At 45.9% G+C, this 280,680-nt stretch overlaps 3 protein-coding genes and 1 long non-coding RNA gene across 5 annotated transcripts; 2 read left to right on the forward strand and 2 right to left on the reverse strand.

The window, feature by feature from the left end:
- Window positions 1-27,295: 27,295 nt before the first annotated feature.
- Window positions 27,296-165,893, forward strand: ADAMTS18 (ADAM metallopeptidase with thrombospondin type 1 motif 18). The gene is made up of 23 exons (XM_059152999.1): window positions 27,296-27,458; window positions 27,571-27,658; window positions 30,493-30,809; window positions 89,405-89,687; window positions 91,856-92,049; window positions 92,320-92,403; window positions 93,988-94,147; window positions 95,906-96,011; window positions 97,976-98,113; window positions 100,325-100,478; window positions 107,582-107,677; window positions 112,219-112,367; window positions 118,417-118,589; window positions 122,029-122,159; window positions 122,938-123,061; window positions 123,784-124,028; window positions 144,445-144,586; window positions 147,035-147,161; window positions 150,289-150,493; window positions 153,582-153,767; window positions 155,161-155,373; window positions 158,173-158,320; window positions 163,986-165,893. The coding sequence occupies exons 1-23, from the start codon at window positions 27,369-27,371 to the stop codon at window positions 164,099-164,101; spliced, it is 3,669 nt and encodes a 1,222-aa protein (XP_059008982.1). The 5' UTR covers window positions 27,296-27,368; the 3' UTR covers window positions 164,102-165,893.
- A 65,806-nt stretch (window positions 165,894-231,699) lies between these two features.
- Window positions 231,700-244,060, reverse strand: SYCE1L (synaptonemal complex central element protein 1 like). The gene is made up of 12 exons (XM_059151912.1): window positions 243,936-244,060; window positions 237,798-237,860; window positions 235,799-235,858; window positions 235,536-235,610; window positions 234,942-234,989; window positions 234,612-234,666; window positions 233,357-233,440; window positions 233,043-233,106; window positions 232,521-232,590; window positions 232,342-232,429; window positions 232,038-232,122; window positions 231,700-231,833 (listed from the first exon to the last, which is right to left on the reverse strand). The coding sequence occupies exons 1-12, from the start codon at window positions 244,006-244,008 to the stop codon at window positions 231,774-231,776; spliced, it is 825 nt and encodes a 274-aa protein (XP_059007895.1). The 5' UTR covers window positions 244,009-244,060; the 3' UTR covers window positions 231,700-231,773.
- MON1B (MON1 homolog B, secretory trafficking associated) lies at window positions 241,333-252,415 on the reverse strand. 2 transcript variants are annotated; one of them, XM_059151911.1, is made up of 6 exons: window positions 252,277-252,415; window positions 251,706-251,863; window positions 249,401-249,730; window positions 248,055-248,874; window positions 247,557-247,704; window positions 241,333-245,246 (listed from the first exon to the last, which is right to left on the reverse strand). In XM_059151911.1, the coding sequence occupies exons 2-6, from the start codon at window positions 251,851-251,853 to the stop codon at window positions 245,037-245,039; spliced, it is 1,656 nt and encodes a 551-aa protein (XP_059007894.1). In that variant the 5' UTR covers window positions 251,854-251,863; window positions 252,277-252,415; the 3' UTR covers window positions 241,333-245,036. The 2 variants fall into 2 exon arrangements, with proteins under 2 accessions (XP_059007894.1, XP_059007893.1); XM_059151910.1 differs by having other exon boundaries at window positions 252,079-252,387.
- Window positions 252,416-252,479: 64 nt separating this feature from the next.
- On the forward strand, window positions 252,480-260,886 carry LOC131817965 (uncharacterized). The gene is made up of 3 exons (XR_009348645.1): window positions 252,480-252,853; window positions 254,109-254,191; window positions 255,906-260,886. It is a non-coding gene; the product is annotated as an uncharacterized LOC131817965 (long non-coding RNA).
- Window positions 260,887-280,680: the final 19,794 nt, after the last annotated feature.

Raw genomic sequence — 280,680 nt, forward strand, 5'->3', positions numbered from 1 at the left:
CTCAGTGGGTTAAAGCCTCTGCCTTCAGCTCAGGCCATGATCTCACAGTCCTGGGCTCAAGCCCCACGTCTGGCTCTCTGCTCAGGGGGAGCCTGCTTCCTCTCTCTCTCCGCCTGCCTCTCTGTCTACTTGTGATCTCTGTCAAGTAAATAAATAATATCTTAAAAGAAAAGAAAAGACTCCCTAGAAGAACAGAACACTTGTAAAGTTAACAGTACCTATAATGCAGTTGTAGTTTTCAACAATGTATCTGGTACATGAGTGGGAGCATTGTAAATTATTTTATTACTTATTTATTTTTAATTTCTAATCTTCCCTTTTCTTTCTTTTTTTTAATTAATTTTTTTTTTAGCATAACAGAATTCTTTGTGTCTGCACCACACCCAGCACACCCAGTGCTCCATGCAATCTGTGCCCTCCATAACACCCACCACCTGGCTCCCCCAACCTCCCACCCCCTGCCCCTTCAAAACCCTCAAATTGTTTTTCAGAGTCCATAGTCTCTCATGGTTCATCTCCCCTTCCAATTTCCCTCAACAAATTTAATTTTTTTAAAAGATTTTATTTATTTGAGAGGGGGAGAGAGAGCGAACGAGCATAAGCGGTAACACGAGAGCAGAAGGGAGAAGCAGACTCCCCGCCAAACAGGGAGCCCAACACAGGGCTCGATCCCAGGACACTGAGATCATGACACGAGCCAAAGGCAAATGCCCAACCAACTAAGCCACTTAGGTGCCCCTAATTATTTTAAGCTTAAACGGTAATATCCATTAAAAGGAATGAAAATACTCATTCACTTGGACTCAATTCTCTGTCTCACAGGAATTGATATCAAGGAAATAATCCTGATAGATAAAAAGCAATTCTTTACTAGTACAGAGCTTCCTCAACATATGACGGGTGATATCCTGCTAAAGCCGTCATAAGTTGAAAGTATGGTTAAGTCAAAAATGCATCTAGCATACGTAACCCACTGAATGTCACAGCTCAGCCTCACTAACCTTAAATGGGCTCAGAACACTTCCGTTAGCCAACAGTTGGGCAAGATCATCTCACACAGAGCCTATTTTATTATCAAGTGTTGACTAGCTCATGGAGTTTATTGAATACTGTAGTGAAAGTGAGAAACAGACCGGCTGTCTGGGTACAGATGGCTGTCCACGTCCCGGGTGTTCCTGCTCGCGGCTGTGCGTCTGACCGGGATCTGCAACAGCCACCGCTTGGCACCAAGAACATTGTGAAAACACTCATTCACTTTGAATGAGCATCGGGAGCAGTGTCAGACCACATGTCACTAGCCCGGGGACAGATCCTGTCCAAAATTCAAAGTACCATTCCCGCTGAATGCCTGTCACATTCACACCATTGTAAAGTCCAAAGATCCTAAGCTGCATCGTTGTAAGTCAGGGACCATCTGTAGAGACAAGATCTTTTTCCTATTCACCCAGAAATTAAATTTAAAAATTACGTGGTTGTTAGACTTGGAGTGTTTTAAGATCTACTTTAGCGTCTAGGCAGCCAATATGTGACGCTTTGCTTAAATGTTGCTGTTAGAACGGATAGCAGCACACACTAGGATATGCTTTAATACTAGTTTTAAAATGGGAATGTAAAAACATACCAGTGATTGCAGATAGCTAAAATATTTATGTCTACATGTAGACAAAAACTGATTTCTTGTAGTTATTGGGGCCGAAGTGACTGACTCAAGAAGCTTGTGGAAGTGTAAAGATTTTTTCCTAAAGCTTTGTAAGCCAATTTTCTGAATTTGAAAGATAAATAAACTAGAATTGACATAAGGAAGAAGAACTAAGATTGGTTTGATTTTTTTTTTTTAAAAGGTTGTTTTTGTAAGATATTTATTTTAAATAAAATACTTATTTTATATTTATGTCCATTCCTCCCTTGCTGGTCTGAAATGAAGCTCTATCACTTTGTCTTCTAACAACAAAGCAAAGATCAAATAAATTTTTGAAAAGCGGAAACTTTCTAGATAGGAAAGAAGATAGTAATCACACGCATAAAAGCAGATACTTCCTTCAGGCTAGTGAAAACAGTTCTAGGGTCTGAAGACTCATTAGCGTCATTTTCTATAAATTTTGCATTTTATTAGAGAATGGGAAGAATGCCATTAGACTAGAAGTACCGAAATGTTCTAAACGGAGATTATTTAAGTCACTGAAAACTCAAGAAGTGACTGAATCTTTTTAAAGAGATGTAATTTTGTCTAAATAGCCCAGTTCCAATTGTGAAATTGATGAGCATTTACAAATGCGTGTTGAAACTAACATGGTTTTTATTTTTGTGCCAAAATAACTACACATACTCCGTTGATGCCTTTACCTTGAGGCTGGAGGAGCAGGGAAGACTTGCATCCTGGTTTCAGAGAAGTGTTTGATGACATTTCTCTGATAGTAGTATGTGCAAGGATTATGACAAGGGAACTAGATTGTAGGGCTTCTGAACACAATCTTACATGACCAAGGAGGTTGATTAATGACTTCTTGTCAACTTCGTGGGAGGTCTGCCGCAGAGCGACACGGAGATCACTCCCCAGGTCTGTCCTGTTCGTCTATTTTTTATCAGCCACTGGGGTTGAAAGTATGCTTATCACATCTTCAGCTGCCACAACGTGGGGAGGAATGGTTAACTGTGTAGACGACAGAACCAAGTACACAATGAAATCAAATGTGGGAACAGGGTTCACCAGTGGAATGTGACAGGGAGAAAAGGAAGTCTAACTTTTTGGACTAATAGTACAATTAGCAAGTTTACCATAGGAGACATGAGACTTGGTTGGAGATCAAAGAAAAGAGGTGTGTTTTTTGTTTGTTTCATCCATTTCTAAGGGTCCTTGGAATGATAAGAACATTTAAATAAAAAGTCAGTGTTTATACCCTGGGGTCTGACAATTCTACCGTCCTTTGAATCAGGTACATCTACAGTATTATGTCTAGATGGGAGCCTCACAATTGAAGAGGTTCATTTAAATATAGAAGAATCAGAGGAAGGTCAACGGAAGAATGAAAGGGGAAAAATGCCAAGAGGTACTAGATTCTTGTTCTCCGCCTGGCACAGTTCTGTGCTGGGAACTCTGTATTTTACTCCCCAAAAGTCCTATGGCATGGACACTGTGCTCATCAATTTATAGATGAGATGAAGTCCCAGAATTCAAGGAAGTTGCCCAAAGACTAATAACCAGCGAAGGGCCAGACTGAAATTTGAGTCTAAGACTATAAGTTGCCTAAACCTAAACTACTTTCTCCTCCAGGAAAAACATCCAGATTTATTGAGAACATAAGCATTGTTTTCATACATTTCAAGCATTAGTATAGAGAAGAGGAAACAAATAATTATATGGGCTTCCACATACAAGAACTAGGGCATTTGGTATAGTTTCTTAGAGCAACCAACTTTGCTCAATTTAAGGAAGAAGTTGTGTGTGTGTGTGTTTGTGTGTGTGTGTGTGTGTGTGTGTTTAAGATTTTATTTATTCATTTGACAGACAGAGATTACAAGTAGGCAGAGAGGCAGGGAGAGAGGAGGAAGCAGGCTTCCTGCTGAGCAGAGAGCCTGACGCAAGGCTCTATCCCAGGACTCTGGGATCATGACCTGAGCCGAAGGCAGAGGCTTTAACCCACTGAGCCGCCAGGCCTTCTGCAAAGGTTGTCCAAACCAGAAATGGAACATTCACTTAAGAAAAAATACTAAGCACCATTCCTAGATCACTGTGAACTCTTAATAAATATTAGTGATTGATATTAACAGCACTGTGATGATCCTTAGGGTAAGCAGAGTGACTTACAGGTCCGTTTTCTCTTGTATTCTTAAATTCTTCAAGCGGGGGATATCACGCTGCTCAATGTAGCAACTTGAGGCTTGGATGGGCCAGAACATTTGAGGTGCTTATCTTTCCTTTCACTCACTGCACACTTTCTTCAGGACCAACTCAGCCCCTGGCATGGTGCCAGCTGTCCTAGGGAAGGACACAGATCTTGAATTCTGCTTGGTATCACTTGATTCAGGATACAAATCAAGGCCCAAGAATCCCTTCTCTGGGCGCCTTTTATCTTCTTGCTATTTTCATTATTAAATGTCTTTTTTATCATTGGCACGTATACATGAAGCTCGTTCATTTTTAACACATTCATGTGGTTTGGGAGTATGTGAAATACAGACGAGGAGTCCTCCGTCACACCCGCCCCACACCTCCACACATACGCATTCCCTAAAGGAGAGCGTGCTTGAGAACTTGATGTTCTATGTTCTATTTTCTTTTTCTGTCCAACCATAAAGAGCTCCAGATTTTCTATTTCTGTCCAACCATAAAGAGTTCCCCTTCACTATTTCATCAACAGCCTCAGCAATCACAGGAGGTGTGACCACTTTACATATGATGACTGTAAAGATCAGAGAGGCCGAGTGGAATGTTCTACAGGTAGTGAGTAGCCATTAGGGTTGGAAGTGTTCTACTCTGTTGACTTTTATCCCAACAACAGCTGCCTTGAGGTGGCTTAAACCAGACTTCTGGCTTCTGGCACAAAGAATCATGAAAAAGATTATGAAATCAAAATCGAATTCACTAGTATTTGCTTGAAGCTTTCACATTTAAGAGAAAACTGATTTATAGGACTCTATAAAGAAATATATAACCAAACCTGTATCATCCAAGAATGTGTCATAATTCTTTTCTTTAAAGTGTAAGACAAAGCAATTACACTTACATTTTTAAGAGGCAATTTAGATATTTTGATATCTTTTATTTGGAATCAAATATGATGCGATACAAGCTCAATTTCTAACTAGTTTGTCTTTTCCTACTACCAACTCGTGGGAGGAATTCAAAACGCTGCAATTCAGGGGAAGAAAATGTTTGTCTTTCTTCATAATGCTTCCTTTTTTGGGAGTTGTTTATTTAATAATCAGAATCAGGCTTTTCTTTTTCTTTTCTTTTCTTTTTTCTTTCTTTCTTTTTTTTTTTTTTTTTTTTTGATTTTTAACAAGCTTGGCAAGTGGCTACCTGTTTTGGATCCATTCTGAGTTGATTAACTGGACCACAGAGAAGACACTAGAGCAGAACTGACTGGATGTTTCCTTTATTCATAACTAAATATTTGGACTTTGCTGCGCTTTTTTGCCCGTATACATGCGACCACAGTGTTATAGATTCTTAAATCCACTGTTGCATTTAGAACATTTTGCATTTTCTTCAGCAATCCCTTCTCTTCCTGCCGGGTAACTTTCTAAAATTCAGAGCTCGTGGTACGTGAAAGGTTCAGACTTCGGGTAACATGTCTGTGACGGGTCCTTGGTGTGGCCAGCAGGGCCTCCCATATGTCACAGGATGACATGTGGTCAGGTTCTGCAGACCAGAGTTTCCCAGGCAACCGAGTCAGTTATGCCCTGTGGGGATTCCTTGGGAAGTTGAAAAAAGAGGATGGAGATCTCAGAGGTCTGGAGCCACCACGTCTCCAGGCCATTGTTTTGCCGCTCTCCTGCCTTCCCCTTGACTCTAGCCTGAGAGTCTCCAGTCTCCAACGTGGTACATGCATTCCTCTGCTGACCAATCCAGAAGCTTCTCCGGGTGGTGGTGGGGGGGGTGGGGCAGGGGAGACACACAGAATTTTAAAATTATTTTACATCTTTATGTTTTAAACAATGAATATATTCTCGTTTGATAAAATCAAGGCGAAGTTTGTAAAGTGAATCAGGTTACATATATGTAAGTAAATAGTTTAGGTGGCACACAGTTTTGGCTAATAAGAAAGAGGAAAAAAATACGAGGTGGCAAAGAAACCATTGGGCAGTTTCCAAAATTTCTACCATCTCTAGTTTTTCTGTTTATAGCATTTTTCTTATTTCTTAACAGCAGCGGTGATGATACCTAATACTTTATTTTCCTTCAAATGCACACAACTTTTGGGTCTATATAACCAAATGATCTTCCTTTAGTTTGTTTGTTTGTTTGTTTGTTTGTTTGTTTGAATAAGGAGGAAGTTACTATTTGTTGGCTGGAGGGTGGGAGAGAGAGAAAAACACACAAGACTACTTCCTGGTTTGTGCTAAGAGAGCTTAGTCTGGAGTCAGATAAGCCTTTATCTTAAGCCCAGTTTCATAGTTTCACTAGTCAGGTGGCCTTGGGGAAGTTCTTTGATGGCTCTGGGCCTCAGTTTCCTTCCCTGTAACATGGGGGTGGAGAGGGGTGGGGAGTGGGAGTGTGTGAAGGGGCTGGAAGCAGTTGTACCTTCCTTGTAGGATTATTGAGAGGATTCAATGGCCAAGGCATACAAATGCTTAGCATGGTTCTCAGCACACAGGAAGTAGCTAAATTCTAGTTATCATGTATTCTTGTCATTATCATGTTTCTAAGATGCTGTTAATTCCATAACACCTTATTTCACAATGGTTCCAAGGTGCAGAGAGGTGTGTTTCAGAAGGATGGTCTATGAAATTGCCTCCATGAAGCTTTTGGAGTCCTCACAAGCACCTTGCCAGGTTGCATCACTCATTAGGATTAGCCCCTTGTCACTGAGAGTTCCGGAGCTGTCCCTGATTCCGAGACTTCCTCCCGCTCATGGACATTGCCTGGGGACATTGGGAGTTACCCGTCCTCCCACCGTATCTTAGGACAAGGCTTCCGTGGTGTACTGCTCCCATGTTCTCGGAGGGCTAAGCAGAGAAAGTGAAATTGCTTCAGTTGATCCCAGTAATAAACTTACTTCTAACCAAAGACCCAATAATGCCTTTAACCCTTTTAAAAAGTTTGCCTTCTTGTATCAGTCCTGGCTTTTTTTGTTTTTAAAAAGCAGATCCCAGGGGCACCTGGGTGGCTCAGTGGGTTGGGCCTCTGCCTTCGGCTCAGGTCATGATCCCAGGGACCTGGGATCGAGTCCCGCATTGGGCGCTCTGCTCAGCAGGGAGCCTGCTTCTCCTCATCTCTCTCTCTGTCTGTCTCTCTGCCTATTTGTGATCTCTATCTCTGTCAAATAAATAAATAAAATCTTAAAAAAAAAAAAATAAAAAAATAAAAATAAAAATAAAAAGCAGATCCCAGATCACTGCTTCGAAACGTACCCATTTGTCCAGCCATTTTGGTATCTCTCTCTCGCTCTCTTTTAAGATTTTATTTATTTGCAAGAGGTGGAGAGAGAGAGAGCGAGCGAGTGAGCACACAAGCAGGGTGGAGGGGCATAGAGAGAAGGAAGAGCAGACTCCCCCTTGAGCAGGGAGCTTGACACAGGGCTCGATCCCAGCATCCTGGGATGATGGCCTGAGCAGAAGGCAGACACTTAACCCAGGCACCCCATTTTATTTGGAGTCTCTTATAACTCTTGATAACTGCCTTCTAATCTTATCGTAAAAGTGCATTAAAGGGATGCCTGGGTGGTTCAGTCCGTTAACTGTTTGCCTTTGGTTCAGGTCATGATCCCAGGGTCCTGGGTTGGACTCCCTGCTCAGTGGGGAGCCTGCCTCTCCCTCTGTTTGTGCTCTCTCTCTCTCTGACCAATAAATAAATAAAATCTTTTTTAAAAGTGCATTGCAGGTGATGGTTCTGAAAGGGATGAGATCTTCCAAAGTAATACATATTTTATTTTCTTTTCTGACGGAGAGAGTGAGCACCTGTGTGCTGGGGGCCAGAGGGCAGGGGCAGAGGAAGATGGAGACAAGGTCAAACCGACACCCATGCTGAGTGTGGAGCCCAGCTCCCATCTCTCGACCCTGAGACCATGACCTGAGCTGAAATCGAGAGTCAGATGCTTAACTGACTGAGCCACCCAGATGCCCTGTAGTGCACATTTTTCAAAGTGATGAGTGGAGGGTGAGTGAGAAAGGTCAGATAAAGCAATTGGCATAATCCATCCTGATACACGTAACTCCACGAGACACTTCCTTAGAGAAAGCAACATGATAAAGAGAGCTTACTCTGTCTTTTTCTTTCTTTTCTTTTTTTACTCTTTTTCTTTCTTTTCTTTTCTTCTTTTTTTCTTTTTCTTTTTTTCAGATTTTATTTATTTATTTGACACAGAGAGAGAGAGAGATCGCAAGTAGGTAGAGAGAGAGTGGGAAGCAGGCTCCCCGCTGAGCAGAGAACCCAATGCAGGGCTCAATCCCAGGACCCTGAGCTGAAGGCAGAGGCTTTAACCCACTGAGCCACCCAGGCGCCCCTCTTTTTTTTTTTTTTTTTTAACTTTGCTAGAATGTAATCATGCCTCAGTCTTTTCTAGCTTCTCTAATAAGTGTAGAGGCTCATAGTGACTGCCCGGGTTTACTGGATGGAATGCAAAGCTCAAACACACTTCCTTCCCCGCCCGCCCCCGACTCCATTCCCACACCCTGGTAATCAAAAACAGGTAATTCTATGAGAAGGAGATTGAGAACATTATTCAGCCAAGGATTCATTCATGTAATGATCCCATCAATAACATGAAGAGTCTTTCTTGTGCCTTGCGCAGGGCAACAATCACTCAGGTTTGCGGTGTTTGAAATGTTGCATCAGAGCATCCTGGAAACACATATGTGAGATACAGACCACGTTCCCTCCATTTCACAGCCGGAGAACACTCTTCTCTTCGCACTGGAACCAGCTTGCAAGGAATGAGTAACTTGTCTGAATGGCAGCACCAGAGTTTTATTCCAGTGCACTCTACGGTATTCTTATTTTTTCTACCTTTTTCCTCCTCTCTTCTTCATGTTATTATACGAATAGTCATGGATCCCTCCCTGTTGAGTCCCACATACTAGCGTCCCTGTAGGATGGATCTTAAGACCTACTGTCTTCTCGCTCTGACTGTCATTGGCGCGCTTCAACCCTGAGTCACCAAATGTGGGTGTCGTCTCACAACTTCATTACTTCCAGCCTAAATCTTCTCTCTCAGATCCTACTCCAGGCTGACCACCTCCCTCCAAACCCCACAACCCACCTACAATTCTCAAGAATAGCTAAGATGTGGGGCACCCAGGTGGCTCAGTGGGTTAAGCCTCTGCCTTCAACTCAGGTCATGATCTCAGGGTCCTGGGATCGAGCCCTGCATCGGGCTCTCTGCTCAGCGGGGAGTCTGCTTCCCTCTCTCTGCCTACTTGTGGTCTCTCTCTCTTTCTGTGTCAAATAAATAAATAAAACCTTAAAAAAAAAAAAAAGAATAGCTAAGATGTAGGGTGTGCCTGGGTGGCTCAGTGGGTTAAAGCCCCTGCCTTCGGCTTCAGTCGTGAGCCCGGGGTCTTGGGCTCTTGGCTCAGTGGGAAGCCTGCTTCCTCCTCCTTCTCTGCCTGCCTCTCTGCCTACTTGTGATCTCTGTCTGTCAAATAAATAAATAAAATCTTTAAAAAAAAATATCTAAGACTTGACATTTGGAAAGCTTACTTCTTTGGGTCCCCCCCCAACCCCCACCCCTGTCCCAAACCGGATGCTTTTCAGAGATGCTGTTTCACTGAATGGCTCTCCATCCCTCCAGCTGTGCAAACTGGAAACCACACTCATTCTTGACACCTTCGTGTCCCTCTAGATTGGCGTGGATCTCCACCTCCACCACCCTGAGGATCCCCACCCTCATCTCTGGCCCGGAAGACTGCACTGCCCTCTAAATTGGTCCTTTAAATAAGAGCTTATACTCTTAGCTGTGTGTTTCCTGGATTAATACCATCGGTTCTCTTTACCAGAAGATAAGCTCACAAGAACAAGGACCATGTCCCCACGTTTACCATTATGCATGTCTATGCTTAGTGTAGAGCCTAGAACATACTAACAGTTGAGTATGTATTTGAGTACACCGTAATGGAGCAGAATAGGATTATTACATGATTAAACTACCTTGTTTTCTAATTATTGATGAAAAAAACATCTCTGTCTCTAGAGTAGGGATTCGCAAATATTAGTGATGATCAGAAACACCTGGAAACCTCATTGAGCATCCTGGCTCCCTCCCCAAGCATTTCTGATTCAGTGGGTATGGCTGTGTCTGAACTTTGCATTTTCTGGTGAGACCGTTCCTGCTGGCCTGGGGACCAGACTTGGAGAAGCATCGTACTGGCCCATATACATTTTAAAATACAATTCTTACATTCTTGAGAAATCACGCCTTCTTCATCAACTGCATTAGGCCCAGCCTCGGACGCTGCAGGAAACGGACAGGTTTGCTCTTCCTTAGGCATTTCTAGCCCTTCTGAGAAGCTGCTGTGTTTGGACAGCCATGCCTGGCATCGTTCAGGGGTTCAGTTTCCAGCAGGGATTTACTCCCAGGCAGGACTCTCATGATTCTCAACAGGGACAAGTGCCTGCAACTGAAATGAAAATGCGGAGGGCAGGCAGGGAGGCTTAGGTTTCAAACATCTTTCACTGAGGAATTAGTTATAAAGAGACACACAACAATAAAGCATGAACTGAGCCCAGACACCATCATTCAGAGCAAGCTTACCCTCCGAAACTGGCCCCACGCCAGCTTGGAGCCAGGTGCCTCTCTTGGATCGGAGTCAAGTGCCCCGCGGCCACCTACAGAGCACTCAGGTAGGATCCTGAAAGCCCCTCACCTCCGTCTGCCCTGCTTGATTACTATTTCAGGTCCCCCCAAAGGACTCCCAGCTGGCTGGCTGGGGCCCAGCTGCTCAGGCTCGCCCATCCCATCATCTGCACCACCGTGGGGAGGACGGGCAGGACCTTTGGGAGAGGAGTGACAATTGGGCCACCTTCTTTGCTTGGAGCTCACCTCAGAGAGGTATTGTTTACACTTGATTAGAGTGTTTATGGCTCATTTTGTCCTGGGTCTGTCTGGTGGCTGCAGAAAGAGACAGGAGGGCCAGACCATCAAAGCTGAGAGATACAAGTTTTGCTAAGAAAAAAAGCAAAAGACGAGGACGTTCTGGTGGGGAGGCAGGGTGGAGTGGCGGAAGATCAAGTGTATCTAGAGAAGGACATTTATAACGTGTCCTGCAAGCCGATGAGCTCACCGGCGGCACAGACCAGTGCTCAAGTGCAATGCCAGGACAGGCACAGTGTGCCCCGAGGGCATGAGTCTGAGTACTGCACGTCTGGCTGAACTGAAGGCAGAGGATTTGCGCTTGCTTTAGTGAACCTTGGAAAATGCCTAGCATGACGGTCATGGGGATGCCTCACACACACTCACCTTGAGGCAGGGTAATGGACCAAGGGCCCAGCTGCTGGGTCCCAAATTCCGTGGCTGCATTTGTGCCCTGGCCACGCTTTCCGTGGACTGCTTCTAGCCCACGAATGAGTGAGAGCAGCACCCCTGCTAAGGCAGACCGATCCCCCCACTCCCCACAACGACACACACACTGCTAGGAAACACAGGACTCCTCTGCTGGCTCTGGCTTGAGGTCACTTCAGCAGGCTTCTAGAACCTTCCTAACATAGCACAGAAATGTCAGTTGCTTCCACCCAACCACCCTCTGGCTTTCACATGGGGTCAGACTGACGTCGTGGACTGATGGGTTTGCCAGACTTCCTGGCTCCTCCCCTTTTTTCTCACCAACAATACCCCTAAGATTCCATCAGTTTCTTCTTCGCAGAGGATCCCGGTAGCATGGGGGTTACAGAGTATTTATTCTTCACCTGGGTGAGGAAGCAGGGACTTCTGCTGAAATGGCCGGATTGAAGTTCTAAGAAATAGAGATGTTTCTTTTGTCCCTTGGTCCAGTCCCTCATTGTCCACATCATCTTCTTGGATTCTCTCTGTTTTCTGCCCTCTGTTATGTTCCCCTCTCCCAACACACACACACACACACACACACACACACACACACTCAATCTCCTGCAAAGGGTCTTCAACAAAGGTCATCCCTGGAGAATAATTGGACATTCAAGATCCCCTCCATTCATCACCCTTCTTAGACTTCTCATCCTGTCTCCTACCTGAAATGACAACCTAGCATCTCTAAAAACCACCCACCATAGCAAAGGCCATCCTTAAGTTTCCAGCCTGAAAACTTGCTCTATTTGTGGAGTCATAAAATACAAAGAGTGAAATAACCTAACAGCCCTATGTACTATGTACTATGATTCCCAATTGTTTTTTTGTTTTTTAATCTGGTAAACCATTGTGTGAGATTGTCATGAATCAGGAAGCCTAAGTCAGATGCTGCATTGCCTTAGGAATCTTACTGTCTGGGCTTCCATTCTGTCATTTGAGATGGTGACATTCAGAGCTATTGTGAAGATTATAGAAGACCATATTATATGTGGAAAGAATTATATGTGGAAAGGGACCTTATACCCTTTAATGCTTACTGGGGGCTAACTATTATTAATACACAAATAGTTATGGTAAAGAAGTAGGAACATGGTGATTCTAAGCCTTGGCACATGGGGTGACATATAGACAGTGCTTAAAATTTGTTAAATGAAATGTCCTTTAAGATAAGGTTTCTCAACCTCAGCCCCATTGACATTTTGGACAGGATAACTCTGTGTTGTGGGGGTTCTGTTCTGTGCAATGCAGGATGTTGAGCAACATCCTTGGCTTCCATACACTAAGTGCTAGTAGCAACCCCTATCCCACTTATGACAACCAGAATGTCTCCAGACATTGCCAGATTTCCCTTGGGTAGAGGGAAGGCCTCCAGCTGAGAACCACCAGTTAAGATAGAATTAACATAACTCCTAAACCTAAGAGGCTTAAAATCCAGCAGGGAAGCTAGACCACATTATTTTAGTTTTTGGTTTAATATCGTATGTCCCGTGACAGAACAAAATACTGGATATTTGAAGAGCACAGAGAAAGTTCATTGACCCAGTCTGGAGGGTTTGTGGGTAATTTGCTTCCTGTGAGCTCAGCCTCACGCCAGTTATGGTCTGTTGGATTGACCTTTACAAATAGACCCATTAGGTCAGTCTGAGCTCATGATGAGAGCTGGCTTGGTTTCTAGCTCCTTCGTTGAGAGTAGGTATTCCAGCTTTTGTATTTTAGAAACTGACTATGTGAAAATTAATAAAAGGAGAAAGGAAACCACATTTAGAATGGGACTGGGAGGCCTGCAGGGGGAGCTCTCCCACCTCACATTCCATGGCGGACCCAACGGGAAGAGAAGAGATGGACCTTGGGGGTGGATACTGCTTTACTATCTATCCCAGATGGAGGAAGAAAGGCTTTCCTTCTGCCCCAGCAACCGCCCAGCCAATGAGAGAGTGTTATAACTCAGCCAGTGAAAAGCCACCATACTTCAACCTCTCAGTTTACTCCAATGGCCTTTTGGTTTATAACAACCTTCCCCGCGACCACCTTTCCTCTAAAAAGAGTGGCCCTCTGTGCTGTGGTGTTGCCTCTGGTGTTGGTCAGCTTGGCATTTGAGTTTTGCCGTTCTCTGCTATTCCCAAATAAACTCACTTTTTTGCTGGTGAAAGAACTGGCAGTTTTAATTCTTGAGTTTAGCAACAGCAGCAGCACTTGTTCGTCTTCTACCTAAACGGAAGATGAATGCTTCTGCTTTGTGAGGGACGGGCACTCTCTATAGCGTGAGAAAATCATTCTCTTTTCAGCTGGAGAGACCGGGTAGGCGTCAGGGGTCTGAAACACCCTCTATTAGGGGCTCTGAGCTACTGATGAGTGAAGCAAGGGATAGACAACCTATGATTTCTGCGGAGCGTCGGTGAGTCGTCTGATAGGCTGACAGGCCTGGTTCTGCACAGGGGGTGGGGGCTAGATAGTTCGGTGTAAAAGGCAAGGGGAAGGAGAGGAAGGGAGAGTCTTTGGGTTTATGGAGACTTCCAGCAGCATGGTGGGTGGCCTAATGACCTGTAAGAAAATGCTATCTGATACCGCCTTAAATCAGTTTAGTCTCCACTGTAAACCCATTTGATGGTGGTGATGCTTGGACAATACTGGAAATGCACTTAATGCTACCGAATTATACACTTTGGGATGGTAAAAATGGTAAACTTTGTGTTACATGTACTGGTGATGGTTCATTTCATGTGTCAGCTTGAGTGAGCTAAGGGATGCCCAGATAACTCATCAAATACTCTTTCCAGATGTGTCTGTGCAGGTATTTCTGGAACAGATCAGCATTTGAGTGGGCAGTTGGAGTAAAGATGATCACCCTCACCAATGCCTGTGACCATCGCCCAGTCCTTTGAGGGTCTGAACAGAACCAAAAGTCCAGGAAAGGATGGATTCATTGTCCCTGCCTGAGCTGGGACATCCGTCTTCTGCACTTGAACCGTAAGGACTTCAGGTTCTCGGGCTTTTGGATTCAGACCAGACCTACATCATGGGGTTCCCATGATTCTCATGTCTTCAGGCTTGGACTGCAACCGCAGCACTGGCCTCCAGCTTTCAGATGGCACACTGTGGACTACTCAGCCTCCATAATCAGGTGAGCTAACCCCTGCTAAGAGTTGTGTTTTCATATGTCCACAAACTTCCTATTGGCTCTGTTTCTCTGGACTAAGACAGTGTTTCACATCAAAAATAAAAAGTCATCTGAGTCCTCACACTTTAGTAACAACTGCTGTGGGACACAAATGGCTCTTTTGAGTGGTTTGAGATGAGGCGTGGTGCTCTTTGGTCGATGCAGGACAGAGAGGAGAGTGGAAGAGGTGAAAGTTGGTGACATTGAGAATTTGGTGGGAACCAAGGGACATGTGAGAAAGCACATGTCTAGAAGTCCTTCAAATTCTGGCAAGGCCACTAGATGTCCTATAGTAGAAGGGATCTAGGGGCCACACCCATTTATGTCCACATTTTAAGGGATGGGGTGAATTCAGTTGTAATCTGGCTTCCATAAAGACTGTAATCTATGTCCTAGCTTAGGGTTTATCAATTGGTATTTATATTACTGATCTCATGAGGCTGTTTTAAGGGTCAAAGGAGTTAAATAACTATACAAATTTGATATATACCGATTTTTGATGTCTGATTTTACCTTTCTACATTCTGTTTCCTCCCATTGCATCTGTTAAATGGTTTCCTGGTCTTCAAATTACATCCATTTGATAGTCACTGTCTTTGGTTTCTATTATGTGTTCAGCCTTCTAAATGTCTTCCTCCCTCCGGCATGCCCTGATTTTTGCCTCTCTTAACTCCTTTCCCCCCTAATATAAGGATATACATGCCATGTTGGATCCAGCCTGTGACTTTCCTGGGTGAGCTTTCTGACACTCAGGGATAGCCCATGTGAATTAGGAAGGTCATTTTTAGTGTAACTTGGAAAGTTAGGGATGAATTATAAACACTGCTCCTTTGCCACTGAGGTCTGGTCCGGTCAAGCCTTCAGGGGTGGTTATAGACATCTGCTGGTGGACTCTCTTCCCACACAAAGACTCCCTAGAAACCTCAGCTACTGCTGGCATGATGGGGAGTGGTTTGTACCCCCCAGATCAATGTGTCATGCTGAACGGAAAGGATGGTGAGATGGGCCTCATGTGTGTTTCCACCACCGCCACTTATCCAGATTTTGTCAGGTGGTAATTTCCCAACTTCTCTATACATTGGATGGTCTCACTTTCATTTTCCAGTTTAGAAAACTGTTTGGCAGAGTATTTTGATGTTGTTTTTCTTTAGTGTGCATGGTGCTGGGCCCACTACCAAGGGAGGAATCAGTGAGTGGGAGTAACTTTCCCCGTCACTGTTGTCATACCTATTCATTTCTCAACCAAACTGGCGTCTCTCTGTGCTATCTTTCTGAAATATATGTATGCCTTGTGCCTTTGTTTTCCTAGTTCTGCATCATTGATTAAGCCTATGCTATCCTTTGTATCCAAAATTGAATTCGAAATTGTGGCTCTTAGGTAAAGATACAACCTTGTGAATCTAACGTTTGTGGGTGCAGCCCCTGGGTGTGTGAGTGATGGTAGCCTAAGTGAAAGGTCTTTATGCGATCTGTATTCATTGGGCACTTAACTTTTGCATGGTCTGAGACAAATAACACTTGGGCTCCCCACCTCCCTTCGCCATTATAGATGCAATTATACAGATGTTCCTGTTGCTCTGTAATTTATTTTTTGTTATTTTTGGAGGTTTTTTTTTTTAAATTTTATTTATTTGAGAGAGAGAGTGAGCATTTGCAATTGAGGGGAGGAGCAGAGTTGAGAGGGAGAGAGAATCCCAAGCGGACTTCAAGCTGAGCGTGGAGCCCCACCCAGTGCTTGATCTCAGAACAAAGGGGATTCTGAATTTTTGTTAAGTGTGTTATGTTACATTCCTCTGATGAATTATGTCTCAGTCGTTCACACTGGCAGTGCAGGGAATCTTCATATCTGCCACATAGTCTCTCTATAGTACCAGTCAAACAAAGCAGGGCCAAAAGTGTATCCAGCCCAGTCTCAACTATGTAAAATGCTGCTTACAGCAGGAAGATACTATGTTATCTGTGGTCATCTTTGAGGGGTAGCTAACAGATTATTCCAATTCTTTCATTACGTCTTTCTTTATTTCCTAAGACTTTAAAAAAAAAGCTTGTACTGGTACTAACTACTATTTTTAATTTAAGTAATTTCTTCAGTCCCTCCGCAGTAGACCTACTTTGCCAGTTCCATAGCGTTGGAGGGGAGGGGCTGTTTTTGTTTTTGTTTTGTTTTTGTCTGTATTCCCTTTACGTGCTTTTAAACCAAGTAAGTGTTGTATAATTAAAGCAGTGTGTTCAAAGCTGTGTGTCTGTGTGAGAGAGCTCTCATTTACTGTACAGTGAACTTAATGAACAAAGCAATATTTAGGCAATTCTGAAAAAATGGTTTTTTTTTTCTCTTTTTTTTTTTTAGGCATGAGGGAGCATGGGGTGGGGGGAGTTTCAATTGTAATGATTTTCCTCCGTGTCATTTAGCAGTTTTCCAGGGCTTTTCATTATGGCAGCACCGGGCCATTTGAGGTTCTTGCTTTCTAATCAGCCCTGGACGCCTTCCAATGAGCCTGGGCGGAAATTCACCGGGCACTGGGTTTAATTGGGGCCACCCACCATGGAAGCGCTTCCCCCCTTTGTCCAGAGAGATGGAAGCTCTTAACGTAATGCACATAAAAACGTCCAGTATTGCAGGGCAAGAGCAAGTGGGCTCTGATGTCCCGAGGCTGTTATTATGTCCCAGTTTAATGTTAGCTTTTCAGGGAGGCTCCATCCAATCACGGGGGATACGAGAACTCTCCAGAAAGAGAGCAATATAAAGTATTAGGTTGCAGTCTGAACACAACCCCTGATGTTTGGAACCTCTCTAAATAGATCCCAGACTGCTTTAAAAATAAGAACTACCCCCCTCTCATCCCTTCTCCTATAATCCCTCTGGCACCTTGGATTCCTTAAATTAATTCATTGCAAAAGCCGGTTGAGTTCCAATAATTGGTTTTAAATGATCTGCCTCTTGAAATTGTGCCTCGCAGTCTAGTGGAAACGCCAGCCTCGAGCGCGGTGGGGCCAAGTCACCACGCAGCTTCTGGAAACAAATTGCCTGTGTGATGGGGTGCAGGCTCCCTGCAGCACTCCCAGCGGGATGGGGATTGTATAACTGGGGAAGGCAGGGTGTCTAGAAGGCCAGCTCATGGTGGTGTTTTGGATGCTGCAGAGAAGTCAAGGGAGCTGTGACCTCTTTGCACGCTTAAAATTGGAAATGTTTAATTTGGATGTGACCATGGCATCTGCAAGCTTCTTATTGGCTGTGCTTCCCAGGCTAACACAGCCAGTGTCCTGGGAATAAAGATTAGTGTTGCTCTCCCCTCCCCTATGGAAGAGGGTAGAAGGATGAAGAAAGAGAGAGTGGTCTCCAGGCTACTGCTTATCGAGTATTTAATCTAGTGCTTAACCTGATAAGAACCTGATCCCTCTCACCCCTCCCCCTCTCCCTATGAGTCCGAGCTGTTACTACTGCCCTCTTGGGAGCTGAGGCTTACGTCGGGGAAGACACTAAGTCCATCCCCTTAGTGTTTCTGTCCTGCCTGTTTGACTCAGCCGCAGCCCTTGGGAAACTTAAGGGGCATACAAGGCAGTCACACACCTGGGGATCTTGATCTAATGTTGTTTTTGATTGGAAGGGGGCGGCTGGGGCGTGGCCTGAGACTCTGCATGTCTAATGAGCTCCCAGAGGGTGTGGATGTTGGGGGTCTGGGGATTCCCCCCGTGCCTGCGCGCTCCATACCATGGTGGGACCTCAACTGGCCGCATATCCCATTCACCCGGAGCCAGCGGGCTCCCATTGACTCGGAATCTTGGGATGAGGGGACCTGACCACTGAGCACCCAGGCTGAGAACATCAGCCAAGGTGGGGAATTGTATGGCTTCAACCCAGGGTGGGCAACTTAGACTTAGAGCAACAAAATGCAGGAAGGGAAGGAGGAAAAGATCACGGTGTATTCCAGGGTGAGGGAAGAAATAACAATGGGCCGTGCTTGGGGGTGAAGGAAGGAGTGAAAACAGCGGAGCTTGTGCACAGGCAGGTGTGGGACCTGCTTGGTTGTGCAGTGCGTTCCACACAGGAGGCCCTAGAAGCAGGGTTCCCCAGGCGGGGCTGGCTGAAGGCGAAAGGGCCTGTCTCGGAGGTCTGGATCCGTTTTCTTCTGGGCAATGAGGACTCCACTCAGGGCCTTTCCCGACTGTCTGTGTCTCAGCCCTGTTCTCAGTACTAGAAACGGAGAGGGAAGAGATGGCCAGGGGTACTCTGCTCTCGGCAGCTGGGGGAGGCAGCTGTGGCTGGGGTGGGGCGGTGGCCTCTATAGCCCTTTTCTCCTGGAACTAACAGGCCCCCCACGGCCCCCCAACCAGGGTGATCTGGGAAGTCTGGCCAGGGTGCTGAGGGCCTGAACTAAGGCGATTGTGATGAGGGTATGAGGGGCTGAGCCTGTGGCATTTCTAAAGCCAGTTTGGTGATCAGCTGAGCCCCCATTCTCTCCACATCCCGGGGGGCTCCCAAACTTACCAGCTTGGGATTTGGGTCAGATGGCAGCCGCTGGAGAATAACTAATGGCATTTGTTTGGTGCCTTGTTGCGTTTAAGGTGACTCTGGCACATCCATTTAAATACATCCCATAAGTGGTTGGAAATGTGTGTCTAGAGCTTGGGACTGAGATACAGGCTGGAGTAAGAGCTTGGGAAGTCTCCAGCCATTCCGAGGGGGTCCGAGTACACAAGGGGAATAGATGATCTAATCAGAGAAAAGAGAAGTGACAGGGATGCAAATCCGGGGAGCACCAACATTGAAGGGACCCCAAAAGGGGAGGGAAATAATTGATTAGTAAAAATTAAGAAAAAAAAAAAAAGCCAGTGTATAGTAATGACCTAGAAGCTGAGGAGGTGAATGCTTTTTGAGAAGGAAGCAGTGATTATTAGTTCAAATGCTGTAACTACTCTAAAAAGATAAACACTGCCAAGGGCTTTCCCTCTCTTAAGATTTTTTTTTTTAATAGTTCTGAGTGAAAGAGCGAAGTCTGCATCTCTATGTTTCTGCTTATTTTGAAAGAGCTTTATTCTCATGCCACAATTATGAAATTATCCTTTGCAATCTGGCCACCTCGGGGACTATTCCAGGGGACTTGGGGCACAAGTGAGGGGTAATTCACTAAGGTTATGATGAATTTGCCTTCCACCGCAGAGCCCAGTCTTTTGAAGGGCTCCCTGACACCCAGGAAGGATGCTGATAAATGTGGGAAACGATAAAATTAGCGATTTTGAGGGGTGCCTGGGTGGCTCAGTCAGGCCATTAAACTTCTGCCTTCGGCTCAGGTCATGATCCCAGGGCCCTGGGATCAATCCCCATATCGGGCTCCCTGCTCAGGGCACCTGATTCTCCCTCTCCCCTCCCCCTCCCCACTGCTCCTGTGCTCACGCTTTCCCCCTCAACAAATAAAAAAAATTTTTTTAAAGTCAGTGATTTAGGAATAGTAGCAGGACATAGCGGTAGGTGGGATGAATCTGCTTCTAGTCAATTTCCCAATTCAAGATAAGAAAAGGCCCAAGAGGGGATTGTATCCCAAGCTGTGTGCCCGGAATGGTTATGTCCTGCCTGGGGGCTGAATTGAAATGAAATCCACTAAGTCCTAGGCTTCTAAATCCTGTCCCAAAAGGTGCCATTAACCCAGAGGGGCATCTCTTATCCTAATTTGCGTAGCTTCCAACGTTTCGCCACTTTTATGTGCCTGCCTGTGCAGAAGGGAGCGCTTTTTTTCTTTTCTCTTTATTTGTTTGTTTGATTTTTTTTTTTTAATTTATTGAGGTGTAATTGGCATTCAATGTTACATTACTTTCAGGTGTTAACATAGTGATTCAACATTTGTATATGTTGTGAAATGGTCAACGCAGAAAGTCTGTCATCTTACAAAGTTAGTATAATATTTCTGACTATAGACCTCATGCTGTACATGACAGGCCCCTGACTGTTTTATCACCAAAAGTTGGTACCTCTTAATCCTCTTCACCCATTTTACGCCCCTGTCCCCCCCATACCCTCACCCTGCTCTGTGGCAACCACCAATCTGTTTTTATGAGTCTGGGTTTGGTTTGGTGTTGTGTTTTAGATTGCACACATAAGTGAAATCTTACAGTATCTGGCTTTCTATCCAATTTCTTTCACTTTGCGTAACACCTTTAGGTCCATCCTTGTCGCAAATGGCAAGACCACATGCTTTCCTATGGCTGAGGGGTAGTCCCCTGTATATACACCACATCTGCCTCTGTTCATCTCTTGGTGAGCTTAAGTTGTTCCCATATTGTAGCCATTGTAATTAATGGTGCAGTGAACACGGAGCGTGTAAGTGTCCTTTGGATTTAGTGTTTTTGTTTTCCGTAGCCCAGCAGTGGAATTGCTGGGTCCTCTGGTAGCTCTATTAAAAAAAAAAAAAAAATTAGGGACACTCCATACTGTTTTCCACCATTGCTGTTCCAGGGAACATCATTTTCTTAATGCACACATAGGCACTGTATCCAAGAGCTACAGCCTGGAATCGGATGGGAAATATTGGGGGTTCCGTCTGGGGAACATTTGGAGGACACTGTCTATGAGCAAGAGTTCACAGGCTCAGGAAGTGGAATGGCCACAGGAATAAGGATAAAGGAAGTTCGAAAAAAGGGAGAAGAACTAGGTTCTGCCTCAGACATTTTGTATATGTTACTCCCTTCAGCTCTTGTGAAAATAAAAATAGGTGAAGGAGGGATTATCTTCTCAGTGTGAAAAATGGTGATTGGGGCGCCTGCGTAGCTCAGTGGGTTAAAGCCTCTGCCTTTGGCTCAGGTCAGGATCCCAGGGTCCTGGGATCGAGTCCCGCATCAGACTCTCTGCTCAGCAGGGAGCCTGCTTCCTCCTCTGTCTCTCTGCCTATCTCACTGCCTACTTGTGATCTCTGTCTGTCAAATAAATAAATAAAATCTTTTTAAAAAAAAAATGATGAGCACATTAAGACTTGGGTGTCCAAGTTCCCAGAGCAAAAAAGCACCAGGTCTACTTCTGCTGGAATTGATGGAAACCCAATTCAGATCAACTTAAAGGGAGAAAGAGAGTTGGAAAGAGATTTCTTAGCTTACATGGTAGTGATTTCAAGGATTAAAGGAGCGGGGACAAGAGTCTTGGCCTCTGACCAGAGGCTGTTTAATTCCCTCTTTCCTACCTGAGAAGTTTCATTTTTGCAGATCAGAGGGACGTCTGCTGACAAATCCAGGCTGTGACCACACACTGTGATGACTTCTCCCGAATGGTGTTCATAAACGCCAGTGAACCATTCTAACAGGTCATGCTTGAGTCCAGATCCCACCTCTTAGGCCAGTACTCTTGGCCCCTCCAAAAGTGCTATGACACGTTTGGGCAGGTCTAAATCACGGATTAAACCAGAACGAGGGAGATGGAAATGTTTAGAAAGCAAATTAGTCTCTCCCACCCAAAAATCTAATCAAACAAGCAACAAATACTTCCTGCTTACCCCTACAGCAAGTCTTCAGCCCCACACCTGCCTTTTATGATTTCTACTATAATTTGATTCCTCCCCAAGTAGGGAGTAACTCAAAGGCATCCCAGAAGCTTTAAATCTTTTTGCCTCCGAAATAGTGCTGGCATTTTAGGGAAGGCTTAAGTACAGTGGGCCACAGTGTGCTGTTTGTAATACATTTAGTGACATCAGAAACGACCAGGTGTTGGTTAAAAGACAAATGCCGGGTCTCATCCCAGACCCGCTTAACTGGAATATTCACAGGGACGCCCAAGGGTGTGGTTCTGACAACTCCCCAGGAGATTTTGGTTCGCAGTAATACTTTCCAATCCTGGCCATCCACACTGAGTGAGGACGCACTGGCCTTAGAGAGGCGAGATTGGGGAATCACTGGGGCAGATGTCCAAGCCTGCGTGTGCCGAGATCCTGGCGGTGGGGAAGTAGGAGAGAAGAGGTCCCATAGACAACAGTTACTTCCTTTTCTTCGATGACCTGATTCTTTTCCCAGAGCTTTTGCAAAGTCTCTATTCCACTCTTCCCCTGTTCAGAGAACTCAGAACTTGGCCTTGAGTCCAGTTGTGGAAATCAGTAGTCTAGTTCCAATACAGCCTCCTGGGTCTCGGGCAAACAAACTACTTTTAATAGTAGGTCTTGGGAAAGCACTAAAAATAGAACAAGGGAGCCCCACGCATAGCCAGGGCGGCATCAACAGAGGCAAGTGGATCGGAGGAATCTCATCGCACGGATAAGTTAGGGCACGTGCAGGTTGTAAAGCAAAAAAATCAAGGTCCATGTCCTGAGAGGTGCAATGAAAGACTGAAATGTAATGCTAGAGGGGAGGATAATGGTTGACAATTCCTAAATGGTGCTTGATGACAGTCTGTTTCTAAAGCTAGCTGTTAAGCTAAGAGTTTCTACTTCCTATGCTGTCACTGATAAATACAAAGCTTGCTACATGTCACTTGCTGGAGTTTCATTCTTTGTGTGGCACGCACCTTGCCTTTCAGGTTATCTCTAAAGAAAATGGAAAAAGTGGGGTGCCTGGTGGCTCAGTTGTTAAGTGTCTGCCTTTGGCTCAGGTCCTGATCCCAGAGTCCTGGGATCGAGCCCCGCACCAGGCTCCCTGCTCAGCCGGGAGACTGCTTCTCCCTCCCACTTGGCCTGCTTGTGTTCCCTCTCTCGCTGTGTCTCTTTTTGTCAAAAAATAAATAAAATCTTAAAGAAGAAAATGGTAAAAGTTTGGACCTGCCCTTCTTTATTCTTCCTTGCTTTCTTCCTTCTTTCTTTTTTTTGGGGGGGGGGCAGAGGGAGAGAGCGAGAATCTTAAGCAGGCTCCATGCCCAGCACAGAGCCCATCACGGGGCATGATCATGACCTGAGTAGAAATCAAGAGTCAGACACTTAACTGAGACACCCGGGTGACCCACAGATCTTTCTCTTGGGACGTGAAAATACCTTCTACAGGAAACTGTCAGAAATCTGTTGGGTAAAACCTGATGAACTACTCAGTGCAGCTTTGAAATGCCAGAGGACAGTGCCCTTCTGCTCTCTGCATGGGAAGGAGAGGAGAAGCCAAGGGGTTGGTCACGGCACAGAAAGTCAGTGGTGATGGGAGAAGAGTTAAGTGTTTGTACTTTGTGTGAAAGAGACACTTATATCTTCCTAAAGCAGAGACCAAGGGAAAAGTGGGTAAGTAAGAGGAATTGCCGTTGTTTCTTGTGCTGACTAGGAAGAGACACATGGCTCAGGTTTATTCTGTTGAGAAAAGGTGACACGTATGCCCATGCAGAAGGAAGAAAAACCAACATTCATATTCATCATTCATATTAAAGAAGGAAAAAAGGGAAAGTGTTTAACTACTTCAGAGTGAAACCCTATGATCTCTCTGTCTCGAACTTCCACACCATTTCCTTCCTTCTTCCAAATATTTATTGGCTGCCTGTGTGCCAGGCTCTGGGCTAAGTCTGACAGAATACATCATCACGGATTTTTTTTTTCTTTTTCCCCTTAGGTGTATGCATTGAACCGAATGTGCCATGCCCCAAAACCCAATACCGGGGATGCTGGTATCTGGAGATGGGGTCTTTGAGAGGTGATTAGGCCATGTGATTGTATGAGTGCCCTTACAAAAGAGATGGAAGACCGCTCCCTTCCCCTTTCCACCATGTGAGGACACAGCAAAAGGAAGCAGGAAGCAGGCTCCCCCAGACATCAAATCTGCCAGCATCTTGATCTCGGACTTCCCAGCCTCCAGAACCATGAGAGACAAATGTTTATTTTATTTTTTTTTTAAGATTTCATTTATTTATTTGAGAGAGGGCACAAGAGCAGGGAGGGGCAGAGGGAGAGAGAGAAGACTCCCCACTGAGCAGGGAGCCCAAAGACCCCAGACTCAATCCCAGGACCCCAAGATCATGAGCTGAGTGGAAGGCAGGTGCTTACCCCACTGAACCACCCAGGCGCCCCAGTGTTTGTTGTTAATGGCACCACTGCTGTGGTATTCCCTCATAGCACCCTGAAAAGACTGACACAGATGACTGTGAACTTCAGATATTCCTTACGGTGCCTTATATTTGTAGTTTTAAAATCAGTAAGATTTTCTTTTTAGTATTTATTTATTTATTTATTTATTTGAGAGAGAGGAAGAGGGAGCAGGAGCAGGGGGAGGGGAGGCCGAGGGAGAAGCAGACTCTCCACTGAGCAGGGAGCCCTACACGAGGCTTCATCCCAGGCACCTGGAATCATGACCTGAGCCGAAGGCGGACACTCAACCAACTAAACCACCCAGGCACCCCCCAAGTCAGCTAAGATTTGTATTTCCAAATAACTTAGAGAGGAGCGCTATTTTGCACTTAGAGCTGGACCTTGCGCTCCTGACTCTCTGTCACCATCTAGAGGCAATTTGTACATATTGCAGGGCTAGTTCTGGGAATATTGAATAAGCAGTCATGTCAGAGGTTAGTTATGGCTGGCTTTGGCGTGTTTATTTATTGGCCCTACAGAAGACAGTGGACCCAGTCATCCGCAAATGGATGGAAATGGAAGTTATGATCTCTCCAGCTGTGAGTACATGAGAAATGGGTCTCAGTTTCTGTACCAGACCATGAAGGGTGGGGATCTACGGAGTGCAAAAGTTTCCTAGGGTTTGGGAGGACAGCTGGAAAACCAATGCGGGAGAAGCCACTTACATCAGGTTCAAGAGGAGGCCTCCACTCTCGTGGTGTCCAGGTCTTTACTGAGACCACATAAAGCACAGAAGCCACCAGCATCAGGAGCTCCCTGCAGGTGCTGGCTACAAAAGCATATCTGCCCCCCCTCCCATGAAATCTGCTGAATCAGGACTTCTGTGGTGCACGGCCCAGGAATGTGCACAGTAAGCCAGCATCACAGGTGATATTGATGCACATTAAAATCTGATATCAGATGTATGAAGTGACAGAAATGCAGCCTATCCTCTGTTCTCACTTTTAAAGCCCACATATAAAGTGCTCAGGAAAATACAGTCAGCCCTTGAGCTATCTCTCTGATACCTCGTATCTATTCCCGTTTCACATTATAGAGCAGAGGCCACTAGAACTGAAACAGATTATGTTGGGAAGTCCTGCTGGTTTGTTCAACCTGGATTTCCTCACTGTGTGGCCTTTCCCAAAGGCATTCCCTAGCACGAGGGCTTTTCTTGGGCAGCCTGGGGTTCACCTTGTCGCTGCCATGTCCAGGGAAACAGACTATGCGTACTGAGTTGTCCCTTGTCCTAAGCTGTGACCTGGACCTCATCTTAACCACCTCAGTACTCTTAGGACTGCAGCAGGGTCCACGTCCCCCTCTCCTGCTACCATCCTGGTCCAGGATGCCTCATTATTCACCTTGACTCTAGTGAGTTTGCTTACTGATTCCCCTCTGGCCCGACCTTAGCAACTCTAGTCCTGATCCCCACAGATCAGAGACTGTATTAGAGATAATGCTGCCCTCCCCACCCCCCTCACGTCTTAAATCTAACAGACTCCTGCATGCTTCCCGCAGTCTACAAGGTCCTGGCGACTTGGCCCTCTGCTCTCTGCCTCTCCCCCTGTCCTGTAACTAGCTCACCAGGGCGAGCACTTTTCATGCGTGGAGACCTTCACTTCTGTTGTGCCCCCTCTGCTGACACACAAGACCTTGTTCTTCTCTTCCCTTGTCGAACTAGCGTTCTCTTTGGTATTATTTGAAATGTCAGCTCGGAAGAGACAGCGGACACACTCTTATCCCTACTCCTAGCTAAATTAGATAGAGCTGTTATTCTTTCTACTTTAGGAGCCTGTTCTGTTCCTTTCTAGTATTTCTGATCATCTGGGTTCTGGCATGTGAGAGCCTTTTACCCCCGGCCTAGACTATATTCCATTCATCGGTGCACTCAGTCGTGATCCAAAGATCAAGTAAGTATATCGAGTAGATGAAGTGAGCCGCACATTCATGGGGGTGGCAGCACGGTTATGGTGGTTCAGTTCTGGGAGTTGTAGTGTTTTGGGCCAGGACTCAGTCTTGCGAAGCTGGAGGCAGGGTCACACGGAGAAGAAAGAGGAAAAGCGGCTAGGCCACCGCCATCGGGGCAGGCTGCGACCAGACTCAGGGTTCCAGCCTTCTGGGCTCCCCTAGATTTGCCAGAGCCCACGGTTTCGTTGGGTAGCTAGGCTCCCTTGAGCCCAGCTGAGCCTAAGTTCTTCGTCTTTCTCGAGGGGTTAATAACTCCCACCTTGCCATAATAGGGCCCGAGGTAAAGGAGACAAGGGGGCTGGGTAGCACCTGGTACTTGGGAGGCTTTGCGAACGCCGAATACGTGGGCTGTCTCGCCGGAAGACTTGTCCAAGAGAAGTCTGCACAGGCACCGGGAGGAGTCGCGCCGCTTACCTGAGCCTGCCCCCTCTCCGCTCAGCCCGTGGTGCGCTTCAATTACGTTCTCCAAGCCTGACCCAGGGCGCTCCCCACTCCCTCCCCTCCGCTCCCCCACCTCCCCTCCCCCTCCGCCTCCTCCCTCGGAGCGGGAGCCGGGGATCCCACGCCCTTGCACCAGCCCGGGGGCTCGGACGGGCCCGGGAGCCGCTGGTCGCCAATCACCGTGCGGTGGAGAGGCGGGCGCTCGGCTCGGCGCGCCGGGGGAGCCAGCTGGCGCTGCTTTCCCCGGGAGCCTCAGACGCTCGCACAGACAGACAGACGCACAGACTGGCGGGCAAGCGGGCGGGCAGGCACGGACAGAGTCCGCCGGCCGCCTGCGCTCGGAGGCGCGCGCCAGCCCGGGCCCGGGGAGCCCCCGTGGCCCCCCGGGAGCGGCAGGCAGGCAGCTCCGCGGGCCGGCGCCGGCAGAAGGGAGGGCGCGCGGGGCGGCCGCAGGCGGGGAGGCCCCGGCGCGCGCGGCCCGCGATGTGAGCGGCGGCGGCTCCCACCTGGCGCCGCACCTGGAGCGCCGCGCTCCGGGCCGCCGGGGAGAATGCGCGCGGCCAGTGCGCTCCGCCCGCCGCGTCCCGCCGCCCGCAGCCGCCGCGCCCGCACCTGACCATGGAGTGCGCCCTCCTGCTCGCGTGCGCCCTCCCCGCCGCCCGCTCGGGCCCGCCGTGGGGTCCGGCGGGGCTGGGGCGCGTGGCCAAGGCAGGTGCCCGCCGCGGGGGGCGCGGACAGCGGGCGGGGGGGGGGCGCAGGGGGCGCCCGGCGCAAGCCCCGCCGCGCCTCCTCACGCGCGGTGTCCCCTTTTCTCTTGCAGGCGCTCCAGCTGTGCTGCCTCTGCTGTGCGTGGGTCGCCGCAGCCTTAGCCAGTGACAGCAGCGGCGGCGGCGGCGGATTAAACGTCGGTTCGTATTTGCTCCCACCCCTAGAAGGACCTTTCCAGGCGCTTGCCCCTTCTTTCGCCCCGAAAAGAGAGCAAAGTAGGAAGGCGCCTGCCACCGCCCTCCTCCCCAACCTGGCAGGTGTGCGCGCGTCCTGGAAGGGGCTCCTGTTTGGGGGCGGGGGATGGTGGAGATGCGGCAAGGGCTCTGAACTTATCAAAAGAATCAGTGCCTCAAGCTGTAAGTCCCATAAATGTGAAAGCAGTACTTTCCTTCGTTCACAGATGGCTTGTTTAAAAAAAAAAAAAAAGAAATCCTCACTGTGGTGAGAAATTAGGAAGTGGACGAGATGGTTGCTATCAAAAGGCACCTTCCTCATTCCCTTCCTCCTTTGGGAAAGCCTGCAGGAGCTACTTCTTGGTGGAAGATGAAAAAACTGTGAGCCCTCCCCTCCCCCTCCCCCCTCTTGCCTCCTCGCTTTTCAAAAGCTTTTCTGCCTGTTTGTGTTCCTGATCTTCCTTTGCTTTTCTGCTTCCCCTGCCCTTGTGTCACGAGTTCCCAAAAACTGCTTTGAGAGAGAGGAGAGCAGGTAGCTTGAGATCTTGGGGCCGTTATCTCTTCTGAGGTTCCCAACTGCGGGGTCCCAGAACACCTTCCCGGTCTGTCATTTATTAACTTCTTGTTGGCACCCACCAGCTACAGGAGAGGAGCGGATCCAGGTATCTAGCAAGACCTTGATGTCCAACCCAGATTCTAGAATTTTTAGCTTTGCAGGGTTATCTGCCACTGCTGTGGGAGAGCAAGGCATACTGGGGAGACGGGGCATGGCAGAGTCGTGGAGTAAAGGCTGGGCAGATGTGGGTGAGTGAGGGGACAGGAGAGAGCCAGGAATGAACTCTTGAGAAATTCACTTTTGGTCCACCCAGACGGGCTGACGGCATTTTCTGAAACAACCCCTCATTGTTCCATGTATAGTTTCCGGACCACATCTCTACTTAGTCCCCGGAGCTGACCGATTAGATCACTCCCTGCAGGAGGCCCTGCCTGCCTCTCTCTGTCCACGGCTGAGTATCACCATCCACCTGCTCATTCTCCCCTTGGAAACAAACCTGTAGCTGTGTCTTGGGCAGGGGTCTTTGTGGGCTGAGTGCGTGGAAGGCTGGCTGGAGAAGACTACCCCATGGCCTCCTACGTAGAAGCAGGCAGAGTTTTGGGTGGGTTTGGGCAAGGAGGTTTGAAACAACTTCTTGTACAGTCTAGAGCACATGCAGGCGGGGTTTTCACGCTTAGCTTTTAGTATGGTGGAGGAAGGAGGTAGTTTTTTGCTAAGAAAAAGTTGGATTTAACCAAGAGTCGCCTACCTGTAAAGCAACGTAGCAGATTTTTGAAAGAGAAATCGTCTATGGCGTGCTTAGTGGGTTTTTTTTTTCTTTTTTAAGGTTAAAAGAGGAGAAAAAGTTTTCCAGTTGTGTGTCAGTTAGATAGTATTTCTCGTTAAAGGACTCAAGGAGAAAATGGGAGAGGCAAGATATAAAGTCCATTGTGAGACTGGGAATTGCTCAAGCAATAAGGGTCACCCATGGTCCATACAGAAGAAAACAGCTGAAGTTATGATCCTGTTGGGATTCTTACCACCCCCCCCAACCTAGGTTCAGTTAGAATATCCCACATCGATTCCTGTTAGCTACAGGGCTTCTGTTCATTCCTGAGCTTTTCTTATTTGGTTGTTGACTATTTGGGGAAAAGGGAAATTCCTCTTTCTTTTCCTCCTCCAGTAACCAAGGACCCAAGTGACTCAAACATGCCTCTTAGTTATTTGGAATCTTTCTAAACACTTTCCAAATTAGTTTCCCATTCTGTGCCTAGAAAGTGGAAACGCAGAGTGTGTCTGAACACGCAGAAGGCATGCTCCAAATCATTTTGTGATGATACATTTTAGTTTCCACGTTTTGCGATAGAAAACAGTGTGCATGCTTCAATTTTCCAGCAGCAAAGTGTTTTTTTTTTTTTTTTAAGCTCCTCCCCTTTAGAACAAGCAGCAATTAGTGCTGTTCTCGAGAGCAAGGGGGAAAGTATTTTGAAACATGCCTTTCCAGGTGTCCCCTGACTGACACTCCCCCACCAACATGTCTGAGCAATCTTAAACATCAGACACTATAGGAAAGTTCTGACAATTTTGAGGCATTTTTATGCATCCACTGTATTTTATGTCTACAGCGAAATGGGATTGTCCCTGTAAAAGCTCGGAGTGAAATGTTCAGAGCTGTACAGATGCTGGGGTTTTATTATCACTTATAGTTAATATCGGAAATATGAAGCTGCCCGTAGGTGCTCATTATCTGAGATGGTTTCAAGTTATTCAGCACTGTCAGTCACCATTTGAAATTTAAACTCAGCCTCCCCAAATGCTCCCAATTCAGTTTAAACAGGAAGATGTTAATCTCCTCGGGGGGAAAAAAAAATTGTTCTTTTCTCTCCTTTTGTGGTCTTACACTTATTTTCTCCACCACCCCCCCAATCACTTTTTATGTGTGGATGGCTCTGATTCATGTACTCAGTCCATCTGTCTCCGTGCAGACCCTGAGACAGAGTTGTGGCATTTTCCGCCAGCATTCTTGACATTCACGAAGCCTGTGCTTGACTTTTCATTTCTGTAGGAATTACCATCACAGAGCTCATTTGCACAGGCCACAGCTCCTGTCGTCCTGAGCCTCTCTAAATTGTCGTCGATCTAGGTGCATGGCGATGGGAACAAAGCCACCTTTGAGCTGCGCGTTTGCTCTCTGCCAGCCTGTTGCAGGGGGACCCTTTGGCGCTGTGGGTTCTGGGTGCTGACAGCGAAACCTTTCCCATTGCAGATTACGTCTTTGTCACGCCGGTAGAAGTGGACTCGGGCGGGTCATATATTTCACACGACATTTTGCACAACGGCAGGAGAAAGCGATCGGCGCAGAGTGCCAGCAGCTCCCTGCATTACCGATTTTCAGCATTTGGACAGGAACTACATTTAGAACTTAAGCCCTCGGCGATTTTGAGCAGTCACTTTATTGTCCAGGTACTTGGAAAAGATGGTGCTTCAGAGACGCGGGAACCCGCAGTGCGGCGATGTTTCTATCAGGGATTTATCAGAAATGACAGCTCCTCTTCCGTCGCTGTTTCTACGTGTGCCGGCTTGGTAAGTACCCCACACTTGGGAGCGACTCCCTTGTTCGTGGGTTTTGTGTAACTTGAATGAACAGATGTCTGCAATATTAAGCGTTCTTCCAGCCAACTCGACACATTCACACTGTCAGCTTTGATACTTATAATATTCTCAATTGAATTAATCTAATCTGCTCCCAGAAAAAGAAAATAGAATAGAACTTTAATTACCATTTAGAACATTCTTTTGATGTTTAATGGTCTGGGCCTCTTTATTCTCCATGTTTGAGACGCTCCCCAAGGAAATTAATTTGATGGATGCCATTCGCTTTGTAAAAGTCTTGGGAGACCCAGGCATTATATAAATCTAACGAGCTGCTTGCCTGTACATTGCTTTGAAATGGGAAAACTGTATTTCAATGCAAAATTGTGTTTGGCCGCCCCATGAAGCCCAACCTTCACCGTGGAAGGGAAGCCTTTTGTTTTCTTTTAACTAATCTGTTTGTGTCCTGCACACATAAGGCATCCTTTTAGAGTGTGATGTGGTATGCCTGAGGGCTGGTGGGCTTGAGCGTGGCATCCGGGGTGCAGGGCACTTTAAGCGTTCCTTCCTCTCGGTGGAATCCTCAACAGTGGAGCTCCAGGCCAAGGGTATTGGTGTAAAGGATGCTTGTCTCGGTTCAGTGAAATCTCTGAGGCTGTAAACGGGGTTCTGGGTTCATTGCAATTGATGAGCGTCTTGAACAGACGTCGGAGTGTCTGTCTGTTGACACCCCCCCCCCCCCCCGCCCCGTGGTCATGTTTCTGGCACGGCTGGAAGAAGGAAAGCGTGAGAGAGCCCATTTGAGGATGTAGTTGGTAATGACTTGGTACATGAGGACACAGACCAAGAGGGGCTGGTGGCTGGTGTAGGTTCCTGGGAATGAAAACTCCCACGTCCTTCACTAGTCAAGACTTTATTATTTAACGGCCTGAAATTTAGCTCACACCTTTTGTCACAGAGTTCTGATAGTCTTTGGTGTAATCTTTGAATTACAGGGCAAAGCAAAGATTTAAGAAGTCTCAACTAAGCTTGATCCATTTAGACGATCAGTATGACTCACTGATGACCTGTATGTTCTGACTTGGTTACACACACACACCCGTGAATCCTGAGAGTTTTGTTTGACTTGGTTGTGGTTGTGATGAGTCTCCCACTCGTTTCTGGGCATTTCTCCCGCTCTCCCGTCTGTTCCAGTACCCTAGCACCTTCAGGGGGTTGGGCATCTCACCACAGTGGCTTGGACTAGCCCAGTCCACGTAACACAGTGGTTGAGAGCAGTCTGTTCTGGGCCATTGCACCCCAGCACTCACTAGTAGAACCCAGGGCCAGTTATTAACCTCTGTGTGTCTTAGCGTCTTTATCTCTAAAATGGGAATAATAAAGGGGTTTACATCACAGGGTTGTGGGGATTAAGTGACTTCTTCCAGGGAAATGCTTCCATGGAAAACAGCAGTTTCTGGCAGGGAATAATCGCCCTGTCTATTCTAGTTCCAGCAACAGTTAGCCACTTGATATTGATTTCTCTTGGGATGCCACTCTCTGCCAATGATCACTTGCCTCATATTAATAGATTTCAGGTGATTTCTCCTAAAGAGGAGATTCACATAGAGCAAATGATCCCAGAACACCTAGGAACGGGGCAAATTACAATTTTCCATCTGCCTGTGTATAAGGCCGACGTGAATTAGAATCATGAAATTCAGATTCTGTCCCCACTGCTCAACAGACCAGCCACATGTACTTCATTAAATAACTTCTCTAGGTCTCAGTTTTCTCTCCTGAATTACATAAAATAATTTCTCAGACTCCTGCCATCTCTAGGCATCTGACTCTGATGATTTGATTTGTTGACCCTGGCCAGACCGGCTTGCTGTGGGGCAGGGCAAGAATCAAGCTCCTCCCCACTGCATTACCCACGTCTCCATGACCTTGCCAAGCAAGGGTGAGACACAAACCCATAGACCCATACTCGACAAGAAGAAGACAACAAGAAAAAAACAGAAAAGAATAGAAGTCCAACTGAGAAACTGATCACCACTCGAATTAAGTTTTATAACCTTGTGTTGAGGTGTAATGTATATACAGAAAAGTGTAAAACATATATACAGAAAAATGCAAAAATCAAAGTTAACACCTATGTAATGACCAACGAGATGAAATAAGACCTTCATTACCAATGCCTCTTGGTGAGCATATGGACATTGTATATGCCTCTTGGTGAGCATATGGACATTCTGTTGGAAGTCTGCCCAACAGTGAGCTGTTGGGTCTAGCTGTACTAATTTGCCCTGCGATCAGAGCATATGGGAGTTCCAGTTGCTCCACTGCCTCACCAACACTTACCATTGTCTGTGTTTTCTATTCTAGCTGCTGAAATGACGGGTGTGAAGTGGTACCACGTTATATGGGTTTAGTTTGTGTTGTCTTAATGGTTGCTGAAGTTGAGCTATTTCTTACACTTCTCAGCCATTTGTGTATTCTCTTTCGTGATCTTTCTATATCATACGGACATAGAGTATAAATGTTTCCAGCCTACATTATGGTTTTATTTTCCTTTTCTCTGTAAATGGATACAAGAGTTCTGAGCAAAAACACTGCTTTGCTGACTTAACATCTCTGTTGTCGTGGCTCTGAATCTCTAACAACACATTGATCTGCTTGTGAAATACTATCAGAAAGCAGCAGTGAACACCCTGCGATCAGCTGAGCTCAGGGAGGGGACACTTGACTAGGAACATTGAGAGATGGTGATAAAGAGAAAGAATCATGGCAGGAGCAAGAATGTCTTCATCCTTCCTGCCACCTAGAACACTTTGGCACTGCTTCTTTGGCCAAACAAGGGGTTCAATTCTTCGCTAAAGTTAATTAGCAATTACTATCACGTATTCAGAACAGTGAATGATTGAAGAGTTCAGGAGAGCTACAAATCTCTAGATGCTTTTTGGAGAGATCCTTGGAGTTAACATGTTAAAGGAGATGAGCAATTCTTCTTATATTGACCCAGAAGCTGACATGAGATGATGGAGATTGAGAAGTAGAGGCTTTTCTGCTGAAAGTGTCTACACCAGGGTTTCTCCTGCCGTGGAGCTGGGCGTCTGGCATCTGAATGCCTGTAGGGGTTACAGCAACCTCCTGGAGGTCATGCAGGTGTATCAGGCCAGTAGGTCACCCTTCAAGAACAAAGTACCCGTGGGAGAACTAACGGTGATCCGGATTGCCAGGGAAGCCCCAGGAGAGAGTGGGAAAACAAAGGAGGTTCATAATAGTGAAATATATGTGTAGGTACAGGCCTGCCTACCTGTATACCTATGTATTCCATTAAGGATTTCTCTGGCAGTGAATTTCCCTCGATAATTCAGAATTAAGCTGTGCTCAAAATACTTTCTTAAAACGCCCTCCCCTCTCCACAACTGAAAGGGCTAACCTTATTCAGAAGTTGAGCAGGTAGTTATTTACTTAGAATAATAGACAAAACAGAAATTGCAAACTTCCCTGACCGAATCCCGCCGACTGTGACTCCTGGGCAGGATAATTTTTTTAAAAAACTTGAGTGTCTGTAATTGGGAGCTTGTGCACTCCAGCTCACCACCGCCTCCTACAGCAGACTGTCTCGCACTCTGGGAAACGTTTTCTGGGTTTGCAGCCTTGGCCGCAGAATCTTGGGGTCACAGTTAAGCTAATCTAATCACCGCCTGCCATGTACATCCCTTCTTCTGTATCTCACCCCTCCTTGACCACCACAGTGAGGAGAAGGTCATTACCTCCAGGTTCATTGTTGGGATGGTCTTCTTGATGTCGAACCACCACTGACCTTCTCATGACTCTCCCCTGTATTTCTTAGTCCTGTTTTTTGAGATGATTGAACAAATTTGTGTCTGTGTTCCTATATCCTGGGAGATCCAAAAGGCCTTTCTGCCCAAAAACGTTTCACCCTTGAGCTCCTTTTCATTAGGACTGTGTTTTCAGAGTTCCTGGGATCAGCTGCCTTGACTTTGCCTGAGGTGTTGAAAATGTGAATTTCTTTACCCACAACAGAAGGTCAAAGAGGCTAAGCTCAGGAATGCGTGTTTTCAATTCTCCAAATGACTCCTAATGCATACTAACACGAGAGAACCATTGGATCAAGACAATGAACGTATAGGCAGATATTTTTAATGATTGCTGTTGGGGGGGAAAAAAAAACGCTGTTGGTTTGAGACACTGATCCATTTCTGAAACTTAATGGACATGTCCTATTTTAAGAGCTGACTTAAAAGGACATGTTGAGTGATTATTTTATTCCACGACTATTGATGAGCTTCTGTTCAGGGCGGGTAGAGTTGTAAACAAGTTGGATGCCATATTCTAGTTTGTAGAAAAAGTTCATGGAGTAGGGTTTTAAAAATGGGGGAAGCATAGTCAAATTAGTGGTAACTCCACATCTCTGTGCTTTACCAGTGCATATTAGCAACTTAGAAATGCCCTACTTTAAAGATCTTTGTTTACACCTAGCACCTTCCTAACTTATTTGGTCACAGAACCTTTTTTTTTTTCTCCCCCAAAGAACATCTCTTCATAGGCTGGTAGTGACAAGAAAATCAAGTGATGCTTCCCCCCCCCCTCCAAAAAAAAGAGATAGATCACGAATTTATTTCTAACTGGTGCGAGATGCTCCAGGGAGAAAAGGATCTCATGACCAGGTAACTGGTTTCATTGCCAAGATACTCCCACAGAATAAGGGAAACCTTAGGTTTAAATGCAACTAGACAAGGTCTTCCCTGTGATACATTTCACACCTTTTACTACGCTAATCTGCATTGTGAAGCTTCAGGAGGCGGAACTGTAATACTAATTGGGCTGCACCTCCCTTCTTCAAGGCACTTCCATCAGCCACTTGTCCAGGTTTTTGCCTTTACCACGAAAGAGCAACTTCTACATCTTGAGATACATCGCACTTTATCGGTACCTGATAGACCTCATTACCAGGGCAATGCACCTCTTGCCTAACAAACCCTTAACACCAGACTCCATTCACCATGTGAGGAGCTAAAGACCAGGCATACTGAAACATCCCCCATCTTGCTTTCCTGCCCAGATCTGTACTAACGGTACTTGGTACTTTACCGTTGATACATAACCTCAGCCAACACCCAGCCAGCAGGAGTGGAAGCATGGTCTGTTGGTGTCTTCAGTCGTCTCTGATCAGGGGTCTCAGAGACACATCAGGGGATCCCTGGACAGTGTGCCATGATCAAGTCTGCAGGAGATCCCTCCAGCCTCCATTCCTGACACACCGCCTCATTTGGCCTTTTAGTTTTTCTTTCGTTTCTCTTCTCTTTGTCCCCAACAATGAAACCGTAAGTGTTTCTCCTGCATGGCTGGCTGCCCCAGTGCCCTAGTGTCTTTCTCACCAGTGGCCCTTTTAGATGGCGACTGCAGGGACCCATCCTCCGGAGAGCCTGGGTCCCTGCAAGGAGCTTTGGAAGCAGTTGGGTTTCAATAGGCGGGAGGGACGCTTTGATCTCCTCTTTTCAGAAGTATTTTATGACTCACAAGTCTCGGCCATTGAGGTGTCTGGTGCTGGTCACTGCCTGCCCAGCGGTCTTTAGAAAGCTGGTTTCCATTCATAAAAGGGTTGAAGTTAAATGACCTTAGTCCAGACAGGCCGAAAGAGACCAGGCTCTTCTGCTTTGTGGGGCCTTGTTAGCTAGGCGGGGGTTTGCTGAAATACACTCCCTCAGGACTGAGAGGAACATGTGAAATGAAGGGTTAGACTGGACTGTATTAGTAAGTTTTTTGGGTACAGGCTCTCCCAAATCAGAGATGTTTTCTTAGGTTCCTGATTCATCAAGGGTAAAAAGTGGTGTTTTTGTTTTGTTTTGTTTTGTTTTTGGCTACTCTTCAGAGGTGATTTATGAAGACAATTATTTGCTATTAGCAGTACTTTTAGCAAAATGCTGGCCAATCTCTTTTTTGAACACCTAGCTGAGGGTCTTGCCAGAAAGCAGGATCCCAAGGCTGATTTGGGGGGTGCTCCCACAGGAGGGTGAAGGGCTGACTCTTCCCCCGTGCTCTCTGCCTGTTAGAGGGTGGCCCCTGCAGGAGCGCGCCCCCACTCACACTGTGAGTGCTGCGCGCTCTGCCTTGCTCCACACCTGTTTTCTCATCTGTAACGCAGATGGTACCTCTTTCCTCTCTCTCTTTCTCCGGGGACTGTGGCGACTCACGAGGAGGGCTGAGCCTGATATGCACTGGGTGCTCGGTCCTTGGTTACTCTTGGCTTTGGACTAGGAAGGGTTCTGGGAAGGAAATGACTGTTGTTCTGGAACCTCCTCAAGGAAAAGGGCTCCTGGTGGTGGTAACGTCCTGCTGAGGCTGTCTGGAGATTTTGTGCGGGGAGGTCACTCCTGCATTATCTGCCATGAAGGAAGGAAACGAGAGAAAGCTAAAGAATCAAAGAGGAAGGATGCACAGATCCATAAAGGTTGGGCTCGGGGTGCGTAGGTTACAGGAGTGCGGTGTGCTGGCTTCGAGCTCAGACTTCGAGAAGTCCCAGCTCTGGCCTCTGCTCACCGCACAGCTCAGGTCAGATGCCTGATCCTCTCTGGTCATTGGTCAGATGAGGATAACGGGGCTTCTGGATGCTGAACTGGAAGAAAAATGCTCTACGTGCAATGCTTATAACGGCGCCTAGCCCATAGTCATAACGTTAGTCGTGGTAACGAGAGAGGCATAATCATCATGTTTGCTAACCTCCCGCCATAAAGGAGTTTCCAAAGCTGGCTGATACCCATGCTCCTTACCACCCACAGGCGGGAAAGCTTTTGCCAAGATAATAATAATCGTTTCTATTTATTGAGCACTTCCTGAGTTATTAAAACTGGAGCCGTGGAGAGGAGAATTCAGCTAAGACATGGGCTGGGGCCTTCATAACATTTAACTGCCAGTGAGCATACGGGTATTCAAGGTCTTAAGTGGCTTTTATACCTCCACGCGTTTCCAGAAGGCCCAGGCACTTGGAAACAAACCCCCCAACCTCTGACGTTCGGGCCCTCCCTCAGAGAATTCCCTGGGTCCTGGGTAGGGCCTAGGTGTCCATTTGAGGAAAGGAAAGGAAAAGCTTCACAGATGGTCTCAACCCAGCAGGCTTTCTGGACTGCCTTAGGGTCCTAAACACATCCCCAAAGAATCTTTTCAGGGGAAGCAGGACTGCTGGACCCTCTTTGGGGCAATCGTTTCTGCTTTGTGGAATGCATCACGACGCGGAAGTGTGACTGTCAGCGCTCTAACCCCCATCCACGGGTGTGTATGCTAATGCGGACAGGTAGGAGTGTCTCCTGTGAATCAAAACGGATTGTTCTTGTTTGTGTGTCCTAGAAGTTTCCCTGGCGAGTAGAATAACTCCATCTCAAACTAGGTGAAGCATAAAAAAAAGTACATTTTTGGGCTCTGAAATAATTTGAATTCATGCTTCCCACCTTCACCCCCCCTTGCCTTGTGTTAGAACGGCTAGCTCTCAGCAAGGCTGGGTCCACGGTACCCAGGGATGTCATCACTGTTGTCTTTGTCTGACTCGGCTCTTTGAGTCAGTTGTCTTTGTCTGACTCGGTCCTTCTGCAAGCAGGACCTTCTGTGCTCGGGAGAGGAAGCCAACCATGCCGTGGGCACCTGGGGTCTCACGTGCCTTACTCAGCAGTGACGCCCCAGTTGTAGCCTCTGTCCCACGTGAGAGCAAGTGTCCGGAGCTCTGGACTTGATTTGCTCTCCCCTCTCTCTCTAAGCCTGAGAGGGCCATGCCCATTTCATCTGTATATCCGAACAAGACCAAGTTAGGTCTTCACTTACGTATTGATATGTGAATCCATGTGTGGAAGGAAGTCAGGGATGATGGACAGCGAGCCAAGGGTTGCAGTTATTGCTTTGAGGTTCCTTTTGAAACCTGAGTTTATTACATCTAGGGGTGTGTGTGTGTGTGTGTGTGTGTGTGCACGCGTGTGCACATATATGTGTTCACATTTAAAATGTACATAAATTGTATTAACCAACACTTTTCCTGAAGCATGTTTTTTGATGGGAAGGGAGAATCCATGAAAATAATGTATATCTTAGAATTCCTTCTTTATCAGTACATGTACATCTGTCTTATTCTTTTAACTGCTGTGTATTTAATCATTCCCTTCTGGTTAATGGGTTTGCGCCCAACTTTTTGCTGCAGCTGAAGAAAACACATACATTGGTGGGTCTTCTTAGTTGTATGCAATTCTGTATTCCGTGAAAGAGACAGACACCGAGAGACCTGCTTTGTGGAAAAATGGAGGTGCCAAACCGACACAAGACATTAGCTCTGGCCAGAAATTTCCCTGTTGAGAGTGACATTAGCCACCACATGTCACTGGCTATCACCTTGGTGGAAAATCATGCCGTGTTCCCATGAACTCATTTCACCTTTGTTTTCCATGACCCTAAGAAAGTCACTTAGGAGAGTGGTTCTCTCCAGTGGAGCAGATGTTCTGGTAAAATTGCACATTTCCCACCACTGACCACCCCCCCCCCCAAAAAAAAAACCCAGTTGATGAGAAAGTGGTGCTGATTAATTCCTGAAGTCCAAACAGAAACAGGCCCAAGGAGCACCGCCCATTAAGGCTTTCGTGACCAAAACCATTTTCCCAGGCTTCCAAGCCATCTCTGTCCGCAAACTCAGGAGTTCCCTGTCCGTTACATCCAGTTATTTCCATGAAAGCCTGTTCCCACGGTTTCTCTGCCCAGTGACGGGGCAGGGTACACTCAAAGGCCGGAACGCAGGTCTGGTGAGAGCGTTCCCTCTGGACGGCAGGCTCACCTCTCCTGAAGGGACGCCTTTGAAGTAGCCAGGGTTTTCATTTGCAGCTGAATTCTTTTCATTGCTTATTCATGCCGCCGAGCTCCAGAATATTTTATGTGCCCTTATTACCACTACCCGTAGAGGGGGCATGCTTTCTAACATAAATTATGTCACGCACACCACTCATTTACTGGAAGTCAGCCACCCTTACTTGAGCACTTGAAAGGGACTGACCTAAGCTAGTAAGTAAAAGGAGATTATCTCTCCGGTGATTTCCCAAGTTCTCTCTCCAGCAGTAAACACCTGACACAGACACTGCTTTTTAGTGTCTGTGAGTTCATTCTGTGATTTTATGATTCCTTGTCTCCCTTTCGTAGTGTTCTTCGCCACTTCCGGGAGGCCAATGAAGAGTTACCCCAAATTAATTTCTCTGTTGATAAGCAATGAACACAATTATTCCCCTAGTTGATTATGGAGTATAGGTCTGTTTTAGGCAGCACAGTGATGTGGTGGAGAGAAAAGACTGCTTAATTGCACTCTTATTCTTTATATATACTTTATATGTATGTGTGTGTAATATACACACATAATACACACACACACACACACACACACATAGATGTGTATGTCCTATATTTTCCTATGTCTTGGTCTTACCTCAGGGCTTTACAGACATTTTTTAGTGAGATGCATTAAAGCAAAACAAATTCCATGCCTTTAAAAGGATTCTTTTTGCGTGTAAAGCAAGTACTAATTTCTCTTTAATCCTGCATATGTAACAATGATTAAATCATGTCTAGGTCAGTGATTCTTTTTTATTTTTTTCTAACTTCAGTTAATTAAAATATAATGTATTATTAGCTTCGGAGCTAGAGGTCATTGATTCGTCAGTCTTTGAGAACACCCAGTGCTCCGTACATCACGTGCCCTCCTTAATGCCAGTCACCCAGTTACCCCAAAGCCCCACCCCCTCCTCTCCAGCAGCCCTCAATCTGTTTCTTAGGATTGAGAGTCCCTTGCGGTTTGTGTCCCTCTCTGATTCTGGCCCGTTTTATTTTTCCCCTTTCTTCCCCTGTAATCTTCTGTTTTGTTTCTTAAATTCCACATAGATCAGTGATTCTTGGCATAGAGAGCTTTAAAAAAAAAAATGCCCACCCCAGAACAATCGAAGACGAAGATCTGGGTCTGGGGCCCGAGCATGTGTGTTTTCATGGCTCCCCACCCGGTTCTCCCGCGCAGTCCAGTTTGAGAGCCGCTGGTCCCGACAAATGCCAGTGGCTCCAGAAGCGCGGTCACTTTAGAAATGCCTGCGCAGGAGTTTAAGAGGGCGGATGGCATGTGAGAATGCGTGAGATTTTAGAAGCCCATCGCTTTTCCTTACTAGTTATGGGATCTCGGCACAATTATTCTTTCTGAAGACATTTTTATATTTTGAGATACGCTTAGACTCACAAGAAGTTGCAAAAATAACACAGAGCTTTCCCATATAATCTTCCCTCAACTTTGGGAAATTATCAAAATCTGGGAATCTAGCACGATGCCCTCCCTTTTACTCATCCAGTCGCTAATTCAGGTACTGCTGGGAAGAGGTCGCGCAGGTGTCCAAGGCTCCAGATAAGTTGACCTTAAGATAAGGAGATTTTCCAGGTAGGTTCCAGGTAGGATCCTACCGTATCAGGAAACACCAAGGAGGTTCACAGCGAAGGGGATTTGATATGTGAGAGTCTCCGTTGCTGGCTTTGGAGATCAGGGGGTCCATATGGTCAGGAATGCAGGCAGCCCCTAGCAGCCAGAATGGCCTCTAGCTGAGTAAACCTAGATGTGGATTATATCCCAGAGCCTCCAGTGAGGAAGGAGCCCCCGGCTGACCCCTGATTCAGGCCTTGGGAAACCCAGAGTCGAGAACCTGGTCACGTTGTGCCCAGACTTCTGGCCTGCAGAACCGCGAGCTGATCAAGGGCTGTGAGTTTTAGGCTGCTACGTATCTCGTGATCTGTTATGCAGCAGTAAAAACGTAGCACAGAGACGTTCTCCAATGCTGACTGTGCAGCGGGTGGGTCACATGGTAAGTCCCTTCTGGTTCCAGGGCCATGGTCTTCTTACATCACCCCCAAATGCTCACGCTACCTTGTGGGGCATGTGAGACTACGGGTTCAAGGAGAAGCAGCGAGTGTCCATAGATATTGCCTGTTGAAAATGACCTAGGAAATTGTTTCACGATTTAACTCTGCTTTCTTAGCAGGATGCTACTCACAGCGCAGGGACGGCTGCTTGTGAGAGCTGTCCTGTGCATTTAAGGATGCTTGACTGTTATCCAGCAGATGCCAGGAGCACTGCACAGTTAGGACTGATAAGTGCTCCCAGAGATGGCCACTTGTCCCTTGGGTATGATTGTCCCCGGCTGAGGATCATGGATAGTGTCCGGTCACATGCTGGGTTCTTTTATAGAATGTATTCACGTATGTTTGTCTTTCTTCCATAGAGTGCTTGCTGTTGGTTTTGGAGTCATTAAGAATATTAAGAATGATGATTTCAGGGGTGCCTGGGTGGCTCAGTGGGTTAAGCATCTGCCTTCGGCTCAGGCCCTGATCTCAGGGTCTTTGGATTGATTACTGTATTGGGCTCTCTGCTCAGCAGGGAGCCTGCTTCCCTCTCTCTCTCTCTGCCTACTTGTGATCTCTCTCTGTCAAATAAATAAAATCGCTTTAAAAAAAGCAATGATTTCAGCAATATGATGATTCAATAATGATTTTTGCTTTTGAGGCATGTTGCTGGGGAGACCGTCTGTGAATGGTGCATGGGGACTGGGCGTGGATTGGACAATAGTGAAAGATAGTCTGGAAATCTTTTTAAGGATGTGTATTTGCTTTTGAGTTGCATGGAATGCCAATGCAGACTGCTGAAAATAAATGTCTCTCTGAAGAAGCAAATATATATGTGTACATATACATACATATATTTGAGAGAGAGAGCGTGTGCACACAAGCAGGGAGGAGGGCCAGAGGGAGAAGGAGAAGCAGATCCCTGCCAAGCAGGGAGCCTGATGTGGGGCGCCATCCCAGGACCCTGGGATCATGACCTGACCCAAAGGCAGGTGCTTAACCGACTGAGCTACCCAGGCGCCCCATAGAAACAGAGATATATTTATAATAAATTTTACCCTTGCGTTCTTACAAGGAAAGAGGGAGGGGGCGTCTATGCATGTGGATGTAGATTAGAAATGTGCATTCCGTTTCGGGGTTTGCTGTCAACCTTCTGTAAATCTCTGTATCCTGTGGATCTGTAACAATGGGGATAGTGGGCAGCTCTGGAATGAGTTCTGGAGTGTTCTCTATGTTTTATGAATGTGTGCTCAAGCCTGAGAATCTTGTCAAGGTATTCTGGATTTTTCTATCTGCTGCATGTAGTTGGACATACTTGAACTTCACTGTACTTGAGGAGGCAAAGAGCTCTGTTTTAATCGGAATGCAACATAAGGGAGCTCATGCTTTCGTATACAATCAACTCATCAGCTGACCTGATGATGGAACCCACCACTTTTACCCCTTCCTTGAATAGACCTGCCCTAGGAGAACGTATAGCACACTGGTACCTGGTACTTTTATAATAACCACAGCTTCTTTAAGGTCATTTGGGGGTTTGTATGCCTGGCGAATTGCTTGACATTTCTTCTTTTCCCTCTGTTCCTTCCTCCTGCCTACCCCCCACCCATGTCTACGCCCAGCTACCCCCCTCTACCCACACACCTTCTAAGCCAAAGCATTTATGTCCAGCCTTTTATGTGGTTGGGTACTATGATGGATGATGGAGATACAAAAATGATAATCTGGTTCTTAAATTCTAAGATAGTCCCGTGTGAAACTGGAGAGTAATGGTGACTGGAGTATAAACATGTAAGAGTGCAACAAAATTAATCTTACTATTTAAGCATCATTTAAAGCACCTTGAGAACACAAAAAAGAATTGAGTGACTACTTTTTAATATGGTGGGCAAGCATTTAAACGCAGACGCGTATAGCGGGTGATTTTATGCACCTGTCCCTGTTCATTTCATTGCTCGTGGGCCAGCTGAATTGGGTATTTAGAAAATACACCCAGTTCCAACTACCTGATATCCCCTCTCCTGCCACCACCATGACACACGCCACTGTCCTCTCTCACCCCGTTTCTCATAGCAGCGTCTAGTCTGATGCTTCTCCTTCTCTCTGGTGTCCCTATAATCTGTGCTTCTCGCACTTGGCCAGTTTATTTCACCTTTTTTCCTCTGGCAACTAATGGCTTTCTGTGACTCATAGTTTGTAATCCAAATTCCTGACCACGACCTGCAACGCCCTATGTGATCAGGCTCTTTTGGCTTCATTTCCTATCTTTTCTACCATTGTACACTCCCTGCCTGCCAGCACTTCTGGCCTCTGTCACCTTTCATGGCCCCAGATGCCCCTAGTGCATTGACTGTGCTCTTTGGATGCTCTTCCCCTAAATATTCACCTACTTCCTTCCTTCGTGTCCTCTGCACGTCTGTGTAAATGTCATTGCAGAAAGCTCTTCCCTGCACTGGTCACTCCGCTATCCCCTTAACTTGCTGCTTTCTTCTTCATCCTCTTTATCACTCATACAGTGAAGACTTGATTATCTTGCATGTCCCTCCCTCCCTGCCTGAACAGCGGCTTTCTGAGGGCTGTACTTTGATTCTGCTGTTTACAGCTGTGTCTACAGTGGCAGGAATGGACCCTGGAAAATAGTAGGCACTCAATAAAAATTTGTTACATGAGCATATGTGATTAACATCCTGGTCATTTAGAAATACACACATCATTTCTGTTGGGCATGCGTGAGGAATTGGGTTTTCCTTAGGCATCCATGTAGGCAGGCATTCATTGGGAAAACGCATCAGTGTGTCTCCTTATGTGCAGGTTAGCTAAGGGGATTCAGAGAGAGCACTGGCCCCCTGTGATTTCTTGTCTCTTTGGCGTCTCTTTCCCCAGTGTTTTGGTAAAAACCTTGCAGTTTTCCTTAGGGACCTACCTTCTTCACCTCTGTCCCAAGTCCTTGGAGTTTGGGTGGAGGTGCCATGTTTCATAGCGACCAGTCAGCAGATCAGATAGCCTTGACTAAAGTGATTGGTAAGGATTTGCATGTCACAGGATCAGAGCCAATGAAATAAAATTCTGGGACACCTGGAGGTCACACAGAGGATGGAACATAAGTCCAGAGCTGCTGGCCACCTTTATGTCCCCTGAGAATAGTCATCACAGGCTTGATGCCGGAAATTAAAGTACTTCGGACCTTTCACTCTAATGAAACATAGCCCCCTTTCTTGTTCCTCTAGTTTACCCTTAGTTTTGGTCCCTTTGAAATCAAAGTAGTAACTGTGATAGGACCGTAGAAGTCATGGACACCTTCTGCCAAGGACCTCCATGTCCCGCCGAGGAAGCAGGCAAGCTGAATGCAACAGGGGTCTTCATCCCGTGCCGGCCGTCACGACAATGCAGTGACACCTTGCCTGCACTTTGTGAACTGGCATTTCGGGGGCGCAGAGCCCACTGCACAGAGCGTGACCACATCTTCCGCTGTCGGTAGTCGCTTGTGATGGTGCATCTTGGCTGTATCATCTATCTTCTTGATTCACTACTTTGTCAGTTGTCTTGTTCTTACACACCTCTCCATGTCTGCCGACAGTAACTGCAGATGGGGTTGACACAGCAAACACAAGAGAGCACGCCCCAGGCCTGTCAGTGAGCAGCTGGAGAGAGACCGCTCTGCGCGGTTGACTTAGAGGATGACTTCACACTCCATAACCGCTTTTAATTGATTTCTTTGATTTGTTTGGACGATGACATGTGGGGAAATGTTGTAAACCAAGAATGCTTATTGATGGATGACATTGCCCAACGTTCATATGCAGCTCATTTGCGTCTTTGAAGATATTTATTTTAATGAATCTAATTTTAGGAGGCAGTGGGTTTTTATTTTTAAATAATGACAACAGAAGTGTTTGTGTGTGTTTGTGTGTGTGTCCCCTCCCCCATGCTCTGTTTCTTCTTTATGACGTATGGCATTCCATCCCCTCTTTGCTGTGGCACAGTGCTGTCCAGTAGAAACATAACACAAACCAACACGTGTTATATGTCATTTAAAATTTTCTAGTAGTCTTATTTAAAAAAAAAAAAGGTAAAAGGAAACAGGCAAAATTCATGGTGGTAGATTTTATTGATCTAAGATATTGAGAGTGGTATTTCAAAATATAATGATGAAAAAATTGAGATAGTTTGCTTTTATTTTGTACTCAAGTCTTCAAAACTCAGTGTGCATTTTCCAATTACTGCATATTTCATTCAGACCAGCCTCATTCAGGACCAGAGCCCGTCCTGGATAGGATAGCTCTAGTCCTCTCCTATCTGGAAGTCCTCAGATATATACAGTGAAAATGAATGGGCAGAAGAGAAAGGTTCCGTTTTTATCTAGCTTGCTGAGATGGTGTATCTTCCAGAAAGTACTTCCCCGGTGTCTTCAGTTTTCTTTTGAATAGTCTCTGGTATGTACAGTTTGATATTTGGGTTTGGAGGCCCATGGTCATGACATAGTTCCTAGACAGTTGGGTCATTCTGATGGTGGGATTCAGATGTAAAGTAAAGTCAATTATTTCTTTTGAACATAATTGAGGGTAATTAGGTTTTGAAAAATTTCAGAATTTATGCATTGATTTTCTTCTAATTATATTTGATCAAAACTTGCTAGCTTACTAACTTCTGCTTTTTAAATTTTTGAGTGGAAACCTCTTTATTAGTTCTCATTTTTCGGATCTTCATAATAACCTTGGCAGTGTTCTGCTCATTACCATATGTAGAAACCGGAGCAAAATTTAAAAAAAAAAATTTTTTTAATTTTAAAATTTAAAAATTTTAAAAGTTTTAAAAAGATCTATGGTCAGGTCAGGACATTAAGAGGTACTGTCACACTATAGTATAAAGTTCCCTCTCTCACAGAAGGGTTCAGTGGTAAAAATAACCCAGATCGGTGAACAGTCAAAAATACCTTCTATCTGACTTACGATCATATTTAATGTATCAGAAAATTTAGTTATCTTACTATATTTTTCTCACATGATATCTAAGCACATTTTTCCTTGCCAGTGGCCATGCTCACAGAAGCCGGCAACCCCACGGAGAGGCAAGAGATCAGCTGGCAGATGAGGACTCCATGCCCTTCCCAAGCTGGGCCTGGCCTTCCTTAGGCCAGAAGAGTGGAGGAGAGTTTTCTCAGGAACAGTTGAAATGAGGAGCCCATGGCTCCTATTCTCCAGAAAGGAAGGAGACCTTCTCAGTCCAGGAATATGGCAGTGGCTGCTTTTCAGAGGAGCCCGCCCCCGCTCCCCCTCCATTCTTGGCGGTAGACTGAGCATACCCAGGCTGTGTTAGGGTTTCTGGACAAACAGAAGCAAGGGTGTGTATATGACATATATTATACAAATGTAGTACTAATATGTATGTATATCAATATTTTACTAGATAGTAAGATATAATTAATTCATAATTATATTATATAGTAATATATTAATGTATGTGTGTATTTTATATGCATATATACATGTGTGTGTTTGTATTTGTACACACATAAATAAACTTATATGTGTATAAATAAAACTATGAGATTGACTCTCACATATTATGAGAAGTCCCAGGACCTGCAGCGGGGGAGCTGTAGAGCCAAGAGAGCTGAAGGTGTGGCTCCGGGCTGAGTCTGAAGGCAGGCAGAGAGCAGTGCCCCAGCTTGAAGACCAGGGTCAGGGGGCAAGTTCTCATTTCCTCCGCCATTTTGTTCTGTTCCGGCCATGGGTGACGGGTGATGCCCACCCACACTGGGGAAGGATCCCCACCTTATTCAGCCTACTGATTCAATCTCAAGAAACACCCAGAAAAGAATACAAGAATAATGTTTAAACATTTAGGCACAGTCCAGCTGGCACGTCAGATGAGGCATCCCGGAGTTGTTCTGCCATCCTTGGGCACAGTCGGTTTCGCGCCACATCCTCTCATCCCGTGCTCCGGTCATGCTTTCCCACTTCCCAGTGCGATTATCTCCGTAATGCCCATCTCCTCCGCTCGGTGACAAGGACAGGAGTCCTGCCTGTACGATTTCTGCCCCTCATCATTGTATTTCAAGCATCAGTCTCAGTGCCTGGCACTCACTCATTCACACTCTCTCATAGTGTATATGTGGAAAAGCATAGCTATGCCAATATGCCTCTCCACGTTGCATATTAATATAATGAAATAATAGTATTCCTTCAAGTGAATTTCTTCACTTACCAAGTGTGTACTGAGTGCCAACCAGGACGGATCCTGGAGCACCGAGCCTGGTAGTTCTGAAGAAGGGAGTTAGCATCCTACCGCCCCTACAGTGAACCTCGGCACCTTGTGCCCATGAGCCGAGAACCTCTGGGCGACCTTGAACTCTGTGTGTATCTTGTTTTCCTCATCAGGAACATAGGGATAAGACCTCTTACAACTGTGGTCAGTCTTACGTTCTTCATGCAAAACCCGCATCAGAATGCCCTGGAGAGACAATAAACATACAAATGAGTGAATATAAAATAAATCAGAAGGTCCAAGTGCTGCACGGTGGGTGAGGGAGGTAAGGAATGCCTCTGGTACGGGGGTGTTTGGTGCTCCCTGTTGGCTCTAGGAGCCTCACATACTCAAGGAGCACCTATCACCACAATGAATTGTTGCTGCCGCGCGCCGTCTTCAGCTCTTCCCCTAGAACAGGTAGGCGGTGAGCATTTACATGTCATGGACGCCTTGCAGGAAGATCTGGGTTTCAGCTGGAATAAATGAACCAGTTTGAAATGAACCAGATCTTGCCAAACTGCTGGCTAAACAGAGAGTATCTGAGAAGCCAGAATATTACATTCCTGGCCACGTTCTGAGGTTTGAGGATCCAAGGGAGGGTTTTGGAAAGATTTGCTGAACACATTGTGTTGCCATATTGATTAGAAGGGAGACGAGCTACCTGTACTCCGTCCTGGGTGTTTGGCTCTAGCTAATTTCTGCAAAGGGACCTCTTCTTGATTAGCTTTCTTCCCTGCTGACACTCGGTTTTGTTACTCACTTTCTCAACAAAGGCGGAAATGGGAAAAAGTGGTTGCCCATCTGCTGAGATGGTCTAGGACCCTGGATGATTTGGTTCTAGTCTCAAGGCTCTTACTAGCTCCTCTGTAACCTTGTGCCTATCTGGGCCTCGGTTTCTTCGACTGAAAATGAAGGGATAGGATTGGAGAAACATTTATCAAACAACTGTCATTCTGGGTCTCCTTACGGAGGCATTGCTTAGATGCTTGACAGAAGTTCAGGTTCCTGGGCCCCATTCCAGCTCTCATAATCTCTGGGACCCTTGGAATCTGCGCTTAAAAAAAAAAAAAAAAAAGATTTTTTATATATATGTTTGGTGGAGAATGAATAAGTTGGGGGAGGGGCAGAGGGAGAGAAGGAGAGAGTCCCAGGCAGACTCCTCCCTGATGCAGAGCCAGGGGTGGCGGTTTGATCTCATGACCATGAGATCAGGACCGAGCCAAAATCGAGAGTCGGATGCCCAACCGACTGAGCCACTCAGGCGCCCCAGAATCTGCATTTGAGTCATTCCCATGTTTATTGCATTTTGAGAATCTGTGAAATGTAAAAACAAACAAACAAACAAAACCTGATTTCCACATTTGGAAAACAAAATCTGCTTCCGTATGTAAGATGTCCTTTTCCAACCCAGGGTTGCCACTCATCGGTGAGTGACTCTTGAATCCATTCAGTCAGCTGCCGTGAGCATCCGTAAGAAGGAAGATACAGAGAAGCCTCAAATAGAGTCAACTAGACAAGACCAGATTATTATCTAGGAAAAGTATTCTGTGAAATTTTACAGTGTGGGTGTACGTGTGTGTTTACTCAGCCACGTTATAAAATGTGTGGAGGTGTGTAAGCTGATGTTTGGGACCTGGCTTTTAGTCAAGGGGATTTAGGAAATGCTCTCGAAGAGGATCCATATTTAATGGGTGTGTGGTGTGGTCTGTTCTGTCGTCCCTTGAGAAAGTCGTGTTGTGTCAGGTGCTTGGAGCCAACCCGGACAAACACTGAGAATCACCCTGTGGTGACTTTGACAGGAGTTTCGGAGTCACCGAATAAGTAAATCTTTTTTAAGACAGACGGGTCTTAAAGATTACGTTCATCTCTATACATGGGTGCCATTTCTTTTTTCTTTATCTCAAAAGCACAAGAAAGATTTCCATTAAGTATTTGAAGAGACATGGAGCCTTTTTCCCTTGCATGTGAGCAAACGCTTGCCTTGGAGAGCCCAGCGTTGAGCTGAGCCCAGATTCAAGACAAGGCTTGTTGGACAAAGCAGACCTGTCAGAGTTCTTCACCATAAATGCCGTTACCTGTTGATTTAAGGGTTTCAGTGTACACTGTAGGTCATCAAGCCCCGAACAGAGCACATGGGTTTTGATCTCAGGATTCAGTTCTCCATTGTAAATCTGTCAGCCTCCCCTGTCGAGTCAGCTACCGAGAGCGGAATGTCTGTGGTACTATTTATCCTGTCATATCAGCTTAGGTCAACAGTTTTTTGTTACTCTCAGTGGAATAATCCAGCCCCCCGTTAAATGCTACTTTTGACTCTAATGTAAGTCTCTTATCTCTGCTTTCTTGAGTGTCTGCCTCAGCAGGGCAGGGCTGCAAGCAATGAATGTAGCTTTGGTCTAGAGGTTTTTTTTTTGTTTTTTTTTTTTACTAACTCGTGACCCCTCAGCTCACAAGGTGCTTCTGAAATCTTGCATACCACCTCTGTCCCTTCCAGAAGGTTAGGATTTCTGCTTTAAAAAAAAAAATCAATTGAAATAGCATAAATATAGAAAGATGCGGGAGGAAGGGGAAGAGAGCTCATTTTTCTATTCCGAAGTGACCACATTCGTGTAAACCGCCAACCAGATCAGAATATAGACTATCTCCTACACCCCCTCGGAGCCTTGCTCACACTTGCTCTCAGTCCCTAAATGCCTCACTCCCAAACATAACCATTATCTTGGCTTCAATCTCGGAAGATTAGTTCAGCCTGTTCTTGAACTTTGCATCAATGCAATCCACAGAAGCTCTTAGCTGACGCGCTGCTTCTCTCCGACACCGTGTGTGGACACTGCTATGGTTGGTCCATTTTTATGCTCTGAAGCATTCAATCATTACATGAAGCGCTACCCTTGATCCACTCTGTTGTGGATGGACATTTGACTGTTCCTGGCTGTGGGCCGTTACCAGAAATGCTGCTGTGAATACTCTTTTGCAGGTCTTACGGTTCAAAGATGAACTCGTTTCTGTAGGGTTTCTAGAAATGGAGTCTCTGGGTCATAAGGCACGTGCAAATTGGTTCTACCAATTTGTTTTCAGAGTAGTTCTACCAATCTGCGTCCTTACAGGTTCGCTTGCTCCTTATCTTTGCCAGCACTTGGGGTTTTTTGTCTTCATTTTCACAAGTAGGGATGGTACCTAGTATAGCACTGAGTTTTTGCCTTCCCCTGATGACAAAAGAGGTTGAGGGATTTTCCGCATGCTTAATGGATATTTCAATGTCTCGTGGTTCATCCGTCTTTAGCATCCTATCTCAAAACCCTTTCCTCTACCCAAGATCATAAAGATATGTCTTCAGTGTAAAATTCTAGAAGATTTTTGGATTTATGTACCTTCTTGGGTAGCCTACAAACTACTCGGAATGCGTTTTTGTGAATGATGTGAGGAATTGGTCAAGATAACTTTTTTTTTCCCAGTGGATATCTGGTAGATACAACCCCATTTATTTCAAAGATGATTCTTCTAAGCATACTGCATTCCATTGTTATCTTTGTCATGAATCAGGTGTTGGTGTATGTGTTGGTCTAGTCCTGATTTCTCTATTTTATTCCATTTTAAAAATTATTTCTGTTCTGGGGTACCCGGGTGGCTCAATGTGTTAAAGTGTCTGCCTTTGGCTCAGGTCATGATCTCAGGGTCCTGGGATCGAGCCCTACATCGGGCTCTCTGCTCAGCAGGGAGCCTGCTTCCTCCTCTCTCTCTGCCTGACTCTCTGCCTACTTGTGATCTCTGTCTGTCAAATAAATAAATAAAATCTTCAAAAAAATTATCTTTGTTCTAATACCACACTTTTATTAATTACTGTAGCTTTATCATAGTTCTTGATAGCAAGTTGTCTAAGTCATTCATCTTTGTTAATTCAAGACTCTCTTGGCTATATGAGGTTTACATTTTCTTCTGCATTTTTGTATCATTTTCCTAATTCCTGCCAGAATGCTGCTGGGATATTTACTTGGCTTTCATTGAATTTATAGGTTAATCTTTACAATATTATTTTTGATACATGAATATGGTATATCTCATTTGCAAGTCTTGAAATTCTTTCCTGAGGGAAATTTCTGTCCTGTGAGATCTTGTTCACCCTTTGTTAGATTTTTTTCTTGACTGATATTTTTGATGCTACTTAAAATGAAAAATTGTCCTTGTTTTCTAAATTTCTGCTACTATTCCAGAGAAATGAAATTGATTTTTGTATATAGACTTTCCTTTGGAAGCTCTTCATTGTCAGTATTAGAAATTTCCCTACAAATTCTTTTCTAAATTTTATTTTATTTTTTCAGTGTTCCGAGATGCATTGTTCATGCACCATACATACCCCGTGCTCCGTGCCATACCTGCTGTCCTTTCTACCCACCACCAGGCTCACCCAACCCTGCGTGTCCCTCCCCTCCTTTCTTTTGTTGCTGCTCTATATAATCCTATCTTCTGTGAATAGTGACAGCCTCCTCCCCCCAAATCTTTATTAATTTTTTTTTTGGACCCTTGCAAAGTCAAAGAACTTAAGTATGGTGATACATAGACGTGATAATATCCAACATCTTTGTTTCAGTCCTGATCTTGCGGGACAATTCTACTCTTTTACCATGAAGTATGTTCTTAGCTATAGTATTCTTTGTAGATACCCTTCATCAGATGGGTAACATTCCCTTCTATTTGTAGTTTGCTAATAAATTTTATTAAGAATTCTTCATCTATTGAGGGCATATGGTTTTTCTTTTTTTTTTTTCTCATTAAGTATATTAACTGATTTTTTTTTTTTTTCAAATGTTAAGCCCACCTTGCCTTTCTGGAGTAAACCTTGTTTGGCCATGATGTACTATCACTTTTAGTGATGGCTGCGTTTGATTTCTAAATATTTGTTTAGGTTTACCCATGCATATTTATGAGAAAATTTGGTCTGTAATTTTATTCTCTTTACGTCCTTATCAAGTTTGGGCACTGGTCAAGTTAGGCTGGCTTCATAAAATGAATTGAGAACTGGTTTTTGGTGGTGGTGGTTCTCTTCTTCCCTTGTCACTTTCCATGGTTTTAATTGGTTATTTTTTTATATATATAGAATCTTAGCTCATTGCTTTTCAGACTTTTGTCTTTTCTTTTAAGCCTAACATTTCTTTTAAGCCTAAACATTTCCATATAAACATTCCTTTTACTATGTGAAATCTTTATTGCCATTTATGAACAACATTTTGTAATTTCCCTTTGGGTATATTTTTTAACTCAAGGATTACTTAGAAGTGATTTGATTAATTTGGAGCCATTTGGGGTTATCTTTTTGGTTTTGATTTCTAGCTTAATTTCACAGTGGTGAGAGAAACTCCATCCACTTTTCAACCCTTTGAAATATGTTGAGTCTTGCTTCATGGCCTAGAATGTGGTCATATTTAGGGTGAAGATAAATATTCCATAAGCCCTTGAAATGCAGGTGAATTGAGTTCTTGTGTGTACAGTGTGTTATATATCAATGTTGTCAAGTACATTAATTGTGACGCTCAGACTGTTTTCGTCCTTAGTGATTTCTCTGTCTGCTCGATCCATTAGCTTTTGAGAGATGTACGGTAAAGTCTCCCTTTACAATTGTAAAGTTGTGATTTTTGTTGTTGTTATTTTTTTTTTTTTAGATTTTATTTATTTATCAGAGAGAGGCCGGGGGAGAAAGCGAGCACAGGCAGACAGAGTGGCAGCAGAGGCAGAGGGAGAAGCAGGCTCCCTGCTGAGCAAGGAGCGCAATGTGGGACTCGATCCCAGGACACTGGGATCATGACCTGAGCTAAAGGCAGCTGCTTAACCAACTGAGCCACCCAGGCATCCCTGTTGTTGTTAGTTTCAATGTCTCTTTCTGACCAATTATCCCCATTTAAAATATGCAATGTCTTGCTTTACCTCTAGCAATGCTTCTTGCCTTTAAGTCTTCTTTGATGACTACAGTAACAGTGTCATCTTGGTTGATGTTTTCATGGTGTAACTTTGTACCATCTTTTCAACTTGCATCCTTTTGCCTTTAGTTTTAAGGTGAGTGATTTATAAACAGCACATAGTGGAATTTTGAAAATACATTTTAAATGGAGTATTTTATCCATAGTCTCTAAATAAGATTACTTGCATGTTTTGGTATAAAACTTAGTGCCCATTAGTTTTTGATTTGTTGGAGTCTAACAAAAATGAATACCATGACCACTTGGATTACAGTGTCATAAAGATAAGACATTTGAAATTCACCTACTGTCACTGGGGTAGGTTATTGTTGCCATGTATTTAAATTTTATATTTAAATCTTTAAGTTATCACTATTGCTTATAGAATTCATATTTATTCAGATTTCCCCCATGTTCCCTTCGTTGTTATTCATTCTCTTTTATTTTCATTCTTCCTTCTGGGAGTAAGTATGTGCGTGGGTGGTCAGGTGGGAATGTGCATTCATTTATCCATATTCTGCCTGAAGAAATCTCATTAATATTCCGTATACATCTGCTGGTGACAGATACTTCTCTTAGTGTTCATTTGTTTGGACATGCCCTTAATTTTTCTTCCTCTTCCCTAGATCTAGAACTCTAAGTTAGCCTTTGGCTCTTTAAAGGTGATCATTCTTACTTCCTGGCCTCCGTCCCCTCTGTCCAGTGGCCCATTGCCATTCTTGCTCTTTGTGTTCCTTTTAAGGTAATAGAGCTTTAAAAAGATTCCCTCTGGATTTTTTTTTTAAAAGATTTTATTTATTTATTTGACAGAGAGAGATCCCAAGTAGGAAGAGAGGCAGGCAGAGAGAGAGAGAGAGAGGAGGAAGCAGGCTCCCTGCTGAGCAGAGAGACCGATGCGGGACTCGATCCCAGGACCCCGAGATCATGACCTGAGCCGAAGGCAGTGGCTTAACCCACTGAGCCACCCAGGTGCCCCTCCCTCTGGATTTTTAAGGAATTTTTAACACCGTTGGTTTTCAGTGCTAGTACTATGATGTGACTAGGTGTGTTTTCTCTTTTATTTAAACTTCTCGGAGGGGATGCCTGGGTGGCTCAGTCGGTTAAGTGTCTGACTCAGTCTCAGCTAAGGTCTTGATCTTAGAGTTGTAAGCTCAGGCCCCCATGTCTGTCTCCATGCTGAGCATTATATTTACTTAAAAATAAATCAATAAATGAACTTCTTGGGTCTTGTAGTGCTTCTTGGATATGTGGCTTGAAGTCATTTTCGGTTCGGAAAGTTCTTGTGGCCATTATCACTTTCAGATAATTCATCTGTCTTCTGCTGTCTCACCTCTTCTAAGACTTCAGTTGTGTATGTGTTATACACATGTTTTCAGATAACCAGTAACATGTATGTTATGCATTTTCTACTTAATTGTTTTTCAAAAATATCAATTCCCCCTTTAGCTGTGTCTAAATTTTTATTAAATCCATCTGAATTCTTTTTTTAAAAGATGATTTATTTATTTATTTGAGAGAGAGCGAGCAAGCAGGAGCCAGGGGAGAAGCAGAGGGAGAGGGATCAGCTGGCTCCCTGCTGAGCAAGGAGCCCACTTCGGGGCTCAATCTGGAGACTCTAGGATCATGACCTGAGCTGAAGGCAGATGCTTCATCGACTGAGCCATCCAGGCATCCCAAAGCCATTGGAATTCTTTTTTTTTTTTTTTTAAGATTTTTATTTATTTATTTGTCAGAGAGCACAAACAGGCAGAGTGGCAGGCAGAAACAGAGAGAGAAGCAGGCTCCCTGCTGGACAAGGAGCCCAATGTGGAACTCGATCCCAGGACCCTGAGATCATGACCTGAGCCGAAGGCAGCGGCTTAACTGACTGAATTCTTAATTTCAGTTATTATAACTTCCATTCTAAAATACGAATGTTAAAATAAATTTTGATTTTCTAGGTGAAATTTCTGTCTCATCTCCTAATGAATTTTCTCAGTTGTTACTTATTTTTCTGAACATGCTTACCCCAAGTACTTAAAGTCTGTGGCCAACACTGCCAATACTTGCATCATCCCTCTTTGGTCCTGTTTCTTGTTACGTCTCATGATTTAAATTAAATGGTGAACATTACGTAGGAAAAATGAGAGAGATTCTAGATAAGCCTTTAGCTTCTTGAGGCAGTAGATTCTATCAGGTAGATCAAGTTAATCTAGTCAGCTGTTTTGAGGCTGAACTTCAGTCTTTGTAAGGTGTGGTCTACTTCTCCTTTTCCTGTACTTCTAGGAACTGTCCCTCCCAGTGTCAGGTGAAACTGGAGATGGTCACCAGTGTTTCTTCTTCCTTGGTCAGTTTTTTTGTTATTTCCCATTGAAAATACCAAGACCCTGGTTGGACACCTTCAAATTTGTTACTTTTCTACTTGGCTTCCCTGGATCAGCACCATTTAGGACATGTCAGAGTCCTCAAAGAGGGAAGCATTTCAGACTATGGGCTTCACTTCTGTGTACTGCTCTTCTCTATGAGATGTTGGCCCTTCTAGTCCTAGGTAATTCGGTAGCACCAAACACAAGTTTCCACCTTTCCTAGTTTGAATCAAAAGAATCAGGATGAAGTTTCTGGGGTTTTTTGTTTGTTTTGCAATTGCTTTAAATTGGGCTTTCAGCCTCTTCATTGAATGCCTTGAGGGGACAATAATGTCAAACACTCAGATCGCCTAACCGTGTTTCCCTTCGCTCTGGGATCTGAATGTCTAGATAGTTATTTAATATCTTCAAACAGATTTTTCAGGGGAAGGGGGAATAGAAATCTTAGAAAGTTTATCTAGCTGTTCTCAATGGAAAGAATGGTCTCCTGCAAGATAGTCTTGATTTATGTCTTTATTGTTATACTGTTGAGTCATTGAGCGCACTAACAAAGAGAGAAAAGACAATTTTGGCAATGATGGGAACAGCTAACATAAACATCTACTGTGCCTATGTTTCGTGGCTGGCACTGTGAGTGGCAGATAGACAAAGAGGCCACATGCATATTGATAGAGAGGTGCCATCATTTCTCTTATAATGCCACTTAATTTTTTTATGAAAGGTTGTCCTTAAGAATGTAGTGGAATACTCCATTCTCTTATTAGAATTCCTTCTACATATACCTAGTTAGTTTAGAAATATTTTTCTTGGTCCAGGACCTAAGATTGCAATCACTATACCATACTACCTTTCATTCGATAATAATAGTGTCTATTTCTTTTTAAAAATATGTTCCCCATGCTTAACTTTGTTACTCATTTAAGTCTTGTAATGCACACATTACAGGGGTTCATTATTCTCACCCTTTTACAGAAGGAGAAACTGTGAGGGGGTGTCACAGACTGAATGTTTGTGTCCCTCTCTGCCTCCATGAATTCCTATGTTGGATCCCTATACCCCAGGGGGATTGTTTTCAGAGGTTGGGCCTGCTGGGGGGTGATAAACATTAAATGAGGTCCTAAGAGGGAGGCTCCCATCTGATATGGTGGCCTTATAGGAAGAGGAAAAGACACCTGAACTCTCTCCCCTCCGTGAGAGGACACCGCAAAAAGGCAGCTTCTGGAAGCCAGGAAGAGCGCTGTCACCGGGAGCTGAGCTCATGGACACCGCGATCGCAGACCCCAGCCCCCAGCCCCCAGACCTATGAGAAAACACGTTTCTGTTGTTGATGCCACCGGCCTATGGTATTTCGTTATCTCAGTCCTGGTCCGAGCAGACCAGTCCAGGAGATGAGTCATTCAGTATCTCTCATCTGTTGAGTCTGAGGAAGAAAGAACTTTTATAGAAGGCTGCTTTCTTGTTCCTGAAAAGCAGTGCCTAAGACACGCCGAAATTGCTTATGTCCTAAGCAGTCGTCTTCAACATCAGTGGGCACTGAAGACTGACTATCGTCAGTCTGCTCACTTAAAGCCTCAAATGTGTTCTCGTGACCTGTGAAACCAGGGCTGTGCCAGACTCTGGACTGGACATTACGAGATGTTCTCCATCGTGGGCCAGAGAGGTGCTCAAGGTACCAAGAATAATTCTGTTCTTTCCATCTGGTTTTCATTCAAGATTGAAAAATTGGGGATGCCTTTGACCAGGAGCTGCTTATCTGGACATGAATTTGGACTTAGCTGTCAACACACTGCCGAGGTGTCTAGAGTTTTCTTCCCCCAGTCCCAGCACAGGGATGGCCAAATATTGCTTAATGACAAGGTCTTACATGAAGTCTCTTGCATTACCATGGTGTGGATTTCAATGTCACTTTTGGTGAGATTGAGCTGACCAGCCCAAATCACTTGACATTTTTTTCCTTACCAATGGCTGGGGCACTTAACAGCAGGGCTAAAAATATTTTTCTGGAGGCTCAGGCCTTCTTTCCTTAAGATGTTGTTCAGATATCCTTTCCACCAAGAAATCTCTGATGCTCCCACATGGAGTGAAGGGCTCCTGCTTTGTGCTCCCGGGGCTTACCTTTGCCATCATAGGGTGTTGCAATCACCTATTTTCTTGGCCATCACCCCCATGAGATAGATAATTCCTGGAAGAAAGAGACCAGATCCTAATCTTTGCAGTTTCAGAACCTGGCACAGAGTCAGTCACATTAGCTGAAAGAATCACAGAGTGGACTGTGTGAGATATACTTTAGAAAAGCAGATCAGCAGGAGGACCTGGACTGGGCTTTGAGAACAAACAAACAAACAAACGAACAGAAAGCACGAGCATTATTCACTAACCCATCTACCAAGTATTTGAGAGTCGAAGTATGTTTACTCTTTTCCATGTGGATTTTTAAACAAGATTTAGCCAAGGAGTTTACAGTGAACTCTCCATGGTTTTATTTTTTCTTATCGTTTAAGACTGTCACTGGTTAGGGAATGTTCATAGCAACAATGTCCACAATAGCCAGACTGTGGAAAGAACCTAAATATCCATCAGCAGATGAATGGATAAAGAAGATGTTGTGTGTGTACACACACACACACACACACACACACACACACACACACACAATGGAATACTATACAGCCATCAAAAGAAATGAAATCTTGCCGTTTGAAGCGATGTGGATGGAACTAGAGGGCATTATACTGAGTGAAATAAGTCAACCAGAGAAGGACAATTATTATATGATCATATAATAATATATTATTATATGAGGAATTTGAGAGGCAAAGTGGGGGTTTTAGGGGATAGGAAAGGAAAAAATGAAAGCAGATGGGATCGGGAGGGAGACAAACAATAAGAGACTCTTAATCTCACAAAACAAACTAAGAGTTGCTGGGGGGAGGGGGTTTGGGAGAGGGGGTGGGGTTATGAACACTGGGGAGGGTATGTGCTGTGGTGAGTGCTGTGAAATATGTAAGCCTGACGATTCACAGACCTGTACCCCTGGGGCTAATAATACATTATATGTTAATAAAAATAATTAAATAATTTTTTAGAAAAAAAGATTGTCACTGGTTAGGTTATTAACTAAAAGAGGAGCCGGGGGCCCATATGATAAGAGAGTGGAATAGAGCTGAGGCTCACACTCAAAATCCACTTCCTCTGAAACCTAGGTTTTTGTGGAACTAAGTTCTCCCCCAATTCTATTTTCTTGTCTCTCCAAGAAGCTCCCCCTTCTCTTTGGTCACAGGTGTGCATCCATTTTCTCATGGAGCTTTACGATCATTGTAACAGCACTGCCAAATCATTTCAACTTTTTGATTCATTCATTCACAATGAAGAAATGAGTTTCCTTCCTCCTCCTCGGAGACGCAGCATACTTGTCCTGTATATTGACAGATTTACTTTCTGGGGTTTCAGTTACCCACGGTCAGCTGTGGTCTAGAAGCGCCTGGTTGTCCTTCTGACGTCATGTCAGAAGGTGAGTGGTGGCCTGACGCTATGTCCGAATGCCCACCGCGCATCCTCTCATCACACGGGCACGGTGTCCTCTCCCATCCTCGCGTGAGACCACATTCACATCAAGCCTATTGTTCCAGTTGTTCTGTTTCATTATTAGTTGTTGTTAATCTCTCGGTATGCGTCGTCTATAAATTAAACTTTATCATAGGAGCGCAGAGGAAAGAACAAGGTGTTTATAGGGCTTGGTACTGTCGTGATTTCAGGCACCCCCTGGGGGTCTTGGAATGTACCCCACCCTGCAGATAAGAGGAGGCTGCTGTATTCTTAAAGGTCGAGGGTTTTGATTCACAAGAACCACATCTGAAGAATTTCCAGAGGTCCCACCCTGAGGAAAGCTTCCCCCAGATATAACCCCCGTGGTCCCTCAGAGCTCTGTTCCAAGGTCACTCTCCAGGACAGCCCTCTTCCCAAGTTGGGTTCGTTGGGTTTCTCTGTTTTGCACTCTCAAAGCACTGTGTTTCTTCCTTGCAGATTATATCTCTCCGTTGGTAATTGTACACTTAATTGTGTGATTGTGTGGTTATTGCTTATCTCTTCCATTAGACCTCAAGAACTGTGAGTCAGGACTGGGTCTGACTTTGGTCACAACATCTGACCTATAAGTACCCTCCCCGCATCTCTACTTTGAAGGGAAGGAATGACTCTGTCTCTCCTGCTGAGACAGGAAGAGCATTGACGTGTTGTTGAGACATGAAGTCAGACAGCAATAGGCTGTAGTCCATGCAGGGGGACCTGGATATCCAGAAACAAGGGGACTCTTGACTTCTAACCATATAGGTCCCTGGGACCTCCTAACACCCCCTTCCCCCATTTTCCAGCCTCTTCAGTCATACCATAGTGTGAGGTGATGGGTTGAAAGCAAAGGCTCTGAGCGTAGACAATCTTAAGTTCAAATTCTGTCTCTGCCATTTAATAGCATTGTTACATTGGGAAAATTGCTTAAACCATCATTTCTAAATGGGGATTAAAATACTCCCCACATCCAAGTACCGGTATATGGCGGTATATGGATTAAATAAAGGGACTCAAAGAATGCTTTCTTGGTACATGCTTGCCATGATTATTGACAGGCATGTCGCGTCTTTGCCCAGGAGCTTCCGTTTATGAGAGCCCCTCTTAATGGCACCAGCACCTTCTTAGTGAGAAATTACTGTATACTTCTCTTACCATCCTTGTGATCTCAGCAAGTTAGCCAGCCTCCTGGTGTATCAGTTGTCTTCACCATGAAGTTGATACTGTTACCATCTGTCTCATAGTCCTACTGAAAATAAACCTGGGCTCATGCACACAGATTTAAGCAGTGCTTAGCCCATGAGAAACAGCATAGTAGCTTTGTCCTAATTTAGGGTAATGGTGATGCTAAAAATAATCATTAATAATGTACCACCATGTGATTGGGGCCCAGCCATGGCTTCACGTGTCCTTGATAAAGATTGTGTTTTTGTGACATCGTGGGGGCATTTCCCATGAAAAAGCCAGATGAAGAGGTGAAGAATCCAGGGCATTCAACCGTGGCTGGGGTTCTTGGTCTTGAGCCAGGCATCTCTTAGAACTGCAGAGACTTAGGATAATTGTGTAAGAATAAGAACTGAAAACTCCAACCTTCCTTTTTTGGGTGGCCCACCAGCGCTCATCCAGGCAGACTTTCTTTGTTTCATAGAAATGCACTTTCTATTGTTAGTCTCCAGATTGATTATCCGTGTTGATCAAATGCAGGTTTGGGTACCAAGGGGATAAGGAGGCACATAAACATTCTCCTACTTAAAGTTGACTTTTAAAATTGTTTATATCCTGCTTAGATCTGGGACTTGAAATGTACTCAGAGTTTAAAGGCCCAGGAGTAATTCAGCCAGAACTCAGGAGTGGGCTTTCTCACTCCCCATGCTTGAATGCTCCTGGACACAAACAGGGATCCATGGGAACCTGGGGCAGCCCCCTCTCTGTTAGTCTCTATGCTTGGAAAGTACCCCCAGAACTGTCAGGATGAGGAGAGCTACCAGCACCTAGGGCTGTCTCCAGGAAGAGAGCAAGAGAGATCACAGGTGGGGGACTGGGCATCTCCCAGGGGAACAGCCCTTGCTTTGGGAAGAAAACGATGGGTCATAGTTTGCACTGTGACAGGAAATTTAGGAAACTGAGAATCTCGTTATGTAACTGGTGTTCTTTATACCTGCTTTTTGTTGTTGTTGCTGTTGTTGTTGTTTGTTTTTTTCAGTTTTTCTAGAAGGAGGCAGAGCTTGTGAGTTCTAGTGTCTGATGAGGACACTTGCACTGTGATTAAAGCTCAGAGCCAGACCAGAGCCACCATTTGATGGCAATTTTCTTGAACACTCTGTGTCTCAATTTCCACACCTCCAAGGCCAGGTCAATAATATCATGGACCTCAAAGAACCAGAGAAGGAATTTAAGTAAAGGCCTGGTTATGGCATTTGGTACGGTTGTAATTAGCAGCGGTGGTCATTGAGTCATGGCTGCGTACTGAATTGGGGTTGTGGCCATGTGGTCCTGTACGTGTGGAGTGCTTGGTATACCCCAGGCACTATACTTCGGGCCTGACAACATCCTCTCGCTTTCAGCCCTAGACGGCTCTAGGAGTATGTGGTATCTTCTCCCCCATTTCGTGATTGAAGCAACAGAAGGTCAGAGACATTAAGCAACTTTCCAGGATCTGAACACCAAGGAGGAGTAGAGTCACTTGCTAAGAATTAGAGGAAACACCAGACATCACTTAGTTTTATCTTCCTTTGGGAAAGAAAATGCATAAAGATTTAAGATCCCCGAAGCTCTCATCTCAGGAGCGAAAAGCTTGTCTCTCCTGGTTTAAGTGAAACAGGGAAGTCTGGCTTGGGCTCGGCTGGATTGAGGAGACCTGGCCTCTCTCCGCCTCTTGGATGTCTCCATCTCCCTAAGTGACAGCAAGGATGGTCACTCACATGTGCTACTCCTCCCCCCATATAACAGTCTCAGACTAAAGCCAGACTCGATCGCATGCCATCCTGCCAAATGTTCAGGCCTGGCTCTCACTTGGAGGACACAGATGGCCTTACTGTTAAACCCAAGCAAAGTGGCGGCCCCTGGAGCTAGTGGCGGGTCCAGGTGACATCAGACCCACATGCAACAAAATCAAGTAGAAGGTGCCTTTCCCACTGAGAACGGTGGCTTCTGGGCCCTAGGAGAGCTTCTGGCCAGGTCAGGGTGCTGGCGGCTGCTCTATGGGTTCACGGCGTCTCTCTTTCCATGTACGTATGGGAACAGAGAGGCTCTTTCTTTCTTTTTTTTTTTTTTTTTAAGATTTTATTGATTTATTTGATAGAGATCACAAGTAGGCAGAGAGGCAGGCAGAGAAGGGGGCGGGAAACAGGGTCTCTGCTGAGCAAAGAGCCCAAAGCATGACTTGATCCCAGGACCCTGAGATCATGACCTGAGCTGAAGGCAGAGGCTTAACCTACTGAGCCACCCAGGTACCCACAGAGAGGCTCTTTTTACACACGGAGTGTCTTCCTACAGCCGTCATTCTGTGACTTTTCTCACCCATCAGACCCGAACTCCTAGATACAGATTTTCAGCTCTCCCAGTCTTTGGGTCTTGAACCATCACTTCTTGGCCCCTTTCCATCTGCTTTCGACCTAGAACAGGAGTTCGGAGCCGTGGACGATTTTGCCCCCCAGGGGACCTTCGGCAATGTCCGCAGACATTTGTGCTTGTCCCCGTTGGGGAAGGAGGGATGCTGCAGGCACAGAGCGGGCGGTGGCCAGGGTGGCTCCCGAAGTCCTACGATGCCCGGGAAGGGCCCCAGCACAGACTTGCCCAGAGCTACAGAAGTGCAGAAGCTGAGAAAGCAAGCTTAGAGAAAGGCCTTCAAACTGTTGTGACCAAAGTTAGTCATCCTTCTCGTTCCTGAAACTCGACCGTCGCTCTCTGCCCTTACATTGTCTGACCTTCTGAACATACTGGACGACGTTGATGGCGGACCCTCCACTTCCTAGGAATATGGTGCACCACCCATGGTTTCCTGCTATTCTTTTGACTGCTTCTTCCCTGTTCCTACCATTACTGGTTTGTTGTTGTTGTTGTTGTTGTTGTTGTTTGCCTATCTTAACAACTTTATTGGCCTTATTATGTTCAGTTAGCCAACATACAGTACATCCTTAGTTTTGGATGCAGTGTTCAGTGATTCATGAATTGCAAATTAACACCCAGTGCTCCTCACCACATGCCCTCCTCAGTACCCATCCCCCAGCTACCCCATTCCCCCAAACCACTTCCCTTCTGTCTTTATACCCGGTGTCCCAAGTGCAGGATATGCAAATAAGTATCACAAATAATGCAGTCTTGATGCATGCTGCACATTGGAGGGCCCAGAGGGGCCGTGACAAACACGGCTGCCTGCCAGCTTCTCTCGGTTCTCTAGACAAGTCATGCATCTCAGATGGGAAATCTTCCTGTGTTTAATGTAGGCAACTCTGTAAAGATGCTCAATGTAGAAGATAAGACAAAGCGCCTCTCTGTGCTAGCATTGTGTGTCCACCTCTACCTTAAATACCAGTATGTTCTGGGGATTTTGTATTTTGGGGAAGATTGGAAAAATGAGCAAGCATCCTGCCCATTTCTCTTTCACCACCTAGGGAGACATAAATGCTCAGAGTTCCTCTTCTCCACGTGGTTGATTTTTCTCCTTTTCGCTGTCTGAAAGAGATGCTGAACCTACTTTTTCTTCTTTACTCCATTTGCGGAATTAACAGTCTTAGAGTTGGAGGAACAGGGGTGTCTTAAACTGCCACGGAGGCTGGCACATATTTGGAGGACAAAGCCGAGATAGCCGCTAATGGGCAGCTCTGTGCAAGCAGTAATGGTTTTGGAATTCACCTGATGTGTGACTTCGGCTTATAAAATAAACCAGTCCCTGTTCCATACACGCTTTCTTGAAATCCAGTTTTCCCCTGTGTGCTGGAATTTAGAACTTGTTCTTTGCAGGTTTTCTCGTGACCAGTTGTCTTACCTTCCACGTTTGTTTTTTCATTAAGATTTTTACCTTCGAATATTTCCTGCGGTTTGGTTGAAAATGGTTTTTCAACTTTGCGGTTCTGATAACAACTTCCTTCAAAAATTATACTAATCATATGAAACTGGTACATAACCCATATGGCGTCTGGAAATGGTTATTTTTAAATGACTTTGTGCTAAAGTGTAGTCATACTTTTGTAAAAAAGGCTGCGATCTGTTTTTAATTTGCGGCAGTTTGAAGCCATATTGATTTTTTTTTCTGCTGATATTTCAAATTTCCCTTTGTAGCAAACACAGTAAGTCGATTAACCTCTTGGCTTCCATTACCATCGAGTGGCAATAGCTTTATTTACTCAATTGGAATGTCTAGAGATTAAAAATTCCTTGATTCTCTGTAAAACTTGGGTGGAATATGGTAGAGAGGGACTGCACGGTCTAGGGCTCGGGCTCGGTACTCAGGTGGCTGGTGGAAATTCTGGTTTAACCATCCCAGCTGGGTGGCCTTGGGCAAGTTGCTTAACTTTTTCTGAGGCTTGGTTTCCTCATCTACAAAATACTAATGGAATTTTTCTTACCCTCGAGTACTATTAGGACAGTTAAGCCTCCTGGCGCCCTGCCTGGTTCATAATGGTAAGTGCTTCCTAAGTATGAGAGTACCTCTACTAACACTGGTGCTTGTAGTAACAGTACTTGTAGTAACAATGGTAGTAATAATAGCCATAATCCTGTCTATCACCTTATTCTAGAGTGGGTCTAAACATGCCAAAAGGCTTTGCCAAATCCAGACTCTCGTTCGCCATTGTCCATTCATCCTTTCGTTATCATTTTTCTTAACTCCTGCTCAATGCCAGAGCCTTTGGTAGGTGCTAGAGATGGAATGATGGACTTTTCTAAGAGGGATATTCGTGCCCTTGGGGAATTATAGCTTATAACCTTGCTCTAATGAAGATACGTCCATTAACGAATCCTCAGGATACACAGTTACATTGGTAAGTGCTTCAGGAGACAGGCGGATGGTAAAGTGAAGACATGGTTGGTGGAGGGGGTTGAGAGGACATAGCCCTGAAGGAAGCAGTGGTTAAGCTGAGAGGGGAAGGGAAAGACCTCTTAACTAGAAGGAGGGAATGGCTTGTGGACAGGTTCTGTAAGAAGAGGAAGCATGGCTTGCTTGAGGAGCAGATGAGGCCATGTGACGGAGCCACACTGAATGGGCCACTGGCCGAGTCTGCCCTTGGTGATGCTGTGGAGTAGGCAGGACCAGACCCCATGGGCCTTATTGGGCTTTCAGAGAACTTTGGCTTAGCCCTTAAACATGCTTCCTACTCACCTTCTAATCTCATCTCAAATCACATTTACTAACTGATGACTGAGTTGGGAACAAGACCTGAGGGCAGTTTCCAGCTTCCCCAGAGGTGACTTTCGTAAGCCTTCCTTAGGTCTCCTCTGGTGCTATGGCTCGCTCTGGGCTTCCTCAGACCTACTTGGACCAAAAGATCATCATGAAACTCTGCTGATGAGGGAAGGTTATTCACATTCTCACGAGCCATGGTTACAGTGATCGCAACATTGCCAGTTGTGCCGTGCACGTAGTTTGCGATCAACAATTTCCTTAAAGGATTCGCCTCACTTTTGCTCTGTTTTCTACACAATGAGTACCCCTATGTGAGAGGGGTTTTCTGTGGTACTGAACTTTCTGTGGGCTTAGGTAGTCAATGGGGAACATATTTTATCAGTAGTAGTATGAATTACATTTACATTTCTCAGAGTTGGGGCACCTCTGTCCCATCCACCAGGCCACCTTATCCCTTTGTGAGGCTCCTTGAAAACTCAGAAAGTGAGGTGTCCGTTGATTTGAGATGAACCTGAGTCCCCCTTGCCTACCCTATGCATGAGGAAAATGACAACTTTTCCTTCTGTTCAGTTTGAAAGCAAATACAGTTGTAGTAGTTTTTGTTACTGTTTTTGGATATTATAATTCCCATTATTTTTTTAGCCCCAGCAGGTTACAGATTATTCATAAAGATCCTCACGGATATTCAAGAGAGATGGAGGGGGTAACTCGTTGGCTCAGTCGGTAAAGCATCCAACTCTTGATCTCAGCTCAGGTCTTGATCTCAGGGTCTTGAGTTCAAGCCCTGTGTTGGGTTCCATGCTGGACATGGAGCCTACTTACAAGAGTGCGAGAGAAAGAGAGAAGATTGATAGAACTTTATTGTTGACTCCTCCTCTCGCAATGGCTGTCGATAATGTATCAGGAACCCCCAAATCACTGTTACCGGACATTGCCAGGTTCCCACTTGTTTGGAGCAATCCTCTGCTATACTGATCTAAGACTGAGAAATCCTAAAAGGTTGATTTCTACTCTTACCACCTATCTCTTCCAAATGCCCATATACAGTGGCATTTAATTCATGCTTTTAAGCAGATGGAGGTTCCTATATGTACAAGTAGCCTGACATCTTTTAGACTTCCAAGGAAAACCAAATGTAAATCTGTAAGATCAGGGACAATTTATTGAATAAATTTGATAGAAGGATGGTAGCATGGTGTGTCCAGTGGAACTTTCTACACTGTCCAGTATGGTAGCTGCTAGCCACATGTGATGGATCAGTGCTCGAACTGTATCGCTAGCATGACTCAGGAGCTGCACTTTGAGTTTTATTTCCTTCAAATGGATTCACTTTAAATATCAGTAGCCACATGGAGCTAGTGGCTATTGTATTGGACAGTATAAATTTGATGGGTTCAAGGGGTTATCCTCAGGAAGTAAGCAAGGCTGAGTGATTCTTTGTCTATGAGCCAGCCCCGTTGCCTACAGAAAGGATTTGAGTAACTTCCGTAACTACCCACTCCCAAAAACGCAATCTTCTAAGTCTACATTCTGAATTTTTAAAAATGTGTTTACTTCCTCTTTGCCATCATTGCTGGGTTTCCGTTGCCGATCCGTCGTGCAGCAACCCAGGCAAAGCCTCTGCTGGATGTCGGAGTCTTGATTTCTTGTCTTCTTTCAGTCAGCTTCCACATCTCAGCCCCACGGACTCTCCTCGGGATTAACCTCCCCGATGACTCTCTGATTTTCGCAGGACGAAGTTCAAAGTTGCCAGCTTTAATGAACATAATGGCTTTGGGGGTTTTCTCTCAAGTTGTGAAATTCTGGCAGTTTCCATGTCAGCTGATTGTAAGTTTTACTAATAATGTGATTTTTGTATGCCTAATAACATACAGGTTACACATTATCTTTTTATATTTAGTTAGGGCTTTTTAAAAAGGCTTCCTTCCCGCCCCCCTCCCCAGCACATACATGCCAGTGCACATAACCGTTCTATGCTTGGCGAGTCAAACAGCTGTCGGCAAGTGAGCCTTTCACCTTTGCTCCCCCACCTGGATACCCCTCCCCACCCCCCCTCCCACCTTGCCAGCTCCCTCAGCTGCTAATTCCCCCTCCCCTGTCCTGGTCACCTGGCTCTGACACTAGCTAGCTTCATTAGAGACCAAGCTTTGATATGCCCCCTTTTAAGAAAGCTTTCCAAGAATTCATTAGGTGCCCCTTCAGTGATCTCCCCAGCTCCGTGGGGGGTTGGGGGTAGCGCAGAAGGAGGCAGTCTAGTGATGTGTGTTTATAGCAGGTGGCCTCCTGGGTCAGAACCTGAGCACCCTGAGCTCGGGGCCAGAACAGTCTCATTCCTTATCTCTACGGCTTAGGTCAGTGCCGAACCCCTTAGAGATACCAAAGAGTTGTGGAATGAATGCATCTGATGGTCAAATATATGCTGCCACAGGGGGAATTTTCTAAACCCTCCCTCACCCCTTCCCCAAAAGTAACAAAATAAAGCTAAATTCCTCCAAATAGGCAGGCCGTAATCTTACATCTGTTTTGTGGAAACAGAGAATGCAAAGGTTGGGATACTCTTGCTTTCAATCATGCTAAATCGTGTCCTCAGTTCTCCCGCTCCTGACTTCTTTACCTAGTTGACTGCTGCCAGCCTCCTGAGTGGCCGCTCTCTCGTCCCGAAAGTGCCGCTGGGACATCCTTCCTTCAGTCCACAGGCAGTCATTCCGAACCTGCTAAGCATCAGATGCTGCTCTCAGTGCCCGGAAGCTGGGGATAAAAGACGGGTCAAGAACATACAAGGGCCTTTGTCTCTGTGACCCCACATGCTAGTGGGAAAAGATAAAACCACCAGTCAGTGGAGAAATACGACACTTTGACGCAGTGAAGCAACAAATGAGATAGGCCAGCCAGGCACTCACTGCATGTCAGACACGATTCCAAGTGGTTTACCTGTATTAATGTCTTTAATGCTGACAGCAAGCCTGTAACCTTCATTTATCCTCCGGAAACCGAGGCCCAAAGGGCCAGGGAACTCAGCCGAGGGCACAAGCCTTAGAACAAGTGGTGGAACCAGAATTTGAATGCGAGCATCGGGTTCTAGTCCGTGGCACGACCGGAGTGTTGCCCCCAGTCCTGACTTAAGGAGCCGCGTCGCTGAGGATGTGGTCAGGGAAGGGTCTTCTGAGAAGGTAAACCCAGCCTCACAGAGAGCTTGGGGATTAGGGTTTACTGGGTTCCTACTGAGAAAGTCAGAAACCGGTTTGGCAGGTTTAAAGAAGAGCTGGAGGGCCAGGCTGCTTAGGAAGTCTTCAAGGGTGGGGGTGGGGGTAATGGAGAGAGAGAGAGAAGGCTAGATTGCCCACAAGAGCCAGCGGGCAGTAGCTTTCTCTCTCCAGCTGGGTTGCTGGGTCTACAGCCCCCAAGTGAGGACCATCATCATGCAGTACATCAACTACTAGGTAGAAAACAAACCAGTTTACCAATAGTCCTGGTTGCTGATGGATAAAAGTAAGATACTAGGGCGCCTGCGTGGTTCAGTGGGTTAAAGCCTCTGCCTTTGGCTCAGGTCATGATCAGGGTCCTGGGATCGAGCCCCGCATCGGAGTCTCTGCTCAGCAGGTCGTCTGCTCGCCCCCACCCCACCCCTGTATCTCTTTGCCTGCCTCTCTACCTACTTGTGATCTCTGTCTGCCAAGTAAATAAATAAAATCTAAAAAAAAAAAAAAAAAAAAAAAAAAAAAAAAAAGTAAGATCCCGCTTGTCATCTCAGTTCACATGTTATCTTAGCTACGGTTGGAGAATCAAACGAAACCCCTTTTCTGGCCGAAGTCAAAGAACTCAGCATCTTGCCAGTTTTCTCCGTATGCTCCTAGTAGACCACTGATAGGCAGGGTGCAACCCCGGATTAAAGGAGAGACATGGCAGTGGAAGCAATTCACTTTAAAGTGCTTTATGTTAAGAGAAAGGGTGGGTATGTGCTTTGCGCGGCTGGGTTGCCACAGCCCTTCCTCCGTCTCTGGGCTCTAGAGCAGTGCATTCTGCGATTGCTTCCAAGACCTGGCTGTCCATTCGTATGAGCTATCGGGAAGCCTACGCATACTCGATTTATTGAACCCCAGCCTATCCCAGGACAAGGGTGGCCTGAGCCCTCTGACATTTTGAACAACTTTGTAAACCGATCCGTGACCCATGACCAACTAATGTGTAACTATCGATATCAGACGGAAGTGACCCGACGTTTGGCAAGAAAGCTACTTCTCCTCTTCCAGCCACACTGTGCTTGTAACAGGAAGGGAGCTCGCATGACAGTCGGATGAGCCGAGGAAATATATGAGAGCATACAGAAAGGCTTGGAAATCGCTGCCCACATTCAGTTAATCCCTCCGTTATATGTTAACGAGTTGACAGCATATGTGTTTGTCTAACATCCTGCCTTATTTATGTCTTTCTGAAGGCCGATCTGGATGGAGGGTATTAGTTTAATTTAATGCAAAAGGTCATTTGCTATTTTTGCCCCAGGCCCCCCTCCTCCATTCCTAGCATCTGGAGCAGGAATCTGGATCCTGCTGAAGGCGGGCTCGGTTCACAGAACAGAAATGTTTACCCATGGCAGGCTTCTGTAGTTTGTTTCGGCATGAAGGCACCAAGTATTTGAAACTCACAGACTCCACAAGGTAAATAAACTACGCTGCTTTTCCAGCCTTCCAAGAAAGCTGTGTTTATCTACCTGCCTCATGCTAACGGTGACCGCTCGGTGATGTCTCAGTGATTGTCGCCAAGCATTGTGCGCGGCAGCCATTTCCTGATAGATCCCAAGCGATCCTATAAAAAAAAAAAAAAAATAGAATTCTGTGTTATTCTCATTCTACAGTTCAGGACACTGAGGCTAAGGTAGGGAAGGCACGTGGTGCAAAGTTGCAAAGATTTTAAGGTGTCAACTCTGAACTCAAATCTATGTCCAGATTCCCAAATCCCAGTTCTTTTTCCCTTTGCTCACTCTAGACTCTCCATTCATAACCAGATCCTTTTTCCTAAATAATTACATTTGTGTGTAGCACATATGTGGAGTTGGCATTGTGCTGGGTGATCTGGCAGATACAGAAAAAGGAAAAAAATGCCTTGGATAATGAGACGGGACTCTTACATAAGTAGCACATCAAAGATAGGACTGAATTAAGGCAGAGGTCTCTAAGCCAAACGTCCACAGGCACCAGATTAGTCATGTAATGAGGGACATGGGATGGTGGGGAAGGTTGGGGACTGTGCAAGCATGTCCTATATGCTTAGGGGACAGCCACTCCTTAGCTGCTGTCTAATAGCTGTATAGACAAAACAGAATTTCTGACTTCTCTTGACAAATGGGATGAAATGACATTAACACAAGAGTTGAAAAACCTACTGAGTAGGGAGCTCATCAGCAAGAAGGTGGAGAAGTTTCCATTGCTTGTCCCCTTGGAGAAGCATCAGTTTGGACAACCAGCCATGCATGAAAATACCTTTACAACAGTGCAGCTAAATGAATTAAAGGCTTAAGCATAAGACTGGAAACTGTGAAGCTATGTTAGAAAACAGACATTCAACTGAGTAAATTTTAAAGATCTTGTTGGCTTCATTCCACAATTGGGGAATTAGGCAGCAACCCATGTAGTGGATTGAAAGGCGCTCCAAGAAGCTATATAAAATGGAAGACTTTTATAGGTGAAAGGGAGCGGGATATGAAAGTTAAACTGGCAAAATGTGGAGTGACTGTGGCAAGGCTGCAGTCCTTTAGGGGAAAGACGGGGTCTTTCAGGAAGATTATGTCCTTGGTACTGACTAGGTAATTTCTGACTGACTGGTTTAAGATTCCATTCCTGAAAGAGGCTGATACTGTAATTAAGTTTGGGGACCTGGGGCTGAGGATAAGTGACACCATTTGGGGTCCTTTTGTCTCTTTCTTAACAACTACTAGAAGATAATATAGGGAAAATGCTTTTGGACATTGGTCTGGGTGACAAATCTTTGGATATGACCCCCAAAATGCAGAGGATAAAAGCAAAAATCGGCCAGTAGAATTAGGTCAAACTGAAAAGCTTCTGTACAACAAAGGAAACAATAAATAAAGTGTGGAGACAACTTATGGAATGAAAAAAATTGCAAATCATGTATCTGCTAAGAAGTAGATGTCCAAAATACATAAGGAATTCAGGCAACTGAATAACAAGAAAACAAATATCCAGATTTTAAAAATGGGCCAAGGACCTGAGTAGGCCAACAGGTAGCTGAAAAAATATTCAACATCACTAATTATCAAGGAAATGCAAATCAGCACTACAACGAGCTATCCCCTCACATCTATTAGAATGGACATGATCAACAAGACAAGATAACCGGTCTTGGCAAAGGCAGGGAGAAAAGGGAACGCCCGTACCCTGTTGGTGGGAATGTGTAGTCACTATGGAAAACTGTATGGAGGCTTTTCAAACAGAATAGAATTATCCTCTAATCCAGCAATTCCACTTCTGGATAAATATGTAAAGGAAATGAGATTAGGGTCTCAGTGAAGTTATCTGCTCTCACATGTTCATTACAGCGTAATTCACAATAGCCAAGATAGGAGACCAACCCAAGTGCCCATCCGTGGATGCGCAGATAAAATGTGCTGTATGGGGGCGCCTGGGTGGCTCAGTGGGTGAAGCCACTGCCTTCGGCTCAGGTCGTGATCTCAGGGTCCTGGGATCGAGCCCCGCATCGGGCTCTCTGCTCGGCAGGGAGCCTGCTTCCCTCTCTCTCTCTGCCTGACTGTCTGCCTACTTGTGATCTCTCTCTGTCAAATAAATAAATAAAATCTTTAAAAAAAATGTGGTATACGTGCACAATAAAATATTATTCAGTCATAAAAATGGAAGGAAATCCTGTCGTTAGTAATATCATGGATGCACTGGGGTGGACATTAATGCTAAGTCAAGTAAGTCAGGCAGAGAAAGACAAATACCACATTGTGTAGGATCTGAAAGAGTCAGGGGTAGAATGGTGATTGCCAGGGACCAAGGGTGGGGGAAGTGGAGACACGTTTGTCAAAGGGTTCAAACTCTCAGTTACATAAGATGAATAAGTTGTAGGGATCTCATATATTGCATGACAACTATAGTTAATAAGACTGTGTCAAATACTTGAAATTCGCTGAGAGGGTGGTTCTTAGAGTTTTGGGCGCATATACAAAATAGATGGTAACTTTGTGAGGGTATGGATCTGTTAATTAGCTTGACTGTGGCAATCATTTCACAATGAATGTGTCTATCAAAATATCACATCACACAGCGTGAATAGATACAACTTTAATTTGTCAGTTATACGGACCAAGAGGCCAAAAGCCTACCAAGAGCCAGGCCGGGTCTGTGGACTTCAGTTTGGGATCTCTATTCTAGAAGACGGGTCTTGAAACTCTGGAAATCGAGACTCTGAAGGTCTGAGTTTATAGCCACATCCTTAAGTTTGGTGTTCACCCAGGTCACAGATGGGCTCGAATGTCCATACCTGCCTGGGCTTTGATGTTACACAATCCTATCCACGAACTTTCTTGTTGCTCTGTAAGGGCCTATTTAGCCAGAGTAGCCCCACCTCGGTTGAACAGCCATTTTGTTGTTTATGTAGTAAAACTTAAATGGACCCTGCCCACACCCCCAGGGGAATTTATTTAAAAGCAAGTCCGGGAAACCAGTCCCAGGTAACAAAGCCCAAATACAAGGGTGGGTCCGGTCAGGTGTAGACATCCAATCAGTAAAGGGCGCATACTGTTTCCCTAGCTACCAAGGAGTGTGGGCCCCGCCTTTTGGGCGCCAATTCTCACCAAGGTGATAGGCCAGTTCAAATGTCTACTATGGGATGAATTGTAGTTCAATTGGTCACTTGTGTGTGGCCTAGCAGGACTGTGTGGTTTCCCTGTGTGTTATAATCTCATTGGCCACCTGTGTGTGGCCAGGCCCAACCACATGGACTTTGCTCTATAAAAGTTAGTCTGTGAGGCAGGGAGGGGTCGCCCTCTCCGTAGGGGGCGGCCCTGACCAGTCTGTTCAATGGTCGGTTTGATTCTCGATGCTTGGCACGAAATAAAGCTTTGCTTGACCTTCATTTTGATCCGTCTCGCTCCTTTAACCATAGACCCATTATTGGGGGACCCAACATTGGGAACCCGACAGCTCCCTGTGTACCAAACTCTCAAATAGGTTTGCCGCCCGTACCGTGATTTTACTTTGCATCACAGTAAGTTACCTGCGCGTCATCCCAACTGATAAAAAGAATAAAATTCCAGACGTGGAAAGGCCCTTCAATGATCAAGTCTAGTCTCTTTATTAAGTAGAGGAGAAAACTGAACTCCGAGCAGGAAGCATGAGCGATCGGCCGATCCGCTGTGAGGCTTTGGGCAATGCCTTTGTTCTCCCTGGATCCCATCTTCTTTCTCTGTAAAGTCGGGGGGATGGAGGACACGATTGCTAAAATCCTACAATCCTGTGATGATTTTCTTCGGTTCTGTCTTCAGGCAGGGGGTGAGGAAGGGCAGGAGAAGATAAATAACTAGAGAAAATTGGGACCAGCCATTTCCAGCATGGTGTTCATCTCCGGCTCTTCCACACCACCCCTGGGAGAGCTCGGGGAAGTCCTGTCAGCGGCCGCACCCTTCTCGGCAGCGACCCAGTGACTGGGTGCCACGTGGCATACGTCATCACGTCTCGGACAGCTGGTTACTGGCTCGGCTTCCAGCTTCAGCTGTCTTTGAAACAAATGAATGTTGTCAGTTCCGAGGGAGGCAGGGCAAGGTGGGGTGGGGAGCTTGACATAACCCATCACCACTGCAGAAACAAGTAGAAACATATGTCTTCCTGATGCCACACATCCGTGGGCAGCAGCCTTGGGAATGGAGGAGCATCATTTATTCCAAAAAAGTGACTTGTACTGTCTTGTAAAGACGGCAGATCCTCTTTGTGCTGCTCCAGATCGGTCGGTCCCAGGGCCTGTGTCAGTTGTTTCTTTGAGGAAAATCACTACTTTCGGCAAACACATGGGAGACATCAGCCACCTGTGTTCCCTACTCTCCGAACTCAGACACCAAATAAACTTGGATGGTGAGAATTTAAATAGCAAGAGGGACCAATAACCTATTGATTACCGATTTTCAGCTAGCAGGGAGTTAGAGTTTGGATAGCAGTACTTTTAGGAAAATATTTATCTGGGATGATTTGCTAATGAGAGTTTAGGTGTCAGTGATGAAGTTCTAGAACCTAGGTGAGGTTCGGTGGGCTGAGGTCCGGAGCCGATGACCAAGAAAGAATTCTTGAGACATCTTTGGTGCAAAATGGTGGTTTATTAAAGCACGGGGACAGGACCCATGGGCAGGAAGAGCTGCTGCCCCGGGTTGTGAGGGATGGTAGGTTATATACCTTGCGGTTGGGGGAAGGTGAGAGAAAGGGAGTTTTCAGTAGAACTTTCATATGCTAAAGAGGGCATACAAGGTGCCCTGATATCAGAGGCCTTGCTGGCTTGATCAATGTTGTCTTTTGGCCAGCCATTATCATCAAGATAGTTGGGAGATTCTTGGTGGGATGTCACAGTCCTGCTATCAATTATCTTTGTTAGTGAGATTTGGGTTTAGAAGAAATTTAACTTGGGGCGCCTGGGTGGCTCAGTGGGTTAAAGCCTCTGCCTTTGGCTCAGGTCATGATCTCAGAGTCCTGGGATCGAGCCCCACATTGGGGCCTGCTTCCTCCTCTCTCTCTGCCTGCCTCTCTGCCTACTTGTAATCTCTGTCTGTTGGGTAAATAAATAAAATCTTAAAAAATTAAAAAAAAAAGAAATTTAACTTTATTTAGGGCTTGAGGAACTGAGTTATTTGCCTCTGGAAATTGTGCTATTGATAAGGTAACTTCTTTGTTTGTAGATCATTAGGACATTTGTAAACCAAGGGAGACTACTGTCTTGTAGGATTGTGGTTTCTGCAAGTTAACTCTTTGTTTCTTATGGCGGTCAGGGGTGCCTGAGAAATGCTACACATATTACTGAGGGGGAGCGGATGGAGATGGGGTGCAAGGTGCCAGCTTTTGCTTTTGCCCTCAGCCAGCCTCCTGCTCCCTCATCATCAGTACTTGAAAACCTATGTCTGGAATGCTGGGGCTCTTTGAGATAGCCGTCTGGAGCAATGGTGGTAGAATGAGGTGAAAAATGGGATTTTACCGAACGTATAATGTTAACATTTTTTTAGTCTACATTCTTGGCATATCTCACCAGAATGACAGGCAGGCTATACTCTATCAAATTAGCACACATCCTTTGGGGTGCCGGGGTGGCTCAGTCAGTTAAGCGTCTGCCCTATGTTCAGGTCATGATCCCAGGGTCCTGGGAGGGAGCCCTCTATCTGGGTCCCTGCTCAGCAGGGAGTCTGCTTTTCTCTCTGCCCCTCCCCCCACCCAGGGCTGCTCTCTCTCTGAAATACATAAATAAAAATCTTTAAGAAATTAGCATATCCTTCAGTGTTACGGGAGCCCAAGTCCCTACCCCTTGGGTTCAGCCATTTTTCTATCATATAGATGGGTTCTTTGGGCTTTCCCTTTAAAGCCCTCAGCCATTTCTCCCTGTACAGGAGCTTGATATCATTCTCAGAGGTGGTTTGCCTTTGCACTCCCATGGAATTTTGAACATTGCCTCATTCCTTCAGCATGATTTGAGTGTCTTGTCCATACCATCTGAGTGCCAAGAGCATAAAATCAAAGTATATTATCTGTCCTTGCAGGGATTCTGCATTACAAAAAAAGTTGTCTAACTCCCTTCAATAGGCGAGGCAGTCCAGCGCAAGGTGATAAGCCGGCAAGAGAAGCCTGTAAATCGTAGGGGTGAATCAGGAGAGGAACGTAACGTGTCTGATGCATTGGTTGTGGTTTGTCTCCAAAGGGAAGAGCATCCTTAAGTAGGGGCACCAATGTCTTGCCTATTTTTAGGCCTCTCTTAATCCCAAGTATGTTGCCTTTTTTCTGGTTCATTCCTTCTGCAAATATTTACAGAGCACTTACCATGTGCCAGAGGCGAGCCAGAGCAACACAAGCCCCAGGCTTTATGATGCTAATAGAAGCAACAGACAATAAACACAAAAGTGAACAGCAGCAAGGTAGACCATCAAGTAACAATAAGGGCCACACAGAAAAATAAAACTTCCTGAGATGGAGAATGATGGTATTTGCTTTATTTTATAGGATGGTATGATAAAGTGGCCTTTGGGCAAGATGAAGTGAGGTATCTGTGGACAGAACATTCCAGATGCAGGAAACCGTAGTCAGAAAAGTCCAGGGTGGGAGCCCGGCTGTTCTGTTGATGGAAGAGCTATGACATCATTGCGCCTAGAGTTCAGCAAGAAAGGGTTGAAGATGGTTAGAGGGGCTACTGGGGGCTGGATTTGGATGGGACTGGACTGCAGAGTGGTTTGAAATCCGTATTTCTTGGTTTGCCACTCATCTTGTCCTATTAGAGCTTGAATGTGACGTGTTTTAAGTGATGCTCTAGAAAAATAACTTTGGAGAGAAAGAGAGGGTAGGACTTGCCAGCAGGAAGACGAGATAGGAGGCCCCAGCTTTATCCTAAGCCCGCGACAATACATGACCAAACTGAATGAGAACAGAGGGCAGGACAGGGTTAGGAGCTCAAGAGATCAGCTGTGCATTGAAATTTGTCAACATTGTTAACCCATAATGCCACATTCCTTGGGACGTTGTGGGAGAAATTGAGGACTAGAGGTTGGAAGCCTAAGTTTGGATTAAGAAAACATGACTTTGATGGATATGAGTTATGACCATTTCCTCTCAGACACTTAGCCTGCCCCTCCCTCCAGAGGATGCTAACACGACATGTGAAGAAGGAACACTTCATTAGCAGACACAGTACCAAAGCCTGGAATGATGTAGAGGGAGAGGCCGGCTGCGTGGTACCATGTGAAACTGGCAGAGAGTCTGGTTTCTATTAAATCCAGACCTGCTAGCTATCTCCACATGGTTCCTCACAATGGACCAACAGCCATTATGGTAGTCATGTGTTTTCCAAATGACAGCCTTCCTGAACCGTCCTTTGAAACCATCTGATGCTCAAAACCAGACTGGAGCAGAGGGGATCATGTGACACAGGCTGTCAGGTGGCTCCCGCCTTAGGTTTCCCTAGATGAGAAAGTCTTCATGACCACACTGCTTTGTGAGGGTCATGCAGCTCTGACATCCATTCTTCCTAATGGTCAAGGTCTGTCTAACTTTCTGAGGAGCTGGAAAGATGTGGTTTTTCTTCCTTCTTATTCTGTGCGCATCTCTCCCAGAGATGTGTGGCGTGCCCCTGGCATACAGGACATGACATGGTTGGTACAAAGCAGGGTGTCCCAGCCTTGCCCTGAAATTACCCGTGGTTCACTAGACAGACAGGAACCAGAGCGCTGCAGAATGAAATCTACCAGATTAGTCATGTCCAGTAAGGCTACATTGCAGAGAGCAGTAGAGCCGCTCACCTCCAGATCCACCGAGAAGATTCCTCTGTGACACTGTTAACGTCCCCCCCCCCATCCCTTTGGTGTGAAAATTGAGAGGGGAGGCCAGAAAGATGACAGATTTTAGTGTCACGTGACCCCCACCATCATTTCTGGAGTTTGAGTTTATGGGTGTTCTCCCAAGTCCTTTGGGTCCATCTAAATGACAGGAAAATTTCATCGCCAGGATGTTAGGATCGACATTAAGCCAGCTCAGAAGTATTTAGCTCTTTAAAGTCCATTATTTGGGCTGCTACCCTACTTTCCCCAGAAGTCCTATCTTCTCTGGAGCCTTTGTTTTTTTTTTTTTTTTTTTTTTTTTTCAACCTTTTTGAGGTATAATAAATAAAATTGTAATATATTTAAAATCTACAACATGATTTGATAAACATAAACATTTGACTTAAACATCAGTCAGCTCCCGTATATATTCATGCCTTGATTATGTGAAAATATTTAGGTTCTACTCTTAGTAGATTTCAGTTAAGCAATACAGTGTTTCTGGAACTTTTCCTGAATCCAAATAACATGTGTGGTTAAGGGCGAGCAAAGGCCGTGTGTTCAGATAACCCTGAGATACAGAGAGGCTAATGAAAGTACCCATCAAATTGAGCTGCATGACTGGTGGGATTTTGCAGACAGAATGCCTCGTACAGTGTCTGGTACAAAGGAAACAATGGCCTCTCCCTCCCGGTAAGGTAATAAAGGGTGGGGGAAGGGAGAGAAGAAGAGAAGTTATAAAAATTGTGTGCGTTATGAGCATTTGGGCATTTAATTTTTTGAAATTAATACTAAAAGATAGACAACCAGCTGTGGTAAATCTGTCAACCATTTTGATATTAGGAAATTGTTTTGTTTAAAGAAGAGGATTTTGGAGGTCTGTGTCCTACTGAGAATGGGCACGGGCATAAATTAGAACAGAATGGGCTTATACCTCCCAACCCAGTGTTGCTTTGGGAACCACTGTGATCTATTCTCAAGAGATTTGGGCTGTTGAACTCATTAAGTGTTAAATTCAACAGATATTTAAAAAAAATAAATTAATTAAATAGGTTTCATCAGTATATTACTTATGTCTTTGAAGAGCTGCTAGTGTTGCATCTTCTATATGAGCCCAGATAGTTACACTTTAAGCACTCTGAGGAAAGGGTCGATTCATCTTTGTATCAGGAGCTTAAACCATCGCACAAGGTCAAAGCCATGTTAGTCAATACCGTCTCAGAGCCAAATTTGCTTAGTGTAAGTGAAAGCAAAGGATGATTCCTTTCAGCCTCCTGGAGTATTTGAAGAAGTAGCCCAGGATCCCAGGCTAGGAAAGGGATAAAAGCCAGGGCAATTTGAAGAACTTCCGCAGAAAGATTTTTTTAGACCTTTTTTCGAATCCTTATCAGCGTGACTCAGAAAGCCACAGAGACTGACAGGACACGGAGACTCTACCTGCCTCGTGGAGGTCAGGGGTCACCTGGGAGAACGGGTCTCTTCCCAGGGATGCCTCAGTGTGGACCGCAGGCAGGATGTTTGGTGAGCCTCTGGAGTGAGCTGCCGTATTCTCCAGAAAGTCAGCTTCAGTTTTTTGTTTTTTTTTTTTTCCTCCCAGCAGTAACCTCCCAGTAGTTTTCCTGGCCTCTCAAAGTGTCCTTTTCCCCATGAGGCTGCCTTTTCTTCAGTAGAGGGCAAGTGGATGAGAGATCGGGTCTCCAAGACGGACCGTGTCTGGGTTTCACCACATTGAACCTGTGAACTTGTGGGTGAGAAGTTAATGGGTCCAAAAGGATCGTTGAAGAGGCGCAGTCTAGCAATTTCCTCTCTACCTGTCTTCTGTCCTTCCTGTCCCCATCCAAAGAAACCAATAAACAAGTCAAAACTGAAACCTGGAGCCTTTGGGTTAAGCAGCTCTCCAAGGTCGAAAAATCCATGCTGTCTCCTCTATCTTTAAATACCTCCCGTTACATTTGCAAGAATGTCATTAATACGTCTCTTCACCAGTCTTAAAGCCTTGTGTAGTCTTTTCATTATTTTCTCAAAAAAACGGAATGCTTAGGCCATCTCCCAGAATTTCAGGTCCAACTGAAGGGGAAAATCATAATAGCAAAACGCTACCAGAAAACGGCATGGCTTCTCTGCTTTGTTCCCTCAAATAGTCGAATGGAATGATAATAATAAACATGTACTGGGTGGTTCTCTGTGCTGGGCGCTGCTCTCAGCCCTTCAGAAGTATTGACTCACCTTAGCCTCTACAGATCCTCTAAGGGATGTGGTAGTATCATTCCCATTTTACAAACCAGGGACTGGAGTATCTGAGCAGTTTGTAAACTTCTTCAGGAGAAAGGGAACGGATGAAAGTGTCACTTAACCGTTACAGAATTGAAGAAACTTTGTAGCTTTTGGCTTCATGGTCCCTTCTCTTTTTTTTAGTTTATTCCCTTAGGATTTTATTTATTTGATACCGAGAGAGAGAGAGCACAGGAAGGGGGAGCAGCAGTGGGAGAGGGAGAAGCAGGCTCTCCCCTGAGCTGGGAGCCCAATGTGGGGCTTGATCCCAGGACCTCAGGATCGTGACCTGAATCGAAGGCAGATCTTTAACTGACTGAACCACCCAAGTGTCCCAGTGGTCCCTTTTCTTGCCAGGCAATTTGGGGATATTGAGAGTGGCTGATGAAATTTGCACCAAGTGGGATTTATAGCTTTTTGAAGGAAGATTACTGTGTGTATGACTCTGGAAAGCCTTCTATGCCTCCTAAATCATATTTGTACTCTGAGTCTAGTTGACAGTAGTATTACCCTCAATGAAGGAACAGGAAATGCCAGATTTTTGTTGACATGTGTTTTTTTTTCCCCCAAATGTAAGAGATTTTTCCCCCCACTGACAGTAATTGGGGCTCCTGAATATACATTTGTTTTTTCAAAAGGCATGTCTACGTGTGAGGGCCTGTCCAAGTTGTCTGTTAAACCACTTCTGCATGGATAGATGCAGGCGGCAGAAGATTCTATTTCAGTGTCAGAGAATTGTATTCTTTGGAGAGAACTGAGGATGCCAGCTGCGTCTGCCTGCTCTCTGCACAATGTCAGATTTTGTCCCCTCAGCCTGCTCACTGGTGCAGATCGTTCCCCTTCTCTCCTCTCGAACCTGATCAATGATTTCTCTGCATTCTCAAGCTCCTGATTTCTTTTTGGGAAGCAACTATGGCTCTCGGTTTTATGTTAATAGTTAACTGAGCAGTTGACTACTTAGCACGTTGCCTGATGAATAAATACTTTCTTGATCCAAGAGAAGAAAGGTGGGGATCCCTTCACTTCCATTTCACAGTTAGGAGGGAAAAAAAGCAACCAGAAGTTGAGAGTACTTAAGCCCAGCTATCAAGCAGTAAAGCTTGAAGTTTACCTCTAAACTGTTTAGGGTTTTTAGAGAAAGAGAGCAGAGGGAGGGGCAGAGAGAGAGGGACAAGCAGACTGTGCACGGAGTGCAGAGCCCGACACAGGGCTATATCCCACGACCCTGTGATCGTGATCTGAGATAAAAGCAAGAGTCGGGTGCTCAGCCCGCTGAGCCACCCAGGCACCCCAGAAGTGTTGTTCATATGTTGAGCATTTCTTTACGTCCTTGCCTCTGTGCCATTCCATTTTATCTTAATTTCTGGCCACTTCTAACTTTTGTCCATTCTAAAACATCCTCATGCTGATGGTTTTCGCGTTAGACTTTCTCAGCCTGTTTTAGTCCCTAGTCCCTCGCTTCTCTGATGTTTCCTTTCTCTCCTCCTCCAACCCCTGGACCGTGGACTCCTGTTTCACACCGAGTGCGTACGCTTCCTTACGCCCTGCGCTCGCTCTAAGCTGAGACGACTTCTTTGGGCTATCCTCATACGCACTGGGCCATAAATCAGCTACTTATTCTTCTTTAGTGCTATTGTTAGGACAAAGTATAGTTTAAAAAAAAAAAAGAATGTGATGTCTTGACTGAAGTTGCAATATTTTTTTTGGTCACTATTGTTGACGATGGGCTAAAAAATAAAAAGTGAAAGATCAATGGATTTTTAGTAACCACAAATATATATATCTTTGCCGATATTTTCTCCAGCCAGCCTCATGGGGGCAACTTTCTTATTCTATTAGCCTTTCCTAAAAAGAGAAAGAGAATGTTCATACTGCCCCCCCATTCCTTTTTTTTGTTTTTCTTTAATTACTTCAAGACCTTTCTTTAAGGTATATCATCTCACTTTCAGCAAACTTCATCAACCCATTTAATCAGTTTTTGATTATTTAATAGGATAAAGGTCGCTTAAGACAAGGACCTTAGGGGCATCTGGGTGGCTCAGTGGGTTGGGCCTCTGCCTTTGGCTCAGGTCGTGATCTCGGTGTCCTGGGATGAGCCCCGCATTGGGCTCGCCACTCTGCAGAAAGCCTGCCTCCCCTCCCCCTCTGCCTGCCTCTCTGAGTACTTCTGATGTCTCTCTCTCTGTCAAAAAAAAAAAAAAAAGTGTTTAAAAAAAAAAAAAAAAAAGAAAGACAAGGACCTTGTCCTTTCTGGAATCTGTAGTTTCCCTTTTTCTGTCAAGTCTAAATCTTTTAATAGAATTTAAATATGACCTGGGGGGGGGGGTGTTTTAAAGGACAGTTTCCTGAAGTATGATTTATAGCCCCCAGAGCCCTTGGTGTCTTCCTTGGCCATTGAAATCTAAAATAGGAAACAACTTCTAACAAAGTCTATTATCTTTTAGTCGTTCCTCTCTGAACGTATGAAGTGGTGAACTGTGATCTGTGTAGAATATTGACTGTTGGTCTGTATCCATTGCCTCTTTCAGTTTAGCAGTTAAATTATATGATGACTGGGTTTCTAGGTCTTTGAAACTGGGAAAGGTTGACTCTTAATGTGGGAACAGTATTCAGTCCAGAAGGGGGCGCTGCCAGGCCTTTATCTCTGGCTCTTCTGGCTTCTGAGGGAGAGGAGTCCCCTTGGGTGGGTCGTTGGGGCAGCCCTCCCTGTAGCACACCTACCTTCTCGGGGACTTGAGGCCTTCCCTGTCCTTCCCTAGCCTAGGGGAAGCTTCAGCGCATCCTCAGTGGTAGGCCACTCGGTCTCTGTCCCCTCCTGTCCCCCCTCACCAACTTCCTCCCTCCTCATGAGCCAGGAAAGAGCTGTGGTCCCCTGGCGATGCCCGTCCTCAGGAAAGCCTCCCATGATCTCCCACTCTTGTCATCCTTGTTTTCTCTCCTGGAACACTTTTTTCATTCATACTTTGCGCAAAGGAGTATTCCATACCCATCTGTGATCTCGCTTAACCCCTCCCCTCCCCCGCCCCCCCATTTAACTGGAAGCCACATGAGACCACGCTGCATCTCGCTCACCTGCATCTCGCTCACCACTGTTGGAGCCAGAACGTCGCGTGTGTTCGCTAACTCAAGACGCTTCACACATTCTCCACACAAACAGATGGCTCTTTTTGGAGGTGCTGGGTTTGGATTTTTAAACTATAAAATGTATGTATTTGGTCAGACTCCAATTTTTTTTTTTTTTTTTTTTAGTCAAACTACACCCAAAAAAGAATCTTTCTTCCTTAATATCTGGCGCTGTAAAATTCTTTTTTCATCCTGAAGAATTATTCTAGATTTTTGTTCTTGTCACTCTGAACTGAAAAAGAGAGGGCCCTGTGGGGCCAGTATGTTTGTCCTGATATAGGATGACAATTCTTTTTTTTTTTTTTTAATGCTTTCTCAACACAGAGGCTTTCACTGTGCCTTTGAGTTGCTTAAGGTGCTCAGGAAACGGGAAAATACAGGAAAAGTTTCCCAACCGGTTAGTCCAGTTACGGCACTGAAGTGGCTTAAGCCTTTGATATTAGTTTAACCAAGTTAGGAAGTTAGTAAGGCAGGAGGGCTTTCAGGGATAAATCACTCCTCCCTCCTGCCCCTGCCTTCTAACTGTTCCTTCTGTCTTCGGGGGACTGTAAATGGTGTCTTTTGTCTTCATGCCTATGGAAGGGGGGGCTGGGAGATGGGGTTTACATCAGGGGGACCCCATTCTCCCTGGGCTGCCAGCCGAGATCTCCTCCCAGAATGGTTGTGGGGTACAAATAAAGCACCCCAGGGAGTGCTCCGGGCTTGAAGGCTGGACTTTGGGAAGAATGCCTGGTTTTTATGTATTGGAACACATTGCTCCCCACCTCTGGTGTCTTCCGCTGAGCAGGGAAGGGGTGCTGGCTGGTCTCCTGGACCAGCAAGCCTGCGGTCAGAGAGTCTTTCATTCCCTTATTCCACAAACATTTATAGACCAATAAACAAACATTGATGGGCTGATAACATGTGACACGCAGCAGGGATGCCCGCGAGGCTCCTGCTGTCACAGAGGGTACATTAGAACTCTGCGCTCTGGGGGATATGGAGAGGGTGGCATTTCGTCTGTTTCTGTCACTGTAGATAGACATGAGCAAAGACACCGGGATGTCAGAGCATTTGAAAGTGGGGGAGAAACGGGGCCATGAGTGTCGTTTCTTGGAGGGGAGGGTGACAAAGCAGTGAGCACCAGAAGCCGAGCCAGTCGATGGGGGGGGGGGGGGAGATCATAGGTCGAAGAAAAAGTGTGCAAGAGTGTGTGGGGGAGGAAAACTCATTTTCCCTCTACCCTACTAGGTTCTTGGCTCAGACCTCTCTGTAATAAAAGATCAACGGGAGAAAACAAAGTGTCTAATAATATGTATACCTCCTGCACACACGGGAGGGCCCCAGGAAGACTTCAGGATCTCCCCCAAAGGGCCCAAGACAGTGCCCTAAATACCATCTCCAGCTAAATACAAAAGAAGGTGTTGAGGGGAGCAGTTGTGGGACCTTATCAGGCCAAGTGCCCTCAGCAAGGGTATGGTTGTTATGCAGGTTTAAGTCCACACCTTCTCCCTTGAGAAGAGTTTCCCGATCTTTGGTCATCTTCCTATTCCTGGTACACAGAGACACTCTTATAAATAGAGATTTCCTTTATAAATGTAAACTTCTCTTAGAGAAGGGTAACTTCTCAAGGTTTTCAGAGCTTCTCCTATGTGGGCTGATTCTTTCCTTTTTTTTAAAAGATTTTATTTTATTTGACAGAGAGATTAAGCACAAGTAAGGGGAACAGTAGGCAGAGGGAGAGGGAGAAGCAGGCTCCCCACTGAGCAGGGAGCCCAGTGCAATGCAGGGCTGGATCCCAGGACCCTGAGATCATGACCTGAGCCTGAGGCACCAGCTCAACGGACTGAGCCACCCAGGTGCCCCTGCATGGGATGATTCTTAAAAATAACCAGCCAAGATAATCCTTGTGCCAAGAGACATATTCTGGGGTGAAATTTCTGTTCCTCTTCAAGTAAGAGAACATAGTAGATTCAGGAAATGAAATGTCCTATAAGAATGGTGGGGAGGGCAGAAGGGAGTGGGGCCAGATAAACTGCCCAGCGCCACACAGAGCAGGTTACGCAGGGGCCTATGGGCCAGGAAAAAGGGTTTGGATTTGAGATCAATACCGGAGTGCATGGAAAGAGCTGATTGCCGGGCGCCTGGGTGGCTCAGTGGGTTAAGCCGCTGCCTTCAGCTCAGGTCATGGTCTCAGGGTCCTGGGATCGAGTCCCGCATCGGACTCTCTGCTCAGCAGGGAGCCTGCTTCCCTCCCTCTCTCTCTACTTGTGATCTCTGTCAAATAAATAAATAAAATCTTTAAAAAAAAAAAAAAAAAAAAAGAGCTGATTCCCTTGGACAAGAACTCTGGCCAGTGTGAGGAGGCCCTAGGAGAGGATGCAGGTAGTTTTGGGGACACTAAACAGAAAGTGTCCAAATGAGGGACGAAAACCTCTCTCAGCATGGCCCTGGGCTGGGCGGAGAAGGGTAGGTTACTCTGAGACCCAGCCTGAAGATATGATGGAAAGGATTCCGACATTGTGGGATTTTACTCAGCTGAATTTGGATCTTGCCAATCGATTTATCTTCTTCCGGAATCTGCATGAGAACATGAACGTGATCGGTTCCCTTGACTTGCCATGTGCCTCTGTTCTCTATGCCAACACCTGGCACAGGGCTGCTAATTAGGTGCTCGGTGTGCGTTCGCGGAGCCAAGGAAAGCATCTGCCTGTGTCCCGATTCTAGATAATAGGTCAGTGCTGAAGTCAGTCTGGCAGGCGGTCAGAAGGCAGCACCCCAATGAAGGGGGAGGGAGATCGGCACCAAACCACGAGTTCTGGGGCTGCTTTTGAGAACGAGAAGCTGAACTGTATCAGAGAGCCCAAATTAGGCCTGGGCGCAGAGCCCTCCACCCTGTGGGGAGTTGGAGGGGCGGCTAGGTGCCAGAGCCCCTGTATTCCCATAGTGATCTGCGCTCGCCATGATGCCCCCTTAGCATTTGGTACCACCTTTGAATTTTTAGTTGTCTGCTCCCTAACAAACCACATGCGGTTTGTGTATCTCCTGCCGCCCAGCGCTGTGCCTGGCCCTTCCCCAGCATTCAGCGAGGGTTGATTCAGTCACTCCCCCTCCCTAGCCGCCTCGATTGCTGTAGCTGAGTGTGGGTAAAAGGCTTCTTCAGTGGTTATTGTCTCCCCTTGTAAGGTAGTCAAAAACGAGGGACGAGTCTCCCCATTTTGCTCATGAAGAAGGGAAGGCCTAGAAGACTGGCCAGCGAAGCCCTTTGTGCAAGGCGGTGGTCATCGGAGCAGTTCAGAACCAAGGGTCTCATGCGTGAGTCCCAAGGACAGAGATCTGGTTTCTGGTGGGGCGGGATCCTGCCCGGGAGTGAGGGCGCCCGTGTGTGCATTCCGTTTCCCCGTGGCTTTCTGATGTTCGGTGAAGTTGCCGGCCTCTATCAGGGCTTCTCCGACATTCACAGACACACAGATCCCATGGGGACCTAAATAAAACGCAGACTGTGGTGGCGCAGGCTTGGGGCGAGACCCGCGTCTGCATCCCTAACGAGCTCCTGGATGGGCTGAAGCCGCAAGGCCAGCAGACCAGACGTGCCGCCCCCGGGCCCAGATGTCCAGGACCTTCTGAACCAAATGCAGGAAGACAGAGGGCAGAGGTGTGGACGGGAAGGCAGGGGTGTGTTGCGGCTGAAATAGCAGGTACCAGGATCCACACTTTGTGCCATGAACTTGGAAAGCGAAATTGTGGTTGGATGGGCTTGCCGAGTCCATTTTACAGCTGGGGCGCAGGGGTGCAGAGAGCGCCGGGCTCTGGGGGTCCCGAAACAGACCAGGTCCGGCCACCTGCCGCTGACAGAATCCGAAGGCAGAGAGATGGGTGAGGGGGAGACAAGAAAGGGGTTCGTTTCAGGGAGGCCAGCACCGGGAGGACAGCGGACTCACGTCTCCAAGGCGGCCTCCACAGTGCCGGAAGTCCTGCCAAGTTCATGTCAGGGAAGTGTGGAGCGACGGTGAGCGGGTATGTGCAGTGGGCGCTGAAGGTCAGGTCCGTCGTGGTCTCAGGGTCAGTCACGTGGGGTCTGGCTGGCTCAGGGCAGTCACTGTTGCTCGAGGAGGTAGTTTCAGTCCCCGTCAGGGGATGCGTTGCCCACTGGGTCTTTTGCCCGAGTGAAGAGATAAGCTGGCAAGAAGAACGTGACCAGGGAGAAGGTACAGATTGACGTCCGAGCGGAGGGGGTCCAAGTCCGCATTCACTCCTCCTTCCCCATTTAGCAGCTCTGTCTCTCGAGAACGCAGCCCCAGGCCCCTATGCTGAGTTGACCGTAACCGCTCGCCCCCGGCTCCCCCCCAGGCTTGCCCTGTTATTTAGCCCTTGTGGAACCAGGGTGGAATGGCGGCGTTTCTCCCGCCCATGCAGGGGGTCCCTCGAGGGCCAGGATGCCATGAAACTGCCCCCTTGGCCCTGTGTTTGCCGCTATGTCCCCTGCGTCCTAGATGCAGAGGCTCCAGGATGTCATGTGGCTCCTCCCTCAGGCGCAAGAATCCCTGAACATCAAGATTAGTAGTGAAGAGTCTGGAACAGTAGCTGAGTCCACTGCCTCTGAGGGTCAAGCTTTCCGGGTATCCCGAAGCCTGCCTCTTTAGCATCAGGATTATTCTAAGCTGATTGTTTTTAAGAAACAGCAGACATGAGGAAAGCTCAGAAAACTGAGTAGAAGTTACCATTTTACATTCACAAGGGAAATCTCTATTCATGGGAGTACCTTCTTCTCTGTGCCAGGAACAGGACGGTGGCCAAATCTTTAGCAACTTGTCCGTGTAGAAAGCCAGGACTTAAATCTCTGTATCAACCGTATCTCTTTTGTCTGTGCTTTTCCGGGTAACCTTGCATGACTGCCCTTCCCCCACCCCCATCACCCCCTCAGTATCTTCTTATACCTTTAGCTGGAGACAGTAGTTGTAAAGTGGTGTCTTGGGCCCTTTGGGGGAGTTACTCAGTTTTTCTGGGTAAGTTCCGTGTGTATGGAAGGTATATATGTTATTAAAAGTCTGTTTTTCTCCAATCCGTGGGGTCAGAGCCAAGAACCTAGAAGGGTAAAGGGAAAATTATTTTTTCCTTCTCTACAATGCCATTGCTAGCTTTTCTACTGACTACCTTTGCCTCAGTTTTGTCCTCTGTAAAATGGGGATAAAAACATTATAACTGCTAATGGTACATATGAAATAGATAATACTCATCAATTACTTAGCACAGTGCCGGCACATAGGAAGTAGTGGATAGACAGTTGTTGAAAATCACCACATACAAAGGGGATGCCTGGAATCATTCATATTTTCTTGTGTTTGGCTCTTTAGTCAGGTCTGATAAGGACACGAAAAAACGAATTCTTCATTTCACCGTTACCTCAGCTGCTGGCCCAGGAGCATAACTACAGCGCACCCACGGGACACCATCCTCACGTACTGTACAAAAGGATGGCTGAGGAGAAGGTCCAGCATTGCCATAGCTACCCGGGCTCCAACGGGCATCATCCTGGTCACTCCCCAGCGCACACTCCCCTCACATCTCGGAGTCAAGAAAGAGAGCATCACCACCCAAGGTTGCAAAAGCAGCATTTTTGTGGACGACGCAAGAAATGTATGTAAGGAAACTTTTTCTTATTCTGTTCTTATTTGGGCCCTCGATAGGCTCTCTTGAGTGTAGTCAGATGTGCTGACTTTGTAGGTTAAAATGGGGCGACCTTAAGCACCCCTTGAAATTTGTCTTGGAGATGGGCCAAGATTCACCCCTGTCAGGCAAACCTAGGTGATCAGTTCCCAATTTTTCTAGGTTAAACTAGGAAAGATTTTGATATGCTTTTGTTTGTTTTAGTCATGGGTCGCCATATTATCTTGGTTTCTGTGCTCCTGAGAAAGGTACCCAGTCTTCCAGTGATGAAGGAAATCAGAGGTGAATCCTCAGGTGTGGTTGGATGTTTATTCCTTTTGAGCTCTTACAGGATAACTTCACAGGAAATGAGAACATCAACACCTATGTGGATGTAGCAGTGAGATACAGGGAGGGCCCATTGGCCATGGTTTGTGACCCAGGCACAGCATTCTGCACTTTGTAGATCAGCAGCATCTAACAGAAATACAGTGTCAGCCCCACAAGTAGTCTTAAATGTTCTAATGGCCACATTTTTTAAAATTAAAGATAAGTAAATTAATTTTAATAATATTTATTAATTAATAAATAATTATTTACCTGATATAGTATAGACTATCTTCTCAACATGCAATGTTGAATATACCAAATTATGAATCAAGTATTTTATATTAAATTTTGGAATTCCGGTCATTTTTGGACAGAGCACAATTTCAATGTAGACAACAAATTCTCTTCAGAAATACTTAATCTGTATTTCAAGTTCGTAAAATTTAAGGTTGGAAAAGTAGCTTTGCATAGTCCGATAGTTCCAAACTTATTTTTCAATGACCGTACCAAATATTGCTTGCTTAATTTAAATTGAAATTAATTAAACTTAAAATTAAAACTTTGGTTTCTCCAGTGGCACCAGACACATTTCAAAGGCTCAGTAACCACGAATGGCAGGTGAGTGTGAGTTAGAGGAGCCAGATGGTAGTTCTACCCAAAGAGAATGGGAACTGGTATCCCTGAGCAATAATGAAATACCATGTGTCTACCATTTTAATTGCTCTTTGGGGTTTGGGGTATTAACAGAAATATCATCTTTAAGGAACATCTGTTTGACATGGATTTATGATCATAGTAGTAATTATAATGGTGCTCCCCATAGTGACAATGATATGTATTTGATAGATATCAAAGCTCATCTTTAGAGCAGCCCTGTGATTGGTATTGTGGGCGTTAATGCTCTTTTCCTTGATAAACTGAGACTCAGGGTCACTTATCAAAGTGGCCACCTTGAGGCTTTTTAGCTAACTCTACATAATTTGATCTTTTAATTTCACTTTCTGGAGAGTTATGATGACTTTACTCTGAGGACTGTACTAGTTGTTGAAGTATTAAAATAACTCTGTGCTAGTACTACAGTGTCCCATTCCCTCCCAGCAAACCTTGGACTTGTCCCTTCCTATTAACTGAAGGGATCGTGCCTGGCCCAACATCTGGAGACTTCCGGGTCTCTTCTGAAAGACCATGGCCAATATCCACTCTGTTAAGGTGGTGCCTACACTTTACCTGCTAGGAAATACTTACTATCATTTTAAATATCACCCCTGACTGTGCTCTTTTCCTCAAAACTAACTCAATATTAGGTCAAAGAGTCCTTATTCAGCACTTACTTTGTGCTATATTCAAGTTTCTGTTGATGAAACAAGGATATTAGACATGGACAGTATTCTGTAGGACGTGTATTTCTAAGTTTCATTTTGGAAATAATATATGAAATGTTATCATGAATTCAGATGCAAAGGATAATGTCTATTTCTGCAGTGTTTAGAATAAAAATGAGCATGTTCCATTTTTAAAGGCTATTACAAAATTAATTTTTGTCGACCTGCTGTACCAACTAGATTTGTAGTGTGTGTATGTGTGTGTGTTTTACCTGGTAGAGTATTTTTGAGTTGTTGAGTCTATCCATCCACCAGCCTCTTTGACTGAATCTTTCTTGACCACAAACTAGGTGCAAAGCACCCAGGACAAGCACCGAAGTCACCATTTATCAGTACATCAGTCAAGTGTTGATTACAGACTCTCTCCTGCCCTGTTTAGATTTCTTTTATCTCATCCAGATGTTCTCCACTGTTAATCCTCTCCAAATGCTCTTATGTTCATTGTAGATGCCCCTAAGCCTCCCACGGAGGACACCTATCTCAGGTTTGATGAATATGGGAGCACAGGGAGACCCAGAAGATCAGCTGGAAGATCACAAAAGGGCCTAAATGTGGAAACCCTTGTGGTAGCAGACAAGAAAATGGTGGAAAAGCACGGCAAGGCAAACGTGACCACGTACATTCTCACGGTCATGAACATGGTAAGGGAGTTTATTAGACTCCAGTGCTCTGGTTCTCCAGAACAGCCCAAATCATGGAATATCCTCGTGTGGATTGAATAGCAGATGGAGCCACATAATTTTACTGGAAAAAAAAAATTGAGTTTTGAGGAAATTGCTTCATACGTACATATACATATATTTAATTTTGTAGATTTGAAGCGTGCGTACTTAAAAATCTGAATCACACAGAGAGTTTTGGAAATTTCTAGATTTTCTTCATTTTTTGTTTGATTTCAATTGTTCCAACAGGTTTCTAGCCTATTTAAAGATGGAACCATTGGAAGTGACATAAACATTGTGGTGGTGAGCCTCATTCTTCTGGAACAAGAGCCTGTACGTGCCAGACTTCACTTACTTCTGAATTCATTTTGCCATTTGGGCTCTACTTACTGAATACCTCCTGTGTACCTGTCCATGAACTAGTCATTAGAAATTCCAGCTTGAAAACAGGCTGACCCTATCCTCAAAGAAAGTAAACCTAATAGGGTTGTGTATTCAAATAAGTAAAACATCACAAAATAGTTATATATATACATATATGTGTGTGTATATATATATAATTATATATAATATGTGTATACAATGGCATAAACATTAAATATGCATATATAATATAAATACTACATTATATATAAAAATACAAATATTATGTAGGCTTCACAGGGAGGGTGCATTTGATAATAGATTTAAGGGTTGGTTGCATTTTGTACATCGGATATGCTGGGTAATTTCAGGTAGATGCAAAAAGATATTTTGAAAACCTACTGAAAAGAAGTCATCAGAAAACTCTTGTAGTTAACCTGCTGTCCCCCCACCACCATCTTAGGTACTACAGGGACTAAGTAAAGACTATTTAACTGCCCTTGAATTGATTACCTTGAGGTGCAGGACACAGGGAGTAAATCATTTAACCAGAACATATAATAAAGTGTTAATTGCATGGCACTCACTGCTTTGTAGTGTTTTGGTACCGAAACTGTATTTTTCTGAGGTAGAGATTACCAAGTTTTTTAAGTCCCGCTGTGGCTTCTCCTCTTCATCTGTTACCCCAGTAATTACGGTACAAAGCGAGGAGTCTGAGACAGAAATTAATCTCATTGTCCAGGTGTGTAGAGCTACAGAGGTTAACCTGTCAAATTGTTCCTGGAATTTTAGGAAGGTAGAAAGGAGGGTTGTGTCATTGGGAGGCAATTTTGTCTATAACCTACCACTTATACTTTGCCCAGGGACACTGAAGCCGGAGGCATCCTAATTTATGGATAATTAAAGACCTAGTCTAAAAACCCCCAACTTGACCCAAGTCAATAGTTTTAAGCAAAGATTTGGTAAATAATTATCTCAAAGCGAGGTCCTATCTTACCCCTCAGAGTCTTATAATTATTTGTTTCTACATCCACTCACTGAGTTTTCATTTTATTGATTGATGGATGGATTGATTTTAGTCTGTGATGTGCCAAGGCCTTTGCTGGAAATTCTGACACAGGGGTAGGTAAGTTGTGGTCAGTACCTTCCTCATGCTGTGTTGAAGAAGACATTGCACTTTTTCACCACTTACTTACAATCAGGTTCTAAAAGCTATAACAGTTTTATAAGGGTGATACCAGCATGAGATGAACACAGATATTCCTAACTGATATCAGGTTACTATTTTTTTTATAGAAAAAGAACTAGTTATAAAGTATACTACTAAAACCCTTAGTTACTTTAAGTATTGTGAGCATTTACCTGAAATAGTTTTAGGGTGTTATTATTATTATTTTTTTAATCAGTCCTCTCCAACCTTAGCTCAAGTGTTTTTCTCTACTGACCTTTCTCCCTAGAAACATGATGTTTTCTGTATTTGCCTGTACAAGTGGAATGATTCACGGTTCTCACCTCTCACAAATTCACACTCTGATTTGTGTGGGTTTCCCATAGGGAGGATTACTTATCAACCATCATGCGGACCAGTCTCTGAACAGTTTTTGTCAGTGGCAGTCCGCCCTCACTGGAAAGAATGGCAAGAGGCATGACCATGCCATCCTGCTCACGGGATTTGACATTTGTTCCTGGAAGAATGAACCATGTGACACTCTAGGTAAGACATGAGTGGATGCTTCCCTTGCACCTGTTGAAGCACGGTGTGGAAACTGTCCACCGGGCGGGTGGCCCTAAGAATCCTTCATAAGAAGACCTAATATTTAAATGGCGGAGTAAAGTCTTCACTGTGCCCTGAATACTGGTCTATTTAACTGAAGTTGGGGTGGAATGGTGAGCTCATTTTCATTGTGTATTTTTCCTTATTAACTCTATTGATGATCATTGAGGTAAATTGTTTAACTAGACAAGTTGTGGTTTATTCCATCAGCACAACTGGGCAGCTGAAGAGAATTTGACTGAAGAATTCAGAATATCTCCATGCTGCGTAACTGTGCCCTTGGGTAGTATAGCGGTGCATCCTTTAGAAAGTTACTTGACCTTTAAAGGACCCAGCTATTCTATATTTGCAAAAGATAGTGAGTAAGGACTGTGTCTTCTATGTCTAAACTGTTTTTTTCTGGTATATTCCATTGCATACAGTAGGAACCCAACAATTTTTTTTGATGAGTTAATGATCATTTAGATCAGTGTTGATGATGGTGGTGGTGGTGGCGATGGTGCCATTGGTCATATATGCTTATACATTATGTTTCTCAGACCATCTAGTTGACCTTATAGCAGCAAGGTGGGCACGGTCCATCCACAAGTGTGTGTATTTCGTACACACTGGACACATACTCTCATTCTGCATATGAAGACCGAAAACTGGGAAGAAAGACATTTAACACACAAGATAGAATCAAACACTGGTTAGAATGATTTTATAGCTGCACTTAGAAGGAGGTAGTTTATGAAAACAGAAGCATTCGTCACGGTCTAGTAAATAGGAGAAGAATGCATTTACTCTGTTCACATTGTTGAGGCATTTTCATGTTGTCTGCTTCAGAAAAAGACCAGGATGTATGTTCTCTTAGAAAATATACCTTGAGCTTTAACGCCAATAGTGTTGTTTAGTGTACATTTTGCATTGGTTTAACTCCAATAAGGCATATATAACTGTCATACAGCTTCCTATTCTGTATGGAAAATGGAAAATACAACACTTGTAATGATTACACAGGGTTGTGAGGAGGATCTGTTGATGACAATATGTTTTGTTTTGTTTTTTAAATTTATTTATTTGACAGACAGAGATCACAAGTAGGCAGAGAGGCAGAGAGAGAGGAGAAAGCAGGCTCTCCACCAAGCAGAGAGCCCAATGCGGACTCGATCCCAGGATCCTGGGATCATGATCTGAGCTGAAGGCAGATGCTTCAACCCACTGAGCCACCCAGGCACCCCGATGACAATATGTTTTAAAACGCAAGAAAATGTTAATTTCTGCATTTAGCTGGATGAGACAGATAACCAGATAACTCTATACCTTTAGTGCTTTTCTGAAAAAAAAAAAAAATTAAGTACCTGAATCAATTAACCTGAAATTAATCATGTTAATCAGTGAAACTAGAACTGTGCAGAACATTTTGAAGCCATAAGAAATGAACAGGTAGGGGCGCCTGGGTGGCTCAGTGGGTTAAGCCTCTGCCTTCGGTTCCGGTCGTGGTCTCAGGGTCCTGGGATCGAGCCCCACATGGGGCTCTCTGCTCAGCAGGGAGCCTGCTTCCTCCCTCTCTCTGCCTGCCTCTCTGCCTACTTGTGATCTCTCTCTCTCTCTCTCTGTAAAATCAATAAATAAAATATTAAAAAAAAAAAAGAAATGAACAGGTATCTGTACGTGTGCCCTTGGGACTAACACTTGAACATGCTCTCTCCATAGGGTTTGCCCCCATCAGTGGAATGTGCAGTAAGTACCGAAGCTGTACCATCAATGAGGACACGGGGCTTGGCCTGGCCTTCACCATCGCTCATGAGTCAGGGCACAAGTGAGTGAGCCCTCGCTTCACCACTTGATACGAAAACCGGCTGGGTGATTCACTGGCATCTCCCTAGTGATCATTGTTGGTCTAGTCTGAATAGATAGGCTGAATCTTGGGTCAAGCTTGGAATCCTGCCTGACTCAAAGGAGAGCTCCCTCAGTAAAGGCCGGCCATCAGGGATGTTGCTTTTTTTGAAGAACAGTGTTTCCCTGCAGCACAGAATTACATGGTGGGCACAGATGGATTGTGGATCATCTAATGGACCCCCTTGTCTTTTAGGAATGTCTTCCAGGCTCTGTTACAGTGAAGATCCTTTTGGTACAGTACCTCTAGGCAGACATGTAAATTCACAGAACATAATGGCGTGTTCATTGTTCAAAGGCTTTCAGTGCACACACTGGATATTCTTGGAGTTGGTGTCATGGCGGGTTCATAGTAGTCTTTTCTCTGGTGTTAGTAAATCTTTCTCTTGTGAGAATGGAGTTCGAAACGAGGGATGAGAAACTTGAGAGCAGTGAGCTAAATGGATAAGGCATGAAATATGGTGCTGACACCGTTCTGTAGAGGCTTTTCAAACACGCCTTGAATGGTAGTGGCCACATTGGAATGAGCCCGCTGCTTTACAAAACGGCTGCTTCGAAAGACAAGCTGTTTGGATAGAGTTGAATATTGGTGTGTGTGTCCTGTGTTCAACACTTATCTCGAATGCTCATATTCAGAGCATCTGATTGATTTCTGACTTAAAAGCAAAATCATCTCCTCTACAACTATAGTTTATATTTGAGTATTTCGGTGCTTATGTCTCTCATGGGCATATTATCTTCTGGAAATTTGAATCCGGCATATGTACACAGCCACTTTCTTAGCAAGGTATGAATGAAACTTTTTTATTGTGAACAGTGGTACAAAAATGCCTGTCATGCACAAGGCCCCTTTGTACAGAGCAGGAAAGAAGTATGAATGTCAAACATGTCTGCTTAAATTTGTTTCTGTACCTATCACCTGCTGACCCTGAACTTCAGTATCACCGTTACAGTTGGTGGCAAGAAAAAAAAAATGTGGTACTTGAAAGAATTGGACTATCCCATCATTTTAAAGTAGCATAGATATCTTGACCAAAAGTTTCTCATCCTTAAAATATTTAGCAGATATACCATTCTCTGATTTTGTGGGCAAGACATAATGGAATAAAACCCATAGCATTCTTGACTATTTTCTACATGAATTTTACAATACGGCAGTTGCCTTTTTTTTCCTTAAAAAGGTTTTTTCTTTTTTCTTTCTTTTTTTTTTTTTTAATTTGTTTTAGAGCGAGAGGAGCATGCAAACAATGGGAAGGGACTGAAGAGAGGGAGGGCGAGAATCTAAGACTCCACAATGGGGGCAGAGTCCCACACAGGGCTCGATCTCACGACCCTGAGATCATGACTTGAGCTGAAACTGAGAATCGGTCCCTTTACCTACTGAGCCACCCAGGCCCCCCTCTAGTTGACTCTTAAACAACATTGTTTTGAACTCTGTACAGGTCCACTTACATGTAAATTTTTTTTTCAATAAATGCCATATAGTATTTTAAGTGTATTTTCCTTATAATTTTCTTAATAACATTTTTTCCCTAGCTCACTTGATTGTAAGAATATAGTATATAATGCATGTAACATACAACATATGTGGTAATTAAGTTATTAGTAAGGCTTCCAGTCAGCAGTAGGTTATTAGTAGGTAAGCTTTGGGGGAGATAAAAATTAGACTTGAATTTTCAACTGCAGGTGGGGAGGGTCAGTACCCTTAACCCCTATGGTGTTCAAAGGTCAATTGTATATAGTAACTCATTTTGTCTTTCTTTTTCCTTACAACTTTGATAACTCTGTCTCTCACTGGGGTTCAGTGATTGCCAATGCATCTTCTTTCCTTTGATTATAATCTGGAAAATGGGCTCACAGAACGATGCTTTCTTCTTTCTGCTGCAGTTTTGGCATGATTCACGATGGGGAAGGCAATCCCTGCAGAAAGGCTGAAGGCAATATCATGTCTCCCACACTGACAGGAAACAATGGGGTGTTTTCCTGGTCTTCGTGCAGCCGGCAGTATCTCAAGAAATTCCTTAGGTAAGACAAAATAAAGCAGAGGTATTCCCAGGGTGGTGACAATAAACAGTGCTCAGCAAAGGTTTAAAATACTCGGTGGTTTGATGATGACGGCGGTGTTAGTGACAGTGATGATGATGACGACGATGGGGCTGGTGCTAGTGAGGATGGTGGTGATGGTGGTGATGGTGATGATGGTGCTGGTGGTGGTGGTGGAGATTTGATGGTGGAGATGGTGATGGTGGTGATGAAGGTGGTCAAGGTGATGATGGTGGTGATGATGCTAATGCTAATGATATTGGCATCACTATTGCTATTGAATAAATACATTGAAGGTCTAATACCATGCTAAATGCTCTGCACTTGTTGCCTCATTCAATCTTCATGGAATTCCTATTATGATTCTTTGTCTCTGCTTGAGGAAACTGAGTCATAGGGAAGTTAATTGTGTTGCTTAACATCCTACAGCCAGTAAAATATAGACATGAGATTCACACTTAGGTTTGCTATGACTCCAAGATCTACGCCTATAACTATCTCCTGTTTATGACCTCCAGAGGCTGCTAACATTTAACTGTGACTCACTATTTTAATCTGATCATCCAGTTTGGTCATAAGAGTATTAAAAATGCTAAAATGGTGTGCATATTTATAATCTTGCTTAGCTAATTTTGTTTAAAATGGCCATGAGCTAGCTGTAGGTCTAGAAGACATCCAAAGAGGAAGATAAATATATGAAATCCATTTGATAACTCAAAACTCCTACATAGCATTTGTAAAATGGGAACTAGAAAGGTAGCACTGTGTGATTCATATTAAATGATGAACCTAAAGTTGGAACTCTTTGAAGTTTCCTCTAACTTTATTTAACAACAATATGTATTTGACCATTATAATTATAATAGCACTCCTAATTTTTATTATCTATCTTATCATGCTATGTTGACTCACAAAAACGAGAAGTTCTAAAACCATTTCCCTTTGACCAAATGTTAGGAAAACAAACAAATATTTTTGGGAATTGATAATTTTGATAGTTTTTTTTAACTGAAGTATTGCATACTATTTGTGAATGTTCCTAGAATTAGTAATACAGGCAAAGCTGATTAAAGATGTCTGACCAAACAGTATCCAAAGAATAGTAAAAAATTGACAAACCTTTTGCTAATTATAAGTTTTATCAAATAGAAGATTGTCTTCATTAGTTTTAAATTTATGATTTGAGCTTTAAAAGTATTTTTTCTATCTCATGTGAGAATAGAATCAACAGATATTATAAATCAAGGTCAACTTAGTACAGATTGAATTCCCGTCATTAATATACAATTAAACGTTCAGGGATGATGGTACCAGTTGACTTTGAATGCTTACTATGCTGGGTTGGTATATTGCATTTTCATGCCAGATCTGTTAAACTCTTAATGGAAATCACTATCCATAATGAAGTATTTAGAGTTAGTTGATCTTGGTCTCATGGTTGACTCGGATTCTCATCTGTCTGCCTCCACAATCATACTTAACCACCGTGCTATTTTAACTCTCATTGATATCATAGTTTAACTCTTCAAGTTAAATGGAGGGAAGGTGCTTTTTAACAATATCCACCATCCAGACTGACTTTTGTTTTTTCTAATACATCCCAGTTTAGTACACTTTGGGGAATTAATTGGGGCTTGTTGCCCCAGTGCATCCTTTCTCCTGATGCTTTCGAAAACCCAACTTATCTTTGGCTTGTCAAGACTGAGGTAAATTACATTTTTGACCTCGGCCCCATTACTTATAAAAGATGCAGCCCAACCTTCAACTCCATGAAGACAGGCACCAGCTCTGCCTAGTTTATTTTGTACCCTTAGTGCTTGGCCTGGTACTCAGCACCCGGTAGGCACCCCAATAAAAATCTGTTGAATATTGTTGAATGCGATTATTGGGAGAGTTTTCAAATACAGTGACCTTTCCCATCTAGTTGGCCAAACCAAACCACTTGGGTAGCCATAACTTCCAGTGCCAGGTGAAACGTTCCATAGCTGTGTAAATTCTATCTTCTTAGACAGGAAGGGACTCACTCTCTGCAAAAAATAAATAAATAAATAAAAATCCATTTTAACTTTCAGTATTATCTATATCTTTTGCCATGCTGTATTTTCCTTTGCCTGAGTGAATTCAGAGACATCGTTTTACATGGAAGGATCACAGATAAACACAGGAATTAACACGGCTGTGTTTTCACGGCAGCACACCTCAGGCTGGATGTCTGGTGGATGAGCCCAAGCAAACAGGACAGTATAAATATCCGGACAAACTACCAGGACAGATTTATGACGCCGACACACAGTGCAAGTGGCAGTTTGGAGCAAAAGCCAAGTTATGCGGCCTCGGGTTTGTGAAGGTATGTTTGCGTGTGATTGCAAACTCACATTAAGATTCTGCAGCGAGTCTGTGTCCCTAACAGAAATGTAAACATTTGGTTTGCAGAGGCCGAGGGTTAGAGTCTGGGTTATCTCTAAGATGTCAGTTGTTTGGCATGATAATTAAGTGGCAGTTTTACTGTCAGTGAATTATCCAGGCTTATCCTGCATAGATCGTGCCTGGTTTAAATACCATTTGACTGCATCCCTGGGAGAAAATCCCTCCTGGCGAGATGAGGGTTTCATCACAAGCAGTAAATCTGGGTACAATCATGTTTACCTTCTCCTCAACCTTCTGTCTATTATCGCTGTGTCCATATTCCGCTGTGATGTGATATGTTGAAAAAGCGTCACCCCCTCGAAATAAATATATCCCTGTACCTTTCTGGAATATGAAAACTACTGTTGACAGGCAACTTTTTGTGTGTCCAGTCTTCCCTTCAATATTGTGAGAAACATCGATGGGAAAAGGAAAGGTCTAGGACGTAGAAGTGGGAGAAGCGTCAGACCAGTTGGTCCAAAACTCCATCACGGAGGGCGTCAGCATCAGTACAAAATGGAATCAGTTTAAAGTGTTTCTTCCAGAAAGAAATGTGGCGTTCCTCGGTCTCCGGAAAGCGGGAAACGACAAAGTTTTATAGCTCCTTTTCCCTGCTCTCTGTCTCTTCTTCCCCCTTTCCATCTCTCGCCTTGTCCGTGTGTCCTGCAGCCGCCAGCAGCCCCACCGTGGGTAACCCGCCCCTCCCACCGCCCCCCAGCACTTGCCACATGAGCGTCTGTTCCACACAAGGCATCGTCTCAGAGACGTATTTTACTTCTTCTCAGTCTTCGTGAAGACCTTTTGAAAGGGGAATGATCATGTCCTACGCGGAGCTCAGAGAATGTATATTCCATTTGCCCAAAGCCTCAAAACTTTTAAACCTGTCCGTCACGCTGATGTTAAGCTTGCTTCTCTCCAATTAATAGGTGTTTCCCAAGCTTCACTCACTAACATCAAGAGTCACTGATAATTACCTTCATTCTCTGTGCTGTGTCTCTGTATTTTTTTTTTAAGATTATTTATTTGAGAGAGAGAGTGCTCAGCAACAGGGAAGCAGAGGGAGAGGGAGAAGCAGGCTCCCCACTGAGAAGGGAGCCTGATGCAGACGCATGACTTGATCCCAAGGCCCCAGGATCATGACCTGAGCTGAAGGCAGATGCTTAACCCACTGAGCCACTTAGGCACTTTTCTAATAAATCAGTTTCTTAAAAATATGTAAGTCCAGCCTGAAGAAATAACCACCAAATCCCAGGTTTTGATATGGGATCATGTATTTCTCTAATGCTCCTTAAACGTCTCACTGTTAGGAAAGTTGACCGATGCACCATCCACAGTTTTCTCGGTGTATCCTCCATGGAACACGGAACTGACTTTGGCAAATGCTGGCGTTTCGTGTATATGTTAATACGTTGACAACTGTTTCTAATTGCCTGTTACGTTGATGCATCTGGCAGAGGTCAGTAGACATTCGCTTGACTGACGAAGTTTGTCGAACTCTGTCTCCTGTTCACTTCATTCCTGAAGGTTTCACAAGCTCACGCATTCATTAGTCAAACATTTACTAAGCGCTTACTATGCAGCAAATGCACAATGGGTAACAAGTTTGATTTTCTTTGGAATTATCAAGGAAGTTTTTAAAATGACCGTGATTCCTGCAGGATCAGACATTTGACGCACATGTGTGGGGTTCCTGTTCCATGTCCGACAGTGTGCAGTGTCCCACAGCCTCTCTGCAGCGACTCATCTTTTCCTGGAACCATACCCTATTTTTGGGAGACAGTGTCTCAGTCCGATGGTCTTTCTTGGGGAGCGGGGCAAGGGGAAGTGGCTGTTGCAGACTGAGAACATGAGGAAGGTTCAGGATGGGAATGCCTGGTCAGGTGGGGAGATTCCCTTAAGGGAGAGGTTTGAGACAACCATGAGGCAAGACAGTGAAGGCGGTAGATCCCGAGGGTGGAATTCGCCACCCCAGAGCCTACGGGGGTGGAAAATACCTGCTTGTCACCAACCATGGCGATACCTCCGAGAATCACAGATAGTTCCTCCCCGGCCCTATGTAGAAGGGTTTTCCAAACACGCAAACCTCTCGTTCATCCTCCTGGTCTGGACAGTGTAGACCCATTTCCAGCAGCCCAGGAAAAGGGTGGTGGTTGTTTATTGAGTCTTCACTGTCCTCTCATTGCTTCCCTTACAAACCTGATCCCCTCATTGCCTTTTTTTTTTTTTCCCCTAAACTTTATGCCTCCTGGAAAGGCAGTTTTACATAATAGTTAGACGCGTGCATGCACACGCGCGCGCACAAACACACACACACACAGAAAGGGTAAGAAAGAAAGAAAAAAGAAAAGGAAAGGAAAGAATGCTCAAGTGTCTTTGGATCCAGGGATGCAATTGTCAGTTTCCCCTGGAACTTGTTAGAAATGCAAATGCTCAGGTCTCATCCCAGCCCTAAAGAACAAGAAGGTTTGGGGATAGGGTGGTCAGTGCTTGAGCAGGGGCTCAGGTGATTCAGATGCTGACTCAGGGATAAGAACTGCTGAATTAGGCAGTCTTGAGTTTTTTACACACACACACACACACACACACACACACACACACACACACAACTTCTGGAGTTAGGTAGGCCTGGGTTTAAAACCCGATTCCGCCACACCCTAGAACCCTGGCGAGCGGCTGAACCTCCCTCGGTTTTTGTGTCCCCATCTGTACCATGAGGCTAAGGAAGGTTCTTCCCTGCTAATTGTGAGGGTGCAGCTCTAGGGGCTGTGGGACCCCTCAGCGGATACCCAGGCTCTTCCTCCTCCTATCTCAGCAGCAGCGTCATGCCAGGCTCCTCTCTCCCCGTGGCTTCCTTGTCCCAGGTCTGGAGTTGGCTCTCTTCGATCCCGGTCTCTTCTTCCCTCCTCCCCCAGCCCCGGGTTTTCTGTCTTTGGCATATCAAACCTGATCTCTCTTCCCTTGCAAAATGAGTTGGCAACTGAAGGGTCCCCATTATTTGGACAGATGGAAAGGGAGGTCCCCTCCACAGCTGCTGGGGAGACTGTGCCTTTGGTTATTGCACATGTAGCAAAAGCTCCACAAAATGTTCATTTTAGTGGCACCGAGAGGGATTGAATCCAAATAGCAATTACAGGGAAGCGTTTGAATTCTAGTGAAAATGTTTGTGATCATCACCTCACAGAATGCTTCCTTTAAAAGAAGAGGCATGTTAGAAATAGCAGGATGGAGATGTATTTCTTCTTTCAAGAATCTGTATGTTGCAGTGCATGAAGGACATAAAAGGAAACAAAGTTCTAGAAAATAAGTCACGGACATGTTATGTATAGCATGGTGACTGAAGTTAATACTACGTTGCATGTTTGAAAGTTGCTGAGCAAGTAGATCTTAATAGTCCTCATCACAAGAAAAAAAAATTGTAACAGTGTATGGGAACAGATGTTCTCAAATTTATTGTGGCGATCTCTTGTATAAATACAAATATTGAATCATTATGTTGCGTACCCAAATCTAATAGAGTCAGTTATACCTCATATTTAAATATTATTTTTAAAAAGTACTTGACATTGGGATAAAAGAATGGAGAATAAGGAGAAACTTCCTAGAATCTAAATCTAAAAGTAATCAGTGAATTGTACCAACTTTGCTATCTACTAAACTTGCTACATCAGGTTTCAACTCTTACTAACTCACCCCATGGACTCCTGTTCCAGTGTTGATATCTTTGTATTTTCCCAAACCCTTCCTTTGTTCACGTCTATAAGCCTTTTAAATTGTGCTTCCCACCCTAGAATGCATGGTCACCCGTGTTACAAATACCTAATCACCTTTTACCGTTGTCAAAGATTCAGTGCAAGTCATACCTCCTATTTTTCCCAAGGTTCCTCTCCCCGAGCCTCCATCTGCACACTCTACGGACCATCATGAACTCATGGCACTGTATTATAACTGACGAGGTGTGCCTCTCGCCTCAGTGGATGGCAAGCCCGTAGTGTCTGCCCGCCATGTTGGCGGATACCCCAGAATCATTTACTGAATTTACATAGTACTAAAGCTTACATTTCTCTAGCATTCCCATTTTCATAAACTGGAAGATTTCGCCTCTGTCCTCTTCTCATCCCTCCTAAAGGAAGGGAGAGAGAGAGAGAGAGGAGTCAAGAATGTCTCTACGATTCTCGGCTTGGGCAGCCAGAAGCATGGGGGTGTGATAACACGGGCTGGAAGAGGTTGAACAGGTTTGGGGGAGCAGCTGGGGAACTTTGTTTTGGATGTGTTTGGTGCTTCATAAAATTCGATTTGCAGAGACCACTCGCATTTTTAGCGCATCGGTTTCGCTTGACGGGGCATCCTTCAGAATCTTTGGACTACAACAGGACGACACGGGCCAACCAGTGACAAGACAGAGGAATGCGTAATGTCGAGACTCTCCTTAAAGATCACATCCAGGCGACATGAGACCTTGGAGTCTCTGTGGTTATTTCTTTTCCCCTTAAATTATGACTTGAGTCTAGGGAATTATAGATAAGGAAAAGCTAGTCGAATGTGCGGGGGGGGGGGGAGGGAAGAGCAAGCAAAAAAGTGCAAACTCCCATTTCTGTTTACTTTGAAAGGGAGCTTTCTCAGAGGACTCGCATGGTCGTCAAGGCATGTAGTTGGCTATAATTACGTTTGACTTATGTACTTCACCACAAAAGAAATAACATGTTCATACAGCCTGTCTGATTTCACTCTGGAATCCTGTGTTTTTTGCCTCATTTTCCCGGTCTTCTCCAGCTGCCCCTTCTCCATAGCCCTGTGGCTTGGCATTGGCCATGGAATCTGGGTCTCCTTTGCTTGGGTCTGCCCCAGGGTCATTTCGGCGGCTGCCACATAGGCGAGGGGTGTGGGTTATGGCTGCCTGCTGGCTGTCAGGAGGAAACGGTTTAATTCTGCAAGTTTTCCTAACTGTGGCTGGGTTTCAATGGTTACCTCTCCTTTCTCCATTTTGATGTAGGACTTTTTCCACATTAAGTTATTCCCCTCAAGCCCAGGGTGATCCACGGAGGGAGAGCACACAGAGATGATGAAGCTGATTCACTTGTTGGAAGGCTGCCTCCTGCTTTCTACTGCTGTTAGCGGCAGGGCCATGTCTTTGGGAAACACTGACCTACCGTGTCTTAGGAGCTGTTTTGAGATTTGAAAGTGGTATTCTGGAATGTGGGGCGCATGGCTAGGGCCATGGACGGGTGGTGGTCCCCAGCAGCATCCTGAATGTCCTTCCATTCTCCTTTGGAGGGGAAGGACTTTCTGATCCACACGATCAGGCTCACTGCCCTTATCTCTGATTTCCTTCTTACTTCTTCTTAGTTCTGTGGAAAACTTTTTTTGTGAAATCACTCTGGAGCTTGCTCTTGCCATGTTGTCTCACCATGAAATCTGCATTAACCGGAAGGCTTGGGGAATTGGGTGCCCAGTGAATGGAATTTTCAGGGCCCCACCAAGTGACCACAAAAGTCATTTTGTTTCCTCCCTGGTTGTTAATATTTTCCCCAAAATCATACATGTTCACACGTCTATCCCAGCAAATAGAACGTGGCAAACGAAGTGGAATGATTTTGACATTTCATGATTTTGACATTCTCTTAATGACATAATTCTGAGTAGCAACTTTAGCTGTTTGGGCTGGAAGGAATCTGGTTCAGTCCCCTCGTTTATAAATGGGTGACTGAGGCCCAGGAGGTTGAGAGCTTTCCAGCTTCCACTAATGACAAATCCAGGTCCAGAGAGCTGGGGTCAAGGACTCTGGCTGGAAACAGGCCAGTGCAAGTCTCCTGCCTTTGCCACTTACCAGCTGTGCGACTTGGCAGCTTTGGAAGTGTCAACGGCTCGCTCAGTCCCGTCATCTAAATTAGTTTCTCTGGGGAACTCGTTTAGTGTCCGCCACTAAATGCTGTTAGTAACACTATTAGTTTCCCGTAGCCGCTCTAATAACTTTCTGTGAACTTGGTGACTTAACATAAATTTATTTTCTTTCGGGAGGTAGACATCTGGGATGAGTCTCACTGGGCTGAGATCAAGTGTTGGCAGAATTGTGTCCCTTCTAGAGGCTCCAGAGGAGAAGCCATTCTCTTGCCTTCTCCAACTTCTAGAAGCCTCCTGTGTTCCTTGGCTCACGGCCCCTTCTCCCCATCTTCAAAGCAGCAACATCCCCCTTAGACCCCCTCACGCTGTCCTCTCTCGGGTTCTCTTCCATCTTCCTCTGCCCTATTTAAGGTCTCTCGTGATCGTCTTGGGCCCATCTGGGAAATTAAGATCGTTTCCCCATCTCAAGGTCAGCTGATTAGCAGCCTTAATTACGTACGTGATTTTAATCCCCCTCTGCTATGTAACTGCACGAAGTCACAGAAGTCGCAGGTGCCAGTGATTTAGACGTCGTTTTTTGAGGGGGTGGGGGGAGCAGTATTCTGCCGACCACAGTCTAGCATGAGAGTTCAGTTCTTTCATGGTTTAGTGTGAGAATTGTCGAAATGCTTGAAAATTACTATGAAGAGGAAGAAGGTGATGATGGTGATGACTTACACCATTTATCCTTGGGAACCAACCTAGAGAGTCAAGAGCTACTTTTATCACTGTTTGCATAGGGGAGAAAACCACAGATCAGAGACTTCTAGAACTTGACCATACGGCATAGAACCTGGAATTCTGGAGCAAGGATTTGAATCAGTTGGGCTCGATTCCAGTCTTGGCCGCTTCTGCTTCCCTGGTGGTGGTATGGGTGGTGGTTCTTACAAACCTGGTCTCTTAGTTTCAGGCCAAATGGTCTTTCCATAAATTACTATTACTCCCCCATCATTACCAAACACACATGCAGGCAGCATAGAAACTTCCTGATGTTACATTTGCTACTGCACGTAACTGGTTACCTTGTGGCTACTGACTTCACTTGCCTCTACTTCCTGGATCATGTCTCATTCTAGCCCCCTCAGAACACAATATTGTGAACAAACGCTTTGGGTATTTTCATTTTTATTGTATCAAACCCCTGACGACCTGCCTCTTTCCTTTCAGGATATTTGCAAGTCACTTTGGTGCCATCGAGTGGGCCACAGGTGTGAGACCAAGTTTATGCCTGCGGCGGAAGGGACCGTTTGTGGCTTGAGTATGGTAAACTGCATACTTGTTAGTTTTTAGTTCTGGAAACATGATAACACATAGAAATAAGTCACTGTGTAAACTGTTTGCAGTGGGAGCTCAGAATGGAATGCCTTGGCCGCATATATTTTCTGACTTGTCTTTAAATCAACCAGCCTTATTTAACGGCTCTTATCAAAACTCAGTGCTAATATCACCAGTTGTCTCCGTTATTTAGGATGAGGTTTTGTTTCTGCCTTTGATTTCCATTTTTAGATGAAATATTTCAACAAGGTGGAAGGTTTCATTGTCTACTGTTTGCCTTTTCAACTTGATTCAGTATAGAAAAGCCTCAGGGAGGAAATACTCCCTTTAGTAGCAAAGGAGACACTGTCCCCCCCATACAAGGTCTCTCTATTGCTTACCTCACAGGACCCATCACTGAGTTTCTGACATGCTCAGTGGAGTCCCGTCACTTAGAGGGACTCCTAGCCAAGGGGAAGCTGGATCACTGTCTAGGTTGTACCAGAAAGCCATTAGCCAGCAAGTATGGTCAGTCCTCAGAACCATCACCGATATGGGATATTTCTGTGTTTTGGATAAAGAGCATTCATTTATTCGTTTCTGGGTTTTTTCCTCCTTAGTAGCCTCTGGAGGGAGAGGTGCATTTGATATCACAGTAAATGACCCAGATTTGGTGCATTCCTTTGAAAGATCATGATTGAGAGCTAGAAAGGGGAGCATGGAGGTGCTCCAGGTTCTTTGATCTCTGCTTGAGCCACAAGAAGTAGAGAAGACTCGGTTATTTATAGTGAATTCAGTCGCACAATAACTTACCGACTTTTAGGCATCAGAGACAGGAGGCTCTGGAGATCCAAGGATGAATAAAATTCCATTTTATCTCTTCAAGAACTCCCGGTCCAGTGGGGAAACGTGTGCAGAAGCCAATAATCTTAACTTTCTCTTTAAACGGACCTCCTTTAAGCCTCAGGTTGCTGTCAGTGCTCGGGGTTAGTGCGCATTTAGAATGAAGTACCATGAGTGGGTACTCCGAGATGGCTGTCAGAGCACAAATCAAAACTCCTCAGTTGGTTGGGAGAGAGAGACTTTCTGTGAGAAATTAACGATAACGGCAAAAATAGAGGCACACAAAAATCAACGTGTTCAGAAAATGCTTACTAATATTTGTTGAGTCCTTTATTCCGAGTCACTTAAGAGATTTGCATTTTTTAATTCTTTGATTTTTTTTAATTTATTTATTTGACAGACTGAGATCACAAATAGGCAGAGAGGCAGGCAGAGAGGAAGGGAAGCAGGCTCCCCGCCGAGCAGAGAGCCCAAAGTGGGGCTCAATCCTAGGACCCTGGGATCATGACCCGAGCTGAAGGCAGAGGCCTTAACCCACTGAGCCACTCAGGCGCCCCTAACTCTTTGATTTTAAAGAAAATAAACTTTATAAAAAAATGAGGTATTATGTGCAGCTTTCCATCAGAAGGACCCGTCTTAGAAAATTCCAGTCAGGATGATCATGGGAAATGTGCGTGGAATGTTTTAGGTGTGATGAGGCTAAATAGTGAAATAATTAATTGGATATACAGGTACTGCTCAAGGCATTTTTATTTTTTTGTTTTTTAAAGATTGTATTTATTTATTAGAGAGGAGCATGAGTGGGGGTGGGCAGAGGGAGAGGATCAAGCAGACTCCCTGCTGGGTGGGGAGCCCGACTAGGAGCTCGATCCCAGGACCCTGGGCTGAAGGCAGCTGCTCAACCGACTGAGCCACCCAAGTACCCCATCGTTTTTATCTTTAGAGCATCATAATTGAGGACTTGCAACTCGCGGATTAGTGGGTACTTTTTCGTTATGAAAGCAACAGCATTTAACATAAGAGGAGTGTACAAGAACAGATTGATCCGCTAAGCGAGGAAAGTAAGTGCCAAGTGGCATAGGGCTAAAATTTTATGACCTACATCACCAGAGATGTAGTTCCACGGGCAAGAAAGTGCCCCTGGGTTAGACTTGAGTTACTATAACCTGAGACAAATAGGGCCAGAAGTAAGAAAACAGATGTCCTCAAGCCACTCCCCTACCTCATTATTTTAAAAAGACCAGACGGCAGTTCTAAATACCTGAGGAATTCCCCTTTACTGAATGGGGGGAGCCCCCCTTAGCAGAAAGCGTTCAGATGCGTCCGATCCATCATCACTGCGGCTTAATCATCACCGTATCCACACGCCAGGTTCTCGGACTCTTCCTCCGCTAGGGGCCGAACCGGCTTTTCATTAGACTGTAACACACCCCGTGAGGCTGGGACCCTGTCTTACGCTTTTCCCAAGTGTCCCGCACAGCAGCAACTACTCCCTGTTTTGTCCCATTGTCCCTGGAACCTAGCGGAATCCTTCCCCTTCTCTCCCGAGTCCCTGGTCATTTAGTGCTATTTGGACCATGAATGCTCAGTAAGCGTGTGAGGATGTGAAAACCACCTACATTTATCTAGTTAGATGTGCAGGGAAAGAAAGGCTTGCGTTTGCCATCAGTCATAAAAGGTGTCTGCCCAGTTATGGCCCTCAGTTTGAAATTAGAAGAAGTGCAGATTTACGTATGTATGGAGAGAGAAAAGTTTGTGTGTAGAACTTTATAAATGGAGATTATGGGCACCCGTAACGCGCTCGTATATATAAAATATGTATATTATGAACAAGTTCTGCATGACCTAGCACAACTTCACACTTTCCTAAAAGCCTCTGCAGTGAGATCCAGAGAGGATGTGTGTGTGTGTGTGTGTGTACATGTGTGTATGCATTCATGTATTAACTTCTGATTTCTGTACTGAATGAAGGAGCCAGAGGAGACAATCTCTTGGCAACCTAACCTATGAGGATGCATCCTGGAATAAAAGAAATTTAAATTAATTGAAGGTTTGCAACAAATCTGAAAATCATATTTCTTAAAAGAAAAAAAAATTAAGGTTAAGATCTATATATGTATGTAGGGTGCGGCGGGGGGGGGGGGGGGGGTTGCCTCTGAGGCGTGAAGGTTACCTGTCCTGTTCAGCAGCTTTGGTGACCGAGCTGAAATCGAGCCCCAGCTGGCTGTGTGGCTGCCCGGGTAGCCGTGTTAGCATTTCTTTGCTACATTTCTCTCATCCAGAAAATAGTTATTAACTCCTTAGCGCTTTGGGAGGGTTATGTTAGAAAGCACGGGAAGTCCTCCCGCTCCGCCTGCCTGTGCCGTTTCTGGCACCCAGAAGCAGCTTCGTCAGGGGCAGCCTCTGTGCTGTTTCTGGCTCTTGTTCTTTTGTGTCCGCCGCGGAGCTCAGCTGGGAGAGTCCCGGGGATTCCGGGTGGGGAAGATTCTGATTCCTGCTCGCAGTGGCCAAAAGCCTCTCGTGACCAGTCGCGTTCCCCCTAAAAGTGCTCAGCGGTGTTATGTGAGTTCCTGCAGACTCTGAAAGGGCAATTAATCCAGGGCAAAGACAAATGGAAAACACAAGAAGTAATCTGCACACGGCGAGAATTTGAAGAAAGGAAGCCGGATCTTGACCTGGGCAAAGTGCACTCGCCATGCAATAAACGGCCAAGGAGCCAAATGTATCCCGGGGGAGAGCAAAGATTGGAAAGTCAAACCGCCTCCCCCTAATTCTGTAACTGAAGCCCCACTCCTCGGCAGAGCCCAGCGTGGTCCCAACCCCAACTCTTTGGATCCCACTGCAGTGGCTTTTAGGAACGTGTGCTGTTACACTAAGTCATGCAGAACTTGCTCATAATAAAAGCACCACAGGAATAAAACCACTACCAAGGGCTAATGCAAGCCCCAAAGACAGAGATGACCAGTCAAACCTGGAATGTATTGCAAAAGGAAAAAAAACGCAGGGGTTAGCCTGGCTCCATCAGAGCACTGGGCAAAGCAAAGACCGAGAGCTAATTTGTAAAAGGTACTCGGAGAGCTCAAAGTCATCCGAGGGTCTGGAGTCGGGAACTTTCCTACAGACAAAAGGTCAAAGCGTGTTATCTACAAGCACAATTTGCCTGGACTGAGAGCTCTGGGGCTTCCTACAAATTGCTCCGTGGGGATGATTTGGGATACACAAAAACGTTTGCATAATTGTATCTGTTTTTATGATGAGCTCATCAGAATGATGAATTCTGTGTTCCTACCTAAAAAAATCCCGCGTTTGTCCCTGAGTGAATGACCTACATTGTTCCTGAAGCAGCCTTGTTACTAGATGGCGGGGGAGGCTCGCTTATCCTGGGGCCTGGACTCTCTCCCTTGGCTGCTGGGCGGAGTCTTATCTGAATATTTCCCCCGGACAGCTCACAAAGCATATGATCCTCGCCTGCTGCTGACAGATGCCCTCCCCTTGCCCCCCGAGGTCAGCCTTTGAAAACGCACACGGTAGATGCCGGGTAGCCAATCCTCGGTCCAGGGCCGCCTGCCAAGGGAGTCTGTCAAGGTGTTGTGCGTTCTCCCGTTCGCCGACGTGCTCGTTTTTCCCGCTAATGTGCAGGTGTCTGCCTCTGTTTCCCTTCCCCGCGTGGACTCTAACAGGAAACGTGTCCCGCCTTCTTTTCGCAGTGGTGTCGGCAAGGCCAGTGTGTGAAGTTCGGGGAGCACGGCCCCCGGCCCGTCCACGGCCAGTGGTCCGCCTGGTCCAAGTGGTCAGAATGTTCACGAACTTGTGGTGGCGGAGTCAGGTATCAGGAGCGACACTGCAATGACCCCAAGTAAGGCTCCCGAGAAAGCCCGGGTTCGTAGAAGGCCAGAATGTACCATTTTGGTTTTGCTTTGCTTCCGTGCTGGCCTTTAAGTGCAGTTTCCTTCCCTCTCGGAGTCGCAACCAAACTGGGGTTTCACGGTTTGCAGATGAAGCTGCGGGCATTGGGGAGGGGACAAGGATGTGACGGCCGGAAACCCAGAGCAGCAAAGGAGCTGCTGTGTGTGTGTGACTGTGATGATCAGAGACTCAAATGATAGTCTGAGCTCCCTTCTGAGTCTAAATTCAAGCCACGTGGTCACACGATCAAATGCCTGTGTTGTTGAGAGAGAAGCTTGGCCAGTGGAATGTGCGTGTGTATGTGTGTGTGTGTGTGTGTGTGTGTGTGTGTTGTCTGATGAACTGGAGAAAGTATGCTAATTTTTGCCTTGCAGGAATGTACGTCAACACGTGTTGACAGATCTGCCTGACTTTTCAAGAGAAACCAGAAATCCTTAAAAAAAAAAAAAAAGTGTGTGTGAAATTCCCTGACTGTGAAGATATTGACAACAAATTCCATTTTCTTTAAGCAGAACACAGCAGGGACCAATCAATCACAACATCTGCCGATGGAGATTGGCCTGCAGTCGCCTGCGGGCCCACTCGGGCCCCGGGTGTCCCGGGATTTTGAACCACTCTGTGTCTTCTTTGAAAACGGAGGTGGTTTTAGGTTCCTTTTCTCTGGTCTCGTCCCCATGTGCAACCCGTGGGAGACGTACACTTCCCGATGGTCACAGGGGAGTAGAGCGAGCCCAGGGTTGAGAGTGAGATCGGACTGCAAATCCTGGGTCTGCCGCCTGTTGACTATGCGACTTAGGGAAATCCACTTGAACTCTGAGCTCGAGTCCGTGTGTGAGGTCGAGATAGTAATGCCTCCTCTGAAGGTTTGGGAGGGATTAGAAGTGGGTCTGTAGGACACCCCCTTCCAGAGAGCATCCAGTGGGCAGTGAGGAAAGGGATCTGAGGTCTGTGTGGCTTTCATCACTGTCATCCTAAACTCCAGGGGGAGGACAGGGTAGCAGAGGATGGGTCCTCGAAAGCGAGGGGAGCAGGGAGGGAGGCGTTACTGATGGAAGTGGACTTTGGAGAATGTGGTAGAGAGTAAAGAGTTCAAGGGGTCCTCGGAAGATGAAGATTTCACTTTGTGGCACTGTTTGAGGGGTGGCTTAGTGCAAGGGGCAAAAACACAGCTTCCTAATCCCAGAACCCCAGGTTTGCCTCCTGGCCCTGCCTCCCTCCAGCTGTGTGGCCATAAGCACCGTTCCCTCCCTGCTCTAGGTTCCTTGCTGGTTAAAGGGGATAAGGAGAGTGCCCCCGCCAGCTGGGTTGAAATTCGCAAAGCGCTTCTGCAGAGTGCCTGGCCTGTTCGAAGCATCGTATGAATGTTTGGTAGATTCAGAATTAAAATAATGAAACGGGAGCAAGAGGAAAATTTAAAGGAGACCTGGCATTTCATCGAAGTCAGCAGCCTGAGCTGAATCTGGAAGGCCAGCTGGTTCCAAAAGAGGAGAGGGTCAGAAGACACTTGGGCGTGGTATTTACTAGGTGCTCTTAGGGCTAGAGCAGGCTAACGGTATTTTTCAGCTTTGACACTATTGACATTTTGGGTTGGAAAATTTTTGTTACGGGGTTTGTCCAGGACACAGCAGCCCCGACCTCTCCCCACTAGATGCCTGTGGGATGACACTTCCTCCCCGACAGCCCCCTGATAACCAGAAATGTCCAGAGACTATCCGATGTCCTGTCGGGGGCAAGTTCAGAGAGAGTAACTAGGTGTATGGTAGACAGGCTTGTGATGCATTTCCAGCTTATCCCAGATTATTAAAACCACCCTCCTCGTACTTTGAATGTAGCCCATATCTTGGATAGGATTCTTAAAATCATTATATTACTTTTCTTTTTTTTTCAGCCTATTTCACGGATCTGGTTTTCATACCTCACAACATTTTACAGCTCCGTATTTTCCCAAGAAAGAAATAGATTACCTAATTTAATAGCTCTGCTGGTAAAGTACGTGAATGACACCCCTGGGATTTAAATTAAAACCTCTCTCATATCTGTGGGGCCGAGCACTCTCATTGTTCACGGGAATATTGTACTGTAATTTTAGAAATGCCTCATAAAAGAATCACCAGTGTAGTTCCATTTGGTGCCGTTTTATCATTTCAACAAGCGTGAGGCTCCTCGGACACTGTTTACTTTAATTATGCCTCACAAATAAAACAAGAACATGAGCAGCCGCCCCCAGGCAATTGAATTAGTTGTTCTCTGTTCTTCTTTCACTTTGTTGTAGGAAAACTGAGGGTTCCCCCCCCCCTCCATTTTAAATTACTGATTTCTTCTTTGCTTCAGTTGAAACATTCGGTCTGTTCACATCACTTCACCCAACTAGCTTCATTTTCTCACGTGAGAAGCAGGAGGGCCTTTTATTTCACATTAATGCTGATTTTCCCAGAACATGTGTTGTTTCATAAAAGTGAACTCCTCCAGGCTGATTCGTGGACTTACCCTGCTTTTCGGCTTCCAAAGGGATTAAAGGTTCCCTGGTTCTGGAATGACTGGTACCACCCACACATGGCGCTTCTTTTTTCCCATGTCTGGTGTGGACATTTTTGTTTTTATTTATTGATTGATTTAGAGGCAGGGAGTGCGAGTGAGCCTGCGAGTGGGAGGAGGGGCAGGTCGAGAGGGAGAGCGTCTGAAGCAGGCTCCAGGCTCAGCACAGAGCCTCCCATGGGGCTCGAACTCACAACCCTGAGATCATGATCTGAGCTGAACCCTGTAGTCGGACGCTTAACCAACTGAGCCACCCAGCAGCCCTGAGGTGGACATAATTTTTACTGGGTAGAAGCTCCATTTTCTCCTGAGCCCTACTATATGGCTCAGGGACCTGGAAACATTTCCCAGTCTACCTAGAACACATGCAGGAGTTCCAGCCTGTTGTCCAGTCCAGTTATCTGATGAGTGAGTGACCAGGGCAGGCAGAGAGGGTCAGTTATCATAGTCTGAAGGAGTCTGGTAGAATTTCTATAAAGTCTGTTCCAGAAAATTAATTGCAAAAATTAAAGTGAAAACGAAACATGCAAAGGCATTCTAGAACTTTCCTAAAATGCAAGTCTATTTGAGAAAAAAAAATAATGCTATTTTTTAGCTCTGGAAAAATAATTGAATTAAATCTCCAGCCCATTTTTCAGCCAGTGATTTCCAGGCTCAGGTGGTTATCAAAATCACCAAGTGTGCTTTAAAAAAACACTGATTTCTGGATCCTCTTATCATATATTCTTATTAAGAAAGTCCGGAGGGACCCAGGAGTGGGTCCATCTGTCTGTCTGGCTGTCTGGTTCTGTTGATCAGCCAGCCAATACTGTAACCATTTGTAGCCAGGACGTGATAAATTATGCAGAAGTAAAAACGAATATCCTTTATATCGGTCTCATATAAGGATAAAATCATATTCCCAGACATCTGTTTTCTGACTGTTTATGTTTTTGTTTTTAATCTTGTTGCACCAAAGAATGTCACGGTAGAATTTTCTGTCAATTTATCCTAACACTCCTGTTTACAGCTGCAGAAAAAAGTACATGTTTTTGAGGATTTGATGGAAAAGTACAAATTCTTGCTAGTCATTAGAACCAGAAAGCACTTTAAAGTTATGATTGATTTGTGCTAACTCTGCCCTAGGTTCAGCCGTGAATTTTTTTTTTTTGAAGATTGTATCTCATTTATTTTGTGACCTTTGTTTTTGTCATTTTATTTTATTTTTTTCTCATGATGATCAGTGTAGTCTTTAATCCCCATCACCTATTACCCGCTTCCCCCTACCCACCTCCCCGCTGGTAATCATCAGTTTGTTCTCTAGAGTTAAGAGTCTGTTCTTGGTTCATCTCTCTCTCTTTTTTCCCCTATGATCATTTGTTTTACTTCTTACATTCCACATATGAGTGAGATCATATTTCTCCGCATTTCTCTGACTCATTTCCTTTAGCACAATACCCTCTAGCTCCGTCCACATCATTGCAAATGCAAGGTTTCATCCTTTTTGATGGCTGAGTAATATTCCATTGTATATATACTGATGGCCTCTGGACTGCTTCTGTACTTTCTCAGCTGTGAAATCTTTACAAACATTATCTCAGTTAATCATCATATCTGCCCCCATTTTACAGGTTAGGAGGTTAAACAAAATTGCCTAAAGATAAGCTGGGAAGAGGCAGCGGAATATTTGAATCCAGATCTGTCTCTTTATAGAAGGCCGACTCCCTAACCATCGTGCCTGAGTGTCTTCCTCTCCCCTGCCGGCCTCTGCTGCCTAACTCCGCTAAATGCAGGTGGAGTGGAGCAGGGAAAGGATCCTGGGGAGTCCAAGGTGGAGGGGCTTCGCTGTGCCCTGTCTCTTGCTAGCTATGTGATCGTCATTCGGCAAGTTTTATGAGGCTTCTCACCCATCTACAAAATGAAAGGGTGCTGTGGAGGTTTTGAGATCTCTGTGTTACGGTTTCTGAGTTGGGAAAGTAACCCATGCCGTCCTCTTTTGCTTTCTCGAGACTGAGGAGTCTAAACGAAGATTATTTATAAAATCGCAGACAGAATGCCTTAGACTAAGAAAAGTTTTAAATACGCTTTGTAAAGATGACCAGGAATAGTAAAGCTGTGGTAGGGCCCTTTAAGGTTTTTCTAAGTGCTTTTCAGATAATGATTTAAGATGTCTTTGGGGATTTGATGTAGCACAATGGCTGCTGAATGTTTAAGTAGTCGCTCCAGAGTGTTTTGAAATAGCAAAAAAATCTCGCTCTGGCGGCGTGACGCTTCCCGTTTCTGTTGAATCCATCTCAGCAAGCAGTTGCACAAGGATTTGATAAAATAGGTTGAAGCAAATCCAGGGGTGTTTTATAGCATTCTTGTGCTTCCTAAAGAGACAAGGAATTTTAATCACACAAATTTATTAACCTGGAGCCTTCTTTCATGTTACATGTTTGCACTGAGCTTTTCTATGAGATGATCCATAGTTGGGTTTTAGCCTTTGGAGAAAAGCACACACAAAAAAAGCAATTGCTTTGTGCCTGGAAGAAGCTGGATAAGCTGTTACTGGTCATTCTCAGTTTGGTTTATGCTCCTTTTTCCTTTAGATTGCTTTCTGGTTTTTGCAGTCTACCTACCAAGAGCTTAAAGAGCCGGCCATTAGATCATAATTATTTATGTTCTACTGGGATTCCCTATTCTGGAAATCCGTTTCCCATTGTGCTTGGCAGGAGAGGAATAGGCCACCTACAAAGTTAAAAAGTGATTATGCAGATGAAAACATGGGAATTTCTGTTCACAGTTGAGGATCGACCAGGGCGAAATATACAATAGTCAGCCAGTAGTCAGAGCGTGGGCTCGGTGACAGGCAGAGCTGGATAGGAGGACATGGCAGATGGGGCTTCTGGCTCTTTCATTTCAGTGCCCTGACCTTCTGCGTGGCAGCAGGCGGACAGCACCCTGGAGGAAGCTGGGGGTGTTCAGAAATGGGAGGAAAGCTGGGGAGTAGGTCGGGTCCACATTTGAAGAGCTGTGATACCAGTTGGGTTGTGTGTGCGTTCGTGTGTGTGTAGCGCGCAGACACACATCTGTCTACATCAGTGAGAACACTCGGGTGCATTTATAAATTTCGCTAACACAGGTAACACGAGGAGTGTCAAGAATGCGCTTTCATCATTCTTTAAGGAAATTGCCAGAATGTAAAACTGGCATCGGAGATGACAAATCGGTTTTCTCTAATATGCCAGTTCCGGTTGCTGAATAGTGGTGATGCCTCCCTAAGAGCTGTATCGGGAAAAGAAAGAGCGGGTCCCTGATGGACGGGTTCTGCCATGGATACAAGGCAGGACACGGCACATCGTGTCGTCCATTATTTCCTTTCCTGTACTAGACTATACGCTGCACGCCTTCTGACAACGGTCCCCTGGACTGTCCCTCCTTACATTGTTTGTGACCATAGCCCGCTGTTTGCTTGCATTAAAACCCTTTCATTTTATTTTTAGGCCTCAGTATGGTGGCAAGTTCTGTCCAGGTTCTAGCCGTATGTATCAGCTGTGCAATATTAACCCTTGTAATGAAAATAGCTTGGATTTCCGAGCCCAGCAGTGTGCAGAGTACAACAGCAAACCTTTCCGTGGATGGTTCTACCAGTGGAAACCCTATACCAAAGTGGAAGGTAATTTGGTCTCTGTACCTCCAACAAATAGGGCTCTCTGGGGACAGTAATGTGGATGAACACACGGGGAAATTGCTGCCTACATAAAAGAGTTTTGATGTTGACGTCATCCCCTAGACCCGTCCTGACCCAGTTTTTCATTCACTTCCATAGGTTTTGTTTATTTTTCCACACTTTTTTTTTTCACAAGACACCCCTTTTCCCCCACATCTGTAAGCCAAAGGGTTCATGTGTTTGGAATGTACTTATGTTTCTAAACTTAGCTTTGACATTCCGGCAATTAAGTCTCCCAGGGATGTTAATTGCAATTGGTATGAGTTGTCCAGACCAAAAACCCATGAAACCATATATGCCCCATAGAGAAGCCATATTCAGCAATTGACAAGTAGATGATTGCCCGCACGAAAGGCCTGTTTGCAGGGTATTTTACACACACACACAGACACACACACACACACACACACACACAGCCAAGAATTTAAAAATGTCTCCATACTGGGTTCCTAGTGCTTATTATTACTTAAAGTTGTGACTTGTATTTTACCTTTTAAATTGAATTGTTTTTGTTTTACCGAAGTATCAAAGCATTTATTTTAGCTGCAATGTACACATTTAATGTGCTTCCCATTACCTTTGCAGATAAAGCTGTCACTGTTCTGGTTGTTTGCCTCCTATTATTGCCATACCCTTGCTGTACCAAAACTCAGCCTTCCTCACTTGAGAAAGGATAAGTAGGAGCCCCTAGGGGACACAGGTCGACTGGGAAGACATGGAATGTAGTGGCAGTTCGTGGGAGATAAGACTAGGGCCATCGCTGGGCAAAAATCTCAAAATGAACCCATGTTGTCAATCACCATAGAGAAGCCAGTGGAGTTAGGGCCATAACAAGGGGGATGATAGTGTGGCTCTGCCCAGGACCAGCCCAGCCGCCGCAGGAGCACTGTGTGGTTCTGGGTCATCGGTGGCCTCTGACAGCACGAGAGGGACAAACATGAAAATTCTGCAACCACAGTGAGCAGTCTGTAAGTGTCTACTTTTAGGTGCATCTTTCTTCAAGTAGAAACTCAGCCCTTTCTTGTTATTTCCAGTGTTTCGAGTTGTGCTGAGAGATAATATGTACGGGGTTTATTTAGGAGTTTTCAGCCATTTTTTGAAGCAATACTTCATGGTACGCCTCTTTCTTGCTTGATGGAACAAACGTGTGCTTGTGCACTTAGCTTGTCTGTCATTTCTCTCGGACCTCAGTGACAAAGCTGGGAAGACATGCATTTCCAAAAAAACAATTCTTCAGTAGACTAATATGGAAACTTGCCAAGAAAAAGAGAGAAGAAACCCGGTACCTACAAAAATCCAGAGGTAGTAACTAGAGAAGGATTTAGAGTAACTGGAAATCACTTCAGAGGACAGGCAGGGTTAGCTCAAGGGCTAAGACCTTCCCCGCCATGCCACCTCCTCAGGGAAGCCTCCCTTGCTAGTTTGCCCAGAATATCCTTCCTTCGGGTAATCCTCCCGTTCCTAAACTGCTCTGTTCTTCGTAGCTCTTATGCACGCCTGAGTGTACATCCCATCGTCGCTATTCAGTCTCTCCGTCCCCAGAAGAATTCACGTTCCACGGGATAAAGCCTTCGTCCGTTTTGAGCATGCTTGGGCCTCCGGCATCTGAGAACAGCCCTTGGCACGTATTTGTAATTTTCAGAATGAATGAGTGCATAAATAAGCACCAACTGTCCCTCATGGAGGTGTTTCCCGTCTCTGAGTGGCCGGCTCTCCATCACTGGAGGCATTCTATCAGGAACCGTGCGCTGATCCATGCAGGGCACTGCACAAACAGGTGCCCCGGGACCATTAGCTAGAACACCTGCAGTTGCTTTCATTTCCAGCATTTGAAGATGTCTTGTCTCTTGGTAGAACCCTCCCGTCATTCCGTGATTCTTACGGACGCATGGCTCTTTCCCCCGACCCTGCTGTCCTTCCTTCTCACGTCCCCTTCTGCTCCCTGCTCTGTTTTCTTGGGTCTCCCTGGGGCTTTCCCACATTCATCGCGTCTTTCGTTCAAATGCTGTGTTTACACTATGTGTTTTTTGTTACAAACCCTTTAAACAAACCCCAAACAAACCCTTTAAATAGGTTCTGTGTTCACGACACGAGACAGTGAAGCACATACATTTTCTAACATGTGAACTATTTTTTGGTTTCAAAAGTGTCTCACTAATTTAGTGGCAGCCCGACTGAGTAGGGAGCGTGTCACTTCATTCAGTTGCTCAGTGGCTGTTTACTGAGCACTTCTCCTGTAGGAGCCGTTCTGCTAGATGTGGGGGCAACTACACCAAGGAGAAGAGACCCAGCCCAGGGAGACAGAAAAATTAAAGCCTTTGGTTTCTCCCTCTTCTCCTTCTGATACGAACTCGGGATCGGGAAACATTGACCATGGCTTGAAGGTCTGGTGGCGTTCATGCAGGTTGGGAAGTATGAGGGAAGACCGTTTATACATTAGACAGTCTTTGTTTTACAGTAGAGAGGTGTTTGTGTTTCCAGTAGACCAGTTGAGAAACTTGCCCCAGAGCCTCTGTGGGTAAAACTGAACTTTTTAGAGCTTGTGCATTCCTGGGCATGACGGAGAAAAAGAAAGGGCTTCGATAACGTCTTCCATAACGTCTGATGCAAATATTATGAGGTATTGAATAAAGCTATTCAAAGAGATTTCTAGGTAAAGGTAAAACTTTCACTCCATCGACCCCTCTGCATATTTGGATCACGATAATCTAACTACTTTCACATTTAAGTTTTGACTTTGTCTTTTATCGAGAGGTTTTATGAGCCCAGTGGTTTGCAGACTGTTCACACGTTCGTAGTACAAATGTTATCAGGGCTGTTGTGTGGTGTCGCCCACGCACGGTCTCTTGGGAGAAATGTCCTCTGGAGCTGCTGGCCTGGCCAAGAAGAACGCTTTGTATTTGGGGAATTGGCATAACTCCTTTCTGATACAAGTGCTCTGTAGAAATACTGCATTTTTTTTTTTCTCTTTGCCTGTGATACCAGAAACTTCTCAGGGAATTTATGGTCAATAAAAGTTACATTTTTTAGCCTTTAGGTTTAGTTTATTTGGGTCTTCTTCCTTTTCATGATAGGATTATTCTCTGTATGTTTTATAAACATAAACCATATGGCCCTTTTTCCCCCCAAAGTACCTAAAATTTTTTCTCTTAACTGCCTGAATAGATTTTGAAGTGATCCATGTCCCTAATCACAGTCAACAAATTATCACCTGTGGGCCAAATCTGACCGTTTTTTTTTTGTTGTTGTTGTTTAAAAACTAGTAACATTTCCCATTTTAGACATGATCTCTTTCTAAAGAAATTTAATTCATCCTTCTGGCCATCATGTCTTTGCCCTGTGATCTCCTCCTGATCACGTCCTGTCTTGATCTCTTTGCTTCTAGAGGCAGATCGATGTAAACTGTACTGCAAGGCGGAGAACTTCGAATTCTTTTTTGCGATGTCGGGCAAGGTGAAAGACGGAACTCCTTGCTCCCCAAACAAACACGACGTTTGTATCGATGGGATTTGTGAAGTAAGAGGACCTTTGTTTTCTGGGCTGTGTGTGTCGTCATGCTTGCGTTTCCTCCTACCAAACGTGTACCGTGAGAAGTGGCACAAGAGATTCTGTGTCTGGAGAAAAGGCAGCTTAGGGGACAAGACCAGTGTTTGCACACTGGATGTGTAGACTGGCTCGAACGTCCCCACTGTCGCTCTGCGGGACCGTCTGACATCCTTAGCTCCTCTTCCCCCGTCTCCACAAGTATGCAGTGGAGAGGATGACATATTTACTCCACGCGGTTGTTGCAAAAATTAAATAAGAATGTAAAGGAAAGCAGTAAACTTCCATTGCATGTTGGCTAAGTGTGTTCCCTGTGTGGTCAGACCCTCACAGACGTGTTGTGACATAGGACTACTATTTCCTGCCAATTGGTCTTCCTTTTAATTCCATTGTGTGTGTGGTGAGGGTGAGGGATTATGTGGGGGGCTCGGCATTTTATGTTTCAGCAGGAGAGCTGGCCCAAATCAGCTCGCCTGCCATTAGTAGCAGCAGTGACTTGGGGCTCCAGTTTTCCCGATGAAGAGTCCCAGCAAACTTTCGGTGCGTTCTGTAACTGCCCTAGTCCCGCATCTGGTAAAGGCAGAGGAGTGATTTGAACCCCCAGACTTGAGGCTCTGCTTTTAACCCTAAAGCTGTACTATCTTTCTAATGTTCTGAAGATAGAGCCCCCGTTATCTCTTGATTATTAGTAGCCATTGGCTTTTCTGATTTTTCTCTTTGTTGTTGTTATTTTATTTTATTTTTGTCACAGCCAGTGGGATGCGATCATGAACTTGGCTCTAAAGCAGTTTTGGATGCGTGTGGTGTTTGCAAAGGGGATAATTCAACTTGCAAGTTTTACAAAGGCCTGTACCTCAATCAGCATAAAGCCAACGGTAAGAGATGCCTGTGGTTTCATCACTGTGGCTTTGCCACTGAGCAAGTCCCGGTCACGCTGGCCATGACCGAGCTGTTTCCCAGCTCCCCTGACACACACAGGACAATGGCTTTGATACCTCCCAGGAACAAGGGAGGATGGATGGTTTCTCAGTGTGAGGAGTTCCGTCAACACGCACAACTCTGAGATGTGTCGATCAAATGCCTTTTACTTTGCCGTGTGTCTAATGTCCCACAGGCCTTTGGTAAACACAGAACAGATTTTGAAACTTACGGTTCAAGATGTGAATCATGATCCCCACTCACGACATCAGATGACTGTTTGAAGCAATGATCTAAACGAATCTTGAGTAAAATGAAACCTGGAGCCCTGTTGCCCGAGTATCACTACTGAGGTCATGGCGCTAAGTTTCTTCTGAGTAGATGAAAGATAAAAAGGGTCCTTGAGTTTCGTGGCCTTGGTTGTTCTGGAAGGAAGAAGTGTGTACCTCCTGTCCACACACACTTTCTTTCTGGTGTTCCTTCCTCCTGAAAAATGAAAAAAAAATTATTTATTTGTACTCCATAGAGTAGGAATGAATGTCCATTCATGATTCAGCAACTCTGCTCTGTAAAAGTGGATATCGCTGTCCACTTTTGAAAATGTGTCTCTGCACATTTTCAGCCCCACTTCTGCAGTGTGCATCATGGAAAACAGCACTGTTCTGTTCTTCCCGTTTAGCATATTATCCAGTCGTTACCATCCCAGCAGGGGCCCGAAGCATCGAGGTCCAGGAGCTGCACCTCTCTTCCAGTCACCTTGCAGTCAGAAGCCTGGGCCAGAAGTACTACCTCACGGGGGGATGGAACATCGACTGGCCCGGAGAGTTCCCCTTTGCTGGGACCGTGTTTGAATACCAGCGGACCTTCAACCACCCAGAACGCCTGTATGCGCCAGGACCCACCAACGAGACGCTGGTCTTTGAAGTAAGCCCCTTCTATCTGTTTAGCGCTCTGTGCCTCCTGCTACATTGACAGTGATGGCCCCACTTCAAGCTAGCTTGGAGAGTGCCTCTCCCTTTGGCTCAGATGTGTTTCCTAATAAGCTAAGTTGCAAAGTGCAAAGAGGAAGAGACAGGATCCCCATTTTGGGAAAGATGGCAGGAGGCCAGTGGATCTCAGAGAATGCACAGATTTTCAGACCTACATGCCCACCACTCAGCCTTGCCCTTGACTGCCGTGAATGCTAAGGAATGCAGTAGGAATGCTTTTTAGGTAATTCCATATTGTCTGTGTCTGCCATTCAGAGAGCCCATTGGAGTTACTCAGCACACCAGTCGCCTGGCCTGGGACAGTAGAATGATAAGAGTAGAAAGAACACTTGCTTGAATGCCAAGAAAGTTGGTTTTTTTTTTTTAAAGATTGTATTTATTTATTTGACAGAGAGATCACAAGTAGGCAGAGAGGCAGGCAGAGAGAGAGGAGGAAACAGGCTCCCCATGTAGCAGAGAGCCCAATGTGGGGCTCGATCCCTGGCCAAAGTCAGAGGCTTTAACCCACTTAGCCACCCAGGTGCCCCTGCCCAGAAAGTTTTAATCAGAGAAAATCACCTTCCTTGTGTGGGTTGGGTTGTTGTTTCCTTCGAGATAGGAGAAGAAAAATGAGTGGGTCCTGGTCTGCCAGTTGTCTGCTGGTGACTCTGCAGGACAAGTATCTCACGTTCATTTTCCTTGTCTGCGTCAGTGTCTCTGAGGTTGCATTTTCTGTGCGCAAAGTGGGGCCGATCGCTGCTCCCAGAGGCAGTCCCGTTTGGCGCCGGTGGTGTGGGAGCCGTGCTCGCGTGGGTCGAGGTTACCAGACACTCCAGATCATCTTCCTGTGTTTCAGTTTCTGACCTAGAAATTGGGAGAGAAAACTTGCCTCGTCGATTCGCTAGAAAAATAAGCAGTGAAGTGGGAGATTAGTGAAGAGGCTTGCCTAACACACAGCTAGGGAAAAAGCAGAACTGAGCTGGAGTCCGAGTGTTTTCCAGCTACGAGCATTTATTTATTTATTTATTTTAGAGAGTGAGTGTATGAAGGCGGGGGAGGGGCAGAGGGAGAGGGAGAGAGTCTCAAGCGGACTCCATGTTCCGAGATCAGGACCTGAGCTGAAATCAGCAGTAAGATGTTGCCCCGACTGAGCCACCCCGGCACCCCTCCCTCCATCTATAAGCATGATGTCTACACTCCAGTCATGCCGCTCTCTTCTCAAATAAAGGAAACTTCGGCTTAATTTAACTAGTAGTATTTAACACACTGCCTTTAAACATTTACTAAGAAAGACAAGTAGAAGACCGTTGGGGGAAAAAAAAACATGTCACTTTGGATTCTAAGTCAGTTATTGTATACCGAGTATGGTTAAGGGGAACGATCTTTTATTTATTTATTTTTTAAGATTTCATTTATTTACTCGACAGAGTGAGCGAACACAAGTAGGCAGAGCGGCAGGCAGAGGCAGAGGGAGAAATAGGCTCCCCGCTGAGTAGGGAGCCCAAGGCAGGGCTTCATCCCAGGACCCTGGAATTATGACCTGAGCCAAAGGCAGACACTTAACTGACTGAGCCACCCAGGCGCCCCAAGAGGACAGATTCTTAACTATGTACATTGAACAAGTCATGGGGTTAGGGTTCTTAACACCCTTGTCCCTTCATGTCCCTATTTGTAAAATGGGTGGACAATACTAGCTAAGTGTTAGGGTTATTATAAGGATACTTGAAGACAAGTTCAGTGCTCATGAAGTAAGTACTGGTCACATAATGGTATAACCATTCTCATCACTTTGCATTCTGAACTTCTCACATGCATATTTTTTTAAAGTCTAGATCTCCAGGGGGTGCCTGGGTGGCTTAGTTGGTTAAGCATCTGACTCTTGATCTCAGCTCAGGTTTTGATCTCATGATCTCAGGGTCATGAGTTCAAGCCGTGCACTGGGCTCCATGCTGGGTGTAGAGTCTGCTTAAAATAAATAAATACATAAACAAACTGGTAAAAATCAAAACCTCGGACCATGGCTAGCAAACTCATGACTACCAGCCACATCCAGCTCCCACATCTGTGAAATACTGAAACAAAATGGGTAGAAGCTTTAATATCAGGTGATTTCTTACAAAAATAGAGATTTGGACATCTCCTAACAACAGGGAACTTTTGGTCCCAGTAGCTACTTGAATTTGCCAAACTTGGTTCTAGATGGTGACCATGACTTAATTCATTTAAATTCCTATTATTTTATCACTTGAGATATTAGGTCCTGTCATCTCTGTGTGGTGGGACATTCCTCAGAGATATCCCACCACTTACTTGAAGAGAAGCTGCATACAGTTAGAAAAAAGTCTTCCAATCCTCTCAACTCTTCCATTTCAGAGATTAGAGCAGGAACTCCAAATCAAACTGGACTAAAGGGGTCCTAGGATAGCTCAGTAGGTTAAGAGTCTGCCTTTGCCTCAGGTCATGATCTGTGGTCCTCCTTGGGTTTCTACTTCCTGCTCAGCAGGGAGTCCGCTTCTTCCTCTCTCTCTGCCTCCTCCCCCCTGCTCATGCTGTTTCTCTCTCTCTCTCTCTCTCTCTCAAATAAATTAATAAAATCTTAAAAAAAAAAAAACAAAAAACCCGGACTAAGGGTGGTTGGAAGCTCAGCAGTGGGTTGAGCCGCTGGAATTAAACTTTCATTAAACATAACGCACAGAAATGGAATTCTGATTCAAGATTTCTGGATATTTTTTCAAAACTTTATTTTTTTTCTAATGTTCTTTTTTCTTTTCTATCAAGTATTTGAGCGGGAAACATCTCTTCCTTCTCTGCAGGAAGGTTGTATTTTCTTTCAAGAGGTGTATTTAGCTTGCAAGGTATTCGTTTTAGAGCAACAACGCTTCATTAGTTTTGCCAAGAGGCCTTTGATCCATCTATGAGCAAATGTACACAATCCAAGGTCTGTGGCTGCAAAAGAACCTCAAGTCAGGAAGTGGGGTGAGATGCCCCTCACGGCGCCTGCCGCCAGCGATCAGAACAAAGTGCAAATCATTCCCGGGGAGAAAGACATGTTTTACTATTTCATGACAAGCAACCATTTTTGGTCATTGTTTCTCTCTCCAGTCTTGTTCATAAACATAAAGCTTCTCGAGTAGGTTTTCACAATTTTGCCTGTAATTTAAGGTTTGCCATTAAACATATATTATCTGCAGGAAACCACAACAAAGAGTAAGACAAGAAATAAAGGAATAAGCAAAGCAGAATAACAGAGTTCCCTCTTGCTTTCATCTTTGGGACTGAAATAATATCCCCTGGCATTGTCTTCAGTGATGAAATTAACCAGATAATTGACACATTGTCACTGAACATTGTACCAGCCTGGGGCTAAGAATTTTTGTTTATGCTTTGCTTAATTTAAACATAGCTGCTTATCTCATTCATCCATATTATGTTGCCCTGACCCACAATCTTTGGCATGTTTATCAGGTCTTTAATTTTTCTTGATGGAGCTATTTTTTGAGAAAGGGAAGGAGAACCTCAATTGGTGATGGAGTTCTCCAAAATTGGCCAGGTCCGTCACCTGTCTCCTTGCAAAGACAGACACCTCCTTTAAAATAGGTCAAAATATAAGGAGAAATACTGGCTAACTCTAAATAAAATTATAAAAAGGGAAAGTCTTCCCTAGGTCCAACCACATATGTATTGTTTTAAATAATTCCTTACTATTACAGGGATATAATAAGAACTATAATAATATCTATTAATACAAGGCTGTAGTTTTGCCACAAAGGATTAAGGTCATATTTGCTAGCTATTGTTATTACAGAATCTTGTTTTATGGACTCATTCTACTTACAGACGGAAAGAAAGCTTAAATTAATATCTTAGGAATGTGACCTGTCTGAAAATAATCTAGAGGGAAACTTGTATGATTAATTGGACATGCCTTGCTTGTATTTTTAAAGGAGTTATGGTTTTATTCAAAAGTTGCAACTATGTTAGTGGAAAAAGAGAAAATCAAATCTAGTAACCTAGTATTATGTCTATTTTATCTTTTAAAAGAATTTAGGTTAATGACTTTAATATTTAAATTATTCTTTATTGCACTCAGGGGGACATCATCAAATTTCTGGTCAGTTTTTATCACATATTCATACCTTTCCAAACTCAGTAGAACACAGTGATTTTTTAAACTTAAAATCACAATAAGCAATAACTTACATTTTCCAAAATGAAACTATATATCTGTATCCAAGTAATCCATGACTATATTCTTTAAAGGAAGTTAAATAAAGTTCACGTGCCTTTCCGTACAGCTATGGATTGAACCAAAATGAATACTTTGGGAGCCAAAAATATGTTCACTCCAATATAAAAATGTTGAATGTGTTTTAACAGCCCTGTGGGATGTTGGAATCAAAGTGTGGGAACCTACCAAAATGAAAAATGCTATTCCATCCACAGAAAGCATAAGTCTATGAAAAAAAGCACTTTCTCTCTTGGCCTCTTAAAATTACTGAATGTTCACTAGGTTCTTACTATAGTATAAAATTTAGCAGAAGGGTATGTTTTTCAAAATATGTGGGGATGGCACTTGGGGGAGGGGTGGATAATGTTTCTCTCCTTCATATGTCTCAATCAGATCTTCCCAGTATCTTGACTAGCTCCCATCTTCAACCATTCTGATGTGTGTTGAGCTCGATACCTACCTTCAGAGCAGTTTTCCTTTCTTTGCTTCCATGTCTGAAAAAAGGAAAATTAAGCCAACATTCATTGGGTGCCCATTATATGCCCAGTCCTGTCTGAGGCATTGAAGACGCACAAACGGCTATGACATAAATTAGGTTGCCAAAGCATTGTGGTCTATAACGAGTGAGTGTTGATATGGATCCCATTCGTGTTGGAAGCAACATGGGTTAGAACAGGGATATATATAAATGGTGGGTTCTGCTATTCCCCTATGTTGCTGTGCATGAGTCAGTTAAACTCCCTGGGTCCCAGTCTTCTTATTTGAGAAATGAGACTAGGCTCATGTCTTCCCCTACATCCTAGGGCAGTGTCCTGAAAGGCTTTTATAGCACCCCAAACCCCAGAAGAGCAGAAAGAAGACTTGCTCCTCTTTGTGGCCTCCCAAACTGGCACGATATCTAGGACATGGTAGATGTCCCCTCCCCCCTGCAAAATGTTTACTGAATAAATGGCATCCAGTGATAAAATATATTCATTCATTGAAAGAATAGAACCTTCTTGAGAAGTCATCCACGCAGGTGAGGAAGAAAACACGTGACCAGATGCTGGCTGCGTTTGGGAACAGGGGAGCAGAGCGTAATGAATGAGCTCGTTGAATCGTTATGTTGTGCACTTGAAACAAATATAACATCATGTGCCAGCTGTACTCAAATAATATCAATAAAGCAAACAAAAGGAGAACTTCTGACCAAAGTCGGGAGGGATAGGCCGAGAGACCAGCCTTCTCCTTTACCTGCTTCCAGCCCCTGCTGTCCCAAACCACAGTCACAATCCGAAGTTCTCTACAGAGATCTGAGCTTCTGCAGTTCGCGTTTTAAAAACCACTGGATTTCATCATCTCTTAAGACTAGTCTTAAAACTGTACACTTTCAAGTTAAGTAAAGTGAATAGCACTTAAAGGATTGAAATTTGATCTCCTAAATTATATTTGAGGAATCAGTAGGCTTCCTAAAATGCTGGCCTTTCCCAGAGTGGATGATGTGCATGTAAGAAGTTGCTGACCGGTTAGTTTACAGCACATTTAGCTTAATGTGGGACAGTAGCAACTTGCCCTCCCTGGGTGGTGGATTTACCAGATCTTTTCACTTTCTTTTTTTTTTTTTTTTTTTTTTTTTTGTGGGCATAACCTAGTGCAAGGCAAGGGTAATGCAATCCTGGGAATAACCTCAAGAAATAAGCACATGGCCCAAGACCAGAGAGAAATGTCTTCTGTGTCTGGTTCTTTTTACATGTCGAAACCTTCTAGAATGTCTTCATAGGGAAGCTCAGTTTAAACTAAATGGAAAACAGACCTTCAGTTCTATCACTGAGTCACCCAATTTAAAATGCAGTCTCTGTTAAATTTATTCTCTCTGGAACCTTGACTCCACATGTTTCAACGTTTGCAACAGGTGGATGTCAGTTTAAACAGAGCTGGCCTCGTTGATTTCCTCGGTGGCCAAGGGAAACTCCTAAGGGTAATCAAGGATTTATATGATTGTCTTAGGCCTTAAATTTTTAAGGCATTATTTAAGTTAATCAGTCAAGTTTTTATTTTGAAGTACATTTATATATATACACATGCAAATGTCTGGAAGAAAAGAAGCTAATTTTCAGGACCGTGTATTAAATTTATGCATTGCCCAGGAAAAAGTACTCACACTCACATACACACACACACACACACACCAGCAAAAAAAAAAAAAAAAAAAAAAAAAGAATCAATATTGATTTGGCAATCATATGCTTTCTGAGATCACTACAGAGACAGATATTATAAACTAGATAATTTCCACATATTTCTTCTATTCAACATATTCCCCACAACATAAGTCTGGCATAAAATCTGAAGACTTTCTTATTGAACTAGTGCACTCATTAGTCTTCCGAAGGATTGAAAAGTCAGCTTGTGTGCTAAGTCTTTTGGACATTATGTATGGACCGCACCAACTTGGGTTTATTTTATTGGCTTTGGGAACACAAGGAAAGCTAAAAATATTACTTTACCCCCATGTAACTAGTTTGGGTGTGTGAGTATGTGTGTGTGTTGTGTAAGGAATTTTTTTTTAAATTTATTTGACAGAGACATAGTGAGAGAGGGAACACAAGCAGGGGGGAGTGGGAGAGGGAGAAGCAGGCTTCCAACTGAGCAGGGAGCCTGATGTGGGGCCCGATCCTAGGACCCTGGGATCATTACCAGAGCAGAGGGCAGATGCTTAATGACTGAGCCACCTAGGCACCCCAGGAATTACATTTTGAACAATTTCACAGAAATGTGAAAACAGAACATCAGAGTTGGAATTCACACATGCTTTTGTTGAAAAATAGTCACTTATGGGGCGCCTGGATGGCTCAGTGGGTTAAAGCCTCTGCCTTCAGCTCAGGTCCTGATCCCATCCCAAGGTCCTGAGATCGAGCCCTGCATCGGGCTCTCTGCTTAGCAGGGAGCCTCCTTCCCCCTCTCTCTGCCTGCCTCTCTGCCTACTTGTGATCTCTGTCTCTCTCTCTCTCTGTGTCAAATAAATAAATAAAATCTAAAAAAAAAAAAAAAAGAAAGAAAAATAGTCACTTAATCTGAGGTACACAGATGTCAGGCTTTTTGAGGATAGATGGAAACTTAATATTTTTTCCAAGCTGAGGTTGAGATAGAAGTCATGTAAGGTCACAGACTCTGTACTTTGTCCAAGCACTGAGCAAAAGGCCGATTTAACATAAGTTATAAAAGACCTTGGTCATAAGAATTAAAAAACACAAAAAATTGGGGCGCCTGGGTGGCTCAGTCCCTTAGGTGTCTGACTCTTGGTTTCAGCTCAGGTCAGGATTTCAGTGTCTTGGCCTTGAGCCCTGAACTGGGCTCCGAGGTCAGCGTGGAGCCCGCCCGAGATTCTCTCCGACTTTGCTCTGCCCCCCCCCCCCCCGCACGGCTCACACACACTTGCACACACTCTCTCTCTCCCCCCAAACAAGTGAATCTTTTAAAAAACACACACACAATTTTTTCATGATAAGGTGTCCCCTTAGAGATGACACATTTTTTAGAAGTGACTGAAATTTAGCTTTTTTGCTGGTTGATGCCGCCTCTCTCCCCTCCCCCTTCTTCCTCCTCTCCCTTCTGGCTCTTTCTTCGACTTCCTGTCTCCCTCACTTTCTTTCTCCCTCTCTCTCTCGAATACACACACAACAACCCAGTCATACGCGGCATCACACCTCCCCGCCGTGGTTGGGAAGGGGAGGAAACTCATCGTGCGTGTGTCATTGTACAGTCGCCTCATCTCTGCGCGACAAACGGGACTCAGGATGACATGATCACACAGGTTGCTCTTTGGAGACTGAAATAGGATCCCCTGTGTTTTGACGGCGTTCGCTCCTTTTTGAAAATTCTTAAACATAGAAGCCCTCTTGCAGGTTGAGGACTTGCTTCCTCCGTGGGAAGCAGCACAAGGGATGTCGAACTCCTGGGAAGCCCGTTGCATTTAAGAGCATGACAGGGGAGAGTCCTGCCGCCAGCAGCGACAGCTGCCTTAGTGAGGCCAGCAAGGGAGAAGTCCGTGAGCCACAGGCCAGTTTCAAGGCAGGGAAAGACATCTCAGGAAAATTACTATAATACACAACTTCTTCCACGCAGCTCCTCATCCAGACGGAGGGCTCTGTGGACTTCGAGGATGTGAAATCCCCGGGCCCCCCAGGTCTTCATGAAGGTTCCTTTGTCAAGGGATGGCAGTGGGGATGGCAGGGCAGCGGATGGCAGGGCAGCGGGGAGCAGGTGGGTGGGCGCGGTGATCGGTGAGGCAGCCAGAGTGTGACCTTGTCATCGGAGTGTGACCTTGTCATCGGGCTCCTGCCTTGTGCCCCTGCTGTCTGAATTCACCACCACCACCACCACCACCACCCCCTGCCCCGGGGCAAGCGGCGGGTGTGAGTAAAGATTGGGCCTCAAGATAAAAACAGCAGAAGGGAGAGGAGAGGAGCCAAGAAGCATGGACTTGAGGGAAGACACAAAAGAGGCAAAGACCTGATGGAGAATTAATTCGGAACAGATGAGAGAAACCTCAGGCTCCCGAGGACGATTCCGAAGGGCTGTCCCGATGCCACCTCATTTGTCTAGAGGCTACCATCGGCTGTTTGAAGCGTGGGCCCCCCGTTAATTCCTGGCAAATACTTGTGTGACGGGTCGGAGGACACTATTTATTTCTCTTCATTCAACTCCAAGGAATGCAGGCGGGTGGAATTAGACCTGTTGTCGAGGCTCGGGTCGAAAGCTGCCTCGTAGATGCATTTCCCAGTGCCCGGTAGAGCCTTTGTGCGACTGTTGTCGTCCAAGCTGAACCCCCTACCCCAACCCGCCACCGCAGCCTGGCTGATCCCCAGTGGTGTCCTTCCGCCTGGAACAAAACAAGGCAGAGACAAAAGGCAGTGCTGTGACATCACAGGGGCTTCCAGAAATCACAGCCCCTTACAAAACCAGGACTCCACACTTCCCCAAGACCTGTCCCTTCCCCAAGCGTTGCTCAACATGTAAAGTCCCGTGCGAGTCACAGTTCATCCGGAAGGGCCAGCCTACAAAGCCCATCCTAGTTCCGCTGTCCCAACTGCGGGTTCGTAAAACATCCAAATAAACCCAGGGGAAGATGGATTGAGGAGTTTAAAATCCCGTGTGCTTAAACCACACTGGAGCACGGTCAAGAAATCCAAGTTCCAGGTTTGAACCCAAAGCGCGATGCAAATGTTCTAGCATGCTGTTGAAGCCCAGGGACAGAATGCTTCCCAGGGCTCCCACAGTTTTGAGAATTTTGAAGTGTGGTCCTAGACATTGTGTTTCAGAGTTGGAGAAAGAATGTGGTAAGAGATAACGCATCAAGTTTTGGAGTCAGACCTTATCAGAGGCTTGAGTCCGGCAGTCGCACTTCAGTAGCTAGTGGCCCTGAAACGAGAGGAGACGCGTACAATCCGTTGGCGTGCAAAAACCACACTAAGCATCGCTCTTATTTCAGAGCCATCAAATGCATTATTGAGGACAAGAAACAAGCTTTCCGGCTTGCATTAATTAAAAGGGCAGCCCTTAAAGCCTATCTGTAAGTCTCCGATTTACTTGAGAGAATTAGGACTTTTTTTTTTTTTTAAGGCCTTGAATGAAGAGTTTCTGGGTGGCTCAGTGGGTTGAGCCTCGGGCTCTCAATTTCTGCTCAGTCCTGAGATCGAGCCCCACCTGGGGCTCCATGTTCAGCGTGGAGTCTACTTGGGATTCTCTCCCTCTGCCCTCACCACCCCCAGCCCCAAACTAATTAAATAAATCTTGAAAAAATAAAAATTAAAAAAATGCCTTACCTGAAAAAAAATTACAAAACGGATTAAAGGCATTTATAGTTTTAACATTATAAATGAAAAGCGGGAGCAAAAGAAAGAAAGCCGTTTATCCAAGATGACTCAGTGGGTCCTTTGTTTTAATGTTGTGTGCCCTAAGCAGACATTGAGCGCCCCCCTTCAGAGGGCAGTTGGTAGAGTCCAGTCCGGCTGTGGTTTTCCAAGTTAAGAAGCTGTAAATTTTATAACTCTGCACCCTGCGGTCAGAGCTGCTGAATGTTTTGTCTGAAGTCAGGTGGTTCGTGTGTTAGAGGTGGACATTAAACAGTTCTACTGAGGACCTGGAAGTAGTTATGGAGGTGGCTTGCCAGCTGTAAATTAGAGACCCAGTGCCAGTTGGCTGGAAAATTCTCTGGACTAAGTCCAGTTAAGTAGACGGAATCGCTGGCGGCCTCTGTAAATGTGTACGTTCATCAGCTCGCCCTGCAGGCTGACACGCGGCGTGGGGGCCTCAGAACAGAACGTGACCTTGTGCCGCGGGCGGGGGTGGGGTGGCGTTCCCGGGCCCTGGAGGGTGGCTGTGTGCTCCGCTAGTGCTGAGAGCAGTTTCTGACTGCTTTCAACAAGGTCACTGAAAATGCCTTAAAATAGATGGGAGTGCCAGGAATGGTCGTGGTCCTCAGGTGGAGTCTCAACTGTGTGGCTGGTACCCGTCTGGCCCCGGTGGGACAGTCTGTGCCCCCTGGCCATGGTCACACTGAGGTCCTTAGGGGCAGGCTCTCCTGACATGGTCTCACAGATGTCACCGGCCGTTCCTATCCGGAGACCATAGCCTCTATAGCCGGTGACATCAGTGTTAGACCACAGGGTCATTAAGAATTTGGACGACCTAAAATCGTGTCTTGAAAGGAGGGCAGGTAACCACTGGAAGGTGCGGCAAAGGTAGGCTCGTGGCTGTGGGACCAGCAGTGTCCACGGAGCCTCATGCTCGGAAGGACTCTGTATTCGATTTGTGCTCTGCTGTCACTAACCTGAAATTCTTAATTTTTTAAAGACTTTATTATTTATTTATTTATTTATTAGTGAGAGAGCATGAGCAGGGAGAGTAGCAGAGAGAGAGAAAGAGAAACAGACTCCCTTCCCAGCGCAGGGCTTGATCCCAGGACCCCAGGATCATACCCTCAGCTGAAGGCAGATGCTTAACCAGCTGAGCCACCCAGGTGCCCCAGTATTTTTTTTTTTTTTTTTTAAACAAGGGGCCTTGTGTTTTCACTCTGCTTCAGGACCCACGATTTATGGAGCCATTCTTTAGGGTAGGATTGATTTTTTTTTTTTTTTTTTAAACAAAGTTCTGTTCTCAAGAACAGGGTGAAAGTGTGACCAACAGAGATTCTATTAGCTGGGCAGATGACCTGTTTCCAGAGGATTAACTACTTACAAGCACCAAACTGTGAGAGACAAGATGATTGGTGTGTATTCTGCTCTTGGTCACTTCGCTCCTTGATACAGCATAAAGAAAAGGGCAGAGAATACCTTAATTATCCCCGAGAAGCAAATAATACGCTATAATTGGCAAATACTCATCTTTTATGTACTTGGCCTTGATGTCTATTTGTTTAAATAATTACTGCCTTTCAGAGGCCTGTGTGAGCTGATGTTAGACTCTTAAATCCGCTTTCTGCTGGTTTGTGCAAATATTGTTTTTCAGCCTACGTGATTGTGCACACGACTCTGCATGTGACTTTACAGCTACGTAGACATTATACTCAAGCCTGAAGTCATTTCATTTTTTAAAGTGGAGAATCTTTTATTCATTTATGTGCTTGCTGCATGCATTAATGTGTTCAGCAAACAAAATATAAATGATATGTCCTATATGCCACATAATCTTGTATTTATAGTAAGTTGTATAAGTTATTTCTCTTCTTGCTTTGGCTGGCTACGTAATCTTACTTGGTAATATGAAATGGATTAGTTGCCTTCTTGGAATCCAGTCTTCTGTCTGGTGCTATTCTACAGAAAGCACAAGAATTTTACTCTTCAAATGAACACTTACTCTTCTCGATCTATTTCGATAACTAGAAAAGGAAGGAAAACCTCCAAATTCATTCTATGAGGCCAGCATTGCCTTGTACCAAGACTAGAGGAAGACCCCACTAAAAAAGAGATCTACAGGCCAGTATCTCTGATAGGTAGGCAGAAAAATCTTCACGAAATACTAGCAAACAGAATCCAACAAAATATTTTAAAAATCAATCACCATGTTCAAATGGGATTTATTCCCGTGTTGCAAGAATGGTTTGATTTTGGCAAATCAATCAACATGATACTTAACATTAATAAAACAAAGTATAAAATCATCTGATCATTTCAGTAGACACTAAGAAGGCATTTGACAAAAGTACAACCACCATCCATGGTGAAAACCCTCCACGAAGTAGGTTTAGAGGGAACATGACTCAACATACTAACAAACGTATATGAAAAACCCACGGCTAATATCATCCTAAGGGAGGAAAAGCTCAAAGCTTTTCCTCTATAGTCAGAACAAGACAGGAATGTCTGCTCTCACCACTGGAAGTTCTAGCTACAGCAATAAGACAACAAAAAGAAATAAAAGGCACTCAGATCTGCAAGACAGAAGTAAAACTTTTGCTATTTGCAGATAACATGGTACTATGTATAGAAAACCCTAAGACTCCCCTCAAAAAACTGCTAGAACTGATAGGTAAATTCAGTAAAGTCATGGGATACAGAATCAGCATACAAAAATCTGTTGCATTCCTTTATTCCAGTAATGAAGCAATAGAAAGAGAAATGAAGGAATCCATTCCATTTATAATTGCACCAAAAATAGTAAGAGAGGGACTAAGCCTAACCAAAGAGGTAAAAGATCTGTACCCTGAAAACTGTAAAATGCTGAGGAAAGAAATTGAAAGTGACAGAAAGAAGTAGAAAGACATTGCATGCTCATGGATTGGAAGAACAAATACTATTTAAATGTCTATATTACTCAAAGCAACCCACACATTTAATGCAATCCCTATAAAAGAGCCAACAGCATTTTTCACAGAGATAGAGTAAACAATCCTAAAATATGTATGGAATGTACACATTTGTATGAAAGGACCCTGAATAGCCAAAGCAATCTTGAGAAAAGCAAAGCTGAAAGCATCACAATCCTGGACTTCCAAGTTCTATTGCAAAACTATAGCAAATAAAGCAGTGTGGTACTGGCACAGAAACAGACACATTCATAGGTGAATGGAGCAGAGCAGAAAACCCAGAAACGACTCCACAATTATATGGTAAATTCATCTTTGGCAAAGCAAGAAAGAATATCCAACGGGAAAAAGACCATCTCTCCAACAAATGGTGCTGGGAAAACTGGGCAGCCACCTGCAAAAGAATGAAACTGGACCACTTTCTTACACCACACAAGAAAATAAATTCAAACAATTAAAAACCTCAATGTGAGACCTAAAATCATAAAAATCCTGCAAGAGAACACAGGCAGTAACTTCTTTGATATTGTCCATAGCAACATCTTTCTGGGTATGTCTCCTGAGGCAAGCGAAACAAAAGCAAAAAAAAATAAAAAATAAAAACTATTGGAATGACATCAAAATAAAAAGTTCTGCACCGAGAAGAAAACTCAACAAAACTGAAGGCGACCTACTGAATGGGAGACGTTTGCAAATGACATATCTGATAAAGGGTTAGTATCTAAAATATATTTTAAAGAATCCTAGAATTCAACCCCCTAAAAGCAAATAATCCAATTAAAAAATGGATAGAAGACATGAACAGACATTTTTCCAAAGAAACATACAGATAGTGAATAGACACATGGAAATATGCTTCATGTCCCTGACCATCAAGGAAAGCCAGATCAAAACTACAATGAGGTATCACCTCACACCAATCAGGATGACTAAAACCAACAACACAAGAAACATGTGTTGGCGAGGATGTGGAGAAAGGGGAATCCGTATGCGCTGTTGGTGGGAATACAAACTGGTGCAGCCGCTCTGGAAAACAGTGTGGAGGTTCCTCACAAACCTAAAAATAGAGCTACCCTATAATCCAGCAATTGCACTATTATTTACACAAAGAATACAAAAATATTAATTCAAAGGATACATGCACCCCGATATTTACAGCAACATTATCTATAAGAGCCAAATTATGGAAACACCCCAAGTGTCTATTAATTGATGAATGGCTATGTAAGAGGTATGTACGTAGGATGGACTATTACTCAGCCATAAAAAAGAACGAAATCTTGTCATTTGTAAGGACCTCGATAGAGCTAGAGGGTCTTACGCTAAGTGAAATAAGTCTGTCAGAGAAAGACAAACACCGTATGGTTTCACTCGTATGTAGAATTTAAGAAACAAAACAAATGAGCGAAGAAAGCAACAGAGAGAAAGAGGGGCAGACTCAGAAACCGAGTCTTACAGCGATAGTCACCAGAAGAGAGATGAGTGAGCGGGGGTCAAACAGGTGACGGGGTTGAAGGCGGGCCCCGTTGTGATGGGCACCAGGTGTTGTATGGAACTGCTGAATGACTATATTGTATGCCTGAAACTAATATTATACTTATGTTAACTAACTAGAATTTAAATTAAAAATTTTTTTTAATTTAAAAGATTTTGTCCTTCCGGAAATCCTTACATATGTTTGTTTGAACTGTGAGGGAAGGTAGATGGGAAACCCAATATAAAAATTTGCCCCCTTTGAGGGGAATAGAAATCATCAAAGAAAACTTAAATCGTCTTTGTGACTCTGTGGCTTCTTGGCAGAAATTGTCACCAAGATACTTGATTAATTAAGCGATGGCTACAAAGCTTCTTCATGTGGTCTGCCCTTCCCCCAACCCATCCCAGATTTCACAGCAGCTTTTGATTTTTCCTTTGATTGGATTTGCAGGTTCGAAGGCATTTTGTTTTTCATCCCTTTAGTAACTGTCAGCAAGTGATTTTTAGAATGCTAAAATGGTGCGGCCTTATCTCCTCTCCTGGAGAATATGGCTTCTCCTCATCCCTAGAGCGCCCTGAGCATGGAAATCAGAAGAGGTGATGAGGGAAGCGTAGACCAAGGAAGTCTGTCTGGTGACAGACAAAGGGAGACAGGGTCAGATTGGAGGTGCCCTGGACATGAAGAGAACGCCATTTCCTGGCTGATGAGACAGAGGGTGTGAGACCAAGACCAAGGAGATCAGGGTGCTTCCAACTTTTAACCTTGGCCTGAACAGTTGAAAGGACTGGTTGCCATTACATGGGACCGAGAAGAACAGGGTACTGGGAGGACAGTCACAAGCTCACTGTCGTATGTTGCTGTGCCTTTTAAACATTCAAGGAGAGATGCTTCACAGGCGGCTGAGTGTGTGAATATGGACCTTAGAGGATGGGTTTCATCTCCAGCTCTGCTGCCCAATAGGGCAGCCGCTATCCACACATGGTTATTTAAGTTTAGATTTAAATTAAATGCAAAGGTTTACTTAGTCATAGTAGTGTGCTATGTTCAGAAACCGCGTGTGGCTTGTGGCTTGTGGCTACCGTATGGAGCAACACGGGATTCTAGTCCGCTATCATCGTTGTAGAATGTTCTCTTGGAAAATACGGTGTGGAGTGATGGATTTAGGAGTGGGCAGCATGCGGACTGCACTTAAAATCAGAGCACTGGATGAAATCCCGTGAAGGCGTGTGTAGAGCTAAAGGAGAGGTGGAGAGGTTGGAGGTCTCTTTGATAATGACAGCTAAGAGATAAGGAGGATTCTCCAAAGATGTGAGGAATGAAGTTCTGCGGGGCAGGAAAAGAACTGAGAGAATGGGCTTCGGGTGGCAAACCAGGGAGGAAGTGATCGATTGTGTCTGGTAAGACGAGGCCCATCAACTCTTGGGTATGGCAGGTCGCCCTTGAGAGAGCAGTTTCAGTGACGTGTTTGGGGGCGACGCCTGATCCAGAAGGATCATGGAGGAAGGAGAACAGATACGGAGACAGAGTCAAGACCACTCTCTGAGGGATTTTTGCTATGAAGGGAATCAGTGGAATGGGATATGAACTGGAGGGATGTGTGGAGATGCAGCCCATGTATGTGGACATTTTTTAAAGATGAGAGAGAGAGTAGCATGCTTGGATGCTGATGGGAAAAGTCTAAGAGGGACATTTCAGTGAAGCTCAAGATACAGGGGCTCTAGTAGTGGTGTTCTGAGGTGGGTGAGGGCCGATCTGAAGCCTGGTGGAGAACTCAGACTAAACAGGGGGTGGGGTCAGGCATCGTGGATGAGAGCAGGAGGGCTGACGTGTATGGGTGCAGATGCAGAAAGAGGTCATGGGGGAGATCGTGGAAATTCTCTTCTTGCTGGCGGCACTGATAATTCTCTCTGGCTAGCTATACTGGAGGCTGAGGGACACTTGATATCTTGATTGGCTTTGTTTAATAGTAATGACACTTTCATGTGTCATTTGTTTTCCCTAAGCACATCCTGCTGTTCACAGCAACATTTTAAAATGGTTTTTTAAAATTACGTTAGTCACCATACAGTACATTGGTGTTTGATCTAGTGTTCCATGATTCATTGTTTGCGTGTAACTCCCAGTGCTCCATGCACCACGTGCCCTCCTTAATACCCACCACCAGGCTCACCCATCACCCCACCCCCTCCCTTCTGAAACCCTCAGTTTGTTTCCCGCAGTCCATAGTCTCTCATGGTTCATCTCCCCTTCTGATTTCCTCCCCTTCATTTTTCCCTTCCTTCTCCTAATGTCCTCCATGTTATTCCTTATGTCTCACATGTAAGTGAAACCATATGATAACTGTCTTTCACTCCTTGACTTACTTCACTCAGCATAATCTCCTCCAGTCCTGACCACGTTGATGCAAACGTTGGGTAGCCATCCTTTCTGATGGCTGCGTAATATTCCATTGTGTCTATGGACCACATCTTCTTTATGCATTCATCTGGTGAAGGGCATTTCGGCAGTTTGGCTACTGTGGACATTTACAGTGAAACCACAGTCTGTGTATGACTTAGGTTCTAGATTCTGTCTAAAAGCTGAAAGTAGAATGTATTTTTTCCTGCCCACTGAAAGTGTATTAAGCCCCTCTCAAATCATTAGAGCGTCAGTCTTTCACACTCAAAAGGCAAGAACTACTGTTTTCAATTCTTTTCACATTTCCATTGGGGACCCCTTTGCCCTTGTGGTAGTCAGAGTCAGGGTCTAGTTTGAATGGCAGAGAATGGGGTAGTCTTAGGAAGTAGAGACAAATGAGTGGATTTCTCTATCATGCTTCACACTTGAACATGTGTCCCTTCTCTGCATGTGTGATACAGCTCCACGTGTTGTAACATCATTCTGCCTCGTGAGCCTGACAGCTCACTACAACCCCTCACTACCACTCCACCTCCCCAGCATTTTATGGCCACATGTAGGGAGGTTCTCTCTTTTACTCTCTCCCTCTGAGATCTCTGTACGAAGCGATTCTGCTTAAAGGGATGCAGCACAAAGAAAACAGAAACCCGAAGTGTTACATACGAGAATACTACTTTAATTAAAGGGGAGATTGAGTTGAAATATCAATGAGCATCAAGATTCTTTTCAGAATAAGGGGCTCCTAGGTGGCTCAGTGGGTTAGGGTCTCTGCCTTCAGCTCAGGTCATGATCCCAGGGTCCTGCGATCGAGTCCCACATCGGGCTCTCTGCTCTAGCGGGGAGCCTGCTTCCTCCTCTCTCTCTGCCTGCCTCTCTGCCGACTTGTGATCTGTCTCTCTGTCAAATAAATAAATAAAATCCTTAAAAAATTATTTTCAGAATGAAAATTCTGAATTTTCTGAGTTGTATGACATAGCCATAAAATTGTATGACATATCTGAAAATTCTGAGTTGTATGACATAGCTATAAAAAGAGAAAAAGACTAGAAAGAGCTTCAAAAGTAAGACCTCTAAGACCTTGATTTTGAGGTTTCCCTGGGTGACTAAGGAGAACTTGGCATTTTTCCATCTTAATGGTCATCATCTGTTGTGTTCTGTTTTGGATGGAGGCACCGGGGGCAAAGACCCATCTCTCAGCATGCTGGCTGTTTCTGGGAGGCACCAAGTGTTTGTACTCTTGTACAGCAAATGATGGTCACACCATGGAATCTTCAGAGTAAGGCATAATATTCCTGGAGACGCTGAAACTAGCAGCGAAGTGGAAACCATTCTGTAGCATCCTGGGCAGTGGTTGGTATAATAAACAGCTACCACCCACCTAGCTCTGATTGAAGTGGGCTCTCACCAGACGGGGAAAGAGCCAGGGTTGCCTATTTTTAACTGGAAATCTGCTTTGCTTTGGGGGCACGAATGCCAGTCCTAGTGGTAAAGATTTTTCCACAAGACTCACTGCCCAGGAGAGAAACAGCTACTTATACTCATGTTTGAGATTGCAAGAAGGAAAAAAAGAAAAGCAGTACTTAAGAGTGCATCAGGAAGGGAGGCAAGCAATGTTTGCCCGCACCAGAAACAAGGTGATAGACTGCGGCATTCAGGCAAATTTTGTTGGTGGCCCTACATTCTATTTTAAGCTTTTTTTTTTTTTTTTTGCCAATCATCTGTGTGATCTTATACAAGTTCTTTCTTGTTGGTTTTTTTCCAATGAAAAAATGAGCAACTGCATTGTAGAGTTGTTATAGGACTGGTTTGAGATAATGCCTAGAAAGTGTCCAGCAGAGGGCCTGACATGTGGGTCCTGCCAGTAAATGATGGCTCTTATGTTAGTGGCCAGACCTTACAGGGTCAGATTTATGCTAAGTCTATGACCTTTTTTTTGTTTGTTTTTTGTATTTTTTTTTTTTTTAGTTTTTATTCAAATTCCAGTTAGTTCATATACAGTGTAATATTAGTTTCCAGTATATAGCATAGATTCCAGTACTTCCATACATCACCCCGTGCTCAGTCCCTTCCCCTGTTTCATTCCCCACCCCCCCACCCCCACCGCAACTTCCTCTCTGGAACCCTCAGTTTGTTCTCTGGAGTTAAGACCCTGTTTCTTGGCTTGCCCCCCTCTCTCGTTTTCTGCCCTTTGCTCATGTTTCTTCAATTCCACACGTGATTGAAATCATATGGTATTTGTCTTTCTCTGACAGACTTATTTCATGTAGCATAAGACTTTCTAGCTCAGTCCATGTCCCTGAAAATGGCAAGATTTCTTTTTTTTTTTTTTTTTTTTTATGGCAGAGTAACACTCCACTGTATATGCATACACCATCTTTATCCATTCATCTGTTGATGGACACTTGGGCTGTTTCCATAATTGGGCTCTTGTGGCTAATGCTGCTATAAATATCAGGGTGCATGTATCCTTTTGAATTAATATTTGTGTATTCTTTGGGTAAATAATAGTGTAATTGCTGGGTCATAGCTCTATTTTTAACTTTTTGAGGAACCTCTGTCTGTTTTCCAGAGTGGTTCTACCAGCTTGCATTCCCACCAACAGCGCATAAGGGTTCCCCTTTCTCCGCAATCTCGCCAACACCTGTTGTTTCTTGTATTGTTGATTTGAGTCATTCTGACTGGTGTAAGGTGATATGTCATTGTAGTTTTGATTTGTATTTCCTTGATGATCAGGGACATTGAGCATCTTTTTATGTATCCTAAGTTCTTTCAAGATTAAATCCATTCCAGTATATATAACCAACCCCTTCTTCTGATCCTGTTTCTTGTGGTCTTATCTGTTCATCCTGGTATAAAATCAACAGACACATTCTCTTGGGACAGATTCTCTTTGAAAATCCTACTGGAAACCTGCCTGGATTTTAAAATTGACGATAGACAACTCTAAGTGGGGTATTCTGTGGTTTCTGGAGTACCTCCCTTGTGCCCAGCTTCTACTGGCACCCAGGAGAAGGACTAAATTGTGGTCCAGGATAAATCTTAAAAATATATCTATGTAGATTCAGTTTCAACATTATCTGTGAGGCACCACTGTGTGTTAGTACCATGCTAGGCTTTCAAGTTTAATCAGAATGTTGAGACCTCATAATATAACCTTATTGCCTTCAATATATTGTAAAAATAATTTCTTTTTGCTTTATTAATGGATATACATAGACTTGAGGGTTGTGGGCTTACGGCAAATGTCAAGTCATGTTTCCCTATTTAACATCCATCTAATCACAGCTTTGATGGTACGGAAATAAACATTTTCAAAGTATCTAGGGAAAACTTGAACTCAACATAGAACATACTTGGGAACAATGGCATGAGCCAACTTTAAGGCCGAAATGTCATAAAAATATCTTAAGAATGTTCAGTGAGATTTCTGGAATTCCGGGGTCTGACCTGTCTCTCTACCTCTGGCTTGTGTCTACACTGTCCAGGTCCTGATGCAAGGCAAAAATCCGGGCATAGCTTGGAAGTATGCACTTCCCAAGGTCACGAATGGAACTCAGCCGGCCTCAAAAAAGCAAAACCACGCCTGGACCACAGTGCAGTCCCCGTGCTCCGTCTCTTGTGGTGGAGGTAGTTGATTTTCCAATTCTGCCTTCCAAGTCTCTTCTCAGAACAGGTTCTGCAATCTCAGACCTCTTTAAATGTATGATTTAAATAAGCAACAAAGGAACTGTCTTTTAGGGGACCCATCCCTGTAGAAAGCAAATATTAGTGTCCTCTTTAAGGATTTTCCTGTGGAGAAAGGCACTAAGTCTCAGAAAATTCCAGTCATTCATAACCAGGACTCACAATTCATCTATCTGAATTTATGGGGGGGGGGGGAGACAAAAATATCTATTTATATTTTTCTTTTCAGCTTACAGTTTAGTTTCTCCCTGTGCTGACTTTTGTTACAGTAAGAACCGCCTACTGAGGCTCGTGGTAGGCAGGGTCAAAACCAGTGAGAACAGGTACTAGGCAAACCTAAGCGTCTGTCTTGTGTCACTCCATCCCCTCAGGGGCAAGGCTCGCAGACTCTCTCTCAGGAGGGAAGTGTGGTAAATCTCAGAAATCACCCTCCTCAGGTTGGGAAAACAACAGCCATCTTCTCAGTGAGCAGAAGGCAAGCATTTTATTTAGATCCAGAGATTTCCTATATTTCTGTGTAAGTCCGTCTTTGTTACCCTTGCCCCTATGAGAAGAAGAACGAAAGTCTATAAACGGATCCGTAAAACGGAAGCATGGAGGCCGGTCACTCATTTTCTCATTACCAGAGCTTGTGGTGACAGTGGGTCTCTCGACTCCGTCCATCTCCCTGAACACAATGGGGCATCTTGAACCAGACACAGAACAGAAATAGAGAAAATGAAGAAATTCTTTGGTCTGTAAGCCTTCCTCACGGGCTCATGCTAATTAAATAAAACACAAGGAAAGACTTCTTTTTTAAATATATCAGATACTTGAGAAGTAATACATTTTTACAGAAATAGGTAAAGGGGATTAATGGATGTGGTGCAAAAACAGTGAATACTGTAACGCTGAAAAGAAAATAATAAATTTAAAAAAATAAAATAGAAAAAAAAAGTACATGTATCATGACAAGCCCCGAGTAATGTATAACATTGCTGAGTCATTATGTTGTACACCCGAAACTAATACAACACTATATGTTATATGGAAAGAAAAGAAGAAAATGTGAAATTACTGAAAGAAGTAATACATTTTTTGTAGTTCACATTTTAAAGGCAATATGCCATGCAGAAGAAAAAAAATTTACCCTAATCCTTGAAGCAGGGTATGCCAACATGGACACTTTTGTCTATGTCATTCTATTACTGTCTTATGCAAATGTAACAACACATGTGTTAGATGTTCTCATTTTGTATTCTTTTTTTTACAGCACAGAAACCATTCTATCCATATGTATTTATAATGTACTCTTTTTCACTTCGTCTTAAATTACAAGCAGTTTTTCCTGTATTAAATGCTCTTTGAGATCATTTGGAATAACTTCGTGGAATTCCAGGGAGAGCCCAGTTCCCCGGGAAGGAGAGAGATTCAGTCCATTTGCCACTCAGGGCAAATGAGTCCAACCAGAGGGAGGATGCTGCAGAAGAGCATTGTGGGATCCTCCCTCTTCCCTTGATGTAGCTGTCCCTTCGTGTGACTCGCAGAACGTAGTGTGTCCGAGGCATAGGAGAAGGAGAGTTCAAATGAATAAATGCTCTGGAAGTAAACAATTAACTTGAGGGAATCCCAGTGTTGGCATGTGCCTCCTCCAGGCAGACCTCCCTCAACCTAATCATTATCACAGGAGGGACTTTTCATTGTTTCTCAGATTCAATTTTAAGGAAAGGTACCATGTAAATATAAACAAACAGAATTCAAAGAGGAGGCAGCATTCCTATTTGGAGAGCCGACAGACAAAATTATTCACACACATAAAAAATATGTGCCTCTGATAAGTCCGGAGACGAACACTGCAAATCAGGCATTAAGTACCATTAAAGCAAAAAACCAGAAGCCCCGAGTCCTAGCTGACAGGTATGATTCCATATTCCGAGTTCAGCTCTTTGTTTACATCTATTTCTCACGGAAGCAGAAGATGCTTCATGGAAAAGCAGAATGTTAGAGTTTCCATGCAGAATTTATGAACGGTTTTTCTTTGAAGAACATTTTCCAATAGACGGATGCAATGTGAGTTCAAGTTTGTGGGATATGCCCCGGTATAAACACCCTGTTTTCCAAAGGTTGTGTTAATCACTTCATGGTTCAAGAATCCACAGTGGTCTTGAAACTGAAGAAGCTACATATTAAAATTATTAAAATATGAAAACTATTATCTCGGTGGCAGAGGCAGAGGAATGGGATTCAAATTAGTTGCAGATTTTTATCAAAGGGAGGTGTTCTCAACACCCTATTTGGATTCCATACCTTAAGTTAAACATCAGAGTCCTGGTAAGTCAGAAGCTGCCTTTGGAACTGAAATTGAATTGGTTATCTGTAATTTTCACTTTGTAACTTTCGATGTCTTACTAGGTTACATAAGTGTAAAGGCCGTTTGCTTACGAGATCAAAACACTCAAGTCAGTTCCTCATTCTGCAATGCAAGAACCAAGCCAGCAACTGAACCCAAAATATGCAACGCTTTCTCCTGCCCTGCTTAGTAAGTCATCTGGAAATTTCTTTCTGGTTATATTTGTGCTTATACGCTCTCCTTGTTGATATGAGAAAATTAAAACCCACTGCCAGTGCCTCTACTTACAAGTGACCCAGAGAGAGAGAGAGAAAAAATGCCCAAAAAAAGTAACAGAGAAAAGAAGACAGTTGAGGTTACAATATAGAACTGGAAAAACACAGATCTCCTTTAGACATTCATTTGACTCCAGCTAAGCAAACCTAACCTTGGGATTTAAACGTGCTTTTTAAAAATTTTTGTTTTGTTTTGTTTTTTAATCTTTACATAAAGCCTCCTCTGAATTAAATCAGACAGATTTAAATAATACAAAATCCCATATTAGTTAAATTGACATGTGGTTGTTTGCCTAACTTTCATATAGTCATCCAAGAATTTAAAAATCATAATACTATGCAGACCGTGAAACCCCAAATGCAAATTACACAGTAGCAAGACACATAATGAAAAGAAAGAGGTAGAGGCCAAGGGGTAATCCGCTTCTGATGATGGCACTCTATGGGGAGCTCAGCGGGTGTGTTTTGGGGATGGATTTTAGCCACACTATTGTTTGAACACTAATTTTAAGTAATCTGCCCAGCCGAATGGAGTCTTGTGTGTGATTGATCTTCTGCCAGATGTATTTATAGAGAATCAACAGAGTTTCTTCTAAAGCAGTGCTGTGTTCCCTAATGTCTCAGATCATCTTAATAAGTAGTGTTTGCTTTGGGGTGATGCAATTATATTGCACAATCTTCTTATGCACAGACAGATACTTTTTGCTTGTAATAGTGCAGTTGTCCTCATTGTCTGGGGCTTTAGCTACTCACCAACCCATCTGCCTGGTTGTCCACCTCCTCCTTCTCCAAGAATCTGGAACCACCTGTGTCCTGAACACACAGAGGAGAAAGAAATCTGGTGGGCTTCCCTGGATTTTCCCATTTTGCTAAGAAATATCTGGTTCTAAAAAATGCCCAGTGGCTCGAAGACATGATTACCAACCAGTGTTATAGATGCTTGTGGAGTAATGTCTTCTTCAGATGGGTGTGTGTGTGTGTAATTGTGAGTCTTCTTGAATGACTAGCTGATATTTTGCCTCCTTCACATTGTTGATTATTTCTGCCAAGCCAAGAAACGGACCCCATTCATATGTCCATCCGTGAAAAAGGAGGGAGCCTAGCTTGTGCCCGACTTCTAGAACTTCTGTGATGACCCTGTGTAGAAATGAGACTCTGCAGTAACCAGTTACTGGCTGTTCAAAAGCAGAACAGCCCTCACAATGACTGCAGGGCTGGAGCGGTGACACAGGCAGGCTCCGTGGCTCCTTTCCTTCCTTCTCCACCTTATCATTCACATCTTTGTATTTTCTGTGGGAACAATGGGACATTCAGGGACTGTTGTCCCCCAGACATGGACTGGAAATAGTCTTAGGTTATTCAAGTTAGAAGGAAAAAGGACTCCATCCCATCTAACTCCATTATCTTTCCAAGCAACAGGCATGTCATAGGCACCTACTGGATACCAGCCTTGGGCTGACAGTAGAGATCTGGAGAACTTGTATTTGATGCCACCAGTGAACTCACAGTCAAGAGGAAAAGAGGGCTGTGTAAGGAAATAATTGAGAGGCGGTGAGATCTGCGCTATGAAGAGGTCTTGTATAAAAAAGCCAGGGCAGGGGGGCTGGGCAGTATAGGAACTGGGCTCTGAAGTGGAGTTGATAGGGACTGAGGACCGATGGGGAGTGAGCCCGGGGCTCAAGGGTGTGGAACCATGCCTGGCATACAAAAGGTCTACCTGCTGTGCTCTTCTGTATTTTAATGGACTCATACTTGTTGCATGAAGGAAAAACTTGAATTGGGTAGACAATGATGCCATCTTTATAGGAAAATGGTGAAACTAAAAATGTCAAAATACTAAGTATATTTTCTCTGCATCTTATAAGACCCAATTAATTACAAAAATACGGAATTACTCTATTTTGCATTCTCTTTCTTGAAGAGAATATGGATCATGTAGTGTTTTAGAACCAAATCATCTAGAACTCACGTGCCACATTCTCTGAACAAAAGGAAAGGATTTTAACTTCACACATCAGGCTGGTGGGGGAAACCTTTACAGGACTGGTAAAGGTGGCAGAAATGCAAGGGTAAAACAAAAATGTATTTGGTCTCAGTGAGATTGTGTTTCTTGAAATGAGATTTAGAATACTGGTAAACCAAGGTCCGTCTCAGACACCGTCCCTGTGACTGAAACGCATAAGGTCATCTAGGGGAGGGAAGGAGTCTCGTTAATGCCAGAACTTCCGATCCTAGAGTATCTACTGGTCAAATGCAGTTGCTGGAAAGAATTAGTGGGTCTCACTGCCTCGTCCTCACATGCACACCACATCTCAGAGCACCGGGATAACTGGGGTCTGGCGATCTTTCAATAAAGAACACGAGGTTGTGTCTCTAACTCCTCCATAAAGTTGAAGACTAAGCAGAGTAGTTGGGGGAACTTCCTCCTTAGAGTTTCTGTAGGACCAACTGCTGAGCGAGCCCTCCCCTCCTGCACGTGTGTGTGATGCGTGTGCGCCCCCGCCCCCCCCACCCTCCCGTTCCCTCCCCCCCCCCCCATTGATCATTCTTCCCTCGGTCTCATCACTGCACTTTGTATTAACGTCCCTTATAGCAACCACCCCATAGAGTTGTCTGGATGTGTTCACACAGCCATCTCGTCACTGTGTTGGAGGCTCCTTAATGGAAGGAGCATTGCCTTGTTCGTTTCTCCAACCCCGATGCCGACGAGAGTCCCTGGCACAAAGCGAAGATCCCAGTAGATCTGGCCAAGCGAATGACTCGCTCAGGCTTCCAAATGGCACATGTTTCCTCCCTTGCAGAGAGCAGGAACATGTTTCTGCCCAGAACCGGGTGGTGATTAAATGTGACTCCTTCTCACTGGACCACATTCGCATGGGCTTCCAAACCTGGACAAGAGTAATTACTAGGCATCGCCCTTATCGGTTCTAAGATCGATTGGAAGCTTTCCTCCGGCGGTTAAGGCTTAGGCAGTCACTGCGTTGGGAGGGAGGTTGCCAGGCTGCAGCCTCACCGGAAGTAATCTTGTTTTTCACTCCAAGCTGGAAGCCGGGCGAGTGGAGCGTGTGCAGCAGGTCATGTGCGGGGGGCCAGCAGAGCAGGAAGGTCCAGTGTGTCCAGAAGAAGCCCTTCCAGAAGGAGGAAGCTGTGTTGCACTCGCTCTGCCCGGTGAGCACCCCCACGCAGGTACAGGCCTGCAACAGCCGTGCCTGCCCCCCCGAATGGAGCCTTGGGCCCTGGTCTCAGGTAAGACTTGGAGTCATGAGTCTTGTTCCTTCTGGGTCAAGGATGGTGGCCAAAATGGGGGTGGTGTCCTGGCTCCCCACGAGGCCCTCCGCCCTTTGTGCTTTCCCGGGAGTTACACGGAGTGCACGTGATGAGGCAGATCGGCTTGTCTCTGTGTGTGTGATGTTTGTGCGTCCTGCGGGTCGCAAAGCCCGGCCCCACAGCTCAGTCTTCCTTAGAAGTCTAGGAAGGAGAGCATGGGGGCCACTGGGGCTAGACTCACGAGCACAGCTAGAAGGGATGTGAGTGGGGGTGGGCAGGCCAGCGCACGGCTGCTCGATGCTCCAGAACAAACAGAAATATAAGGAAGGTGGCGCAGAATGATAGTCACTGTCACTTCAGGGGGAGAGAGCCGCGGCATCTGAGGGATCCAGAGGGGACTGGGGCATAAAGTTTGCTGTCTTCACAAACTCTCGGTGAAAGGTAGAAAGTGATGAAGTCCGAAGAGGCACAGACCTACCCACCCTTCACAGCTCTGAGGGGGTCAGTGGGTCACTGGGGGCTGGGATGCTCAGGGGTCCTCTCAGATGGCACTTGTCCCGGTCCCAACTCGGGGGAGCGGTGCTGTGGGCATCTGTTTGGGGGAGAGGAACATGTTACAGTGTCGGGGACGCTCCCCGAAACAGATTTATCTGGTCCAAGACGTGCTGATGGTGGTAATTCTGCTCCGTGGGAGCCCTGCCCCTGCTAAACCGCGGAGGTCAAGCTGGTTGGATGGAACCCTCACAAGGATGCAGGGGTTCCGTCGCCTGAGCTGGGACAACCACATTCCTACCGTGCTTTCCTTTAGGGAACATTATCCCGGAGCGTTGAATTCTTTTTTATATTTTCTTTAAATTTTTTTTTTAATTTATTTTCAGAGAGATAGAGCACAGGTAGGCAGAGCGGAAGGCAGAGGGAGAAGCAGGCTCCCCACTGAGCAAGGAGCCCAATGTGGGGATCGATCCCAGACCCTGGGATCATGACCTGAGCTGAAGGCAGATGCTTAACGACTAAGCCACCGAGGTGCCCCTCGGAGCATTGATTTCTGATTAAGGATAGCTGTGTACTGTCACATCCCCAACAGAATTCAGATTAAGGCTTTTGTTTTAATAATAGGACATGGAATTTTTCTGAAGGTTACAACTCTGTTAGAGGAATAAGGAGCTAGCACTGGGAGAGAGTATTTTTGACATGCATTGTTAATGCTTTAAAATGAAGAAACAGGCACCTGGGTGGCCAGATGGTTAAGCATCTGCCTTCGGCTCAGTTGTGATCCCAGTGTCCTGGGATCGAGCCCCATGTTAGGCTCCCTGCTCAGCTGGGAGCCTGCTTCTCCCTCTCCCTCTGCCCCTCCTCCACTTGTGCGCGCTCTCTCTCTCTCTCACTCCCTTTCAAATGGATAAAATCCTTAAAAAAACAAAAATAAAATGAAGGAACATAGTAATTTATAACAGAAGGTCAAACTGAATAGGATATAGGGTTATGTCTGGTCTCTTTCTCTGCAGGTAGGAAGGTCTACTTTACAAGAGGAAAGAAAATTCACAAGGTCGTTTTAGCCAAATGTGTGTGGTAGGCATGGGGAAAAGAATTAGGGGACCCAGCAGTTCCAAATGTGACCTCATGAAATGGAGTTTGCCCCAGATTGGACATGGAAATATCTTGAGAGAGTATTTTGTGTCCTTAGTTTTTTGTATATTTCATTATTGTTTACTAAGACCAACTGTGTCCCTTTGGGAACATCTTCATGACAAATCTGAAAGGAGTCCCTCCAAATTTGTTACCTCAACTTGTTTTCAGAGACCATGTCTCTCAAACCCTCTGGGAAGCAATTTTAAAATGTTTGATCATTCTTAAAAAAATAATAATAATTTTTAAAATAGGGGGGAAACCCCAGAAAAACAAAGTAAGAATTCTATTGAAAGGGGTCAACCACCTAGAATCTTGAATGAACGAAGACATGCGTCCGTGGTGTGACCCCCCCGTCTGATACGCCCAAGTCTGTCTCCGCTTCATGACGGCTGCCTGACTGATCTGGGTCAAGTTCTCTAAGTTCTCTAAGTTCTCAGCTGGCCCTTCTGGAGAATAGGATGACAGCAGGCATCTCAGAGGGGTGGTAGAAGGCTGTGGACACAAGTCAACACGCATGCCGCATCACATGGAAAGCCATTCTGCTGCTGTGGTTCGCAGATTATGGCAGTATTGGCTCTGTCATCCCGCTCCCTTCAGGGTGTGAACAGCCAGAAGTCCTGTTGCTCTCGGAGGAGGCTTGCAGTTGTGTCCAGATGTTTGCATGTTGACCAAGAGCCAAGGCAAGAGGGTCACATTTCATATGACCCTTCTGCTCAGAAACCAAGGCTGGGGAGGGGGGCGTGTCCCTTGAGGGCAGACCCAGACTGGGAGCCGATAGCTTCCAAGTGACTCTGACCAGTTTTCAACCGCTCATCTGAAAACCGGGAGGTTCTCCCCCAAGCCTTGTCTGTTTCAGAGAGTCCTGGGGAAGGGCAACAAAGTAAGAGCGCGGGGGTGACTGGCCCAACACACAGGTTCATTCCGACATTGACCGAGTGCTTTGCCCACCCCCTAGGCAGCAGATCGGAAGAAGAACTGGACACCCTCCACCCATTTTTATCAATGTCCCGGTCTCTTGCTCTTAGAGGCGCGCATCTGTTTCTATTTCGCTTCCATCAGATGCACAATGAGCCTCCTTAGCAAGTGCCCAGACCAGCTCTGCCTTGTGCCAGAGAGCGAGCCACTGCTGGACCCGGGGAGCAGGCACGGAGCATTCTCCCGGGAACCGTGTGCGCCCTGGAGAGAGAACCTTGTCTCCAGCCCCGGGGCAACGAGCAGCCCCTGGGCATTCAGATGCTGAAGGGGAATGCTAACCTGCATTTAAGGCCTCAGAGGGAGGAAACATTTCTCCTACTGTCTGCAAGGGATTTTACCTGGCATTTGGTTTTAAAGCTTAAGAAGAACTTGTTGAATACCTCATTTGTACGTTCTCCATGTTCACCTGGAGGAGAACCATTTGAAACAAGCAGGCAAATGACTTTATTTTCCCCATCTCCAGTGCTCCAAGAGCTGCGGGCGAGGGGTGAGGAAGCGTGAAGTCCTTTGCAAAAGCTCCCCCACAGCAGAGAATGTCTCAGAGACCCTGTGCTCCAGCAGCCCGAAGCCAGAGTCCCAGGAGGGCTGTGTGCTGGGACGATGCCCCAAAAACACCCGGCTGCAGTGGGTGGTCTCTTCCTGGAGTGAGGTAGGAGTTGAGCGTCGGTACTGCTGGGTTGTGGGTTCGAATGCTCCCGTTCACCCGCTGGCGCCCAGAGGCTCAGACCTCCTTCCTGATCCACACACACAGCAGGTGCCGACTAATGATCCATTCTTCCCTCCTCACCTTTCCCCAAACCCCGCATTGAAGCACCCATCGCAGTGAGCAGGCCCGTGCCTGGGCGTGAAAAGTGCACAACTCCCCCTGTGTGTGTAGGGCACCTCGGGGAGGGTGTGCAGAGTGCTGCAGTGGGGCGGGGGGGTCCGTGATGCCACCGGAGCGCTTGGGGTCCCTCAGCCCCGCCACCAAGAGGCGTCTCTGTCAGGAGAGACTTTCCAGGGAGCACGAGTCAGAAGGATGACCCAGAACTGGGCAAGGATGGGGTCGGGAAGGTTGTTCCAGATGGAAGGTGTGCCCCGTACCAGGGTGAGGGGAGAGAGGATGACACACCCGAGACAGTGGGGCGAGGGGGCGGTAGAAGCTGAAAAGCCTCATGGGACCCCAGTGTCAGGGCCACTTAGGACCCAGAACAACTCAACATAAAGCAGACAGCCCTTAGGACAGGCGAGGTGTGCTCACAGTGGGCTGCCGTGATGGGGGCGAGAGACGCGTGTTTCGGGAGTGGAGAGCCGCGGAGTCTTGAGTTCCTCGGGAGGCCGCCGCCCCCTCCGGGCACACGCGGGTGGAGGGGAGAAGACGCGGGACGACGTGCCCTGGGTCTGTGGCGGGGGAAGCTCCAGCCAGCGGAAATGTGACACGAGGAGCCCAGCCTGAAGTCTGCGGCAGCCACTGGTGGGACGACGAGGTCTCTGCCCAGGAGGAGATCGCAGTTTGGGGTGGAAAACGGGCCAGGACGGGGGTCAACAGTGGGGTCGGTGCGGTGCGGCAGAAGCGGGACCTCCAGCCCAGCAGCCCCTGGGTCTGGCCGTCCGTGTCCTTTGATTCTGCCCAAATGGTAAGTCACACACACAGCAGCGCGCCCACCGCTCTTCACCCCCCCCCCCCCCCCCGCTTTCCTGGAGACGTCAGAGCCTGACGGCGAAATGCGTGGGTCAGTCAGTCAGACTCACCCCGTTTCCCTGCAGTATGCACTCCGGCTGTGGCCTTGAGCTAGCCACTTCACCGCAGAGCCTCGCCGCGGGACAGTGCCCCATTCTGTTTCTGGTGCTGATAAGCTCTGAGACGTGGGGACAGTTACTCGAATTCTCCAGCCTTTGGTTTCTTTGCAGTAGCAGGAGGGATGCGGTCGCCTGGCCTTTAGGGTCACACGTGGTTGACCTGGCGTGATCCCATTCCTAGAACGTCCCGCGGATGGTGCGTCTGCTCAGCACACTTGACCATGGGGCTCTGCACACCTAACGCCTCCCTTCTCGGCTCCTAGTGCTCGATGACCTGCGGCTTGGGCGTGAGGCGGAGGGAGATGAAATGCAGCGAGAAGCCCTTCCAGGGAAAGCTGATCACCTTCCCGGAGCGAAGGTGCCGCAGTATTAAGAAACCAAACCTCAACTTGGAAGAAACCTGCCAGCGAGGGACCTGTCCCGCCCGCCCCGGCTTCGGCATGGCTGCTGTGTGGTTCACATCCCCGTGGCAGCAGGTGAGTGCCGGGGGATTCCCGTCACATTCCCAGAATGGCGGCAGCCGCCACCCAACACCCCCCCCCCCCCCCCCGCCGCCGCCACCAAGGACCCATCCAAAGGTCAAGAGCAGCAGCTCAGATTCGGGAGACCTCACGATCTCGGGGAGCTGTGCCACCTGCGTGGCCCCGGGCTGCTTCCGTCACCTGAGAGCTCTAGCTGTCACCGCTGGAAAACCAAGACGCTAACGAAGAGCTCATCTCTCATGTGCACCTACGATAACATAAAGCACCTAGACCAGACTGGTCCCGTGGCCCCAGCTGTTCACTCTTGCTGCTGCTCTCAAGATCCCCGGGAGCCTCCTGTATTCTAGAAACACTGCTCTTCGTCTCGACACCTTTGGTTTTTACGTCCAGTTGCTGAATGATGTAATAGCTGGCATTTATGGAAGCCGCCTTGCTTGTGGGTGCTTTTGTGCCTGTTTTGTAGAGGAGGCAGGGAAAGCTCGGCTTGGGTCAATTCAGGCAGGAAACCCCCAGGCTTGTAAACACATGAGAGGTTAGAGGCACCCTTTTTCTCAGAAGACTCCCGTGAAATTTTGGTTAAAGTGGTTTGGTTCTGATTGGCGAGGTTGGCGTGTGAAGCAGAGTCTGGGAGAGAAGCTGTGTTGTGTCCTCACCCTTCCCGACCAGCAGAGGTCAAGGAGCTCTTTACAGAACTTGCCAGCTGGAGGGGTGCTGCCTACCCCATGACAGACACAGGGGCTGGGCTGGGGCATGTGCGAGCACAAAGGTAGGTCTGTAGATCCGTGTCTCTGTAAGTAAGCGTACGTACACACAGTGTAGAATGTGTGTGTTTATAGGCGTGCATAGGTGTTTTTTTTTAATTAAAATAAAATATATTACTTGCCCCAGGAGTACAGGTCTGTGAGCCCTCGGTCTGACACACTTCACAGCACTCACCATAGCACATTCCCTCCCCCGTGTCCCTCATCACTCAGCCACCCTGTCCCTCCCCTCACCCCAGCAACCCTCAGTTTGTTTCCTATGATGGAGTCTCTTCTGGTTTGTCTCCTTCCCCGGTCCCATTTTGTTTGATTTTTTTCCCTCCCTACCCCCACCACCCCCGACCCTGCCTCTCACATTCCTCATATCAGAGATTCATAAGATAATTGTCTTTCTCTGACTGACTGATTTCACTCAGCATACCTTCTAGTTCCATCCACGCCATTGCAAATGGCAAGATTTCATTTCTTTTGAAGGCTGCATAGTATTCCATTGTATATATATACCACATCTTCTTTATCCATTCATCTGTTGATGGACATCTAGGTTCTTTCCATAGTTTGGCTATTGTGGACATTGCTGCCGTGAACATTGGGGTACATGTGGATCACTACATTTGTATCCTTGAAGTAAATACCCATTAGTGCGATTTCTGGGTGATAGGGTAGCTCTATTGTCAACTTTTTTAGGAACTTCCATGCTGTTTTCCAGAGTGGCTACAGGAGCTTAACACCGGTCATTCCTGAATGGTTACTTTTAGCCATTCTGACTGGCGTGAGGTGGGATCTCACTGTGGTTCTGATTTGTATTTCCCTGATACCGAGTGATGTTCAGCACTTTTTCATGTGTCTGTTGGCCATCTGGATGTCTTCTTTGCAGAAAGTGCATGTCTTCTGCCCATTTCTTGATTGGATTATTTGTTCTTTGGGTTTTGAGTTTGATAAGTTCTCTATAGATTTTGGATACTAGCCCTTTTTCTGATATGCTGTTTGCGAATATCTGCTCCCATGCTGTCCGTTGTCTTTTGGTGTTGTTGACTGTTTCCTTTGCAAAACCTTTTGATCTTGATGAAGCCCCAATAGTTCATTTTTGTGTGCATACGTATTTGTAAATGCACATACATACACATGTATAAATGTCTAAAATGTGTATGTGTGTGTCTGCGTGTATTGGAGGATCTGAGAACTAAACCATGAAGAAAAAAGCAAAGGAAACCAGTGTGATTGTGTATCCCTCATCAGCTAGACTCCAAAACCAAACCTCGTATGTTTTCCATCCCTGCTGGTTTTCCCCTCCCAGACACCAGTCCCTATAACGATGCTTGTCCTGGATAAACACTTCACCTATCTGCACTAAGAACAATGTAGTGCATTTTTAAAAGCAAAACAAAAGATAATCCATGTATAGGGCTTTTTTCCTGATATTTCATTTATTCTTTTGGTATAAAATATATGTCTGAGGAAAAAAAAAAAAGGTGATAGTCCTTGTTAGTCATCTATTTTTTTGTTGTTGTTTCAATGGAAGCGCAAGATCATTGATTTCTAGGAAGCACCACACCCACCAGACCAACTCGGACTTTGGCCAGGCACCGAGGACAGGATTCCAAAGCTGCCTCGGATAAAGTATTATTTCTTCGCTGTCCTAATTCTGAACCGTCCCCCATGTCTCCCCCCCAACCCCCGCCTCTGCGGAGATTACCTGGAATTCTTTAAATACTGGGATGATTTGTTCTGCATCCTTATGGCGGCTTCTGTATTTCTGGAAGCCGTCTTCGTTACAGTCACTTAACTGGAGACACACTCTAGGGCAAGAGAGAGAACGTTTGCCGCGGACCCCCTTCTGATCAGATCACGCCTGCTGCATGTTTGATGGGACGTGAGCATACATGCCGGGCTCTGGCCACTCCTGGCTTCATCAACAGGGCGCCCGGGTTTGGCATGGAGCGTGGAGATGCCTTCTATTGGACATCTCTGACCGCCACAAGCACTCTCCCTCTGAGTGCTGCTGACTCCTTCCTCTTGCCCCCTTATGCAGTGCACGGTGACCTGCGGAGGGGGTGTGCAGACGCGCTCGGTCCACTGTGTGCAGCAGGGCCGGCCTGCCGCCAGCTGTCCGCTCCACCAGAAGCCTCCGGTGCTACAAGCCTGTAATACCAACTTCTGTCCGGCTCCCGACAAGAGAGGTAACTGGCCCCCCACCCCAGTTCATCGGATTTGTCCTCCGAGAACTTTTCCAAAACCCCTCCTGTGTGGTGGTGTTTATGCCCTGCAGCGCCACTAGGGGAGTGCTATTCCCACCCTGTCTGTGTGAACGGCGCCCCCCACGGGGGTACAGGGCACAAATCTGGGGGCATTCCTGCTCACAAGGATCTCGTTTGCACACCCATGCAGGGAACATTTAATTCTGCGATAAGGCTGGTGAGCCTTACTTCTTACTCTAAAAGGGGGAAATAGCAATCACGCAGGTCAGTTTTTTAACACGGTTTTAGTTACATAGGAAAATGAAAATGTAACTACCGTGAGCCCAAGATTAGGGCTGTCGGTGGAAACCCAAGCGTGAAGGGGGGATCGTCCTTGAACTCACGTGTTAGCGGAGGAGGCAGGTAAGTTACAGTCCGTCAGGGAACGTGCGGCATCCTCAGACCACACCGTGCGTGTTTCCTTGGTAACAGTCCATTCCCACGCGGTGCGGCATGTGCTGGAGGCACAGTGGGACACTGGATTACGTGAGCGAGCAAGACTGGCTTTCACTGGCTCAACTTCCTTCTCAAAGACCCCTGACAAACACACCAGGGAAGGTCTCCTCCGCCCCTCAGATTTCCTTGTGCTCAAGAGTCAGGTTCCCGCCCGGTGCCTGCCACATTGTCTTCTCATCCCGTCCTGGCTTTTCCAGGGCTGGCTTACTTCTTACCCCGCGCTCTCCCATCTGCGGGGAATCAGACTCGGGACTCTGACTCCTCGGCTCTCCGCCGTCCCTATCACGTTGCGTTTCTAAGTTGTTGTCCTTGTTTAGCTTCGTCTTCGAGCCTTGGCTCCAGACTCTGGGCACCTATTTTCCCTCCTCTGCCCTCTCTCCTTCCTCGTCTGAGGCTTGCAGGAGACAAGAGAACTAGTAACCTGCCCGCTTCTCTCAGTCCCATCCCTGCCAAGGCAATTTTGGAATTCTCCAAATCTCCAGCCTCTTTCGGCAGAAAGCTTATGGGGGAAGAGACACACATTTGGAGCAAGTGGTCATGTACTTGCAAACTGTCTCCCCCTTTCTTCCCCCTTGGTGACGTTTCCCCCCCTCCCTCTAGTCAGCTGGCCCCAGACACATGCCCAGAGGCCGAAGTGCATGACCCCGGCGACAGGCTGTAGGGAACGGCTGATCAAGACCGTGGCTCAGCAGTATCTCCTGGGCAGGAGTACAAGGCGGGGAGAACCAGACAGATAAGATCCAGGATTGCGGGGAGGCCCTTGGTGTTACTATTCTGTTCATCCGGCACCCCGCCAGGCACACTGTCAATGCTCAGCACGTGTTAGGTGGGAGATTGGGGTCCAGTACCATGAGGTTGTCTTATTCCTTCCAAGCCAGGTCACTAAGCACCTGCTGCAGATCCCTAGCATTCTTCTAGGGATAAAAGAACAAGGTGACGTCCTGTTCTTAAGGTAGGAGGAGGAAGATGGGACAACAGGTGTGCGTGGTGGAGCGTTACCAGCGTCACAGTGGAGGTCCCTCCGTGCTCCATGGGTCGCAGGGATGGGGGCAGTGGGAGACGACGGGACGAGAAGGGGCTCTGAGAAGGACCCCTCTCCGTGCCTCCTGACTACGTGAGGTCTCTTTTGTAAAGAGGAGTAGGGTAAGAAGGCAGATACGAAAGGCATAACCCTGAGTATTTCTTCTTGGCAAAAATGTGGCCCGTGGTTTTTACGCAGTTGAAGGCCTCCTCCTGCTTCTCACATTCCATCCCAAATCCCGGGACAGGCCGTGCCCAAACAGCTGCTGGCTTCGTCTTCCTCCTTACATCATTGGCAGGCTGACCACAGGTGGAACTGGAGTGTGTTTTCTAACACTTAGTTTCCCACAAACATTAGTGGACAGTAAGCAAACCCGTGGTGCCAAAGGGAAGAAGGTTTAATCCTTGGAATCTTCTCTGAGACTCCCATGAGGCACCGTGCTTTTGAGGCACCGCCTTCCCCTCCAAGAGTTGAGAGTAGACAGTTCTGCCCAGGCTGGCAGCATCGTGTCTTGCAGGACAGCCAAGTGTGTGTGCCGTCGCTCGGACCCCCCTGCCCCACCCCCACGCTGGTAGCCAGTCTAGGCCACTCACTCGGTGCCGTCTGCACTGTGGGAGGCTCTGCCTGGGTCTTCACTGGATCCGGATCCGGATCCGGAAAGCATCGTACGAGCTGGCATTGTGCCTATTCAGAAAAGAAGGAAGCCTCGGGCCGCGACATCAGTCATCACGGTATGGTGAGTGGTTGTTGACCCAGTCGGGACGAGGCCTGGGCTGCAGCCTAGTGGGATTTGGCTGGCGATGAGCAGCCCCCAATGGGAGTAAGTTTATTCCTCTTGGAATCTCCCCTCCTCACATGGAGAGGGGCCAAGAAGGGTGGCCCTGCACCGTGGGAGGAGCACGGACTCTGACGTCGCAAAAAGGATTTGCGTCCACACGCTACCCTTGACTGGTTTGCGGCCACAGGCAAGCTCTTGAACTCTTCATAAAACGAAGAAATAATGCTTACCTGAAAAGATCACTGGGAGTTTCCATGTCTATTTCGGACTCCCTGTGAACTGGGAACTGTTCTGATGTCTGCCTGTAGTTAGAGCAGTGGACAGAATGGCCAGGGTTTCTACCTCCTATCTGGAAACGAACAACAGGCCAAGCAATAAATATACAATGTCAGATAATAAAGTAGAAAGTAAAACTGAAGCAGGGTCTAGAGAATGAGAAGGATTAGGGGGTAAAGGGGGGGGGGGAACTGGTTTAGAGAGACTAAAGGATGATATGATCCAGACATGGGTCTACAGGAAGGTGAACTATGCATGTATCTAGAAGGACAGTGTTCCTGGAAGGGGGACCAGCACATCCAAAGGCCCTGAGGTGGGAACGTGTGAATCTGATCAAGAAACAGGAAGACACCTGGAGTCAGATGTCTAGAGTGGACAGGGGTTAGGTGATGAGCGGAAGCTGGTCCTAGGGGCCTTGTCAGTCTTTGTAAGGACTGAAGATTTACCTCTGAGTGAGATGGAAGCTGATGGAGAACTTGGAGCAGAGGAGCCGTGGGATCGGACTTGTGGGAAGGTCCCCGGCAGTTACCCAGAGAAGAGCACAGGGGTCCAGAGCGGGAGGAGGAGGTTCGGTGAAGGCAGTGGCCATACTGGGAGACGCTGGGTGCTGGTGTATTCTGAAGACTGAGCTCATGTATAATACTTGTCAATGGTCTGCCTGCGGGATGTGAGGCAAAGAATAGGACACCAGGGTCATCCTCAACAGCACACATGAAACCTGTGACAACAGAAGCTCAAATAACCAGCTGTCGGTAATCACTAGAGTAGCCGTAATCAAACCCAGTGCTCATCTTGATGGCTCGGCGATAAACCTCCCTTCTGCTTCCAGACTTAAAATGAGCTCAAAGCACAAGCCGCAGCGGCCAGCCGAGATCCCGTTCTTACCTCGAAAGGAGTAAGCGTTGCTACAGTACTGCAGTTAGGGTCATGCTTTTAGCGGTCTGTTTTCATCCTGATGCGGCATTTCCACTACATCAGTAGGATAATCTCTACAATTTAAGTAGAAAGTGATTCAGGTGTACATTCTGATGGAGGAGGCTGCATGTTCGGTAGCTGGGCTAGAAGACACTGTCCAAGTTTGTATTAGACACAACCAGAGATGAATACGGAGACATGAGCCAGAGCCTAGACGAGTGTTCATCGCACGTCTGACTTGTATCTCTGAGGTAAGGGATCGCACCCCTGCCCTGTGATCGTCCACCTCCATACACCTCCTTCTAGATGCCCAGGGCAAAAAGCACATCATCATTCTTGATTCTTCTTTGCTCTCTCCTGTCTTTCCCAACCTGTCAGAACATTCTTTAGGCTCCAGATCCAGGAGTTACTGAAAAGAAAAGAAAGATGCTCTTAGCTCACCTTTCGACCCAAGTTGGGACACTGTAGATTTCACATTGGTTGTTCTAGCCATGATGGTTACAGGGAAACTGGTATATTTTTTCAACAAATATTTCCTGAGCAGCTACTCTGTGATAGGCACTACACGTTGGGACTGAAGTAATGAAAACAGTAGACGGAACCTCTGCTCTCTCAAGGATCTTAGGTTCTAGAGAGGAACCAGACAGGCAGCACAGAATGGGATGAGCACTGATAGCCGCGAGGTAGGAAAATCAAGTGAGGTGGGGAGTAGGGAGTGTTTTCTGGGCGGCCGCAGAGCACTCTGCTTATCTGGGGGAGTCCCGGAAGGCCCTGCTGTCTGCCGGTGACCTCTGAGCAGAGACATAAAGGAATAGAAGGGGTCTGGGGCAGGAGACGGCTGGGGAAAGCCACCGTGTGCCTGGCACGTTAAGGCATCCCCCAGGTGGCCCATGTGAGGGAGGGGACGAGAAGAGGAAGATGAGGTCAAGCAGTAGTGGGGGGACCAGATCCTAAGACCTTGTCAGCCATGGTAAGGACTAAGCCTTTCACTGTGGGTGGATGGAGGGGCCCCAAGGAGAGTCGGGGGCTGAGACATGCGTGACCTGAACTGACTTGTCCGTTCGGGGATCAGCAGCGCTACTCCGAGATGGGTGCGGAGGCTGTATTGTCGGCAGCAGAGCGAGGGCAGGGGAAGGAAGTGTAGGCAGTTCTGACTCACAGAGAGGCAGAGTTCAAGTCGGGAACAGCAGGAAAAGAAAGAGGAGAGCCAAGAGCCTGGCCTGCCATGTCCAGGGACACAGGGTACAGAGCAGAGCTACTTCAGGATCATTTTAAAAAGGAGCTGGTTGAGTGCCTGTGGGCAGCGGGGGGATGAGGGGGGGTTGGGCAAAGTGAAGGTAAAGTGACTTTTGAGCCTTGCAGAGAGGAAGGGAAAACACTTCCCACCATGACTGAGAGAACTCACTTACGTTGAGGGTAGACCATAAACACGTCTGAAGTCAAAATTCCTTGAGAATCTGGTAAAATGGCTAAGACCTTGACTCCTAAAATGGGCACTGAGGTTTACATGAAGAACATCTTACATACAGCTTCGCGTGCCTTCTGTACCTAGAGAGGTCCTTCTGCGTGAGAATCCCCGGTGTGCCGCGTTCTGCTTTCAATCCGTAATCCCATCTGTCAACAAGAGAAGTCAGGCCTGCTGTTGACTTAAATTCACTCTGTTGCAGATGGGCTGGGAGATTTATTTGAAATCAATCTAGAGCACCGCAGCTGGGCCATCAGTCTCGGTGTGCTCACTCCCGTATCGCAGGCCTCCTGTTCCCCAAAATTAAGTCCGTGGACCAGGCGGCAGCGGCTCCCAGCTCACTCCAGACCCTGGGAATCAGAAACACTGCTTTAACAAGACCCCCAGGGCATTCCTCCCAGGCTGGGCTAAGGACACAACATGGTGGCTCCCAGGCCGCTGGGGAGGATCCAACAGGAATCTTGGGCTGGATAGGACACTTTCTTTTAACATCCACTCCCCCCACCAGCTGACATTTCGCTAAGGGCCCTAGTCCCTCTTGATGTCTTAATCCTGCTCCTCCTCCCTCCCAGCCAAGTCCTAGTACAGGAGCAGAACCACTCAGAGGCAGGAGGTCTTTGACCCACAGGCTCTCACCTTAAGGAAAAGGCTAAGCTTCCTCCTGAGGAGTGAACAATTTTTTTTTCTCTCCCTGCAGAGGATCCATCCTGTGTCGATTTCTTCAGCTGGTGTCCCCTAGTTCCTCAACATGGCGTCTGCAACCACAAATTTTATGGTCAACAGTGCTGCAAGTCATGCACGAGGAAGAGCTGATCTCAACGACCCACCCCACCCCTCACAACACTCGAGGGCAAGGTCTTCCCTCTCGTCTCTGGAGAGACCAATCCCCCACTGAAAGCCGAACACTGCAGACCACCCATGGGCGGCTGCGGCCATCAGTGGAATGGGCTCTCGAGGACAGGCTCCCTATCCACTTCCCCAAAGCACATGGTACTCCAAAGCACTTGAAAATGGGAAGCAAGGGCAAATTGGACTTCCACAAGAAAAGACAACATAACTTCGATTTGCACTGTGACAACGAAAGAAGTGATGCATCCCACTGAGAGATGTCACGTTTTAATTTTGACAAAGTGAGAATCTGGTCACCGTGGGGAGGGTCCCTCTATGAACTTCAGAGGGTTCCACGGCAAAGACATCTGGGTTGAAAAGGTGCTTTCAGACTTCGGGTCCAAGATGGAGCCTTGGAGCAATCAAATACAAATGGAACCCCTTGCCTCGTGTTGCCCGGAGCTCACAGTGTGACGGACACTGTGGCCAGCCCCAAGGAGGAGTTCCACGGGAAGCAGAAAGGTGCTCATAACTGTGCTTGCTGCTGGACTAGCAAGCCTTGTGTTATTTTTATCCAGTGTGCGTGTGTTGTTTTTATTATTTTGTTTAGACTATATTCTGCTTAGAGAGTGTCCAAGACTAAAAGTCACACTTGAAAAGTATGCCAAGGAATATTCTGGAAACAGGGCAACATGGATTATTTAAGATCCCCAGTTAAGTGAACTTCAAGACTCTGAAAAAAGAAAAGCCCACAAACTCACATAAAAGGCATATGTTGACGCCCTACACAGTACATCAACCTCGTAACTTCCGGTGCTAGCTGAACAAGTCCACGGGAGCCCCTAATCTGCTCTTTGGGAATCAGAACTGGCAAGACGGTCATTTCTGGTAAAACTCTAGGAGGAGCTAAATAGCAGAACAGCAGTGTTTTGAAGGAGAGCAGACCTGCATTTATAAGGCTCCCTACATATTATCAGAGCTGCTTGGAAAATTAAAGACCACTTGTGGTTCTTTCTTACCAATGGTCATGTTTAAATTTTCCCTAAGATTTAGTTAACAAGAAAAAAATACTGGCAACAGAGAAACCCATCTGTCTTCTTGCTAAGTTAATATTAATAAATCATAATAAGCCAAGATCCTTCGATGAATGAGAATATTTTATCATCTTTCAGATGATATTTTCAGTCATCAGAAGCCAGCTGTTGATAGGCACTAATGAGCTTAAAATTGTTCTCAATTGGAAAATACCACACTGTTTTGCCAAAACCAAGGTAACTTACAAGACTGAGTCCTTCTGTAATTTTTTGAGATGTGGTTAAAATGGGCATATTTATATAATTCTACTCTATTCCTCAATTTCTTTGATGAATGTAACCCAGTCTTACTGCTTTATAAAGTCACAATTCAAACAGGGATGTGCCAGCTCAGCACAACCAACCAGACAGTGGTTTGTTAAATTTAGAGCATCCTTTGTTCCTATTCTAATCAAAATCATGCGTTCTTGAAGTTCAGAGAAATTGGATTAGAATAGTCTCTCAATCCACTCAGCCTGGCCTAGAGTAGTGGCCATTCTATCATCAGAAACACACAGTTCCACATCACCCACCCCCTTGCCCTCCGAAAAATTGCAAGTTATTTGTTTCTTTATATAATGATCATTTTATTATTTTATGGAAAAATTAATTTATTAATAGCCTATTCTTATGTGTTCTCACTTGCTTCTCTGAGTAAGTGATATTCTGAGGAAAAATGTTGAATAAAGCAATGGGTTATAGAGAAAAGTCAAAATATATGTGTAATATTTAATTATTTTATAAGTTTTATAATAAAGTGTTCTGTTTCTTTATCTTTGAAATTTGTTAAGTTCTTGAATAAGTTAGAAGTCCGTTACTTCCAAGATCATGTAGCTGATAAACGTTGATTAGGGATCTCAGTAATTTCTCAAGGAGAAGTTGGGAGGAGAAAATACTCACTAATTGATTTTTCTTGCCTGTGTCTGAGAAAATTAGAAACCACCAAAAGTTGGGGTAAAATGGAAGATATGTTTAGCATCTAACAGAGATAGTTATTTTTTCCTGCTCTAATGCTTTGTCCACATTTATGGAAATCGTCCAAGTTAGTTAGATAAACCATAAACATAGTTGGCTTTCTCCTTCATTTTTTCCATTTGAATGGCAGGATTTTGCAAAATCCTTTTGCAAAAAGCAAGAGGGGAGGGGAAGGAAAAAAAATTAAAAAGCCACTATTTCAGGTTTTCCAAATTTGGAATCATCAGACCAGTGGAGAATAAAAATAGTCTGGGCAAAAGTCAGTCCAGTTGATGTGAATATATAATATTTTCCTTCCACATGTGATTATATACATGTATATGAATATGCCCTAAATATATACATGAATGTATGTGTACACATGTGGATCGTTTATGCATGCAGATCTTTAAAACATTTAGGAGAATTTTATATGAATTATTGCTATTTGGCAAACAAAAAACTGATAAGAATGAAAAATAGAAAAAAAAGAATGAAAAATAGAATAGCACATAAAATAGCAGAAGAGGAGGTATCCTTGTGCTTTTTGATGATAAAATGTTAATGGAAGCAATCACAGATGTAGTGTTTGGTGTTTAATGGGTACCAGAGATGGGCCACGCTCTTCATGTATGTTACCCCTTTTCATCCTCCCAAGACTAGTTAGGGAGCAGGGAGTCTGATTCCAGGCTCAATCCCAGGACCCTGGGATCATGACCTGACCCAAAGGCAGACGTTTTACCAACTAAGCCACTCAGGTGGCCCAGAAAGATACTGGTTTTTTTTTTGTTTTTTTTTTTTTTTTTTCCCTTTGCAGATGAAGACTCTGGGATTCAGAGAGATCCTGTATTTCATCTGAGGTAGCCATAAAAGTGAGCTCCATAAATAATACAAACATTTAAATTGTTCATTTTCATTGAAAATAGTCACTCTAATTGGTTTACAGAATTCCCATCTAGAAAACAATTCCCAGCGAGAACAGGGGGGCTGTTCACAGCTTCACAGGAATGTTCAGCTTTGTATCATGAAGAAGATAAAGATGCAACCTTCTCACTAAGATGATTTTTATCTTTAATCCTAAATTACCTTTGAGCAGAGAAAAGGAAAATTGTATCTAAATATTTAATTGTACCTTTCCTGATGGACGCTGAGGGTCATGATGTAAGTGACTTTGTTGTTCAAATTTCTGCGTATAGAGAAGCCAGCACAAGCAATGTCCAGAATGTGTTTTTTTCTGAATGTATAATTTGTTTCTGCAAAGTAATGACTAATTGCCTCACCCCTGCACACAAGCACCATCCTGTTGGAACATTATGAAGCCGTACGTCCCAGGTATGGTTGTTTTCCTAAATCACATTTAGTGAGGGGCATAGCTGAGTTCATAATCAGGTCACTTAGTAGCAAGAAGTGATTTGTATAATTGTTATATGATTGTTCTAATGGACAAAAAGGTTGAAAGATTGTTCCTAGCATCCTAACCGGGGTGAGGAAGAAACAGTAATGTCAAGGAAAAGGAAAGCCTAGAGGCCATGTCTCCCCGACCCAACCCCCGCTGTTTCTTTCCGCCCCTCCTCCCTGCCTCGCCTTGGCCTCCCCATCCAGGCTGCCTCTGCCCCACGCGAGTTAGGGCATCACCTGACATGAACTAGCATTGCCCCACAGTGCCCTGACCACATGTCAGAAAACACAGGACAAACACTGGGTTCTCCTTAATCCTCCATCTTCCCGCTAATGGAATTTCTAAACCAACTGCTCAGTAGAGAGAGGCGCGCTCACTGTATAAAGTTAACCGTCAGAGCCCTTGAGAGATGGTCTTTGAAGGAGAACCAGGGCCAGAGGCTGTTCCTGCTGGAGACGAGGCCCAGACATGCCTCTCCCCCGGACTCCCCTCCTGCCTCTTTATTGTGGCTGGAGCACAGGAAGGACCGGGCAGCCCCCTCTTGTCAGGAGACCAAGCCAGCTCTCCTGTTCTTCTGCGGGCTCCTCGGTTTCTGCAGATCCATGCCACCTACCGTGGGGCTCAGCAGCTCCCCTTCCTCGGAAAGAAGGCTCTCCCTACCCTGCCCCATCCCTTTTGAAAGCCAGCTTGGCTCTAGAGGAAGTCCAGGGACACAAGTTTCTAAATAATTAGCTGCGTGAACAATCGCTTGAGCCTACTTTATACATTCCTAGGTCCCATTCCAGAAATGTAATTTATTATTCTGGGAGTAGGGCCTGGGAACTTAGAGTTTAAAAGGCATTCAAGTTGCTCTGAGGAAAAGCTAGTTTTGGAACCACTGGTCTAGGGCAAAAAAAGAAAGTAGCTCGAGTCCGTCTTCCTTGTGCCGATGAAGGAGTTGCGTTGGCACCAGGCCCTCTGGTACGGGTCTGCTGGGGTCTGAGCTAAACTCAGCCAGTGATAAAGGGGGCCTTGCCTGCTCTCGTCCTCTGTATGGAATTCACCTGGGACGCTCTGGGGGCTGCCAGTAATGGGTCATGAAGAGGACTCCCAGGCAAGGACCAGGTCCATGGGCATCTTTGTCTCGTATTCTCATTCCCAACCATGCCGGTAGCCGAGAGCAAGGATTGGTGGGCAGGCAGTGGAAGGGTTTGAGGGAAACTGGCCAGTTCTCAGTCAAGCACCCACATGCACGAATTCGTATACCGTGCGTGTGTGTGTGTGTGTGTGTGTGTGTGTGTGCGGTTTTTTTTTTTTTTTTAAAGAAAAGAAGAAAGAAAGGGCATTCAACAGAGAAGCCAATGAAATCCCCGTTGGAAAGTGTCTCTTGGCAAGTTACTCCAGGACCTCGTGTGTGCGTGGAGAAACCCAGAGCACATGACAAAACCAGTTGTGCTCCTGGGATCCAGAGTCAAGGCAGAATGAAAGCTTCCAACCTACTTCCTGCGGGGACACTGGGTGCCAAGAGGTGAATTAATCCCTTTTATGAATCAGGCCAACTGTCACTTGCTTACAAATGGCCAGAAATGCATTGGCTGACTCGAGTGAATGAAAATTGTAACTTTAAGCTCTGTACGACAGAAGAAAAAGAAACAAAAGACTTTGAAAAGATAGGGAAGACCAGCTGGGATGGTGCTTTTGGCCGCACCGAGGTATAAACAAGGTAATTTCGTGTTCCCTAGAACTGTGCTGTTCTGGGACTCTGATTTTTCTCATTCGGTGGCTCATATCATTATTTACAGCGGCTTAGGTTTTTTTTTTTTTTTTTTTTAAATATATATTGGCCCCAGATACTTAAAATGAACAAATCTATTTCTGTATCAGCATAGTTCTAAACCCATGAAGGCCTAATTGTTATTGTATTCAGCATTTTTCCCCCTTTGTTAGGATGCCCACATTGTCTAGGGCCTTTATTACTTGCAGATAGGTCTGCGGAGGACGCAAACATTTCACATTTTGTTAGAGGTTAGCATTTGCTTTCAGGCTAAAAGTTCCCCGACACACACAGAGTCGCGACCAGTCTTTCGTGGGCTCTGCCTACCCTCACAGTTTTTTTCTTGCATGCTTGCTATCCAAAATACATCCGTTCTTTCAACCAGCATTTATCGATCTGTGAGATCCAAACACCGAAACAGATCTTGTTCCTGACCCAGAGAGACTGGCAGTTAAAAAACAGGATGCGGGGCACCTGGGTGGCTCAGTGGGTTAAGTCGCTGCCTTCGGCTCAGGTCATGATCTCAGGGTCCTGGGATCGAGTCCCGAATCGGGCTCTCTGCTCAGCAGGGAGCCTGCTTCCTCCTCTGCCTCTCTGCCTACTTGTAATCTCTGTCAAATAAAAAACAAAAACAAAAACAGGATGCGTATCCATGCAGTCGGGCAATGGTCCAAGGTCACATTTAGTCCTGAGATTTTGTTTTTAATTCCTCACTGTTAGGTTCACCCCAGTCAATATTCGATAATGTGTGTTTTTAGGCTTGTATTGTTGTCACTTATGGTAAGGTCACATATGCAAATGAGGGTCAGGCTGCAGACTTCTTTTCCCCTTCAAAAACAGTAAAGTCACAAAATTATACCATTAAACAGAAAGTAGCCCATTTGCAATTTTTTGTATAGAAGGGAATAAATGGGGCACCTGGATGGCTCAGTGGGTAAAGTGTCTGCCCTCAGCTCAGATCATGATCCCAGGGTCCTGGGATCAAGTCCAGCATCAGGCTCTCTGCTCAGTTGTCTTCTCCCTCTACCCCTCCCCCTGATCCTGATCTCAATCTCTCTCAAATAAATAAATAAAATCTTTGGAAAAAAGAAATGAAGAAATGGAAGAGGATTTTGTTATTTCATTCTTTCTCCCTCACAGATGTAGACAGAAATATTTGAGGACGCTTCCTAAAATTACATAGTGAGTTAATGGTATGTCTAGATGTAAGGCCGGTTATAATAATTTTCATGCAAGTATAGTTTTCACTAGATTGTAAAGTATTTACTGATTTTTATACTCGATAAACACTTTTATTGCACTTAAAGACAATTTTAATGAATAGTAAGTTTCAGATAGAAATCTAATAAGAGGGGCGCCTGGGTGGCTCAGTGGGTTAAGCCTCTGCCTTAGGCTCAGGTCATGATCCCAGGGGCCTGGGATCGAGTCCCGCATTGGGCTCTCTGCTCAGCAGGGAGCCTGCTTCTCCTCATCTCTCTCTCTGTCTGTCTCTCTGCCTATTTGTGATCTCTCTCTCTGTCAAATAAATAAAAAAAAAAAAGAAATCTAATAAGAAACATCGCTGACCTCATGTGCTATCTACAGTGTTAACTTAAATTCCCCTCCCCCCCCCCCAAAGAATTACATATTCTGGTACCATAAAAAGCATAACAAATGTTCTCCTCTTTCCTCTACGTACAGCAAAGATGACCTCATGAAAGTACCAGTTTTAAAAAACAATTGACCTTTTCCCTTTCCAATAGTCTGGTCTCCTAGGGAATCGAGCAATAGCTTTGCTTTGAGCCTAGACTTGAGAACAATGCTGAAGGCCACAAACTCTGTCAATATACTAAAAACCACTGGACACTTTAAATGGGAAGGTTTTGATGGCATGTAGATTCCATCTCAATAAAGCTGCTTAAATTTTTTAAAAATGTGCCATGTGGGATCAAGATGGTTGCCTGGGAAGTTTGAGCTCACCTCCTCTTACTGACACACCAAAACTCTACACAGAGAACAATTGTCTGGTCTCTGAGAACAAAGGGAAGACCAGTAGAACAGATGATAGATATAAACATGGGTGGGGCTGGCAGAGACCCAGTCTGGCCAGGACACATGCCCCTGGCATAGCAGCCCGCTGGCAGGAGGGACATCACACATGCAGAGGCCCTCTCTAAGGAACAAGGGATCTGAGCCCCACATCAGGCTCCCAAACCCGGGGAACCTGCACAGGGAAGATGAGCCCCGCACTCCATCTGCTTTGAAAACCAGAAGGGCTTATGTCAGGGAGAGCCAGAGGCATCTCCCTAGTCTCATTCCCGGTTCCAGGGCAGAGGCAGCAGTTTGAAAAGCAGCTGGGTTATGCATCACGTGGAGCAGCGCTGGCTCCTGTTGGGGCATGTGCCAGAGGGACCTATTGGAATGGTCACCAGGGACAGAAGAGCTGGTGGGCACCATGTTTTGGTCATTCCCCTGTCTATCTGGCTGGGCCCAGTTCTGACACTCCTATCTACTGTGCTAGCACCACTTGCCCTGCCCAACTGGCTTGCCCTGGATGGCACCACTTCCTAGCGGTTCCCACCAAGCCATGCCCAGCAGACAGCCTCAGCCAGCACTGATGTTCCCCCACCCCAAGGCAACCAACTTTGCTCAGTCAAGTCCAGGTCTCCCAGACAGTACACTGGGGGACAACCCCACACAACAGGGAGTCTGCCTCAATCATGGGGCAACCACAATAGGGGACACACCTGGCTCAAGTGTCAAGGGGGGAGAACTGTGCTACAGGCCCCACAGGACACCTACATAAAGCCACTTCTTCAAGACCAGGAGACATAACTGATTGGCCCGATACACAGAAAACCAGAGACAGCTAGGCGAAAGGAGGAGACAGAAGGGTATGTTCCAGATGAAAGAACAGGACACAACCTCAGGGAGAAGAACTACATGAAATGGAGATGAGCAAACTACCAAATCCAGGGTCAAAGTAACGGTCATAACGATGCTCGTGCACTTGAAGAGGAGATGAACACGGTGAGAACAGGAAAATGTCAAAAAGAACCAGAGCTGAAGAATACTGTAATTGACATGAGAAATACACTGAGGGAATGAACAGCACATTAGATGATGCAGAAGAATGGATCTGCGATCTTGAGGACAAGGTAGTGGTAGCAAAAAGAATCCTAGCAATCAGAATAGCAAAAAGAAAGAGAACTTTTTAAAAAAAGATTCATTTACTTGACAGAGAACGAGAGAGAGAGAGAGAGATCACAAGTAGGCAGAAAGGCAGGCAGAGACAGAGGGGAAAGCAGGCTTTCTGCTGAGCAGAGAGCCCCACAATCCTGAGATCATAACCTGAGCTGAAGGCAGAGGCTTTAAGCCACTGAGCCACACAGGCACCCCGAAAGAGAACTTTTTTTTTAAAGGAGTATTGTTTAAGTAGCTCTGGGAAAACATCAAGCAAGCTTATGTTAGCACTATCTGTAATGTATCTCACTAGAATTAGCAGAGAGAAAGAGACAGAAAACTTATTTGAAGAAATAGTGGCTGAAAACATCCTTAATCTGGCAAAGAAAACAGATATCCAAGTCCAGGAACCATAGAGAGTCCCAAATAAGATGACCCAAACAGCCTCACAATGAGACACATTATAACCTAAGATAATCTTCAAAGCAGCAAGAGAAAAACACTAGGTACATATACAAGGGAATGCCCATAAGACTATTAGATGATTATTCAGCAGAAAATTTATGAGCCATAAGGGAGCACCATGATATATTCCAAGTGCTGAAAGGAAGAAGGGGGAAAAAAAAAAAACAACTTACAACTAGTAATACTGAACCAGCAAGGTCATCAATCAAAATTGAAGAGATAAGCAATTTCCCACACGAGCAAATGTTACAGGAGTTCATCACCACCAAACTGGCCTAACAAGAAATGTTAAAGCCACTTTAAACTGAAAAGAAATGGCCAGGCCTAGAAATAATTATGAAAGAAAAACATCTCACTGATAAAAGTAAGCATATGGTAAACGGAGTGGATCAACCACCTACATAGCTAGTAGGAAGGGTAAAAGACAAAAGTAGTAAAACCATCTAGACCTACCATAATTAGTCAAAGGACACACAAAATAACGAGCTGTAAAGCAGGACAACAAAAACATAGGGGAGTGTACAAAAATGCAGTGCTTGGAGAATGTATTTGAACTTCAGCGACCATCAACCTAAAAGAGACTATCATACACATAGGAGTATATGTGAACCTCATCAGAACCACAAAATCAAGTGCCTATAAGGCACCCAGAAAATGAAAAGAAAGGAATAAAAACACTAAAGAAAGTGACCAGATCACAAGGGAAGGGAACAAGAGAAAAAGAAAGAAGCGGGGGATAACTACCAAACAAAAATCAACAAAATGGCAGTAAGTACATATCTGTCAATAATTACTTTCGATGTCAATGGACTCAGTGCTCCAACCCGAAGACATACGGTGACTGAATGGGTAATGCCTGTATGCTGCCTACAAGAAACTCACTTTGGATCCAAGGACACATACGGACTGCAAGTGAAGAGATGGAAAAAGATATTCCATGCAAATGGAAATGAAAAGAAAATGGGGTAGCAACACTTACATTAGACAAAACAGACTTTAAAACTAAAACTTTAACATAAAACATGGGAATTACAAAATGACAAAGGAATCAATCTAATAAGAATATATAACACTTGGGGCGCCTGGGTGGCTCAGTGGGTTAGGCCTCTGCCTTTGGCTTGGGTCATGATCTTGGATTCTGGGATCAAGCCTCGCATCGGGCTCTCTGCTCAGCGGGGAGCCTGCTTCCCTTCCTCTCTTTCGGCCTGCCTCTCTGCCTATTTGAGATCTCCGTCTGTCAAATAAATAAATAAAATATTTTAAAAACTAAAAAAAAAAAAAAAGAGTATATAACACTTATCAATATATCCAACATGGAGCACCCAAATACATAAAGCAAATGTTAACATAAATAAAGGGAGAAATTAACAGTAGTACAATCATAGTAGGGGCCTTTAACGCCCCACTTATCCATGGATAAGAAAATCAACAAGGTCTTGGCCTGAAATGATACGTTAAACCAAATGGACTTCCCAGATACATAAAGAACATTCCATCAAAAACAGCAGAATACACATTCAAGTACATAAGGAACACTCTCCAGGATAGATCCTATGTTAGGCCACAAAACAAAAAAGTCTCCGTAAACTGAAGTAGATTAAAATCATACCAAGCATCTTTTCCAAACACCAAGGATATGAAACCAGAAATCATTATAAGAAAACAGGAAAAAGACACAAACATGGAGGCTAACCGATATACTACTATGCAACCAATGGGTTGATTAAAAAGTCAAACAGGAAATCACAAAATACCTGAGACAAATAAAAATGGAAACACACCAGTCCACGGCAATACAACAGTCTATAATCTGGGAGGCACAACAAGAACAGTTCTAAGAGGGAAGTTTATAGTGATACAGGTATCCCCCAGGAAATAAGAGAAATCTTGAACAATCTAACCTAAAGGAACTAGAAAAAGAAGAAACAAAGCCCAAAGTTAGAAGGGAAGAAATAATAAAGATCCCAGTGAAAATAATAAATAAAAAATAGAAAAGATCAATGAATCTAAGAACTGTTTCTTTGAAAAGATAAAAAACAAAACAAAACTGATCCCCTGTTAGCCAGTTTCATCAAGAAAAAGAAGAGGGCCCCCAAAAATAAAATCAGAAATGAAAGAGAAGTTACAACTGATACCAGGGAAATACAAAGGATATAGGTTATATGCCAACATTTAGGACAGCTTAGAAGACATGGATGGATTCCTAGAAACACAATTTCCCAAGACTGAATCACAAAGGAATAAAATCTGAGCAGACCAATTACTAGTAATGAAGTTGAGTCAGAAATTTGAAAGTTCCCAACAAACAAAAGTCCAAGATCAGATAGCTTCACAGGGGAATTCTACCAAACATTTAAAGAGAAGTTAATGCCTATCTTTCTCAAACCACTCCAAAGAATTGAAGAGGAAGGAATGTTTCCATACTCATTCTATGGGGTTAAAAACCAAAGACATTACAAAAAAATAACATTAAAGATCGATATTCTTGATGAACATAGATTCAAAAATCCTCAACAAAATATCAGCAAACCAAATTCAACAATAAAAAGACTCCTATACCATGGTAATGTGGGATTTATTCCAGGGATGCAAAAATCGTTCAATATCCACAAATTTATATGATACACCACCTTGACAATAAAAGAGGCAAATATCATATGATCATGTCAATAGATATAGAAAAAGCATTTAATAAAATTCAGCATCTACTTATGATTAAAAAACTCTCCACAAAGTGGGTATAGAGGTTACATATCTCAACAAAAGGCTACAGCTGACAACATACTCAATGGTAAAAAGCTGAACGCTTTTCCTCTAAAACAGGTAGAAGACAAGGATGCCCACATTTACCACCTTGGAAACCCTAGTCCCAGCAATCAGACAAAAGAGAGAAATAAAAGGCATCCAAATTGGAAAAAAAGTAAAACTGTCACTATTTATAATTGACATATGATACTATACATAGAAAACCCTCAAGACTTTACCAAAAAAAAACTATTAAATGAATTCAGAAAATTGAATACAAAATGCATATGCATACATCTGTTGCATTTCTATCAGAGAAATTAAGAAAGCAATCCTATTTGCAACTTCATCAAGAAGAAGAAAATACCCAGAAATAAACCCAAACTTACATACCCGATTATTCCTCAACAATGCCAGCAAAACCATACAATGAGGGGAAAGTTCGGATCTTCAATGAACAGTGTTGGGAAAACTGAGCAACTACATGCAAAGAATGAAAATGGACCGGCATCTTATACCAGACACAAAAATAAACTCAAAATGGATTAAAGACTTAAATGTCAGAACAGAAACCATAAAACTCCTAGAAAAGAGCACTGGTATTAAACAATCTGACATTGGTTTCAGCAGTATTTTTTTGGATCTGTCTCCTCAGGCAAGGGCAACAGAAGCAAAAATAGACAAATGGACCTATGTCATATTAGAAAGTTTTTGCACAGAATTTTCATGTTTCTCAGTTTCAATTAAAATCACTAAATCCCATGCTTCCTAAGAAAAAACTTTCTGCATAGTGAAGGAAATGATCAACAAAACAAAAATGCAACCCACTGAATGGGAAAGATATTTATAAATGATGTAACTGATACGAGATTAATTTCCAAAATATATTTTAAAAAGCTAACACAACTTGGTATCAAAACTACAAATACTCTAATTACAAAATAGAGGATCCAAACAGACATTTCTCCAAAGAAGACATCCAGATGGCCAGCAGATACATGAAAAGATGTTCAGTATCACTAACGATTGGAAAAATGCAAATTAAAACCACCGTGCGAAATCACGTCACACCTGTCAGAACAGCTAGTATCAAAAAGCCGAGAAATAACAAGTGTCAGTGAGGAAGTGGAGAAGAAAAGCCTTACGAACCATTGGTGGGAATATAAATTGGTGCAGCCTCTATGATAAACAACATGAGGTTCCTCAAAAAATTCAATCTAGAACTACCATACGATATGGCAAAGTTCATTTCCAGGTATTTATCCAAAGCAAACGAAAACACTAATACAAAAAGACATACGCACCTGTATGTTCACTGCAAAATTATTTACAATAGCCAAGATATGGCAGCAACATAAGTGACAGCAGAAAGTCACATGGAAAAAGTGTATATGTACATAATATATACATAATATATAATATACATATTATGGCATCACATAGGTACACACACAATGGAATATTACTCAGCTATAAAAAAGAAAGTTGCCAAATGATGTTGGGAAAACTGGACAGCCACATGCAGAAAAATGAAACTGGACCATTTCCTTACACTACACACTAAAATAGACTCAAAATGGATGAAGGATCTCAATGTGTGAAAGGAATCCATCAAAATCCTTGAGGAGAACACAGGCAGCAACCTCTTCGACCTCAGCCGCAGCAACTGCTTCCTAGGAACATCACCAAAGGCAAGGGAAGCAAGGGCAAAAATGAACTATTGGGATTTCATCAAGATCAAAAGCTTTTGCACAGCAAAGGAAACAGTTAACAAAACCAAAAGACAATGGATAGAATGGGAGGAGATATTTGCAAACGACATATCAGATAAAGGACTAGTATCCAAAATCTATAAAGAGCTTATCAAACTCAACACCCAAAGAACAAATAATCCAATCAAGAAATGGGCAGAAGACGTGAACAGACATTTCTGCAAAGAAGACATCCAGATGGCCAACAGCCACATGAAAAACTGCTCAACATCACTCGGCATCAGGGAAATACAAATCAAAACCTCAATGAGATACCACCTTACACCAGTCAGAATGGCTAAAATTAACAAGTCAGGAAACGACAGATGCTGGCAAGGATGCAGAGAAAGGGGAACCCTCCTACACTGTTGGTGGGAAAGCAAGCTGGTACAGCCACTCTAGAAAACAGCATGGGGTTTCCTCAAAAAGTTGAAAATAGAGCTACCCTACGACCCAGCAACTGCACTACTGGGTATTTACCCTAAAGATGCAAAAGTAGTGCTCCAAAGGGGCACATGCACCCGAATGTTTATAGCAGTAACGTCCACAATAGCCAAACTATGGAAAGAAGCTAGATGTCCATCAATGAATGGATAAAGAAGATGTGATATATATATACAATGGAATACTATGCAGCCATCAAAAGAAATGAAATCTTGCCATTTGCTACCACGAGAATGGAACCAGAGGGTATCATGCTTAGCTAAGTAAGTCAATCGGAGAAAGACAACTATCATATGATCTCCCTGATACGAGGAAGTGGAGATGCAACATGGGGGGTTAAGGGGGTAGGAAAAGAATAAATGAAACGAGATGGACTGGGAGGGAGACAAACCATAAGAGACTCTTAATCTCACAAAACAAACTGAGGGTTGCTGGGGGGAGGGGGGTTAGGAGAGGGGGGTGGGGTTATGGACACTGGGGAGGGTATGTGCTACGGTGAGTGCTAGGAAGTATGTAAGCCTGACGGTTCACAGATCTGTGGCAAATACCCCTGGGGCAAATAATACATTATATGTTAATAAAAAATAATAAAATTATTAAAAAAAAAAGAAAGTTGCCATTTGGGACAACATGGACAGACCTAAAGGGTATTATGCTAAGCAAAATAAGTCAGACAGAGGAAGACAAATATCTTATGATTTCACTTAAATGTGGGATCTAAAAACCAAAACAACCAAACCAAACCAAACAGAAACAGACTCCCAGATACAGAGAACAATTTGGCCCGAGGGGAGGGAGGTTGTGGGATGAGGAAAATAGGGGAAGAAGTTTAAACTTTACAACCTGTCTCTTATCGAATAAGTAAGCCATAGGGATGTAATATACAGCACATACAAGTTTGTATGGTGACAGATGGTAGCTGAATTTAAGGATCATTTCCTCATGTACGTGAATGTTGAATCACTATGTTACACACCTGAAACTAATATGTCAACTACACTTCAATAAAAAAAAAAAAAAAAAATCTGCTTAAAATGACGACTGTCTATGTTCACACTGAGAGTCACACAGCAGCTTTTCCGGGTGGCATCAGTTCTTCCTGCATTGTTTGCAGGATGGGAATGTTTCCTTGGGGCAACACAGCCCTGAAGAAATTTTACTACAGAAAAAGCAACTTTAGTCACCCATTTACTATTTCACTCAACAAATCACCAAAAAATTACCATTTTCAACCATTGTCCTTGGTACTGAAGATACAATGTAAGGTCCATAAAGGCAGGGGCTTTTTTTTTTTTTTTTTGGTCTTGTTCTGTAGGAGATCACTGTTACCAAGAATTTCTGGAATGGATGATACATGGGGAAACAAGACAGACATACTCTCTGCCTCTTCACACTTAAGAGTCTAGTAAGGGATTCAGAAAATTAAAGAGCATTTTCAAAAACAACTGAAATCCTCTATGAAAAAAATTTGGGGGGGGGCTAGGAAAAGAACACTCTGTGAGATTGTTTCTTAAGTTCTTGTTTGTGCTTATTTAATTTGATGACTAAGATGCAAGAAAATCTTAACGTTAGCGTTTGCTTTAAAAGTTTTCTAAATCAGTTCCCTTATACTCTCTTGAAATGGAAAAACATTCACAATATCCATGTTTGGGCACAGATAGTAAGCGTGGCTTTTGACCCAAATGATGTCACGAATGGATATGCCCACTTAGAAGAGTAGTTTGATTTACTATGCTTGTTCAGTTAAGAAACAAAGAACAATAGGACGGTTGAAACAATGTTAATTAAATCCTCCTGGCCCTGACTGGAACATAGGAGGAAATAAACCAGGTTGGAAGTAAATCCTTCATTTTTCTTATGATGTCACCAAAGGATAAAAATCTTGTCAGGAGCACACCTGCTTTTGCTGGAAACACTTCTGAAGTTCTGAATTCCAGGTGGAGAAAACAGGGGAACGGGACCCTTCCACTAGCCCCATAACTTACTCGTTCAACCTACTCTTCTAGAGTATGTTGGGGGGGCCTTTCCGTCTGCATTTGTAGCAACCTTCCTTCCAAGGGAAAAAAGAATCTGTGAGAAATTTGGGGCTGGAGAGGGTGGAGGGAAGGAAAAACTAATTTGATACTCCTCCCTCCTCTCTGCCCCACACATTAAAGGCTGAGGCAGGGGATGGCAGGGTGATGGACACTGGGGAGCGTATGTGCTACGGTGAGCACTGTGAAGTGTGTAAGACTGAAGAATCACAGACCTCTACCCCTGAAACAAATAATACATTATATGTTAATTTTAAAAAATGAAAAAAAAAAAAGAGGCATACCTAGAGGAATGTATCTTGGATACAGTATTCTTTAGTATCTGGTAGATTCTATGAACGAGATTTTTTAAAATCTGCATTAAGAATCATCTGATGAAATTTAAATGTTTTGTTTCTTTCTGTAAAATTTTCCTAGGACCTACTTGCAAAACCAGTAGCAACAATGTCGTACAAGACCAGAACTCCCAAAGCCCAGCAACAGGAATGGGAAGAGCGGGGAGAGGCGATGATGACGTCATGATGGCGGACACTCATGCCCGTCTACGTTGTGCAAGGGACCTTCCCTGTACGGATTTGAATTTCTACAGTTGTCTGCATCCTAACACGACGCGTGAAATCAATTTTTAACTATCCTAATTTTGCATATGAACCAAGGCTCATAGACATTTCATACAATGGGGTTCAATTCGCAGAAACCCTATTATGTTAAAAGCCTAGGATTTGCAACCACAGGAACCTCAAGTCCATATCCTGGGGACCCGCCCCCAAAGGATCCATGGGGACAGCAGCCATCCTGCTTCATCTCGTTAAGTCTTCATTTCCTCATCTAGGAATAGGACTTTCATCACTTATTCAGTGAACATTAGAGCCGCTGTCCCCGGGGTTACACAGTTGAGGAGAAACAAGGTTCTGCCCACACTGCGCTGATGATCAGTGCGTGAGGAGCGCCATTAGTCACGTCATCTCACAGACACACGAAGCGACAGTGTGCTGAGGATGAAGCAGAAAAGGTGTATGATCGCAGCAGAGGCGATACAGTGCTCCAGCCCTTCGCGCCTGGAACTCTCACTCATGATCTCGCACGCCAGTCGGTGGTGCGGTTTTGCTCCCAAAGCCAGCACCTGCGTATTGTTTGCCAAGGTCATGTGCTCACTGCCAGCACCCACTCTGTTCGCAAGCGCAGAAAACCACGAGTGCCCAGAGATGTATTCCCCTGCTCGACCCCAAGCCGACGCTGAACCGGGATGCCATTCATTCACCAGTGATCACCTGCGTCAGGAGTAGTGAGCAGTACTAGAATGTTCAGGAAGGTACTGTGCCCTCAACGGGAGGGACAGGCATGCAGCAATCCTCCAAAAATGGTCACTATGGAAAGGACAATTCAGAAAAGAACACAGAAGGGTGAGGAGGGCAGCAGGTGCTCTTGTGACGGGCAAAGCAGAGTTGGAGGTTGTGAGATACGCCTTAGGATTCTGAAGCTTTTCGGGAACTGGCTTGAGAAGCAGGTGCACGTGGGGCTGACATTTCTCGAGGCCCCAGATCACTTGACCCTCAGCTGCCAGCCACATCGCCCAGGTGCACGGCTGGTGTCCTCCAAGGGCCGAGAGCCGGCAGCCTGGGAGAGGCCAGCGGCCGAGCTCCTCTTCCCCAGGTGGGAGGAAGTTGGCTCCTGCCTGACGATTAATTCAATCCCGACTGGGTGGGCACTTTCAACATCCTCTCCCGCGGCAGTCTCGCTAGCCGAGTTCCTAACTGAACTGCTGCCAGCCTCCGTCACGGAGCAGGAAACCACCTTTGGCTGGGGCCAAATCACTTGTTCTGCGTCCAAATTTATTCACCCAGGTAGAGGTCTGAATTGGAGGTCAGCCTGTGATTCTCAATGGACTGATTGTTTCCACCCACCTCCCGTCTGCAAGGTCCGGAAGACATGAAATAGGATTTTGAGGGGGGAAGATTAACATGTGGCTCTACCATATTGTCTATCTGGAAGGCACACACTGGGTACTGTTTGGCCAGCACAAAGGGTCTTTCAGAGTTACCCTGGAAAAGGGCTTGCACTTGGGAGTTAGGTGTCTCAGTATCCCAGGACAAAGTGGCAGGGAGATTTAGCAGTGATCTAGATAATCTTATCAACCCAGATAATTCAGATGTTGGTTTTACAGCCTTCAAGTGCACTAGCCAACTAATCAGCAGCTCGTTCAATTTCCTTCCAAAGTGTTTGGGGCTACACGGAGAAAAGGCGGCTGATATTTACTAAGCCCCGATGATGTGCCCTGTGTTGTCCCCTGCACTTTGCATGTACTTGCTCCTTAATTTTTGCATCAAATCCCTCCTTATCATTTCCGGCCTTTAAGGATAAGGAAACTGAGGTTTCATAAAAGGAAACAATTCCCTTAAGGTCACACAGTAAAACCTGATGTTACAGGGTTTAGAACACAGGTCTGTTTCAGGTAATAGAATACTTGGGAGTGGAATTCAAGCTTTTGGATCTCTTAAGCTCATGGAGGGGATTCTGGCTCGCAGCCAGGACAGAGAACCACAGCCCTACCCTAAATGCGTTCAACCTAAGTAGGCCAGCTAGTCAATGGCAAAGCAAATACTAGAACCCTATTTTACCCGGCGTGCTTTCTACAAGCTCTACTGCCCCTTAAAAATAGTAAAGTCAGCCCAATTCTCAACAGTGACTAATGGAAGCCAATATATTGGGGACCAATGATCTTGGCTGCCTGAGGTTCATTATTTAATGAAAGAAATCTTAAGATTCACTGTCTCTATTCCCAGAATTGATGAAGTAGACGTTACTAAGTGCATTCGTTACTAAGTGCATCAGAAAGAAGACCGCACTGGAAAGCAGAAAACCTGGGCTTTCGCCTTTGCTCTGCATTAATTCCCTGGATGAACCTGATATATTCTCATATCCTCTCTGAGCCTAGGACATCACTGGATCTTGTGATTCTCGACCCTAATGTACATTATAATAACCTGGAGAGAAGGTAAACAATGTTATGCCCATGTCTCACCTCCAGAGTTTCTGATTCCATTGATTTGGGAGAAAGCTATAAGGTCCCCCGCCCAACACACGTTATTCTTACATTCAGCAGGGCTGGGAACCAGTGCTTTAATTCCAACAACACTGTAGATGAGTCATTTCAAGGCTCTTCCAAGCCCTTGAATCTTCCACAATTTTACGACGGTTTCCATTCTCACTGAGAATCTAAGAATGACTTCAGCCCTATTGTGTAAGTTGCCTGAATGTACCGATTGCTAAAGCAATTTATCTATCTGCCCTGGGTGGGTTCAACAAGCAAAGATTAAAAACATCTGTGCAGAGTGCTGGTTGCCGCAGTGACCTGGGACACAATGAGGAAGGGGGAAGTGGTCCTCGGGGAGCTTGGTGTTGCAAAACTCAAATCAAAACTTTTTTATATGGAGATCACTGTTACGAAGAGGCTGTGCTGGAGGGTCTGGTACAGTGAGGCACTTGACTTCTCTGTTTCCACAAATGCTTTTTTCTCCTTCTCCTCACCTAAGAACATCTAAAAACTCACACGGATAATGGCATAACCCTTGAATGAGAACTACTTGTACCTTTTGGAGGGTGAAGGTCACAAAGGAAATGGGATAGGGGCAAAGTTGGGCCCTGATCTATGCAGGGGGATAAAACAAAGCTTAAATTCAAACTTACATGAGAAAAAGGTAGTATTCGCTCTTTCCAACTGCCTCGATTTCCTACTCCTAAAAAGGAAGTCAAGTTTCTGTGTTGAATATTGATCTTCAGTCCAAGCCTGGAACACTGTTATCTGTTTTCCCTTCTCCAGAGAAAAACCACGTCCCTCTGGAAGTTAGGGTTCTGTATTCAGGGCAGAGAACGCTGGAGCTCAGAGCACAGATGAATGGGGTCTCCTCCAAGTTCTCTCTTTCTTTCCTTAAAAAGCTCTCCTCTACCTGTGTCTGGCACCGGATGCCTGAGCCTCCTCTTAGTGCTGTGCAGTTAATATCTTCTTACTCTGTCTCTTTGGACTCATTCAATCAGTGCAACCTGGCTTTTCTTCCAGAAAGATTTATGGGGATGACATTAGACATTCTGGATTATGAAAGGTACAGAAGAATAAAAACCCAATCTACTCAAGTGATCTAATTCTCTTCTGGTTTCTTCCATGAAGAAAAAAAAAACAGGTGTTACAACTGAACTTCGAATTTTCCCATTTCCAAAAGGACGAATTTGGGCAATGTAACTTTGAAGGCTTTTTCCTGCCCTAATTGCTGTTAATTTCCATTTTTTCCCCAGCCTTCTCCTACAGAAAGGCGTTTCCTATGAAAATTGGACTTAGGTTTCGTGTTTAAATAAAAAATAACACGTGTTGCCTTCTACTTTGTCCCAAGTACTTTTGTACTTCATTTCATTGGCATCTGAATTGGGCCCTAAAAGTAAGTTAGGTTTGATGAGAAGAGGGCTATTAATTCGCTGGCCTATTCTCAGAGTACCCATTATTTGCCAAAGTTTAAGTCAATATTAGAAATGCCAGTTAAGATATGGCCTTTTCTCTCATCTGTCCCTTTGTAGGGACATAAACTAGTACTTTACAAAGTGCCTAACTGAACATAAACGTATCTTCTTTATGAGATAACATAGAAGTACATACAGAGTGCTGCAGAAGAGCAGAAAATTATTAATTCTGTGTAATGGATTCAGAGAAGCCTCCACAAATGCCACAGTGGCATTAGAGAAGGTTCTAGAAGGATGGATGGGCAAGGAGCTGAGGCAAAAGGGACAGCATGTTCAGAGTTATGAGTGCAACCACAACCCCCAAGAAAACCCCCAATGACCTCTGCCTCCTGGTATCCATGCCCCCTCTTGTAAGATCCTCTAATACTGGGGGGGGGGGGGGAAGCCAACTTTTTTTCCCCCCCAGAACAACTGTGTGTGATTTCCAAGTCCAAGGCCATAAAAACTACTGTGGGTTCCGTATTGTGCCCTCTTGGGTTTACACCATGCAGTGGTCAGCCTCCATGTTGTAATGATGATCAAGCAGTCCAAGAAGAAGCCTCCAGAAGAGGAACGGAGGTCTCTGAATGGCAACCAGAACCACGTGAGAGCCATCTTAGAGGCAGAGTCCCTAGCTCAGCTATGTGTTCAGGTAGGTCAAGCGTCAGACCTGACATCTTCCCAGCAGCCTCATGAGACACCCAACCCAAACCACACAGCTAACCATTTCTGAGTTCCCGGGAGACAATAAATCTTTACTGTTGTAAGCCCCCACGGTGGGGGATAATGTGTTACACTGCAGTAGATTGCTGATACAGGTAGCATCCAAGTTTATGTCATGCTCTGAGATAAGGGGCGGAATGATAAGGGATTAGGTCCAAAGGGAAAGAGGAAGATCCAGTTGGAAAGGTTTTGTAGTCAGAGTGGACCACAGAGAATTATTAAAGTGGATTGTTGTTGACTTTAGCAAGGAAGTGATGCAATCGGATGTGTGGGTTAGAAAATACACGCCTAGACACTAGAGCACGAGCTGAAGGAAGGTGTTGGCAGATAGGATATTAAGTATGAATTATAGGGAATTTTTTGCACTGGATTATTTATGTCTACCTTCATTAAAGAATGGTTTTCAGAATTGCAAGAACTTTTATGGATTACCACCTCCTTCCCGCTTTAAGACTCATACACAACCTACTTGACAGATGACCTGGCTCCCTCTGCTTGAATATCTCCAGGGATGGGGGGCTCACCATCAGTTGAGCCAGTCACCGAAAGACTGATTTGAAAAGCTGTATGACTCCCTGTAATTCTAATGGATGACTGGACTGGGTTTTAGACTTGTCTCTCCCACTACAGAACTGGTGGCCTCAGGACTAGAACTTTTAAGATCCATGCAAACTGGGCAGGGTTCAAGATTCTAATGTCTGCCACTGGTCTGCCCATTCTCTAGAGACGAGTTTGCGTAAATCAGTAAACTAACTCTAGGTTGGGGTCTAAGAAGACGAGGAGCAGAGACTTGACACTTACCCACCATTTCTAGCTTGGCCGTACCAAATTAAGCAACAGAACCATTTGAAAGAAAGCTGAACACAGCTCCATCTGTCTCCTTGACATCTCACTTTGCAGCTATTTTTAAAACTCTGGATTGAAGGAAGAGGCTTTGTACTGAGAGAGTTGGCGGAGCAAGAGAGCCCATGCCATCTCCCTCTGATGGCTCTCAAGTGGCCAAGGACGGAGGTGGTCTCAAGTTTGCAGTCCCAGGATGTCTATGATGTAGATGAGGTAATGGTTAATCAAGACTTGGCTCCCACCAAGCCCTGGTAGTGGAAGCATGAGAAACAGTCCAGCTTGTATAAAACCCTTGCCTTTGAGCCCAGGGTTACAACACTTGGCGACCGTCAGAGCCCTGTTAAGTGATTTGGATGTCCACACCAGTTGCTTAATCAGAGGATTCAATCATCTGGGGTTTTAATAACTTAATCTTTAAGCCTATCTCTGTAGATAGGCTCTCTGCCAAAACCCAGTTTCCAGAGAGAAAGAAAACAGAGGAATGGAAGCAAAATTGTGAATAAGAAGGCCACCTTGTATCTTGTCTTACGTAGGAGCTTAACCTTGAATGCCGTATTTATGTTGGTATTGTGAGGGCGCAGGTCGTCCACTGGTCTTTGAGACTTTCTTTCAAGATATGTGACAGGAGGCCCCTGTCATGAAAATGGACCTTAAGGGGCGCCTGGGTGGCTCAGTGGGTTACGCCGCTGCCTTCGGCTCAGGTCATGATCCCAGGGTCCTGGGATCGAGCCCCGCATCGGGCTCTCTGCTCAGCGGGGAGCCTGCTTCCTTCTCTCTCTCTCTCTGCCTGCCTCTCTGCCTACTTGTGATCTCTCTCTGTCAAATAAATACATAAAATCTTAAAAAAAAAAAAAAAAAAAAGAAAAAAAAGAAAAAAGAAAATGGACCTTAAAGTCAGACTGACCCACTTTCAGATCATGATACTACTGGGACATCCAGACTGAACATGGCAAGGAGTCCAGTTAGCTGAGAATTTCCAGCTGCACCACCTTCATTACGCACCTCAGCTCTGCACGCAGTGGGGACGCTGGAGGACAACCATTTCTGCTCAGTGTGGAACCTCTCTAAAGGGCAGTCTTTGCTCTGGAGCTCCCAGCTGAACTGACCAATACGTCACCAAATCCGCAGCACGGTCCAGCGCTCTCCCTGCTGAAGCCCATGTCCCGTCTCCTGCCCCTCCCCCTCCCCTTTTCTTTGAAAGGTCTCAGATCCTCACCGTAGTCTGAAGGATTTCCCTGCTGAATTCTGCCTCCCCCCACTCCTTCTGGCATTCAACCTCCCACCGCGTCGCCTCTCCTAGAATGACCCATTTGGACTACTCAGCCCATCGGAGAGTCATCCCCAAAGGATCTAACTGACAGAGTAAGTTAATGAACTTTGAGATTCACTGACTTCATCTTTCACACCTTAGTGCTACTGCACACATCAGAAATTGAAGAGGTTAAATGAGGTAGCACACGTTTAGCGCCCTCCCTGGCTTGTCAGTAGACCATCACCAAGATTGTTTTTCCCTTCACTCAGCTCATCAGTAGGACCACTGGTATGAAAGGAGAAGATACATTCTTCACTTTCATGCACCAACGGTGATAGGCCTAGAATTCCCTTAACCACATGAGGAGGAGAGGGAAGAGATGCTGGAAACAGAGTCGTGGGAGAGTGGGACACATCCGTCACAAGTCTGTGAGCCTCTTTGATGGTGGGGAATTTGGGTTTCCTAAACGCTATGACCAATGTCAGAGAGGAGCACAGAGCAGGGACATCTAGCCTGAAATGTCCAGGGCAACCACCTGGGGAGGAAACACTTAATTCTGGAAGAACATGTATGAGTTCACCAAGCAAGAGAGGCAGGTTGTTGCCAGAAAAGGTGGCCCTTGTTGAGTCAGAGACATGCCAGAGAGAGTGGCAGAGTGAGACAAAGGATGCTCTACAGATATTCTAGAGTCAAGTGGGGAAGGGAGAGAGGTACCCCGGCAGAGCCCCATGAAGGGCTCCAGGCGAGAGTCTCTGCCCTGCTGTATCCAACAGAAAGAAAAGTGGGGCCCACAGGGGCTAAAAGCTGGCCCAAGGTCAAATTTATAAAGTCACCGAGCTCCCAAGAGACAGAGCCCAGGTGTTTGGTGCTCCTCTACCTGTAAGCAGAGCAGGGAGTTACTGAGGGTGTCCGGATGAGCCTGGAGCAACTCTTAGCACACTGCCCATGGAGCAAGGAGAGGGGTGCAGCTGACCATCTTAGACCCCATCCATGAGGCTTTGTGGACTGGATCTCTGTGCTCAACGGTTCAGGGAATCTGAGCTCCTCTAAAGCATGACTTTGGGGAAACAGAAGCCAATGTATACATCCACAGCATTCGGTACCCCCCCCCCCCGAATCAATTATGCTTAAGTGATATTAAGGGTCTGACAGAGCGAAAAAAAGAAGTTTTTAACCTCAACACTGAAGCTACTCCCCATGCCTTAATCTAAGCCGCTGTGTCTGGTCCCACTTGTAAGCCCGGGTCTGGTTCTAATTGCTTTTGTGGATTTCAGGAAAATCCTTCACATAATTGAAATGAGGGTTTGATTTGGTATTTCTTTTGTTGTTGTTTTTTTTTTTTTTAAAGAAAGAAAACCACCAAGTCCCTCAATCCAGGCCATTGGTCTAGTGGATACATACTGTCCCGACAGACAGAGCATCTTCCCAAAGAAAAAGGGTGACATCTGGGTGGGCAGCGGTACACGGGGAGTGAAGTACTGCTCCTTCCAAATGAGCCAGATGGGCTTGAGTTGTTCCCTTCCGGCGTTGCTTTTTGGTAAGACAGGATCAGGGAGTTACTAGAGAAGCTACAAGGACAGCTTCTGGGGCTACTGGGTCCAAAGCAGCCTTTGGATGCCCCTGATCTAGAAGAAACCACATCTCATGCGGGGAAAGATCACAGAGACCAGACTAGCTCAAGTCCCTCACCTTCTAGGTGGGAAAAATGCAGGATTTGATTGGACGGGTGACTTGCTCCAAGTCAAGGCCAAGTTCATGGCACAGGCAGAATTAGAATCCAAACTGGCTGGTTTCCAGACCATCGCTCTCAGTTGGCTCAGCTCCTCGGAAGACAAAAGGCTTCTGGCTCCAAGGTTTTCTTTCCATTTGGAGGAGAAAAATGGGACCCAATTCTGAAAGAAAAGGCTACCATGGAACAGTGGGAAAACCTAAAAGCCAGTTCCGGCAGCAATAAGAATGTTGTGAAGTGCATTTTTAGACTGTGCACGGTCCCATCTTCTTTGTGCACGCACAGACGGGTGTGCATTTTACCCATGTGGCTCCGTGTAAATATAGACCTGTCAGTCGTCTGTGCCACGTGGTTTGGGATTGACGGAGGTGGCCCCCATCAACAGGAAAGCATCTCCACTCCTACCTAATGTCGAAACCATAGAAAGGAACATGGAAGGAAGAGGAGGTTGGTAGAGAAAAAAGATTGCCAAGGTTGAGAAGGCTCCTAGCAAATCACCTAGTCCAGAATGTCCCAAAGAACAATCCACAGCAGAGGGATTTGTTGCAATGGAGAAGGAAAGTCCTGTGGTTGAATGGCTTAGGAAACTTGCATCCAAATCGAACAGGATTCTTTACTACAGGATTCCCTTATGGGGTCCTCACTCTGGTTCTGTGCACTGAGGCATTCCAGAAAAGGAATGTAAGATATAAACTTTCCCAGACTTCTATGTCCACTGAAGCCCTTTTCACAATAAGGACAATTTCATGAGATGAATGTTTCTTGGCAAATAACCTTTAAGTGCTGACCTTTTCCCATATCCCAATTTTACAGATGAGTAAAAAAGTCTCAGAGAATAAAGTGACTTTCCTTAGGTCACACTAGTCATCAGCGGGCAGAGCCAGGACTCAACACTAGACCTTCAGACAATCGCCAAAGGACCAAATCCCTTTCCTGCTCTATCCTTAATGTGTTTCCAAGACAGTTATCAGCAAGTGGTAAAGCAGTGATGGACTAAAATAGCAAAGTGTTTTGCCTGCATTATTTTCTATGATCGCGATTAAAATCCTAAGGGATAGATACTCTCATTACCAGTGTATCCTTACAGATAAGGATGTGGAAACTTAATATACCAGCTAGTTGACCTTGGGCAAGTAGTAGCACGTGGAAGACAATGAATGATTATATAAACGATACAGAATAAGACACTACTATGGATTTGAAGGACTCCCAGGTACTGCCCTGAAAACCAGCAGCCATAGGAATAAAAAGAAGAATGATAAAGGAATATGGCAGAGATCCTGCTCTCAAACTGGAGGTGAAGACCACGCCCAGAGGCAGCAGGTCTGTAACTCAGTCCCGTGACTGATGGCCTGTGCACAGACTTGAGAGACCATCCAGGTCCTACAACCCAGGGTGGTCCTGAGCCTCCCTGATCACAGCCTGGGACATCCCATCCTGGCCAGAAGGAAAGAACAGCCCACCAGCCCACACTTCTGATGTCTCCTCAGAGTTGCTCATGTCTTTTGTACCATTGCAGAAACCCCATCTCTACCCTTAATTCTTTCTTCCGGTCTTACACTGGAAAAACCTTCAGACTTTAAGTTGGACCCGGCCTCTAGCTCAGGATGTGACGTGCCGTTTGACCTGGGGCAGATCACCTGAGAGACAACAATCATGACTACTGTCAACGTCAGCATCGTCATTGTCATCATGGTGCGTAGCATCGGCTTCACCCACCACGGTCAACTTTACAACAAGCTGCGGGGGCAGCTGTTAGTGCGGCTCCCATTTTTATCAATAAGGAAATGTGGCCCAGAGAAGCTAAACTAGTCCTTCAATTTATGGCGTTGGGCAGGTAGCAGAGCTGGAGTTAGGACACAGACGGTCCGACCCCCGCATCCACTGGGTAAGCACTTGATAAACAACTTCGCCGGGCACGTGTTGCCTAAGAGCAAATGAATTCTCCTCTCTTGTCACAAGCCCACGAGGTAGGTAGTATCCCACCCATCACAAAGAGGAGACTTGAGTCTCAAAGAGATTTAAAAGTCTGCTAACTGTCGCCTATCAAGCAAGCAGAGAGAAGAGCTGTACTTTCTAGAACCCAATCTCTTCTGGCTGTATGTGGACACAGTTTCCTCATTTGCAAATTAAGGTAATGATAATGTCTCCTTCTCAATGACCTCGGCGAAGATGATGGTACCTGAGAGACCTCGTAATCTCAATGCTTGGGGATAGTCACCTCTCCTCATCTTTATGCAAACGAATGAGGAGTCCTCTCTCTGGCAGGCTGCCATTCGCCAACTCTGTTCCTGCGCTGGCTGGACATTTGATTCACTCACCTAATTTTTTAGGGCCTTGTAAAACGTATGAGGTAATACATCTTTGTTAGTGAAAAAGATTTAGTGATGAATGCACCCTACACCGTAATTAGCCCCAGGCCTGTCTGTCCCGGAGGGAATCCCTCCTATCTTAGCAAAACATGGGCAACCTGAGGTTCGGGGGCATGTCATTTTATAGAATCTAGCTAATCAAACACAAAATGCATTGAATCCATGGGTCTTTATTCCTTCCACCTCCAGGAGCCTCCACTACTCCCCAAAGAAAAACAGAGGAGGAGGGGTGCTTGGGTGGCTCAGTGGGTTAAGCCTCTGCCTTCAGCTCAGGTCATGATCCCAGGGTCCTGGGATCAAGCCCCACATCAGGCTCTCTGCTCCTTGGGGAGTCTGCTTCCTCCTCTCTCTCTGCCTGCCTCTCTGCCTACTTGTAATCTCTGTCAAATAAATAAATAAAATCTTTTTAAAAAAAAAAAAAAAAAAAAAAAAAAGAAAAACAGAGGAGGAGTCTGGCCAGCATTAAGGTTGGCCGAACGGCGTAAATCCCAACTGCTACCTGTTAAGAATGGCTCGTTGCTCAGGGGCTCGTTGTTTCTGTGGACGCTCCTTGGGTTTCAAGGAACAAAGAGGCACCCTCAGGAAGCGGAAGACACTTGTCATCCTTGCTCTTGCTTCGAGAATGTGCCTCCACTTGACTGCCAACAGACCCTCTCCCATAAAGGCTGGGTGGCAGTCAGACAGCCTCAACGTGACAGGAGGATTTGCTCAAAGGAGAGGGTTTGCATTTAATGTGAAATCAGGCTTTGTTCCTGCACACAGGGTCCCCCAAAACGTGAGGAAACATTGGCTATCCTTTCCCAGTGGCTTCGGGCATGTGGCTATCATAGGACCTTTAGTGATCTAAGTCACCTCTGTCCCGGCTTGGCCAAAAAGTTGATGGCTCTTCTTCTTCTCACGGACCACTCAGTGATAAAAATATGTTTGCCTTACCAACTGAAGATAATCCACAGGAGGAAAAAAAAAAAGAATCCTGTGGCAATCTGGGGGGCAGTAGATGGGTGTGGCTTAGATGGCCGCTCCCCTCCAGGGCTAAAGTCCACCTGCCTTCCTAACAGTCCTCAGAGTCCCCTGTGCCAGCTTCCACACAGGGAGGGTCTCGGGCAGCCAGCCAAGAAAACAGCACGTCCCCTCTACTCCTGGTGAGGTAACAGGACCCAAACCAGGAAGCAGGACTCTCAGACATGAGCCAACCAGGGGACACAGCAAGGACCGATGACTGGGGCTTTGACCAAATCCATGGGCATGAAGGAAGTTCCTTCATGAAGGGAGGTCACCATGCAGCAGCTGTGAAAAGACACTGCAGATCCAGAAAAGCAAACTTTTCCCTCTGGAGGGAAAGGTTCTCTTGCTGAACTCCTGAGCAAACCCTTCCCCATCTGTGGCTTCACCAGAGCCGATCGTATGGACTTGGCAATGTCCCAGGCCACCCGATGCATTGTGAGACAGTGCCAGATGTGAGGATGTTCTTCTCCCGCTGTGTCCTTCCCCACAACTGCCTCCTTGGTCCTCTGATCCAGAACCCGGTGAACTCCTCCCAACAGTCCACGCAGGCTCTCCAACCTCCTTCCCTGCTGCGCTCTGCCCTTCTTGGCTCTCCTGAATCAGACCTTCTTTGTCCTTAAGCTCAAGTTCAGCTCTCCGGAGTCACCTTTCATTGACCCTATCTCTGGATTTCTCAGCCTGATTGCTGTAGACCAAAGTCCCCCCCAAAATGAGAACTGTTTCTTCATTCTTCAGCTTCAAACTTGCCTTGACGAACAGAAGATGGTAGAAGTGATACCAGGTGAGTTCCACCGCCCAGTCCTCAAGATGCCTTGAAACATCTTCCTCTGCTCTCTGGAAGTGCTGTCCTGAGACCGCCCATAGGAAGAAGCCCGTCTTTCCTGCTGGCCAAAGTGAAACCACGTGGAGAAGAACTCAAGTGCCCGAGGGAACGCTAGCACCCACGTCCAGAAATCTGAGGCCATCTGGACCCTCCTCCTGGTTGAACTAACAGAGGACAGCAGCCCCGTGAGTGATTCCAGACAAGCCACGAGAAAGACCACCTGTCAGAGGCCAGCCCAAACTGAAGAATCATCAGCAAATACATGTGTTGTTTTTTTTTTTTTTTAAGATTTTTTGTTTATTTGACAGATCACAAGTAGGCAGAGAGGCAGGCAGAGAGAGAGGAGGAGGCAGGCTCCCCACCAAGCAGAGAGCCTGATGTGAGGCTCGATCCCAGGACCCTGGGATCATGACCTGAGCCGAAGGCAGAGGCTTCAACCACTGAGCCACCCAAGCGCCCCCAAATACATGGTTTTAAGACACATTCTGAGGTGGTTTGGGGCCACCTGTTGGGAAAGTCATATACGCAAAGCAAGCTGTGGGGAACTTTGTATTTGGGAAGGCGGAGTACTTCCACGAGAAAACTTTCTTTCTCCCACATTACCCAACTGACTCCTATATTCAAGTCTTTCTGGGGCACCTGGGTGGCTCAGTGGGTAAAAGCCTCTGTCTTCAGCTCAGGTCATGATCTCAGGGTCCTGGGATCGAGCCCAGCATCGGGCTCTCTGCTCAGCGGGAGCCTGCTTCCCTTCCTCTCTCTCTCTCTGCCTGCCTCTCTGCCTACTTGTGATCTCTGACTGTCAAATAAATAAATAAAATCTTAAAAAAGAAAAGGAAAGAAAAGAAGACTCTCTTTCTCTGGGAATCAGTCTGCTGACTCCCTAGAGAAGAAGTGATGGGCTTCCCGTTCTCCTGGGATAGGACAGTTCACCGTGTCCTGCATCAGACTGAAGGCTCCACAAGGCAAGGGCGGAGAAGGCCTGTCGCCACTGTGCTCCCGGCTTTGGTTCCCACTTCCATACACGGGCAGGATTCCTGCTCGTGCAGCTCATCAGTGCGCCGAGTGTTTACTGATGCCCTCTCCAGGCCACCCAGGCCACCATGGGCCAGTGCTGTGTACGACCATGTTTTTCCTTAAAGGAGACACCGTCTGCCTCTGTGTCTGCTTTCTGTTCCCAGGCCTGCATCCGATACCCAAAGGCTCCCAAAACATATCCCCCGCATAACTGCATATTTGGATACGGGGGCTCTGCTCTCTTTACATCAGCTCTCCTCCAACCTACGGGGTAAGACCCAGCTGAGGGCCCTGCGGAGGTCTGGCTGGGAGCATTTAGTCCCAGCCGCTCCAGGCTCTCTCCTCTTGACCATTGTCCTCTTGCCAAAACGTTGCACCAAGAACCTGGTATTGCCAGGAGGGGGCTGACCAAAGCAGAGTAGAGGAGAGTGATCATACTCATTGCTGAGAACTTTATTCGGATCTTAATGCCACTTCATGCTCATACAGCTTTACTGGGGGGACACGCGGTCCAGATTATGATGGCCTTGCCGCCACCGGCAGCAGCCTGGGCGAAAAAGGCATCTGGGTGATGTTCGTTCTCCTTTCCCCTTGACCTGAGAATATGCAGTTGATTTTATTCAGGAACATTCTAGAGAACCAGCACAGCAATTTTCATTTAGCCTTGTTTTCAAAATGGATACAGTCACGGGGCTTTTCAGGTGTGATTGTGATTATAGAAAATTGTGTTTTCTGCAACACTCCTGCAAACACACAGAGAGCCAGAATTCCAAGTTGCATTCCATTTAACGTAGAACTTGCCTTTGGTAGCAAAGTCTCTATGTAGCACTTGGCAAAAGTTTTTGTTTAGTTCACCTGTATTCTATTTGGAAAATGAAAAACAATTCTAAGTGGCACTAAATTCCTTGCAGAGGATTGAGTATTTCTTGTTCCCGTGTTGTAGGAGAAGCAGTTAGAGGCTGTGCAGAGGAGAGGGTGTCTGCAAGCAGGTAAATTCAGGATGAAATCTCTTTCCTACCACTAGGTAGTTTATGACATTGGAGATGACTAAGAAGGGACACTGGGGGGGGCGGGATGAAGATACTTCTCTTGCAAAATTAAGCTCTCTCTATATTATACTATGCATATTAATATATGAGTGTGAATAGATCTATATCTCTATATATTTCTTTTGATAGATACATCTGATCACCGTGCCAAAGAAGCACACAGTTAGTCTTAGTTGTTTATTTGCTGTTGTTTCCTACTGGATACAACCTCTGTCCATCTGGTAACCTGGCTGACCTTGGGGTCTAATAAACCCCGCCACCGAAACACGGATTTGATGTAGAACACTTTCTGTGATTGCCCGAATGTAGAAGAGGAGGTAAAGAAGAAATGGCACCTTGAGATCTGGGATCTCGTTGGGCTGTTTGGGAATCGTATGTGTGAGCAAGTGTGTAATGGTCATATCTATGGCGACAGCCACGGGATCCTCTTTGTGACTAGGCATAAGAGAGAGAGAGAGAGCACGCGCGCGCAAACAAGGAGATCCTCTGAACCCGCCGGCTCTGCAGCCAGTAGTGGGTGCTGGAAGCCCTCTAGCGTTCTTTAATATATCTCAAGGCACCGGAGCTGGTGGCGAAGGGTTGGGGCATCTCTGGGCAGATGCTGCCATCTGCTGGTCAGACCCACATTTAGCAAGTGTCAGCCTGTTCACTGCTTTGGGCAGGAAGGTGGGTTTTTCTCACCTGAACCCTTGGACCCCTTGGACTTAGCTTTCAACAGGCAAGAAAACACCAAGGACAAACCAGCTGGCTGCTAGCAGAGCCCACGATTACTTCCAAACATACTCTGGACCCATCTTCCCCTACACCTCTGGGTTTTGAAGGCTCTCTACAACAGGAATGACCCTGCCACGCCGACGTTCTAGGACGATCTTGTTTTGGGGGATGAGAATTAAGCAACTCTTGATCAAAAAGTAAGTTTTACAAGTTGTTCATACCCTGAAACACAGGATCCAAAGTACTGGAGAACAGCCTATAACGTAGCAGGTATTTTCACATACAAACTTCTTCCTAACCCCCAGCCCTACACACCACATCCTAACCAGGCCTCTGAAGTTAGTCTCCCAACCACAGCACACAGCTGTGACTGCGCACTCATCAGCTGCTGCCCAATCTGTTTGATTACCTCTGATGACAGAGCTCTCACTACCCAAGGTAGCTGCTGACTCTACCTATGCACAGCGTTGTTAGCAAATCCTTTTGTCTTGCTGATTCCTTATCAAGAAGAAAATATTCAGATAACAAAGAGGATTTCAGTATCCACTCTCTGTTCATCAGAAAAAAAAAATATTTTAAGATTTATTTATTCCAGAGAGAGAGAGAGCATGCATGAGCAGGGGGAGGGGCAGAAGGTGAGTGGAAGCAGACTCCCCACTGAGCGCAAAGCCCTACGTGGGGCTTGATCTCCAGACCAGAGAACATGACCTGAGCCAAAACCAAGAGTCAGATGCTTAACCGACTGAGCCACCTGGGTGCCCCAGAAAAAAAAAAAAAAAAAATTCTTAGATTCTTCAATCTCAACTCTCCTGACATAGATTTCAAAATCTTTTTTTTTTTTTTAAGATTTTATTTATTTGACAGACACAGATCACGAGTAGGCAGAGAGGTAGGCAGTGGGTAGGGAGGCAGGCTTCCCCCTGAGCAGAGCCTGATACAGGGCTCGGTCCCAGGACCCTGAGATCATGACCTGAGCCTAAGGCAGAGGCTTTAACCCAGTTAGCCACCCGGGCACCCCAGATTTCAAAATCTTTATCATACTTTCCTTACTGGATGGGTTTCACCTTGTTAATTCCATCTCAAACGGAGTTTACCCGAGTTTTACGAAATGCTGTGAGCAAGGCTCAAACAGCAGAACTGTGATCTCCTTGCTCTGAACAGTAGAGCTGTATCAGTGTGTCTAAAGATGCAAAAACATGGTTTCAATGGATAATAAATATTCCGGCCCAATGTCCTCCAGATTTCCCTCAGAGGAACCTATGCTAAATTTTCTATATACAGACCCCAGTGCTTCAGCAACATAGAAATCACTCATATTTATGCCACGGCAGGATTTCAAACGCTCCCATATACTCGTCCTACTCTTCCTCTGCCTGGGACAGTTTCAGGCTGTGGTTTGTGTTTCCCATCCCTGAAATCTCAGAAGTACTTACGGCCTTGGAGACATGTCCTCGTTGGTCAGAACTCCGTGGAGCCCACTCATTACATTTTAAATATTTCTTTCAAATAAATGTAAGTAAAAAAATAAGTCAATTTCTTTAAAAAGCCTTTTTGTTATTATCATCGGAAAACCTAGCCCTAGCTGCCTTTAGAAGGAAAACGCAAACATGGAGGGAAAGCTGCACAAAGGCATTAAGCTCAAGAAAAATATAGCTGCTGGCCAAAGGGGTTACTGAAAGGAGAGGGTGGCACAGGGAGCTTCAGGGATGAATTTTAAATCAAAATGAAAGTTGTTGCTTTTAACATAGTTGGCCATTTTGAACACTTCTGAAAGGAGAGGAACATGATCACCGTGTGGTTCATTGCTACCAGGTGAGCCCCCTGACCACAGGAGTCATGAGTAATGGGAGTCCCAGACTTTGGTGACACCCTGCCCTGAGCCGGTGACCGAGAACAGCACATCCTGGCAGGTATATTTAGCTTTCAAAGCGGGATTCGGGGTGAACACGAAGAAGCACTTATCATTCCCATGAATGCAGAGTCTGCAGAATAGCGAGTAGTGTCCCCTTTAACAGAGGAGGGAAAACGGACATCCTATCTCATGTTTACAGTAACTATGGAAACCAGAATCTTCTTTTCTATTTCCAGGTGAGGCCACTAGAGATTAAAGAGAAATATCATTTGTGTGGGGTCCCAAGTTTAGTTTGTAAGGATCTCAGGCTTGAGCCTGATACGTGCTGCCTTCAAAGGCTAGGGGTCTGTGTGTGTTTAGTTTACTGCAAGAAAAGAGATGAAGAAGTATAAGAACTTGATAGCTTTTCCTTGTGACAGTTCAGTGGTTCTCAAACCCAGTGAGCAAGTCATCTATGAACATGGATATGGATCCCACCCCCTTTTCACGTAGGAGGGAATGGAGACCAAGAAAGATGTAGGGACATGCAAGGCTGTACAGGCAAATAGGAATTAAAACAAGAGGCTTCATGCTTCCTGTTGAAACTAAGGGAAGAGATTCTGCCTGCCTGACTTTTCTTAGGGCATCTACTTCGGAAAACTGGTCAGCTCCTCCTCTCTTTGAAATGTAGATGAATCTTTCTAAAAAAGCTTAGTAAGCTTCATACCACCTTTGTGACCCACGAGGTTCCTTCTCAATAATCTGGGAACCATTTTTTTTTTAAAGTAATCTCTGCAACCAGTGTGAGTGGGGCTTGAACTCAAGACCCCAAGATCAAGGGTTGCATGCTCTACCGACTGTGGTAGCTATCTCTGAAATGGAACCATTCTGGAAGACAGCACCCATCGCCCAGTTTCGATGGGAAGGCAGAAGCCTCACTTCCACAACCAGCCTCGCACAGATGCCTTGCTCCAAAACTACCTCCTGCCATTTGATTGCCCTATGGATAAAGCCAATAAGCTAGCACAGATGGTCACCCCAACTGCTAAACGAATGCAGGATGACCTGAGCGTGACAGATGAAGCGGCCACGTCTGCTCTCTGGGAGACAGTTACTGCGTATCAATGGACTGTATCTGCTTGGCTAAACAAAAAGGTGAGATTTCTGGTTTTTTTTTTTTTTAGCAGGTTGTCTGCCTGGGATATACCTCGCATTCGCCTTAAATGCTTATTCAACAACGAAATTGTCTTCTTTTCCACTTTCTGGGGAAAGGTTTTCTGAGTTGGCAGATTTTATTTTAGTTCTATTTTCCCAGGAAGGTTGCACAGTGAACCAGGGCAGAGTCAGAAAAGGAACCACCGGATTCCTAGCCCGGGGTTCTTTCGGTGGGTCCCACTGGCAGTTATGAGTAAAGGGGAGCAGAAAAGCCACCCCCCAAACCATGCCTCTTTGGCATGTCGACTAGTTTCAGCTGGGTTCTTTTTAGGAAAAGGTACACACGGGAGAAGCTCAGACCAATGAGTAGAAAGTACTCTTCTGTAATTTACCCTCTGTAATATAAACGCATATTAACATTCATAAGGGAGACCTCTCTGTGGAAGCGTGTCTCTTTCTCCACACCAGGAAGAGAAGGAGGACACTAACTCCCAAGAAACGGTTATCAAGGAGGAAGGCAAGGATTTGAAGTTACAGGACAGCCTTGATTGCGTTTGCTGGGCTCCCAAGAACTTCCCCTAACTGGCCTCCCCCTCCCCAACCCCTTCTTTTGTCTTTCAGGTGGTGGCCTAGGCGATTTCAAGGAGTTACTCTGGGGAACTAGTTTCTGGTTATCTCCCGCGCATGCAAGAGGTACACGCAATACTAACCTTCTGTTTCTCTCTAGTTAATGTGTCTTTGTATTACAAAGAGAGATCAGGCTAAAGAGTCTAGAAGAGTCAAGGGAAAACTACGCTTCCTTTCCCTCATGTGAACACGGGGTTTATGTTCGTTACTGGGTACCATGTGCATCTTTTCTCCCCACGATCGCTTTATACTAAGTTCCTCTAGAGCAGATCCTAGGACTAATACGTTTTCTGCTATTTTTCTCAAAGACTAACAAGGTGCCAAGGACGTGGCATAGTCAGTAAGTTCAAGCTGAATCACTCAACTTGGAAAAATAAGGTCAAATGGATTATAATCTTTAATCACTACAAGACTGTTAACAAGATGGCAGGCTTCACATGGAGTTGCTCAAGCTAAGCCCATATCACCAAACTGGGACTTAATGTACATTTTTGGTTCTCCCAGAGATGGAATCTTACACCAATCAAGAATCACTTAATCAGCACTCGTTGGGTCATCTTCCTGACGGACCCATGCTCTCCAATTCTAAGAAAGTGACCTGCAATAACCAACCAGCTTTTTTTTTTTTGTGTGTGTGTGTGTGTGTGTGCCTAGTACAACTTCCTTGTTCCTGCTCCCTTCTGTCTATAAGAGCTTTTCATTTGGTACACCTCTGGGGAGCTCCTCTCCATCTGCTGGACTGGATGCTGCCCAATTCATGATTTGTTGGATAAAAGTCAGTAAAAGATTTAAAAGTTATTCAGAAAATTTTGTTTTTTAACAGTTTTGTGGCAGTGATGGGATCCAAAGGGGACTTCTGATGGCTTCAGGGGCAAACAATGGAAATGCAGGTGTTGGCACCCGTTAGCCTTTTTGAGTTCACTGTTTCCAAGGGCCCTGGGTAAATTCTTCTTGGTTCTGAGCTCTGCCATTTTGAGTTGAGTACCAAATCCCGTTGGCTTTCTAGCCAGGTTAATGGGTCATTCCAGACCGGCGAGAGGTTCTAACAGAACTCCAGCCCTCAGCCCTTGCTTAGTCCCCAGTCCAGGACTTAGTGGGTCAGCCGGAGCTACCAGATGCTTCTCCATGGAGCCCAAGTCCATCGCCCTTGATTTACTCCAAGCCCCCCTGTGCTGGGTCTGTTGGTTCAAACCATAGTTCCATTCTAGGAACTTCTGGTCCTGTACACCTAAGGCCTTCCCTTGGCCAATCCATGATACTGCCTCTTGACTTACTGGAGTCCACAGTTCTATTCTCTTGGTTACTATTGGTCCCTGTTAATGGGCCCATGACATAAAGGAACAAGAGGTCTATTATTAATGCGAATCTCAGAACCCAAAAACCACCAAATTGGTGGGCACAGGCTGAGTACTTGCAAGATGCTAGAGCATTTGCCATCTGATGGTTAGAAACTTATACAAGAACAAATGGTTACAGAGTGAGTGACAGGAATACCAGGAACACCCATCAGTCTCGAAATTTCCATACAAGGAGGTACCTTGCGAAGCACGGTAAAACAAAATCTCCAAGCCAGCGGCTCATCCCTCTGATACATTAATTTGACCCCAAAAACCTAATGCTGAGAGAAATGGAATCCTCAAGTTTCAAAGTGTTGAGCACTCCTCTCTCTGGCATACTTATTTCTAGGTTCAAGAACTCTGGTCTCAGAAGCTGTAGATATCTGTAAAAAGGGCCAATCTTACCAAGACCAAGTGGAAATACAACGGCCACACTGGCGAACATCCCCACTAGACAAGCTCATTCATCGACAGGGTACACTTGAAAGCAAGGGCACCTGAAGTCAAGCCAACAGAATGGGATACCTGATGGGCAGTAGTCTCCAGAAGTCTTCAAGACTCCAAAATAGCTTTACTGAATGATTAATTGCAAAAGACTAATTATAAATTAAAGACACAAAAGGTACCTGAGATAAAAGACCATAAGACTGACAGAATTCCTGCTACTCCCCTCTCTCACCCTTTTCTTTATACTCAGTCTACTAGTCCTCCATGTGAACGGTCTTTCTACTCTGAAGAAACTACAAGACTATTAAAAAAAAAAAAATCCAGCAAGTTATCAGTCTTACAGAGGACCCAATTCTACCCTAGAATGAGGGCCCCCTATGGGCCCAATATTTCCCTCTAAAAGGTGGAAGGAACTCAAAGGGTTCTCCTATAAACAGTTACCAGTTATCCCCTTAAATCGTCCAGGAGAAACTGCGATTAATGGAAAACCTTGCCAAATTCTGCCAAATATTGGAACCGCACTCTACTTTAAAGCTGACTCATTCTGGAGCTTCTAGGAAGGATTCTCAGAAAATGGGCAGAAGCTGGCAAAGGGGGAGAATTCTTACAAGTCAGCCCTCCCAGATCTGTCTGGAATGCCCAGTTGAGAGAGGAAGGTAAAATTTCGCATTGTCCCTTCCTAAGTCCAGACTCATTGGTTAAAGATGCTTTTTCTCCCAGGGATAGCTACTGCCTTCTTGTAGGTCCCATTTTGTGTCTCAAGAACATGGCTTGGCAACCATTAGGGTGGGGTGGGGGACAGAAATGGCTGGGCAGAAATCACGCTCACGCTCTACTGTAATTGGAATCCCACCATTAGGCAGCTCTTGGGGGGAGCTCTCTGTCTTTTGAGGGGCTATCTCAGGGTGTGACTCTGGATCTTGGGTAGGAATACCTTTAGTGAGATCTCTTGGGTCCATGGGGTTGTTTGATACTCCAAGGCATATTTACTCTCTGTCCCAGCTGAAGCCTGACAAAACATTTGAAAGGATTGAAGTAGCTCTGCAGTTTGAAATTGGCCAGATTGGAAGCTGATATGCAGAGCCAGATAGGATTTTTTTTTTTTTTGAGGACTTCTCCCCACCTAAACATACCTAGAAAGAAAGAAAAACACTCCAAAGACAAAGCTTTAAATCTAGAACATAGGAATCATTTTCATCTTGAAGATCTTTCTGACATAAAGAGGACACCCCCAAATTACTAGAATTCACAGAACAATTCAGTAATGTGGCAGGATACAATGCACCGAAAACCATAAGATACTTTGGAATAAAATTAACCAAAGATGTAAAGGTTCTGTACTCTAGAAACTACAGAACACTGATGAAAGAAATTGAAGAAGATGCAAAAGGATGGAAAAACTTTTTCCATGGATCAGAAGAAGAAACATTGTTAAAATGTCTATGCTACCCAGGGCCATCTATACTTTCAATGCCATCGTGATCAAAATGCCAATACATTTTTCAAAGTGCTGGAACAAACAACCCTAAAATTTGCATGGAACCAGAGAAGACCCAGAATTGCCAAGGGAATGTTGAAAAAGAAAAAAAGGGGTGCCTGGGTGGCTGAGTGGTTAAAGCCTCTGCCTTCGGCTCAGGTCATGATCTCAGGGTCCTGGGATCCAGCCGGGCTCGCTGCTCACTGGAGAGCCTGCTTCCTCCTCTCTCTTCTCTCTCTCTGCCTGCCTCTCTGCCTGCCTCTCTGCCTGCTTGTGATCTCTCTCTGGGTCAAATAAATAAATAAAATCTTAAAAAAAAGAAAAAAAAAAAAACGGGGAGCATCACGTTGCCTGATTTCAAGCTATATTACAAAGCCGTGATCACCAAGACTGCATGGTACCAGCACAGAAGTAGACACATAGATCAGTGGAACAGAATCAAGACCCCAAAAAGGGACCCTTCAGCATCATTGGTCAATCTCGCCTACAACAGGAAGATTATTCCTTAAAATTATTATCATGATATTTGAAACTTGTCTCTGAAGTTAAAAACAAAAACAGGGCTGAGGGAAAAAATAAGGTTCCCATAGTTGTATGGCTTTGCTGCCAGATTACTAACAAAAATCTATTTCCTTCCGTGGAGGTAATTTTTAGTGTCCAGACCGAGAGGCAGGCAGAGGCTGCCACGTGGACAGTAACAACTGTAGGGAATGCTGGAAAGGCTCTGCTGGGAGCAGGGACTGCAGATGCCCAGACAACGCAGGAGAAAATGCCCCCAGTTTGGTGAAAATGGGCCAAAGCTGAGGCATAATCATGGCATCTTTAAGGATAGTAAACTTCTAAAGATACATGTATTTTTAAATGTTTGGTGAAATTTGTAGTCCAGAAGGATTTAGGATTGAGTAGATAATACAGTCTCTCAATAGCTGATATTTTCAATGGACAAATAGTTGCCAAATATGAAGAACAAAGACTCTCTCTCTCTATACACACACACACACACACACACACACACAGCAGATAACCCTAATTCTAAAATATATATATATATATATTCTGTTATTCTGCACTCAGGAAGTAGTAATTTTCATTATTTACGTTTTATCCCAAACCCTACACGCTATTTGTAAGAAATATTGTAACTCCATGAGGGATGCATGTGTCACAGGAAGCCAAAGGTTGGAGGCTTCTCATGATACATCCGCTGTCTTCAAAGGGAATTCAGAGACAATTTTCATCTGTTTAGTCTCTGTAGAGCATTTTAAAATATTTTAAAATTCATGGGAATAATCAACACTCAAAAGAATTACGTCTTTGGCAATGAAAAACACATTGAGAGGTTTTAGAGCCGCTGCAAACTGCCACTCAGGCTTATTATTTATGAACTCCTTGCTCTTTAAAATCGAGAACAGAGCAATTAACTATAATTTTACACCTTCGGGAAGACGAAGAACACAGTCTTCTCTCTACTGTAAATACCCAAGGGTATTCTTCCACTTAAATTTATAGTCCCATTGTGTGGAAATTTTTCTCTTATTCAGAAGAAAGTTAGAACGTGAATCTTTTAGTTTGTTCACAGGCAGTAGTACCAAATATGTACCAAACTGCTGCTACGAAAAGAAGCTTAACGGACCCAACTGTAAAGAGAATTGCAAGGTCAATATTTAAGACGACAGTACCCAGAGGCAGACCATGTTAAGGGAGGCCACGTGCTCCCTGGTTTGATTAGGGAGCTCGGCGATCACGAGTGCACGAGTGTACAAGTGCAGACCTTGGTAAAAATGTGTGTTCAGGTCAAGGGCAGGGCACTTACCGTGGGGTCAGGTCCTCAGTCCCCACAGTGGCTGTGCTACGCTCCTACCTCCAACCACCCATGCTCTTGAATCAGGGAGACTGGGGAGGGTCCCCAGGTCGGGAGGCGTGGGCTGGAGCCCGGCGGCCTGACCCGAGCGCGAGCACCCCTCCCTGCGCACTGCAGCTGCCCCAGCAGGAGCGCCCAGCAGGTGCCGGGAGAGCCACCGGCATCCACGGCGTCACCCCTGAATACCGCACCTCCGCACGGCTTCCACCCAGAGAGAGTAACCGGATGTTCCTTTTTGAGAACAATGAAAATAACAGAACGACTCTCATACTTCGGAGCTGCCCGAAGAAGGAAGAAGAATTGAGCGAGCATCCCAGGTGCCTTAGACGCAACACTTGCCTCTTGTTCTTCCTCCTCCTACGGCCCGAGTCAGGGGCCTCCGCCTCCCCCTCAGCCATTCCACGAGACCCAACGTCATCCTTCCAACCTCAGTCTCCGCCCCGTTCAGGTTTTCGGAGTGGTTCTGCTCACGACCAGTCCGCTGCTCGAGGAATGTTCAACGGCTACTCCTGACCACAGGATAAACTCCTACAGCCCAGACCTTGCGGGTCTGGGTTCCCGAATGGACTCGCCACACCCCCTTCCCCCATCAAGAAGGAACCACCAATCCCACCGTTTCCCAGTAGTTCCCCTCTCCCACCCCACCCCAGGACTAGTCCCCAAATCCCAGGATCTTGCTACATTTAGTGGTCAGTTCTGAGGGGGGCTGGGGAACCCCGGTAAATGTAATTATCATCTCTGCATGGATGCTGCCCTCGAGTCCCACACACATAGTGCTCAGAAGGATGAGCGCCACTTTGGAGAACTTATCAAATTCCGTTGGGAACTGTGTTTTTCGCTCAGCTCTTTTTGTCATCTCAACAACTCAAGCAGATGAGCACCCCTGGTGTGGAAATGGGGCGGGTGTCCAGCTGGGGGTAGATTAGGGTCAGGGTGTTGAGCTTCACGTAGGAAAACACACAGTGATTCCCCTCCCTGGTCGGACTTCCTTTCTGTATTTATCTTGAAATTTGCCCCAGCTACGATTTTGCACTTTCCCACCACTGGTCCCATAGTTTTTCTATCTACAGGAACTGTCTCCCACTCTCTGCCTATTCAAAATAGGGAGCACGATCAATCACTGCTCCGATCTACAAAGCTGTGCATGGAGCCCAGCTCAGGGTAAAATGGTGGCTCCCTCCTGTGAGGTCCCACCGCTCTGGGCCCTCCGGCCACACCGCGGTGACAATGGAGCATTTGGGAAGCAGCGGGATTCCTCTGTCATCAGGCCCCGATGAAGATACCTGCAGTCTTGTTAGAGCCTAGATCGGAGCCCTCAAACCCTGTGGCTCAACCTGTATTTTCTGCTCAAAATTCCGTGTCATATCATTTTTTCCCTATATATTTCCTTTATTAAAAATAATTTACCTTTCATTTGCTTTCTCTTTTTGTATTTAAAATTTTTTTTTCCAAGCTGCCTTTCCAATGTCAAGTGCTTCAAGCATTTAATCTGTTAAACTTCCATTCACTCTCCTGTAGATGGGAGATGAGGGTATGATCTAAAATAGAAGGCTATTAGGGGAACTGACGGAAACAAGGCACGAACAAAGTTAGCACCTGTCAGAGCCACGATGGGAAGCAAAAGGACAGGCCGGACCTGGGCTGGGAACACAAAAGGAGACCTATTACAGCCCAAAGGACACTGCTGAGTCCTTTGGGACTCCCTGCCCCATGCAGGGAAATAGAGACAGGAGAGTATGAGGAAAGCAGGGAAAATATCACTAGAGAAACCTCGTCCACACGAGAAGTCTCTCCATTCAAGGGACGGTTCTGCTGGACATTTCACAAAAGCAGAGTATATGGGTTCTAGCATCCAGGGTGTTTCTTGTTCAGAAATGACGTGGCAAGTCCATGCAGGACACGGAGGGGACTGAAAAAGAAGGGAGGGTTCTCGAAACTGGGAATCACACTGAATTGACAGGGTTCAGCGCAGCATCCCGCACGCAGCCCTCCGTGGAGACTGGAGCTTCAGCAGGAGGAAACATGATCCAGGGATCGCTCTGGGTCCTTCCTGCCGCAGGGAAGCCGGGGCCGGGCCACATTGGAACGGATCCCACCTACCCACCTTGGGGTTGACTCAGCGCCACGTTCTGATCACATCAGTTGGCAATAAAATGCATGAGTGACCAACAGCAAATGGTCCTGCCTTCCGGTTTCCCTCTCGTTCCCTACATAAGCAATCGACCAGGTGCTGAGGTTACAGATGAGATTGTCGTTTAGTGTCAGGGAAGGAAAAAAAAAAATCCATCAACCCGTTCCCCACAGAGTGTTATTAAAAACATCCAAGTGTGTGTGGGAGGGGAATGTGCTCTGAAAAAGATTTGCTTGGACTTGCTGCTGTAATTGTTTAAGTAATTTATTTTGAAACAGTTAATGTCTATATTTGTTATTTTCTAAGACACCGATGGGTTTAATAAGATTAGGAACATGAGTAACAAGCTTTTCTGACTTTATTTACTGTCAGAGAAAGAGAGAGAAGCATGAGCAGGGGTACAGCAGGCAGAGAGAGGGGAGCTCCCCACTGAGCAAGGAACCCGACACTGGACTAGATCCCAGGACCCTGGCAGATGGACAGAACCACCCAGGCTCTCTATGAGTAACAAACTTAGATCACGAAGCATCTGCGTTCTCTCTAGCTGTGTATCAAATCAGCATAAACCCAGCTGCTTGCAACAGCACATACTTCCTTTCTCACAATTTGCATGGGTCAGAGCCCAGCCCCGGCGGAGCGGGTCCTCTGCTCACCTGGAGGCCTACCTGGGAAGAACCTGCTCCAGGATCATTCGGGCTGTGGTCAGGATGCGACACTGGCAGTTGCCTGAGAGCTTTGCCCCCACTGGGTGTAGGTGGGGGGCTGCCTCTGGGCCCAGACGCCTCTGGCACGTCCTCCCCTCGGGGCCTCCTCACCCGTGGCCACCTCCTTCCTTAGCATCAGGAGGGAAGGCTCAGGCTCCAGGCTGCTCTGCCCGAGTTTTCTACAAGCTCATGTCACCACAGCAAGGACATTCTCTGGGTCCCCTGCAGCTACGGGTCCGAGGCACAGCACGGGTCCTGCCAACACTCGAGGGGAGGGCACCGCACAAAGGCACAAATACCGGGGACTGGGGCCCGCTGGCGCTCACTTCGGGTAGGTAAGTGAGGTGGAGAACCTATAAAAACACATTCCCAGCCAGTATCTCTGTACCTAAAATTCAAGGGTTAAAGAAATGATGGAGAAGCTCAACGCTGTTAAAACTAAAAACTTCTGCTCTAGGACAGAGGATGTCCAGAGAAGGAGACGACCAGCCACAGCCTAGAAGAAATACTGACCAGAGACACCGCGGACGAAAGACTGTTCGCCAAAACACCCAAAGAACTCTCCAACCTCATTGCCATTAAACATTGATCCAAAGACCCTAAGAGACCCCTCACCAAAGATACGCAGATGGAAAATAAACATTTGGAAAAATGCTCCCTATCGTATGTTATCAGGGAAATGCAAATTGAAACGAGATACAACTCCACACAGGTTGCAATGGCCACAAGCCTGACCCCTGACAACAGCAAATGCTGACAAGGGTGTGGGGCCAGCCCTTGCAGAGGTGGGGCTGTGGGGTGGGGTGGGGGACAGAGGGGCAGCCACTTGGGAAGACAGTCTGGCAGCCACTTATGAAACTAAACCTTCTCTTCCAATCCGATGCAGTGATCACCCTCCTTGGAATTTTCCCCAAAGGGGTTGAAAACGTGTGTCCACACGAAACCTGCCCATGGATGCGAGACCAGCTTGATCCAGAACTGCCCAATCTTGTAAGTAACCAGGATGTCCTTCAGCAGGCGTGTGGTAGGTTCCTCAGCGCTGAAAGGACGCGAGCCATCAAGCCATGAAGAGACACAGAGCCATCTTAAAGCCATGAAGAGACACAGAGCCATCTTAAATGTGTATTTCTAAGTGAAAGGCTGCACACTCCAGGACTCCAACGATAAGGTGTTCTGGAAAAGGCAAAACTATGGAGACAAAAAACAGATCCATTGTTGCCAAGGGAGCGGGTGGGGGCTGAGTAAATGGAGCACAGAGGATTTTCAGGGCAGTGAAAACACTCTGGATGGTACCATGATGAGGGACATAGGTCATTCTACCTCTGTCCAAATCCACACAATGGCCAAGACCAGGAGTGAACGCTAATGTCATCCTCCTCCGAGTAATTATGACGTGTCAATATGGGTTCATCAGTTGCAACGCATGTACCCTTCTAGGGGGATGTCCACAATGGGAGAAACCATGCATGTGTGGGGTAGGGAGTCTATGGGAAATCTCTGTACCTTCCCCTCTATTTTCCTATGAAATTTAGCATTCTTGAAAATAATCTCTTTTAAAAAATTAATGGGCTGATCAAGACTTATGTAGGATTATACCTCAAGTCCCCATTTCACTGTGATCCTATACAAATGTCAATTTCTTAAATTAGGTATTCTCATAACAAGGGGCTTTAAATACAATGAAAAAGAATTTTTAAAAAAATTATGGGGTCCCTGATTATGTTACTATGTTGATCTAGGAACTTTGTATTTAGGACTCAACACTTTCAAGAATGATTTTTTTTTTTTTCCTAATCTGCTTTTGGAGAGTGAGATAAAAAAAATCACACGGGAAATAGAAAAATAGAATCCTAGCCTTTTTATAGGAGATGGAGCCAGCTGCTGAAAATTCAATCTTAGCCTGAAGCCAACAGTGTTATTTGAATCTCTGGGACTAACTTGGGGAGTAAACAAGTAAATACTGCATTCAATGACCACAAATTAGTATTTAAAAAAATATTCAAATACAACCTGATTTCTATATAGAGGCTTACATATTTAGATCTAAATTTTTTTTTAATTGTCCATAGTATAAAAGGTTGTGAACACTCTATTTGTTCATTTAATTATTTTAAACCTTTACTGAGGATCATTTCTATCTATTGGACCTTATTTTAGGTATTGGAAATTGCATTTGTTATTTATTGATGCTTCCCAAAATAACCCAAAACCTCACTGGCGGCTGAAAACAGAAAACACAGACCAGCAGTTTCTGAAGTTCAGGAATCCAAGAGCAGTGTCGCTGGGGCGTTCTGACTCAGGGTGTCCCATGGGGTTGGCATCAAGATGGCAGCCAGGACTTTGGTCATCTGAAGGCTGCCCTGGGCTTTCAGAATCTTCTGCTAAGGCCACTCATGGGACTTCGCTGGAGGCCTCAGTTCCTCACTGTGTCTGTCCCTCCCTAGAGCTATGGTGACACGGCGGCTGGTTTTCCTGGATTCAGCAATCCGAGAGAGAGCAAAGGCACAACCAGGGAGCGTAACTTCATCTCAGAAGGGACACACCACCCTCGTCTGTAGTGGATTGTCCCAGCCACCAGCCTTGGTGCAAGGTGGGAGTGAACTGCTCAAGAGTGTGTCACTGGGAACCTGGCTCCCCCAGTGAGACTCAAATGAGCCCTATCAGAACAAAGTCAGTATCTTAGTAGGTAGGGTTCATTTCTGATGATAACCAGTAGCCCTCTGGTGCCAAAAGGACGAACCGAGGGCACATTTGAGCTGGGTAATACCAGCTTGTGTCCAAACAACCTGTTCTCAGCCATCATTCCATTCTCCCCAAGGTCAGAGCTCGCATGCGTCTCCCCGGCTCACCACAGTCTGCACCGGGACCTCCTTCCCAGCGTGCAAAGGGATGCCCACTCTTCAAGTATCCGTTCAAGTTCTGCTGCCTCCATAAAGATCTTCAACCTCCCCTCCCAACCCAACACACTCTCTCTTCTGAATTCCACCCTCAGAGATTTTTAAATGTCTCTTGCACCAACTCTAATTTTCCCTGCACTGTAATTACCCATTGAAGCATTTCTTCCCACTCATCTAGTTTCAGCATTTCGTGAGGAAGGACAGGGTCTTCCTTCCTGTATGTCCAGCATGGCGGGTGTTCTAGCCATTACAGAGAAGAGTGACAGGGGGTATACCACATAGCACGTTGCCAGGAGGCCTCAACACAGGCAAGAGACTAGGGGACAGGAGACATAAAGGACAAGGGGAAAATACATTTTGAGGCTGAAGGTAGGACAAATACGCAATTACAGAAATAAACTTTCGAGGACAGCTCCATCCACAACACTGACCATACTGCCTACACGCCCTTCCCCCGAACTCTCTAGTGAAGCAGATGCTCTGTACACTGGGGACATTGACACATACATGGGTTATGCATTTCACAAGATTTTAAGTTTCTCCTCCTTTCCGTCTTCTTTTGAAGAACAGAGATCCAGACTGGAAAACCATCCATCTCCACGACATCGCTGATTCCTAAATCCTGCTTGACATACCTTCTTATAGAAGCTTATCGGGTCACATCACATGCTAACACATCAACGGATCCAGGATTTATTTTCCAATCCATTGAAGCTCAACAGAATCACATTAAAGATGAGATCCCAATCTGCTTCCACTATTTAATCTGTGTCATTTCAGAATCACTGTCATTCCCTTCAGCACATCCGACCTGTCACGACGCTGGTTCTTTTCCACTGGATGGTCTGGGATGGTTTGTGTTTTATCATTAAAGCAGGTGTCCATTAATGCATATAGAATAGTATTTTATTCAGTAAATTATACTTAATAATGAAGTAATACCAATTAGTAAAGAAGGAAAGGCATTACAGACTGACCCATTTGGGGCATCTGTTTCAAACACCAAGCCCTAAATAATCTCAACTACATCTTCCCTGACTTCAGTTCTGCCTCCAGCTCAGCACCCTGGCTCCCTTTCCATTTCTCAAGTTTGTGAAACTCTGACAATCACCGCGTTCTCCCGTGACTTCCTTTCCCTAGAAAGATACTGCTCATTTTTCACATGAGAGACTGGTCATCACTGAGTCTTGATTTAAATAGGAATCCCTTGAGGGATTTTCTTTAATGATACTTTTTGAATAGGAGCCCAAATAATTATTCTCATTACAGCACTCAAATATCACTGCATTATAATATGAAATTTAAATTTGTACTTGTTCACTTGGTTATTGACTCCCTCACAGAGTAAGTTTTGAGTTCCTGGAGCAGTAGTTTTTTTTGTTTGTTTGTTTGGTTGGTTTTTTTTTTTAACGTGTCCACTTATACAAGCATAGGGTGGTACCCAGAACATGGAGGGCATTCAGAAATACTCCTGAATAAATGAATTAACATCATCAATCACAATCTTCTGCAACATAATCCTTTATAAAATTTCACTCTGCATTCTTGCTTTTCCTGAGCAAACATTTTAATTCAGTTTTAACAAGTTCCTGTGTTATTGTTCACCCAAATGATCTGCCCATCTGAAGCCCATTTTAGGAAAGGAAGCCACAGCCATCCATCCCCAGGATGGGACGCATCACATTCACCTTGGGTGGACACGCAGGGCAATCACACGCCATCGTCGAGTCTCGGATAGAAGAGAGCCACCGCCAGAAATAAAGCCATTTCCAGACACTGAAAAGCCAAGGGCACTAAGCGTGTGTCTCTTTTAATAAACTAAGAGCATGAAACTGCCAGCTAACCAATCTATCTCAACTGCACTGCAGAAATGGAGATGTTCTCATTTTTCTTAAGCCATATGGAAAAGGCTGGCAGCAACCATGCACAGTCAAAGTCACAGCGCTACACAGCAGGAGCGGCCGACCAGGTCAAGTGGCCTCGATTTCCTTGTCCTTCTGGCTTCCCATCTCCTTCGTCATGTGCGCAGCACAAAATGCTTCCTGCCCTTGTCTTCTGTGACCTGTTTGTGATGACCCTTCGCCTGTGCACACACACAGCCATAATACAGCGATAATACATGTGTATATATAAACTTACATTTAAAAAAAAAAAAAAAAAGGAAGAAGCAGGACACCTGGGTGGCTCAGTTGGTTAAGCGTCTGCCTTTGCTCTGGTCACGATCCCAGGGTCCTGGGTTCTATCCCACCTCCTCCTGCTCAGTGGCGAGTCTGCTGCTCCCTCTCTCACAAGTCAAGTAACAGAAAAGAAAAAAGCTCTCATTTGGGGAATTAACATGTTTTCCGTTTGCCTTACTTTACAGAAACCTTTTCCCCAGGTGTGTTTGATTCTATTTTGGCCATTCTGATGTCTTCCCGACATTTTTGTTTGGGATATAATAAGCTCCGCATCATCTTAAAATAGACTATTATGCCTTAGAATTGTTGAAATTGGACATCTAGAATGTACATATGTTTTATTATCTCTGAGGAGGAGACTACTTCACTGTGTCTAAATAAGCCTTTGAATGTGGACTTAAAATCACCAAGGTTTTTGATGAATTGAGAAACTTCCTGATACTTATTTCTTTACTGTATTTCTAACAAAAATAAGTCATGTGCTCCAGTGATCCCCACCGGTGCTTACATAATCCCTACAGACTTGAAGATAGCCTTAAGTTTTTTAAAATCTAATGCTCTAAAGTTAGAAACCAATTTGAGTGAGAGCTATTGAGCTAGTGAGAAGAAACAACAAAAACAAGCCACCAACTTTTGTAACTAGTATTTCACTCAAAGCTCATAACCACAATTTTTGATAGATCTATATTATATTTTACAGATGAATAAATCTAGATATAGCATCCTGCAAGTTTGATTAAGGTCCTATTTCCAATTAGGCCATGTACCAGATTTCAAACTATAAACCTTGCTGTGCCTTCCTTGTTCATTCTTTTTCTAAGATAATTAGAGGATCCATCTGTAGTGGGTTCAACAGTGTGCCCCCAAATTCATGCCTTTTCAGAACATCTCAATGTGAATTTATTTAAACATAGGGCCTTTGCAGAGTTAATTAGTTAAGAATTGACATAAGATCAGGGCGCTTGGGTGGCTCAGTGGGTTGGGCCTCTACCTCCAGCTCAGGTCATGATCTCAGAGTCATGGGATTGAGCCCCGCATCAGGCTCTCTGCTCTCTGCCTGCTTCTCTGCCTCCTTGTGATCGCTCTATCAAATAAATAAGTAAAATCTTAAAAAAAAAAAAGAATTGAACTAAGATCATACTGGATTAGGGTAGATTCTAAATTCACTGAGAATGTCCTCAAAAGAGGCACAGAAGGACTCATAGAAGCACCAGGAAGAAGGCAAGATGAAGGTGGACGAGACAGACAGGAGGGAGATGTCCACAAACCAAGACCCATCAAGGATTTGCTACAACCACCGTAAGCAGGGAGGGAAGCACGAGGCAGTTTCTCCCTCAGAGCCCCCAGAAGACCTAACCCCACCAACACCTCGATTTCAGACCTGTAGCCTCCAGAATGGTGAGTAAACACCTTTCTGATGCTTTGAGCCACCCCGTCCGGGGTGTTCTGTTACAGCACCGAGGAAGCTAGTGCACCATCACGTACAGAAAAGAATTTCTATTTACTAATGAAAACCACATTCCTCATGAGGCCATCTGGCCCTGGATTCTAGCGTCTCTTGATGTATGTCCTGTACATCGCTCTGTGATGAATCTGGAATCTGAGAGAGCAGAATCACTTATGGTGCTTAGATCAACTCTCTAGTTCCATCTGCAGTGGCAAACAAGAGAGCTAAGGTTATGGCTGGTTTTATTTGCAGTGTAGAGTCTCTTTCTAAATGTCTCTCCTGACCTCAATTTATCTTCTTAATATTGGAATTCAAACGCTCTTCCTTTTTCAAAGTAACTGAATTGCAAACTCATGGAGGGCAACAGACATGTCTATACACATTTAGCGGGTCACCTGTTGGACTGCAAACTCGAATACCGTTCGCTGCCTTTCTGTCACACCAAACCCGGGAGGGGTGACACTGGTGCACCGGCCCCTAACCTTCGTGACCCTACAGACCGCCACCGGCAACAGAAACTTTCCGAGGCCGAGACAGAGAACAGTGCCCTGTCTAAAGTTCTTCGGTATCTCGAAGGCAGAGCAAGCGCCTGTCGGACCACACGACTCTGCGTGTCCCACGTGTCCTTTCTCAGCTTGAGTGTGTCCTTCCTCTCGTCACCTACGGAGCCGTGAGGCCCCATCAGATGGATGGTTCTGGCGACCTGCTCATCGTTTTACCCGGCCCCTCCCACTGTGCCCAGCGCTTCCCTTTTATTTTATATCCTATCAAGAGGGCCCTTTCCTAAAACCCACGTTCGCAAGTATCTAGGACATCGCTCTCCAGAGAAACAAGGGTTAAGACCAGGTGACAGCCCCAGATTTCACACTTAGAAGCCGTGCACGCGCACAGCACCCCGACACACCGTTCCCTCCCCCAGGTCTGCGGTGACTGGGGCGGAGACACAGAACGTGCAGCCAGAGCCCCCGGGGGCAGGAGGGGACCCAGCAGCAGGGACCAGCTCCAGGAAGCCCACCCTCCCTGCCCGCGACTCCCCCACAACCAAGCCGGGAAGCCAAAGAGCAGCTCTTTCAACAGTCCCCAAACACCCGGGACAGGACTTATAACTGACCGTTTTCCTCATTTTCGCCCTCACTTCCAACTTCCGACCCACAGGCCGCAGCCTCCCCCCTGCACCAGGAGCAGCAGCTCCCCGGCCACCAGCCCCGGCTTCCCGGCCCACAGTCTCCAGCCACGGCTCCCGGTCTTCTGGGGGCCTTTGCACTTGAAGCTTTGCTTCTCTCCCCTCTGCCCAGGGGTCTCCACCAAAGGCAGATGCTGGTGGTTGGCTCCCTCCTGTAGACTGGGGAGCAGCAGCCCTGCCTCTCCCCTCCAGGGGGCCTGCCCTTGGCTCCACGGGGGAGCGAGAAGCCAGGGTCCTGCTTGGCTGGCACCTGAGATCTCTCTGTGACTGTCCCATAAGCAGAAGCACAAAATCGGCTGCTCCCGGCTTCAGGGGCGGATTCTTTCTGGGAACTTGGGTCTGTACAATCAGGAGTCCTGTCTCTCAGCAGACACTCTGCCCTCATAATCCAACATAGTAAATGCCCCTATGGCGTAACCTGAGTGCTCTGACGGGTTATGTAATAAATGTGATTCATTTTATTCGATTATCTTTTAATTCTTGCTTTCATTTTCATTTCTACTTCTCTATGCGATTCCAACCTATCAGAAAAGCCAATTGCTATGAATAGAAGTATTATTTAAGGATTAAATGCTTATTTTCAGTTTATGCCACATTCACATGGAAAACTTGGAAATTATTTCCTGATCATGCGGTTGTCTTTGCTTTACAAATCAAGGATAAAAAAAAAAAAAAAAAAAGGCACGCGCTAATATTTTGAGAGGAGATGCGGTGACACAGAGAAGCCTGTGAGGGGAAAGGGAAGAGAGGCGGGGCTGTCTGGAAGCAAGGACGAAGCCGTGCATTCTTCAGGAGCCTGCTGCGTCACCGAAAGAAACCGCTGGTCACTCGGCCACACAGGATGTCTCTGGCCCGCGTGCAGCCGCTCCCTACATCAGACCAGAGCACCGGGACAGAGACGGTGCGGGTCTCCAGCCCCTTCTCATCTCCCATTGGTCACTGGTCAAGATTCCCCTCCTAGGAGCTCACACTGGTGGCTCTTGTCATTGGAGCACGTTGGACACGGACGGGTGACGCCATCCCGCTCACTCTGTCGCACCACACGGGGCCCCATTATCCTCACCCAGCGGTGGCCGGAGGAAACAGAGCCTCGGTGGGTCTATCACATCCCAGCCACCTGCTGCAGCTTCTGGGTCCCACATCCGGGGGGACACTGGAGTCCTTCCAGAGGCTAATGCACAACCTGGAGGGACGGCAGGACAGACCATGCTGCCAGCAGGGGACGGCGCAGTGGCCACAGGGCGGAGGGGGCAGCAAGAACAGGGACTCTTGGCAACAAGGGGGCCAAAGCCGAAGACACAAGGAGACCAAGAAACATGTGACCTACCATGCTTCACACGGGACGATCCTGATGAGTGCAGGTCCACAGACCCGAAGAAAATAAGCAACTCTGCAGGACGGGAACCAGAAAGTGGCAGTCCCCGGAGTTCCTGCTACTGGAATATCCAGCCACTGCCCTCCCGACAGAGCAGGCAGACTGAGATCAAAATATTTAATAACGGCAACCCCCAAACCTCTTGTCCCCAGCTGGCGATGGTACAGAGAAGCAACCGTGAAAGTTCAGTCCATCTCCCCCCAGAGTAAGGACTGAAGTCAGGCCGGCCGGGACTGAGACAACATATGGAGAACGGAGACCTGCTAACGCCTGAAAGTCGTTATTTTGGGAAGAAAAATCACTATCGTCTTTGACATAGAAACATATTCCTAAACACAGGACAACTAAAGAGCATCGTTCACGGAAAAGCCAAGCTAGATGAGCTGCCTCAGTGCTTAGCTGTTGAACTGCCTCACTTGAATGTCAATAACTTAATTAGTCCGTGCGTGTGTTATGAGAACTTAGAGAATCTCAATTGGAAAACGATGACGAGGTGCGTCTACAGGTCAGTCCGAGTTAGGAGTGAATCGGGTCCTGGTGCACACGTGCTCCCACTCGATCCTCCTCATCATCAAAGTGGTCCTGAGCACATCAGCAGGAGGACACCACAGCAGGTACGTGAGGGATACGCGACTTTCCCTCTGTATTTCTCTGAGCCCTGTGGCAGGTAGCCCAGCAGTGAGCTTGTCTCTGTTCAACGCAGTTTCAGACACAAGAAGGCCCTGCTGCCACCTCTGTCCCCTCCCCGACGCCCAGGGAGGCCTTCTTCTCGGGCTTCATGGCTGACCTTTCCCAAAGGACATGTATACATCCCCGGAAACCGCAGCCAGACATGAGCCCACCAACCAGACAAGTGTGGTCTGGTGCCTCTTTGCATGTCTGAGCCAAGCTGGTGCCTGTACTGATGAAGGACAGAGCCACTGGACTTGCAACAGGATGTCCCCGAGATCACAGTGCACCTGAAGGGACAAAGTGTGGCTTAAAATGCTAAGTATGACTTCCAGCCCCATGTTGCTAGGAAGGCACCTCTCTCAGGACGTGTTTCCTCACTCCATCAAGGGAATTCCCAGACTGCATCAGAACACTGAGCCAAGAGTTGTACCAAAACCCCCAATAGAGGGAGCTTGAGCAAGGTAGCAGCTGATTTCCCCTCTGCCTCACACTAGGATCCTAAGAGGGGACACCTGGGGTGGCAGCTCTAAGGGCCAGGGACTCGGGCCCCTCCTTTCTTATTGTTCTCCCCGTTCCCCTTGTCTGAAGGGTGGAGGTGGCCCGAGTCAGCGGACCGGAGGGAATCCTAAGGCACAGAGCACGTACCCTCCTGTCTGAAGGGCATGAGCTGCGCTGTCCTGGAGGGGGCAGCTACCAGCGCCAGAGCCAGCTCTCAACTTCCCAGCAATCCCACGAGCACACAGTGCAACAGCCTTTATTAAAAATTCAATTACAGAAACTCCTAACCATTTATATGAAAAACAGGGCAACGGTCACTCAAAACTCAACACTTCCAAGTAACTGTATCTTACTATTGTCTATGTTCTTACAGCTGGTTACTTACTCCCACGGTTCAGGCATGTGCATGTTATATAATGACCCGCTACTGCCGAGGTTTCCTGACAGTGAAGAAACTTCACGTGGGCGGCGTGAAACCAATCACAGCGGGTGTATTTACACTACGGAAATTGGCCAACACGGCAGGTCAGGCCTCCCCTGATTGTTTTGTTGACTCTCCAGACCAGCAGCTGGCCAGCCAGTTCACACCGGTTTTGGTTCAGTCCTTAGTCCAACCATTTTTTATGTTTTAAACTAGAAAAAGAGAACATGTGACCCCGTCGGACTGTATGTGGCTGGAAAACCTGAGCTATATACTTGCCGGCCCTTTGTAAGAGGTGCTCCTGACCTGATGGAAAATGTGAGCATGCAAACAAACCTGAAAAATGTCCTTGCTGGGGGTCAGCTGGAAGCCATCCCGGCCCCACAAAGGCAGCCTCATTCCTTGCCATGTGGCCCCCCTAGCTTCACGGCCAGCAAGGGAGAATATCCCACGGGTCCAAGCCTTCCCATGCTTTGAGTCTCCTTGGCCAGGAAGCATCCAGTCCCTTCTAAGGATCTTCCCCCACCCCGCCCCTGCAACCCCCCCTAGGTCAGGCCCAGGCCTGTTGAGGAGAATCGCCCTTTCTTGGGTCAGCTCTGTAGGCACGCTCTGATCATAAAATGATAGCCTGTCCTACTTCTAGGTCCCCACCCCAATCAAGAGGATGAATTACACATAGACTTGGATCCTGGGGGTCATCCTAGAGTTCCTGCTTCTAGGAGAGGAAACTCGTTGTTTCTGCATTATCTACCTCTTGTATTTACATTATTGAGAACTTCATGAAATCGTGGACAATTAATGTACTTGTATAGGGTGTAGGGACATGGGCACACACGCGCACACACCGGACTCCCTGAGGCTTTGACTTTCAGCAAGAAGAGCTACACGGCTTGATTTGAGCATGTTTGTAAATGAAAGCAGTATTTTAAGTGCTGACGGTCACCAAGAACTCCCTGCAGGGGCAGGAGGAGAGCAACGAGCCACCGGCAGGATCGCCCCCAGGTCGGCAGGAACACGTGCACCCACCTGCGTCCGGACCACAGGCAGAGACAATGGCACGTCAAGTGCCCGGAGGTCCCCCGCACCCTCTCTTTTTAGCAAGGAGGACACCCCGACCCTTTATGAGAAACAGGACAACAGCCCCGAACGCCAGGGGGACGCTGAGCCCCAGGTCACACAACTGAGACTCGCCCACACTTCGGCTCTCTCAGAAACGGAATTCGGAACCGGTGAATCAGTCACCGGATCGGCGGCTCGTCTTCTGCACCGGCCCCTGCTCTTCCCTAAAGTCCCAAATAGCTGCGACAACCGACCAGCTTCTTGGTCTAGTAAAAGTCCCCGATCCCACTGCCGTCCGCCGGCCGACACCTTCCGTGGCTCACAGCCCCGCCTCGGAGCCCCTGCCTGTCTGCTGACTCGCACGCGGCCCCATTTGAACCGATTTTTGCGTGAATAAACTCAAAATTCTTAATGTGCCTCAGTTTGTCTCTCAAGAGCTCTGGTGTCGGAGAAGGAACCAAAGGCGACCCCTGACATCCCCCCGGAGCAAGAGCAACCAGGCACGGTACCTGCTGGGCCCCTGGGGCGCGCTGCTCCGCGGTCCTGGAGGTGATGGGTGCGACCCTCTCAGGTCCTGGGGTCCTGCCCCCCCCCCGGACTTCGTGGAGTTAGGAGCCCACAGACTAGGTGAGCTGCTTATTCCAGAGGGTTCTGGTACCGGAACCGGATAGGAATTGCGCAGGGTCTGACTTAAAAAGCGAACTGGATCTGATTTAAGCTGGGGTGGAGCCTGTGGGAGAGGCCCCAGGTGGCTAAAATTTTAAGGTTGAAAACAAGCAGGTTAACCACGCCAGAGATAATTTTGCGTTGTAGTGGCCACAGTGGAGCCACAGGTGAGCTTATCCATTTATGAGGCGCCATAGAGAAAAAGGGGTCTCGCCCAAGCGCCCACCATAAAGGGAAGAGGGAAAATTATTTTTCTCCTTTATGGTTTTTCGTGACAGGATGGAGAGCCCCAGGGACCCCCGGACTCATTCCAGAACCTGGAGAAGGGATCCTGGCCAAACTGACCAAAGCTAGCGTGAAAAGTTCATTAAAAAAGAAAGTTAAATCAACAAATCACTGGGTTAGTAATTAGTAAAGGCTTATCGTGCAACCCCCAGGAAGAGAGTTGCAAATCTGCGCTGGTTAGATAATCTTCCTGAGAGAGCCCTGCCAGCACCCGAAGGAGAGTCACGTTCATTAACCAACGAGCTTGGTTACCTCGGGTGACGTCTCCTTCCTGGTCCCCTCTGCCTGAAAGTCTTGGACTTTGTACAGCTCCTCGGGGCAACTTTCTGCTAGTTTGGATGCTGCCCCATTCAGGATTCATTGAACAAAGCCAATAAGATCTTCAACTTTTATTCAGTTGAATTCAGTTTTTTTGTTTTTGTTTTTGTTTTTTTTAAGATGAAGCCAAAAAAAAAAAAAAAAAAAAAAAGGCCAGAAAAACCTGGGCAGACTGGGAAGGTGCTGGTGTGTGTGCTGTAACCTGAAGAACGGGAAGCGTTCTAGTCTCCACGCAAGAGGACCCGGGATTGAAATCGAGCCCTACCTGGGTTATTAGGAGACGGCCCTCGGTTTCCTTTCCCGACAAAAACCTAAGGTGTCAGTTAGGATCACAGTAGGATGCTCCGGTGGTGACCGAAGGCGACTATAAAAATTCCCTGTGAGGATGATGGACGGTGGTGGCTCTCTCTACCGGAGCGCTCATGCTTTGCCAAGTCTTGTCTTGGGCGCTTTGTCTGTATTATCCATTTTCCTTAGCCCTCACAGTGACCCTGTGCTTTACAGAGGAGGAGACTGATGCTCAGAGAAGGTAAGGAACTGGGTGAAGTCACAGAGCTGGTGTGTGGCGGAGCTAGGCCCTTGGGGAGGGCATCTGGCCCCAGGAGCCAGTAGGTCGGTCCCCAGGCCTGCTCCATGGTCGCCAGGGCAGAGGGAGGAATAATGCTCACCTTCCCCTGATAGTCCACTGAGGTCACCTGGCCTCTCCCTCTCCCTCCCCTCTCTGGGCACCCCTCGCTCTGGCTCCTCTGCCTGCTTTCCACAGCTGGCTCCTCTCTAGCTCAGTTCTCCGAGGTGCTCTTCAGCCTTTGGCAATTCCGAGCTCCCCTGGGGCCATGCCCATGTGAATCTGAAAGACAAAGCAAAGGTCTGAGAATAAATTACAGGAAATGAACATTCTTCCAATGGTCAGAGGAGGTGGGGGGTGGGGCAGGTGGGGAGGTCCGTTGATTCAGGAGAACAAACGGCCAGTCAAAAGCCAAAGGACACAGATTTGTGGTGGACCAGGAAAAGGCCACCAGGGTGAGAGTCGTCATCTCCCTGCAGAGGCTGCTGCCAGCCAGACGGGCTTTGTTCCCCTTTGCAACTCCTGCCTGGCCAGGGAGATGATCAAAACATCTCCCAACAAGCCGTGGTGGTTGGGTGGAGACGAAAAGACCTCCAGGAAGAGCCTGAGATGCACTTCTCATTGCCACGAGACTAAATACCAATAAAGAAATTTCATGAAGAAGGCAGAGTTGGGCTGGGACCTAAGGAGAACATCGTAAACCCACGTAGTCATGGAGAGGGGTGCACTTCCTAGGGATGGGGATAGATCAAGTCTGGTTTGATGTATATTCATGCAATATGAAATGTCTGCTATCCCAGGGGCTTCCCATTGGTACATTTAGGACACAGGAAGGGGCCATGGAAATGAAGCCCCAATTAGCCACTTGTTACTAGGTTTATTAAAGGATTTCAAGTCTTTGACGAAGAGTCATACAATAAACCCTTAGATTAACTAGTCTTTCTGCACCTACTTTGCCCTCCCCCCTCATCCACATGTCCACACTTCCGCTCTGCCAAACCATCCAAACCTTGGTGGCAGATATTATGAAACTTAAAACTTACGTCAGCCCTCATCTCCCCGAAAGAGCACTTTCCAACCGTCTGCCAGGACCACTGCTAGAAATCAATGTTACTTCCACAGTGGCATCCAAATTTCACTCTATTCTTAAATACCCCACAGGCCCCCACAATGTTTTCTCCCAGCCATGATCTGGGGTCCATTCAAGTTTTGTGAATTACCTTTGGTCTCTTTGTTCTCTCCCATTCAAGAATGGTCCTCCGGTGTGGTGGGCAGAGTAATGGCCCCCAAAGATGTCCATTAATCCACAGAACCTGGCAGTATGTTACCGTATGTGGCTGGAGGGGCTTCGCAGACATGGTTTACTTAAGGGAATTTTCCTAGATTACCTAAAGACATCCCAAGGATCCTGGTAAGAGGGAGGCAGGAAGGTCAGAGGAGATGTGACCATGGAAGCAGAGGTCTGCGTGTGTATTTAAGTATTTAAGGCAACCTTGAGAAGCTAGAAAAGGTAAGGAATGGATTCTAAGAGCCCCCAGAAGGAACACAGCACGGAGGACAACTTGACTTTCCCAGAACTGGGACTCCTGATCTCCAGAACCGTGAGGTAGCAAATCTGCATAGTTTGTGGTAGTCTGTCACCACAGTGATAGGCAACTAATACATCAGAGCTTCTCCATTCTCCATGACACTGACCTGTTCCAGATGTCCAAGGTGGTTGTCCTACAGAACTTCTCGCTGTACAGTTTTCAATCGATTAAACTTAAGTTAAACCTTTTCATCAAGAACCCCACATGGGGGATGATGTGTACTTCCCACTCCCTGGGTCCCAGGACAGGTCATGCTGCACTTGACCCTTGGTTCAGGCAGTTCTGATCTCCCCAGGCACATCCCCCTTTGGAGTCAATACACAAACTATGGGATAAAATTTTAAGAACACGTGATTTTCCCATTCTTCACTGGCCATTCAACAATTGTGTAAAATGCATTCCTGAAGCCCGATCGTTTTGTCGTGTACCCGTTTTGAGCCTCTTGCTAATGGCGTTAGAAGAAATGTAGCATTTTTGCCCGAGGGAGCAAGGACATCTGGTACACCAAGATTAGGTCCTTCAAATCCACTAAAATGTTTTCTGAGATGCAAGACTATGGTATCTGTTTATCCATAACCGGAGATGTATAGAGAGAGGGGGTAGGGGGGCAGACGGCCGTGTATGTGCCCTGCATATACGGCCATCCCATATGGCACTCTGTTCCAGTCTTCAACGCTGAGCTCCTGGCACCAAAGTCACCAGGCGAGATCATGACACCAGGAGACAAGGAGATATGTGGCCTCCAGGTCACAGCTACAAAGGGGCTGAAGACACAGCAGATGGTCCAGTCCCCTTCCACGCCCTCTAATAAAACAGTGCTGCCCACTAGAACTAGAAATAGAATGTGAGCAACATATGTAACTTAAAATGTTCTACTAGCCACGTTAGAGGAATGAAACAAGGAAAAACAAGGTGACTTTAACCGTAATATTTTATTTAAGCCAATATATTCATTAAATATTATGACTATAACTATTCACAAAATAGTATCATGTACTTATGTAATCACCATAAGAATGATGAGTGATGCTTTTTTTTTTTTTTTTTTTTTTTTTTTTGTTCCAGGTTTTTGAAATCCAGCGGGCATTTTGTACTTAGGGTGTGTCTCCCTTTGGACCAGCTACACTCCGAGTGGCCCATAGCCCCCTGTAGGCCCATGTGGCCTGGAGCTGTCACGCTGGGCAGCACAGCTCCCATCCAGGACTCCCTCTGTCTTATAAGATGCACTTCCCATACTGCTCTCGGCATTCCCAAACATCGGTCCCCTGTCCTTTCATTCTCCCCTTCCAAACCCACAATCCCAACAGAATCAAGAGGAAAGGCTAAAAGAATCCCCTGACCAGGAAGTCCATTTGATCCTTTCCTCCCCAGGGAATAATCTGACGACTGCCTTGAACTTTCAAGCAGATGAGAAAAGGAAGCGGGTGAGCGTAAAGAAGCAACCACGCAGAGTATGAGCTTTGGGGGGAATATGGGAAAAGCCAGTGTTTATTTTATAGGAGAGAAGAGAAGAATGGTTAAGAATAAGAACTATCGGCACATGAAAACAGTTAATTTATCAGCAGCAGCCTTCAGATCCAGGGGACTTCAGCGGATTTCATGCATGCACAAAAATATCCGGGCGACCACTGAAAGGGGCATCTGTCTTCAGCGGTTTTTTCAGGCCTTTTCCTGGAACTCAAGGAGGCAAGTAAGGCTGGTCAAATAAGGCTGCTCTTTGGTCCGGCAGCCAATTCACCATCGCCTTATACTGTACCCACATGAGGCCATTTAGCTTATCTGTGAGCTCAAGGGAGATCTCCTAGAAGAGCAAGGAGTGGGCGAGGTTTATGGTAATTTCTGTGCGGTTGATATCATTTTGCAAATCTGGCAGTTGAGTCTGGGAGACCTGAATCAGTTTGCTGAGGTTACTCAGCCGGTGAGTGGGGAAACCGGGACTTGAATCCTAGGATGAAGACGGCAGAATACCCAGGCCGTCCCATCTGCATGACTCGGAGACACCAAGGCTCCCGAAAGATCCTTGGAGGCTGGCCTGAGGCGGGCGGGCAGTGGGCCCGGGGATCTAAGCGATAACTAGCATGCACTGAATGTTTGCTGGGGGCCAGGGCCCCTTCTCAGAACACCACACAGACCAGGCAGACACGGTCCGACTTGACTGGGTCCCCAGCAGTTCTGCAGGATCACCTCCCCTTCCTCTCCACCTCACCGTGCCCCACACACTGGCTCCCTCCAGATGCTCCTCAAACACACAAAGCTCAGTCCCTCCTCAGAGCCTTTGCACAAGCCATTCCCTCTGCCAGGGGCACCTCTCCCCAGATGTCCACAGGCTCCCTTCCTCACTTGCCCCCTCCACTCCCTGCTCAGTGAGACGTCCCCTGCCCACGCTATTTCAATTCGGGGCCCACACCAGTGCCTGGCACACAGCAGACAACCAGCGCAGACAGTTTACCAAGGCAAGTTTAGTAAATGACAGCGCCCTGGCACAAGGTGGCTTTTGAAATAGGGTCCCCAGGTGAGCCTCCAAGGGAGCTGACAGACTTTTAAACAGACTCGCAGTTAGAGAACCAGGGGGAAGGCGCCGCACACGAGGTCACAGCAAAGGCCCTGAGAGGAAAAGTGCAGGGAGAGGCTGCAAAAGAAGCTGGCTGGACCCGAACATGGGGAAGGCCGAGTGGACCGTGGGAGTCTGTGGGGGATGCAGGGGCCCTTGGGAGGCTGCGATTTTACTCTGAACCACAGGAGACAGGATTTTACACGGGTTTTTTACCACGTTCCCTCCAGCCCTGGTTGGTAAAACAGTTAGGAAATGCGGAGGAGATGGGGGTGCTTGGACACCTGACACCTGTTAGGATACGGAGTCGACCACCCCTCAATTAGACAGAGAACACTCTCGATAATGCAAGTCACACAGCGAGGTTTATTTCCAGGTAGCTGGGGTCCGAGTATCTGTGCGATGCAGCAGGTTTCTATAAGGACCCCGAACACTCAAAGCCAAGGGTTTATATAGCATTTTCAAAGCACTTGACACACAGTAATGTTCCATAGCTACATTCGTATCCGGCGCCACACTGGATGGTTTACTTTTGCGTTACTCCCTGGCTTGTCTCTGCTGCGGCTGGGTGGCTCGGCGTACGTGGGAGTGGTAGACCCAAGGCCCAATGCCGTCAACCTTTAAGGCAGTGGAGGTAACCAGAACAACCACATAAGGACCTTTCCATCTTTCTTCTAAAGTTCAGGACCTGTGTCTCCTTACCCATACCCGATCCCCTGGGACAATACCATGTTCTGGATTCGGTGTATCCCTTGTCTCATACAAAGAGCGCACCATGGGCCAGATTTCACGCTGAACTTCCCGTAGGGCCTTCAAACTGGCCAGATAATTTGGGGTCCCATTAGATTCTTGGTCTGGCAAGGCACAGACAATAATGGGGGGTGGTCTCCCATATAGAATTTCGAAGGGAGTTAATCCGTGCACATAAGGGGAGTCCCGAACCCGGAAGATAGCATAGGGTTGGAGGGTCACCCAGTCCATGCCAGTCTCGATGGTCAATTTTGATAAGGTCTCTTTTAAGGTTCGATTCATCCTTTCTACCTGCCTGGAGCTCTGGGGACTATATTCGCAATGTAACTTCCAATCGGTCCCCACCGCTTGGGCCAGTCCTTGTAGGACATTGCTGATGAAAGCCGGACCATTATCAGACCCTAGAACTTTGGGGACCCCACATTGGGGTATGATTTCTTCTAGTAATGCCTTAGCAACAACCTGGACCGTCTCTCCTATCGTGGGGAAGGCCTCTACCCAGCCTGAAAAAGTATCAACAAATACCAGCAAGTACTTACATCCATACCTCCCAGGTTTTACTTCAGTAAAATCCACCTCCCAGCTCCGGCCCCGGTGCCCCGTATGTGGGGGAGGGGGGTCCCTTCCTACTGGGTTTCATAGCCTGGCACCCAACACATTGGTCCATGATTTCCTGGATCTGGCTGGCTTGTCGGGGGAACTTAAGGCCAGCAGACTCGAGAGCTGTCAGCAACTTTCTCTTTCCTAAATGGATGGCTTGGTGCAGGTTGGAAAGGAGGAACAGTCCCAGTTTTGCCGGCAGTATTAGTCTTCCCTCTGGGTCCCGATGCCACCCGTGCTGATCAGGCTCTAGGCAGTGGTGGTTCTGGATCCATTGTAGGTCCTCTGGGGTACACCCCAGAGGGTCAGGTCAGGTCGCGGGGGTAGGCACGATCTTGGGTGCCGCAGGGCGAGTGCCAGAATTGGTGAAGCTATTGCTGCCTTTTTGGCGGCCTCATCCGCTCGTCGGTTTCCCTCAGCCTCCGAGGTTCGGGCAGACTGGTGTCCAGGGACGGGAACAACCGCAGCTGCCCGGGGCTTTTGCAGGACCGCAAGCAACCTTAGTACCTCTGGGACATTGCGTGGTTCTTTCCCTTCCGCTGTAACAAAGCCCCTCTCCCGGTAGATGGCGCCATGCACATGGACAGTGGCGAAAGCGTAGCGACTCTCGGTGTAGACAGTCCCTTGTCTCCCTTCCGCCTTGTCTCCCTAGCGCCTCCGCCAGCGCAATCAGCTCGGCCTTTCGGGCTGAAGTCCCCGGGGGAAGCGAGGTACTCCAAACGACACCCCGGCCTTGGTCCACGGCCGCCGCACCCGCCCTTCGCACCCCGTCCACGATGAAGCTGCTCCCGTCTGTGTCCCACGCCAACTCACGGGTGGGGAGGGCCGTGTCCTGGAGGTCGGGGCGCACCTGGATGATTTCTGTCAAGGTTTCCTGGCAGTCATGTAGGGAGGCTTCTAGATCCGGGGTCGGCAGCAGGGTGGCTGGGTTTAGGGCGGCTGGTCCGGCAAAGATGATCTGGGGTGCATCTAACAAGAGTCCTTGGTAATGAGTCAGATGGGTATGAGTCATCCACTTACCAGGGGGTGTTTTAGGACCCCCTCGATCGCATGAGGAGTTACTACCTTCCGATGCTGTCCGAAAGTGAGTTTGTCTGCGTCCTTTACCATTAGGGCTACTGCTGCGATGATCCTTAGACATGGGGGCCATCCTGCTGCAACCGGGTCTAGTCTTTTGGATAAATCAGCAACCGCCGCTTCCATGGCCCCAGGCGCTGCATCACTACCCCTTTCGCTATCCCCCTCCTCTCATAGACGAAGAGGGTGAAGGACTTCAGGGGGTTTGGCAACGCCAGGGCTAGTGCCTTTAAGAGGGCGGTCTTGAGTCCGTCAAAGGCCTTTTGCTGTTTTGGCCCCCAGGTCCAGGGGGCCTTATCCTTGGTTGGCTCAGACAGGGGCTTCGCTATCTCAGCATACCCCAGAATCCATAGCCGGCAGTAGTCCGCTGTTCCTAGAAACCCACAGACTTCTCGGGCCGAGGTTGGGACTGGGAGCCTGAGAACAGTCTCTTTCATGGTCTCTGTTAACCATCTGGTCCCTTCCTTCAATTTATACCCCAGATAGGTGACTGTCTGCCTGCATATTTGAGCTTTCTCTGTGCTGGCCCGATAGCCCAATTGTCCCAGCTCCCGGAGGAGGTCTCCAGTGGCACTCGGCCTTGGTGGGGGCTGCCAGAAGCAAATTGTCGACATATTGCTGGAGCGTAACTGAATCATGGCTCTGGCGAAACGAGTCCAAGTCCTGATTTAAGGCTTCATTAAACAGGTGGAGAGTTTTTGAAGCCTTGTGGCAGTCTAGTCCAGGTCAACTGTCGGGAGTTCCTGTGCTGTCATCATGCCATTCAAAGGCAAAAATGTGTTGGCTGCTGGGTGCCAGGGCTATGCTAAAGAAAGCATCCTTTAGGTCTAGGGTGGTGTACCAAACACGTGAAGGGGGCAAGTGACCTAGCAAGGTACAAGGGTTGGGGACCGTGGGGTGGATGTCTTCTGTTCTCTTATTTACCTCCCTCAAGTCCTGGACTGGCCTGTAGTCTTTCCCCTCTGGTTTTTTAATGGGAAGGAGCGGGGTGTTCCAGGCAGAAGGGCAGGATTTGGGTATCCCCGTTTCTAAGGGGCGGCTAATGTGTGGGGTAATCCCCTTTCATGCCTCAGCGGACATGGGGTATTGGCGGACCCGGATAGGCTGAGCTGAGGCTTTGACTCCGACCACTACTGGTGCCTGGTGGGCCGTCAGACCCATGCCTGCTATTTCTGCCCACGCCTGAGGGTATTGTTCTAAGCCAATAATCCATTTCCTGGGGCCACTCTGTAGGGGGAGAGGTACCTTGCAGGGCAAACAGGCGATACTCATCCGCGAGGGACAGGGTCAAGACATGAAGGGGCTGCCCCGGCCATCACTTTGATGTCCGGCTCAAAGTGGATACGGGCCTGGACTTTGATTAGGAGATCACGCCCCAGCAAGGGGGCCGGGCATTCAGGGATAACTAGGAAGGAGTGGGTCACTTGGTTCCGGCCCAAGTTCACCTGGCATCTACTGGTCCATTGATAAACCTTGGACCCAGTTGCCCCCTGCACCAGGCTGGTTTTCTGAGACAGGGGCTCCGTAGTCTTGCTTAAAACTGAGTACTGGGCTCCTGTGTCCACCATGAATCCCATTGGTTTCCCCTCTACATACACAGTTACCCAAGACTCGGGGAGGGGGCCCGAGTCCTGTCCCCCCTCGTTACTGTCCCTTCCAGCTAATAGGACCCGGGCGTCTTTGCCAAGCGTGGCAGCCCGTCCCTGCTGTCCTTTGCGGTTAGGGCACTTCTTTCTCCAGTGCCCGTATTCCTTACAATAGGCACATTGTTCTCTGTCTAGTTTAGGTCAGGGGCGCGTAGGGCCTGCCTGACCAGAGTTTGGTCCGGCCCGACCCCGGACTCCTGTCAGTAATATTTCAGCTATTTCCTTCTGTTCTTCCGGTTTTCCTTACACTGGTGCTCTCTAGCCTCCTGTCGAATTTTTTCTTGTAGTTCCTGATTTTCCGTCCTAATGCTATCCTCTCTTTCCTCCGAGTGTTGAAAACCCTTTCTGCCACTTTCATCAGATCCCGAACGGTCATCTCTTCCTAATATCGGAGGCAGCCTGGTTTATAAAGGACATAATCACAGCTGACTGATTTTCCTCTGCCAGGGCGTCTAGAAGGGTGTACGGTCTATAAGCATCACAGAGGAAGTCTAAAAACATGGCTGGGCTTTCATTTTCCCCTTGCATTACAGCTTTTACCTTAGCCAAATTGGGGGGGGGGGGTCGGCGCCCCGCCGCTCGGAGACCTGCCATAAGAGTCTGGCAGTAGACTCGGAGACGCTTCCTACCTTCCGCGACCCCAAAGTCCCAATCCGGTCTATCCAAGGGGAAGCGCTCCTCCATCAGGTTCGGCAAGGTTGTCGCCCGTCTGTTGTCCTTGTCGCCGGGGACATTGTTTCTGGCCTCAGTGAGGATTCGCTCGCACTCTTCGGGAGTAAACAAGGTCTTAAGGAGCTGCTGACAATCGTCCCAGGTGGGGCTATGTGCGTGCATAACAGACTCAAATAGGTCAGTTAGACCCTTTGGGTCTTCAGAAAAAGGGGGGTTTTGAGCCTTCCAGTTATACAGATCGCTGCTTGAGAAAGGCCAATACTGGTAAGATCGCTCCCCATTTGGGCCAGTACCTCCCAGGGCCCGTACGGGGAGAATGGAGGAGGACGGTTCCTCTTCAGGGGTCTCCTCCCTGTGCCTGCGGGGCCTTAATCCCTTTACTGGTCCCTGGGTTGAAGCGGGGGGGGGGGGGGGGGGGGCGGGTGCTGACGGGGAGGCAGACTAGTGAAGGGGCTCGGGAGGGGTGGCAGCCTCAGGTTGGAGCAGCGGGTTCTTCTAAATCTAGGTCTATCAGGGAGGCGTACAGGTCCGACCCTTCCTGTAAGAAAGGGTTTCTTGGATGGGCTCCCCGGGAGTTTCGGGTGGGCCGTAAGATCGGGCGCAGTCGGATGCTGGGGGGCCCGAGAGATGGCCAGCACCGGGGGGGGGGGGGCGGTGATCCCCCGGCTTCTCGGGGACAAATGGCTTCAGCCAGGAGGGAGGACTTTCCACCAAAGCCTGCCACATTAAAATATAGGGATATTAGTCCCGGCGGCCGTGTAGTCCGGGCCAGTTGATCACATCTCCGACTTTCTTAATAATGACCAAAGAAAAGGTCCCCTGGGGTGGCCAGCCCACCTTAAAAGTAGGCCATTCTGCAGAGCAGAGGGTATCAAACTTACCTTTTTCTACTTCCACGCCATGATTGTGAGCCTTGGCGCGGATCTCAGGGAAGTGGTTCAGGAGCAGGGTCTTAGGCGTTACCTGAGACTGTCCCATTATTATTACAGAAAGAAGCCAGGAAAAGACAAGAGACACAAAGCCAGCAAACACACACATTCGAAACGAGTTTTCTAACACCCACCAGCCGGTCAGCCACACCACACCCACAGGTGCCGGCGCACTCACACAACACTCAGGACCCTTACCTGGCCGGCCAAACGGCGTCCACTGTGGACGTCGTTCCGGCACCCTTTCGTCGGGGACATCTCCCGCGACTTCCAGAAATGGAGCCTCCAGGGTTGCAACCCTTTCACCCACCCAGAGGAGAATTCTCTACCAGATCCAGATAGGGACCTTCAGTCCCTCCAGGCGAGAACCTTAAGTTCTCCAGACGGAGGTGGCCAATCCTCCTTCCGCGGTTCCTTTAGTTAAACCTCGGTATCGGGGAGTTGTCTGTCTCTCTGAGGAGGGTCTTAAACCTCCAAATGTTAGGATACGGAGTGGACCACCCCTCAACCCTCAATTAGACAGAGAACACTCTCGATAATGCAAGTCACACAGCGAGGTTTGTTTCCAGCTAGCGGGGGTCCTTGCAGAAACCCGCTGCGCAGGGCAGATACTCGGACCCCCGCTAGCTGGAAACAAACCTCGCTGTGTGACTTGCATCATCGAGAGTGTCCTTCGTGACGCTCAGGAACATTCACGGAGCTTCCGGAGTCCAGCACGGGGCTGGTGGGCGGAGCCCGGAAAAAGCCCCGCCCGGGGTGCCTGGACACGCCCCCGGCCTGCTGCGAGCAGGGGCCCCGCCCTCCACCCCCGGACCCGGGAATACAGACTCAGGCAGGAGGTGGAGGAAGGTCCGAAATCCTCGCCTTTATTTCTCCGCCCGCCTCGAAGCGGGTAGGGGTGAGGAGCTTCGGGAGGGTCCTATTGCTCTGGGGGCGGCTCCAGGTCCTCGCTGAGGGCGCCGGGGCGCTCGGGGCCGGCCTGCGGGAGCCGCAAGTCAGGCTGCAGACCCCGGGTCCCCAGGGCGCTGGCGTCCGCGCACGCGGGCCGGCGGCTGCCTTTACCCCACCGGTCACGTCCCCCGCCGGGGCGCCCTGCTCCCCACTGACGTTTTCTCCAAAAGAGACTCCGAGGGCACCCCCGCCCGCCATCTCTGCCCCCTCGCCGCCTCGCCGAGCTCCCTACCTCTCTTTTGGAGGCCCCGTCCTTTGGCGTGCAATGAATTTGGGCAGAACCCTGGCCCCCGAATTTCTCCAGCTCCGCCCTCAGCCTGAGAGCAGGGGGCGCGGAGAGGAAGAAGAGAACGAGAGTGGAGCGGCGCGAGCGGCTGGAGTACAAGGGGCGCTGCACCCCAGAGTCCCCACCGACCCACTCCAGAGCCAGGCCTTCGGGGCGGCTGGAGGCGGTGCCGGGGGCAAGTCGGCTCATTGCCCTCGCCCCCCTCCTTGCTCCTTCCCTTTCGCCCCACTCACCCATCTGGCCCACTCACCCATCGTTCACTGCCCGGGCATCCCGGACCTTGGGTGGCGAACTCAGCTGCAGCTCCACCTCCTCTAGCTTGGCCCGCGCCAGTTTCTCTGCGGGTGGGCGGGGCGTCATGGGCGGGGCCGGGAGCTCTAGCGGGCTAGGCCCCGCCCCCTCGGCCCCAACCCTACATGGGGGTCCCACCTTCAGTGAGCAACTGCTCCTTGCTGCTCTGCAGGGCGCGTATCTCCCAGGCCAGTCGCTGCTTCAACACCTGTGAGAAGGGAGACCTATCTGTCCGTGTGTCCTCTCAGCCCCCTGGGCAAGCCCTTACTCGTATTATGTCATTCATTCATTCATTCATTCAACTATTAATTCGATGTGCAGTTCCAGCTGTGCCTGGTGGTGGGGGGGACGAATTTCCTCTCCAAAAGCTCCCCGTGTCCCCGTATACCTCTCACTCAAATTTCATCTCTTCTCACTCCCCCCACCTTCCACCCGCCTCCCCATGCTCTTCTTCAAATACCCTGGGCACGCTTCCAATGCGGCAATGGTAAGAGGCTAAATTTAAGGTAAAAGCTTGGCTGCGTAGGTGGGTAAGAGGAAGAAAGGAGTCCAAAACTATCTCACGGAGCTGGGGTGAGCAGTGGGTAGACACTGAGCCAATCAGTGGAGACAGTGAAACCAGGAGAGGAGGGGCTGTGGTTGGAGGCAATGATGGCTCACGTGGAATTCCCAGAGGTCCTTGTGCTGGCCCATCACAGTCTCCAGCTGTTCTTCAACGTGTAACCTAGGGGCCAACACCCAGGAATGAGAGAATACATGCTAGGACTGACATCCGGTCTGGCCCAGTCTGGGGTTCCTCTGGATGGCCTTTGGATCTTTGCCCAGTGCTCCCTCTCCTAGGAGCCTTTTTATGGGCCTTCTCCTCCAAGCCTGGGTTCCCACAGCTCCTCCTCCAACAAACTCCCTGATGCAAGTCCCACCCCCAGCCCAGCAGCACTCTGGGCCGTAGACCCAAGGTTACCCTCAGTAGTTACCCCAGCTGCTTCTTTGTGCAGTTCTCTGTGACCTGAGAGTTAGGGATTGAAATTTGCTCTGTGAACTCCTGCAACGTGCTCTTCCTGGAAGGAGAAAGACAACTCTTAGTCATATTCTCTGAATAAGCTCCCACTTCATTCAGCAGGACTGGGGGACGGCAGTGGTCTGTTCACAACCTTCACCATTCTCCTTTCTTCCGACACGGAACGTGCACCTTTATGGGCCTCTGTTGTGATGATCACCCTGTCCGTCCTGCCCCTCATCAAAGCATGCCTTCCCAAGACACCTCCTTGACGGGTTTAGTAATGTAGCTTAATAGAATCTAAAGTCCCAGCCTGAGGCCTAGATATGCTATTTAACCGCGACCCTGGACAAATTACTTAATCAGTCTGGGTCTATTTCCTTATATGTAAAATGGTAATAGTGGTGGAAGGCTGACAGTCACCCTTAACTCCTATAATTGTCATTGCAAGGATCAGATAGAAAAATGAACATAAACTGCTCATCACACAGTATGAGCTTTATCAACAGGTTTTCCCAGAGTTAAAATCATAGTACATCAGAGTGTGAGACTTCTGGTCACAAGAACCTGTTAGGTGAAGATTCCACAGTTGGAGAGATGGTTGGACGGACAGTAACTGGATGGGTGAATGGCTGACGAGGTCAGAGCTGGCTGGAGAAATGATGAGTGGAGGGATGATAGCTGGACAGAGAAATAGAGGAAAGGTTGCTAAAAGGATCCATAGAAGTCTGGGTGTATGGTAGGGTGAAGAAACGAACAGCTAGATGAATGGGTGATTGGAAAGATGGAGAGAGGGTGCCCGGATGATTGGATGGAAAGCTGGAGACATAACGGCTGTCTGGCTGGCTGGAAAAGGATTTCACAGATGTGCGGATGAATGATGAACGGGTGAGTGGGTGGACAGGTGAGTAAGGGGATGACTGGAGGCCTAAGTGGGCAAATAAATCAACAAATGAATGGATGGTGGAAGAGCTGGACAGCCAATGGAAGAAGAATAACACCAGTGGGTGAGATTTATTTAATGAAGAAATGAGCAGTGAATGATCCAATGAGTGAGTTAATCTCAACACCACTGTCTGATAGCAAATCAGGGAAGTCTCTTGTCTAGCTACTCTATTCTAGAGAAAGGAAAAATGAGGAGTGTGCGTCCAAGGTATATTTTCCCTAGCTCTGGCTCCTTCCTCCCTCAGGTTGGGGAATAAGGCGGGGAAGAGTTGAGCAGGACCTCTTACTTCTGAGCTCCACGTTCCCTCCTTTGGCAGTGTAGCTGGAGGATCCTCAGTGCCTCTGTGGGGAGAGGAAGCAAGGGAGCCCTGTGTGACCTCTTGGGGAGTCAGGATTCGGGGGGAGGTAATGGGTCCCACATCATGTCACACAGGGGAGGGCACTTGGAGGCCTTTAGTGTCTGCTTTGAGTCAAGTGGCAGGTAAGGGAAAGGTCCGAGCAGAGAGGGAAGCACCCTGATTCAGGTTTCAGTGGGATTCCTCTGGCTGTTCCGGGAATTGTGGGCATTTGTGGGTCGAATGTGGTAGAACAATGAAGACAGGGCAGCTGATAAATACCTTGCTTCTTGCTCAAGACCTCCTCAAGATGCATTTTCTCTCCATTCACTGGAAAACACGGTGCCACTATGAGCCCCCAGAGGCCACATCCCATGTCCCCATTGCAACTTCATGCAAAGGCATGTCCAAGTCGCAGAAAGTATGGCACCATGCCAGGGCAGGGGAGGGGTCTCCTTGCCACCTGCACCCATCTCCCACTGGGGACGGTCCTCATCCAGTTTCTCCCCATCAGTGTCCACATTCTCTGTAAGTGCCAGAGGAGTGAAGACCCCACAGAATGCGCAGGGTTTGTACCCATGGGAGAGATGACCAGAAAGAAATGCACTATGTCAAGGGGAGATAAAGGCTTGAAGAAACAAATCAAGCAGGGGAGTGGGAGTGACCGAGGGCTGGTGGTAGCCCATATCTAGATGGGGTAGATCTTTAGAATTAAGTCTGGACTGAGAGCTGGAAGGTGAGATAGCAAAAGGCAGCCGGTGTTACATGGATAAGAGCACTGCAGGTGGAGGGAACAGCCCATGCGAGACCTGAGGTGTGCGGTGAACATCGGCAGTGCTGAGAAGATCTATGGGTCCCTCTTTTGGTCCTACTTACAGGAGTCCAGTTCCCTATGCAGGGTCTCCCAGAGAGCTTGGGCTTCTCCCAGTTCCTCACTGGATTTCTTCTTTGCTGGGCCAAAGAAGAGGACACTGTGTGAGTGCAGCCTCTAACCCTGCTGTTCTCTTGCACACTCTGACGCTGCACACCCCCATCTTTCAATAACCCAGAGGTGTCTGGATTTTATAGATGAGGAAGTGGAGGCACTCAAAGTTCAGGTTCTTTCTGGCTAGCTAGGAAGTCTAGGTCCTGGGGTTTACCTTGCTGAAGCTCATTAATCCGGTTAATCAGGTCTTTAATCTGTGGCTCTAGGCTTCCCTCTGCAGAGTGAGAGAAAGACTGAGCCAGAGAGGGCAGATGCCTGGCTGTCTAAGGCAGAAAGAGATGGGGGGGGGGGGTGTTGGTACAATGTCTCTGATACTAGCAATCAAAACGCATTTATCGGGGCACCTGGGTGGCTCAGCTGGTTAAGCCACTGCCTTTGGCTCAGGTCATGGTCCCAGAGTCCTGGGATCAAGTCCCACATGGGGCTTCCTCTGCTCTGCAGGGAGCCTGCTTCTCCTTCTCCCTCAGCCTTTCCCCCTGCTTGTGCTCTCTCTCTCTGTCAAATAAATAAATAAAATATTTTTAAAAAATTAAAAAAAGATGCATTTATCGAGTGCCTGCTTTGGCTGGGCTCTGTAAGAGGGCCTCGCAGGGCTTGCATTCTGCATGGGCCAGACGGACACTGAACGAGGATATGAGTGGTCAGTGTGGGTGGCAGTGACTGCTGCAGCTGGAAATAAAGTGAGGCAAGGGGTCAAAGGTGAGAGGGTAGAAGGTGCTTCTGGATATGGAAGGGCGCCCCCTCCCCGTGAAGCGAGGAAAGGGAGCCCTGCAGTTCTGCGGGCTGGGGAATATGAGGGGGGGAACCACGCCAGGCGGAGGGACCAGTGCAACACCAGAGCAGTGGAAGTGAGCCCCAGCGGTGGGAGTGAGCCTTTACCTGGGACCACATGCCTAAGGTAATGGCCAAGGGGCTGCTGTGGCTGATGGGAGTCTAGTGAGCAAGTCAAAAGTACCAGGAGGCAGGTGGGGGAAAGTAGAGTTAGCAGATCACACAGGGCTCCTGGGACACGGTGGAGGATTCTAGAAGTAATTCTGAGTGTGCTGCGAGCCAGTGATCTCCCACCTGCCCTACTCTGTTAAAAGCTTAACAGTCACTTCTCATCTGATTCTGGTACTGGACTCATCTGAGAAATGGCGCAAATGCTGCTTTCATCTTGTGGGTGGCAGCTTTAACATTTTCCAGTGACAGAGAGATCATGCTCTCTTTAGAGAACTATCTCTAGCTTCCTACAGTCCCAATTTCAGGGCTCTGTATGGAGAAGTCTTCCTCCTCATCCCTTTTTGGCTTCAAGGTCAGCAGCACGGAGTTGGGGCAAAAGCTTCGCAGCCCTTGCTGGGTCTCACTACACACCCCTGACACTCTGGAGTTCTGGAGTTAATAAACCCAAGCCCTTGATTTTCTGAGACCACCAACTCCCATCTCCTGAGACTTCTAGGAGAGTGAATGATCTCCAAGGTGCTGATTATGACTTAACATATGCCTGAGGGGCCTCATTTTACTTGAGACAGTCATGGTAACTCTGCATTTCTAGTCCTGTAATTTCTCTATCTAATGTGAACCTAGGCAGCAGCTCCAATGCAGGTGGCCATGGCGGGCAGGGGCGTGCCAGGCTGGAGGAAGGAGAGGTTCTCTTTTCTTTGGAACAGACCAAACAGACCAATGGGTCATAGTATTTTAGTTGCAGATGGCCTGGTCTGCGGGTCAAACCTCAAACCTAGCCAGCACTGTGCCCCAGCCCCCATGCGGGCTGGCCCCTAGGCCCCCTCACCGAGGGACGCAAAGTGCAGCCATTTGCACGGCCATTTGCCATTTGTGTGTAAAAAGGGAGGACAAAGAGTGCACACCCAGGAAGGTTTTTTTTTTTAATCTCTGGAAAAATACCTAAGAATTTTTAAAGTAGTTGCTGCTAGCCCTTGAGCCAGGGACATGGATGGCTGTGTGTGTGTGTGTAAGAGAGGAGGGTTTTCCATTCCCTTATACTTCTTGAATTTTCAAGCTGTACTTTAGGTGCAAAGAATTAAACTGTATAAGGGGGAAAATGCGCGGTGGTATAACTTCCCAGGGTTGTTGAGCTGAGGGGGCTAAATTTGAACCACATCCGCCTGCCTCAAAACCCCAGGCTGAGCCTCAGACACAAGGAGACACATGACCTTTCTGCAGTCTTTTCACCAATGCCAGCAGGTCTTCAGCCGTCGTCAAAGACTTGGTCTGCTCTGTGGAGACGAAAATCAGAATTACAGGATGGCAGAAAGGTCCAGGCCTATCTGGGAAGGGAGGAAGAAAGGCGCAGGGAGTTCTGCAGAAAGCCTGAGCTGCAACTGAGGACAGGCCGTGGGCGTGGGCAGGTTTCCAGCCAGAGCTCCTGCAAGACTCTGTCCCCTGCCCCCTGAGCTTTCTGATGTGTGCTGGATGAATCCGGACTCCTAACGGTCAGCTTCCCCTAAACGTCAAAGGACACCACAGGCATCCCCTTAATGAAATGAAACAGTGTGGGAGAAGGGGATGCGCTTTTGCTGCTGCTGTTTAAAATCAGTATGCATTTCCACCCGAGGCAGCGGGGCAGGAAGACTGCAGATGGATTTTTAAAAAATCATTATAGGTCACAATTTGCAAATTCTTGAACAACTGACGGGTGTAAGGAATGGTTACCGCTAACATCAAAAAAAGACAACCAGATATTGTGAGCCTCCTCATGGAAAAACACACCACTTACGAAGGATTCTTGCCAAAACCAAACAAAACCAAACCAAACCGAACCAAACCAGCCCGGGAACCTTACCAGGCTTCTATACCTGCATATCAATCAGAATAAACAAAAGGAGCAGAGAAACATATTAAATGACCCCATAGGGATACAGATGCTGGGGGGCGCCTGGGTGGCTCAGTGGGTTAAGCTGCTGCCTTCAGCTCGGGTCATGATCTCAGGGTCCTGGGATCGAGTCCCGCATCCGGCTCTCTGCTCAGCAGGGAGCCTGTTTCCCTCTCTCTCTGCCTGCCTCTCCATCTACTTGTGATTTCTCTCTGTCAAATGAATACATAAAACCTTAAAAAAAAAAAAAAAAGGGATACAGATGCTGGAAAATGCCAGAGGACAATTTGGTTTTTTCAAGAAATAAATTCCAAAGGGGAAAACAAAAAGAGTGAGAGGGGGAACTCTATTGATTAAGAGAGACTTGGCGCCTATATATATATATATATATATATATATATATATATATGATTCAGTTGTAGGAAAAGACCTTATTTGGATCCTGATTCAAAGACCCTTTTTAGCCATATACACATCTATATGTATTTAATGTGAGTCTGTATTACTTTTAAAATTATAACAACGACAAAAGCCCCACAGGAAAAATGTTAACATCGTAAACTCTTGAAATCAATGATAAAAGCTCAAGGTCCAGTGACCCACTCCTCTCCAAGGAACATGGTGCAGAGAAAATGGAAGGCAGCTCTACAACGCATATGAGAGTCCCAAGGTAAAGTAAAAGATGCTTACTCACAGGAACGTACAGTGCAAAGTCCCTCCTCCTCAGACCCTAAGTTCCTCACTTCCCCTTCACAGAGATCACTGTGTTATAAGCTGTTTGTTGTCTAGTTGGAGATAATCCAATTCACATACAAGCACAAGTCCACTCTTGCTTTTTAAGTGGTGGCATGTCATACATGGTGCCTACGTCTTGTATATTTCATCTGACAGTGTATATGGGTGATGTTTTTATTCTTTTTAGTGGCTTTGTAGTAGTCCACTGAATGGACCGACAATAATTTAAAAGAAGTCCCCTACTGATGGATACTCAGGCTGCTTCTCTTCTTTTGCTGTTACAAACAAGGCCACAGTGACCATTTGTATTAGTTCTTTTTGGGCTGCCATAAGAAAGTACCACAAAAAGGGTCTTCCTTCTGTGTGTGTCTTCATCTGGCATTCTGTGAATTTCTGTATGTGCAAGTTTCCCTCTTCTTATAAGGAAACCGATCATTGGATTAGGGCCCATTCTAATCCAGAACGACTTTATCTTTTTTTTTTTTTTAATATTTTATTTATTTATTTGACAGACAGAGATCACAAGTAGGCAGAGAGGCAGGCAGAGAGAGAGAGAAGCAGGCTCCCCGCCGAGCAGAGAGCCCAATGCGGGGCTCGATCCCAGGACCCTGAGATCATGACCCTAGCCAAAGGCAGAGGTCAACCCACTGAGCCACCCAGGCGGCTCCAGAATGACTTTATCTTAACTAGTTATACCTACAAAGACCCTATTTCCAAGTAAGGCCACATTTTAAGGTACTGATAGACATAAATTTTGGGGAGAGACAAAATTGAATTGTGTATTCAACCAGAAAAACATCCCCATGCATACTTTTGGTGCATATATATGAATATATTTACTGGATGAATTCCTACTAGGCCACCTGCTGGATCAGAGAGCATGTGTATTACTAAATTTGGTTTTATGAAATGGTTCTCCCCGTATTTCAAGCAGGCCCATAAAAGTTTCCTTCCCCGTAGTCTTAGCAGCCAAGTATGTTTTCCAACTTCTTCATTTTTGCCAATCTGATAGGCAAAACCAGTATTACATTTCAATACTTTTGGTAGTAAATATCAAAAAAATTACTCAAATCCTTTACATCAGAAATTCCCTATCTAGTAGGAATCTATCTCCAGGGAATAAATGATGGTGGTCGAGTTGTTCCTTATTTCTAATCTTACAAACAGAAACAATCTAAAGATATTTTAGTTAAATATGGCATGTTCATAGGATGAAATCCTTTTTAGCCATGAAAAATCATGTTATAGGGAGCCTGGGTGGTGCAGTCGGTTAGGTGTCCATCTCTTGGTTTCTGCCTGGGTCATGATCTCAGAGTCATGAAATTGAGCCCCATGTCAGGTTTCACACTCAGTGCAGAACCTGACTGAGACTTTCTCTCCCTCTTCCTCTCCCCTTGCTCCCACCCACTCTCTCACTCCCTCTCAAATAAATCAATCAATCTTTAAAAACAAATCAGGTTATAAATCAGGGGTTTTTAACCTGAGCTTATTGGGTTTTGTTAAAATGTTTGCTGGTATGTTCGCTTTCTTTGCATGTCTTGTCTCAAATCATTTACAAATTACTATGCGGTATTTTAACTTTGCATTTGAACTTTTGACTATTTAATAAACAACTGTAGAAAACCATGGACAAAAAAGTAACAGCTTCCTCTCAGGAACAACACCTTCAATGAGTCACTCCCCTTCCTAGAGGTAACTGCCGCCAAAAGTTTGGTGAACACCCTCAGATCTTTTAGGAAAATGTATTTCATGTATTGCTTTTTTACTTTCTTACCCAAAAACATTCACACACTACAAAATATGTGAAGTTAAAAATGAAACTTCCCCTTCTCTCCTTGGCTCTAAATCTTAACTGCCTTTCTCTGATATAATCAATAATAATGAATATGTCACTTCTTGAGACTTTTAATTTTTACAATACTCTTAATATTGGGAATAAGGGACATCTGGGTGGCTGCCACTTAAGTGTCTGCCTTCGGCTCAGGTTGTGATTCCAGGGTCCTGGGATCAAGTCCCACATCAGGCTCCTTGACCAGTGGGGAGCCTGCTTCTTCCTCTGCCTATGCCTACCACTCCCCCTGCTGCTCTCTGTCAAATAAAGAAAATCTTTTAAAAACATATTTGGAAATGAAACAACAAAAAAAAATTAAAGCTATTTTATTAACAGGGAGAAGTATTTGTCATTGTTTTCTTTGTAGGATTTCAAATGAAAATTTATAAACATCCATGAAAATAGAGAGAACACCATGGTGAACTGTGATTACACATTGCTAAGATCTCATAACTATTACTTGCATCCATATTGGCTTCAGCTGTTTTTTCTGTGCTGAAGTATTTTCAGGCAAGCTGTATGTTTTATTACATTCCATCCCCAGACACTTCACTAAGAATCTCAAACACCTGAGGCCATTTTTAGATAACTCCAATCCTGTCATCACACTGACAAGATTAACAGTCCTCATGTAATACCATCCAGTAATCAATGTGATTTCTCAATTGTCCCCATGTCTTTTACAGCTGGCTTTTGTAACCATTTCTGCAAAAGCCCCATCTTCACTTTTCCTCTCCACTTCCTTTCTAGTCCAAGTGATCATGAGTGATCAGTAAATCTCTTAAATAACCCAACTAACATCTTGATAAAAAGTTTCTGAGAAATCCGGATTACAAAGCAGTCTGTACAGCATGAGTCCCTTTTAACATTTTATTTTGAAATAATTTCAGATGTACATAAAAGTGGTAGAAAAAGGCCACAGTGCTCCTCTTTGCCTTTGTATTGGATTTCTCATTTGTGAGCATTTCTGTACCATATATTGCTGGCATCATGGCCCATTATTCCTTAATATTCCAGTGTATATTTCTTATATACAAGGGACTCTACCAGGTAACCACAGTATAACCATGAAAACTGGGATGTTAATATTGATCAACATTAAAATATGATCCTCGGACGCCATTCAAAATTTCCCCTTCTCTATTTTAAAATTATATAGCACTATATATTCCTGAAAGAAAAATAAAAGAAAAAAAATCACAAAAATGCCTCCACCTCTGCACACCCCTAAAAATGTTAAGTCCCTTGTTAAGAGTCATCAGTTAGGCCTTTAGCCTTCAGATACTGTGCAACAGTATCTAGTTGACACTGTCCCTCTTTATATATTTTTTTAAATTCCAACTCGCCTTTCTCTCATAAAGTATGATCACCTTTGAAGCTGATTTTGTGTCAATAACCCGTGATCTTACTCTTTTAAACATTCATTTTTAATTATCTTATTTTCTTATTTTTTTTCTACTGCTTAAAAAAAAGGTCCACCACCCAGTCATTCCACAATAGGCGTGGATATATCTAAATCTAGACATTTCCCTGATTGCTTCTTGTTCTGCTTCCATCAACAACACTGTGATGGTCCTTCATGGGCCACACATCTGTATATTCCCTGATTACCAAGCATGGTGACTAAAGAGATGGAATAGCATTTTAGATGCTAAAAATATTCTGCCAAAACGCTTCTAGCAAAGCCTTTACTGGTCAGTTCTGAGTGAGGCAAGAGAGAGCCTGTTTCCCCACACAGTAATCAATATTAATTTATCCCTCTCTTTTTAAATCCATTTTCAATGGGCTAGAAATGCTAACTTACACGCTTTTCAATTTTCTCCAATGCTGGTGAAGTTAATTATGACTCCAATTTTGACTAATTTGAAAGCTGGATACTAAAATAGGTTTTAGCACAATTGCTACTATTTTAAGCGCTATAGCAAGTGCTTAATATATGAGATCTATTTGCATCTGTCTTCTTTCTGAATGTCCTTTGTTGGAAGCTGGCCTTTGATGCCTAGCCCTAACCTGAGAGCTCTTCCTGTTAAATTACTGTTCAAACAATTTAAAACAAACAAAAAAAATTAGTAAGCACCTACTATGTGCCAAGCGGGCATTGTTTTAGGTGCTAGAGAAGTAACAATAAACAAGTGAACAATCGTAATTACTGTTGACGTCTGCATAGATAGATCTGGAAAGATGCAGTCCAGATGACATTGATACAGTGGTTTAAAGAGTGCGTACGAAGGGGGACAGAGATCAATCAGAGGGCAGAAAGTCAGAGCTGTGGGGACAGGAGTGGGCCTTCACATTATTTGCTGTACTTTGGTACATTCCAAAAATGCCTACAATAAAAAAAAAAAAAAAAAAAAGAGAGAGAGAGAGAATGTTGGTGACATAGCGGTGGGTCACCGAATTGGGAGGTTTCCTTCTTCAGGCCACACTACGTTTTCTAATGATCTCTAGGGCCACCCCCTGCCCCTCGCCGGGGTGCGGGGGTGTCACGATCGACCAAGGGCCCCAGAGCGACGCCGGGCACGGGAGAGGCCCCTCGACTCGGACTCGAGTCCGTGTGAGATGGGCTGTGGGCTGGGTGGGAAGGACACTGGGGAACTGCTGTGCTTCTCGGTGCGACAGGAGCCGGTGACTTGAGACGACATCCGTCTCCGCGTGTCGTCCGCGGAGCTACGGACTGAAGTATTTAGTCGGCCGTTCCTTCGGAACACTTAAACCAACGTGCCCGATGAAGCGGAGCTCATCTAGATGATGACAAGATGCACGTTATTTTTCTCCCCGTTGGTGAACGGTTTTGTTTTCATAAAGCTTACATTTTGACTTTTTTTTAGTACTGCTATTACTATTTCGTCATTGTGACGGGACAGGGCTCTCTCCCTTCCGCCGCGCCCAGAGAGGCAGGCTCGCCCTTCCTACCTTCAGCCTCCTCGGCCTCCTTTACCAATTCGGGGGGCTCCATTTTCAAAGGCTCCAACCTGCCGTTTTCCATTTTCCAACGCGGGGTTTGCGCTTGCGTACACCTTGGATGACTATTGGTCCAAAAAAAAAAAAAAACCACCTACGTGAGAGCGCATGCGTGCAGCGCGCGTCGGTCCGTCAGTGGACCCGGGCGGAGCAGCACGGAGGTTGCGAATCGAGGCCCCGAGCCCCTGAACAACAGCGCGCATGCGTACACCCTGAGGCCCGCCAACTCTACTGTAGGGCACGACCAGGTCTTGGTCCGTTGAGAAGGGAGTGCTGTGCCCACGCACATGAACTCTAGGGAGGCCTTTCCCTCTCCGGGTTGCTACGTGGTGCAGGTTGGAAGTACGAGACACACATATGTGAACTGTGCCGTGGTACCCAAGAGTTCGAGTCCCCTTTCGCTCACAGATCCTCGCGTGACAGCCGATGCGAGGTTCTCTGCACTCCACGGGAGTTCAACAAGCCTCAGAAGCCGAGCACGCCTCCCATGCACGCGGTCTGGATCTCAGCCAGGTGTGCAGTCAGTCAGGTGTTGTGCCCAGAAGGCCACCTTCTCCACCAGCAGCAGCCAACATTGACCAGGGTCACTTCTGACCGGGTGAAGATGAAGTAGGTGAAGGGCAAAGGAATGTCCTTGTCGAAACTGATTTGAGGTCTTTTAGGTACAGTTTCTTTCTTAAAGCCTTTCATAAAGGCTGGCCATGCATTCCCAATTCCAGAGTCCCCGTGGACACCCAAAGGGACCCTGGCCAACCCTGGACACTCAGGGCTCACAGCCCACCAGGAGGCTGACTCCTGCTGCAGGACAGAGGGTGTGGTGCCCAGGACTGGAGGAGACAGCCCCTGACAGAGGGATGTCATCCAAGTGGAAGAGGCGGGGCAGAGGGAGAACAGGGCAGAGGGGCCCAACGATGTCCCCAGAGCTGGAGGAGCATCACCGGGCTGGGAAAGCAGCCTTTCCTGTGTCCTCCTGCCCCATTTCCAGGCTGGAGACAGAAGGTAAAAGCCAAAGGTGGTGCTTCTCAGCACGGCCCAATCTAAGAACTCTGCCACTCAAGGTCCAGTGAACAAGCCATTATGGGAAGGTTGGTCTGTAGAGGCCGCTGGGGCAGCAGGGGGTGTGGAGTACTTGGGTGGGTAACGGATGAAGAGTCGATCCTCCTCTTTCTTCACCCAGCGCAGGAGTTTGGTCACTACCAAGATGGCACCTGCCTTTGTCACCAGTGGGCTGAGGCAGGTATAGAGTTCAAATTTGGAAGTCACCTGCAGGTTTGAGAGGAGACAGAGTTAGTTAGGCCAGAGCTGGCCATGCCCTGTCCTGTCCACCCCACCTGGGCCCCATGCTTGTCTCTTGTTTGGAAAAAACATAGGGCGAGGGTTCCTACCTGGTGCTACATCACTGTGGGCCAGGGGTTTTCAGTAGGGCCAAAAAATCAGCTGAATCTAGTGGCTTCAGCTGGGTAATGCTGGCTCTGTGTGTGTGTATGTGTACGTGTGAGCGCGCACACACACATACTCCCTGGATGTCAGTTTGCTCACCTGTGGACCAGGTGTAGTAGCAACAGTGCTTAACATTTACTGAGCAGTTGTTATATACAAGGTTCTGTTCTAAGCTCCACATAACTGTTTTCATCCTTTGTAGCCGGAGCATAATAGGAGGATTAGGAGGATAGGAGGATTAATTCTATTTAATCCTTATACCAACCAGAGAGTCCTAACCTAACCAGGTCACTTCTGCATCACCTCTCATTGCTCTCCCCCTCGCTCACCAGGGGAGCAGACCAGCCACTATTCCTACAACATACAGGTTCTGTCTCACCTTACAGCATTTGCATGGTCCTTTCCCTCTCCATCTCTTCAGTGAGTCATCCCCTGACAACCTAATTTAAAATCCTGGGCCTACAATATCTTGGTTTTGAAATGCTGTCCTCCACCAAAAGGACACAGGCTCCTTGGACAAATGGCTGATTCCAGGACTGGCACAGAGAAAGTACATGATGAGCCTGGAACATCGTGTGCCAGGAAACAGGAATGCTCAAACAGTGATGGGAGACATATAAAAAAGAAACAGGGCCCGCCCCAGCTACACTGAGATAGTTTTAGCACCAAAATCAATGACAGAAAAGGCTTTTAGCTCACTGACTTAAAGAAACATCCATGAGACCATATTGATATAAAATTAAAAATTCAACCAATATGTAGGGGGAGGAAGAGTTCTTTCATATAGAAGTAGAATGCCAAATAATAAAATGTGGAAGGGATGATGCAGTTCAAAAATCACCACGTGGCAAACACCAGAGTAGAAACTTTTGCAGACAAGAATCATTAATGGCTATTAAAATTAGTGAATGAAAGTGTGATGAAAAACAGAAACCTGACATAATCCCCACAAGATAATTATGAGAGGTAAAGGGGGAAAACACTATATAGTGCAGAAATCTGGGAGACACCACCTTAACCAAGTGACCTAAGTTACATCAACAGTGGGACAAACCTGACATTGTGGATCTCCCGATCCGGGGCAAAGAAGGGCATATCACTCACTCTTCTGATAGTCTTGCCAAAAATGCCTGACCTTATTTCAGTCATGATAAAATACAGAAAAACCCAAGTTGAGGGACATGCTACAAACTAACTAGCTGGTACTCTTTTAAAAAGTATCCAGGACACGCAAGAAACAAAAGACTGAGAAAGGATTCTAGAATAAATGAGATTGAAGAGAGAACAATAGATAAACCAACATATGATTCTGAGCTGGATTCTGGACCTGTTAAAGGACATTAGTGGGACAACTGGTGAGATCTGAATGAAGTCTGAGAATTAGATGTTGTATTGATGTTAATTTCCTGATTTTTTTAAAGCTCCTGTGGTTGACATCTGGAGAAACCAGGTGAGGGACCTATTTGTAGTAATTATTTGTACTATTTTGTAGCTTCCTTGTAAGTCTAAAATTGCTTGGAAATGAAAGTTAAAAAAAACTTAAAAATAAAATCCTTAGGTGAGAACAATGCCTCCTACCCAATAAGCATGCAATGAATTATTTAATACACGTCTGCCAGCCGGCAAAGCCTGAGGGAAGGTGCCATTTCCAGTGGGGTCACCTTGGCCAAACTCCCTGAACAGCTGACCTTAACAGACCCACAGGAAGTGAGGAGAGGAACCCTGAAGCCCCCAGGGGAGACACCTCAGGTAGAAGGCATGGCCTGGGACCAAGCCTGTGGTCTTCAAGAGTGCTGGGGACTCCCAAAGCGAAAAATGAACTGGCAGAGAGACATACGGGCAGGGCTACTGGGAAAGCAACAGGCATACTGATGGCTGTTAATGGGACCTCTTCCAAGTTGAGGATGCTGTACTGGTAGCTAATGGGGGAACAGCGAAGAGAACAGCGTACAGGAGGGCTGTAGACTGTGTGATCCTTATGGGTTTCAAAGGTAAGTGTGTAATGGTAGGAAAAGCGATGCAGACCAAGGCAGGGTGTGCCTCATGGAGGCTGTTATGGTCAGAGGGGATAGAGTGGAGGGAAAGGGGGCGTGAAGTCAGGAACGAACTCTTGCGGGCCCCTAGCCGACTCACCCAGGCCAGCAGCGTCTCCCTCTCGGCCACGTGGTAAATGAGACGCAGGGGCCTGGAGGCGCTGTGGAGGCGCGCGTGCAGACGGTGGTACAGGTCGGACAGGCGCTGTCGCTCCTCCTCTCTGCTGTACGGGGCCTCCAGCTCGGGGCTGCGTGATGAAGGCAGGGGAGGCCAGCATCAGTCAGAGGCTTGCTTGGCCGCCCCATCTCCCCTCAGTCTAGGGAGTTCAGTGAAACAGAGCCCAGCCACCCCCATTAGACTTGAGGTTTCTCAGTGATTGGAGGCCCAGCTACCGAGGGGCCTCCTCGAGGACCGGGGCCCTCTTCTTCAACAGAATACAGGATTCCTTGAGTTTGGCGGCCGAGCCTCCCTCCGTGGACAGACACCCATGCTATCCCGTCCTTCTAGAGAATGCCTGGCTCTCTCCCACCTCTTGTCTACGAGATGCCGGATCTCAGGCCTTCCTGCCCACCAACTGCCCACAGGGTCAGGGCCTACCTGGTAAACTGGGGCAGCTGGCGGTGATGGTCGGGGATGTCCAGTGGCTTATAGAGGAAGTGCCGGAGGCCCGGTGCCCCCACAGCCTGCACGCTGTAGGCAGGAGCACTGGCTGATGGGGCATTGGAGAAGCTGGCAGCCTCCCCCAGAGCCCGCATGGCACCCAGGGTGTGCATGCCTTCTTCAACCAGGCGCCGGCAGGTGGCCATGTCATGGAAGGCCTCAGGGTCAGTGCCAAGCAGCAGCAAGCACACGGGCATGGCGTCCAGGCGCGCCACGTAGGCGTAGAAGAAACCATCCGGATTGAAGCGGGGCAGGCACACGGGTGCCCACGCCTCTCCCGCCGCGAAGGCCGGCGCCCCCACCCAGTCGAGCAGCAGCTGCAGGTCGGCGGGGTCCAGCCGACACTCGGCTAACACAGTCCGCTCCTGGGCCGCCGTCACCAGTCGACCTCCGATGGCCAGCACCGAGAGGGCCAGGCCGGGCGCCGTGCACCGTCGCAGCAGCGCACCCAGGGCTTCGCGCAGAGGGCGGGCCAGAGGCACACAGCGCACGGCGCCCAACAGCAGGGCGCCGGGGTCCCGCTCCACACTGTCCAGAAGCCGGTCCAGCGTGCGCTCCGAACCGGCCAGCAGGCGGCGGAGGTCGTAGTTCTGCTTGCGCGCGAAGATGCGGGCCACGCTTGCCCGGGTCAACGTGCTCACGATCTGTGCGTGCACGGCTAGCAGCTCCCCGCGGAGCTGGGCTGCCGACTGAGGAGTCCTGGACACAGCCACCAGCAGCAGTGGGCCCTGCTGTAGGAACACCAGCTTGTGGTCCTCTGGGGGAGGGAAGGGGGGCACAGCGGGTAGAGAGGGGTCAGCGGCGACAGGCGGGGTCAGGCAGGGCTCTGCCGCTCTTTCCCTGAACACACGCACTCCTGGCCCATGCTCACGTGGTCACTGGGCGGTACACTGGGATGGGGATAAGGACAGCTTGGGAGAGTCTGGTTAGTTCTAGAGACATGACGGGACGGTCAAGGAATCGGGTTAGACACAAAGCATGGGTCAGGGGACAACAGAGCAAGGACTGACATGGAACCTAGAGACACCCAACTCAGCCACAAAGCTGAGCCCCCAAAGTCACGCTTTCAGATGAACCAGGAAGTATCCAGTGACTCAGATCCAGGTGTGTTAATCACTCAGAACCCAGCAGGCCAAACAGTCAGACAACAGACAGATCCTGGCCAGCCACCCACATACACGGACTTGCCCCTGGCTGCCTGGACAATCTCCCAGGCGGCCGGCTGGCCGGTCAGCCATTTGCCCAGTCACCATCCCTGCTCCACCTCCTCCTCCTCTGCTCACCAGCGTAGATGGCGCGGATGGCATCGCCTGCACTCTGCACGAAGGACACGAGGGCCGTCATCACACCCATGGTCGTCGACAGTGCCTCCACGCTGCCATACCTTGAGTAGATGGGCTTGCCTGCCTCGCTCAGCACAAACACGTGCTTTCGCTTGCTGCGCCAGTCCTCGTCACTGGGGTCCCCGCCCTGGCCCCCAGAGCCACTCTCGGCGCCACCCACGGGACTATTCTCTGAGGCTGCAGGATCCCAAAGCCCACAGTTGCATGATGGGGCCTCTGTTTGGGGCAGTGGTGACAGCAGGCTGGAGGGCTGATCCTTCGTCTCGGATTCTGAAAGGGAACTCCTGGTGGGTCATCTGGCTGTGGACTCCCCGTAACCCCATGTGCCCAAGGACTTATCAAATCTCTACCAGTGCCTCCCACTGACCCATGAGGCTGACGAGACCCCCAGGTGTCTCCTTAGCCCCTCAGTGACCTCCACACGATCCCCCTAAAGCCCCAACAATCCAATCTCTGTCATTACTGAGCCCTCTATATCCCTAGAGACTGTTTATTCTCCTTTCAATAACTGCCACTTTCAAGTCTTCATGCTATTGCTTCTGAATGACCATTATTAATAACTTCATCTTCAATAATCCCCCGTGAATACCTCTGACCCCTCATATATTTTCCTAGTACCGACTACTCATCTCTCATTGGCCACCATGATACCCACTAATATCTCCATAGTCTCTCATGTAAATCCTTCCCCTGCCCCATCCCTCCTTAATACCTTATTTATTCTCATGAATGTTCACTGATCCCTAATGACCTCATTGACTCTTCTGGTCACCCATGTATATTTTTTGGTGATAACCACTAATTCTCCCAATGACTGCCATGAATGTCCACTAGCACCCATATCTTTTAGCCTCCCCTAACCCCCTATTTACTCCCACTGCTGTTCACTAACATTCCAATTATTCCATTAATATCACTAATACCTGGGTCTTCAATGACCTCCAGGACTACCCTGATACACAATCTATTTTACCCCATGTGCACTCCACTCCCCACCATGACTACCATTGACCTCTACTAACATCCAAGACTTCAAATAACCTCTCCTGATTCACCTGACCCTTTTTTATTTCATTCTCCCATCTCCTCCTATGACTACTATTAATTTCCACTAATATTGAGGACTTCAGTGACATCCTCTGACTTCCCTGACCTCCTGTTGTTCTCATTGATAATCCACTTCCCTCCTTATAATATCCTTCATAACATACATACACTAACACACAGGACTATAATAATGACCTCCATCTCCCCTCCTTGTGACCATCATTAACAATCAGCAATAAAACCCACGGCTGCCCCCTACTGATTCCCTTGACACCCCCCATTTATTCCAGTCAATGTCCACTGATCTTCCATTGACAACCCTTATTTCAACAATTTTCCTATAGAATCCTGATAACCTCATATTCCTCATCCTTTGATTGACATTTGCTTATCCCCCATGTCCTCCTCCCAGTTACCTCCCCAAGAGCTGCCATTACTTGCCAATAATTCCCAAATCCTCAGACAGCCCTCACCCACACCCTTTATTCTCAGTGATGTCTACGCATCCTTCCTGATGATGCCACCAACATCCACTCATTCCGAAGTGGTCCATGTGCACTCCTTCTGCAATGACTCCTAATGAGTCTCCACTGAATACCTATACGCATCGACCTAGGTCTTCAAATACCCTCCTATCGGTCGTCCGACTCTCCAGATAATCTCATTGATGTGCACGGCTACCTCACCGATGATCACCATTAACATCTACTAATTTCTGGTTCCTTAAAGACTGCCACCAACAACTCACCACTGACTTCCTCAAGGATGTAAACAATGAATGTGCATTTGTCACCATTGATCCCCTTTCCCACCTCAATGACTTAAGTAACACCGTAGCCTCAAAAGACACAGACTTTTAAATAGTTCCCCTTTGGCCATATCGACTTTCTTTTGGTCATTCATTGACCTTAACATCCTAAATCCCCCATGCCCCTCGTTGGCGCCAGCTGACCTCTGATTCCTCAAAGGCCTGAACTCAGACCAAGTCCCCAGTGAACATCACACTGAAACCCACTGATTTCATTTCTCAACGACTTACACTACATTGTGTGTCCACCATGGCCTCCTACTAATCCTGCTATGCTCTAAACTACTTTCCCGAGTCCCAAAAGACTCCTCGCTGGTCCCCCTCGGACCTCTCCCAGCAATGGCACCCTCCAGGTATTCTTTCCAAGACCCTGGTGAGAGGAAGGCATACCTGTTTTCTCCAGGTCCCCGTCCCCAGGATCCGGCGGGGCCTCGTGAACCTCTCCATCCTCTCCAACCTCCTCACTGGGGAACCGAGTGTCCTCCAAGTCCTCCGCGTCCCCAGGGGCTGGGGCAGTAGTGTCTCCTCCAGCCTCCATCTGCACATCCCTGTGGGGTAAGGGAATTGAGGGTGACAGGCAGCAAAAGAAAATTCTTTAAAGCCTCTACTGAGCCTGGACTCCCTGAACACATTCCTAGTGCTTGTTTCCCCTCGGGTTTCAACAGGATGAGACAAGCAAAAACATGACCAACTACTTGCACCCTCCAAGATTTCCCGAAAAGGAGGTTCTAATGAGCTTCCGCAGATAAAGAGACATAAACACCTGTTTTAATCCCGTATCCCAATTGGCCGGGTACCATCACTTCCCAGGCAGCGGCAGCATCACACTTCCGGGTGCGGCTGACGTCTTGCCACACTTCCGGGTACGACGCCGCTCTGAAGACACTTCCGGCTGCGGCGCTTTATTCGCTCGCCGCCGCGCAGCAACCTAGTCTCCCGCCGCACGCTGGTGTCCCCTCACCGTTGAGATGACGCGCGCCACTCCCGGATTTACGTCGGTCTGGCTGGAGACCCGGTGCGCCGCCTAAGAGCTCCTTTCACCGCACTGGCTCGCAAGGCTAACACAGGCGAGCCGGGTAGCCTCCCTTACAGTAGGTTGTCGGCGTGATGGGGGCGCGGCCCGCTTTCAGCCAATCCGGAGCCGGAGGGCTTCCCTTTTGGCCCAATCAGGAGAAGCTGGCTCTCCTGCGGTTCCGCGCACAGAGGCGGGCAGCGCCGTATCTCCACCAATACTGTGCGCGGCATTGCGATTGCACCCGCCCATCTGGACTGACATATCCCTGGGCCCAATCGAAGGCTCGAGGACTTTCACAGCCGGTCAGGATAGTTACCAATATCCGACCAATAGGCGCGCTCCCCTCAAATGGAGGCTACTTCATCCTCCCTAATCCACCTGAAAAAGCGATGGGGTGAGATAATTGACGGACAGTCCCTGTTTCCAGTCGGAGCGCTGAGCGCAGTCTGGCCAGCCTATGGGGCTCGGTTGCTAAAGAAGCGAGAAGGCGGGCTTCTCAGATGCAGAAAGTACCGTGTGACAGGTAAAGGTCTCGACAGTCTCTGGGGGAAACGGACAGCCGTGGACATGCTCATGGGGGCGGGGGAGTGGGCTTACGAAGGCAGTGTGCAGGCTGCCCAAGGTCTGCCCAGATCCGCCAAAGGCCGGGTAGACCTCACTTCCGAACAAAACTCTGTGGGCGGAGCTTTGCGGTTTAGGAGTCCGGGCACGAAGGAGGGACATGCAGGCGTGGCTTTGAGAGGCCTAGGAGCTCTGGTTGGTTGAGGAAAATGCCCCTCCGGCTTCTGCGCGCCACCATTGGCTGGGAGAGGGAAGGTGCGACGCCGCCGCGGCCGGGGACCCGCCCCCTAGAGGGTGCCCGCCCTAGTTTAGAAAGTGGCAGGAGCCGGATTTGTTTTTAAACCGCAGAACAAAGCCTTTGAGGATCGGCAGACGAGAGTCCTGGCTCCATTGCCCGCAGGATTTCCATTTACCTTAGTTGGGTTAAGAAAAATTCCATGTCCATTAGTTGCGTAATCTTCGGAGAAATAGACTCCATCTCTGATCACTCCGAAGGTTAAACTCTTCCACCCCTTCCCGATAAGGGTTCCCTAATTGTAACTTGCTTTCCCTCCGCATGATGTGCCCAATTCCAAGTTTCTCGTCATGTCAGCTGGAATTTGCTTTTTCATGAATCTATATCACCAGGTAACGTTGGTTTAACTCTTCTCACATCCATATTCCCACCAAAACACCAGGTATTAAAAACAAACAAACAAACAAATAAACAAGCAAACAAACCAGTTCTACCAAGAGGTAAGTAAATTTCTGGAGTCCAGTGAATCCTGAAGACATAGTAAGACCCTGGGCTCACACAATTACTTTTCAATTCTGATTACAGAGGGTCACAGGAACTGAAGGGCATTTGAGTTTATTTATGTGACTGCTAAGGAGAATAATTGTGCTTACATCCCTGGACATCTCCAGTGGGAAATTCTGCATTTGGGGTGAGTCGACCAATTTCAAGATACTTGCCCTCTCATCCTGTACACAAACACTTCCACCCTGGGCTTCACCCGCAAGCCCAGGAAAGTGTACCTTTCTAAGGACATTTTTTTCATGAAGTCACTAGAACACAGTTTCTGGATCTGCATGACCATACCTACTTCTGTACTTGCCCCAGGATGGTAGAACTTCTGGAACTGAGGCTTTGAATTCATAAACCACACTAGGAATCTTCCTGTGCCTATCTGCATACATTGTGATGACCCTCATGCCATGGATTCTTTCCTTTCTAGACCTCCTGAATGCTAGGAAGTTGAACTTGAATATATACAGTGGAAACTGGAGTGGGAAGAACACAGCTGTGAGTAGAAACAAGGTAGTATATTTGTACTGTGACTGGCTCCCTCAGTTGTACCCGCAGTGCAGGACCATCTGTGGCCTTTATTTCCCTAATACCGGTCCATCTTCTCTTTCTTGCCTTTTCTCTCTTTTCTCTGCCACCTCACCTTGTTCCATGCTCTCTTCTGTGATTTGTACCACTGCTCCCTGCTCCTTTTTGTTCCCCATCACTGTGTTCTCCGCTCTGTTTCCTTAGTCCTTGCTCCCTCCCCCAGTTTTTGCCCTTTTTTCTCTACTTGATCCCCTAATCTTATTATCTCCCCCAAATTGGGTTTGGAATAGGACTAGGGAGAAGAGGAATGATGATCTTAGCTACACTGACCACACTCTTCCATAAGGAAAGAGTGGTTGCTTTCCTAGATACCTGGTTTTGAGTGGGACACCGCTGCCCTGCATCCATCAGGTGACAAAGTCGAGTAACATTGGCCTGCCCTATGGAGCTAATCAATGTAAATGGAATCAACAGTTTATGGCCTTCTCTATTCCATCTGACAGAGGTCTAGCCCCATTTCCAAGCTTACCATTCTCCACAAGCCAAACAATTTCTTCAAGTTTCTAGAATACTCACATTTACTAATTTAACGAGACCCTTAAACACAACTTAAGTCATCAACCTCCATAAACATTCAATGTCTCCAATTCCAAAACCTCTCCATATACTATGCCTCCTCCAATGTGATAACCTCTTCCAAACCCCTTCTTCACTATACTCACCAGTGTCACCAAAACTCTCACTCTTCAAACCCAAGAAAATGTCCAAAGCACCTAATCATCCTACACATCCCACCATCCATGAATCTACCCACATGCCTAAAGCTGCCAATTTCCACAAATCAGCAACCTTCCAAAAATACTAGCCTTCAAAACCAAACACACCAAAGCCTCAACCTCCCCCAATTCACTAATGTTTCATGTCTGTCAACCCCCTCAAGCCCAACCATGTCCTATGTCCATCACCTGCCCCCAAACCTACCAATATTCTTATGCCACTCACCCTCTCCAAACGAACAAACCGCCTAAACACACCGTACTGCCCAAACATACCCACTTGTTCTAACACATGAAACTCTCCAAACCTCTATGCTCCCTCAAAGCATCAGTATTTCCAAACTTTCCAAACTCAAGTCCTAAATTTTCCATGATGCTCAAATTCCCATGTCCACCTAACTCCCCAAGTCCACCGGTCGCATAACTTCAAGTGTGTCAAGCCCTAAACCAATCCACCAAATTTCTCAAGCTCCAAAGGACTAAATTCCTCAAAAGTCTCCAAATACCCATCCTCATTCCTCATCCCTCCAATCCCACATCATCCACAAAGCCAAAATCTCCAAACCCACAGTCACTCTCAATGTACTGCCTTCCTCAAATCAACACATCCAATCACTGAGAACTTTCCAGTTGCTCAAAGCTACTGGTCTCTCCAAATAAGCAAGCCTACCTAGCACACAAAACTGCCCACATACTAGTCCCCACAATTCTACCAGACTTTGACGTCAACAGCTTTTCTAAACCATGCCACCTTCCCAAACAACATTCAGTATGATCAGTTCTCAGAACTGTCAGTTCTGAGCTGCTCTCCATGGACTATCTCTTGCTTGCTCTGGGTGCTGATGGGAGGGGTTCTAAACTTAACAGAATTCCTCAAGTCACTCAAGTCCTTTTTAATAACTCTTGTCTCTCCTTCATCAAAGAGCCACATCCCTGTGTCTGTTCCTTCTGGCTGGGAGGCACACCGTCTTTCCCCACCGGGGGCAACAAGACCCTGGGACTAAAAGACTGTGAGATACAGGCGGCTCTGATAGAAGACCACAGCAGTCATGGCATGAACATTGCTGAAGGCTCTTTCTCTCTTTTTTGATTGAAATCTAGTTAGTCTGCGGTGTCCAGGAAGAGGACTCTGGACTTGTGGTGGGCCCTCCACAGAGGATACACAGGCCTGGAGAGCTGGGTCTGACAAGCGACCGCAGCCTGAGGGACAGGGCCAGGCCAAGTGTCACTATCGGGATTGTGGGGATTTTTTCCCAACAAGACTGTGACATTCCTCGGTCTCTTGGACCCCCGTTGTGGGGTGGGGATGTTGACCTCCTGTGTCATAATAAAGAATGCAGAGGCTGCCTAGGCAGGGCAGACGGCGCAGAAGAAAGGAGAGGAGGTTCCCCCTTGCATAGGCAATTTTAAGACTAAATCCAGACTCCTTTCCCACAGTGGGCATGGCCTGACCCAGGGTGAGGCTACTATGTGGCCATCCTGGGGCTGGGGTGGGGTGAACAGACATAATCCCTGACCTATGTGGAATCTCATGATGAGTCCTGGGTGTGTACTATGTCGGGGGAACCTGGGGCAGACCATTCACTAAGTGTCTGCCCAGCCCTGAGGGGAGGGACTGGTTGGGTCCACAGGCTATCCTCTTCCAGAGAGCACCCCCAGTTCGCTCGTTCATTCGTTCGTTCGTTCGTTCGTTCGTTCCTTCCTTCCTTCCTTCCAGCTTAAATGGAGTAGACCTCATTTATAAAGCCTTATTTATCACTGCAGTTTTCTTTCTTTTTTGAAAAAAAGTGAAAGGCACGTATTGCATGGAGCACTGGGTGTGGTGCATAAACAATGAATTTTAGAACACTGAAAAAAATAAAATTCAAAAAAAAGTGATTTATTTCAATGAGAGAGAGAATGGGGGGGGGGGAGCAGGAGAGAGAAACTTCAGCAGACTTCCCCCGCCCCCTGCCACCACGTGTGAAGCCCGACACAGGGATCAGTCTCAGGACCCTGAGATCATGACCTGAGCCAAAATCAAGAGTCGGATGCTTAACCGACCGAGCCACTCAGGTGCCCCATCACTGCAATTTTATTTCTAGTAAATATGCTAAATTTGCTCATAATGTTTCGTATTGAGAAGACTAAAAATGCCTGCCATCTCATTCTCAATCCCCTGAGCCTGTGAATATATACATGGCCTACATGGTGAATGGAGCTTTGCAGGTGAGATTTGGGGAAGTGCCTGAGTTGAGGAGATTGACCCTGGATGACCCAGTGGGTCAGTTTATGGCAGGAGTCCTTAAAAGCGGAGAACATTTCCCACATTGAATCACAAATAGTTATGAAAATAGAATGAGTCAAAGAGATTCTGCGTGGTTGGCTTTGAATTTGAACACAGGAGGCCAAGGGTCACGGAATGCTGTCAGCCTCTGAAATGTCACCAAGTAAGGCACAGATACTCCCACAGAGCCTTCAGAAGGGAAAACAGCTCTGCTGATAGGTTGATTATAGTCTGGTTATATGTTGATTATATGTCTGGTTCTGACATACAGAAATGCAAGAGATCAAATTTGCATTAAGATATTAAAAATGTGGCTAAGGCTGTAGTGGTATGTTATATACATAACGAGAGTGAACTAATACATAATAATAAGAAGAAATTCACAAAAATAATCCTAATAGTAACATACACTGAGGGGCTAACATGTACCAGACATGGCTCTGTGTGTTACAGGTGCTTTAAGTTATTTAGCAGTCTATCCCAGTTGTTTTGGAAGAAAAATTATTCTCGTATCACATTAAAGAATCTGAGGGACAGAGGGGATGAATGTCCTGTCCTGAGGAAAGAGAGAGCCAGGAAGGAGCATAGCCTAGATCTGGTCCCAGGGTCGTTTGAGGCCTGGCTCTATTCTTGTTTCCACTGCTTGTGCGAGGGTGATTAAACAGAAACTTGTTATACGTCTCTCCTATCTGTATTTTGTCCACATTATATTAGTACACTGCTGGGATCAATATATCAGTATCGACAAATACTGATGTCGGAAAATGGGTGAGAAATGCAGCTTCAGGATAACGCCGTGACACTTTCCCATCCGCACCTCCCCCACACACCTCCTTGGCTGCTGTGGCTTGCTGGGGCGTCCCCTGGCATCCAGCAGGTCCTAGAAATACCAGGGCCCTTTTTCCCTACCCTACCAAAGTTCTTTACTTTCTTTTCCATGCACTTTCTCCCTGTAGATGATCAACAGGCCCCGGGGACAAATGATATCTTCAGATTAGCTAAGTCCATGCTTCTGTATTCTAAGACCAGTGAGGTCGGCTTTCCAACAGATTTGCTCACAGGGGTATGTTGCCCTCTGCCAGGTTTCTTGTCATCTCATGGAACGGAGCCCTGCATCTTGGACCCCACGCATGCACCGAGTCACCCAGAATGCCCCTCACTCCAGGCAGTCCACCCCCGAGTCACTCGCTGGTAGCTGTATTCACAGATCTGGCAGCCCTTGACTCTTTCTGTACCTGCTCTGGGGCTTCTGAGCCTCCGGGACTGACCACCTATGACCTCTGAGCAGTGTGTGCTTGTCAGTGGACATCTGGACACACTGTGCTGACCCTTTTGCAAGCATCTGTTCCTGTGTGGTGATCTGGATAGTAATGAATTACATTTGACCGAGTATGACGGGATTCCTTGCCGAGACGTCAACAAGGACCGGAAAGCAGGTTGTGAGAGCCGCTTCTCGCCTAGTCTCAGCAGCCTCTCTAGTTCCTGCAGCCAGGCCCTGGGGCTGGTTTTACTTCCTATTTTCTGTTTCTTTTCCCTGTATCTTACTCCCCTGACTGGAAAAAGGCTCCTTCTCTCTGCTCTTGGCCCAGTGCTGTATGCTTACCCGCACCACATCCCTCTGTTCTTAATGGAGTAGGACTCAGGGAAGGAGGGGTGGGGGTTGGCTTTGCTGAGCTCACTCCACCCTCCAGCTTATGATGGCTCTTAGATGACTTCAGTCAGCATCATAATCCAATGGTCCTGAGCACCCCATCCTCTCTGGAGGCTTTCTGTGTTCCACACACGGAAAAGGCCAGCACTTGCATCTCCTGGCATCAGGCCTGAATCTTTCTCCCAGTTCCTTCATGTCATGCCATCTCACACACACCCTAAGGTCTACGACCATGACACTCCAAAGGGCACTTAGTCATATGGCCCACAAACCACCAAGCATTTCAAATATTATCTGTGTGGGAGTTCACCATGACTTTCTCTTGGTCTGAGCATTGCAATGAATGAGAGGTGGCTTGTTGGAATGTGTAAATGGGCACACGACTCTTTATCTGGATTATATATCAATAAATTCAAGGAAGTTCAAATATTAATAAGCTACAAAGAATGTCAACATCTCATCATGTTAACAGATTCTATCTATACCTTCACCCAATTCTTCTTCCCACCTCATTCTTTTTATTTATATGATTGTAACTAAAAATATAGATGTGCTTTAAAAATACAGATGCTCGGGGCACCACCCCGTTGCCCCGAGCATCTGTTATATTTTATTTATTTATAGATAAATAAAATCTTTAAAAAAATACAGATGCCCTTGTAAAGTAGTATTAGACAATTCATACTTTGGAGGTATTTTTTTAAAATGGGTTAGAATATGAAAAAATCGATGGATGAACAGATACATAAGATAGAAAAAAATATATATATTTCATGTATGTATGTGTGTGTGTGTGTGTGTGTGTATAAATTACTCGGTCATCAAAAAGAATGAAATCTTGTCATTTGCAATGACATGGATGGAACTAGAGTGTATTATGCTAAGAAATGGGTCAGTCAGACAAAGACAAATACTACATGATTTCACTCACATGTGGAATTTAAGAAACAAGACAGATGAACGTAGGAGAAGGAAAGCAAAAATAAGAAGCAGAGAGGAGCAGTCAGCCGAAATAGCTCAGTTGGGAGAGCGTTAGACTGAAGAAGCAAAGAGAATACAAACAAAAATAAGATACAAACAAATAAAATAAAATACAAACAAAGAGGGAGGCAAACCATAAGAGACTCTTACCTCTGGGGAACAAACTGAGGGTTGCTGGGGGAGAGGTGGATGGAGGGATGGGGTAACGGGGTGATGGGCTTTAAGAAGGGCACTTGATGTAATGAGCGCTGGGTGTTATATGCAACTGGTGAATTACAGAATTCTACCCCTGAAGCTAATAATACACTATATGTTAACTAACTTGAACTTAAAAATAAATAAATAATAAACAAATGAATAAAATGGGTCAGAATTTCATTTGGAAAACAATGTTCACGACAGCTGCAATTTTATTCCTAATAAATCTTCATGAAAGAAATGTCTGGAAATAGGAACAGTAACTCCTAATGATGTCTGCTTCCTTCCCCTGAAACCTGTCAGTGCTATTGTACATGGCAGATGGGACTTTGCACGTGTGATTAAGTTTGGGGATCTTCAGGAGGATTTTTCCTGGACTATGCAGGTTGGTCCCATCTTAAAATAAGAGTCCTAAAAAAAAAAAGAAAGAAAAAGAACCTTTCCTGACTGTACTGAAAATGAGGTTTAACAATGGAAGAAGGAGGGGTGTATGGATGGTGCAGTTAGTTGGGGCCTCTGACTCTTGGTTTTGGCTCTGGCCCTCATCTCAGGGTCATGAGATTGAACCCCACGTTGGGCTCTGTGCTCAGCGCAGTCTGCTTGAGATTGTCTCCCTCTCCCTTGCCTCTCCTGCTTGTGCTCTCTCTCTCTAAAATAAATAACTCTTAAAAAACAATGGAAGAAGGAGATGAGAGGAATGCTCTGTTGCTAGTTTTGAAGATGGAGAAGAGGTCCAAGAGCCAAGAAATGACGGTGTCCTAGAGAATCTCCAAGAACAAGAAGACAGATTCTTCCATAGGATCTCCAGAGGGAAAGCAGCCCTGTTGATGTATTGGTTTTAGTCTGGTTGGACATGTTGTGGACTTCTGATCTACAGAGCAGTACGATAACACATTTGTGCTGTTTTAAACTGCAAAGGTTGTAGTGCCTTTTTTTTTTTTTAATAAAGATTTTTCTTTCTTTATTCGACAGACAGAAATCTCAAGTAGGCAGAGAGGCAGGCAGGCAGAGAAAGAGGGGGAAGCAGGCTCCCCATTAAGCTGAGAGCCTGATGCGGTGCTCGATCCCAGGACCCTAGGATCATGACCTGAGCCGAAGGCACAAGTTTAACCCACTGAGCCATCCAGGTGCCCCTGTAGTGCCTTTGTAACACATAATTACTTCGAAGATCTCAAAAAACGAAACCAGCAACATATACTCAGTCGTTAATGTGTGCCACATGCTTCTCCGTGTGCTTGTTTCATTTTAACCCTGTATTTTGAGGAACAGTGATGATAAATGTCCTGCTCTGAGATGTCACAACCCGGAAGAAACACATCTTGAATGTGATGCTAGGGAAGTTTGAGGCTGGCCTTGCTCATTTCAACATTGTTTTTCACAGGATGATTAAAAGAAAAGAGGAATCTCAAATATATGTTTCCATGTTCTATCAATATTAAATCGATGCTTTGGTGGTGGTGAGCTCAGCAGGGTCACATAAAGTTGACTGGGACACCGGAACTGAAAATGGCTGCCATGCACATCAAATGCTCATAGAAGATTCAATTCTCTTCAATTTGCATCTGATGCTCCTATACATCAGGCTAAGAATATAAGTAAAATTAAACAGGAAAAAGTTCAGGGAAAAAAAATCATTCCTGGTCCTGAGTAAATGAATGATGGCTGCCTCTATCCTCAGGCTTGACTCCTGCTCCCTATGTGCCATACCTGCCTCAAGTTTTCTGCCTGGAGGAAGACACAAAATATCTACATTTGCTGTAGACTGATCCATGATATGGCTAGGGTTTACGGTCATCACTAAAACGGTCAAATTTTCTTTCCTTCCCTTTGCAAGTGGCTAACATGGGATTTGGTATTTTCCTGCTTCTTACCTGACTTCCCAAGGCATGGTGTGGGATCCCATGCCAAGAATGGTGCCCATGGAAGGAAAGATGAATAGTGATCTAGGTGATCCTTCTGGAAGAAGGATGGATATAGCCAATAAAAGAGGATGATTTGAAAGTCCGATCGAGTCCCAGCTACTCTCTCCCATTTCCTATTTCCCACTCTGGTAGGTGGCCAGATGCTTGATATCCAGAGGGTTAAAGAGTGGGGGGTGTGGCTCACAGGCCATACTGAGGTTGACTATCTCCTCTTAAGCTCTGGCTTCCTGTAGAACCTTCCAAACTGGCAAAGGCAGGAAGGGACTTGGTGTGTTCTCTGCCATTAGTTTCCGGGGAAACATTCTGTTCCCCTCAGGGCTGCAGAGATCAAGGATGATAGAATTTTTAACAGAATCCATCCTCTTTCTGACATTAGAAGGTAGAATAAGTTTTGCTGTGAGACGGTTCCAATTTACCTCTCTCTCGGGCCTTTTTAGGTCCCTACCATGGGACATCCTCCTGGTGACCTCTAGTGTGGTATTGTCCCTGTCTGTCTGCTGGGCCTGATTAAAACTGCTTCCAGCATCACCCCCAAACTATTCACACTAAATCTGACATTGGTGTGCCTGATGGACATGAGAAGGGCCACCACCATGAGTCTCATTGGGATTCTCTCCAGAAGTTACTGAAGGCCAAAACATCTCCTGCAAATGGTTGCTGGTCAGGGAAACTCATTGGTTTCCATAAATTCCATCGTCTGGAGGCTTGGACACAGGTAAATGAAGAGAAACTTGAATCCCTAAACATGAGGCAGGACAGAGTTTTTATTGACTATTTTCCTCTTACCCAGGTATGTGTTGGTAAAGACTTGAGAATCATCCACATTAGGCACAAGCCAGCTGTTTCATGATTTCATCATAACTTAAATTGTTCAACTCCTTCTCACAGATGCATCACCCCCTGGACCTTGCTGCAGCTGAGGAGGTGAGGAAGTGCAATGGGTCCTGGTGATACAGCAAGACCATGGCCCACTGCCCCACTAGAATGTCTCCACCTCTTATCACTCTTCCACTTTCTTCTTACAGACGGTCAAAGTTACTGCATCCTTTGAAATTTTTGAATATAGACTAAATCATCAATATGATCACATCTGTATGAATATATTTCCCAATAAAGAGTTTCTCATTTGGGGTTCATGAACCTAACCCAAGCCCCATGTTCACTATCCCCTTGCATGGACTCTTTGACATGGACCACCTTCATGAAGATGGCAACATGGTCACTTCCACCCCATCCCCTCTCCCCATGGAATGCTCCAAAGGATACTGTGTCCTCTGAACTGGCTGTCCTGTCTATTCCTGCCTTGAGGTGTCTGTCATTAGACTCCGAGTCTGAAATCTATGGGCCAAAATACATCCTTGTCTATGGACATCTGGACACACTGTACTTCTCCTTCTGTTATAGCTTCTGTTCCTTTCAGGTCTTCTGATTAATAAAAACCAACTAAAGGTGACAAAGAGTGATATGGTGTCCTGGGAGAATGTGAGCAAATACCAGAGACAATGCCTTCACAGATACTAAGAGGCAGATGTAACTGCACTGTGAGTGGTCCTCTTGGCTATTCCTACAGTCCAGGAGTTGTGGATTATTTCCTTCCTGCTATTGTCTGCTTCTTGTTTTTGCTTCCTACCCACTCAGCCTGAAACTTCCCCTTCTCTATGCCTTTTGGATCTACTTTCTGTTCTCTAGCCACTGCCACACTTCGAGGGATGAGATGGAGCTGAGTCCTGGGAGGGAAGGTGATGACCTTTGCTGTGATCTCTTTCCAAATACAGTCTGAGAAAGAGCGAACGTCTGTTGATCACTCTATCCACACACGCTGATGTTACTGCTCTTGTCTGGGCTCCGTGGGGTCCGCACACTTGTGCAGCATGAGAGCCTACCCCCAGGACCTCCTCTGGTCGGCAGATAGAAAGATAGAAGTGAGGCCATCTAACCTATGTCTCTATTTCTCCCATGTCATGCCATCTCCTGCATTTCCAAACATCTGCCCAAAGACTGTGAGACAGATTGTGAACACTACTCTCATTAAGTCCATGAACAACTCCAAGCATTTTAATGGTGGTCTTTGTAGGATATTTTTCAAGGACCAGTTTTTCATCTAAGTACTGCAGTGAGGACTGCGAAAACTTTGTCAAGACGAGTGGACAGGTACATTTGTGATGTGCATATATTTCATTATGTAGCTTCTGCACTAGATACTCAGGAACTGCACAGAAATGGCCAAATCCGCATCCTATTTACAGATCCTTCAGCATCTTTAACTCTCCTTCCCTGCCCATGGGCTCTCCTTCACTGAGGAATCAGGTCCATTACCCAGAAGCACTCAGTCTCTCATCTCTTTCCCCCCTAGTCTCCACGTAGGGAGACAGAGGGTGCTGAAGCCGGGGACCTCTTGGACCAAAACTAACAGTGCATGTCAAGAAATTTTCTTAAAGATATTTGTGATGTAAAAAGCCCAGCCGTGGTGTCATGGAAGGGACTTTGGTTGTGTGGAGGGACAGAGTCCAGGTTGGTTCTCTATGACCCTGAAGAATACAAATAGGCCTGGAAAATTGGGTCTAAGAGGACACAGCCCGAGGGGTGGGATCAGGCCAAATGTGTGTGGCAGGTGCTTTTGACTTCCTTCCCTGGGAGAGCAGCGGGAGACTGATCTCCTGTGTAGGGGTGAGGGACATGGAGGCTGTTCGTGCAGGGCAGATGGCTCAGAAGAAAGCAGAGGAGGTCCTCCTTGCACAGACAATTTTAAGGCTAAATTTAGACTCCTCTCCCGCAAGAGGGCATGGCCTGACCAAGGGTAAGACTACTATGTGGCCATTTGGGGCTTGGGGAGGGGTGAGGTGAACAGACACAATCACTGACGTATGTGTGATGTCATGACAAATCCTGGATGAGCACTGGGTAGGGGACAGCCTGGGGCGGACCATCTGCTGAGTGTCTTCCCAGTCCTGACAGGAGGGCTGGGTCGGATAGGGTTTGCCCTGTGTGTGACCTCCGCAGATCACCTGCAGGGACATGGCCTTGGGCCTGGTGGGAGACATCACTGTCAGAACCTTGTTTCCTTATCAAAATGGGGGGTTCCCTCCTTCACTGTTTATTCGCATCATGCGACCTTCAAGGCGATAGTACCACAATAGTCTTGTGCTCTACCATCACCAGCTGAAATGAGCATAAATGGGAGGCCTCACTGTCATTCTAACTGTCTCACCTATATAACTGCTCTTAGTACAGCTGTAAACATGATGATGCTCCTATCACACGGGTTGACATCATCCATACATTACCTATTTTTGAGAGATTTAAATGTGGTGTAACTTAATTTATAATGTAATGCTAATGACTGCTGCCACTTTATTCCTAACACACACTAATTATAGTAATTAGTATAAGTTAGTTAATAAAAATAACATCAGAGCCATATGCATTATGTGCTGGGCACTGCCCCATGCCCTTCACAGGTTTTAATATTTAATCATTATGTAATTACTCACACCAATCTTGGAAGCCAAAACTACTCGCCCTTTATTTATTTATTTAAAATATTTTATTTAATTTATTTATTCTAGGTAAAGAGAGAGTGAGAACTAGCCTTGATGTGTGCATATGTGAGCAGGGAGAGGAGCAGAGGGGGAGAGAGAGAGAGAGAGGGAGAGGGATAAGCTGACTTCACACTGAGTGCAGAGTCCCACCTGGGGCTGGATCCCTGGACCCTAAGATCAGGACCTGAGCCGAAATCAAGAGTCAGATGCTTAAGCAACGGAGCCACCCAGCCACCCCTATTCCCATTTTATATGGAAAGCTGTGAGGGACAGAAGTGATCAATGTCCTACCCTGAGGATTCACGATCGGGAAGAACGTTTCCTGGATTTGATCCTATGGTACTTTGAGATCTGGCTCCATGTTCCTCCTAGAAACTTGCTGCAAGGTACCCAGGTTTCATCCATACTACACTGATGTCATGTTGGTGGTCATGTCAGCAAGGTCAGCTGATGATACACTTCCATGAATGCACACAGATCAGTGATTCTGTGTGGGGGCACCAACAAGGCTGGGTTACCCCTCAAAGGATTCCTCATGTCTGGTCATCAGCCCATGTCAATCACTTCATCCTGGACGAATCCCTCTAGCTGGTGCCCATTCGTCTATCTAGTAACACAGTATCCCTCACATCAGGCATTCTGCCCTCGGAGTTGTCCCCACACCACTGTGCTGGCAGAACAGTAAGTCCTTGTGGATTCTTTACCTACCTTGGGTGTTCTGAGCCTTTGGGACAGACCCCTGTGAACCAAAGTACGGGTTTGTATGGGGCTATCTGGACTGGACATACTGTGGACGCTCTAATGTTGTACCACACATTTCCTCAAAGTTATCTGTACAACATAGAACTACACTGTAATATTTGTCATACGGGTTCCTGGGAGGTGTTCCTTTGTGAGCAAAGTCAGATCTTCCTAAAGGTAGGATTAAACTCTACCACGAGCACCTGCAGGCATAGCTCTGGGACCATTTCTGTCCATGTCCCCTGCTGCTTCTCCATGTTCCTTGGTTCCCATGTTCCTTCCCTGGCCCCGCACTCTCTCCTCTTCCCAGTGTCTACACTGTTGTGAGTTCCTCCACCTCATTCCCAGCCTCTCGCTCTGTGATCCCGTCACTGTTCTGGCTGCCTCTGTCCTCTACTCCTCCTCCCGGTTGCTTTCTGCCTCCCTGAGCCTGTCCCCATCTCTCTGCCCTGTGGCTTCACCGCAGCCCACTTCTTCTTCTCATGTGCTCCATTCATTTCTCTTCTCTAGTTGGCATAGACTACATAAGGGAGCAGAGGGGAAGTGACGCTGCTGGATCCTGACCCTTGTAGATAGACTGCAAAACTAATGTGTGAGGCTGCTTTCCTGAATTCCTTTCCTGCCCACAGGGCACATTTGCCTGAAAACATTGAGTCCCTTCACTTGTCCTTGACCAGCTCCAGCCCACCTTCTCTACCTGCTCACTCTAACTAGAACTACTTAAGAGCTTCCTGCAATTCGTTCATCTCACCCAACTGATGAGCTATCTTAATCCCTAGGCTCAACAACTCCCCCAGGACCTTCCATGCTCTCAGATGCCTTAAGACTCCCAGGCGCACCAATCATCCCAAACACTATCCTCTCTCCTTCCATCAGTCCTTCCAAACCCTCAAAACTCACCAAAGGTATGATTTTGGATCTGTTCTTGGTTGCTTGTTCTACTTCTTGATCTGCGTGCTAGTGAGACAGCTGTGTAGGATTTGTTACAACTCACACAACTGTACTCATACGATGTTCATGCATTTTGTCTTATAATTTATGCATTGATATAATGTATAGTTTATGCATCAATATAATGTAATAAATAAAAAATTGACAAACCTCCTCTCTGTTTCTACGTTCCATTTCATTTCATCACTTTGTGTTCTCTTTCCTGTACAAGTTGCACTCCTGACCCTGTTTTTTCTCAATCTCAGGTACACTTTGTGTCCTTACCCCACCAAAGGGATAAAACCTAGAGATAGAGAAGGTGCCAGATCCAGAGTGCTCTAGGGTAAGAAAAGTTCTTTTATCTTGTGAATCTTCCTTAAAGACTGTGGAAGCCATGAGTCATCTACAGTAGGGAGACAGGGAGGACACTTAGACTGTTTAAAGGGTTGAGTGCTAGGGCTGACTCCTGATCCCCAAAAGGTCTCGATCAAACATGGAAGATAAAACTCAGATGTGAGTTTAGTTTAAGGAGTAGGGCCATGCCTCGTGGATGCCACTGACAGCTTGACCCTTTATCTCTGATGAGCCTGTAAGCCTGCCTCCTAGTCTAAAGCAGGGACGGGGTGACGTTCATGGGGTAATGGGCAGGCCTGTGGAACAGGCATGATATACAAAGAAAGCTTCCTAGGTTGCCTATGACTTCCTCCTTTCTAGAATTTGATTTTCCCCAGAATCCTAATGGTCTAATATCCCTCTTCCTGGTCTTCTGTTCTCAGGGAGCCTTTGTGGAAGTACACTGCTTGAGGCAGGAAGCACCTCTCTTGGGTGCTCAGGCGTTATCATAGCAGACTAGATGAACTCATTAAGGCCCAGACAATCAAACCTACATCCTCTAAAATACCCTGGGATTTTAAGAGGCCCAAGGTTGCACCTACTTGAATAGATTTATTTCTGATATGCATGATCTCCCGCTGTGTGCACAGAAGGTCATGGGGGAGTGGTTAGGGCCTGGGGTTACAATCGAAGTGTAGCAGGCTGGAGGGCAACAGGGCCATTGGTGCCTGACCTGCCTATGTCCTCTAGCCAAGTACCTGCTTGTCTTTGGGCCTTCCCAGAAGTGGGAAAAAGCTGAAGATCTGGCTACAAATTGATACATATCCACCATTTATGAAGGCGTGGCAACTGCTTTGTGACCTATAATTGCCCATTCATTAAGTCTTTGGTTCAAAGGGACCTTCCTTGCTTGACTTGTGCTCTCCTGTGACCTCCTCAATAGGGTCTCCAGTGATCAAGGAGACATAAAAGCAAAGGGATTCAGCAAGCTGTAGCATAGCCGAACTGGCTGAAGCCTTGAAGGCTTGAATAAAAGGAAGCCTGCTTCTCTGTCCATTGGACTGGCCTTAGTAATGGCTTGGGCATAGCCAATCCTGTATTTTGGGATGAGAGTTGATCAATGACCTGCGTGTAACCTTCCAGTAGGGGCCCGACAGGTGTTGGACATTCTTAGAGTAGAGGGAGGCTTTAAGAGTAGAGCATGTGATTGGCCCAGTCTAGGACCTGGGAGCTATGCTGTATCTCTAACTATTCTTCTGTAGTCATACTTACTTTTCTGAGAACCAGAAAAGGTTCTTTACTTTTTAAGATTCATGCAACTAAACTGAGCACACTCCAGATAATCCAGAATAATTGCCCCAAATCAGTGTCCTTAAATTTAACCACACCAGCAAAATCCCTTTTATTATGTAAGGTAACATATTCACAAGTTCTTAGGATTAGGACTTAAACATCTTTGGGGGGCTGTTATTCTGCCTACCTTCTATGGATTGAATTATGCCCGCCCCCCAACAATTCATATGTTGAAGCCTGAATGCTCCCAACGTGATGCTATTTGGATATGGGGCCTTTGGGAGGTAAGTAGGTTTAGAGGGTCATGAGAGAAGGTACTCCGATGGGATTAATGGCCTACAGAGAAGAGACCAGAGAGCTTTCTTTCTCTCTCTGTCCACCATGTGAGGATACAGCAAGAAGGCAGCGGTCTGCAAACCAGACAGTGGGTTCTCACCGGATACCAAGTCTGCCATCACCTTGATTTTTAGACTTCTGAGCCTGCAGAACTATAAGAAATGTCTGTTGCTTAACTGCCCAAGTCTATGCTATTTTATTACACAAGCTTGAGCTGACTAAAACACCTCTAAACTCTCATACTACACTCCCACCTTTTGTTACAAGTGATCAACTGAAGGGGTATTTGAGTTCATTTATATGACTTCTAAGGATAACAGTGTTTACATTTTAAAAGTGAGAATCTTGGGAGAAAGTCCTCATCTAGGATAAACTGATCAATCTCCAGACTCCTACCCCTAACCCTTGGCATGTGTTCCTCAAAAGTGGGCCCCACTTATCTTCCCAGGACAAGAGGTGACCCTCTCTGCACATTATTCTCCACAAAGCATCCAGGGCACTACAGTACCAGGACTGGTGAACCAGACCCCATTCTCCAACTGCCCCAGTGTCCCCTGAGCCTCTGGAAGAGATTATTTGCAGACAACAGAGTGTTCTTTTCTGTAGACATCTGCATGCACCAAGGTCACCTCTAGGCAATGACTTTTGTTCCCATGAGTCTTTCTGCATAATAAGAAATTAAAACTTAAGACAAGCAGCAGGAATCACTGGGGAGAGTTCTAGCTTGGAGCAGTAACAAGGCAAACCATGGATCTACAAGAAAGAATGCAGCTACTTTAGACTGTATCTTGAACATTCTGAGTATTAGCTGACATGGTTCCTTTTAAAATCTTCCATTTAAAATAAGTTTTTTTATTTTTCTTTAAAGATTTTATTTATTTATTTGTCAGAGAGAGAGAGAGAGATCACAAGTAGACAGAGAGGCAGGCAGAGGGAGAGGCGGGAAGCAGACTCCCCACTGAGCAGAGCCCGATGCAGGGCTCCATCCCAGGACCCTGAGGCCACGACCTGAGCCGAAGGCAGAGGCTTTAACCCAGTGAACCACCCAGGCGCCCCTAAAATCTTCCATTTTAGTAAGCTACAGGCTGTCACTCAGCTCAGAATTTAGCTTTCAGAGCCTTTGCAGTGAGATTATGGTTTTACTTGTGTGCTACTCTGAGGCCACCTGTGAAATCTGTTCAGTAGTCTACACTGTAGTTACTCAAATCTTTTGCTATGTTGACTCTGGTCAATAAAATCTTTAAAAAAAAATGAATGAACTTTTAGTTTGGAATAATTTTAGACTTAGAGAAAAGCTAGAAACTCAGTTTGGAGACTTCCTGTATGCTTTTTATCCAGTTTCTCCTAACATCTTACATAAGCACAGTGCATCTGTCAAAGCAATGAAATCAACACTGGAATGGTCCTATGCACTAAGCTGTAAACCTGATTCCCATTTAAGCGGCCTTGCCACCCATGTCCTTTTTTGCTTCCTTGATCAGATCCAGGTATCTTCACATATTGAATCTTCTACAATATGTGACAACTTTCGATCTTTCCTAGTTTTTCATATCTTGAAAATTTTGAAGTGTACGGAGTCAGCTATTTTGTAAAATGTCCTTCATCGTGGGTTTGTATGATGTTTTCTCTTGGTTAGGTTTGGATTATGGGTTTTTGAATAGAACATACCATGGAAATGGACCGCCCTTCTCACCGCATCCTATCAGGTGATACGTGATACCAGTAGGAATCATCCCTGATTATATTCACCTTGACCCCCTGGTTAAGAAGGTGTCTGCCAGGTTTCTCCACTGTGAAGTCACTAATTTTACCATTTCCTACTTTATTTGGAAGTGAGTGAGTCCCTAATTGCAGCCTGCACTCAAAGAAGAGGACGTGAAGTTCTGTAGGGTTTCCTACGTATGTTATTTGGGATTCTTTTGTGGGAAAGGTTTGCCTTTTCTCTTCACTTCTGGCTTTATTCAACCTTTTATTGCCAACCACATGGTCACAGAGAGTTACTTTATTCTTTTGGGGGTAGAAGCCTATACTACCTACACATATTTTGGACAAATCACTCCAGTTTTAGCCCTTGTGAGCTCCTTTAGATGACTCCTGTGTCCTTTTGGTCTATCTGTAGCTTCTGTTTACTTACTTAAAAACTATATCTATATGGCAGTGAAGGGTGGGGAAAATGGGAAAGGTGAGCTAAAGGGTACAAACTTTCAATGAGATGAACAAGCTCTAGGGATCAAATGTACAACATGGTGACTACGGTGGACAATACTGTGTTGGGTACTTGAAATTTGCTAAGAGTAGAGATTAGGTGTTCTCACCACAAACACACACACACACACACACACACACACACGCATACATGCTTGCTTGCTACTAAGGTCTACTCTGATCCTTCCTGGTTCACGGAGGAAGGCACCTCTCTGGCAATGTGGGTTGCTAGTGCTTTGAAACCATAGTGCATAGCTGGAGGTAGGTGGACTAAAGTTAAATAAGATCACCATAGAACTTTTCTACTGTTTTGAAGTCACATTTTTTTTTTCCTGGATTCAGCATGTGCTCGGTTGCTGTCAGCTGTTGATTGTTTTGCGGAGTTCTGATAAAATTGGTTCTGACATTTTCCGCTTGTGTTGCGATGTGTCTCTGAGTGGGGGAGAGCTTGCAGCTGCTGATTCTGCCATTCTGACGACATTACTCCTCTAGATATTGGTTTTTAAATTCCATTCTTGGATTTTAAAAATATGGGCTTTGCTAATGGGCACAGAAGCCAACCTGAAATTGCTCCCAATGGGCAAAACTGGAACAATTTGAGCAAATACATAAGTAATATTATGACTGAATTATAACCCCCCAAACAAAATAAATATCCATGAGTCCATAATAATATCGATGGATAATTGAATAAATAAATAGAAGGGAAGAAGGGGACAAATCTCCTTATAGAGATATTTTAATTAATTCCAGTTACCTTCCCTCCCCAGGTGTGTGCGCTGCATTTAGTGCCTCACTTCCAAATGAAAAGTGGAACATAAGAAGTGGCTTTATTGTGGAAAGACCTGGTAGCAGCCACTTTGTCCAAGCGATAAGGTTAATGTCACCAGAAATAATCATGTGCAGATAATGGACGCCTGATATGATTTGATGAGAAGGATGCTGCTTCTTTGTGGTAGTTCTCGCCATAAAAACCACAATCCCAGTTTAATAATGAGAAGGTGGGGGACTAACAATAGTCAAGGGACACTGTACAAGACGGTGCTGAAGACTCTTTTAAGTTTCCTAAGTTAATGGAAAACAAAGAAGGACTGAGAAAGTGTCATGGGTCAGACTGCAGAGATGCAGTGACCGAGGGCTGCGGTATTCTGGATGAAATTCTGGCAAAGAAAAACGACTTAGTGGGGAAACTGATGAAATCTGGATAGAGTCTGTCACTGAGTTAATAGTATTGTGCCTGTGTTGATTTTTCAGTTCTGATGAATGTCCCCTCATGACGTAAGGTGTTCTCATTAGGGCAAGAGCTAGGTGAAGAGTAGGAAAAAAATTCTAGGTACTGTCTCGAACCTTTTCTGCAAATCCAAATTTATTCTAAAATTTTAAAAAATGAGAAAAAAATAGAGAAGACACTGTTGTGGAAGGGCTCTGGGCAAGTTTGAAGTTGATGAATTACGTCAAAAGGAGGAGTTCCATCGATTCCCTAAAGCATTCATTGTTGAGGCCTCAATTATTCTGTAAATTCTCTACAATTTCAACCTGGGTCTGCATCTCCCAGTGTTTTCATCTTACAGTGTTTATGGTATTTGATTTTATTTTAGGAAGCATGTTTTATTTTAAAGTAGTCAGACTGATGAATAACCGCCTTCATATTTTGTGCCTTTGGTGTGTCGGAGTCCTAAAGATAGTCTGCTTTGTGTTTTTATAAAAGGTTAAAAGTTTTGTGCTATGGGAACTAGAATATTCTTCCTCTTCTAACCTCACAATTCTTGGTTCAGCAAATCACGTAGGGAGGTTTCAGGATATGTCAGCTGGAGTGTGAACCCAGGCTTCTCTGGATCTATTCCTGTCCGTAGGCTTTGTTTTGCTTTGGATGGAGTGGGGCATCTGGTCTTGGAGAACCTCAGACACAATGCATCTTTCCATTCATTCAAGTTAATTTTGTGTCTTCTGAGAATGTTTATAGTTCCTATATACTTTGGAACTTACTTGTTGATGGTTTTTAAGCTTTTTGAAAATACATGCACATTTTATTTTAAAACCACATTGATGATAGATTGTAGACATCAAGATATTTCACCCCTGAATACACGTATTTCCTAAGAACTAGGATATTTTTATACATAGCCAAGAAACTCACATCAATTCAACAAGCTTACCTAATATGTACTCAATTTTCAAACTTTTTAATCATTCAACTAACATGAGTTTCTACATTTCTGGGCCTCCAGATCCCACATCACAGACCCCCCGTCTAACTATCATTTATCCTGCACACTGTGTACCACAGACAAAATAGATTCCACGTCTGGTATTTCAATCTCCAATTCTAGACATTATTTCTAGAGACTCCATGGCTAACTCCAGGAAAAAAAAAATCCTTTTTCTGGTTCCACAGCCTTTCAATGACTCAGCCCTCAGCCCCATTCACTGATCCACAGTCATTTGCTACTGAACCTACAGGCACTAATCACTGACCCCACAGATGCCCATCAATGTTTCCATACACCACCATCATTAACCCTAAGAGCCCCATCACCCATTTCACTAAACCTAGTTCCCCAACCCACAATTCCGGTAACATTTTCGGCAAGTCTCCAGGTGGGTCAAGAAAGAAGAGAGGCATCAAAGACCCCATTTTTGCTCACATAGAGTGTTGTCCTTCTCAAAAACGACCAGTAGATGGCAGAAAAATCCATGTTTTTGATATGTAGACACCGGCTCCAGAGATTATGGGGATTTGAGAGAGTTTTTTGAGACCAGATCATCTGCCTGGTGAATAGTGGGAATTAGAGATCATTGTGGTATCAGAAAATTTTCCATCTAAAACATTTTTTTCTCAGCTCACCACTAATAATACAGCTCATCCCATTCCCGTGTCACAAATCCAAACCAGTACCTCTCTGAAGTCTGGTGGCTCCTCTCACCCTTCTCTTCATTAACACCCATTAGGAGGAGAGAAATACTTTGAAAACTATTTATGAAAATCTTTCATGTGGTATTTTATGTTTCCTACTAGAATTTTTTTGCACTGCCACAGAGATCATTTGTTAACCCAAAGTGATGAACGGCCAGAGTGGTGTGTAGAACATTTTTTGGGTAACGGAAGAGTCCATCTGCCTCTTAAATTAGGTTGGTGGGGGTGCCTGAGTGGCTCAATGGGTTAAGCCTCTACCTTCAGCTCAGGTCATGATCTCAGGGTCTTGGGACCAAGCCCCACATCGGGCTCTCTGCTCAGCGGGGAGCCTGCTTTCTCCTCTCTCTCTGCCTGCCTCTCTGCCTACTTGTGATCTCTGTCTGTCAAATAAATAAAATAAAAAAAAAATAGGTTGGTGGAGGCAGCCTTATACTTTAAGAAATAACAATAAGAGCTGACACTTATTTAGCACTTACTATGTGCTAGGCACTGTACTAACCACTTTACATAGGCAAATTGAATCTTCTCATTAACCCTACGGAGTGATGGCTATGAAACATTCTTTACTAAGAAGTGCACCGATGCCCAGAAGATTCAAGTACGGTGTTCGAGGTCCTACAATTAGAAAAATGCTCAGGACTCTATCTTTTCACCTACTCATTCTACATGCCATGAGCAGTATGGTGCTAGCATGTTGGGGCTTTATAGATTCACATGAAGTTACCGTTCTTTTGACCCTGCAACACACATGTTGGAATCTTCTCTTTACTGGATCAGGGAAACAGTTTTAGCTGTGCTACCTTGGGTAAGTATGACCATTAATTAGTTCTTCAGGGGGCGCTGTGACAATACCTAGGCCAATGTTAGTGGACTATTTTAAACTTGGACTGACCCACTGGCTCCAGGTTACATGACTCTCTTTAGGGCAGAGGAATGTTTCAATTACACACCCCAGCTACAGCCAGGGACCAATTCAAGCCCATTTTCTTCTTCTCTGGCAGGTAAAACAGCACTCATTATTCTTCAATTTGATATGTTTCTCTGGCGGTATAGCTTGACACTCAAGAACTTTGAGCAACAGCCCTGCACCAGGACCCATGGGGTGATGTGATGTGTAGGGTCACAGTCCTCTGTCTAGAAAACAGTCTCCTGCTTCATCGTCCTATTTCCTACAACTCACTCTGGTAGTTAGGAATCTGGGTTAAAGGTAATAGAAACCAACTCTAAGGCACTTATTAAAAAGAGAGTTAAAAAAGTGTTGCTTCTCTTTGTCTTTCAGGAACTTCTCTGTCACCCACATGGCTCTTTTGGTCATGACCATCCTTCCCTGGACACCAGAGTGGAAGGCTTGAGCCAAGTCAGTCCAATTAGGGTACCTCAGCCCAGACCATACAGACTGGTCAGTGAAGGGCACATGACTCAGAGAGAGTTCTCCTTGGAAATTTTGATGCCCAAGAAGAGAAATATCTGGTTATTTCTGGTTAGGTGGCTGAGCTGGCAGAGGGGAGCAAGGATGCCAGAAGAGTCAAGCAGAGCTGTGAGGTGGAGATAAACCAAGAGTCATAAAGGTACCGAGTCTTTGCAGCAAGCCAGGCCCGAAGCCAGGGGCAGTTCTGTATTTCCCAAATATGAGAGCTTAAAAATCCCACCTCTCACGCTTAAGTGACTTTGAGTTAGTTTTCTATCACTTATAACCTAATGTATTGGCTTGTATGCCTCATTCCACAACAGGCTCTGAGGGGCCCCTCAGCCCCTATTTAATCCTTTCCTTAATGGATGGTTATTTTATTTGTAAAGATGTTTAAAGGAGAGCATCAGACTAATCAGCAACACAGCCCTAGAAGGTCACCATTCATAACCCTTCAAACTAGACTCGAAATCTGGTGCTGGACTTGGTATCATCTGGTGTTGCATCATAAATGAATTCATAGGCTTAGGGAGGTTATCTTGTTATTATCTGTTTTCTCTTAGGGGAAAAATTCAGGGTAAAGGTCATGAAGTAATTTTTATAAGGCAAACTGCTGAACTTGAGGAGAAAATCCACTAAAAATGTTCAACTTTAATATCAGGCATTCCTAAAACCTAAATACGGAACCATATGTGGAAGCAAGGGATAGTTATGTCCACACAAAAACTTGGTCTCAAGAGCATGAGCTAAATCACACACAGATCACTTATTTAAATTAGTGAAAATGGTCTGATCCCTTCCATTTGTTTGCCAGCTCACTTCTTTGACAAGCAAGGAGTATGTGAAAGAGAGGTTTGAAATGTGCTTATAACAAGATCTGGAAATTACCAAGTATACTATTTTTCAACATACATGTGCTAAACATCACGAAGGCTGGGACGTCTCCAGCTTCCATCATGAACAGTATCAGGTGGCTATCTCATAGGGAGGTCGCCCATCTGAGTACATTCTCACCAGACTCCCTGAAGGACCTAAAGGCAAGAGCCCTATAAGCCAGTAATCACATTCTGAGATTGTCTGCATTGTGTTAGTGGGTCTTGGTTGACAAAATCCAACCAAAAATGAGGACAAAACCATAATGGTCAGCATTTAATTTTGTTGCATTATTTTAAAGTTAGTGGTTACAGATTCAGTCATACAAATTTAATATGACAGAGGTTTATAAATAAATTGTAATTTAAATACAATGCATTATGTTATATATTTAAGTAGCTTTCACTTTGAAAAGGGGTATTTTAAAACATACTCAGAGGTGAAGTATGTTTTTCATTGCATCATATCAGGGGTGTATGATACTGCTATAAATGATCTCTGCTGGTATTAGCTTTGAACACTTGGTTAAGATGATTTCTTTAGTATTTCTCTATTATAAAATCACTATTTCCATATTCTGTTCTCTGAGACATAATAAGTCCTTCCCATACTTAAGAGAAAAGAAATTAATTTCCCACCTTCTAGAAGGCTGATATCTATACATGCTGTTTAGAATTCTTCTGTAAGGAAGATTTGCCCCTTTCCTCCATTTATTTATTCAATATTTTATTAATACTTGTATAGAATGATAGGTATTTATTTTATTCTTTGAGTTATAATTTAATACTATATATTTATTTTGCTAGGAAAATTTTCCCATATTTTAATTGTTCCAATTATTACATATTTTGCTTGGAAAATTGTTCCAGCTATCTATGACTATTGGGAGTTCTTTCATATTGAGCCATGTGTCCTTTTAACACACATGGGATCATCTTGTATTTTAACTGCCTCAGCTCTGTAGTCAGTCCTTTTCCAAAGAGTTCTGATTTCTTTTATTGCACAATGGTGTTTAGAAACCAAGATCTGGGCACTAGGGGTGCTCATGAGTAACAGGGTGTCAGTGCTTCTAGGTCTGCTCAGGAGACAGAGTCAGGAAATAAACAAGCAAATTTTATAAATAATATCAATATATACGTATATGTAAATATATGTACGTATATATACTAATTTTTGTATATAAGCATGTCTATAAAATTTACGCATCTGTGTATCTGAATATATAGTAAAATAAACATGAATTCATACTGTACTCATATCTCTAAGCTTTGCCACAGGATACAATGGGTCTTTCTCCCTCTTGCTTTGCAGGGAGATTGGATGAGTTCATGGATGACACTGAGAGACCCTATTAGTGCATGGGGACAAGCAACTGATCCTTGACCTATTTGTGACCTTCTCCTGAGGCAAAAAAGCCTGGGCATTGGTTAAAATCACGGCCTGAAAAAGAACATATGTTGTATATTAGAGGCATGGCTGTAGGCCCCTGATCTGCAATTAAGGTCTAGCTGCTGCATTATCTGCTTGGACTTGGAAATTTGCAGAAGATGGGGGGGTGTGGAAGATTAGGTCATGTCCTAATGATCATGGCCTCTCTGGTGAGAAGTGTGGGGTGAGGATATAGGAGCATGTATTATCCTGTAAGAGAAGTTCTGTAATTATTCATATTTCACAGTTGAGGAATCTGAGGAAAAGAGCTGTTGAATGAGAAGAGTTGTTGAATGAGCTATTCTGAGGTCCTACAGCCAAAAATTAATGCAGTTTGGATTTTAACCCAAGTACCTTGAGTCCAGGTACCATTAAGTTAACCTTTATGTTTCTCATGATAATTAAAGGGATACTTATCACAAGCCTCTAATATTATTTATCCACATTCTGTTAATATTATAATGTAATATCAGTAAAAACAGAAGAACTGTATGAAGGTCTTGGCCTAACTCCTTCATTGTCCTCCAGGCTCCTACCTGGCTCCCACCTTCCTGGTGGTTTCTGTATCCTCCTGGATATCAGGCCATTACTGGATGAGTCTGCTCTTAGGCACTATTATACCATTGGATTGTTTACTTGGAAGTTGATGAATCTGTTAAGAAGGCAGAGTCCCTTGCTATGGTATTTCACCATCTGGTCTTAAGGGGTGAGAATTCTCCCTGCTGTGCTGTCAAGGATGGGATCGTGGACATGGTGCAGTGGACTGCACTTTCTGTCTTTTTGAGACTTGGCTGGAGACACACACAAGTGAAATGTTATACCTAAACATGAGGGGTGCTATGCATACTCTTTGCAACCAATCAATATTCCTTTATTCTAGAGCCATTTCATCAGGAAAACACGGCTCTATGAAATCATATTTACCAGGTTAACCCTACCAACTCCTCTCCATACATACCTCCCCGTAGCAACAGAAAATTTTCCATCCTACTCTGACTGAATGTGTTTGGGTCTGACAGGTCCCAGTCAAACATCAACAGTGCAGCCACCCACCTACACCTAGTCCTCAGTGCCATATCATTTTCCCTCTTTCCTCTGAAGATGATCAAGTCTCCTGAGGAGAAATTTCAATTTACCTGCACATCTGTTGAGGAAAAAAAAAAAACACGGTTACATTCGTGAGTGGGTATTTTCCAGACAAAAATACTCTATCTAGGGTGAGCTCACACACATGAACCCTTTGACCCCTTTGTCTTCTTTGACCCCTCTGCATGGAACCCTTAATTTTGGCCAAAAGACCAGAAGCACAGTCATTGTTTCTCCTTATTAACTTAGGACGCTGTGCTCCCAGAACTGCCCATCCATGGCTGATTTGCTTCCTTTCCCAAAGTATCGTGAAGGCCTAGGGCTGGGTTCACTCAAACTACAGAGGGAACACAGTATGCTGACCCTCCAAGGTTGACTTGTCTCTTCATGAGCAGTTCTGAACAACAATAAATTAAAATTGAATAGATGTAGCATGAAATATGGGTATGTATTATCAGAAGAAAGAAGGCATCTTTGATATCAACCACGAAGAAGGTAATTCTACCAATTCTACCATGAGTGACCCACCAGTTTTTTTTTTTTTTTTTTAAGATTTTATTTATTTATTTGACAGAGATCACAAATAGGCAGAAAGGCAGGCAGAGAGGGAAGGGGAAACAGGCTCCCCACTGAGCAGAAAGCCCGATGCAGGGCTCGATCCCAGGACCCTGAGATCATGACCTGAGCCAAAGGCAGAGGCTTAACCCAATGAGCCACCCAGGCGCCCCGCCCCTCCCCACCAGCTGTTCTTTCAGGAAGTATTGCTTCCTCTCTCTCACTGTATCTTGCCCCCTCTTCCTCTTCATTTTATTCTTCTCCTTTTTTCTATCCTCATTGTCTTTCCCTTGTCCCTTATTTTCTTTGTTTTTGTTTTTGCCCCCCCCCCCTTTTTTTTTCTATTTGGTGAGCCTCTTCAACTTTCCTTTTCCCTATCAGCTCTACTTGCACCAAGCCTTTTTCTTCACTTACAACTCCTGACCTCCTGGTGGACAGAGACAAACCCAAATTAGTTATTAGATGGTTTGGCTTGGTATGTTGGAACAAGGTGAAAATGCGTGGCTACCATATGATATGACAGCTCAAGGGTGATTTTGAAAGAAAGAGGTGAGGAAAAAATTCTCCCAATATAAGGAATACAGGAATTGTTCTGGTCATACTGTTTTTGTGGAAAGACAAATGACCAGAAGTTTAAAGATTCCTGTATTAGTTTTCTAGGACTACCATAACAAAGTACCACAGTTTGGGTGGTTTAAACACACAAATTTTCTCACAACTACGGAGGCTAAAAGTTCAAGATCAAGCTGTGACTACTGCTAATTTCTTCTGAGGCTTGTAGATGGCTGTCTTCTCCTGTGTCTTTACATGGCCTTTCCTCTGTGTGTGTCAGTGTCCCAATATCTTTTTATAAGGATGCCAGTCGTACTGGATTAGGGCCCCCCCTAATGACAGCAGTTAATCACAGTCCCCAGATTGTGTCACATGGAGGGGAAGCTCCACCTAGAGAACTCATGGAATCACAAGTAATAAAATGATGGCTACCAATTTAATCAAACTTTTAAGGGATATGGATACACAGTGCAACTTGCACATTTCA

This window comes from Mustela lutreola, chromosome 16 (genome assembly GCF_030435805.1).
Source record: "Mustela lutreola isolate mMusLut2 chromosome 16, mMusLut2.pri, whole genome shotgun sequence".
Classification (NCBI taxonomy): domain Eukaryota; kingdom Metazoa; phylum Chordata; class Mammalia; order Carnivora; family Mustelidae; genus Mustela; species Mustela lutreola.

Coding starts and splice junctions, on each gene's coding strand:
- MON1B (XM_059151911.1), bottom strand. CDS start 251,853: ATGGAGGCTGGAGGAGACACTACTGCCCCAGCCCCTGGGGACGCGGAG. Junction 247,705..248,054: donor CAGCTGCCCCAGTTTACCAG/GTAGGCCCTGAC, acceptor TTCATCACGCAG/CCCCGAGCTGGAGGCCCCGT. Junction 245,247..247,556: donor GGGAGACGCTGCTGGCCTGG/GTGAGTCGGCTA, acceptor TCAAACCTGCAG/GTGACTTCCAAATTTGAACT.
- ADAMTS18 (XM_059152999.1), top strand. CDS start 27,369: ATGGAGTGCGCCCTCCTGCTCGCGTGCGCCCTCCCCGCCGCCCGCTCG. Junction 92,404..93,987: donor TTCTTCTGGAACAAGAGCCT/GTACGTGCCAGA, acceptor GGTTTCCCATAG/GGAGGATTACTTATCAACCA. Junction 112,368..118,416: donor CGACACTGCAATGACCCCAA/GTAAGGCTCCCG, acceptor TTTTATTTTTAG/GCCTCAGTATGGTGGCAAGT.
- SYCE1L (XM_059151912.1), bottom strand. CDS start 244,008: ATGGAAAACGGCAGGTTGGAGCCTTTGAAAATGGAGCCCCCCGAATTG. Junction 233,107..233,356: donor TGCACAAAGAAGCAGCTGGG/GTAACTACTGAG, acceptor GTTGGCCCCTAG/GTTACACGTTGAAGAACAGC. Junction 231,834..232,037: donor ACGGGGCCTCCAAAAGAGAG/GTAGGGAGCTCG, acceptor CGGCTCCCGCAG/GCCGGCCCCGAGCGCCCCGG.